This window comes from Doryrhamphus excisus, chromosome 1 (genome assembly GCF_030265055.1).
Source record: "Doryrhamphus excisus isolate RoL2022-K1 chromosome 1, RoL_Dexc_1.0, whole genome shotgun sequence".
Classification (NCBI taxonomy): domain Eukaryota; kingdom Metazoa; phylum Chordata; class Actinopteri; order Syngnathiformes; family Syngnathidae; genus Doryrhamphus; species Doryrhamphus excisus.
Genome location: NC_080466.1, coordinates 1,628,203 through 1,847,857, shown reverse-complemented (window position 1 = coordinate 1,847,857; position 219,655 = coordinate 1,628,203). Strand labels below are relative to the sequence as shown.

Sequence of the window (219,655 nt, the reverse complement as noted above, 5' to 3'; positions counted from 1 at the left end):
TTATCAATACCGATACTTTTTACTTGTATATTTTTGAAGCTCATCTAATGAGTTTGTGATTTTTGTCTTTAGTTTGCTGATCATCAAAATAAAAAAAACAGGACATAGATTTTTAGGAAAGACAAAACAGTATTTGTAGAAAACAAACTTAAGTACTACTACAAGTATATAAATACAACTGTATAATAATACACCTTATACGTATATAATATAATTTTGCCCTGTGATTGGCTGACGAACAGTCCAGGGTAGGCTCCAGCACCCTGGGACCCTTGTGAGAATAAGCGGTAGAAAATGAACGAATGAATATGATATAATTTGAGCAAATATTGCAAAAAAAAGTACTACGATTTGGCTCACATTCAAATGCTTTGGATTTTTGCCCCCCCAAACAATATATTTGCACAATATATTAAAACAACAAAATTAAAAATAAACATAGAAGAGAACTGAAAAATATCACTAGCCCTTTTTGGATAGCGATACTACTCTGGTATCGATATTTGGATTGCCACCTTTAGTTGGCATTAACTCCAGCTGAGGATTCTGACACTGATTAGCTGAGGAGACATGCAGCTGTAGAAGAAAAAAGTCTGTAAGAAGATGGGGTTGACGTCCACTTGGCTTTTCTTACTCCTAATTTGTCCAAATTCATTTACACACGTTCCTGGAAATGGAGATGCAGAATTAGAATCGGATAGCTCAGAAGCCGAAATGGAACCAGAGATGAATGAAAAAGTGTCCCCGATGTCTGATGTCACATTCTTAAGGAGTGGATCCTCACCACCTCAAAGAAAAATGTCTCCTTGGTATCGAATTGTTTCTTCCTCACAGGACCCAAAAGAGCTTTTCAAGCCCGAAAAAGGTTTCAGGTTTGTCCCTGACTCTGTAAGGAAAATGTTACTTGCACCACCTCCCCCCATTGTCACACCGGGAGGAACAGGTACATCTAAGCTCGTTGAGGTCCTGTGCCATGTTGACCGGATGTACGTAAGAGTAAGAAGGGAGCTCTTCTCAACTTCGGATGCATTTAAAGACTTGAAACTAGGTTCCTGTCCTGTTAATGAAGGCACCAAAGATCATTATTACCTTCTGTACCTTCTGAAAAGTGACTGCGGATTCGTGAGAGAGGTTCGTGTCTTCTTTTTTTCTGTGTTCCGTCACTGTGCATACGATAATCTATACATATGTTTGTGTTGTAGAGTCAGAAAGACCATTTACTCGTCAGTATTACGCTCCAGTACAACCCAACTACTACAGTTATACGAGACATGCCATTTAGCATTTCCCTGCAGTGCAAATACCCACGGTAAGATACCTCTTACACTTTCAAGCGATTGCGTATTATGCAGTGTAGAGCAGTGGTCCCCAAACTAAGGCCCGGGGGCCGGACACGGCCCACTTCCACATATGACCCGGCCCCCTGAACAATAAAGCATGTACATTTTTCTGTCATAGAACTGGAAATGGTAACCTATTGTGACGTGACTACAACCACACTTTGCCCCAGTCATAGAACATAAACAAACAAACAAACTACCCTGACTCTGGCCCCCCTTCAGAGGAGGGAAAAGTCATGTGGCCCTCACTGGAAAAAGTTTGGGGACCCCTGGTGTAGAGTATGACATTTCATGATAAGGCAGTCATAAGTTTTGCATTAACCGACAATGTTTATGTTGTGCAGATATTTTCACTCCTTCAACCCTGGCATCTCTATCCAGCTAAGGAGAGGCACCGTGTACAAACCCCTCAGACCCAAACATTCTTTTATCCTCACTCCACAAGATGGTAGGATTTTGTCCCATGTCTACTTCACTTGATTAAAAATGCACACATTTAGTTGTATTCAGTGTTAAAAAAAATATGATATGCCTCACACATGGACAGTCTTCTTGCTCTTTGGGCTTTTCCCTTCAGGGGTCACCACAGCAAACCAATCCCCTCCATACAATAACATAACATAACTGACTTTATCTCCAAGGCCTCTAACATGTAATGTCCCTCTGATGTACTCCTTCCTGATCCTATCCATCCCGGTCACTCCCAATGAGAACCTCAGAATCCTCATCTATGCTTCCTCCGGTTCTGTTTCCTGTCTTTTCCTCAGTGGAACTAGTGTCTCTAGACCAGGGGTGGGCAAACTACGGCCCGGGGGCCACATCCGGCCCGCCAAGTGTTTGAATACAGCCCGCCCAATCTTTCCAAAGTATTTAATTTAAACTCAACATACAACCTGGCATCATGGCCTGAGCCAACCTTTTGATGGTTTTATCAATTTCGTTGTTTGACATGGTCTGTTGTTTACAAAGTGCTCCTGAAAAAAGAGACACAAGCACATAATAATAATAAAAATTAAAATAATAATAATTATATTGTTATTATAACTATTATGATTATTATATTTATTATATTAATGCTAATTATTATATTAATTATATATAATATTGTTATATTTGCATATTTTACATAATAATATAATAATTATTTTATTTTTATTTTTATTATTAATATTTTATTATTTTTAAAATATTTAAATATAAATATAAAATAATAAATAATAATAGCAGATTGCATGACAATTTTACAGATACAATAATACCAGGTGGACTGTTACGTGTAAAATATATAGTCTGCCCCCCCGGAAATTTTGTTATATCAATGCGGCCCGCGAGTCAAAAAGTTTGCCCACCCCTGCTCTAGACCAAACAACATGGCTGGTCTCACCATAGTTTTGTATACCTTTCCTTTCATTTTAGCTGAAACTCTTCTCTTTCTCTGACACTTTTCTCCACCCGTTCCATCCTTCCTGCACATGCTTCTTCACCTCCTTTTCACAATTTCTATTGTTCTGGACTGTTGACCCCAGGTAGTTAAAATTCTCCCTGTAACCTCACTCTTCCACTTGGGTCCGTCTCATTCACACACATGTACTTTATCTTGCTGTGGCTAATCTTGTATATGGTCATTACAGTACAGCAAAAGACCGATCACCGTCGCACCTTAAAAAGTGGAATTTTGAATAATTTTGGGTTTTTGGCAAGTATTTTGTCTTTTCAGCATCTGGGAATGAAATTGTTGGTGACAAATCGTTTATCCTGGGACAGCCAATGTACTTTGAGGTAAAGCTATCTGGCAACACGGCAACACACCAGAGGCTTTACATCAACAAGTGTTTCATGACGGTTTCCCAAGATCCGACTTCAGAACCTAAATACACGGTCATCGACAACCAAGGGTAAATTGTTCAACTCATTTTTTTTTCGAGCTTGATGTCGCATTTCAACCTCACAGTTCTATCGTTCTTTCATTGCAGGTGTATGTACGACGGCATGATGACACGACACTCGATGTTTCTTAAGGGCCTCAAAAATGTCCAAAGGTTCTGTGTGAGCGCCTTCATTTTCAAGGACATGGTTGATACTTCATCACCGGTAACACTCAGTTGAACACACATGCCTCCAAACTGTAAACAAATAGCATATTTGCTGCACTGGCCATTTTTTTTTTTTTAAAGTTTCAGCAACTCTACCTGCACTGTGAGTTATCGATGGGCGATCCTACACCAACCCAGAGTTCAAAGGCGTGCAATTATGATCAAGCGTCTAAAAAGTAAATACACTATTGCATCACCGCTTTTGATCAGTGAGTAATTGTTGTCTTCGCTTCAGGTGGAAGGAGTTATATGGCAGTGATGCTGTGTGTGCCTGCTGTGAATCCTCCTGCTTGCCACAAACAAAAGGTACACTTGGCCTCCATCTAATATTTGGATTTTATGCAAGCAATAACCAACACTTCAAAAGCCATTTTACATGTAACAGCAAGTAACTTCATTAAAATGATCTGTCCAACAGCTTCTGAGAATGTGGTCTCAAGCCCCTCGTGGAGGGTCAACTTCGGAGGGGAGGCCGCAAACCCGGAGTTTGAGCTACAGCCCGGATCCTCCATTTGGGGAACCTCCGGCTCAGAGGATTTAGCTGGGCATCGAGACTTCCTAAGTCACTGGGAGACAAGCTATTGAAGGTCTGTGTGCTTTTATAAATAAAGTGACTCCATGTCATCCGTGGTGTGCAGCGTTTAATTGGTAGTCATAGCTGTCAATCAGTGGCCGTTGCTCATTGGCTACAGGGGAAGCTGAACTCCCCATTTAAATTGAATAAACTTGAACTTCATTCATGCCAATCACATATAGACCAAACAACCATTCACACTCACATTCATACCCGTGGCCAATTAACCTAGCATGTTTTTGGAATGTGGGAGGAAACCGGAGTACCGGAGAAAACCCATGAGAACATGCAACATGCAAACTCCACACAGAGATGGCCGAGGGTGGAATTGAACCCTGGTCTCCTAGCTCTGCGCATTAACCACTCCCCCGCCGTGCCGCCCCTAAACTTGAACTTTCATTCATTCATTCATTCATTTTCTACCGCTTTTCCTCACGAGGGTCGCGGGGGGTGCTGGAGCCTATCCTAGCTGTCTTCGGGCGAGAGGCGGGGTACACCCTGGACTGGTCGCCAGCCAATCACAGGGCACATATAGACAAACAACCATTCACACTCACATTCATACCTATGGACAATTTGGAGTGGCCAATTAACCTAGCATGTTTTTGGAATGTGGGAGGAAACCGGAGTACCGGAGAAAAAATGGCCGAGGGTGGAATTGAACCCTGATCTCCCAGCTCTGCGCACTAACCACTCGACCGCCGTGCCGCCCCTAAACTTGAACTTAAATACTGAAATACATCGAGGGTCCATGGTGGAGGAGTGGTCATTGATTTTGACTGACAGTAGCCAGGGGAGTCAGTTGTTTCCGCCCTGTATTCAGTGATTTGTACTTTATAATAATAATATATAAAAATAATAAAATAATAAAATAATAAAAGTTTAATTTTCCTCCCAATTTTTTCCGTTTATTTTCTGAAAAATGTCCTTTATTTTCAAATGCAAATGTTGACAAATTCTTCATCTGGAAGAAATTGTATTTGCATGAAAGTTGCCTACATAATCAAGTATTTGAACGTTTGCGTTTCTTAGCATCTCCTGGAAAAAAGTAAGCGTATTCCTGTAGATGCACTCGTGCACCACAAGGGGATGGAAGAGGTTTACCGGTTTAGCACGCGTCAACTCCTCAGGGAGCGTGAGGGTCTTTTGAGCCAAAGTGTTTCCAATAAGAATATGGTAAAGAAGCTTTTCCCGCAGGCTTCTCGCTATGAAGACCAGTAAGTCACGCAGCCTGTAGGCCACAAACTGTGGTCTCCACCGTGATGGCTCGATGACAAAAAGCACATGCATTAGTGCAATTTTGCAATGCCAAGCCGTTAAAGCGCCGCTTCCCGACAGCGCCGCCTGTCTGCTGTGAAGGAAATAAACGATTTCTAAAGTCTGAATGTGGCATGAGTTTTCAGGGAGCTGTTTAGACATGCGTACTAAGAGTCGATCCTCATAGATGTTCAGTGACAATGTCCAGATTTCATCCAGGGTGCTAGAAGATGGGCTGCTGTAGAAGTAGGAATCCGTGTCGAGTTTAAAAACAGGTCTTATATTGAATCGAATCTTCTTTCCTGATTGAAATCGAACTTCAAGGGTACCGGTTGCATTGCTGTAGCAGGTGATTAGTTCAAATCTGTATTTATGAGAAATCCTTGACCAAGCATCCCTCACGGTGCTCTGGATCCATCTCCTCAGCCGTGACTTTGATAAAAACGGGCTGTTTTTTGCACAATATTTGGCTTTTGTCTTGGCTTCCTCAATCTCACCATGCAATAAGCAAACCATGTCATTTGCATCGGGAGAACGGCAGGGGAAGTCACTTTGGAATTTATTTTCCACCAGTTTTATCCGACCCCGGATGTGCAGGTCTGGCAGCAGGTCAGTTGCCTGCTTGTTGCAGAGCAGATACTCAAAAGTGTAAGGATGAGCTGGGATAATAAAATTCCGTCCATCTATCATCTGAAAGTCCCCAATGACCATACCGCCATTTCCAACACTGGTAGCCCTCATGGATTCCAGCAGGTCCTCCATTAAACCTTCCAAGAATTCCTCCTCCCTGCATTTCTTTCGGGATGAAACCTGAAGACATTTCCTGTTGAGTTCTCGCAGCGTGAAACTGTCGGGAAGTGGCACTTCAGCGGCGCAGAAGATCTTAGCATTAGCAGATTCATTCCGAAGATATTTCCCGATGAAGCGGATCACCGAAATGAACGAGAATATATTCCATATGCACCAGAGATAATCCCTTTCCCGGTCGGCGACGGCCATCGTTGAACCTTCCTCTTCTGCGGTGTGGGACTGAGGTGTTTTTTCTGCTTTGGAGATGATTTTTCTCCTAAAACGCTGGTCTGATTCTGCAGGCTGACAATGTACGTCAACGTCGGACATACATTTGTCTTCACTTGTGCCAGGTACATCTTGTAGTGAGACTTGCATGCTAGCTTTTTTGGATGAGATGCATAAATACTCCGATAGTTTCCTCACTCACGAGTCTTGGGTCCCGGGTCTCCACCTCCTCGAATATGGGCTCATTATACTTTTGAAAGATGATGTTCTCCTCCTCTTCAATCGCAGGGTCGTCTCTTGGATACACAAGGAGCCCAAAAGCAACCACTTTCAGAAGATGTCCATGCATTTTCACTCTTGTCTGTGAATGGATCAATACAGAATATATAGAATTAGAGTTGTTAGTACTTATTTATAGCAGGTAAACCCAAATCAGAAAATGCAAAACACGAAAGAACATTTATAAATTATTTCCATTCACTGTCATAAAAAGCATACATATGACAAACTACAGTTTTACACTTTTCCAGGAATTTGTGAATTTTTTTCAAAGAAACAAACAAGACTAACCTCGCACCCACCGTCACAGCCTCTGCAGCTGCTTCCTATTTTAATGTAACTAGTCTTTGGTTAATGACTTATTTCCTGTACACCCACTTGTTGTGACACTTTCCTGTGTAATACATACACAAAGCCCACGCTTCATACTTCCTGTGAACTGTATACCAGTCAAAGAGCACATCTCAAAAGTGTAATCATTGACATGAAATATGAAGTTCCAGGCCACAGAACACAAATTCAGAAAAGGAGATATTGAATGGAGTTTGTGTATAATGCAACTTATCTTTTATCTTGCTTTTGGCTTCTCACTGGTTGACACAAACTTGTTGTTTAGGAGGCGCAATTAAAATTAAAACACTTTCAATAATATAATAATATATAATATTTTCAGGATAATAATGATAGTATTTTCAGAAAATCAGGCCCTATTTAGCAGTGAATATTCACAGTAGGGATGTCCAATATAATCGGCGATATTGATTTAAAAAATAGAAAAAAAAATAGTTCATACCAGTACAATTAATAACACGCTCCCCACAGTAACAAGCTTTGTCTTTGGATCGCAGTTAATTATGCAATTTTCAATTAAAGAGCTGGTTTGCAAGAGGCATGTGGTATAGTAGGTGTCCCCCTTCAGCACCTAATAATAGTAATAATAATAATAAAATAATTTATAATTTCACTAATTGTACAGCATTAGTCCTCAGTTTCCATAGATACACAAAATAAATGTGAAGCTTTTATATTTGTGAAGGTTTTAAGACTAATTGCCAGATTAATTGGTACAGGCTGATTGATGGTTTGCCGGCTTGGATGTAGCTCCACCAGTCTACCTTTTATGCGGGTACTACACATGGGCCCATGTACGTAGATCATCACCTGGGTACCACCAGTCGTCCATGTTTCTCTGTCTGGCCCCCAACTCCCGCACAGCCAGGAAACCGCCTTTCTCCACCTCCTCAGCCTGTTCTTTGATGGCTTTCCGATGCACCACTTCTTTTTTTGAGGCTCCAACAAAGCCCCTACGATCCAACTCGGTGGAGTGAAGTGCTTCAATATCGGACATCAAGCATTTCCAAATTGTCCTAAAGAGATGAGCCACAGATATTTGAATGTTTTGTTACCATTTTGCATGTCTCAACCAGTACTTAACACAACGCAAACATACATACATAGATACAGCAAAGCAAGAAAAACAACTGAGATTGTTGCTATGTGGAATAAATGTTGTTAAAATGTCTGTTAAAAATCATATGCAATGAATGATCAAGAGAAATAGACATATGAAAATGTCTTTCTACGTCACCGTAAGCACAGGTGCTTATGAGAGGCTAGGCGTGGTGCAAGAGAAAGACCATCCCCACGGAGACTTAGGGAAACAACTTTCATTCAGTCTGACATGCAACGGGAAGGCAGCAAACGACTTCAGATGGACAATTCAAATGTGTGAGCTCTAATCCTCTTCACTCCTCAATCGAGTAAGTGTTGCAATTTGTTTAACTCTGTGATCAATATCCACTCACGTAGCCAGGATCTCTGTATGAAAGCTGGCTTAGACTAAGCCTCGGTACTTCAGGAACATATGGTGACACTCAGTAAGACAAACCCCATGAAGTGTTGATGGGAATTTATTAGTACTTAATAGAACTAAGGACTCTGGCAGCCATAAAATGTCATTAATAATATTGTAGCTGTGTAAAATATCTCTAATCTTGTAGAAAAAAAAGCGAGTCACCTATAGTCAAAACTGAGCTTGATACCAATTTCATAGTTAAAGTGTGTTACCTGTATTGTTACCTACTTTATCTATGTATACTGTAAACACTCACAAGAAGCCTCACAAGATTTGGAAGTGACTTTTTTTTTATACTTTTGAGGCATTACTAGCTTCTCATGTCTTGTATTTGTGTTTTGTTCATTTAAAACAGGGGTCTCAAACACGCGGCCCACGGGCCAAATGTGGCCCGCAGGACACTAGTTTGAGGCCCCCGCCTTGATATGAAAGTTTAATGTTAGTGCGGCCCGCGCAAGTTTGATATGGATGCTGTATGGTATCATGTACCCAGAAAAAAATATTACATTTGATTAATGTTCATGTTAAAGGTTAAATAACTGTTAATAGTTATCCTCCCTATCCGTGTGGAAGTGGTAAGTTCTTGGCTATTTAAGTTTAAAGGAAATAACTTGAAGGCTACCGTTTAGGTCGCTAGCTTTCTAGTTTGCGAGTTAGCATGTGTCTCAAGACCCCGCAGTTGCGCAATATGTTGTAAATAAAAAGAGTATAAATGTGACTATAGTCGTGTTTTGTCATGTCTACAGGGCTCTAATAATGCTTTGTTCATTTTAATCTGAAAAAAATCATTTGTCTACCCACCAACTATATGTGGTTTCTTATTATTTGCCGTTTTATGGTTATTATTATATTTATTTATTTATTACTGATTGATTGATTTTCTTTATTCTTGATTTGTTTATTTATTTTTCATCGTATTTTGTGTAGAAAAATAAAAAGTAAGATATTTGAGAACAGTGGAATGTTTTATCAGAGCTTTTATTGTAGAAAATCAAAACCAAAGCAAAGTTTATTCATTTTTGTTTTTAATAAAAAAAAATTTTTTTGTTTTTGGAAAACCTGAGGCGACCCAGTCTCGCCCAGACTCTAGCTCCAGTGGCCCCCAAGTAAATTGAGTTTGAGACCCCTGATTTAAAAGCTGCATTTTAACATTCTGATGTACCTCTTTTTACAGATATCACTTTTGAGCTAAAACCCAGAGAAGAGCGCAAAGATGGATAAATTCCGTATGATGTTCCAGTTCCTTCAGTCCAACCAGGAATCCTTCATGAATGGGATCTGCGGTATCATGGCTCTGGCTAGCGCTCAGATGTATTCTGCGTTTGAGTTCAGCTGCCCTTGTATTCCCGAGTATAACTACAGCTACGGTATTGGGCTGCTCATCATCCCTCCTGTATGGTTCTTTCTATTAGGTTTTGTATTGAACAATAACGTGTCCGTGCTGGCTGAGGAGTGGAGAAGGCCGACGGGAAAACGGAGGAAGGATCCCTCCATCCTTCGCTACATGTTCTGTTCCATCACGCAGAGATCTTTGATTGCACCTGCAGTGTGGGTGTCAGTCACTCTCATGGATGGGAAGAGCTTCCTCTGTGCTTTCAGCATCAATTTGGATATTGACAAGTTTGGGAATTACAGTCTCATCAAGGAGATGCCCGAGACAGAGAAGATAAAACTACTGGCGAAGATTCCATGTAAAGACTTGTTTGAGCATCACGAAATAAGAGCAGCGGCGTCACGGTACATCAAATGCATATCACAGGTGGCGTGATCTTTTTGTGCTTCATGTTTCTTGCCAATGTTCTCATCTTGCATATATTGACCTGAAACTACAATGAAAAAAATGCATAACGGCCATACGCCATCAGACAAAAACAACACACTATTAGTCATATTATACAATTCCGTGTTACACATCCAAAACTCCGCTTCCATAACTTCAGTAAAGGTTGTAATTTTACAATTTAATAACAAAACATGATGACAAAGCACATCTTCATTGCTGTACTTTAGTCCTATAATGTGCAGTCAACCGCACTTGTGGCTTTTCAGTGGCTTAATAAGAACGATAAGCCTCCAAATGTATTATTCATGGAACTATTTTCATCTATCCAAAACACCCACTCTCTTATTAGCTCTTTGATCAGATGAAGGCAGTTTAATAGATGTGAACACATTTTAAGTGATTCTATTATAGCGCTATGAACAGTCGGGGGTCTGTTTCCGTCATGTCTAATCAAGATGCTCCAGATCAAATAGATAGCTTGCTGTTAATACGTGTCTATATTGTCTTTGTTCGCAGGCTTGCGGCTGGATATTTTTACTCATGATAACCTTCACAGCCTTCCTGATCCGTGCCGTACGGCCGTGCTTCACTCAGGCCGCTTTCCTCAAAACCAAATACTGGTCTCACTACATCGATATTGAGCGTAAGATGTTTGATGAAACTTGTAAGGAGCACGCCAAGAGCTTTGCCAAGGTTTGCATTCATCAGTACTTTGAGAACATCAGCGGAGAGATGCGTAGCTTGCATCGCCATCGCTCCAGCAAATATGACAGCGACCATGACGAGGACGACAAGAGGAGGGACGACGAAGAGAAACTGCTGGGTATAAGGGCCCAGGATGACATGAATAAAGCTTTGTGGAACTGGCACACGTGCAAGCCCGCTCTTGCACTGAGAAAGGAGCAAATAAATAGCGAAAACAAATGCAAATTGAACGGGGAGGCCAATGGCGCATTAAATGGGTTTGCAAACGGCCACACCCATAACGTGGAGAAAAAAGAATGGGCAGTGTACTACAGTAAAGTCTGACCGCAAAAGGGACAATGGTTGATGCATGACCGCCTTGGGCTTGGGTACATATTTCAGTGATTTTAACATTCAATGAACTGTTGTACTGAATGCAAACAATATGCACTCACAGGACACTTTATGCTAAATGTTTAACTGGGGTGGCCAAGGTGAGACCATTACTCAGGTAGGGGTGGCAATAAGTTGATACCTAAATTGTCTACATGGCGATTGGGGTTACCGGAAAGTGACAAGGGGTGGCCACTGTCTTTTGGACCAGCTATTATGTGTCGTTCATTGCATATTTTCTGGATTCTGCTCACCATCATGGCGGCCCCCACGGAAGTGGATGCTGAATGGCACTCCTTGGACTTAGTTTACATGTCCACTTCCAATATTAACAGATTTATGTGCTGTATCACGCCTCAGAATTTAAGTCAAAGGGGACACTTGACCGAAACTTGACCGAAACCGATCAATGTAATTATCGAAAATGTAGCGACCATGCAAGACTCGGTTTTATTAACAGCCCTTCCACAAAAACCTTTCCTCCCACGGAAAGTTGTGTGCTGCAGTAAAATGCGTCCAAGCGGAAATGGCGGTTAGGCTGAACTAATGTTCATCATGAAAGGACGCAAAAAATCATCAAAGCCCATATACAGTGGAACCTAGTGGCTAGTGCGTTATTGTGTTGTGTACAATTATAGTTGTTATTAGTAGTATTATTTTTGGGAGGGTTTTCCAAGACGAGACTTAAGACCAGGGGGGACCGAGCCTTTTCTGTGGTCGGCCCCAAACTATGGAACTCTCTGCCCTCCCAAGTAAAAAAAGGCCCCCAATATTGAAAACTTTAAGTCTCGTCTTAAAACCCACTTTTATTCTGTGGCTTTTAACTCAGAGTGAGTCGTATGGTCCTGTGTCTTTTAGTTCTTCGTTTTTATTGTAATTGGTTCTATTTTTTATACTTTTATTGCTTTGTTTCTTGTTTTTAATATTTTAATATCTATTTTATTATTTTATTTCTTAAATTCTCTTTTAGTTTTGGATTATTACTTTTTATTTTTACTCGTCTGTGCAGCACTTTGGAAACTCTGTTTATAAAATGTGCTATATAAATAAAGTGGATTGGATTGGATTGGTTTTCTGTGTATTGTTTAAGTGAGGGCCGTGTTGAATTTTGTCCCCAGGCTCCATTTATGACACCCCTTGTTTATCTGCAAATCAGTGATGACACTCATAACAATTGTTTGTGTTGCTCCCAAGAAAAACTACCAAGCTCTGATACACAAAATGCTAACATGACAAAAACACACAGAAATAGGGGCATGTTGACAAGAATGCGAGGGCAGGTAATGCTCCGCTTGGACTGTATTTGCACTCTGTTTGATTTATGCAAAAGAAAAGGTTGCAGCGCTCACAACCATTTACCTGTTGCTAAGAACACGAGGTCAACATTTGCATCCATCTCTCTCTCTCTTGTGTGTTTTTATTTTGCCAGACACGGCCTTGAGCTTCAAACGGATTCTTCGTGTCTTCTGTGTTAGACAGTCAGAATAGTTGATCAGACACTGATCAGCTGTAAGAGGACAGCAGGACGCTGTTATCACCATCATGGCATGTCAACAATAACAATAACATCTACAGGCTGCATTTATGGACAATCCAGATGTTCGTCCGCAAGGACGTTACGAACATCGCAGGAGAGATAGGGAAGAAGGGGTGAATGGAAATGGCATGTATCCCATTGTAGTCCCTCCCTCCCCCCTTGGGGATTAGTGAAGCACTCCCCTTGACTGCCTCAAAGCTTGCCCAGTCGCCCAGCAGCTGTTCTCTCCCTTAGTGGACTGGCAGGGAGGATGGCTGGTGTGTTGGGGGCTGGGAGTGGTTGCAGGCATTCGTATGTCTTTGTCCAGCTTGCAGTTTTTTGCCCTCTACAATAAAGAGTACTACTACTCATCATACTTGTCAACCTTGCTGTTTTTTCATGGGGAAACCTCATATTCACCCTCGTTTCCTGTAAATTTTTCGTATTTAACTTTCATTTTAAAAAAAACTGTCTAGTAGGACTACTACATGTGACGATGGTAGCCATGTTTGAACCACAGCAATCAACTGTATAAATAATGCACAGTGGTTAGTAGGGCTTTCCAAATAATGTCACTAATTTTCCAGACAATTTCCCTTAATTGTCAAATGCAAATGCTGACAGACATTAGAAGTACTTCTTCGTCTTATAATTTAAATGTAATGGAGTAATGTTGGCTATTTTCTTGACAGCACAGCTCTCAGTATGATGCAGTGCAGCTTGACATTAAAGCGCAAACTAGAATTATAGTAATAAACACATCATTGAGCTACACAGCTGTAATCATACGTATATGATGTATTGATTGCCTTTTACAGACAAGACAAGAAAGGTGTTGATTTTTTTAGTTATGGTTCTCTCAGATGCAATTATGCACGCGACCCTACAGGATCAGACGTAAGTACACCTTAGAGAAAAAGAAAAATCGCAATCACCTTAAACAAAGCCACTGCTTTTTAATCGATTTCTACCAGTGTTATTATTATTCATCAGCTATTGTATTCATTATATCATTGTTTGTGAGTTTGTGCAGTAAACAACATGTCTACAAATACAACGTGGACATGTGTGATGGAAGGGAAAAGGTACATACGTGACTTTGCAGATTTCCATTTAGTCAGAAATGACATTGTTTTGTTTGTGAGGACATCAGCCATGCATGCATGCAGCTGACCGGGGCCTCCCTTGACTTTGCTGCAAGAACCCTCCAACCCCCCCACCCCCCGTTCTCCCTCTCACATATACATGCAAAGAGGTGCACGTATACAGACACATACACATCAGCATGCTTGCAGGCGCCCTATTCGTCAGCGTCTGGCTCATTCTGCCTTCCTTCTGCCTACAGATTGGAGGACAGAAGCGGAGGGAGGGCTAAGGCCGAGCAGAGTTGCGAGGCAAAACTGATGGTCACATGAGCACAGATCTGTTTACAAACCCAAGGCAGAGCAGAGCAGCGCAGGAAGGCGTCGGGAGGGAAAGGGCAGACTGCAGGCTGAGCACCATTATGGACTGAAGTAGGAAGAGGAGAAGACTGCCATGACAAAGCCAGCTGGAGGTGCGACGGACTGACGGCAACAGACGAGCTCTTTGCTTACACACAACGCCTTTGTCTGTTTTTTTTTTCCGACTGAAGGAGCAGATGGTTGGAGGGAGAGGATCTCCCTCTCCACACAAGCACACACATGCACTGAGTGAGAAACAAACACACTCAGAAGCAACAACAGGAAAGCCTGCTTGAGAACTGTCGTACGGACCCGTGCTCGCTATTGTTTGGTTTCTGAGGGCAGCATTTTGGTGGAATACCCTCCGTAACATCAGACGACTGAAGGAGGAGACAGCAGAGGACATGCGAGGTGGGGGTGAATGATACCCGTGAAAATCCTCTGTTAAAAAAGCAGCTTTAGAGGGAGAAGACAAAGCAGACTAAATCCAGATTATTACCTTCATTGATCGACGACTGTCATTGTGATCAGCGGAGTGTCATCGGAGACAAACCTGCACACAAAAAGTCAAGTCAAAAGAAGGCCGTTTTGTGCTGAGAGTGTCAATATTGACCGTGCTCCTGATGATGTTCTGACTGCGCATGATTCGAATTTTGACAACAACTTGCGAAATAACCCGTGGTATGAGGCAAGTGACAAGCCAAGCTACACAACAACATTTCTTTGTCTCAGCTGATGACATCATTCTCGTCGGCATCCAAGAGCACATGAGGTCTTCAGTCCAGGTCCAGACTCATGTCCCAAACATCCCCATCTTAACACATAGTGGTTAATCCAGATTTGGGAATGCTCGGCCGCACAGACTGCTGAGCCAACAAAACCACACCTCTCCAGGATTTATGGAAATCTGAGCAAATCTGAAAAACTTAAGGCTTGTATTTGGAGGAGATCAGCACACAGTGACTGATCCCAGGCAACAACCACCAACCCAAGACTTTGCTCTCCATTCAGGCTCAGCCTTCTTCTTAAAAGGGTCTGAATTTATAGCTGCTGGCCCAGGAATCAAATTTCATGCAACCATTCCAATGGTGTAACGGTAAGTGAGTGGATTTCTACTGCCATCTGTTTAATACTAAGGAGGCACATGTACTTTGTCTACTTATAGCTCATAACCTCCGGTTCTGCCTGCCCGTTTAGCGGTTCTGCATAATGGCTTCAAGGAAAGCACAGAGGCCTGAGTTTAGTGTTTTGATGCAAATGGCAGACAGCACACAAAATACGCTGCATTCAAGGTCATGTTTATTTCAGTGATACAGCTAGAATATCTCTTGTTCTGATGTCCCTTTATCAAGTTCTTGAGTTCTTGAGATATTTTCTATGCTTTGATCTTTGTGGCCATAGTTTGGGGAAGGTCCTTGCTTTGTGCACCGAAAAAGCATGCTGGATTACTTGAAAGCCTTGACCTAAACTCCCAGAAAATGATGAGCCCCATGTCTGTTTATCTGGATTCCAACAATCTGTCGGAAATAATCCAAAAGAACGTTATAGCTGAAAAAGTGTGGGGCAAGTCTTTCTTCCATTTTTTAGCTTCTACGCCTGGTGTCCATTTTACCCATCTTTCATTAAGACCCCCCTAACCTCCAGCTATATCAAATGATCCTACCCGTGCCTCCCACACTGTGCAAGCTGAACCCATTCATTGACTCTAAAGAGCACATGGGCAATTAGACTGTGGCAAAGAGCCTGCTCGCTGCAAATGAACAGGGTCACATGCGGTGACTGGAAGTGGGGCTTCCTTTGCTATTGTTTTGCCAAATGGTCCCAGGTTTCGTCTCGTTTAGATACACCCCACTCCTTGCCACCTGCAGGACACACATTTGTGGTCTTTCAAACGCACACAGACGTACGCCCCACTCCATACTACGACCCCTCCTCCCCCTCGATGCTGTCACGCATACACACACTTTACTACACTCCTCCATTGAGTCTGGGGAACAGATGGCGGTGTGCTGTGTGTGTCACTTTGCAGTGTTTGTCTTCTTCATGGCCAATTATTGTGCACGGGTTGCCACCGCTGTTCCACAGCCACGGCACCATGGACACACCTGCATCCCAGCCGCGTCAAAAAAATAAAACTCTCGCAGGCTCTTAAAGTTCCTCAAGAGTTTTCAACGTAAAAAGAATATGTTCAGAAATGTAATATAGAATTATGAGAAAAGGTTTCGTTAACAAGGTTTTCACAACCTTGTTTCAAATGCAAAACACTCCACAACAAGTGACATGAAGTCCATGTATCCAATGTCCACTGTGGTGAACATGAGATCTTACTACTACGACTTTTTCATATAGAATGATGAAGATGGTTGATGCAAGAAATGCACCAAGAACAACTATCTATTCATAACATACCGACAAAAACACAGCTCATTCACGATTCAGCATTGACAGCTATGCTATGCTGTGCTAAGTTGGTAATAATTTATAAAATTGTAATAATACAGGCAATATAAACAGCAAATATAATATAAACATCCCCGAATCAGGGATGAGATCCTTACCAAAGTGTAGTTTAAATACTTAGGGGTCTTCAAGTTCACAAGTCAGGAAAGGATGAAATACAACATTGACAGGCAGATTGGTACCGTATCTGCAATGATGCGGACTTTGCATTGGTTCGTTTTGGCGAAGAGGGAGCTGAGCCGAAAGGCAAAGGTCTCAGTTTACCAGTCGATCTGTGTTACTACCCTCACCTATGGTCATGAACTTCGGGTAGTGACCGAAAGCACAACATTGTAGGTACAAGAGGCCAAAATGAGTTTTTTCCGTAGAGTAGCCGGGCTCTCCCTTAGAGATAAGGTAAGAAGCTCTTCTCTGTATTGAGAGATGCCAAATAAGGTGGCTCGGGCAACTGGTCAGGATACGTCCCGGATGCCTCCTTGGGGAGGTTTTCAGGCACATTAGGCCGGTAAGAGGCCTTAGGGAAGACCCAGGACACGTTGAAGAGTCTCTCAACTGGCCTAGGAACGCACTGGGATCTGGACAAAGTAGCTAAGTAGTAGTATACAGGGATGGACGGTTCCAAAATATTCCAAGAAGCAAATAATCCACTGCAAAGGCCAGTGTATGAAGTAAAACACTTCAAAATATTTCTGTTTTGTTATATTTTTTCACTCAAAACAATTATTTTATCTAAAAAATGTAAACCTTTACTTTCCTGGGTTTAAGTGAAGACTGGCTAAACTTAAAGTCAGCTATTAAAAATCACCAATGACCATGACCATGTGAATAAACATATGTTTTATGTTTTTGTTTTTTGGTCAGGTTGCCTGTGTGGTTTGAATTCTCTGAGCTCTGAACACGACTGCATCATGACGTCTGACACGTATCACCTGCCACTCAATGTGTACGTCATTGTGCTGGGCATCGGCCTCTTCGTCTTCATGCTCAGTCTTATCTTCTGCTGCTACCTTTTCAGGTAGGTACATGGGATGAAAAAAAGCGTGTAAGGGTGGAAATGTGCCGAGCTGACAAACACCCGGACAGAAGATGTGTGAGGTAGAAAACAGGTTCTGACCATGGACAAAATATAGCTACAAAGTCCACCGCAGTGATAAAGCTGACACTGTTACTGATTTTTTTTTTTCAAAAACTAATATGCATTTTTTCCCTCAGGGGCTGTCAACACTATTTTCATATCCTAAGAATATTATTTCAGTGAGTCCAATGACTGTGTGCGCCAAACGTCTTGCCACACTTCTGCTGTGTTTTTGCTGCTTTTGGCAAGCTATTTTTAGTTCGTAGCCTAAAACTTGCACTACTGCTGCAGTGCTTCCCACTTCCTCTCCGACACTACAAAAACAACTGACTGATCAATTTATGTTAACAAATAAAAAGACAAATAGTTGCCCTGGAAACTCACATGAAATAAATCACAGCTACACTGGTGTGAAAAGGTGTTTGCCCCCTTCCTGATTTCTTACATTTTTGCATGTTTGACATGTGTCAAACCTTCAGATCATCAAACTAATTTGAATATTGGTCAATGACAACACAACTGAACACACAATGCAGTTATAAAATGAAAGCTTAAATTATTAAGGGAGAAAAAAAATCCAAACCCACAGAGCCCTGTCGCCCCAACATAATTGAGATTAATTGAGAAATTAAGCAATTTCTAAAGATTTGGGACTCCAGCAAACCACAGTGAGAGCCAGTATCCACAAATGGTGAAAACATGGAACAGCGGTGAACCTTCCCAGGAGTGGCCGGCCAACCAAAATGACCCTTTGATAGCAGCGACGACTCTTCAAAGAGGTTGCAAAAGACCCAACAACAACATCCAAAGAACAGCAGGCCTCACTTGAGTTCAGTGTTCATGACTCCACCATAAGAAAGACACAAAAACGGCCTGCATGGTAGAGTTGCAAGACAAAAAACCCACTGCTGAACAAAAAGAACATTAAGGCTCCTCTCAATTTTGCCAAAAAAACATCTTGATGATCCCCAAGACGAGAAAAAGGTTGAACTTTTCAGAAGGTGTGTGTCCCATTACATCTGGCATAAAAGTAACGCTGCTTTTCAGAAAAAGAACATCATACCAACAGTAAAATATGGTGGTGGTAGTGTAATGATCTGGGGCTGTTTCAGGACCTGGAAGACTCGCTGTGATAAATGGAAACGTGAATTCTGCTGTCTACCAAAAACTCCTGAAGGAGAATGTCCGGTCATCTGTTCATGACCTCAGACAAATATTTTGTCACACCACTGTATATTATTATTAGGCCAGGGTGACATTAGTCGCCCAAAAATGACAGGTGTCATTCAGACCAACAGGCACTCCTGGAGTAACCATAATCCTTGGCTGGCTTAACATATCTTCACCTACATTAGTTTGGCTTTAGTGTGGCTTGGGTTTGATGATAAAATTCAAGTACTGCTTATCTTCTATATCAGGGTAATATCGAATGTGGTAGTGAGTGGAAATCAGTAACACCAGCAAGACAAAAGTCAGCAAAGCGAACCACTACACCGCCAATCCAGGGATGTGCACATGAGCTGTAAAAAGACTAGATACACCTGTGCAAAAGCATAAATAACCGCCAGGCCTTTCTCAGATGACCCTGTCACTCCCAAGGGAGGCTTCCAAAATACCGTCACTCCACTTAAGTTGGGAGTGTCCCTATGTGACCCTACGAAGGGTTTGTTTCCAGATGTATTAACTGTGAAGGGCTCTGAAATTTGGATTCACATCTTAAATTCATAGGTTTGCCCTCTACTCATCTTGTGACCTTGGTTGGTGTTTCTCGGTTAAAACGACAGGGTTATTTATATGGTGTAACACAAGTAATAAACCACTATTACCGCCTGTATGTGTCAAATAAATCAGCTTATTACGTCCTGTTTGTGTCGCTATCAGGTTGAAACAGCAAGGAACAAGAGAGCAGTTCAGCTACAACGAGGTATGTCGCTACAGTATCTGCAGTGTTTCCTATACATCCGGTCATTCATTTCATTTGCCGTTCATTTTTTTCCTTTCGTGGGTTTGCCACTACGCATGATAAACACATTATAATGGGACTTGTCTGCGTAGATTGTCTTACAACTCCCCACACACATGCGAGCGTATTCAAGAGTCCCACTATTTGAGAAGCACAGCTGTAATTTAGGGAAAGTGGTTAGCGCACAGGCCACACAGCTAGGAGACCCGAGTTCGATTCCACACTATGGCATCTCTGTGTGGAGTTTGCATGCATGTGTTCTCTCCGGGTACTCCGGTTTCCTCCCACATTCCAAAAGCATGCTAGGTTAATTGGTGACTCCAAATTGTCCATCGGTATGAATGTGAGTGTGAATGGTTGTTTGTCTATATGTGCCCTGTGATTGGCTGGCAACCAGTCTAGGGTGTACCCAGCCTCTTGCCCGAAGACAGCTGGGATAGGCTCCAGCACCCCTGCAACCCTCATGAGGATAAGCAGTAGAAAATGAGTGAATGAATGAATGCTGTTAGGTCAAAAACTTGGTTAACAACATGTTCTGTTGTTAACCAAGGTTTAAAAACTAAAGCTAATGTTGTGTCGCTGTTTTTCCTCTTGGAGATCAATAAAGTATCTATCCAAAGAAGGAGAAAAAACTACTTTTTCGTGGATGAGAGGCCACATTTTTATAATTGATTGTAATAATGCAAATTAGATGTATACATCCACACCTCTCCCCCCCGACACCACAGACAGATTGCAATCCTGTAAAAACACCCTCTGAGGCTCTCTAAATACTACCGCAGCATTTCAGGCGTTTTTAATCCAACCATGAAACCCAATGCCCCCCCCCCCCGCCCCCCTGAAATGATCTTGACTCTGTACATGTATTATTACATACACTCTCATTTCAAAAGGTTGACAGAGTGAAATTGTAATGCAAACCATCAGATGAAGGGTAAACAAATGCTAATATTAGACTCTCTTTACCATGCAGCCAATAGTAAAATGAGGTCATATTAGGATATATATGTCATCTAAAGAATTTCCTGACACTAAATATACTGTATGTGTCTTTCCATGTTCTCTTTTCTGGTTAAGGTGGTGCTGAAGGGAGCAAGCAAGAAACTAAGCCTTTTGGGAGTAAGTTCCTTTAAGTTTCCTAGTGCAGTACATGTGTTTGCAAGCCATCTTGGACTGACTATTCTAACATAGCTACTACGTGCAGCACTTCACTCAATTCAGTGTTTCTGAGCTGCAATGAACACTCAGCACACAGTCACAGTGGACATGTCCTGGAAATCTCTTGCATCACAAATCCAAGTGCTTTCCTGTCTTCTCATAGCAGAGTTCAGGACTACTAAGAATAACTGTGCTCTTTAGAAACACAGTTGTCTGTCTTTCTTATGACCGCATTTCTATTTTTCCAAAGGCAGTGGACATTTTGGAGATACAGTAAAGTCTCGTTATATCGATATCGGTTATATCGAAGTACTGCTTATTACGATACTATTTTCATTTCCTGGCAAATTTCTAATCTTTTATGATATAATTAGTTCCGTTAGTACGATACCCGGTTATTATGATAATCCGGTTACTACGATGCCCTTTTCATCTCCCAATCAGCCAATTTGGTCTGCTTATATCGATACAAAAGCAGCTTAAATCAATCTTTGCTTAAGGATTTCAATACCAAAAAAGAACACGGCGAACGGCTGCTTCCAGTCAACTTTATTTTTCACACTTCCACCACCAGAGCGCAGCACACACACACCGATTCCCGCACTTCCTGGTTCACAGGTCATGCTCAACCCGCCCCACATAGCTGGCCAAACACATGCCTGCAACAGAAGAACCAACTGACATAGCATACACACCTATTCCAACGAAGACACAAGCGTACAAATACATGTATTTAATTGTGTTGTATTCAGATATCTTTTTTATCGCTTGCAATAATCACTGTTTTCATACGTACATGCTGGCGTTCGTGGTTTCTCTCGTGTGTATAGATTCCACGAACGCAGTTGGTTCTTCTGTTGCAGGCATGTGTTTGGCCAGCTATGTGGGGCGGGTTGAGCATGACCTGTGAACCAGGAAGTGCGGGAATCGGTGTGTGCTGTGCTCTGGTGGTGGAAGTGTGAAAAATAAAGTTGACTGGAAGCAGCCGTTCGCCGTATTCTTTTTTGGGATTGAAATCCTTAAGCAAAGATTGATTTAAGTGCATTATTGCCCACTTTTAATGCAGTTCGGCACAGGATCGGATATATCGACAGTCCGGTTATATCGATATTTTTTCAGACTCCCGACAATATCGATATAACGAGACTTTACTGTGTATGGAAAAGAACACCTTATAAACAAAGCACTGAAACTCAGAATCACTGCTTTCAAATACACGTGTTGACCTTTTGTGAAGTATACAGTGATGGACTGTGTTTTGTGTCTTACCTCATTATTGTTGTGGTTTTGGCAGCAAACCTGTGCAGTGTGTCTGGAAGAATTCAGGACCAGAGATGAACTGGGAGTGTGCCCATGCTCACATGCATTTCACAAGAAGTGAGTGTATACTGATTATTGATTTTGACTTATAAGTTTTCTATTTAGACACAGTATTAAAAGATTTTGTTAATGTGGAGCCATGATATGTCACTTGTTGCCATGTTAAAAAGAAAACAAATATTACTTTAATAGTAGAGACAGCTTTTCGCGGGGGTTCCAACCGCCATTGGTCACTCTCAACAGAACTAGCTAACTAGCTAACAAGCTAAATGTAGATGTAAGCCTTAAATATGTCTCACACACTTATTAACCTCATTTTAACTGATAATGTAATGGTAGTCACCGCTTATGAATGATAATCATGACCGCAAGCAGTGATTCACCGGAGTTACAGGCAACCCTGACAACGACACTTACGTCTGTTATGGAGCCGCCTCCACCTCACTCCGAAGCGGCTAGCACTAGCATGTTGCTCCCCTTATACTGTGGAGGCCGCTGTGTCATCCCAGCTGTCAGAGAAGATGTTTCTCCAAGGCACGTCAACATAATCCACGCTGCTTGAGTGTTGGGATTCCAGTAAAGACTTAACCAGCCGACATTTGCGTGTGTTCTCCTCGCTGCAAGTTTGTTATGTACAAGTATCAAGTTTGCGTCTTGGCAGCCATGATGTGTTCAAGGCCTGACAAACAAGTGCGATATTGCAGCACTTGGCAAAAGCATAAAGATATAAACATGTAAAGTTGTTAGATGCAAAACGAAAGATGCATGAAAAAGCATTAGTCTGTTTGAGTGTACTGTATGAGGGCTAACGTATATTTTACTACCTTTTCAGTGATGCAGTGCAGTTTTTTTGTGTCAAAAACTCCACACTAAAATGGGACAATTTGGTGGTCAATTCCACAATTACAAAATACATTAAATTTAAATAAATTTAAAATAAAATACATACATTTAAATACATTCTATGTATCTCCAACTCAAAGTCTCTCGTCCGTTCATCCAGGGAAAAACACTTCATTCTCATGACAATAAGGACCGCAAAGTGCTTTCATGGACACTCCGGATATCACAATAACTTAATTATGCTTGTTTGTGCTTTAAACAGGAAAACACTAGGCGGATATTCACTCACTCGGTAACTCTTAAGGGCTCCGCACAATGGCATGTCATTTACGTATTATGTTAATACAATATGGGCATATTTCAGACATAATTGCCAAGTGATTCATTTGATTTCAAATTGTAATGATGTGGCAGCCCTAATTTAAATGCATCAAGTGATATTATAAATACAGTACATGTTTAAGAAGGCAATTATTCTTTCAGGTGCCTGCTCAAGTGGCTGGAGATCCGGAGTGTATGCCCGATGTGCAACAAACCCATCCTCCGACTCCACACCGACGCCCCGCAGGGGGCTGAGGGCCCCATGGAGCCAGAAGAGGTGTGAGCGTGGCCGGGGAGGAATGAAACCAGACTTTTCCTGAAGAAAACACAACCATTTAAATACGACTACAGATGACCGTTATCACAGGACATCTTTATGATCCCAAGTGGCCATGATGCTGCAGACTTGAGCAATATTACATGGTGGGGAACTGAACTGAAGCATACAAGGTCAGGAAATGGGACATTTTCGTTATATCGGTCCTAGCGTAACTTCCATAATGCACAGTTCAGCAACAACCTGACTGGAAAAGGGGCCACAGAGTTCTGCACTGCTGGACACAACAGTAGCAGTACCGATACCTCTTCCATCTCAGGGGTGTTTCCAATCCAGCCAGCACAATTATCAGTCCATCCATCACTCCCACATGCATCTTACAATCAATACTGCCACTGTGTATGTAGGTGACATACTTGGTAAGAGGAAGCCACGCCGTCTGGATGACTTAACCAGCAAGACGCATTTAAGTAGGCAACGTTTCAGAATGTGTCCCGGGAGCTTTCCTTTAAAAAAAATAAATAAAATTAAAAAATGAATAGAAAACTAGCCTGTATGTATTGTACGTAAATGTGTCCCTGTATATTGTTATTTTGTATTTGTTGCTTTTAAAATAAAATGTCATGTAATGTAAAGTAATGGTGGAAAATTTATTGCGAGTCATTACAAAGCTTCTACAAACTCACAATTCTCTCACATGAGACAATGAATAAAAGGGAATCTAGTTGGAATGGTAAATTCCGGTTCACCATTATCACATTAATATATATTTTTTTACAAAGGTTGGTTAATAAAAAAGGGAGAATGTTGATGTTCCTTACGAAGAAATCAGAGTAGCAACACCTGCGTTCGTTCTTTAGTTGAAAGCGTCTTCGTTTTTGCCTTCCACAAACGCCACAGCCTTCTTTTTGACCTCCTGTACACTTTGCGGCGTGCCGTGCTTCTTCTCGTAGTCCAGGTAGCGCTTGAAGAAGAACTTGATGTTCTTGACGGACACGCTCAGGTGAATGACGCGATCAAAGAGAGCCCTGTGGGAACACCGTCATTGAATACAACCGTACACACTTTGAATTGATCTACCAAACAATCTATCCTCACCTGACTTCTTTCTGTGCCCCATGCTTGACCATTAGGTCGATGAAGACGGACCAGAGATCTGTGCGTTTTGGGTAGCTGGTCAAGACTTTGTCGAACATTGCGTGACCCCTTTCGGTATTCCCGTAGCGAAACTCCAGTTGGGCAAATTTGGCAATCACGTCCACGCCTGATAATGAATGACAACGGTTATGCACAGTGGAAACAGCGGAGACAGAATATCACAAAATCCATAGAAAAAAATGTGTTATAAAGTAATTTTTACTTAACTGAATTAAATATGAAGTATTTAATCCCCTGGCGTCATACTAGTACTTTGATGGCTTAATACTGGATACTGTTTGAGGTCATTAACACGTCCCTCCGGTGTAATTGTGGGCCGTTGCCTCACTTTTCTCACAATCATCCTTACTCAAAAATGTTACGTTAGGGGATCAAATACTTATTTCCTACATTTTATAACTTGTATTCAATGTTGGGTTTTTTTTAACCTCAAAAAATCTTTCTAACAGGAATCCTACATGTTAGCAACAGCTTTCAGCATAGAAAGCAGTTTGACAACCGTCCATGCACAAAAGAACCTACCATAGAAAAATTAACGAGATATTAGATTAAAATGTATTATATGAACGCCTTATCTTGGTAAGGCACTGAAAGTTATTAAAATATTATATATATATTTTCACATGGTTTTCACATACTTCCCTAAAATGTAGCTGTGAGAAATATATTGCAGTTACTTATATATCTATACCCAAACATTATGGAGGACCAAAACTGCCAAAATAATAAATAAATATATAAAATATAAAAGCAAAAATAAAAAACAAGATTCAAAAATTAAAAATACAAAAATAAATGTAGAAATAAATACAAAAATAAATATTTAAATAGAATTACATATCAATAAATAAATAAAAGCACTCTGCTCTCATATGTATTTATTTCATGCTGCAATCAATGTCAGCTTGAAATGCAGAAGGAAAAACTATTCAAATGAGGGGGCGGTCCTAAGTGTGTCTTGGGTTGAACTGTTCGCCTATTGGTTGATCGACATGTGAGTGCGAAAATCGACTAGGTATGCCTGCAAACGGCCACAGCAAGAGGAAGTCACCACACCACTCTCAATGGCGGTAAATATGGCTGCAATCTCCAGCTCGGACACCGACTTCCTGGTGGACCCCGCCATTATTGTCCTGGTAAATGTATACTTTTCTCCCTGTATACTTCCTCTTGCTGTGGCCGTTTGCAGGCATACCTAGTCGATTTTCGCACTCACATGTCGATCAACCAATAGGCGAACAGTTCAACCCAAGACACACTTAGGACCGCCCCCTCATTTGAATAGTTTTTCCTTCTGCATTTCAAGCTGACATTGTCTGCTGCATGAAATAAATACATATGAGAGCAGAGTGCTTTTATTTATTTATTGATATGTAATTCTATTCATATATTTATTTCTACATTTATTTTTGTATTTATTTTTAATTTTTGAATCTTGTTTTTTATTTTTGTATTTATTTTTGCATTTATTTATTTATTTATGTATATATTTTTATTTCCATTTATATTAATTTTTTTGTATTTAATTGTTTGATTTTTTTTTCATTTTTGTTTTTATTTCCACTTTTATTTATTTATTTATTTATTATTTTGGAAGTTTTGGTCCTCCATAAACATGGCTGGGAGGGTGTCTATTTATTTGACTCACTTTCTTTGGATGGCAGACTCTTGAGCGCCCTCTGCAGGAGAGCGGCGGAAGCATCACTCTCCCCCTGCTGAAGCAGGAAGTTCCCATAGCTCAGCCACACTGCCTTATTTTGACGGAAACGCTTCACCATCGACTTGTACAAGTTGTCTGCCTCCTGATCCAACCAAAGATAGACACATACAGGCTTTAGTGTTCCAATTCATAGTTCAAACATAGAAAGTAGCGTCATTCTGTCAGTCTACCTTGATTTTGTTCGACTTGGAGTAGATGTCGGCCAGCTGCTGGTAGACCGGCATGGGCTCGCAGAACTGGAGGGCTCGCTCAAACACTTTCTTGAGGCTCTCCGCTGTGCCGTACATATTTTCCAGATTTAGGAGAGCAACCCACACATTCAGTTTCTCCTGCTCCTCTCTGAAAGATAATTATGCAGCATTGAAAAATAAAATGTAGCTTTTTTTTCCTCATAATAAAAATAGTTATAGTAAACCTCGGATATATCGGATTCAATTGTTCCCACTGGTTTTGTCCGTTATATGCGTATACCGGAAAATGTCTGTTTAACACATATATCGGATTTATATCCGGTATATGTGTAAATCGGATTTTATCCGTTATAAAAAGGCACTTCCTTGACTATGTTTCCAATGTACCTGGACGCGCAGGCAACGCTGCAAATGACGTTTTATAGCGGCCTGTCACGATTCGGCGAATCGGAGCTCCACGATGCGGCCATCCGATATATGCGAGGGAAATTTCATGGAAATGCATTGGAACGGGACTGGAGATTTTGTCCGAAATAGGCGAAATCCGTTATAAAAATCCGATATATGCAATGAATTTTTATTGGAAATGCATTACAGAAAAATCGGTTCTTTTTTATCTGTCCGTTGTGAGCGAATTTCCGATATATCCGAGTCCGATATATCCGAGGTTTACTGTATTTGCTTATTTTGACAAATAAAAAAAAATATATATCAATGCTGAACACAATTCAAGCACTGAAAACAAGATTTTTTTTTTTTACAAAAGTTTGCACGCTGACAAAACAGCAAAATCCATGTGGGAATCCTACCTGAAGGAAATGGTTTTAAGTGCCCTTTCAGCCACCGCGCGGGCCTGCTCGATCTGCATGGCCTGCAGGTGGTGAGCCATGTACTGAAGCCAGAGCAGCGAGCTGTCGGGCGAGGCCAGGAGGAGACGCTCAAATGATGTTGCATCCTGAGGTCTGAGTTGAGGGTCCATCAGCTCAGTCTCCCGCCGCGTCAAAGCTTTCTCTGCTGCCTTTTTCTCCTCAGCCAGTTCATACCGAGACTTCTTCTGAGTCTGACAAAATCCAGAAAGGAATCGATGGAGATGAGCGGTGAGGACAAACGGCACAATTTAAACAAATCAACAGCTGGCTTACTTTGCTGCTTTCCTCTTGGTCTTCTCCATCACTGGAATCTGCATCCTTGTTTGCTGTGGGCGGCTGCAACGAGCTCAGGCCAACATCCCAGGAGAATCCAGTCGCCACCTGCAGTCTGGAGCGTCCAGTGGAATTGTGAACCTGCTGAGAGACAGTGGAATGTCAGTGGAACCGCAACTAAAGTTTAGAAGATTGAAAAGTGATATTGCTCACTTTTCTAGCAGCAGTTTTGGAGTCTTTATTTTCGTGATCTTCCTCCTCTCTGAAGTAAACCTCAACCCCACTGTCACTGTCTTCCGGGCTCGCTTTCTTCTGCTTCTTCTGTTTTGGTGCAGGGCTATCTTTTTGGTTCTGGCAAAATAAATTCAATACATTTCATAACCGTCATACAATAGCGGCTACAAGATGGTCTATGGTGAAATGTTCCCCTATTATATATTTGTTTTAACTTTAAAAGAAAAAGGAGCAAGGACGCCATTTCATTATTCATTTCATTACCTTTTCACATTCTGGCAGTGAACGTTTCATTTTCTTTTCAAGGTCAAACTTCTTTTTCTCCTTTCCTATTAGACGCAGTGGCAGACCCAGGGATTCTGGAAGGATGTCTGGCTTTCCAGTGTCCTCGGGGAGTAGGGACAGGTTGACTAACTTGTTTTTTGTATCGACACTGAAAAACAAGAGACGGGCAGATGCAGAATTAGGCACTTTACACAATACCCTCATGTTGGTGCTCATAGGCTAAATGTTTGTGTAATGTCATCTTTTTAGAGCAAAAGAAACTATTTTTTAATCTTTTAAAAAATATATAATTCTGATTCTAGTAGATAAAATAATTTCATTATGACCTCAGGTAGCCTCTCACAGGAGAGTTGACCTCAAGATGACTCCTCAGTGACTAATTCAGTACTGCTTGTTGTACAGCAAAAGGTGTATGAGACAGCATTGACCATATATGGCTATCACCACAAGATCCATGTCACAATGGTGGACCTTCTGCCGAGTGAGGTGCTCTGGTCCAGTCAGAAGATGTGTTTATGTGTGTCCCGGCACATGGAGGAGATTTAGGATGACAGCAGCATTGTGCAGCACTTTGTGTGCACAACTGATTCCCTTTAATCAATAAGGAGAGGCGGGGGGGGGTTGAGCGTCAAAGAAAGCAGAGTGTGCATGAACGCAATGTGATATCAATATGACATCAGCACCAAAAATGAGCAGAAGAGTTTAAAAGTAGACTCTTTAAATCAGTCTTGGAATAATAATAATAATAATAATAATAATAATAATAATAAACGCATTCTACCTGAAACCTGTCTAGGTTGTTTCATTTCGAATGGTACATTTTACTGGACCTGCAACACTTAGAAATATTTACACCTGTCAAATGATTCGAAATCCACAGGATCTTAGGGACTCAGAATTGATTCCTCTTCTTCAAAGAAAACTTCAAGTTTCTTCTTCCCGCGGAAACTTTAATTTGGACTTGATTCAACATTGAAGAAAATTGAAAAAACTACTTCGACAAAAAGGAACAACTTGCCAAAAGACCTACTAGATCAGGGGTGGGCAAACTTTTTGACTCGCGGGCTGGGGGGCAGACTATATATTTTACACGTAACAGTCCACCTGGTATTATTGTATCTGTAAAATTGTCATGCAATCTGCTATTATTATTTATTATTTTATATTTATATTTAAATATTTCAAAAATAATATATTATAATAATTAAAATAAAATTAAAATAATAATTATTATATTATTATTATGTAAAATATGCAAATAGAACAATATTATTATATATAATTAATATAATAATTAGCATTAATATAATAAATATAATAATCATAATAGTTATAATAATAATATAATAATTATTATTTTAATTTTTATTATTATTATGTGCTTGTGTCTCTTTTTTCAGGAGCACTTTGTAAACAACAGACCATGTCAAACAACGAAATTGATACAACCATCAAAAGGTTGGCTCAGGCCATGATGCCAGGTTGTATGTTGAGTTTAAATTAAATACTTTGGAAAGATTGGGCGGGCCGTATTCAAACACTTGGCGGGCCGGATGTGGCCCCCGGACCGTAGTTTGCCCACCCCTGTACTAGATGGTCCGAGTACCACCTCAGGAAGGGTAGGACGCTAATCAACTAGCCCTGCACACAGAGCCTTTGGTGCCTGAAATTGATGCTTCAAAACGTTCACAAATATAATGTACATTTTTGATGAATATCATATGAGATATTCATTTAGTTTTAGTTTCACTTTTACCTCAGGATCTTCGTGGTGAGCAGCATGTTGAGTGGCAGGTAATCGGAGAGGTCCTTATGCTTGAAAACGAAGTACTTGGTGGAATGCTGGAGCTCAGCTCTCCCTGTGATATTGTTTGACAATCTGAAATGTGAGAAGAAAGGACATGTCAAATTAAAAATCACGCTGGTGCTGCCGCTAATTTGATGGGTGCACAGGGAACCACCGGCTTACCCGATAAAGACCCCTTGCTCATTCACAGACTTGACGTAACCTCGGATTAATTGCCCCGCATGCAGGTCATCGAAGGACAAAAGTTCCGGGTCTTTTGCTGGTTTGGCTTCCCCTGGGTTCAACCTAGACGAGAAAGGAGACATCAACACCACACTAAGACTGTGTTTCACTCTGATGGTTTTTTTTTTTTTTTTTTAAACAGCGTACCTTGATGGTCGTAGAGACAACTGCCACTTGCCATTTTCACTTCTTAGAAGGTAAAACCTGCAGCAGAATCACATCCAGCTCAAAATATGTACAGTATATGTGTCTATGTATACTATCTAGACCAGGGTCTCAAACACGCGGCCTGCGGGCCAAATGTGACACTATTTTGAGGCCCCCGCCTTGATATGAAAGTTTAATATGGATGCTGTATGGTATCATGTACCCAGAAAAAATTATTACGTTTGATTAATGTTCATGTTAAAGGTTAAATAACTGTTAATAGTTATCCTCCCTATCCGTGTGGAAGTGGTAAGTTTTTGGCAATTTAAGTTGAAAGGAAATAACTTGAAGGCTACCGTTTAGGTCGCTAGCTCTCTAGTTTGCGAGTTAGCATGTGTCTCAAGACCCTGCAGTTGCGCAATATGTTGTAAATAAAAAGAGTATAAATGTGACTATAGTCGTGTTTTGTCATGTCTACAGGGCTCTAATAATGCTTTGTTCATTTTAATCTGAAAAAAAATAATTTGTCTACCCACCAACTATATGTGGTTTATTAAGTTTTTATTATTTGCCGTTTTATTATTATTATTATATTTATTTATTACTGATTGATTTCCTTTATTCTTGATTTGTTTATTTATTTTTCATCTTATTTTGTGCAGAAAAATAAAAATTAAGATATTTGAGAACAGTGGAATGTTTTATCAGAGCTTTTATTGTAGAAAATCGGAACCAAAGCACTGAAAAAGTTTGCATATTTTTCTGTTTTTAATAAATGCGTTTTTTTTTTTTTTTTGGAAAACCTGATGCGGCCCAGCCTTGCCCAGACCCTAGCTCCAGTGGCCCCCAGGTAAATTGAGTTTGAGACCCCTGATCTAGACATACAGTATATAAACATACATTAGCCAAATGCTCTCACTGACCTGAGCATCTGAGCCTTGCTGAATGGCGCCAAGGGGTTGAGCCTATATGCGTCAGAGAGGTCAGTGACGGCCACAATTCCCTTGCAACCAAAGGGCAGTTTGACCACGAGGCCAATTTCCTGCAGGACGGCAGTAACCATCCCCAAAGTGACACTTCCTGCCTCCAGTTTATGAAAGCCTTAAAAAAAAAAAAAAAAAAGTCATGCAGCAGTTAAGTTAACCAGTATGACCACCATAATAAATTCATTGCTTCCTACCTGTGAGTGACAGTGCAAGGTACCGAGGCTTGCGACTCACTTTGACCACTTTGGCCTTGACTGCTTGACCGAGTTTGTATAACTTCTCCGGGTGGCTAGAATCCTACAGAAAAAAAAATCCAAAATAAATTGACTTAGCTTCTTATTTAACATCCTACACATCTGTACTCTTTAGTTTAAATTTTTTTTATTTATCATTCTTGATTTGCCTATGGTTAAGCATTGCAGCACCACCTATGTTTTGGCATGCATTTTTAAAAATAGCTATATATCTGAGTGAAGTTGAATTCCCGCTATTGATGTATCGTGGAGAAGGAACTTAAGGAACTTACTTTCAGGTCAGTAATCATGGCCAGCAGTTCTACTTTGCCAGTGACACCAGGATTACAGGTGAGCTCCAAACTCTTACGGTCGGCATGAAACTGAAACAACACAATCCCAAAACATTATTTCCATAATTCACCTCTGCTTTGCAGAACAGAACGCCGGGCGCCAAATTGCAACCTACCTTTGAAACAAAACATGTGATTTCCTCCCCAACCTTGTAATTGCTCACTTTGTCTTTTGCCGCAGCAAACGTCTCCTCCAATTTGCTGGGTAGACGGTAAAAAGATGTAATTATTGTTACACTAGTAATTATCTTCGACACTTACCTGGGTACGAGTGTGATCTCAGGGATGGTGTATTTGAATCTTGGATGGGAAAACGGTAGAAATCTAAACAAAAACAGAAGGCAGATTAATTTTCAAAGTCCTGAAATGGTGAATGCGAGCATATTAATATTCAATCAGTACCAAAATACTCCGAAAAACAAAATGGCTGCAGTGACCTGTGGCTGGAGGTTTCTCGTCCTCCGATGACTCTGCCAGTGACCATACTGCCCAGTTTAACGGAGGACGTAGGGAAGGATCCCGGTGCCACTTCCGCCGCCTCCATCACCTCAGACACGTGCACACTGCCAGTGCTTCCATTTTCTAAAGTCACCTGAATGCTGGTGGGCTTCACGGTTCGTACTTTGCCGTGCACAATGTTCCCAAAGCAGTGACCCGTGAAGCCTTCAGAGGCCGCGGGCTGCCCTTTGGGTCCACTACGCCTCCACGACACAAGAGGAAGCCCTTGCAGTTGCTCACAGGTGGCTTCAACGACTTCGGCGGCCAAACACATTCCCACCCTCAGCTTGCTTGACGGCGACAGGGTGACCTCGTTCAGGTGGGTTTGTGTTTGAATGACGGTTAGATGAGCGGTGTTTTGTAATGAGATGACGGCAAGGTCTTTGTCGATGTGTTGCACGATGGCCGTGTACTTGCCCTCTTCTGTCAGCTGTTCAAAAATAAACAAAATAAATAAATACTCTTGGGTGAAATCTCACATTTTTTAGGGTCTCGGAAGTTATACAGTAAACCTCGGATATATCGGATTCAATTGTTCCCACTGGTTTTGTCCGATATAAGCGAAATCCGTTATATGCGTATACCGGAAAATGTCCGTTTTACGCATATATCGGATTTATATCCGGTATATGCGTAAATCGGATTTTATCCATTATAAAAAGGCACTTCCTTGACTATGTTTCCAATGTACCTGGACGCGCAGGTAACGCTGCAAATGACGTCGTATAGCGGCCTGTCACGATTCGGCGAATCGGAGCGCCACGATGCGGCCATCCGATATATGCCAGGGAAATTTCATGGAAATGCATTGGAACGGGACTGGAGATTTTGTCCGAAATAGGCGAAATCCGTTATAAAAATTTCGATATATGCAATGAATTTTTATTGGAAATGCATTACAGAAAAATCGGTTCTTTTTTATCTGTGCGTTGTGAGCAAATTTCCGATATATCCGAGCTTTACTGTACATGCAAACAACTTCCCAAGTTAATTCGAAATGAGCAGGTCAGTAAAATAACTTACCATTTTCTTTTTGGCAACCAACTTGCCAAGTAGGGACACGTGGACAGTAGTCAAATGAATATCAACATAAAGGACAACTGAAGTAACCTTTTGTCCAGGGCTCAGCTGAAAACCTGCAACAGGAAATCATAACAAAAACCAGCTATGAGGGTTTCCTCTAAGACAGGGGTGGGCAAACTTTTTGACTCATGGGCCGCATTGAGTTAACAAAATTGTGCGGGGGGCCAGAACATATATTTAACACACATGATTTTACGCTTATAATGTTAATAATTTTAATAATTTTAATAATTTTTAAATATATTTTAATAATTTTTAAATATTTTTAAAATATTTTTTAATAATTTTTAAATATTTTTAAAATATGTTTTAATAATTTTTAATAATTTTTAAATATTTTTTAAATATTTTTTAAATATTTTTTAAATAATTTTTAAATAATTTTTAATAATTTTACGCCTTAAATTATTTGTCTAATTTTAATTGTCATACTATCAGCTATATGTTCTTGTTTCCTTTTTTTCAGGAGCACTTTAAACATCAGACCACATCAAACTATGATTTATTTATTTATTTATTTATTTTACTGAATAAGACATCCGACTTGAAAGTCATTTTGCCAGCTGGTATGTTAAAAGTTGAAATACTTAAAAGCAACTGGCGGGCCGGATTCAAACGTTTGGTGGGCCGCATGTGGCCCCCGGGCCGTAGTTTGCCCACCCCTGCTCTAAGAGACATTTACTAAAAGCATCAGATTTTAGGGCTGTAAGATGCAATTTAAATTCCATTAGATAATTATTCATTGTATCATTTACAAATAATTCTAACTGAATGCAAAGAATAAAGAAAACTTGCAGAATTTATTATTAAGCCTTCAGGTCAAGACGTACCCGTCACGTGATGCTTTGTGGCCAGTATGGTGGCACCAGGCAAATCATCTGACTTGAAGACGGCACCATCGTCAACCTCTGTATCGACCACCAACTTGAGCCTCTGGCCGATAGACAACGCAGCCAGCTGTTGGCGAAGATCGGTGGTGTCTGAGGAACAACACATGAGAGGTCAGACAGTGAAGCCAAACTTCACATTATTTATATTAACCACAGGTCAACATAAATAAATTCACAATCACCTTCAAGCACTTGATGCACATGACCGAGTCTGCATTTATTTAGCACTGAAATGAGGCAACGCTAGCTAGTTAGTTAGTTAGATATTACGATACCAAATTTTGGGTGAGAATCGACGTACACCCTGGACTAAAATCAAATCAACTTTATTTGTAGAGCACTTTTCCTGCAAAGACATGCAACACAAAGTGCTTTACAGAATTAAAAACAATTACCACAATTAAAAAGGAAATACAAACGCCACCTTTGGGGCCGTCCACACTGGGAGGAGCCGCAGGCCGTGCCATCGGGGGACCAGCACCCAGGCCCCCCCGACTCCGACAGACGGGCGGACCCCCACATTAAAAGGGAGGAACCCCCAGCCGGCTGGGTCGAAGGGACCCAAGGATGGCACCCCCTCAGCAAACTTTTTTTTTTTTTTCTTTATTTGGGCAAATATATGAATCATTACAGTGCATTTCTTACATCAATCAAAATATAACTTTCCATTATTTACATTTGTATTCAACTATCTGATCCCAAGCCCAGCCTACTCCTTTTGGGCTTGGGATCAGATAGTTGAATACAAATGTAAATAATGGAAAGTTATATTTTGATTGATGTAAGAAATGCACTGTAATGATTCATATATTTGACCAAATAAAGGGAAAAAAAACCCGACACAGCCCCCAGTGTGGAGGACCCCTCCTGAGGAAACACTGGAGTTAAAAGCTAAAGACTAAAAGCATAAAATAGGACTAAAAAGATAAAAACATAAGAAAAGTTAAAAAATATTAGTTAAAAGCCTGATTAAAAAGGTGTGTCTTTAATCTTTTTTTTTTTTAAATATCAACAGTCTCCGCAGTCCTGATGCTCTCCGGCAGGCTGTTCCACAGGTGGGGGCCATAGTGGCTAAATGCTGCCTCACCGTGGGTTTTGGTATTGTTAAAAGGCCGGTGCCAGAGGACCGCAGGGTCCGCGGGGGTTGATATGACAAAAGCAGATCAGATAAATAAGAAGGTGCAAGGCCTGGGACTCGGACTGGGAGTCAATGTAGCCACTTTAAAACCGGTGTCATCAGACTAGTCATCAGTCAACAACAGGGCATATTTAGACAAACCAAGTCTGGGATTGAATGTGTTAATGAGAATATGAATTCACAAAAGGCATCAAACACATACCTCTCAATGCGATCATTTCAGCCACAGATCGTCTCTCCCGCACGGCATTAATAAGTCCGGTTTGGACAGCTTCTTCTGGCACACTGACCTCCGAAATATTAAGCGTGACCAGGAATCGCTTTTTGTCATCATCCAAATTCGTCACCTTAGCAATCACTGTTTGGCCCAACTGGAATATTGTCATGATATCAGAGATGAACTTGTCCGAGATGGCCTAAAAAGCGAGCAGAAGCCAGAAATTAATCACATTTAAACGAAAGACTGAATCACTTCCAATGACGACCCAGGACTTACAGACTTTGGTGCAAGACCAACAAGGCCGTATGGGAACTCCACAAAGACACCGTAGTCCATGATGTTCTTGATCCAGCCAATCATCTGCATTCCAACTCTGACCTCGGAGAAATCCTTAGCGATCATTCCTTCCTCCAGTGACCAGATCACTGTTGGCTTCTTGCTGACAGTCTGACAAACGTCTAAGGAAATTAAAATCAGCTCTACAGCAAATAAGAACATCTTGTATAGGTTCAGGTAATGTCATGGTACAATGTTGGTTGCAATCAAAGCCAGGATACAATCTTTTGCTTGTTCTTGAGAACGCAGACGAGGTTTGAGATGGTGTCTCCCTCCTGCAGACTCTCCCATAGCAGAGGGCAGTTGGACGTGTGATCAGAGAGGTGCATGGTGGGTAGCAGGGCGCTAATCTCCTCGGGAAGGATAGACACCTCCAGACCATTGACCGATTTCTTCAGCACCTTGGCCTCCAGTCTCTAGAACAGAGACCGAACAAAAACAGCAAATAGACTGTTTAGGTGCAAAAACTGTACAACTGTGCCTAATCTCTGCAAAATGTGTCTTGTGTTAATATTTTGGGTTTGAATTAAAATATTGTCTTTTATAGTATTGTTCTGCATCTTTGTATGTGCCCCAATAAACTGACGTGAAGCAACATTTCACCTGCTCTGTAATTTACTATTTCTGAGTCATATTCCCGAGGTAACTGAAATTCTTTGACATTGTGGAATAAAAATAAACAAAATGTTTGTGGTAACTTAACCCTTTATAGGGCACTCACTGAAATACTTAGAAATAAAAAAAAAAAAATCAATCCTTCAGTATTATTGGGGGCTTTAAGAAGACATTTTTTCTCTTTTTAAAAGAATGTCAGGTTTTGGGTGCAAATCAAGATCAAAGAAGTTACCATAGACCAGGGGTGCTCACACTTTTTCAGCATGCGAGCTACTTTTAAAATGACCGAGTCAAAATGATCTACCCACTACAAAAATGCAAAACATCTATTTATTTTCAAATGTATTGAGGATTATTTGTACGTACAATGTATGTTGATGTACCTTACATAACCAAATGAGACAATATTGCAAAACACACATAATTAACTATTAACATTTTTTGTAATTACCTGAGTTTACTTTGATGACTTGCACTGAATTGAACCAGCCAGGGATGCATAGTCCGGACAGTAGCTGCTGATAGCCAGCCTCAAGCACACTTCCAAATGTTTATCAGTCATGGATAATATCCGTATCACAATATCCGTATAATATTCCATATCCGTATGGAAGTGATGTGTTTTTTGCCTTTTTACTTGGTCCAGTTTTTGCCTTTTTACTTGGTCCAGCTCCTTCACTCATTTTAGTGACCATAAACTTTAGCGAGGGCTTAAAATCTTGCAATTCGCCGACTAGCTTAGCACTTTGCATCGTTGTTTACGCATGAGCGGTGACCTAAAGGTCAAAATTCAGTTGTCACCTGACTGGTTGTCCTGTATGTCAATCAAGTAACGGGGATGGATGATAGGCTGACATCGTAAGTTCTGCTGCACTTAGAGACGTTGTTTGATTTGATTGGTCGCCCGAAGGGCAACATTCAGTTGTCATCTGAATGGCTGCCCTGTATATCAATCAAGTGACGGCATTGATGCTGGGATGATATTTTTTTAATGTCACGCCGCGATCGACCAGCGATCGACCAGTACCACCTCCGCGATCGACCGGTAGCTCGCGATCGACTTAATGAGCACCCCTGCCATAGACGGTTCCTTGCCCATTTAGGGTATGGAAAAGGGAAAAGGTCAAAGTGCACAAGGTGACATCAACAGAGGTACTGTAGTTCGAGTGACTGTGATCAACTTATCGTGGTTAGTTTTTATGTTTGGGCTGAGAGTGTCTGAGCCCCAAGCGTCAGAAAATTGCAATTTCCGACTTCTGAATGAAGAAGGAAGTTTGATACTCTCTGGCTCACTCCTGCTTGATCACAGCCCGTGATGTCACTTCCTGTGACATTGTCTGATCTTGGCTGATTGGCATGAGAAAGTTGCCTTGCTGAGACATGGGGAAAGCCTGTTTTTTTAAGTTACCATATATGGTTACTTGCCCTATAAATGGGTTAAGCGTTTGTTTTTTTTTTTTGTAAATTGTCAAAACAGACCAATATCAAATATTTCAGTTGCTAACTTACCTTTCCCACCTCACAACCAAACCGAACCGCTGCTGCTTCTTCCATGCGTCCCACCGCTGCACTCTTAAATGACAGCAGCATCTTTGCGTTCTCTGGCTCGCACTGTAGAACCCTTGCCTTCACCACCTTTAACATCGTATGAAAAAATGTCAACGTACCGGCAGCTAAGGTATTGCAATACATCTTTACACTTTATGATTTACGCACCTGACCAACATAGAAAACCTCTTCAGGGTTTAGGATCAATTCAGAGCTGAGTTCGCTGACTGGCACCAGACCCTTGACGTTGTTGTAGAATCGAACAATGCACCCGAAGTTTTTGACACAGACGATGTAACCATGGGACACTCGTCCGGGACGTGCGTCTGTGTAGCTGAGGAACAAGGGTAGGGAGCTTTCAACAAGCGCCATCTTTCTGGTCAAGTAGAGCTTTTTGGTGTCCGGTTCGACTGACAACACCTGAGGACACAAACATAAGACTAATGACATTTGTGAAAGACGACACATGTCTTCTTGGTAGGAATGCGAAGGATGGACTCACTCGACATTTGACCTTCATACCCCTTGAGTATTTTTTCTCAGGGTTTTTAAGGGAAATTTCAGACAGGTGGGTCCGAGGCACCAGCCCTCGGATGCGGCTGGACAAATCCACAATCATCCCATCATCCGACAAGAGCGCCACTGTTCCCTGAAAAGAAAAGCCATGTGAGACTTGGTGTTAAAGCCGATTGCGGTACTTGCTGCTTAGGGTGGCACAACCAGTTATTAGGTTTAGGGCAGGGGTGGGCAAACTACGGCCCGGGGGCCACATGCGGCCCACCAAACGTTTGAATCCGGCCCGCCAGTTGCTTTTAAGTATTTCAACTTTTAACATACCAGCTGGCAAAATGACTTTCAAGTCGGATGTCTTATTCAGTAAAAAAAAAAAAAATAAATAAATCGTAGTTTGATGTGGTCTGATGTTTAAAGTGCTCCTGAAAAAAAGGAAACAAGAACATATAGCTGATAGTATGACAATTAAAATTAGACAAATAATTTAAGGCGTAAAATTATTAAAAATTATTAAAAATTATTAAAAATTATTAAAAAATTATTAAAAAATTATTAAAAATTATTAAAAATTATTAAAAATTATTAAAAATTATTAAAAATTATTAAAAATTATTAAAAATTATTAAAAATTATTAAAAATTAATTAAAAATTATTTAAAATTAAAAAATATAAAAAAATATTTAAAATTATTAAAAATTATTTAAAATTATTTAAAATTATTTAAAATTATTTAAAAATAATTAAAAAAATTTAAAATTATAAGCGTAAAATCATGTGTGTTAAATATATGTTCTGGCCCCCCGCACAATTTTGTTAACTCAATGCGGCCCATGAGTCAAAAAGTTTGCCCACCCCTGGTTTAGGGGGTCAAACACCTTAATAATAAAAAGTTCAATTTCAAAAGTGCACTATGTGTTCAGTTGTGTTGTCATTGACTAATATTTAAAGTTGTTTGATATGAAACCAGTGTGACAAACGTGCAAAAAAAATTTAAAAAATTCAGTACATATTTTTAAGTTGGCGTAATTAATGCATGCTCATCATGTCAAGCCACACCTTGGTTATAACGGCAGACTGAAGCACAGTCACACCTAGCCTGACGCCGTTTCACAACTTCAGGTTCTGACCTGAACACATCAACATCAGTGTAATTCCAAATGTATCTCCAGCGCCTCCTCAATGTCACTACACTACAGCAAGATGCATTCACGGACGTTCCGAAAATCACAATATCTCGATTATGCGTGTATGTGCAGTCAAAATAAACAGAAAGACAAAGAAAAACAGTAAGAGGATCTTACTTATCACTTATCACTAACATAACTCTCACTGCAGAAGTACAATATGTTGCATATAAGTATGCTCGGAAATCACAAAAACACTCAAAATATGAGGGGATTCATCTTAAAAGTTACTCTTCTTGGCTCACTATCTTTTAGCTTAAGCTAAATATTCAGTTCACTTGGAGCTGTTAATACATACGAGTATGTTTGAACCCTGCCTGTAAGGCATCTTTTTGTTCCTCTATCCCAGAGGTAGGGAACCTATGGCTCGGGAGCCAGGTAGGGCTCTTTTGATGACTGTATCTGGCTCTCAAGCATTTACCACAATAAAAATGTATGTTTGCTAACATTTTAAAGTAAACATCACAGAAATCACTGTTAAAAATATTCAAAATCAACAACTTTCTTATGCATTTTAATCCGTCCATCTATTTTCTACTGCAATACGGCCGACCATATCTATCTTTCCTGATGATATTTTCCAGGTCAAACACCAAAACTCGATTATTACTGGGTAATGCGGTAGTGTACCTCGGTCATTAAGATGTAAATGTAAACTTTCCTCCTTTAGTCAAATAGTCACCTAGCTAAAGCTGCAGAACCAAGCCTTCTGGCAAAGATGGCCAAAAGAATGAAATATACTGAGTACGGTGCAAAACCATGCAGCAGCAGAAGTTGCATTAATGGCAGCAAGTATTTGATTTATTATTGGACACTGCGCTGCTCATGAAAGTGTGCTGGCCACACCCCATTGGCGTGGGGTAGTGTGCCTGGTCTACGTAATTAGAGCCCATTATATCTAAAACTGTTGGTCTTACATAAAAATGCACACATTTTATTGCATTCAATGTTTAAAAAAATGTATATGGCTCTCACAGATACACATTTTAAAATATCTGGTCTTCATGGCTCTTGTAGCCAAAAAGGTTCCCGACCCCTGCTCTATCCTTTTGTTAATAAAATACAGTAAAATTTGCATATTTCACACATATGGCGATTAAAATTGTGATTAATTAATCATAATTAATTTTGAAATGGACAAATTCGATTAAGTGCTTTAATAATAATTTGACAGCCCTAATTTTAACTGCATTTTTGCTGTGTGTTTTTAGTCACACACACACACACACAGACATAGGTAATCAACTCTGGTAATTTCTGGTTGAAAAATTGATTCCGTTAGCGGTCGTATCGGTCAGAATGGGCCCTTCTGGAATGGATGAACGACGCTAACCATGGTTCCACTGTACATATTATGTTTGCCCCTTAATAGAATTGAATTAATTTTTTGGCAAGTTTAGTAAGCAGGGGCATTTCCTCTGTGATAGATCCAGTGCCACTTCTTACCTCTACGACCTGACCCGCCTGAAGATCATGGTATCGAAAGAAGGTTCTCTGAATCACGCTACTGAAAATGGAAAAAGGTTGTCAGCAATTTGGTTGGACGCTAGCATCAATGACTAACTAGGCAGATAAATACAAAAGCACATACTTGCGCAGACTAACGAAATTAATTTGTTCCATCGGGCTGAAGTCAATTATCCTGCAGGTGTGCTTGGGTAAAGCCAGCACTGCGTTGTCTTTTACTTTTGAATTTGGCTCTTTCAGGTGGTTCCTCTGTCAAGACGAAAAATATATATTAGGCAAATATGGAGATACGCATTATATTCGTCAAGTTTTACTTACATGTACAAATGTCAGGGTTCCATCAGGAAGTTCCAACATGGCACCAGACATGTGGTGCGCGGAATTTATCTTGCAGTCCTTCACAATTTTACCAATACGGTCACCCCCGGCAGGAGTGGTAATGATTCTAGTCTCGGGCTGAACAAGATGGCTACGCAGGGTCATTCCTATCAAACGGGTGGATGGCTCAATGTACAGCACACGGGCTTGCACCTAAACAGATGACACAAAAACATGTTTTTTTTAGGCTGTCGCTTGGCAACTTACGTTTTCAAATCCTTACGCAATTTGTTCACAAGATTACAAACTCTAAAGTGCGTCTTCTTAAGCTACTACTTTGGCTTTATCGGTTTTCGGTCATTGTCACACTCGAAAACACATGCACAATCCATGTTCAGTGTTGTGGCTGAACAAGGAGGTTCTCATTCAAGATTCTACATGGCCCTTCTGGTCTTCTGGCCTTGGCAGAGAACCATCACCAAAGCAGAATGCTTCCACCACTATGTTTGAGGATAGTGGTGTTGGCGTCCTATTCCGCATCTTCTTCTCGGCGTTCTCTGGCTCATTCTGTGCTTATTGGGAAACTTCTCGAGGTGGGGAACACAGCAAGAGCTCAGTTGATTACGGCAAAATGTCTGTTTTTTTTCGTCTGTGACTGCGGTACTAGACAATGCAATTGGAAAATCCATCTCGTGCATGTGTGTGCTGCTGGAGTGAGGCCAAAGTTCTGTTCACAGTGCCGGTAAAAAAAAATAAAATCACTTTTACTAAAACACAGCCAGTCTTGAGGCTTGAACCAGATACCCCTTTTGTCATACAGTGATATGACCATGAGACAAAAAGTGACATACTAAAGTAGTACAGTAAACCTCGGATATATCGGACTCGGATATATCGGAAATTCGCTCACAACGGACAGATAAAAAAGAACCGATTTTTCTGTAATGCATTTCCAATAAAAATTCATTGCATATATCGGATTTTTTATAACGGATTTCGCCTATTTCGGACAAAATCTCCAGTCCCGTTCCAATGCATTTCCATGAAATTTCCCTCGCATATATCGGATGGCCGCATCGTGGCGCTCCGATTCGCCGAATCATGACAGGCCGCTATACGACGTCATTTGCAGCGTTTGCAGCGTTGCCTGCGCGTCCAGGTACATTGGAAACATAGTCAAGGAAGTGCCTTTTTATAAACGGATAAAATCCGATTTACGCATATACCGGATATAAATCCGATATATGCGTAAAACGGACATTTTCCGGTATACGCATATAACGGATTTCACTTATATCGGACAAAACCAGTGGGAACAATTGAATCCGATATATCCGAGGTTTACTGTAGTACACAGTATTGGGCTGATTTGCACGGAAAACTTTACCTTGCTTCCTTGTGTGTAGCTGGAAGTCTTCTCTAGCTCCATGTGGAGAAAGTCCACCTGACCCTTGAAGGAGGACAGAAAATCCAGGATCAGTCCGTGATTGGTCACCTGCAAATAAAAAATGATAGATGTCAATGTTGCAAAATCTGCCCCAAAACACAGTCGTAAAATTGTAGATAGTTAATGCGAGGGTAATAAATGTGTGTCATTTGAAAACGCTTTTGACACCATGTGATAAACTTTTATATGTCGTGTCTTGCGGTTACAATTTCGATCCTTCCTTCCAACAGCCACTCGGTTGTTTAACAGAACTGTGCAAGCAGAGGTTCCTGATTTTTAACGATTTTCCATCAAACTGCAACACTTTTATGGAAATGTGACATCATACACTTTTACACTGGCCGAGGGCCAGCTCCAACTTGTGGTGCCCAAGACGAGACTTAAGACCAGGGGGGACCGAGCCTTTTCTGTGGTCGGCCCCAAACTATGGAACTCTCTGCCCTCCCAAGTAAAAAAGGCCCCCGATATCGAAAGCTTTAAGTCTCGTCTTAAAACCCACTTTTATTCTCTGGCTTTTAACTCAGAGTGAGTCGTATGGTCCTGTGTCTTTTAGTTCTTCGTTTTTATTGTAATTGGTTCTATTTTTTTATACTTTTATTGCTTTGTTTCTTGTTTTTAATAATTTAATATCTATTTTATTATTTTATTTCTTAAATGCTCTTTTAGTTTTGGATTATTACTTTTTATTTTTACTCGTCTGTGCAGCACCTTGGAAACTCTGTTTATAAAATGTGCTATATAAATAAAGTGGATTGGATTTATTGCTTGTATTTTCAGTCTTTATTGGGTGCATCGACTGATTCTTTGCGCCATGAGAGCTGCATGAATTTCCCCAAAGGGGGTTATTAACTTATTTACCCACCCTACCTATCTGAGTGTTAAGTTGCTGGGTGAGGATTTTAGCCTTTGATCTGAGATGACGTTGTGAGTCCGACTGGTCTATTGCGTTACGTTGACAAGCTTGTCATGAGTTCCCTTATAGCTCATGACTAGCTACTACCATAGAAAGATCTACCGCTTCCTCACTGACTCACAAGCGTCACAGTTTAAAGCAGGGGTGCTCATTAAGTCGATCGCGAGCTACCGGTCGATCGCGGAGGTGGTACTGGTCGATCGCGGCGTGACATTAAAAAAATACCATCCTAGCATCAATGCCGTCACTTGATTGATATAGAGGGCAGCCATTCAGATGACAACTGAATGTTGCCCTTCGGGCGACCAATCAAATCAAACAACGTCTCTAAGTGCAGCAGAACTTACGATGTCAGCCTATCATCCATCCCCGTTACTTGATTGACATACAGGACAACCAGTCAGATGACAACTGAATTTTGACCTTTAGGTCACCGCTCATGCGTAAACAACGATGCAAAGTGCTAAGCTAGTCGGCGAATTGCGAGATTTTAAGCCCTCGCTAAAGTTTATGGTCACTAAAATGAGTGAAGGAGCTGGACCAAGTAAAAAGGCAAAAACTGGACCAAGTAAAAAGGCAAAAAACATATCACTTCCATACGGATATGGAATATTATACGGATATTATGATACGGATATTATCCATGACTGATAAACATTTGGAAGTGTGCTTGAGGCTGGCTATCAGCAGCTACTGTCCGGACTATGCATCCCTGGCTGGTTCAATTCAGTGCAAGTCATCAAAGTAAACTCAGGTAATTACAAAAAATGTTAATAGTTAATTATGTGTGTTTTGCAATATTGGCTCATTTGGTTATGTAAGGTACATCAACATACATTGTACGTACAAATAATCCTCAATACATTTGAAAATAAATAGATGTTTTGCATTTTTGTAGTGGGTAGATCATTTTGACTCGGTCATTTTAAAAGTAGCTCGCATGCTGAAAAAGTGTGAGCACCCCTGGTTTAAAGGATTAGTAGTAGTTCTGAAGAGATAAGAACATGGTCATAAATTAGCCACACCGCTGTACAAATATATGTAGATGTAAAATAGATTTCTTGTGTGTATGTGCGTACATGTCTGTTGCGGAAACCAGGGATCTCGTGCCCAAAAATGTTGGTAGCCACTGCTGCATTCTAAGTTGCCTCGGAAACCGTGAAAGCTTTCCTTACCTTTGCAATTGTGGCTTTGACAAGAAGGCCCGGCAAAAGGTTAGTCAAGGTCCATCCGTGTTGGAGTTCGGCACAAGCCTCGCTGACAGATTGCGGGCAGACAGACACTCGTACTACACGTCCATCGTTTTTCACTTCTTGTAGTTGAAAAGTCATATACTGGCCCACTTTCAGCTCTGGACAAGTGACAGCAACAAACAATTGACTGCAAAGTGTGTTGTTTCAGATGGAGACGGAAAAAAATGACATTTCTTGACGGCAATACCGTTGTTAGTGTTCTGTTTCTTTTTCTCCGTTTTATTGGGGAGGAAGGCTTTACTTCCATTGACACCAATGTCAACAACGTAGCCATGATCTTCAATGCTATCAACACATCCACTCAAAACCTGAAACGTGACAAAATGGAGACAACGGAATCACCGAGTGCTCAGAAAGTTATCCCGTGGTTCGCTGGTGTTGGCTTTCGACTCACCATACCAGCCTTCAGAGCATTAGGGGTGAGAGCCTTGTTGACCAGCTTTGGGTTGATTGACAGCTGCAAGCTGACAGAGCCTCCCTTGGTGGTATCCAACTTGGCAACCGCACATCTCAGCATCATGCCAGAGTAGAAGAGATGTGGCAAAGAGCAAATATCCTGTAAAAGAAAAGCTGTTATGAGCTAGATCCAAACATGATAATGGTTTAATCCATTTTGAAATACATCACATTACAATTGACAATTCCACATGTCCAAAAATGGAGTAAGAAGCTGTAAAGCTTATTTAAATCCTTTGTTTCATATCGATTGCTAATGTATTCAACATGTGCCCTTTACCAATTCTGAACATATCATCACATGGTAACATTTCCTCCATCACGTTCTTGACCTCATCAGTGATCTCAAGAGAAGCTCTTGATATAAAAACACGTGAGAACCCAATAATCCAAAGATGTACCTTCGTGTCAGTTGAATCTAGTTGTTCAGTGAGCATCTTGGTGTACGAGTCACATATGTTCCTGATGCTGAGGAAACCTTGCATGCCACAAGGTAAACCAACAGTGACCTCAAAGTCTGATACGTCTTTCACACAGCCCAGCATCAACATGCCCTCCTTTAGGTCCTGTGAAAACATCAGCACACACACACACAATAGGAAATGAGACACTATAATTAACAATTGGCTTTTTCTAATGAGTATCTAGATATTAATAGTCAACTTTACACTCATATTATCCAATTTAATAAACAAGATAAAAGAAAATAAACCATTTAAGATATAAATAAGTGCAACAAAATGGGAAAAAAACATACCAGTCACCTATGAGCAAAAAAATCATACTTGACCTGCATTATGAACGCTCCATTTTGGCAAAAAAAATAGGCAAAAGGGCTTAAATAAGCATAATTTTGACCAATAATAGACTGCATTCATGCACAAAACAGTGATATTAATTTTTGAGAAGTCGCAAAATTCAAACATGTGACAAAGTTTATTTTCAAATTCTAGAAATCCGCACACACACACACAATTAAAATTAAATACTGGTGGAATTATTTTCTTTAACCACATGTGTGCATATGATGTAATGTATGTGAATGTATACTGTCTTGGTGGAATGTGTGTTTCTTGACTTAATCAAATAATATTAGTTTTGGAAATGTAATATTGCATTGATTAGAAACTGTAATTTACACTCTATAAGTTACGTTAACTCAATATGTTGTCTGGTGACCAATTCAGGGCGTACACCGCCTGTCGCCAGAAGTCAGCTGGCATAGGCTCCAGTGTACCCCCAAAAGTCGTGACCCTAATGAGAACAATCGGTACAGAAAATGGATGAATGTAATATGTTGTGTTACGTATCCCACAGAACCATTCACACACGCAAAAGGCCATACGAGTGACAGTGATGAGCAAACAGAAACGGCTTGCAGGTACCTTCATATGTAGTATTTCCACAGACTTTGCAGTCGCATTGAGTGTCAGGACGTCTTTCTCCTCAAAACTCTTTTGCTTCTTAACTTTATCGCTGTCGTCGTTGGGAGTCCCCTTCCTTTTCTTCCTTCCTGTAGGTTCATTTGACTGCAGCATGGAAAAAATTACAGCATGAACAGTGACAAAAAGTACACAAATGTCCCAAAGAATGGATGACGGACAACAAGAACTGCTTGCAATGTATCCGGTATGCCCAAAGGAGAGTAGGTTGACTGCACAGATTAGACATTTATTAAAGAGACGGTCACTTATACCTGGAAAAGGTTGTCAATCTCAGTCCGTGTGACTATTTTACTTTCGGAAGTCTTAACTGTCCCACCGCGTGGGAAGTCTGCCTCTGTTGTCTCCATGGTTTCTGTTGTTTCCGTACTCTGCAAATTGAACATCACTTTTAGTGGGTACAATATGGCAAAACTTACAACTCACTATCTAATTGCAGGTCGTCTAAATTCCCAACTCATTATTGCATGGAATTAAACGATGAAATCATTCACAAACATTGTTATTTGTGGCACTGTATGCAAAATGTTGTATAAAATTTAACACAATAGCGTTTTATAGTCCTGATAGCCAGGCCATAGCGCAAAACCAACGAGGATTATATAAAAATGCCAACATAATAACAACATTATTTCAGCTTTGCTAGTATATTAAAACACCATCCATCCCTTTTCCATGTATATGTATGTATATATTAAAAAATGACCTTACCGCTGGTAATCGATGTTTCAAAATCTGGGTTTAAAAACTCACATGTTGATCAGCACGCCATTTCGGTGACCCGGAAGAACAACGACAGTGGGCGTTTCAAAATCCGGCGAATCACAAACAACAAAGATGATTGACATTTTTCTGGCCATTCAGCAATCAGGTTGTGCGGTTATTTCGCTACGTCATTATTTTGAACCAATAGTATCACAGACATTAAGTGAACTAAGTAGGCGGGACTTCCTTTCCTTACTAGCGTCAAGGCCTCCAATTGAAGGGCACACGTCTCTCTAGTTTCTCAAGGGTCTTGTGGCAAAGGTAAGAACAAATACTTTATCTCGTCACTCACTTTCTGTTAGGGCGTAACTATACAAATGTATATTCATATATAATTTGCAAGTTTATTGACAAATATACCAGGCGCCTATAACTCACTGTAGTGCTCCGTACATGGCTGTTAGCAGACTATGCTAACAAGTCAATGTCAGTTTGATGCAATTCATGCTGTTAGAATCATAATATGGCGCAAAACGATATCAATAATCTCAACGGAGACATCATATCTGCTCCTATTTGTTTCACTGAGGTGAGTTTTGGACATTTAAGTAATTCGACATTACTAAGGTGCAAACACTATTGTGTTGCAAAATATTGGCCATGGTGGAAAATTAACATGTAACTTTATTTAACTTTGTATTGTTTCATGCACTTATCTCTTATATTATCTCACTTATATCTTATGCACTGAGTTCTTTTGTCATTTGTATTGTAAAAATATAATCCCTTTAACTTCATCCTGATGTAGGATCACCAACGTCCATCATGGGAGGTCATGACAGCGGATCGAACCCCCAGTTCACTGGACTTGCCAAGTACTTCAACTCGTACACCAACGTAGGCAGGAGGAATGTGAGTTGAAAGTACTTCTGTACGCGTGCTATTAACGTTATTTCACTTTTGTATTTTTTGTAATTTGTAACTTCTGTCCTTAGTGTGTTTTGGCCACATATGCTTCCCTGCTAGCCATTGGCCTTTTCTTCAAATTAAAGCCCAAGAAACAAGCCGCCATCGCTGAAAAGTAATGTAAGTAAAGGTAGTCCAAATGTACACACATATGTATGTATTGCTGAACTATCCTATATCCTTCACAGATGTACATATTGACCAAGTCTGACTGCTGGGAGTGGAAGAGGCAGCTGGGTGTACTTGTAATAAAATAACTGTTTGGTTTCCTTATGTTAACAATAAAGATCGTTTATGGCCAAAACATAGAAAACCCTTTTTTTATTTACATGTTTAGCTATAAAAAGAATACAAAAGTATTTCTATCATTGTTACCAGTTACAATGGCACCGTCTTAGGAGAACTTCATTTAGGTCCAGTGTAGGAGTTGGCAAACATCATTTACAAAATGTATGCAAGTCTTTTCACACTGCCCAATACTATCAGTCATTTGTGGAGGAGACACTAAAATGCTCGATGTGAAGCTTTTGTAGATGGTTTCTCAATTCAGTATACTTTTTTTGGTCTTATGGATTGTAGGCACCTGCTGCCAACAGGAGATTTCTGCGGGTGAAGTGAAGGTGTATGACTGGTGAAGATTTAGTTGTGTAGGAGCCAAGCAGAAGCTCCTGCGAGTTGTCTTGTAGGTGAATGTGTCCTGTGGCTGCCGTGAAGTCATCAGTCTCCAAATCATCAAACGCTTTCATGGCGTCCCACAGGCGAACCGTGTTATCCATAGATCCTGGAGGAGATAAACATGTTCACTGCTGATGAAAATGTTAAGACCAGTTGAAATATTGCAAGAATTTACAGTGTACACTGTTGGCTCTTAAGTAGAACTTTAAGATGCAAAAAGAAGAAATGGGAGTGAGACAAAAACCGAGTAAGCACTTTACTCCAAACAAACTGAATTAAGCTGCTCATCAGCTGATCAAAAGTTTAAGACCATAGGTCAAAAATAAGGAAGAAACCACCCTAAAATAATAATTTATCAAAGAACACTTTTGGAAAGGCGGGTACCCACCAGAGGCAAGAATCTCTCCATCCCTGCTGAACCTCAGAGAGTAGATGGTGTCTGTGTGGCCTTTGAGCTCTCCAACCATGAGACCGTGACCAATGTCCCACAGAAGAACTCTGCCATCAGTCGCCCCCGAAGCCAAAAACTTTCCATTGGGAGAGAATGACAGAGCATGGATTGGACCCTAGAAGATGCAATACGAGCATTCAATTAATATATACGGTACATTAAAAGGAATTACATTTACAGTTCTAACCTTGTGACCAGTGAAGATGCGAACACAGTTTCCTGTGAGAACATCCCACAGACGAATGGTGCGGTCAGATGATCCCGTTGCAACATAATTTGAGTTCGGATGGAAGCGGGTGCAAGTAATGTCTGCCAAGTGGCCAGCAAACATCCGCAGTGGCTGGTAGTGATCTGTAGCCCATAGACTAAGCAAGAGAAAAAGCAGAGCACACGTTAGTTCATCTTCTTTATACTGTATTTCCTACAGTTCTTACCGGGCAACTCGGTCATGTCCCCCGGAGATAAAATAGTACCCGTGTGGAGAAAATTGTGTATCCCACACTGGGTAGTTGTGACCTTTGTAGCCCACGAGGCATGTAAAGGTTTGGAGACTCCACAGCCTCACGGTGCCATCTTCAGAGCTGGACAACAGGTAGTTTCTAAAAGCGCATGATAGCATGTGTGGCGTTGAGGGTCAAGGTCACTCAGGAGAATGTGTGTGATGAATGGAGCACGGCTGTTGTTTTACCTGTCTGGGCTGAAACTGATACCATACACAGGACCGCTGTGCCCATACAGCATCTTGGACTCGCTGGCGGTTTTTTCATCCATGATCCTCTCCAGCACATCATCTGACTCTTTGTCAATCAGATTCAAGTCTTGAGGAAGAAAGGAAGGACAAAGTCGGCTTCAATGTGCAACAAGCTGCTGCGTGAAAGCCAGGAGGAGTTCACCACCAATCAATGAAGATTTTTGTGATTTTAAGTATTTTTAATTAAATTTTGGTGACAATCCACACAATGGTGACATGGAAAATATCAAAAAAGGACAATACATCGTCATTGTTTATAAAACAAAATGCTATATAATGTAAACTATTCTAATATGAATATATGTCTCCATAAAGCACATGTTACTGCCTCTGGGTCCGAACGAACGTGCACAATTCATCCATTTTTTTTGCCTAGGACTTCACATTCCCCATGAGAACATATTTCAATTAAATAGAATTAAAGAGTGTTTATTCACTTTACCTGCTGCCGACTTGACTTTGCGTAGCTTTTTCGGAGTGACACTCCATAATCTGACTGAAGAGTCAGCGAAGCCTCCTGCAATTAAGCTGGAGTCATCTGTGATGTCCACAGCAGTTAGACCCTGCAGGTCAACGGACGACATGGAAAAAGTCAGACCAAAAGAAGAAGAAGGTAGTCCATATTTGGTGTACTTGACACCTTTGAACATTCATGAAAAAGTGATGAGTTCAAGACCTGATACGCATTGAGAAAAGAGTAGAAGCAAATGGAAGGAAGGTTATCTGGTCCGAGTCGGATCCTTTTGGTGGCCTCTTTCATGTACATTATCTTGTCCAGTTTGTCAGAATCTTTTAATTCCGGAAGAGGTATTCTGAGAAACAAAGAGAACAGTTTACATGAAATGTTCCTTGCATTGCTTCAGGACTACAATCTATCTGTGTTGGTGTTGGTAGCGCTCATCGTCAACATTAGTGCATGGAAAGATAGCAATAACGGGACAAAGAGAGGCCATTATTTGCTTTAAAATAATGTGTTCACATACGCCTAAAAACACATTCATTCATTCATTCATTTTCTACCGCTTTTCCTCACAAGGGTCGCGGGGGGTGCTGGAGCCTATCCCAGCTGTCTTCGGGCGTAAGGCGGGGTACACCCGAGACTGGTCGCCAGCCAATCACAGGGCACATATAGACAAACAACCATTCACACTCACATTCATACCTATGGACAATTTGGAGTCGCCAATTAACCTAGCATGTTTTTGGAATGTGGGAGGAAACCGGAGTACCCGGAGAAAACCCACGCATGCACGGGGAGAACATGCAAACTCCACACAGAGATGCCCGAGGGTGGAATTGAACCCTGGTCTCCTAGCTGTGAGGTCTGTGCGCTAACCCCTAGACCACCGCCTAAAAACACATATAAATGCAAATTTATACCTTGTCTGTGACGGGGCATTGGGATCCTGCTTCTTGCTCTTGGAACCCATGCTGTCCTTTTTGGGTTTCTTCTTCTTGGGTTTCCCCTCTTCATTCTCCGCCTCTTCATCCTCATCATCAAGTGGAAGTTCAATTTCCGGTTCCTTAAGCAATCCGTAGTAAACCTAGCCAAAACATGACACAATTCTTATAAAAGCCAATTGACTCTACGAGACAGCTCTCAAAATGATTGAACGCGGCACACAAGCAGGGGGTTTAAACATTGCCAACCTTCGCCTTATTAGCCTCTCTCTTGGCTTCTCCTGCCAGGCTGCCGGACATGGCATCGATCTGACTCTTGCTGCGTGGCATGCCGTCAAAGATGTCGATGTAGAGGTGCTCCTGGATGATGTTCCAAATCTGGTTGTTCTGGCGCTCCTGCAGGTGCCTCTTGAGTAGCTGGTACGAGTCACGGGAGATTCGGAGGACAAATTTGCTGGTGCGAAAGTCTAGCAGGGTCTCGTTGCCTCGCATGTGCTCCTTCTTTGTCAAACCAGACAAAACGTGAAGGTCTTCCTTATAATAGCACTCTTGATCCCCGCTAAACCTGACATAAAGTGGAAGCAGTTCATTAAAAAGTCAAGCAAGCGGACAAAAGTAACGCTGACTGTACGGAAACTCACTTTTCAAAGAATGCCTTGGCCTCGTTCTCGTGGTTGTTGTAGACAAGTTCCAGGTACATGTGCACAAACAGTGGGTAGAACACCTGGGACAGTTCTGCTCTGTGACAGTCCAAAACCGTTTCGATAAACTTTTTCAAGCCGCTGTAGTACGCCTCATAGAGAGCTGGGTCGCCTTGCTGGCTGTAAGCTGACAGAACCACGCTCACATCTGGCTGGTCCTCTCCGGGGGGGGCTGAAAAACAAGTTAGCATGCTATCACATTAGCACTCGCTAGCTCCTAGTGCATTGATTCATGCATTAGTTCATTCATTCATTCATTTTCTACTCAAAAAGCATCAAAAGAAAACACTTGCTGTTCAAAACATTTGTTTTTTTTTCCATGTTTTTCCACTCATTAGGCTGCACGGTGACTGAGTGGTTAGCATGTAGGCCACCCAGTCAGGAGACCAGGAAGCCCTGCGTGCGTGGGTTTTCTCCGGGTACTTCAGTCCCCCCACCCACATTCCAAAAACAGGCATGTTAGGTTCATTACCGACTCCGAATCGTTCATAGGTATGATTGTGAGTGTGAATGGTTGTTTGTCTATATGTGCCCTGTGATTGGCTGGCAACCGGTCCAGCGTGTACCCCGCCTCTCGCTCGACGACAGCTGGGATAGGCTCCAGCATGATGGATAGAAATCATATCCTTGAACATGTGAAAGGATCAGTTCCTATGAAATCAACAGTAATGAATTGCTTTTAAAAATTACTCTCTCATTTAATGTTTTTATTTCGGTTTGTTCAGATGTGCGGTGTACAGTGTGCGTCACTTAGATTGGTTTCCCCTATTGCACACTGTATATAAGTTCCCACTTACACTAATAACCGATTTATTACTGCAAACTTGTTGTTACACGGACAGACTGTACTGTTCACATGAAGGAATCTGAGAATATAAGGGGGCAGAATGGGACCTTACTTTTGGATGTCGCCATTTTTTTTGCATCTGTTATCATGCATCAAGCGTGGATGTGCAATGTCTTAATGCGTTATTGTTGGACGCCATATTTACAATTCAATTATAATGGTCAGTGCAAAAAAACACAGCACAGCATCTCTAGCACACAATAGATTCTGATGATGATGGGTTAAAAGATCCTTTGTAAAATGAATACTAATATCCAAAACTGTTGAAACTGAATGATCACAGATAATAGAACGCAGTGATAAAACCCGTACTTTTTTTTTTAAAATTACATGAGTAACAACATTGCTATATCAATTTCCATGGTGATATCAGACCTTTGACTGGCGCCTGGGCTGCAGCGGAGGATGTCACACGACTTAGAAGAGAGTTGGCATCCAGACCTCCTCCCTCCACAGTTCCCGGTGCACCCCCAGAGCCCGAGGACACATCACTCGCCTTCAAATCCAACAAATCCTCCGGTAATCCAGCTTCGCGACGCAAAATGTCGACGGACTCCGCCAGTTGGTTCTTTTTAAGGAATTGCAGAATAGCCAGCAACGTCTGTTGCTCCTCCGGAGCTCCTGTCGCTGGTTTGTTACTTCCACCCGAAGCACCGGGCCCAGGGGACGTAGAATGTAGCTTTCCATCGTTCGCATTGTTGTTCGGAATGCCATCCACGGGTGGTTCTGTTTTAATGTCCTTTATTTCAACAGCGTCAGCCATACCGCCTTGTACGGCCGCCATTTTCGAAATGAATTGCGCATGTGCAACGGTGCAAAAAAAGTCAAGACCTCGTGGTGCTACATAATGCCACCTGATTGGCTAGCTTTGAATTACGTCACTCTTTGAGGGCGCCTTGGTTGTCACGTGGTGCACTATCCATTTCAGTCCAATCCAGTTCACAACTAGTGGATAAACATTTTAACTCTTTAGTCAAATGTGAAAAGTAAGAGAAATGTGGGATTTTTGTTTTGTGTACAACATATTTATAATTGTATATGTACAATTTAGAGATGTTAACAATGGATTTTATCTATATCTTATGAACAAAACATTCACTATTGTACAGGCACAGTAATTACATTGCTCCCCAGAAATTCTTCATTATCCATCCATTTGTTTTCTATGCCGCTTATCCTCACTAGGGTCGTGGTGGTATGCTGGAGTCTATCCCAGCTGTCTTTGAGTGAGAGGTGGATAGGGTACATCCCTGGACTGGTGGCCAGCCAATCACAGGGCACATATAGACAAACAACCATTCACACTCACATTCATACCTATGGACAATTTGGAGTCGCCAATTAACCTAGCATGTTTTTAGAATGTGGGAGGAAATTCTTAATTATACTTCACCCATTTCATAACAAAAATAAAATACAAAGACTCAAAATAATCTAAAAGTCAAACCCACAACACACTTATCCTCGGTGACGGTAAGTAGCCTATATGGTTATGGAAAGTACCATTTTATACCAGATGGGGGCAGTTTGATCATACAATACCACTGCCCTTCCCTGAAGCCCCATCACCATGACCTGTAGTAAGATGTTGCAGAAAAGACAAAGAAATATGCTGTCAGATACTCCGCCTAAAAGCATCAATATTGCCCTTGTGAGAATCAGCCAAGTCATCATGGGCTCATTCATGATACCTCATTCTTATACATTATCAGTTTCCTCGCCGTTTATTATATTATTTAATCCTATTTTCAATAAATTACATTCACTAACTCATTTGATAGTGTTTCATATGGTGCAAAACTGCAAACATCTATGTGTATAATTAAATATATACACCTCTATGTTTTTAAAGTGCATCCATACCGCTTAAGTGTTCATTTAATATAGTTTTATTGACATTTTATATAGACAAACGAAGGGGTTCACAGTGCAAGCAGAAGGACATTGTATAACATTGCAGGGGCTTTTCTCCAGCGTGCAGGAGGGATGGGGGGTTGTTTGGTAGCTGTGGGAGACACCCATGTTAACATCAGCATTTCAGGGCGTGGTCATCTGTGGAGACTCATTGCACAAGCTGGCATAGTGTTTCTCATCTCATGTCAAACAAAAGGTATGTTAGTTAATGGAATACAATAAAGTGCAGGCAGTAAAATATATGGTACCTTCAAAAATGTAACCCATTGTCATGCATCAAATTTTTCCAATTTGGCAATACAAAATATGATATACTGTATGATACAGCACCACTATTGTATGTATTGTACATACTATAATTAGGGCATTCTAAGCACATTAAAAGTCAAATTTGTATACTTTTATGTAGATTAAATAAACCAAAATTAAATTTTTTGGTTAAATCTGGTATTTTTTTCTCAGATAAATTTAAATAGTGAAAAACCAATTGATCTAATACATTTTTATGTAACACTGCTCTTGATGAAAATAATGAAATGGATAAGAGAGGAGGTGAAAGACGCATATCGTACCCTCCTTTCACACCTCACTGGTGACTGTGTGTGTGTGTGTGTGTGTGGTGTTTTTTGCTCCTTGTTTCCTCTATGAAGAGGCACAGGGTGTGGCTTCACTCAACACCAGCAGCTTTCTAAATGAAACAAAGCATCAAAGAACGTTCTATATACAGTATACTTAACACGCCTGGGTCCATACAAATGTATGACGCTCCTCATTCTATTGATATTTACCATTCAGATTCTGCTGCAGCTCCCACACATGCTTCAAATTAACAGGCTATTGTTTTGTTTACATCTTTAATGTGCATCAAGTGTTGCTTCAAGCTATGTAAAATGTCCTCTAATGAGATAGCCGTGAGGCTGTATAAAGGAGGTTTAAATCAAAATCAGCGCCTCCATCCTATAAGATTGATACATTTACAGCAATTTATGCATGCGGGGTGTAATGTGTCATTCCTAATATATATCTCCGCAGAGCATGCATATTTGCATGTGAGGCAGCAGTGATGTGGGGGCACAGGCTGGGGCGTGGCGGGTCTACAGTCACTTTTATTTCTGAATCCTTGTGTTATTTTTGCAGCTGTGAGAACGAGCACCGTAGGCTGCATGAAGCTTTAAATCAAGAAAATTCACCATCTACACATGATGCTAAATATATATATATCAATCATTACAGAGCTTGGCATATAATTGTCTTGAAGATGATTCCACGTCTGTCGTGTTCATCTCGTTGGATGTACTCCACATAATGGCAATCAAACAAGGCTTGCACCACCTCCCCCCTATTTATTTCTTTGATATGACGTCATGGTTCAGCACCATGGTGTGTCAGCGCACGTGAAACCCCCAAAATTGAGCATACTTCAGTTTGTTGCTTTTTAGAAAACACTCTGTGGCTTTTCTTTGAGTCGGAAATGGTCAGGCGGCGCAGCAGAAGTCCCCCGCGGTGATGCAGGTGTAAATAATTCATGAAGTGTGACTCTCAGAAGAGGTTGAAACAGCTCAAGGAGAAGAGGAGTGAGGAAAAGGAAAAGAGGACAGGAGGAGAGAAGCTGGGTGGGTGGGAATCAGAGGACAGGAGGGGCAGGGCGGCTGAAGGTAAGCATTGCCACATTGAAGGTGATTTTGTGTACAAATACACAAATACGAAAACATGACATTATATATTTGTGTGTAATTTGTGTATTTCTGTGACATATGAGGTACAAGTAGATTCATTGGTGCTCTTGTAGGTACGTGCATGTAGGAATCTGAGAGCGTTTTGCTCATCCAAGCAGAATAATGGCTCTGAAGGCAAAGTACTGGCACAAGCACACGCCTCTATTTGGGTGATGAAATGTAACGGGGGTCTGCATTATTCAATACTGACCTAACTAGAGAACTGAATCCTGCACGCAGGTTGTAGACCTTGTAAGGCAGGGGTCTCAAACTCAATTTACTTGGGGGCCACTGGAGCTAGGGTCTGGGCGAGACTGGGCGAGGTTTTCCAAAAAAAACAACAAAAAATGCATTTATTAAAAACAGAAAAATTAAATAAACTTTGCTTTGGTTCCAATTTTCTACAAGAAAAGCTCTGATAAAACATTCCACTGTTCTCAAATATCTTACTTTTTATTTTTCTACACAAAATAAGATGAAAAATAAATAAACAAATCAAGAATAAAGAAAATCAATCAGTAATAAATAAATATTATAATAATAATAAAACGTCAAATAATAAAAAATTAAGAAACCACATATAGTTGGTGGGCAGACAAATTATTTTTTTCAGATTAAAATGAACAAAGCATTATTAGAGCCCTGTAGACATGACAAAACACGACTATAGTCACATTTATACTCTTTTTATTTACAACATATTGCGCAACTGCGGGGTCTTGAGACACATGCTAACTCGCAAAACTAGAGAGCTAGCGACCTAAACGGTAGCCTTCAAGTTATTTCCTTTCAACTTAAATAGCCAAAAACTTACCACTTCCACACGGATAGGGAGGATAACTATTAACAGTTATTTAACCTTTAACATGAACATGAATCAAACGTAATAATTTTTTCTGGGTACATGATACCATACAGCATACATATCAAACATTAAACTTTCATATCAAGGCGGGGGCCTCAAATTAGTGTCCTGCGGGCCACATTTGGCCCGCGGGCCGCGTGTTTGTAACCCCTGCTCTAAATGTCATCCATTTATGAGAGAGAGGGTGCCGTGGACACACAGGAGATCTCTTGAAGGACATTGAGGATAATTAACGTGCAGATAGCGATCGGCACAACTTCGATGGATTCCAAAAACCGGTTAAAAGTATCTGAACCTAATCCTAATCTGCTGTGTATGCTTAAGCACTCGGAGCACCTTTACATTGAAGGTTATCAGTTCATTTCGGTTGGCAGGGAATGAAATGGATGTCCTGATTACCGTGCGTGTTACCGTGGAAGTGGAAGGACCACAGCATGGTAAACATTCTACAATGAAAACGTAAATATCTTCTAACCAGGAACACAAAGAGAAGGTATAAGGGTGTTTTCCTTTGTCACATCCATTTGATGATACCAGAGGGGGGGGCAGCTGGATGGCCTAATCAGAATGTCCTTGGGGAGAGACTCTTATGCGCAAACACAATGGCAGAATGACGTGTGGTCACACATGCACAGACTGGTATGATAGAAATGAAGACATTTCACACACACGCTAACGCCGGCAGAGATGGCGTGCTACGACCGAGCACCAGAGCATATAGTAGCACGTGGTTGAACGTGTGCCTATTATTTACTTCCCCCATCTGTGTCGGGCTAGTTGTTAGCTTCATAAAATCACTACTGTTCAGGATTCAAAATATGCATCCAGTATCTTTGCTTCAAAATAAAGGAAGATTTTGATCCTATTTTTTCCCATCGGTGCACAGCTCCGGCTCTCTCTTCACCCGAGTGTCCAAAACATATGACTGTAAGTCCGACGACACGCCCACAAAGTCCACCATCGAACTGTGACCCAGGGAGTCCTGGTGCCAAGCGCACATGTCGACACCCTTATGCTTGAACGCAGTGTTGACAAGGCATGACAAGGCACTGCTCGGAATCAGATTAGGGGGGAGGCCGTTCCTCCCAATCATATCCATTCATGTAAAGGTGATTATAGGGGTGTTATTTAATGTCTAGAGGGCTCTAATAATGTAAAAAACAACATACTTAAAAGTCATGAAGCGGTTTTCTATGCTATCCATTCATGTAAAGGTGATTATAGGGGTGTTATGTCATGTCTAGAGGGCTCTAATCATGTAAAAAACATACTTACAAATTTCCCCACTGAGGGACGAATAAAGGCATATCTTAATCTTAATCTTAAAAGTCATAAAGCGGTTTTCTATGCTATTCATTCATGTAAAGGTGATTATAGGGGTGTTATTTCATGTCTAGAGGGCTCTAATAATGTAAAAAAATAACATACTTAAAAGTCATAAAGCGGTTTTCTATGCTATCCATTCATGTAAAGGTGGTAATGGGGTGCTATTTCATGTCTAAAGGGCTCTAATAATGTAAAAAAATAACATACTTAAAAGTCATAAAGCGGTTTTCTATGCTATCCATTCATGTAAATGTGATTATAGGGGTGTTATTTCATGTCTAGAGGGCTCTAATAATGTAAAAAAATAACTTACTTAAAAGTCATAAAGCGGTTTTCTATGCTATCCATTCATGTAAAGGTGATTATAGGGGTGTTATTTAATGTCTAGAGGGCTCTAATAATGTAAAAAAAATAACATACTTAAAAGTCATAAAGCGGTTTTCTATGCTATCCATTCACGTAAAGGTGATTATAGGGGTGTTATTTCATGTCTAGAGGGCTCTAATAATGTAAAAAATAACATACTTAAAAGTCATAAAGTGGTTTTCTATGCTATCCATTCATGTAAAGGTGATTATAGGGGTGTTATTTCATGTCTAGAGGGCTCTAATCATGTAAAAAACATACTTAAAAGTCATAAAGCGGTTTTCTATGCTATCCATTCATGTAAAGGTGATTATAGGGGTGTTATTTCATGTCTAGAGAGCTCTAATAATGTAAAAAAAATAACATACTTAAATGTCATAAAGCGTTTTTCTATGCTATTCATTCATGTAAAGGTGATTATAGGGGTGTTATTTCATGTCTAGAGGGCTCTAATAATGTAAAAAAATAACATACTTAAAAGTCATAAAGCGGTTTTCTATGCTATCCATTCATGTAAAGGTGATTATAGGGGTGTTATTTAATGTCCAGAGGGCTCTAATAATGTAAAAAAATAACTTACTTAAAAGTCATAAAGCGGTTTTCTATGCTATCCATTCATGTAAAGGTGATTATAGGGGTGTTATTTAATGTCCAGAGGGCTCTAATAATGTAAAAAAATAACTTACTTAAAAGTCATAAAGCGGTTTCTATGCTATCCATTCATGTAAAGGTGATTATAGGGGTGTTATTTAATGACTAGAAGGCTCTAATAATGTAAAAAATAACATACTTAAAAGTCATAAAGCGGTTTTCTATGCTATCCATTCATAAAGAAGAAATCCTGCTTTGCAGAAATCCACTCATCACAGTCGGGTCTGGAACCAATTAACTGCGATAAATGATAATTGCTATTTTATCCGACATTTAAGTACTTTGTTTGTTGATTGTCGCATTTTTGTTTGAACACAAAACACGGTTTGTGGAAAAACTTGATCGCTTTAGGCCCATAATTACAAAATGTGAGTAATCCGCAAAAGAAATGGGGCGTCACCACCCTCTGAGAGCATTTATTTATGATGAAAAAAAATACACTTAAGCTGCAAACACTGTCATTGTCAGTGAGGCTTAGACCCAATAACCAACCCAGCACAGTACAGAGTGACATCTCATTCTAACAGCAGCTCTCCGTGTCGTTGAAACAAAAGCTGGGAAGCACATCTGTCTCTTTATAAGGTTAAATGAATAGAGGTCACAATCTGTCTCTGTCTAGCCTCACTTTGTCATCCAATGCCTTTTCTTCTGTCTTCATCGCAGGCTCAATTCTCCGCAGCCAATCAACTGCCCAGAACTGCCATCCTTACACTTAAGCCAAATGTCCTTTGAGTACCTCCCATTTCCCAACAGTCTTATAATTATTCCCACCTTATTCCTCCATCCATAACAAGTTGTCGTCTTCCATTTGTCTCTCCTCAAACATAAACATTGTCAGCTACTTGGTGAAATTTATTTATGGATCACATTTTCTGGCTTTAGAAATATAAAAATACTGCATCATATGAAATGGTGTATCTAATATTATTGTAGAGCTAAATTGTGTACATAGCTTAGGAGTGTCCACAATGTGAAAAATAAATACCTCAACCAGAAAAATGAATGATTAGTAATAATAACTACAATTAATATTATGTATTTTTTTTAAGAGGCAGAGATTGTTTGCTATTCACCCCTTCGTGCAAAACCCGAGCACCCCCAGCTCACACACCCACCCCACATACCAGACCAGACAAGCCCCACACATCGCCCCCCCCCCCCCCCCCCCCACACCCTAGTCCTAATTCCTATTTTGGCCCCGTTCCCATGTATCTGCCTTCATTTTATAAATCTTATTTAAAAAATTAATACATATTGCAAAGTAATTTTACACCCCAGCAAACTACAACCACAATAACAAATAAAATGCTAATACCCGTTTCTCAAGTATTATTCTTATTATTATTATGTAATACATAAAAGTGCTTCATCTCATTGGAGTGAGGAAGTGGTTATAACACTGTGTCTGTCTGCGTGAATCGATAAGTAATACAAAACCTTTAAACTGCTTTTTAATGAATAGCCTCTCTTGCTCCATCGATCTTTCCAAGTGGGGGTGTTGTCTTGCAGCCACAACAATGACGTCACGTGCACATTAAGCCGCCCTAATTGTGCTAGGTAAACATCTTAACCAATCATCCAAGCAGGAGCGTCGCCGAAAAGGCTTCCGCTTTTCATCCCGTGGGTCAAAAAATCAGCTGACAATTTTAATTACGACCTTGTCAAGATAATGTAAAGCCTGTGGTGCTTTCTAGCCCGTCAATAGCTGTTTATGTGTGTACACTGACACACTATATCAGCCTGTGGGCAGACTGCCAGGAGGCGGGGAATGACTGCAGTCAGCACTCAGGAGATGGAAGACGAGGGGAGAGGCAAACACGCCGATTCTGTTGTGTTGGAGACGGGAGCCACTGGGAGATGAAGCGGTTAGGGGGTGCACATTTTAAAAACTGTTATATATTTTTTAAAACTGTTATATTGTGGGGATGGACGGGTCCCCACAATGATGTCTTCTACCATATTTACATATTAGATTAGATTAGATTCAACTTTATTGTTATTGCTCATGTCACTGGTACAGGGCAACAAAATGCAGTTAGCATCCAACCAGAAGTGCAATTTTACAAGTACCTTAGTAGGAAGTAAATGCAGAAAAAAATGGACAGATCTATGTAAAAAAACTATAACAGGCTATGACTATAATAACAACCAGGTTTAGAGACAGCTACTTCCCCCTTGGCCATCAGACTGCTCAGTGCCAAATAAGCCCCTCTACCTGCGCACATGCACAACCAAAACTTTAAATTATTGTTATTTATTCTAAATTATTTAAATTATTTGTACAAATTACTGTTTACGCTGTACATTGTTCATATGTGATGTAATCTATTTATTCTCCGCATGATTGTTTATTATTTATTATTTATTATTTATTATTTATTATTTATTTGTATTTGTATTTGTATTTGTATTTGTATTTGTATTTGTATTTTTATTTTTATTTTTATTTTTATTTTTATTTTTATTTTTATTTTTATTTTTATTTTTATTTTTATTTTTATTTTTATTTTTATTTTTATTTTTATTTTTGACTTTTGACTTTTGACTATTGACTATTATTTATTATTTATTATTTATTATTTATTATTTATTATTTATTATTTATTATTTATTATTTATTATTTATTATTTATTATTTTTTATTTATTATTTATTATTTATTATTTATTATTTATTATTGTATATCTATATTGTATATATTATTATTATTTTTGATTATTGGTTATTGGTTATTGACTATTGACTATTGTTTATTTTTTATTTTTATTTTTATTTTTATTTTTATTTTTATTTTTATTTTTATTTTTATTTTTATTTTTATTTTTATTTTTATTTTTATTTTTATTTTTATTTTTATTTTTATTTTTATTTTTATTTTTATTTTTATTTTTATTTTTATTTTTATTTTTATTTATTATTATTACACGGGAGCCAGGCAATGACATTTCGTTGACAATTTCACTGCTGTGTTATTGTGCAATGACAATAAAGAAAGTCTATGTTTGAATCCTAATCCTATCATACAGGATCTTTGTCTTTATCACATGTGCAGTGGCATCTCTGGGCTGCACTGCTTTCACAAATTGTGGCAATTCCTGTATGCTCATTACCCGTCTGAAGGTTTTACTTGCTTATTCTGCCCATCCAAATGAAACGCCTTCAATCAATGGAAATGATTCATGAAAGCCTTAAATGTATTCAATGAACAACAGCCCCCCTTGATCCAATTGTCTAGTTCCCTTATATAAGATTGTCTCATTGCCAGAATGATTCCTGTAATTACCCTGCACTCACCCATGACTGGCAGGTTAGATTGAACGACTCACTTCCAGGGAAGCAAATCAACAGAAGTCTATTGTCCAATGCTAATCATCGCTTGAAGCTGGGAGGATAAAATGGACACTATTATTCACGCACATGAGAAAATGATCTCATACAACCAGATCATCAGTGGGAGCTCCTTAAATCTTGCAATGTGTGATTTGCACGTGTGATGCAGAGGTTGTTTTTTTATTATTAACCAGTTAGAAGTGATAGGAGGTGAAGAAGGTAAAACCGATGGAGCGGACTTGAGTACTATATCCAAAGAATGGCTCTGCATTGACACGTGACGTGTCATCCAAATCAGCCTATGCACTGGTGTGTTAATCAATCACTTCTGGGGATCGATCAGTGAAGAATTGTAATTAGTGTTTGCAGCAGCAGAGACAGAAGCCACGTTTACATGGACCCAAATATTCCAATTCCATTCGGGTTATTTGCTCAAATGGAAAGAATCTAACCTCATTCCGAAAGAAAATTGCCAATCCGAATGAATATATAATGGGATTCCCAGGGGTGGAATATTCCTTTCCCCATTCCGGTTGAGGTATCTTGTACCCGCTCAAACGGAATGTTGTCAGGGTGCGTTCTTTCAGCGCATGCTCAGCTGTGACGTAACACGTAGACGTCTCTCAGGTTTTGAAAATGGCGGCGGTGGCAGTCAAACTTTAAAAGAACTGAACGTAATTGCAAGACTGGATGGCCGAATTATTTTTATTATTTTTATTTATTATTAATTTATTATTATTTATCATTATTTATTAATATAATTTATTATATTTTATTACTTTTATTTATTATTAATTTATTATTTTTTATCATTATTTATTATTATAATTTATTATATTTTATTATTTTTATTACTTTTTATTTATTATTAATTATTAATTTATTATTATTTATTATAATAATGTATTATAATTTATTATAATTTGTTATAATTTGTTTTTATTATTTATTATTTATTATTTATTATTTATTATTTATTATTTATTATTTATTATTTATTATTTATTATTTATTATTTATTATTTATTATTTATTATTTATTATTTAATTTGTTATTATTAAAAATTAATCCCATCCCCTGTACGCCTCTTCTTCGATGTCATTGAAGTCAAGTTGCTGCTTTAAAAAAAAAAGTAGCAACTGTCCCAACAACTGTGGTAATCACACTTGCGTCCGCCATCTTGGCTGAATCACGTGATGTTGTTTACGTTTTACTGCACACGCCCCGTTGACTATTCCGTTTTTATTATAGCGGTGCATGTAGACAGGAGATTGGAATATTCCTTTCCATATATACACTGTTTTCTGTTACGTCATTCGGAAAGAGGAAAATCTCCTCATGTAAACGTGGCTATTGATCTGCATCTTGTCTCTGGAGGTGCACGTGTCCGACTCCCCAGAAAGGATGTGAGAGGATACCGCCCCCCCCCCCTCCCAGCTGCCCTCTGCATGTGTGGATGTTTGAAGTCCATACAGCGTGTGGAGGTTGGTCAATACGCTGCCCTCCCTTTGTTCCTCCATTTTGACAGCATACTCCGCTTTGTGTCGCGACCGCGGCGCCCTTCAGAACCTTTGCTTCTGCTTCCATACTGTACCTTTTAATGTCGTTTTTTAATCACTCATTTCAATTCATAGAATTTCATATTTAGATTTTGATCTTTGATACCATGTTACAGCTTCATGTCTTATTATTAGTAGTAGAAGTAGCAGTACTAAAAGCAGCAGAACCCCCTCATAACTTACGTATACTACTTATGTGTTATGTGCATTGTTGCCTTACCCCCACCCCCATTTGTTTATCCTTATCCCTCCTTCTACTCTGTTGCTCTATCACAACCCATCTAGTCGAGGCAGTTGGGGTTCCATTTGCTCTCATTCATTTATTCATTTTCTACCGCTTTTCCTCACGAGGGTCGCGGGGGGTGCTGGAGCCTATCCCAGCTGTCTTCGGGCGTAAGGCGGGGTACACCCTGGACCAATCCCAGGGCACATATAGACAAACAACCATTCACACTCACATTCATACCTATGGACAATTTGGAGTCGCCAATTAACCTAGCATGTTTTTGGAATGTGGGAGGAAACCGGAGTACCCGGAGAAAACCCACGCATGCACGGGGAGAACATGCAAACTCCACACAGAGATGCCCGAGGGTGGAATTGAACCCTGGTCTCCTAGCTGTGAGGTCTGCGCGCTAACCCCTAGACCACCGTGCCACCCCCATTTGCTCTCAATGTGTGAAAATGTGTGAAAAGTGCAATTCTGGAACTGTTCTATTTGGAAAATAGAAATGAAACGATGACTACATATTTCCATCAAATGACAATAATGTATAGTCAATTTGATTTGCAAAACAATTTGAGCATATTTTCATTGCGCATACGTCTCTTTGTTCAAGGTGACCTGCTGTATTTTACCCAAATGATTGCTGACCCTTCTGGATCTTCAAATCAATCATCACGGTAAAACCGGACTATAATTAACCTCAGTCTGTTGTTGTCTGCTCTGGGGTTCAACGTTGTGCACATCTGCTTCAATCAGCTGAAGAAGGATCAAATAAAAAATCCCTTATTGACTACTGAACAGGAATTTGACCACTGACTAACCCGCAGTCACAGTGAATATCAAAGTACATTAAGAAATCATAATATATGAAAATGAAACTACAATAAAATACAGTTGTTATGATGCGCTGCCTGCAGCCTGAAGAATAATGATGGAAGATGACGTTCCTGACCTCATGCAGTTTCACACCTGTCTAGCCGTACAGGAAATTAGCGATCATGGTGATGGAGGCTCAGAGGCTAAAAATAAACGTTGGATTTAATGAATGTAAGTGATGAATGTACCACATCTACAGAAGTCATTTTAATATTTTATCTGAAGCCCCAAATACTTTTCTGATGATCTAAGCTTTCATCTGTTGCCTCAATGGTGATGATCAGCAGCATGACTCTAATCCAGGGGTGGGCAAACTACGGCCCGGGGGCCACATCCGGCCCGCCAAGTGTTTGAATACGGCCCGCCCAATCTTTCCAAAGTATTTAATTTAAACTCAACATACAACCTGGCATCATGGCCTGAGCCAACCTTTTGATGGTTGTATCAATTTCGTTGTTTGACACGGTCTGTTGTTTACAAAGTGCTCCTGAAAAAAGAGACACAAGCACATAATAATAATAAAAATTAAAATAATATATATATATAACTATTATGATTATTATATTTATTATATTAATGCTAATTATTATATTAATTATATTAATATATTAATTATATATATATTATATTTGCATATTTTACATAATAATAATATAATAATTATTATTTTAATTTTATTTTAATTATTATAATATTTTATTATTTTTAAAATATTTAAATATAAATATAAAATAATAAATAATAATATTGCAGATTGCATGACAATTTTACAGATACAATAATACCAGGTGGACTGTTACGTGTAAAATATATAGTATATATATTTAATTAATAATATAATATATTAATATATTATATAATATATAATATATATTTTGTTATATCAATGCGGCCCGCGAGTCAAAAAGTTTGCCCACCCCTGCTCTAATCAATAACCTTTTGACGGTACTTTAATGTTTTTTTTTAACATGCTTGTAATCTTTGGCGAACTCAAACTTGAGGTCAAAATTGTTAGTCTTTAACTTTGCTTCATCTCTTAAAATGCTGTGTCATAGTCTGCAGCGCCAACAGAAAAGCCCGGAATAGCTCAGCTCCTCCATAATGGATAAAGTAGCAGCATCGTCTGGTCACCAAACAGGCTGAAGGATGCATGAGTCTTCATCTCAGACACAATCATACACGCATGTTTCTTAATAGTCCGTATTAGAAATGTCAATGTGAATATTTGTTTCTCTTTGTGTCGATCCTGTGATGAACTAGTGATCTGTCAAGGCCACGCCTCTCACCATAAGTCAGCCCACGTTGACACCAAATTCCCTTGAACCCCCAACAGGATAAACGATAAAGAAAATGGATGGATCGGAAGTCTGAAAATGACCGGGACAATTATGTTATGACACGGTTTCATTATCAAGAATATACAGCATTTTACAGTAATATATAGCATGATCCCCACATTTCAAATCAAATCAACTTTATTTGTACAGTACTTTTCCTGCAAAGACATGCAACACAATGTGCTTTACAGAATTAAAAACAATTACCACAATTAAAAGGAAAAAAAATAGTAAGAAAGCCCCTCCCACCCGCCCTCCATACTAGACACACACACACACACACACAATCACACAATCACACACAGTAGGGAGACATGGCATGGCACTGAGGATCAAGGAAACTGTCACGGGGTGTCGAGGGTTGGACCCCAGATGCAGAGGAAGGCCAACAGGAGTTGCAGTTAGAGTCTTTTTAATAGGCAAAGTCTCAGAAACAAACTGCCCAGGGGGCAACACAAGGCGGTGGCGAGGAAAAACACGAGGAAAAAAACAAAATCTCGCCACAGAGCACGGCTAACATAAATACTCAATAGAACTACAGGAGGCTGGCTGGACGGCTAGGGAGTGCTGGGTAGACCGAAGTACCCGTAGGATAGCAGGATACTATGCGAGGAACCAGCGACTGCCGCTGCAAGCGGCGGCCTTAAATGGGCAGTTGATTGAATGGGCTTCAGGTGTGCCCAGTCCTCCCGCCTCCAGCCCGCTCCAGGATATCTGGAAAACAAGGAAAAGCAGACCAGAAGGCAGGAACAGAACTGTGACAGAAACACCACCTTTGGGGCCGTCCACACTGGGAGGAGCCGCAGGCCGTGCCATCAGGGGACCAGCACCCGGGCCCCCTGACCCCGACAGACGGGCGGACCCCCACATTAAAGGGAGGAACCCCCAGCCGGCCGGGTCGAAGGGACCCAAGGATGGCACCCCCCCAGCAGACCCGACACAGCCCCCAGTGTGGAGGACCCCCCCTAAGGAAATACTGGAATTAAAAGCTAAAAACTAAAAGATAAAAACATAAGAAAAGTTTAAAAAAATATATTAAAAAATTTAAAAAATTTATTATTATTATTATATTAAAAAATATTAGTTAAAATCGTGATTAAAAAGGTGTGTCTTTAGTGTCTTTGACTGGGATTACAATTCGGGAACCACCAGCGAATGAAGGGTTTCAGGTTTTTTTGATCATTCATCTTAAACTTTTAATCAGCTGATGAATCGTACTGTATTTCAGTTTAATGGCTGTTTGGAATAAATTGCTTACGCAAACAACCATTAAATTGCTTACTCAAGTGTGTGGAGTTTCCATGTTCTCTTCATGCGTGTGAGTGTGAAGTCAGCCCCAAGTCAGCTGGGATAGGCTCCAGCTCCTAGTGAGGATAGAAAATGGATGGATGGATGGAGGCTCGACTTCAAACCGTCTTTAAGAGCCAACAGTGCAAAATGTTGGATGTCCTTAAAATATTCAACATGAGTGTAATACAGTGGTCGGATGTCAGGGCCAGCAAGGCCTTCTCAGATGTACTGACTAACATTTATGTATTTATTTATTAATTTTAACAGTCTTCATCTCGTTGCATCTCTGTGGGCTTCACTGTTTCCAGTACATGTATGTTTCCTTTTTTTTGTCTTATCTTTTCTGCCATGGGACTCAGTAGTGTGGACTAGGTAAAAAAAACCCATATAAAACAGGGGTCTCAAACACGCGGCCCGTGGGCCAAATGTGGCCCGCAGTACACTAGTTTGAGGCCCCCACCTTGTTATGAAAGTTTAATGTTGTTCATGTTAAAGGTTAAATAACTGTTAATAGTTATCCTCCCTATCCGTGTGGAAGTGGTAAGTTTTTGGCTATTTAAGTTTCAAGGAAATAACTTGAAGGCTACCGTTTAGGTCGCTAGCTCTCTAGTTTGCGAGTTAGCATGTGTCTCAAGACCCTGCAGTTGCGCAATATGTTGTAAATAAAAAGAGTATAAATGTGACTATAGTCGTGTTTTGTCATGTCTACAGGGCTCTAATAATGCTTTGTTCATTTTAATCTGAAAAAAATCATTTGTCTACCCACCAACTATATGTGGTTTCTTAAGTTTTTATTATTTGCCGTTTTATTGTTATTATTATATTTATTTATTACTGATTGATTTTCTTTATTCTTGATTTGTTTATTTATTTCTCATCTTATTTTGTGCAGAAAAATAAAAATTAAGATATTTGAGAACAGTGGAATGTTTTATCAGAGCTTTTATTGTAGAAAATCGGAACCAAAGCACTGAAAAAGTTTGTATATTTTTCTGTTTTTAATAAATGCGTTTTTTTTTTTTTTTTTTGAAAACCTGATGCGGCCCAGCCTTGCCCAGACCCTAGCTCCAGTGGCCCCCAGGTAAATTGAGTTTGAGACCCCTTTAGCAATGGGTCTGATTTTCCCTCACAATGATTTTTACAGCTGCAAATTTACATGTCCTTCAAACGAGTGGAAGTCATTACCAAAATGTAACTCGTATTGACCGTTTGTGCTTTAATAATAATGTTATTCTTCCCCAATATGTGTAATACCTCTCTCTGTGTAATATCAAGCTTTGTTAAAATGAACTTTTGTAAACTATTGATAGTTTTCATCATTGTTTGACAGTTAAGGCCCAAATGAACCACTACAACTCCTTACGGTGTGAAAGTGTAACATATAAAGCACATATAAAAAATCTTGTTCCATCATGAGCATCACTGTAGCATCATGCTAACCATAAAGAGACATCCCTGTTGGTGAAACGTATTTTGAAGCGGTTCTGCGCTCTTCCCATCCTCCTCCAAAATAATGAGTCCCATCTGAATACATGCACGCAACACAACACAACACAACATCTTTCTTTCACACAATGTGTTTGTTAACTTCAATGTCATCACTTCATGGAAATGAATTGAAAGCAAGGATATGAAAGCAGACGTCTCCAAGGTCATGAAAGTTATTTCAATTTTTTCTGGTTGAATTTAGTAAAGTGAAATTCTGCAACAGATTCTCTTATGAAGACCTTTATGAATGTTTGAAAGGCTTTTCATTCCTTGAGGGGGAGGATTAACTTTTATGTTGCATGAATTAATTTGATCAAATGTGCAAACAGTATTAATGACACTAAAGTATGAATGACTATTTGGACTCTCATATAAAATAAAAATGCAAAATGCCGGCAATTAAGTCAATCAAATGTCACGTTTGTTCCAGTTCTATAAAATGCTTTCAGCAAAAATAGCACATATTCTTAAGATTAAGATATGCCTTTATTCGTCCCTCAGTGGGGAAATTTGTATTGCACAGCAGCAAGAGTACAGAGTCAGTTAAGCAGTACAAAATACACAACATAGAAAAATAAACAATATAAACAACCCAAGTATTCACAAAATCAACAGTTTTTCCAAGAGTTATATACAATACAGTATGTAGATAATATGAGAAATATATATATATATATATATAAATATATATATATATATAAATAATATATGTTTATATATATTATATATATATTTATATATATATAACATTATATATATATTTATATTATATATATATATTTATTATATATATATATTATATTATATATATATTTATATATATTATATATATATATATATATTTATTATATATATATATATTATATTATATATATATATATTTATATATATATTATATATATATATTTATTATATATATTATATTATATATTATATATATATATATTTCTCATATATATGTGTATATATATATTATATTATATATATATATTATATATATTTATATATATATAATATTATATATATATTTATATTATATACGTATATATATATTTCTCATATATATGTATATATATATATATATATATGTATATATATATATATATATATATATATATATATATATATATATATATATATATATATATATATATATATATATATATATATCATATATATATATATATGAGAAAAAAGAGCATTCCTGCAAATTTAATGTATTTTTTCTGTCCATTCAAACAATGCCACTCCTTCCATCAACAGGGAATCTCCTGCAAAGGTCAGGAATGGGGATGAGAAATGTATTTGTTCTGGAAACATCATCTTCCGCCAGTCAGTCTGTTTGTCTGACTGTACCGGTGTTGCTATTATTAGCATCAAGGGACGCAACGCCTGCCTCAAATGGTTCAGCATTTTCCGCCAGGCAAGGAGGTGAAGGTCATCTTGTGCAAAATACATCTTTTCTTTCTTAATCTAATAAAGTCAATGATGTCAAATGTCTAACGCATTTGTGATCTTTCTATTTTTTTTATTTCTTATTTTTTATTTCTCTTGCGTTAAGCCTCACTTCAGACCTCTCCATTGCTCACAAAGCAGTCGCTCCCTAAGGCTGCCGGAGCACAGAAGGATGCTAGCAACAGACTCCAAGGCAACAGCAGCAAATTAACACTTTGCTCACTGGCACAAAGACTGAAATTAATATTAACATCTGTCATTCAGCCAAACAGTAGGATGACTCACATGAATAATGCATTGAAACAGTCTGCCTTGGTGTTTAGTGAAACATTATATTGTTTGATACAGTATTACTGTTAATCAGTGGAGGTTGGTACCCTTTGTCAACTTATATACATATTTTGGTAATATTAAAAAAAACACCAGGCATCAAATCCAGCAACATTATGAGACTTATTTGTGAGATGCATGTATTGTTTTTAAGCCTGGATTATGCAACATTGTTTATTATGCAACTCTTTTACAGCTGTTTGTCTGCAGAAACGCTTTCCCGAGCGTCAACTCAAAATCAAACATTGGCAATTAAAGAGAGAAAGAATGTGTTACTGAAGCTGGAACTCTTCAATGTGTCAATTGAAAATGTTGATCCGAAATTGGAGGAGAAGGCATTCACAAAAATGGAAGAAAGACAGGAAATTGATTGTTGAGCTGTTATGTATTATGTCTTATGCCAAACACTGAAGATGAAGGAATGACAGAATGACATTCATTCATTCATTTTCTACCGCTTTTTCCTTACGAGGGTCGTGGAAGGTGCTGGAGCCTATCCCAATCTAGCCAATATAAACCAATATAGCCAATCACAGGGCACATATAGACAAACAACCATTCACACTCACATTCATACCTATGGACAATTTGGAGTGGCTAATTAACCTAGCATGTTTTTGGAATGTGGGAGGAAACCGGAGTACCCGGAGAAAACCCACGCATGCACGGGGGAGAACATGCAGAGATGGCCGAGGGTGGAATTGAACCCTGGTCTCCTAGCTGTGAGGTCTGCGCGCTAACCACTAGGCCGCCGTGCCACCCCAGAATGACATTCATTCATTCATTCATTCATTTTCTACCGCTTTTCCTCACGAGGGTCGCGGGGGTGCTGGAGCCTATCCCAGCTGTCTTCGGGCGTAAGGCGGGGTACACCCTGGACTGGTGGCCAGCCAATCACAGGGCACATATAGACAAACAACCATTCACACTCACATTCATACCTATGGACAATTTGGAGTCGCTAATTAACCTAGCATGTTTTTGGAATGTGGGAGGAAACCGAAGTACCCGGAGAAAACCCGGAGAGAACATCCAAACTCCACACAGAGATGGATGGCCGAGGGTGGAATTGAACCCTGGTCTCCAAGCTGTGAGGTCTGCGCGCTAACCACTCGGCCGCCGTGCCGCCCCAGAATGACATCAAGTATCTAAAAACATATACTACTACAGTACAGTTTTCGAGGGAGGATGACAAGCGGATGGTAAAAAAAAACAGCGGTAATTGAGACGCCCCTAATTAATTTAAAAAAATTTTAAAAAATTAAAAAATTTTGACACATGGCCCGCTTCTGCTATCTTCACATTGATGATCTCCTCCTGGTTTAGATCCTTTGAAATAAGATTGACTGTTGTATCCATTCAGGCACGGCGGCCTAGTGGTTAGCGCGCAGGCCTCACAGCTAGGAGCCTGTGTGGGTTTTCGCCGGGGACTCCCACATTCCAAAAACATGCTAGGTTAATTAGCGACTCCAAATTGTCCATAGGTATGAATGTGAGTGTGAATGGTTGTTTGTCTATATGTGCCCTGTGATTGGCTGGCCACCAGTCCAGGGTGTACGGCGCCTCTCGCCTGAAGACAGCTGGGATAGGCTCGAGCACCCCTCGCAACCCTCGTGAGGATAAGCCAGGGGTGGGCAAACTTTTTGACTCGCGGGCCGCATTGATATAACAAAATTTCCGGGGGGGGCAGACTATATATTTTACACGTAACAGTCCACCTGGTATTATTGTATCTGTAAAATTGTCATGCAATCTGCTATTATTATTTATTATTTTATATTTATATTTAAATATTTTAAAAATAATAAAATATTATAATAATTACAATAAAATTAAAATAATCATTATTATATTATTATTATGTAAAATATGCAAATATAACAATATTATTATATATAATTAATCTAATAATTAGCATTAATATAATAAATATAATAATCATAATAGTTATAATAATAATATAATAATTTTTATTTTAATTTTTACTATTATTATGTGCTTGTGTCTCTTTTTTGACCATGTCAAACAACGAAATTGATACAACCATCAAAAGGTTGGCTCAGGCCATGATGCCAGCTTGTATGTCGAGTTTAAATTAAATACTTTTGAAAGATTGGGCGGGCCGTATTCAAACACTTGGCGGGCCGGATGTGGCCCCCGGGCCGTAGTTTGCCCACCCCTGGGATAAGCGGTAGAAAATGAATGAATAATTTCTTGTGAATTATGAATATATGGGCATCAACTGTAACATGTTAATGTAAGGTTCTAAGGGGTTTTTAATGGCGTTCATTGTAAGTGTAAGTGTCTGCAATATGCAGCTATCCTGTTCAAAAAGCTTCCTAAATTTCATCAAAGTTGGACTGCAACCTTGTTCAGCGACTGACAGCACCACCACTTGTGTATCGGAGAGAGGTCACAGTTATTCACCCTTAATATGTCTGCAGAGTTGCTGCGTACAGAAGACAAATGACTTTGATCCCGAGATGCTGACAAACAGGTGAAATTTATAACCCAGCGCCCGAGTGTGGATCGCACACGATCGGCAATCGGCAACCGGCAACCTCCTCGCACTGACACTTATCACCAGATGGATCATAAAACCTGCTTCTGCATCGGCACGGCCACCGTTAGCCCTGATGAGAGCCAAAGAAAGACTCCAGAAAAAAATGACGCCACAAGCCGTGTTCATGTGTGGACATGTGTGTGAATACCCAGCCAGACAGTGATTACATTCATGCTGTGCATCCAGAAATAGTATAGAGTCCTCAGAACCTTGGCAACAGAGCTTCCAAAAATGGCAAATTTTTACGGAACACCGGCAATAAAAATAACATATTTTTCTTTCAGCCTTTTTGGAGGAAAAGGTGAGGCACACTCCATAAAAAGATAGGAATTACATTTTTGTGTATAGGTTGTTAAAAGGGGAGGATTGTTGCAGGTTTTTAATACATAAATATATAACAGCACACATATGGTTTAACTCAGGGGTCTCAAATGCGGCCCGCGAGACGCTAGTTTGAGGCCCCCACCTTGATACCACAGTCTAATGTTGTCTAAAAAAAAAAAATTCAAAAAAAACAAATAAAACAGGGGTCTCAAACTTGCGGCCCGCGGGCCGCATTTGGCCCGCGAGACGCTACTTTGAGGCCCCCACCTTGATACCACAGTCTAATGTTGTCTAAAAAAAAAAAATTCAAAAAAAAAATAAAACAGGGGTCTCAAACTTGCGGCCCGCGGGCCGCATTTGGCCCGCGAGACGCTAGTTTGAGGCCCCCACCTTGATACCACAGTCTAATGTTGTCTAAAAAAAAATAAAATTCAAAAAAAAAAAATAAAACAGGGGTCTCAAACTTGCGGCCCGCGGGCCGCATTTGGCCCGCAAGACGCTAGTTTGAGGCCCCCACCTTGATACCACAGTCTAATGTTGTCTAAAAAAAAAAAAATTCAAAAAAAAAATAAAACAGGGGTCTCAAACTTGCGGCCCGCGGGCCGCATTTGGCCTGCGGGACGCTACTTTGAGGCCCCCACCTTGATACCAAAGTCTAATGTTGAAATGACACCTTATAGCTGTGTGCACACCGGACACAATTAACATGATTTTGCCCCCGCCCATACTGTTACCCTACCATGTTACCCCGCCCTGTTTTGCTTTGGATTAGCAATGAAGCTAAAGGCTTATATGACGCTGGGTACAAATAAATGCAGGAAATGATTTGGAATAAAAGGTAAAATACACGTCAAGATAAAGCATCTCATCAAACATGTTGTTAAAGTTACCACGCTGCTCCCAGATGGAACTGAGATGCTACGATGCTAACTTGCTAATTGGGTACAATTATTAAGTTTCATTAATGTTTATGTTAAAGGTTAAATAACTGTTAATACTGTACATTTGAATCGGAAAAAAATAATTTCTCTACCAACTGTATGTGGTTTCTTATTTGCTGTTTTATTATTATTTTACTTATTTATTACTGATTGATTGATTTATTGTCTTTATTTTTAATTTGTTTATTTATGTTTTTTATCTTATTTTGTGTTAAGAAAAATAAAAATTAAGATATTTGAGAACAGTGGAATGTTTTATCAGATATTTTGGTGTGGAAAACCGGAACCAAAGTACAAAGCAGAAGCAAAAGCATTGAAGATAGTTTTTTTATTGATTTTTTTTTTCCAGTTTTTAATAAATGCGTTTTTTTTTTTTTTTTTAAACCTGATGCGGCTCGGCTTCACCCAGAACCTAGGTCTCAAATTGAGTTTGAGACCCCTGGTTTAACTTATATACATCGATTATATAGTATATTTAAAGCTATTATGAATCTCAAATGAATCCCTGCACGGATATTATAAATGAGATCACGTTTTATACAAGACAGCAGCTATTATTCATGTGTTTTAATACTCTCTTGTGTTTTCTGTGGTTATGAAGAAGGGGCTAAGGTGTGCTGAAGAGCTATATATATATATATATATATATATATAATATATAAACAATTTTTTTTAGTGGCTAACCCTTACCACACCATCTGCTGGGAGCATTGCAGAGGTATAAATCTTTGTCGGACTACACCCTGCATTGCACATTCACACCAAGTACCAAGCCTGTCCCACCCAATCGGTAGGCAGAAAAAGGGAAGGACTTGCAGACGGGCCTCCGATGCTCAAGGTCTATAGGGCGTGGTGTGTTAGAGGGGCTTGTGTCACAAAGGACCCCCCCATTGTACAGCAGCACATCATCCATCATCTCTGTCATATGCATCTGACCTATTGACCCGTGTCAGGAAAAGAATATACTTATTATACTTTTAATTCTTATGCGAAATTATGCTTTGAAAACACGAGTTTTGGACTTTAAATATATCTATAACAATAAAATGATGCACCCAAAAATACAGAACGACACACAGCAATAAAACAAGCATGGCCGGCCTCAGTAATGCCAAGTCTTTATTGATATGGTGTCTCACAGCAACACGTAGCAAGTTGAAACAGTAAAGAGAATAGCATACCAACTACATTCAATCCCTAAAGTCTATCATAAATGCAAATAATACGCTAGTGATTAAACACTCCACTGAACAGAATCATTCACGTCACACACATGGCCAGATACAAAGCTGCTGGTGTTTTAAGGCATTTTTATATCCTACAGTATTTAGTCTATGGCAAAATATTGATCCTTGCATTGGACATTTTGACACACTGTTTGTATTGTGATGCTATGATCCGCGTGCTTTTATTTTTGGCAGTGTTGCGGTGGTGGGATTGTTAAATGTATTTGGTTTACAGTGTGATTATTAAAGTCACCGTGAACCATTATTACTCTTGAATGCAATATAATGTACATACATTTGCATGTACTATAGACCTAATATTTTGTTAGGATAGGCCACTGCGTCGAGAAAACAAATACACGCTGACTACAGTACTGAGATGCCGATTAAATCGCTAAGCCACAATTAAAACAAGCCGTTCCGTATTCTGTCATACTATTACGCGTTTTTTTTTTTGTGTGTTTCTTTTTTTTTTGTTCATTTGATGTGTGAGTGCAGCTTGTCAGGGCGTGGTCGGTTACTGTGTTGAAGCTGGCAGTGAGCAAGCAGCAGCAGCAGAAGAAGAAGAAGCTACAAGTCCATTATTGTACCGGTGAGGTCAAACTACAACAGACATTTTTTTTTCCAGTCATGGCCAAAGTTTCCCAAAGAGAGCAGTTACGTTGAAAAGACGGTGACTTCGGGCTGCATTTCTGCTGTTTGGTCTTTCGGCTTGGTGATATGCATTGTGGGTTACAAATGGGCATTTAAGCGTCATCGTGAACGGTGGGGAAAAAAAAAATGGATACACATCTCGTCGTACGCATTTACAATACAGCCTCTTGCGCGTCGTTCTTCTTCTCAAACTCATCTTTTTCATCCTTATCTTCATTACTTAACATCTGTAGCCTAAGTCACATTTTAGCCGAAAGGAGTCATCGATGAGTGTTTTGCATTACGCATTAAGCATGACATCTACATATACCATGCAAATTAAGCCTGATTAATACTTTAGCTCATTTAAATAACTACTATTATTGTCATTCAGGAAGGTCACTCATGCATGTAAATTGATGCACCAAAAAATGGATTTGGACATGTGTGCGAAGAGCGAGTTAACCGACGACATCATCATCAAGCCACGATTATAGTCGATGGCTTTACTGAGCCAACTATAGGGCGCTCCCTTACCGAACTGAAGTATTGCATCACATCTAGTACAGTAAACCTCGGATATATCGGGAATTCGCTCACAACGGACAGATAAAAAAAGAACCGATTTTTCTGTAATGCATTTCCAATAAAAATTCATTGCATATATCGGATTTTTTATAACGGATTTCGCTTATTTCGTTCAAAATCTCCAGTCCCGTTCCAATGCATTTCCATTAAATTTCCCTGGCATATATCGGATGGCCGCATCGTGGCGCTCCGATTCGCCGAATCGTGACAGGCCGCTATACGACGTCATTTGCAGCGTTTGCAGCGTTGCCTGCACGTCCAGGTACATTGGAAACATAGTCAAGGAAGTGCCTTTTTATAACGGATAAAATCCCATTTATGCATATACCGGATATAAATCCGATATATGCGTAAAACAGACATTTTCCGGTATACGCATATAACGGATTTCGCTTATATCGGACAAAACCAGTGAACAACAATTGAATCCGATATATCCGAGGTTTACTGTATTATCTTTGTGATCATTTGAGTTTACAGTTTATTTCAAATATTTGACCTATATGCATAGTGGTCGCACACATGCCTTTCCTGGAATTGTGGGTAGTGGTGCTTAAACCGGTTGTGATCTACTCTTAAACTGACTACTGTACTTGATAAGACCAGGTCTAACCTATTCTGGCTAAGTGCTTGTTCTCTTGGATGTGTGAATGGAAAAACAAAGAAAGTTTTGAATAAAGTTGTATTGAATAAAGTGACTGGTATAGTGGAGTTACGATCCATTCCAGTTGTTATTTTAAAAGAAAATAAGAGCTACATTAAAAAATAATCTACATATTTCCTTGTGCTAATATGTGGGAATCAAACACATCATTATAAGATGTTCATGAGAAGGCAAACTATCAGGTTCCTATGGTGGTGTATGAGTGTAAAGAGCCTGGGTTTGGTTGAAATAAATAAAGGAGGGGAATTGCATGATTCAAAAACAGGCTTAGTTTTTCTGATTAGTGGAGGTATCACTGGCGTCTTGCTGCTTCTCCACCTTCTTGGTGGTGACCACCGTCTCCTCGTAGACCTCATGGGTGGCCTTGGCTCCCGGCTTGCTCTGCGACTGGCTCTCATCCTTGCCTTCCCTCTTGCCACTCTTACCGGAACTGGTGTAGATGCGGGTCTGGTAGTTATAACTCTGCCCGCCACCTGAAGTAATGGATGGGCTGGAGTAGGTGATCCCTGTCCCTATGCGGGTCTCCTCACCCTCCAGCAGCTTCCTGTGTAGGTAAAAATGAAAATGAGGGGATTGGAAAGGAGGAATAAAAGCATATTTGCATTTGTATTTTTCTTATATTTTACATTATGCTCCAACTCTATTACCTATATGCTGCAATCTCAATGTCAAGCGCCATCTTGACATTCAGCAGGTCTTGGTACTCCCTCAAATGACGGGCCATCTCGCTCTTAGTAGCTCTCAGGTCGTTCTCCAATTCAGCCATGTTGTCCTATGAAAAACACAGATCAATATTTTGCTGACAAAAACCTCTTCAATGCACAACCTGAGCCCAGACTGACTGTAAAAAGGATGTAAAAATATATTTAGAAATGAGAAATTATTAGAAATTCAAATCCTGTATATAGAGTGCGGGTATATAAAACATTCAGGAAGCCTTTTACTATCTTGTTCATTTAAATCGTGCCTAATATATGTAGCAATCTGCCGATTTGGGACATAAAGACGTGGGCGTTGTCACTTGCAGCTGCTGAGCTGATACGTCCCATGAGAAATTCAGCACCACGGACAGAGCCCACAGTCGCCAAAACCGCAATTAATCATATTTTACTTTAAATAAATAATAGATTGCTAAGTAATAATACAATTTTATTACCTGGTAGCTTCCAATCTCGACATTGTGCCTGTCCTCCATTTCCCTGAGCTGCTTTTCCAGGGATTCATTAGTGCCTCTGAGGCTCTCGATCTCAATGGTTCTGGACTGCAGTTGCCTCCTGAACTCACTCAGTTCCTCCCTGCTGGCGCGGATGGCATCGTTGCTGCGGGTGGCCTGCTCGGAGAGGTCAGCGAACTTGGTCTTGTACCACTCCTCGGCGGACTGCAGGTTCTTGGATGCCATGGATTCGTACTGGCCTCGAATCTCCTTGAGAGCAGAGGTCAGGTCCGGCTTGGAGACCTCCATCTCCACGGACACCTGAGCAGCCTGGATCATATCTGTGAGCTCGGCCACCTCCTCGTCGTGCACCTTCCTCAAGAAGTTGATTTCATCCAGGAGCGATTCCACCTTCTTTTCCAGGTCCAGGCGCACCATGGTGGCGTCATCCACATCTTTCTTAAAGGCTTTGAGGGCTGCCTCCGCTTCCTCCCGGGCGCGGAACTCGTCCTCATATTTACCCCTGAGCTTCTGGAGGTCGTCTTCGATGCTGTCTCTCTCGATGAGGAGCTGGGACTTCTCCCCGTTGAGCTCGTCCAGCTGGGAGCGCAGTTCGCGGATCTCCTGCTGGTACAGCTCGGCCAGGCGGGACGGTTCCGCCTGCCTCTGACGCAACGCGACCAGCTCGGTCTCCAGGACTTTGTTATGCTGCTCCAAGTTGCGCACTTTCTCGATGAACATGGCGAAGCGGTCGTTGAGACCTTGCATTTGCTCCTTTTCATTGGTGCGAATGATTTTGAACTCGTTGTTGAGGACGCTGCTCTGCGTCAGGTCGAAGGTCTCCACAGGCATGGACGAGAAGGAGCGCCCCGGCTTCCTGCTGTATGAACCCAGGGATGCGACGTTGCTACGGGATGCCGAGGACGACCGGTAACCCCCCCGGGAGGACATGGCCGTCCGCGACGGAGTGGAAGCATAGCGGGGAGATTCCCCGAAGATCCTTCGGTAGGAAGAAGAGGAGAAGACTTCAGATCCGTAGCTCATCCTGGTTGGAATGAAGACAGAACAGAGCGGTGGGCGCGTCTCCTTCTTATAGGAGGGGGCGGTCCTCTCATTAATTAATACAGGGGTGACCAAAGTGCGCAAGTTTGACAAAAAATTGTACCACCTGTACAAAAACTAATTTATTTATTTATTTATGTCCCTTTAGGAGACGTAATCACATAATTGGCTACATATGCTTGATATACGTACATTAATGCGCATACACGGTACCTAATAAAAGGGGCCACACCCCTCAGATGCCTCTTCATTGTAATTTGCTGTCCCCTCAAAATAACGCAAATATATCAATGTCTCAACCGAGTACACCGATATTTTCATCATTATTTTTCACAGGTTGTCTCTTGTCTCCTCTATTTGCCATTTGAAGATGCTCCACAACTACTAAATAGGGTTGACATAACAACAAATTCAACCAAATTCACGAATTTGTCCATGTTTTTATTGTTTTATATTAAGTCGTTAGTGAGTGATATGGTTCACCCGCAAACAAGGCATCCAAGAATATGACTTTGCCTCCCTCTGTTGGACAAACGAAGAACTGCTTTGAAAGAAGGCTACGTCTTTCTTTGCATGTCATAACTTAAGCATTAATCGACTGTACAATATTTAAATGTTTTCGATACAAGCCTGCATCAACAATTTTCCCCCCATTTACATCCTGTTATAAATCTAATACACAAACAAAACCTCAAAGGCAAATGCCACGCTTATGCAATTAATAAGGCGTGTGTATTCTTAAACAATTAGCTATAAGAAAGCACCTTGTTAAATTAAACAAAAAAACAAAAAATGCACAAAGAAAAAAAAGCCTAAATCTGTCCCTTTCCAGTCATAATCCGCATACTAATATGTAAAAAGAAGACAACAACTTATACAAAAATATATAGTTAGCAAAGAGCGTTATAGCTTGTAATGTAAATGTAAAAGTAATTACGCCACTAAACACAAAGTAAATCTGAAATAGCAAAACATGAGTGTCAAACAATATTCTAATGATATTATAATTAGTACTGTATTCATATTATTATTATTATTATTATCTTCATGGTGTTTTGTTGTAAAGATGTCATAACCTGTGTCACGTGCATTGTGACGACAGCTAGCCACGCCCCCTCTTGATAGACAGGAAGAGTCTCCGCCTTCACGAATGCCTTCCATTCATAGCTGGCAGCGGAGGCAGAAAAACAGCAGATCACTGCAGACTGAGTGGAGAAACTGCAGCTTGTCCTTACGGAGCACACATCAGGTGGTCTGACTGCATCTTTCGGTATAAAATACAAGCCACCCTTCTTTTTTATCCCACGTTCACTGCTACACAAGGCGCATGCTCAGACCTCCTGGCGGTGCAGTTGTTTTACCTCACAGGATCTCCGCGGTGAGTACAGTAATGCTAGTCGCAGCTAACTTCAACGCGACGAAACCTGTCATTGCACTTGATGGCCGTTGCTTGTTTATCCCAGCCGCCTATTATGTTATTATCTTCGCCCAGAGCACGTCTGGCCACCTCCATCAATGTCGATCAAGGAGAGCTTAGCATACAGTTAGCTAGTTTAGCGTAAAATACACTACGTTGTTTTCCTGTCAGCCTCTTTACTTCTACACTGGTCGTTACTGTTGTGTATGCACTGTTGATGTTTCGTGTTTACAGTATTCTACTATAGATATTAATAATTGCGTAATATAGTGAGTGTAACCACCTTCAAGTCAAACAAAGCCCGTTATTAATTCTGCACACACAAAAAAATCACCACCTGGACTTACCTAAGCAAAGAGGTTAGATCGACCCATTGGATTACTCATTGTGTTATTGTTATTATTATTATTTTTCAGCTGGCAAGACGTTATTTAACCCTAAATGTCGCAGTGATTAACTTCTAATTTGTTCAACAACAAAAGATGTCAATCTGGTTCATCCATTTTCTATAATTGTCCTCAATGGGGAGCTGGAAGAGCTGGAGCCTATCCCAGCTGACTTCAGACAAGAGGCGGGCTACACTTGCACCGGTCACCAGCCAATAGGGATGGGGCTGATCCGATCCGGTATCGGTATCAGGTCCTGATACCAGTACTTCACTTGTAGGTATATTTAAACCCTCGATCTTCAGAGTGAGCCGACCACGCTAACCACTCCTCCATCCTGTGACCGTTTGCTTCACAAGCATCACAGTTTTGGCATTCCCCAACCACGAGAAAATATCTCAGGAGATTCCTGAAACGACTAAAATCAGGTTCAGATCTGTCCATTAAGAAGAAGAACAGTGGGAAAACTTTGCAGTGGTCCGAACATCCCATCATTAATACACGATTCTTGGGGGAAAATGAAATGATGCCACAGCGAATGTGTCCTATGAAATATATAATATATATGAAATATGTACTGTGTTTTGGTCAGGCAGTGTTATATTGATTGATATTGGCAGTGTTATACATTTCCGGGTCTAACAAAACCTGTAACAAATTCTGCCCGCCTTTGTCACATTTTACTGCTCAGGCTATGTATGCATAAAAAACAACAACAATGAAACATCTTCAATATATTATTAAATATATTATATATTTGTACATTATACCTAAATTATACATTATTTTTCAGCTGCACGCACAGGCTATTAACTTAAAACAGAGACGGTTTTAGAGGGGTAATATAACTCCTGGCATGTTTGTCTTCTGTTTGGTGAATGTATTTATTATTATTATAATATATAATATTAATAATTATTATTATTATATGTTATGGTGATAAGATATGGTGATCTTCACTTTTCTTCTGCACTGCACTACCAGCTGTGGCTGTTCACATGAGGCGTTTGAGTGCATTACGGAAGTCTTGATGTTTAGCTCTAATGTAGTCAAGGCTTTTTTCATTTTTTTTATTCACATACCCCCCCACAGCAATCAGCGTACCCCGCTTTGGGAACCTGGGAATTAGTGCATACTTGTCAAATGCATTGCTCTGACGCCTCTTGTCAAACTTGAGCTCCCATCCGACACCACCAAGCCCAGGTTGACGTGTAAACTGAGGTGTCAACAAGCATTGGCTAAAAATGACTGCGGCGTATTCATAGTTATGTTTCAGAACCGAGATGATATATATTACGATGTGATAGATTGAGTTTTGTGAAGCTTTCCTATCTGCCCGGACGTGTTTAGTCACGTTTTTGCACGTTTGACACTGAGCCCTAGAAGGCTGACCTCTGCCCTGGTGCTTTGCAGCCAAACCACTCCAAAACACGTAGAAGGGCTTATGAGCTACTTTTACCTGGCTGATCTTAGTCGATGCTGCATGGTGGACGAGTGTTTAGCGTGCAGATCACACAGCTAGGAGACTGGAGTTCAATTCCACCCTCGTCCATCTCTGTGTGGAGTTAGCATGTTCTCCCTGTGCATGCATGGGTTTTCTCAGGGTACTCCGGTTTCCTCCCACATTCCAAAAACATGCTAGGTTAATTAGCCACTCCAAATTGTCCATAGGTATGAATGTGAGTGTGAATGGTTGTTTGTCTATATGTGCCCTGTGATTGGCTGGCGACCAGTCCAGGGTGTACCCCGCCTCTCGCCCGAAGACAGCTGGGATAGGCTTCAGCAACCCCGCGACCCTTGTGAGGACAAGCGGTAGAACACGAATGAATGAATCTTAATCAATTTGAGAGTATGTTAGCGTACTGTAATAACTGACCTCACTTTATCATCTTTATCACAATGCCTTACCCAGAATTCCTTCTGTTTGATGACACCACAGGGCTTTCCCTGTTTGTTTTAGGTGATTATCTCATCGTGCACCATCGTGATGTAATTTCAGTTGCTATTGTATTCATACTATTACTGTTGATGAACTGATTCTTAAGCAGTAGCAGTAATTCCAATCAATCAGGACTAATTGATATGAGCTCACTCAAGACAACAGCAGCCTAATTGTCAAAAGAATCCACAATTTTGCAAAAAACAACCAGTACTGAAAGAGTGCAAACAGGAGTATCAGAATATTGCTGATAGGATAGGATAATTCACCAAAAAATAAATAAAATAAGAGAAGTAGAATAGAACCTTAGTTAGCTTTGTTAATTCCTTCCAGAAAGTCTGACTTGAACCGAAACAGATGCGAACCGAATACATTTTCCCCCTTAATCCTGCTCAAATAATGGTACAATAATGAGGTATTCTGTAGGATCTTGTCATTGACGTCATGTTTAGAAGGCCCAAGTGTTTAATTCTGGCATAGCTGTGACTGATTGAAAGCAGTCTACTTGTAGGGGAGATAAGGTTGTCTGTCTGTGACTGTAGATTTACTGTTCATGATAGCCATGCATCTTACTTTGGCAATTCTTTGTACCTGATGTAAATTAGTTTAAAATTATTCACGCCGGTTACAAATTAAATCTACTCAAACTAGATGCAATTAATTTGATTTAATTTCCCTAAAGCAAATGTCTTCAAATGTCTCTCGATTATGATTATTCCTGTGTTGTTTTCTAACTTACAGGCCTTTATTGACAAATTAACTGACTTCTAAATATGTATTGTAATTACTTATCTCCTCAGACACTGAAATACTTCAAAGATGACAACTTCATGGAGCGATAGACTGCAGAACTATGCAGACCTGCCTGCCAACATGGACAGAATGGCAATGAAAAAATACAGACGAGAACCTTACCACAGGTAAGAAACGCATTACTTTGCTCTCTGAACTGTCTGACGTGTACTTCATGCAGAATGACGATGCTCAACATTTACACTCTGAGCTTTTTTTTAATGGAGCGTGTATGGTAAAGGAATCCATTAGTGTATATATTATGATAAATTACTCAGCGGCACGGTGGATCATGTGGTTACTACATCTACCACAAAGTCTCCTGCAACAAGTGTTAACTAAGGAACCTTTACAGCACAGTCCCATTGGATTGTGCCACTTTCGTACTTTCTTAAATTCAATAGAGTTTCACACCATCTTTATCAAAGTTTACACCAAGAATATATAACATTTGCTTAAAGGGGACCAATTAGGCTTTTTCCACTTTTCTGACCTATAAATGCAGTTAGAATTTAGTCTTCTCGTCTTTAAACGATGCCAAACTTTTAGATAATGATGTTTGAGCATTTGGAATTGAGCCCTGAAAGAAGTTCAGGATGGCACAAAACGCTCGGTTTGAAAAGCCATGGTAAAACCGTTCCATTGTGATGTCACTTCCTCATATGGTTTATAGTTAGGAAGCACTTTGGGCGTGTGACCAATCACATCGGAGTGGGCATGCCCTGAATTAAAACAGACCGTTTCGGCAGGAAGCACAAATCAAAAGAAATACAGCTGGAATAAAAAATCTAATCTAAATCTAAAAGGTTTCCTGTGCGGGTTATTGTGTGTAGCTGCTCTACAGGAGACCACAACTCAATACAAAGGCAACACAAAGGATAAGCAGAATAGGTCCCCTTTAATTAAGAATATAATTTGACTCTAATTGAGTATAGTCAGGCGGCACGGCGGTCTGGTGGTTAGTGTGCAGACCTCACAGCTAGGAGACCAGGGTTCAATTCCCACCCTTGGCCATCTCTGTGTGGAGTTTGCATGTTCTCCCCGTGCATGCATGGGTTTTCTCCGGGTACTCCGGTTTCCTCCCACATTCCAAAAACATGCTAGGTTAATTGGCGACTCCAAATTGTCCATAGGTATGAATGTGAGTGTGAATGGTTGTTTGTCTATATGTGCCCTGGGATTGGCTGGCCACCAGTCCAGGGTGTACCCCGCCTCTCGCCCGAAGACAGCTGGGATAGGCTCCAGCACCCCCCGCGACCCTTGTGAGGAAAAGCGGTAGAAAATGAATGAATGAATGAATGAGTATAGTCAACCATGATAACCTGTCAGAGTTCTTGTCAATCAATTAATTTTATTTAGAAAAACCGTGATAGGGTGAAGCTGTGCAATTCGAACTGTGAAGTGGCGAGGGACGACTGTGTATCGTTCTGTGTGCTTTTCTGTGAACAAATAAACCACACACACATAGGCGCATAATGATGATGATTGAAGGATTTCATGTCCGGAATCTGTCTATAGTGTCCCAACTTTAAAATAATCCCATACTTCACAGAGACTGACTTACCAATGCTTGGATGCTTTGTTTTGAGTGTGAATCTGTGAAACTATGAATCATCTTACTGTAAAGTTACGACCTTCCATGAAACATTATATAACATTATTGCACAACACTTGTGGGTTCAACATTGCCAGTTTTTTTTTTTTTTTTTTACTTGTCTTTGACTTTTACATCCCATTAAGTGTTGGAGTAAAGGCATAGACTGCAAATTGTTAAGCAGGTTTTACGAGCTTATGTCTCATACATGGGTGTTCCTTGGGTGTGGTTTTGACTGTCATGCAAAATTCTCCAGGCTGTTGAGGTCATGACCTTATAGTTCATATAGTGTCATCGGTTATGTGAAGGCAAGGACACTTTTAAGTTGCTTTACAGTTTCCTATAGAGTGCAAGGGTCTTGTTTACGTGGCGCTTTGTTGACTGGAAACACCGCAGCGCTATGTTATGCATGTTGTTTAATGTTTAGCAAGTTCATTGGACACAACCACTTCACACTATTATGTCAGAGACTTGATGAACTTGTCAAACGAAATACACCGCCACACGTGCCCAAACACATAACACGTGCGCACACACATAGTAAGATAATTTGTGACAGTGGCCAGTTAATGTCATCAGCCTTGATTACTCCTCACTGTTTTCCGTTTTTCCAGTTAAAGACCCTCCCGACTGTGAGGGAGGTCACTTCCCAATCGTTGTGCGGCCCTTAGTCAATGAAATATAAAAAGTAATAATGTAACAAAACAACACTGGACAAATAAGCGCTGAATATAAACCTCTGAATGAAAGCAACCTCTGACGAATCACAACATGGTCGAGTAGACTGTGGAATCTTAGGCATGTCAGAAGAATGCACATTTATACCCTGTACGCAACTTGATATTTAAGGAGTACATTAAAGTAAACTTAATATAGTGCTCCACAGGGTTCTAATAGAATACGGTCCCTTTTGAAGTTGTTGTTGTTTGAACAAAACACAAATTGTTCCTTAAAAATATTGCCAGAGGACAGAAAATGGGGAAAATATTTTGAATTGAACATTCTCAAGTTCTTGTTTTTTAATGCATAAGATTAGACACGTGCAATCCAGAAAATAAGTAAATGTCACAAAAAAGTGGGCTAATAAATTGACACACAAAGACTGCGGATTTCAGAAAATAACAGATGAAATCTCTACACTCTACAAGAAGCAATGAAGTCTGTAAAATTAAATAATTCAATATAAAAAATAAAATTTTTAACTATAATGATGAAAATGGTAATATTAATGATGGTAATAATGATAAAGATTATAATGATAATGACAATAATAATAATATTACAATGATAATAATAACAGGGGAAACAAGACAGTGGCATGAACATGATTATATCCTACAAAAAGGGGTAGGCATTTATAAGCTTTTGCTTCAGCCTACTCCTTTTGGGCTTGGGATCAGATAGTTGAATACAAATGTAAATAATGGAAAGTTATATTTTGATTGATGTAAGAAATGCACTGTAATGATTCATATATTTGCCCAAATAAAGGAAAAAAAAAATTCAAGTGATGTCAACAACAACAACAACCTGAAGGTTCCACTGTATGCTGACTTATGTATGAATTCCTGAAGCCTAAAATAGTCAGTGATGAAAAGCAAGTACTCACAAACACGTTTTTTTTCCTTATTAACTTTCACATTAGGATATTTAGGAGCTTTGATTTATGAGAACATAGAAAGAGAGTCTCAGGCCTCCAGTTGAGGGCAAGTAAGTCCATCCCCTATGACCTCTTCCGCCGAGTGACGTGATTGAAGCTTGCTCGGTTCTGCCTGACTTGTGACTGTTCTGGATGTCTTTGAAGGCCCATAAATGTCACGCCACCCAACAACAACTCTGACTAATGACACACAACAATAGAGAATGACACAGAATAACCACAATCATTTTTGCAACTCAGAAAATGTCTGAATGGTAAGAAAGCAGAGAGGGGCGGGGGAGAGAGGGTGGAGTGGGGGGGGGGTTCATTGTTTGTTGGCCCTGTGGTGGCCCGCTGAGGCAGGTCAGAGAGTCAAAGTGAGGTTTAATTTGACATAGAATGCATCGCCACTCCTCTCCTGGACAAACATCGAAATGGGAGCTTGTGCACCATGGATCTGCTGCAAGGTATTTGGTGTCTGACTTGAGTTGGAGATGAAACCGTTAGTGATGAGTTATGTTAAACTGTGCCAATTATGCGTAACACTACCTCGACAGTATATATGTTTGATACAGTATCTTTTTTTTGGCTGGTTTGCATGCATTTTCCAAAATAGTTAAGTAATGAAAGTATGTGAAAATGTGATGGATGTAGTATTTTACTTTTTTTTTAATGTGATGTAAAATAAATGGCATAATCTCTGCATTTACTTTAAAATTTGGGGTGAGTGCATCAATAACATGTTTTTTAAGACATGAAATATGCAATCTCCACATTGACATTAATAAATGCAAAGATGTCCTCAGGCATTGTGTCCTGGCAGTAAGCGTTTAAGCTAGCAGTGCCAGCCAGGCTATGTAAATACTGTCTATCAGTGTAGCCACTGTGCACCCACTGACTGATTTACGGGGTGGATAGGACAGTAGAGCTGTTTCCTGGCCGACTGTCACAAAGTCTCAGGGATCGACATTTGCCAGGAATAGTAGCGTACCGCCACCTGTCACATGACAGAACTCATCTGTTTCTCTCTCCTATGATATATGACTAAAATTGCAGATCTAAAAGCTAACAAATAGATGTCCCTGTCACATTAGCAGGTTGTTCACCATTTTAGTGAACAACGTTAAAATGTTAGTTTTTCGGTCTGTTTGATTGTTGACCTAATTGTTGCTGAGTGTGTTTTCTAGAGTCTAAACCAGGGGTCTCAAACTCAATTTACTTGGGGGCCACTGGGCGAGACTGGGCCGCATCAGGTTTTCAAAAAAAAAACAAAAAAACGCATTTATTAAAAACAGAAAAATGAATAAACTTTGATTTTTTACAAGAAAAGCTCTGATAAAACATTCCACTGTTCTCAAATATCTCACTTTTTATTTTTCTACACAAAATAAGATGAAAAATAAATAAACAAATCAAGAATAAAGAAAATCAATCAATCAGTAATAAATAAATAAATATAATAATAATAATAAAACGGCAAATAATAAAAACTTAAGAAACCACATATAGTTGGTGGGTTATAATAACAAATTATTTTTTTCATATTAAAATGAACAAAGCATTATTAGAGCCCTGTAGACATGACAAAACACGACTATAGTCACATTTATACTCTTTTTATTTACAACATATTGCGCAACTGCAGGGTCATGAGACACATGCTAACTCGCAAACTCGAGAGCTAGCGACCTAAACGGTAGCCTTCAAGTTATTTCCTTTAAACTTAAATAGCCAAAAACTTACCACTTCCACACGGATAGGGAGGATAACTATTAACAGTTATTTAACCTTTTTAACCATACAGCATCCATATCAAAGTTGCGCGGGCCGCGCTAACATTAAACTTTCATATCAAGGCAGGGGCCTCAAACTAGTGTCCTGCGGGCCACATTTGGCCCGCGGGCCGCCTGTTTGAGACCCCTGGTCTAAACAATAATGGCATTCAGCAAGGTTGCCAGCATTGTTTAACAAGCCTCATTTCCCTCTTCACGGTTCCTCTTGGCAACTGTTGGTATTTGGAATCTTCTGCTGATGGACATGATGTCCGCTATACCTAAAGTGCTGAAACACAAGACAGCTTCAATGTGGACTGCACGCAATACCCAAATCAGAAACTCAGACATGTTACTATGGCTTCTTTATTACTTTGTCTCATTATCGGCCTCATATGGCTGCTCAATGCACCCATTACGACGGTCCATTTACTCTATTAAACAGCTTAAGTAAACATTTTTGTCCATTATGCAGGAGAATTACTGCTATTGTTGAAGATTGCAAGTAACACATGTACGTCGGTGTGTCTCCTCTAGAGTGTTTGTCAACAGAAGCTTGGCAATGGAGAAGATTAAGTGCTTTGGCTTCGATATGGATTACACTTTGGCAGGTACGTACACTTCACTAAACAACTCCGGGAACAAATGGAGCAGTTGAAATATTGCATTGTGGTTACAGGAATAGTTACGTTAATATGTCTCTAAATTGATTGTTAACAATGAAGTGACAGTCACAGCTTTGCAGCTCTTCTATTTAACACGCGTGTTACGAAAGTTCAGCATAACACACTGTACACAAAGGTGTTTACATACTTTCTCCGACTGACTAGTAACTGGGCCAAAATTATCCTGCCACGTTGTGACTCAGCCGCAGATTTTAATCTGCAGATCCCAAAATAAACTATGACTTTGTGAAGGGGGGGGTCACGTTTGTTTGTGAAGTTCTCGAGTGATGGCTCCTATGAGAACGGGAATCACTTGTAGTCCCTCTCTGGCCGTGCGACTCGACTCCATTCCTGCTCAGCGAGCAGGACGCTCAGCTGTTGACATTGCTCTGTTTATGGGAGCTCATAACCAAGCGTCAATGTTTGCAAGAAGCATGGATATCATGTATCCTTTTATCAAATCCACGGACCCTAGAGCTCTCAGCACTGATGGTCTTCCTCAGAAATGATAAATCCTGATTGATATCACACAAGAGAAGAGTTGTTAAATGCGTATCCGTGCATAATCAAATATTAGAAAAGGAGAACATGACCTAGTTTTCCTTCAGACATTTGCCACAGACATTTGCCAGGAATTTTAACAAAGACAAGCAAATATTTGACTTTGAGTTACTTTGCTTATTAAACAAACATTAGACTAGGATAAGTCTGGGATCGCTGCTTGTTCCTGCTTAGGACAGTTAATACATATGCGATTCAGTGGTTTATTAATAGAAGTTGCAGTGTTGTTTACTTTGTGTAAGAGTGGTGCATATTACATACAGGCCTGGGGTGACCAAGCTTGTAAAACGTAAATACGCACACCTATTTACAAACGTACACAAACATAGAAACACTCCAGCACATGGAACCATTGACAATAACGTCACCATGATGTTCTCTGATTGAAGTTTGTGTCTCGTCTCACCTCTGGGGAGGCTGTGTGTGGTTGCATGTGTGTGTGTGTGTGTGTAGGGTGTTAGTGCACACATGCATCATGTCAGTGTGAGAAATACGAGAAAGGGCTTCCAGCAGAGCAGAGGTGACCTCCCACGAGCCCCAAAATTGCAAAACAGTTCAATTTACACATCATTGCTCTGATTATTTAGTTGGATTTTTCATTCTGACCAAGCACTTTGTGGTTTTGCAGGATACGTTTTTGTTTGTTGATAGTCACCAAACTGTCAAGCTAACGTCATCTTTCCTGACAGAAGGCTCTTATTCTAATTATTATGTAAAGACATGAATCATCTCCTAAACGGCAGGTTTTACAGCCTAGATTAAGATGTGGTATGGCATGCTAAGTTGAGGTCTGTGCACGGCAAGGTCAACATGTAAAAACAGAGCTGGCTGTGATCTAGAGAAAGTGAGAATGTTGATGGCAGAGGTGACCGAGGGCAAACAACTCTTAAAATAGGTTTCTTTGTAGCGAACCAGAGCTTCGGGAAAGAAAATATGACAAGCGATTGAGGTGGAAGGAGGAGGAGGGAGGAGAAGGGAGAGGGGACAGGGGGAGAGGAAGTGGAAAGACAGTGTAATTGGTGAGTGCTACCGCTCTGGGCAGAGGGCCCAGACCCTCTGTTTACTGGGGGACCACAGCTGGGCCTCAGAGACGAATGGGGCATTGAGCTGCGAGAGCCTACGTGGTTCTAATACAGAAACAGACCGAGGATTAGTGAGCATGCCAAAGAACAGGACAAGGCCTCATTCAAACAAAATGTCTACTGTACTGCACTCTTTGCTACGTTTTGCTCATTTTTTTTTTGCACTAACAACCAGAAACGGTCCAAGATATGTTTGTCATTATCATTATCATCAAGCAACATTTCTCTCCCTTCAAAGTCCTCCTCCCACAATCCCAGTGGGATTAAAGGAAGGCACCATCAACACAAGCACATTCTCCATTTTATATTTATAACATCTGACATATTCTTGTCCCCAGTGTCAGATACCATTGTAATCCTCAGAGCTCATCACAGTTCTAGTCTGGCCTCGGGGTAAACATGTAGCTCTTGGCGGTGGCGAGGGTCTGGCTCGCCAGTCTGCCGAGGGCTCATTTAAACTTACATTGAAAGTTTGGCATTTTTTTCATTTTCACGCTTGATCAAGTGTCCTTGTTGATTCATGTGCAAAACACCCAGGCTGGTGTTGATACAAACCCACACGAGTGTCCAGTGTGTGTATTTGTTTGTGTGTGAAGAGGCTTTACAACGGAGTAAACATGTTATCAAAATGAAGAGCTTGCAACCAAAAGGCTCTAAATCCATTTTGACTGATTTCGAGAAAATCAATTATTTTTAATTACGCACATATCAATGTATTTGGTCATCAAGTCTATATTGCAAATGAAAGAGCTATCAATATAGGTCATAAAAATGCATGCTATAAAAATCCTGCACACAACATGTATTTTATATATATTTTTTAATTATTTTTTTTTTTCGGATTTAGCGCCTTTTGGCTGAAATGATGGATTTAGCGCCTTTTGGCTGAAATAAATTTGAAGTCACCTTTAACTTCTTCAATGGCATTGTTATAAAAGAATGTAAGGTGCTTTAATGTGCTATGCTAATACAATAATTACAACACAGAAGCCATTCTCAACATACAATACACCCCCCCACCCACACACACACACACACATGCACTCGTTCACCGTCACACATTACAGAAACAAAATGTTATAACCTACCACTAGTACACTGTTACTGATAAAATTTTAAATTTCATTCATTTCAACAATAGACAATTAAACATCCAAGAATATCTCTTATTTTCATGTTCACATCAACATACAGCCACACGCACATCAATTCCCTAACACCAAATGGCACATATGGGACTGAATCAAACTATTTGATCTCATTTTAGCCTTGTTTTTCTTCCATTCTCCTTCATTCTTCTGTCTTTTCCTTGGGTTATTTGTTATATCAGCCAGCTCATTCATGGTAAAACTGCACTAGGATTGTATAAATTGCAGTATTTTTTGCGACTTCGTATTCGATCAAAATGTACACAAACAAAACAGAATGCGCACTGATACTGGCTTTCTGTATGTGCAGTGCCAATTGTATTCTTCTCTCTGGTTGGTCAGATTATCAATAGATGGGAAACTTGGGCCAATCAGAATAAAGAATAAAGAAAGGGATTTAGCTCCTTTTGGTTGAAATCTGAAATGGAAATAGCGCCTTTTGGTTGCAAGCATAAATTTCATATCACTTTTTTTTCAAGACCAAAATATGTGATTTGGATACACATGACAGAGGTCTATTAAACTCATGAAAAACATGCAACTTAGTGAAAATTGGATTTAGCGCCTTTTGGTTGAAATCTGAAATGGAAATAGCGCCTTTTGGTTGAAAGCATACATTTCATATCACTTTTTTTTCAAGACCAAAATATGTGATTTGGATACACATGACAAAGGTCTATTAAACTCATGAAAAACATGCAACTGAGTGAAAATTGGATTTAGCGCCTTTTGGTTGCAAGCTCTTCAAATACTGAATCAACGCAGCAGTTTTGGGTGGACGATATCATCTTAAAAAAAACCAAGTGACTCATGTGTACCATAAGTCAACTTAATCAACTATACTATCTCCAACATGTCACTGTTTTGTGTGACTCACAGGTTCAGTCCATAGTTCATTGTCCAAGAAACATTGCCATTCACTGTCCATGAATTAGGGAGCAGATAAGATGTCACTGTGGACTTGATAATTAATTACATTTGTTCACCTTTTACACATCAGTATAGTACAGAGCGATTGTGACAGCTCTGATCTGTCAGGTGATCAACCAGACTAATCACATACATTGCAACAGACGTGAGAGTTTTATGTTCCTCACAAGATAAATCCTACCGACATCAGCAGTCCTTTGGCTCTTCCTCCTATTACCGGTACTCCCAACAGTAGCGCATTCAGCACTTTCCTTCTTCTTGTGAGATGCATTCGCAGGAAATGAGCTATCCAAACCACCCACAAGATAAGGCATAGGTATTTTTTTATTACATATGGGACCATAAAATGTTGTAGCCACCCAGTCACACAGTATAAATGAAGCAGAACGAGGGCGTAGTCATTTAAGATCAGCATTCAGCTATAATAAGTTGGCTCCGTTTATAAAGTACGATTCTGCATAACGGACAAATGTTTGTCTCATCCACACATGCACCCAATGATGGTAGAGCAGGGGTGCTCATTAAGTCGATCGCAATCTACCGGTCGATCGCAGAGGTGGTACTGGTCGATCGCGGCGTGACGTTAAAAAAATATCATCCCAGCATCAATGCCGTCACTTGATTGATATACAGGGCAGCCATTCAGATGACAACTGAATGTTGCCCTTCGGGCGACCAATCAAATCAAACAACGTCTCTAAGTGCAGCAGAACTTACGATGTCAGCCTATCATCCATCCCCGTTACTTGATTGACATACAGAACAACCAGTCAGATGACAACTGAATTTTGACCTTTAGGTCACCGCTCATGCGTAAACAACGATGCAAAGTGCTAAGCTAGTCGGCGAATTGCGTCAGATTTTAAGCCCTCGCTAAAGTTTATGGTCACTAAAATGAGTGAAGGAGCTGGACCAAGTAAAAAGGCAAAAACTGGACCAAGTAAAAAGGCAAAAAACATATCACTTCCATACGGATATGGAATATTATACGGATATTATGATACGGATATTATCCATGACTGATAAACATTTGGAAGTGTGCTTGAGGCTGGCTATCAGCAGCTACTGTCCGGACTATGCATCCCTGGCTGGTTCAATTCAGTGCAAGTCATCAAAGTAAACTCAGGTAATTACAAAAAATGTTAATAGTTAATTATGTGTGTTTTGCAATATTGGCTCATTTGGTTATGTAAGGTACATCAACATACATTGTACGTACAAATAATCCTCAATACATTTGAAAATAAATAGATGTTTTGCATTTTTGTAGTGGGTAGATCATTTTGACTCGGTCATTTTAAAAGTAGCTCGCATGCTGAAAAAGTGTGAGCACCCCTGTGGTAGAGTATGTTGCGATAGAAGCAAAGTGATATGATTGTACACACGCCAACGACACATTGTCAGGGCTGGTGTTATGTAAAGTGTAATGCAAAACTGAGCAGTGTTTACCCTATACTTTGTGGTCACAATAAATACCATGTACTCATGTACAGTTGTTTAAGCGGATGACGTTTGGCACTGCAGTTGTCTAGAAATGGAATCATAAGACTTTCCAACCTGTATTGCTGTCTAAGAAACAGTAGGGTCGGGTGTCGTTTACATTATTATGCAATGCCAGTGCCAAATCTGTACTCAAGCTGGTGCTTAAACGGTGCCCAAACCGGTACTAATGCTACGTTCACACCGACGCCGAATCGATGGCGAATTAAATCGGCGAGCAAATCGGCGAGCAAAGCGGCGGCAAAGCGTAACAAAGCTTAATGAAAGCGTAAAGACCGTAATACAGCGTAAGAAAGGTTTGAGCAATTCGGGACATTCGGCAAGAGCGCCAAAATTTTTTAAACTGTTTAAAAATTTGAGGCGATCTGTCACGAATTGCGTAAAGCGGGGAGAGCGTATTAAAGCTTATCAAAGCGTCACAAAGCTTATCAAAGTTTTGCTCAAAGCGTAGGAAAGCTTAACAGAGCTTGGTTCAAAGGATCAATGGATCTGCTGCATCTTTATATATGCTCTGGATCAGAGGCGGGATGCAGTCGGGATCTCGAAATTTTCCATTGCGTAACAGAGCTTAACAGAGCATAAACATATCTGAGGAGATCGTGAGATTTTTTGAAAAATGACGCCGAATTCGTCGCCGATTCAAAGCGCGACATTCGGCGTCGGTGTGAACGTAGCATTAGACGGAGTAAAACATACACATTCTGTGTATATAACACAATTTTGTGACATAAAGGTTGTACAAATGTACCATTTAGTTGAAAACATTCTGAGATTCCCCCATCACATAAGAAATATGCAATATTTAAAAAAAAATCCCTTAATGTTCTTTTCACTGGATAGGCGACTGTCTTTGTTATTAAACATAAATAGTACAAATGTGATGAATGTGATCCTGCTTGGCCCATGAGCCACTTCTCCACTAAGATTCGTACAACTTTTGCACAATCCTGCTTACGCTGTCTGTCGTGGCTGCACACAGGAAGTGTGGTTAGCACATCGGGTCTGAGAGTCAGGAGTTTCTGTGTAAGTCTGGCTCAGATTCCAAAGAGATGGCTGTCAGGTCAGGGCTCTACATTAAAAACCAAAATGACTTGCCCATAGGAATCCATAACCCTTGTATTATGTTACGGGTCAATTTGACCCGTTTCAGTTTTTGTGTTGACCAAAGTACTGGTTATCCTTTCTTTTTCTTCATGAAATTTTGTGACTTTTCCTCATCTAGGGTCATGAACACAAAAACTGAAATGGGTCAAATTGACCCGTAACATAATACAAGGTTAACTAGCATGATTTGTTAACAAATCATGCTAGCATAACTAGCATGATTTGTTATCATGCTAGCATAACTAGCATAACAAATGCTAATGCTAGCATAACAAATCATGCTAGCATAACTAGCATGATGCTAGCATAACTAGCATGATTTGTTATCATGCTAGCATAACTAGCATGATTTGTTAACAAATCATGCTAGTTAACCTTGTATTATGTTACGGGTCAATTTGACCCGTTTCAGTTTTTGTATTCATGACCCTAGATGAGGAAAAGTCACAAAATTTCATGAAGAAAAAGAAAGGATAACCAGTACTTTGGTCAACACAAAAACTGAAACGGGTCAAACTGACCCGTAACATAATACAAGGGTTAAGGTGAGAACTACTTGCCCGAACTTGCCCCATGTAAAAGGAAAAGACTGCCATAATGATATCATGTAATTTTTTGTGGCATCACATGAGAATCTCAAATTATATTTATATTTAATTATATTTATAATATTTATTATTATTATTATTATTATTATTATTATTATTATTATTATTATTATTATTATTATTATTATTATTATTATTATTATTATTATTATTATTATTATTATTATTATTTAAGTTGTGCACCACAATGAAACATTATTGAATAGACACATTTGTGTACTAGTAAAGTGTTTTTAATCCAGAAAAGAAATGCTCAATGGTCAAACAATAATTTGTGAAGCAAAGGTTAGAAAAATACACAGAGAAATGGAAGCGCTAGATTTTGTAGCTTGTGCAAAATCAGCACTTTATTATTTTTGTATTGGATCTAATCGGTGGTGTTTCATTGTGACCACTTCAAATTGTCACAGCAATGTGATTCACTCACCTGTGCCATCATTTGATTTGCTAACCGCTAATAAAATACTTGTTTAGGAGGCACTGCTTCATCACTTTTTGATGTTTTCCTTCAGAATTAGACGATGTTGGCAGCGACGCCATGATGGATGTTTTCGTAGTCAAACCATCGCTGATTGGTTGATCGCGAACAACGGGTGTGGGTAAAACACGGACTGTGGATTACGGACCGCGGTCTAAATAAACGATTCTGATTGGTCCATTTCAAGATTTGCAAGGATTGCTTTGCAAATTACCACCGGAATTACGCAGTCCGTGTTTTAACACCCAACAAGAACCGCTTTTTAAAAAACTCTTGTCAGTACGGCATGCTAAAGTACACTTGCCCGACGGGAATATTAATGATTGGATTTACTTGCCCCGGGCCATCGGTACATCTTTATTGTCGAGCCCTGCAGGTTAATCTACTGTATGTTGTCCATAAATGAATGTTAATGGTTAGTTGAATACCTTTATATGTTTTGACGACAGGATTGTATCTCATGCCTCACCCCAAAGTCATCTGAGATAGGCTCCAGTTCACTCGTGAGAAAACGACGACTGTATTTACTGTTTTACTATGTCAACAGGATGGCTGGAAAAAAGGCCATGAGAATTATGTGAAGCTAATGATGACTAGCAAGAGGTGGCTAAAATGTACTGCAATTACTTAAATCTCACTCCTCTTTCCTTTCTAGTGTATAAATCACCAGAGTACGAGTCACTGGGATTTGAGCTTACGGTGGAGCGACTGGTCTCCATCGGTTACCCACAGGAACTGTTAAGCTTTGTGTATGATCCATCCTTTCCTACCAGGTGGGCCGATCAAACGACTCTTAACTGCTGTCACGACTAGTATCCCCGAGCTAATTTACTAGCCTTTCCTGAAATGAAGTGTGAATACAGACATTTAACAGTAGTACTTGTCGATTTATCGCAGGGGCCTCGTGTTTGACACCATGTATGGAAACCTGTTGAAGGTTGACGCCTACGGTAATATACTGGTCTGCGTCCATGGATTCAACTTCCTCAGAGGGTGAGGATTCTGAACATTCATCTCTCCTCGTCTCTGAGGAAGATTGTTAGTGTCACTGTCAGGTTTGTGTCCTCAAACGGTATGCTTGCCTGCAACAGCGTCCTCACCGTCTGTTCTGAACGGGTTCCTTTCTCCCTAGTCCTGAGATCCGTGAGCGCTACCCAAACAAGTTTATCCAGAGAGATGATACAGAGCGCTTTTATATCCTGAACACGCTCTTCAACCTGCCAGGTAACAATGAGGGAGTTATGTCGGTGTATGTGTTTGCATGATGCTTGCGACTGACACATGTCCTTTTTTTGTTTTTTTTTTTAAAGAGACCTACCTCTTTGCATGCTTAGTGGATTTCTTCTCCAACTGTGATAGATACACAAGGTAAGAAGACGCACATTACTCTGTCATGCAGCAAGCTGGTGGGCGGGGCATATTGAGCAATACAAACCAACCTGGGGCAAAGCAAAGCCCCGTGGTACGGGAGGGTCCACACTGAAATCAAACAGTTCTATCAGTTCATAAAGTGATTTTTTTTATCTGGAACAATTAGTCATTCATCTTCACTTCTACTAATTGTAAAACAGCATGGTTTGCTATTTTAATAACACAGATGTAAAACACGTTTTACTAACTTTTAAGAGCGAAGGAAATCTCATCATAAGTGAGATTAACTGTGGATGTTCACGTTGACAATGTCCAATGGCCTGTACATTTTGAAAATGTAAAACTGGAATGGCTGCATGGTCTTTGTCCTCTGAATCCTCGTTGTTGGTCTTTTAGGGGGAGAATGCTTTCCTGTTTGGCTGGGGACCTCTCCATCAAGGGAAGGCTATCCCATTTAAAAGCAAACAGACAAACCCAAAAAAAGAACTAAAACAAATGTATTTGAAAAGATACTGTGAAAATACCGCGTGATACTGTGCGACAGCTGTATATGTGTGTCTCTGCTTTTCCACCTTTAGCTGTGAAACCGGATTTAAGGATGGGGACCTCTTCATGTCGTACAAGAGCATGTTCCAAGACGTCCGTGATGCTGTTGACTGGGTCCATTTCAAGGTACAGCCTTTGTGAGAGCTGTGTCCCTTGTTATGCTTATAGAAGAAAACTTTGCTGTAGCTTTTTTTTATATTCCTGAATGATATCCACACAATAGATGCTTCCGATAAATTGGAATGCTTTTAGAAAGGCCCTGTTCTGGTCAAACATGACCATGCACTAATGCACAAAGACAAATACATATGCTCAGTTTGGTGTGGAACCACATCAACCATCTTTGGGATGAGCTAGAACAGAAAAGGTGAGCAAGGCCCCCCTCTCAGGTCCAACATTAGCTACAGTAAACCTCGGATATATCGGACTCGGATATATCGGAAATTCGCTTGGGCCTCCACATTCTAGTACTGCACTGATCAAGATTTTTTTTTTAATTTTAATTACATTTTTACAACAGTTGAGGATGTAATTTTGACCACTTATGAACATTAAGCATCTTAGTGATGAAACCCGTCACTCTTTGTCATCAGTCAGTATGTAAAATACAGTAAACCTCGGATATATCGGACTCGGATATATCGGAAATTCGCTCACAACGGACAGATAAAAAAGAACTGATTTTTCTGTAATGCATTTCCAATAAAAATTCATTGCATATATCGGATTTTTTATAACGGATTTCGCCTATTTCGGACAAAATCTCCAGTCCCGTTCCAATGCATTTCCATTAAATTTCCCTCGCATATATCGCATGTCCGCATCGTTATGCTAATCTTGTTGATGTCACTCCCTATTGTCTTTCTCCTGGCTCCAGATTTAGGACAAATATAAAAGTGAGTGACGTCAATAATACTAGCCCAGCAGTGAATGAGATCTTAACCTCACTATTGGAAATAACGTAGGCCTGACGGGCGTAACAGGGCCTAGCTTAATTAACAATTTGTTATGCTCAGAGTCCAATAAAGTTAAATTCTCATTACCTTACGTCTCTTTTCATTGCCCAGTCCAGGTACATTGGAAACATAGTCAAGGAAGTGCCTTTTTATAACGGATAAAATCCCATTTACGCATATACCGGATATAAATCCGATATATGCGTAAAACAGACATTTTCCGGTATACGCATATAACGGATTTCGCTTATATCGGACAAAACCAGTGGGAACAATTGAATCCGATATATCCGAGGTTTACTGTATCTTGTTTACTTGTATTTGGGATGATAGTCGGAAGTAGCCTATTACTAGGCTGCACAAGTGGGCCATACAGTTGTATCGGGCGACCGACTTTAATCAATAACTCAATTCCGCATGTGCAAAATCATGCATGTAAGCATTAAAACTAAAGACTACAGGGCTCGACAATAACGTTGTACCGATGGCCCGGGGCAAGTTAAAACAAAATTGGGGCAAGTAAATCCAATCAGTGATATTCCCGTCGGGCAAGTGCACTTTAGCATGCCATACTGCCAAGAGTTTTTTTAAAGCGGTTCTTGTTGGGTGTTGGTAAAACACGGACTGCGTAATTCCGGTGGTAATTTGCAAAGCAATCCTTGCAAATCTTGAAATGGACCTATCAGAATCGTTTATTTAGACCGCGGGCCGTAATCCACAGTCCGTGTTTTACCCACACCCGTTCTTGTTCGCGATCAACCAATCAGCGATCGTTTGACTACGAAAACATCCGTCATGGCGGCGCTGCCAACATCGTCTAATTCTGAAGGAAACATCAAAAAGTGATGAACCAGTGCCTCCTAAACAAGTATTTTATTAGCGGTTAGCAAATCAAATGATGGCACAGGTGAGTGAATCACATTGCTGTGACAATTTGAAGTGGTCACAATGAAACACCACCCATTAGATCCAATACCAAGTGCTGATTTTGCACAAGCTACAAAATCTAGCGCTTCCATTTCTCTGTGGATTTTTCTCACCTTTGCTTCAAAATTATTGTTTGACCATTGAGCTTTTTTTTCTGGATTAAAAACACTTTACTAGTACACAAATGTGTCTAATCAATAATGTTTCATTGTGGTGCACAACTTATAAATATCACTGCTTACTACGACTACCATGTGTAAGGTATTATGGTAGTACTCTCATTTCATCTTTATTTGAGATTCTCATGTGATGCCACAAAAAATTACATATCATTATGGCAGTCTTTTCATTTTACATGGGGCAAGTTGGGGCAAGTAGTTCTCACCTTAAGGATTCCCCATGGGCAAGTCATTTCAGTTTTTAATGTAGAGCCCTGGACTAAAAGGACAAGAAGAAAAGCTGTGGTCACACAACCTGCTTTCTTATGTGCACAACATGTATACCCCACAGCGAGATTGAGTGTTTTGGTTGTAGTTATTTAACTGTCACTCAATGAATAAATCTACACTGATATTTGGATGTAAATAGAGAAAGATGTTTGCATGAACTTTATACATGCGACCTTTCAGGGGACTCTAAAGGAGAAAACTGTGGAGAATCTGGAGAAGTACGTTGTGAAAGATGTAAGTACTTGGTATTCACAAAGGTTTCACGCACTCTTGAATCGCTAAGGAGGCTTCGTTGTCACCACCTCAATGGTTTGCTCCATCCTGCTAGGGAAAGTTGCCTCTTCTCCTCAGCCGGATGAATGAAGTGGCCAAGGTTTTTTTGGCTACCAACAGTGACTACAAATATACCGAGGTAAGACGCACTTAGGTATGTACCCGTATAGATATAATCTGCAAGTACATCAAGTCATTTTTTTATTGATATTTTGTTTTCCACACCGTGAACATGCATTGAAACCTTCATAAATGTGTTTTGTTTTCACAGAAAATTATGACCTACCTGTTTGATTTCCCCCACGGCCCGAAGGTAAACATTGTCTTCATAGCATATCTTAAAAAGATATGTTATGTATCACATGCTTTCTTGTATTTTTATAATCCATTTGTGTGTGTGGGGGGGGTGTAACTTTGTGATGTCGTCTACTTTAGCCCGGTACCTCCCACCGACCCTGGCAGTCCTACTTTGACCTCATCCTGGTGGACGCCAGGAAGCCGCTGTTCTTTGGCGAAGGGACGGTGCTCCGACAAGTGGACACGGTGAGCAGCTGGATGATGAAGTGGAAATGACGAGAATGTGTACTCTCCAGCCACACCGCACGATATACATCTGTCCAATCATCCACGTTTCGCCATTGAAGAAATGCTGAAGTTCGAATCAAACATCAGGATGGTAAAAAAGAAATAGCTGATTCCGTTGACTTTAAACATACCAGCTTGCCTGTTGCAGTCAGCAATTCAGAAAGTGCTGATGTCGTAAGATCGGCGCACGGCCACACACAACCTTCTTTAGCGTTTACGAGGTGTGTCACAAGATCCCGCGACATTGAACCGTGATGATATTTCTCGCTTATAGAAGAGCTGTCTTGCGAGAACAAACCAGCCAGACTACGAACTATGATATTACTACTGTGAATGATAATACACATAATACGGAAGTGGCAGTTGGTAGCACACATTAAGTGCTTTACACACAGTATAAACCTTGCCATTCTACCTGCACCGCGTGTTCCCGGTGTCGCTTGTTCGCAACTTGTGGTGTTTTTAAAAATGTTTTTTAATTGACATTTGATCAAATTTACTTAATATTTCATTCATTCATTCATTTTCTACCGCTTTTCCTCACGAGGGTCGCGGGGGGTGCTGGAGCCTATCCCAGCTGTCTTCGGGCGTAAGGCGGGGTACACCCTCGCCAGCCAATCACAGGGCACATATAGACAAACAACCATTCACACTCACATTCATACCTATGGACAATTTGGAGTCGCCAATTAACCTAGCGAATGTGGGAGGAAACCGGAGTACCCGGAGAAAACCCACGCATGCACGGGGAGAACATGCAAACTCCACACAGAGATGCCCGAGGGTGGGATTGAACCCTGGTCTCCTAGCTGTGAGGTCTGCACGCTAACCCCTAGACCACCGTGCCGCCCTACTTAATATTTGTCAAATCAAAATTCACTGCACATGACTTTCATCAAAACATGTCATAGTTTGAAATAGACGCTGATTCACTACTTCTTGGAAATGCACTCTCAGCATCATGGGAACTGTATTTTTTTTTTTACTGCATTTACTGCAATGCACATCTATTTTACAAGTAAGATTTTCAGTTGGAAAACAATGGCCTCTTACTAGCCCGGCCGGGATAGCCATAGCAGCTGAAATGTACACCAGACATGGGCTTGAGAGCTCTTCGAGTTTATTTCACAAGACAGTGCAGCAGCACCCCCCCCCCAGCACACACAACAGGCCTCTCACAAACAATTTCACCCAGCCCCTTTTACCTGTGAAGGGCCAACCATAGTTCCCAATGAGAGGGTGAGGCAATGCGTCTAAAAGGTACCCTATTTACCCTATTCATAACACCCTTCTTTTATATTACAAGTCTTTCAAGAGTCCCACACTAAAGACTCAAGTACACATAACAACTTAGATTCCCAAACTACCACCCAGTTAATCCCCCCTCCTCCAGGTGACACTTGGGAGAGTCCGATTAAGGCGATCAGCCTCTGGCCTGCACTCACATGGGCGCGCCTCCATGTTTGTGCCCCGACCAATCACCTGATCAGTGAGGGAGGATTTGGCAGCTCCCTTACATCTATACATAATTACACATCAACATAAACGGTTAGCAGCAGGTTCTACAGCTGCCATTATTAGAGAGTTTTTTTTTCCTCTCAGACATGAGACTTTCTTTCATCCATTTATACCAGAGGTAGGGAACCTATGGCTCGGGAGCCAGGTAGGGCTCTTTTGATGACTGTATCTGGCTCTCAAGCATTTACCAGAAATAAAAATGTATGTTTGCTAACATAAAGTAAACATCACAGAAATCACTGTTAAAAATATTAAAAATCAACAACTTTCACGGTGGTCTAGGGGTTAGCCCACAGACCTCACAGCTAGGAGACCAGGGTTCAATTCCACCCTCGGGCATCTCTGTGTGGAGTTTGCATGTTCTCCCCGTGCATGCGTGGGTTTTCTCCGGGTACTCCGGTTTCCTCCCACATTCCAAAAACATGCTAGGTTAATTGGCCACTCCAAAATTGTCCATAGGTATGAATGTGAGTGTGAATGGTTGTTTGTCTATATGTGCCCTGTGATTGGCTGGCGACCAGTCTAGGGTGTACCCCGCCTTACGCCCGAAGACAGCTGGGATAGGCTCCAGCACCCCCCGCGACCCTTGTGAGGAAAAGCGGTAGAAAATGAATGAATGAACTTTCTTATGCATTTTAATCCGTCCATCTATTTTCTACTGCAATACGGCCGACCATATCTATCTTTCCTGATGATATTTTCCAGGTCAAACACCAAAACTCGATTATTACTGGGTAATGCGGTAGTCTACCTCGGTCATTAAGATGTAAATGTAAACTTTCCTCCTTTAGTCAAATAGCTAAAGCTGCAGAACCAAGCCTTCTGGCAAAGATGGCCAAAAGAATGAAATATACTGAATACGGTGCAAAACTATGCAGCAGCAGAAGTTGCATTAATGGCAGCAAGTATTTGATTTATTATTGGACACTGCGCTGCTCACGAAAGTATGCTGGCCACACCCCCTTGGCGTGGGGTAGTGTGCCTGGTCTACGTAATTAGAGCCCATTATATCTAAAACTGTTGGTCTTACATAAAAATGCACACATTTTATTGCATTCAATGTTTAAAAAAATGTATATGGCTCTCACAGATACACATTTTAAAATATCTGGTCTTCATGGCTCTCTTAGCCAAAAAGGTTCCCGACCCCTGATTTATACATTCACTGTAAACACTTATTCAGTGTTAATACTGCCGAGTCATCATCACATTGAAAGAGGCTGACATGAATTAAAGTTACCCGTTGACTGGTGCAAGATCACTTTAGTCTTACATCTATTTGTACGCAAATAATGGAAACATCATTGTGTCCTTTGACGTACACATACTTTGTAATATTAATCTTTGGTTTACTACTTTAAGATGTATCTTTTGTTCTTTTGAGATGCTCCAAACATTGTCAAACTAGTATTCTGCCATTTCAGACCACAGGGCGGCTAAAGATTGGCACCTACACAGGACCTCTGCAGCACGGCATCGTCTACTCCGGCGGTAAGATCTTCACGAAAAGGCAAAATCTTCATTCAGAAGATGTTGCCTTTTCGTGATGTAGTTCACCGCTTTACCGCAGGTTCATCGGACATTGTATGTGACCTGTTGGGAGCCAAAGGCAAGGACATCGTGTACATCGGGGACCATATCTTTGGAGACATACTCAAGTCCAAGAAACGCCAAGGCTGGAGGACCTTCTTGGTCATTCCTGAACTTGCTCAGGAGCTGCACGTGTGGACCGACAAGAGCTGTGAGGCCCAAAGTTTTCATTACATGAACATTGTTGTTCCTATGAATGGGCGTGTTACGTCATTTTAGGGCCTCCACATTCTAGTACTGCACTGATCAAGATTTGTTTTTAAATTTTAATTACATTTTTACAACAGTTGAGGATGTAATTTAGACCACTTATGAACATTAAGCATCTTAGTGATGAAACCCGTCACTCTTTGTCATCAGTCAATATGTAAAATACAGTAAACCTCGGATATATCGGACTCGGATATATCGGAAATTCGCTCACAACGGACAGATAAAAAAGAAGCGATTTTTCTGTAATGCATTTCCAATAAAAATTCATTGCATATATCGGATTTTTTATAACGGATTTCGCCTATTTCGGACAAAATCTCCAGTCCCGTTCCAATGCATTTCCATTAAATTTCCCTTGCATATATCGGATGGCCGCATCGTGGCGCTCTGATTCGCCGAATCGTGACTTTTCGTCATTTGCAGTGTTTGCAGCGTTGCCTGCGCGTCCAGGTACATTGGAAACATAGTCAAGGAAGTGCCTTTTTACAACGGATAAAATCCCATTTACGCATATACCGGATAAAATCCGATATATGCGCAAAACGGACATTTTCCGGTATACGCATATAACGGATTTCGCTTATATCGGACAAAACCAGTGGGAACAATTGAATCCGATATATCCGAGGTTTACTGTACTGCACTGATCAAGATTTTTTTTTAATTTTAATTACATTTTTTACAAAAGTTGAGGATGTAATTTAGACCACTTATGAACATTAAGCATCTTTGTGATGAAACCCGTCACTCTTTGTCATCAGTCAGTATGTAAAATACAGTAAACCTCGGATATATCGGACTCGGATATATCGGAAATTCGCTCACAACGGACAGATAAAAAAGAACCGATTTTTCTGTTAATGCATTTCCAATAAAAATTCATTGCATATATCGGATTTTTTATAACGGATTTCGCCTATTTCGGACAAAATCTCCAGTCCCGTTCCAATGCATTTCCATTCAATTTCCCTGGCATATATCGGATGGCCGCATCGTGGCGCTCTGATTCGCCGAATCGTGACAGGCCGCTATACGACGTCATTTGCAGCGTTTGCAGCGTTGCCTGCGCGTCCAGGTACATTGGAAACATAGTCAAGGAAGTGCCTTTTTATAACGGATAAAATCCCATTTACGCATATACCGGATATAAATCCGATATATGCGTAAAACGGACATTTTCCGGTATACGCATATAACAGATTTCGCTTATATCGGACAAAACCAGTGGGAACAATTGAATCCGATATATCCGAGGTTTACTGTATGTATTATGATGACGATTATTTTTCTTTTTCAGCTTTATTTGAGGAGCTGCAAGGCCTTGACATTTTCTTGGCAGAACTGTACAAGTAAGAACTTTAACCCTTCCATGTGTGTGTGTACTACTCTGTGTGTAAGGTACTCTGCATCACGAGTGTAAAGTCTAAAGGAGCAGCCCGATAACCTGCCTCGCTGATGTTATTTATAACCAGGCACTGCTAGCTAGCCGTTGCACCACCGTCTTCATTCAGCAAACTGATATCCGCCCCCCCCCCCCCCCCCCCCCCTTCCCCCCACTCCCAACGCCTCCACTCTAATCATCTCTTACTGTCCCACCTCAGACATCTGGACAGCAGCAGTAACGAGAGACCAGACATCAGCACTATTCAGAGAAGAGTGAAGGTACAGCTTTAATTGCCTCCGTTTCCATGACGACAAAAGGGAGGTTCGATGTCACGTGTGCAGTGTGTTTGTCAAGCGAGATTTATCTTAGTTCCACTTTGGGCAAGAGTTTATCCTTTGTCAGTGACTGCTGGGGTCTCGAGATTAATGAATAACCACGCAGTGAACTTAAAGCCATGTTTACTCTTGCGTGCGTTTTTGTCCCTGAAGTGGTTCGCAATTTTGCAAAAATTGCAAAATTGTGTGGGACGGCGTGCGAGTACGCAAAGAAAAAATAAACCTTCAAAATTTGTGGTACATATAATTTCCGTGGATGTAACGTGAACGCAGCGGAACGTATGCTTAAAGATTGTGGGCGGTATCATCGCATGTCTCGGTTAACTTTTCCGTCAGCAATTCCCTCTCCCACATTGTCCATGCCTCCTTTTTTTTCCTCCTTTGCCTCCTTCCTACTCTTCTCTCGACCGTCATGGTGAAACTCTTTGTTTTCTTTCAGAAAGTCACCCACGACATGGACATGTGCTACGGCATGATGGGTAGCCTTTTCCGCAGCGGCTCCAGGCAGACGCTGTTTGCCTCTCAAGTGATGCGCTATGCCGACCTCTATGCAGCCTCCTTCATCAACCTGCTCTACTATCCGTTCAGCTACCTCTTCAGAGCTGCACACGTGCTCGTGAGTAACCGTACGCCACAAACGAGAGAAGAGTCTGACTCACTGTGTCATCTAAATTGCCACGCAGTCGCCAAAACGTGCATCAATACCAGTTTAAAATGGAAAAAAATACATTTTTATGTTTTCCCATAAGGCATTGTGTGCATTCATTGAGATGCTGCAATGACGTCAGCCTCCCTCTGAGCACCTCCGGTTTCCCTCTGGTGGTAGAAGCAGCATTGCGTGAAATTGTCAGTTTTTCCTTATAAAATAAAGATCTTATTTTTGTAATGTGACTGACTTTGTTAAAAAAATGACATTATTATTATTATTATGTTATTATAAAAATGAGATAAAATGGTAAAAAATGGTTTAAAAAATTGTAAACTCAACTGTAAAAAAGATTTATTTTATGGCTTTTTTATATAATAATTCTTGCAATATTACGACTTTATTTGCGTAAATCCAGTTGTGTTTTCTGTGACATCATTATTGTCGTACACATTTCCGTTTGTTATAAAAATGAGATAAAATAATAAAAAATGGTAAAAAAAATTGTAAACTCAACTGTAAAATTTTTTTATTTTATGGCTTTTTTATATAATAATTCTTGCAATATTACAACTTTATTTGTGTAAATCTAGTTGTGTTTTCTATGACATCATTATTGTCGTACACATTTCCGTTTGTTATTATAAAAATGAGATAAAATAATAAAAAATGGTAAAAAAAATTGTAAACTCAACTGTAAAAAAAATTTTATTTTATGGCTTTTTTGTATAATAATTCTTGCAATATTACAACTTTATTTGTGTAAATCTAGTTGTGTTTTCTATGACATCATTATTGTCGTACAAATTTCCGTTTGTTATTATAAAAATGAGATAAAATAATGAAAAATGGTAAAAAAAAATTGTAAACTCAACTGTAAAAAAAAATATTTTATGGCTTTTTTGTATAATAATTCTTGCAATATTACGACTTTATTTGTGTAAATCTAGTTGTGTTTTCTATGACATCATTATTGTCATACAAATTTCCGTTTGTTATTATAAAAATGAGATAAAATAATAAAAAAATGGTAAAAAAAATTGTAAACTCAACTGTAAAAAAAAAATTATTTTATGGCTTTTTTGTATAATAATTCTTGCAATATTACAACTTTATTTCCAATCCAATCCAATCCACTTTATTTATATAGCACATTTTATAAACAGAGTTTCCAAAGTGCTGCACAGACGAGTAAAAATAAAAAGTAATAATCCAAAACTAAAAGAGCATTTAAGAAATAAAATAATAAAATAGATATTAAAATGTGTTTTCTATGACATCATTATTGTCATACAAATTTCCGTTTGTTATTATAAAAATGAGATAAAATAATAGAAAATGGTAAAAAAAATTGTAAACTCAACTGTAAATTTTTTTTATTTTATGGCTTTTTTGTATAATAATTCTTGCAATATTACGACTTTATTTGTGTAAATCCAGCTGTGTTTTCTATGACATCATTATTGTCGTACACATTTCCGTTTGTCCCTCGAACTCCTCGTAGTTATCAGGAACCGCCTCTTTTCAGAACTCAATAAACCTGCAACAGAACGCAAATGTCCAACGCCTTTTTGTGTCTTTCCAGATGCCCCACGAGTCGACGGTGGAGCACACGCACGTGGACATCGACGCCGAGTCGCCGCTCGCCACGCGCAACCGCAACCACTGCAGCGACTGCAAGGACTTGGAGTGCAAACGCAACCAGCTGACACGCTCCTTCAGCGAGATCAAGCCTCCCAACCTGTTCCCTCAGACGCCACAGGAGATCACCCACTGCCATGACGAGGATGATGACGAGGAGGAGGAGGAGGAGGAGGAAGAAGAGGAGGAGGAATGAATCTGTGTGGCCGTTGAAAGGTTTTCCAGGGTGTGGCAGAGTGGAATATCCGTGTGAGTGAGTGAGTGACTGAGCGTGTCTATCAATACCGTATGGACACGCAACAACACAGGACGTTTTGAATGGAGTGGAAAAAAACACATCACATGACCTGTCACACGACTGCATGCATGATGACTCCTTCAAAACGTTTTTTTTTTTTTTTAATCAATTTTTCTTTCGTCGTCAAACAGACAGAAGACACTCCATTGTATTTTTAATGTGACCTTTTTCAGGCGTGAATGTGGGAAAAGGTCGTCACGACGCATGACTGGCCGCAAGACTATCGGCGTAATGACGCGTCAGCGCATTATTCATTTTTTACGGGAATAGCAACAATCACGTCCATGACGGTAGCGATGCACGCAAAATGGGAACAACGTGCTTTTAGTTAGCATCGGCGTCGCTGTGCATGGATGGCTGTTGACACGATGTGTGGTTACCAGGCAACAACGAGGACACAGTACTTTATTACACGCTGATAGTTGCCATGACAACAGCCAAGTAACTTGCTGCCAGGTGTAAACAGCAGGAGAAGCTAAAAGGGCAGTATTTTTGATTTTTGTTTTTTTTTTTTTTCATCAGAAAATCCAACCTGATTATTGCGTTTGTGTTTATTTGTGCTTTCATGTGACGTTTGTCATGCAAAGCATTCTGTTGGGATATTTTAGACAACTAGGCAAAAAAACAAAAAAAAAGCCACAGTGTTAAAACACAAGTCGAATGAGCTGCCGTGAACTCAATTTTAAGCAACTTGATGTTCTCATTTCTTGCCTATGCCGTGTCCCGACACATGACGGAACTTTGTCCAACTCCAGCAAACACAACACAGTTCAGTAGCTTTTCCTTTCATTGAAACAATTGTCTTGAACATGGAATGAGAGTTTTCACTGCTAAACTTCAAATATGCATGTGTTATTTTAATTGTAAAGCATTCTACAAATGTATTAACTGAGGTTTGCACAGGAAAACAATTGCAAACATATGCTGGAAATACTTTTAAAAAAAAAAAGGGAAATGTGAATAGCACATTAAAGGCTGGAACTAAAATGTTAGTTGTCATCAACCACTCTTGCGGTTACTTTTCTACACTAGCGTGTTGAAATATGTCTAAATGGAGTGTTCCATTATCTCCCTTGACTGGGCTGTACTAACGCAAGACATTGAACTCAAGTCAATGCGGACACTTTTCAGTCCTTTTCAAGTCCTGAATGCATCCACTTGAGAAAAACGAATGCTGTCACTGTCACCTCATTTTCCCAAATGAATTTATGCATGTACATTATGCAGTGTTGCCTTTATTCCCTGCTGTTCCTGCAGTGTGTACATGACTTACAAATGTATAATAAAGATAGTTTTTCATAGTTTTTGCCTTGCTTTTTTTGCACTAAACACCTTGTGCAATTCAATAAACTATATTATTATAGTTTATAGTTTGCATTGAGGTAAAACCGCACTGCTTTTCATTTTATTAGTTCTAATTTGTGTTAAATTAATACCTCCGAATTGGCTAGAAAGTACATGCATTCAGTAAAAACATAGCCAATATGTTTTTTTTTGTTAATTTTTTCCCCACAAGAATCACCTCAATTTGATAGACTTATTGGGTGGCAGGAAGAATTAATATTCCCCTGCCACCTTCTAGAACCCAAGACCTAGTTTTGATTTACATGCAGTTTAGGTTAGTTTCCCCCTTAGCAACCTTAATTTCACCAGTTTGTGTTCTACTTGGGAGGGGAAACAACAGTAGCGTTTTTATTTTTCGACATTACATTTGTATATTGTCCACGTTTAAAATGCAAACGGCTACATTAAACTCATCATCTGAAGCAAACCTGACGGGACTTAAAGCTTATCTCCGTAAAAACGTGCACACAAGCTGCCACTTGGCTACTTCAGAACACACTCGAGTTATACGGCAAAACAGCGACTCCCAGCGGTTGAAAACTGTAACTGCAGGCTTAAAAACATGACTACTTCAGCTCATGAAGTTCCACTACTACCACGATTAGCAGTTAAAGGTAAACTGCACTTTTTGGGTGGAATTGTGACCATCATCCAAAAAACGTGCAATAAGCTTTGGTGGTTTTATATACATGCTGTGACATGATGACGTGTAATACTTAACAGTAAGGCTGTAAAAAATTCACACAGTCTGCTGCTTTTTTATGACGTCATTCTGACCTGAACGCATCAACAGCAATACAATTCCAACATCGTGTATACTGTAAGTATCGCCAACTCACAAGTTCTCTAGTCCGTTCATCTTGGGTTCAGTGCAAGAACGCGAGGTGCCTTCATGGACACTCCGATTATCACACATTCTTGTCACTCAACCTCCATAACTCTTAATTTGGATGTACAATTTGCTACAATGAAGCAAGTACAAATTACGTGATGTCTTTGAACGCAACTCATCATTGCTCCGGATAGCAGGTTTCGAATGCGATTAAAATGTTCTGCCAATATTAAATACTTTTGTGGTATCTTAGCTTGACTGACATAGATAATTTATTTGGAGCTGTTAATAGTTTTTATATAATAATTTATATATAATTTATTTTTATATATAATCCTGTCCTGTGATTTATATTTCTGTTCATTAAATACAGTAAAAATGGGCATATTTCAGACGGTTATTAATGGTGATTATTCATTCATTCATTCATTTTCTACCGTTTACCCTCACAAGGATCACGGGTATGCTGGAGCCTATCCCAGCTGTCCCAGCGGGGTACACCCTGGACTGGTGGCCAGCCAATCACAGGGCACATATAGACAAACAACCATTCACACTCACATTCATACCTATGGACAATTTGGAGTGGCCAATTAACCTAGCATGTTTTTGGAATGTGGGAGGAAACCGGAGTACCCGGAGAAAACCAACACCAAACCAAAAAGACCCCCGTGGGGTCAGTTAAAGGGTCAAGTGTGCGTCTTGCGTCATCAATACGGTTACCGTGGCGACCATCACACCTCATACATTGTTGCTCCAGAAACACAAAAAAAAAGCGACATAAGAGACTTCATTTCTATTTCATGTTTTTTTTTTGCTCACTTTTTGTCTGAAATAGCCACCAATAGATTGCAGTCCTGTGGGGAGTAAGGCATGAAAGTGTAAAATGTGAGCACGAAATGCAAACAATATCAATGTCAATCTTTTAATAAGCAGCCACAGCAGTTGTGACACGACAGTCTGGATGTAACTAAAGAATTATTCGACATGGATTATGATCTGTACTTTCACATTCACCGCTGTCAAACGGGCTCCAGCTCTGCCAGGGGGCGGCGGGGGGGGGGGGGGGGGGGGGGGGTAGACGAACGAGAGGAGAGTAGAAAAAGGAACGGCGTGTGTCATTCGTGGACACCATTTTTAATGTTGAGGTTTCTTCTTGTGGCGTCCATGATGCTCAGCGTGTTAGATGAGGTCATTAATACTGTGCAAGTCAAGTTTGATTAAAGGACAAAAAGTATAAGAGACTTCGCCGCCATGTGCACCACAGTGTGTGTGTGGGGGGGGTGTGGGTAGTTGGGGGGGTAACATCAGCCATGCTGATAACCATAGAAGGCCTCCTATTTAGACAGGAAGGGGCATTTTGCACGGGGATGTTGGCTTTAGTATCGCTCAGACATACAAATACATACAGAGCATAGATACAAATATATCTGTCATTTTACAATACACTCATTAATAATCATCTCTTAAATAAACTTCTCTTCATTGCACTTTGTTAAAATAATTACTGTTATGATTTTTCTCTTAAAGGCATAGTGTGATTTTTTTTTTTTTTTTTTTTAAAGGGTGAAAATGCCCAATTTCGAATATACAATAGTAAAAATAAGACAATCTGTAATGTACATAATGTATGTGTAAAACCCCCTCATATACATGAATACATGAATGGACGTTCAGCTCCACATATGTAGCATATTCTGTCTGATGCGACGTTTAAGAGCACTTAAATGCCACACCCATGTATGTGTATATACTGTATATATATATATATATATATAGATATATAGACATACATACATACAATATTATAAAATAAATAAATACAGGAAAACATTCTTGGTTTGTGATGTAATGGTTTCTCTCAAAGCGGTTTTTGGTGCAGTCTTTGCCAAACCATTGCTCCGTGAGTCCATGCAGATGATGGGCTCCTCTGAGTTTCCCTGAAAGATGCAAAAAAGTGGGATTCGTTTGTGTGCAAACAAACAGCAGTGTGTGTCCAGTGTAACAAAGGAGGGATGGTGTGGGGGGGACCAAGGTCTTTGGCCTGAGTGGTGTGTGTGTGTGTGTGTGTGGGGGGGGGGGGGTACGGTAGGGAGGCTTGCATGCACACTGTAACTCTGTCCTCTGGTCTAAGTTTCCGCTATGAAAGTGTCAGATTGTCCCGAAAGGAAGCTCAGTCTCAGCACCGTCCGTGTAAGAGGGTGTAGCAGAGCAGGGCTTCTGACAGGTGGCGGGGGCGGGGGGGGGGGCGTTTCACTCACCTCCCCCTCACTTCCCGCCCCCCTTTCGTAGGGCCTCGCTAACAGAGTGTGTGGTGGGGGAGCAGCATCCGAGGGCACCCCCACGTTCCCCTCGTCTCTCTAGCTACGCCGCTGCACCGTGTGTCCGGTCCGTCAGGGCAGGAGGGTGGCGGGTCGGGGGTTCTACACGGGCCCCTCCTTGTGAGCGCTGTGGTTGCTCCTGCTCACGCCCACGCAGTTGTGCTGCTGCTGGTTGAGCAGGTGGGAGGTCTCGTTTGCCAGGGGTAGCGTCACGGCCGGGGCGGGTGCGGTGGTGCCGGCTATGCTGGTGACCACGGCGGAGGTCTCCACGCCATCGCGGAGCTCGCTCAGCGTGAGCTCGATTTTCGTGAACTCGCTGTCTGTGGACTGCGGCGTCTTGTCCATGCGCGACGCCATCACCGCGTTCTGGTACTGCTGCCGTGTTACCTAGGAGACGGCAAAGATGGAGGAGGTATTCGAGCGTCAATTAGCATGGAGGCATGGCATATCGGTTGGAACACTTCCTGTTTTCTACGCCGACCGCTCACACAGCTGTTGGTTATTGTTCTGCGTCGTCCGTGGTCTGTTGTCATCTATTTGTTGCGTTCCTGTGTGATGTTTTAGCTCTTTCTTAGCGCTTTAGCGCACCGTGAGCAAGACTGCTACGTGTAGTGGCGACCTCCTACGATTTTAGCGGGGTCGATGAGCGCATGGTGAGCTATGTTTTGACTCTGTTTGCAAAATAAAGAGTTACCACTTCCACACTGATTGTGAGTGCAGGCAACCTAAGGGTATTTTTGTATTTGGGTACCGTCTGTATATCAATAATAAAAAAACTAGCCTAAAAAAATGTTTATAATAATGTCGATTATCGATAATAATTTTGTTGACAGGCAGCACGGCGGGCGAGTGGTTAGCGCGCAGACCTCACAGCTAGGAGACCAGGGTTCAATTCCACCCTCGGCCATCTCTGTGTGGAGTTTGCATGTTCTCCCCGTGCATGCGTGGGTTTTCTCCGGGTACTCCGGTTTCCTCCCACATTCCAAAAACATGCTAGGTTAATTAGCCACTCCAAATTGTCCATAGGTATGAATGTGAGTGTGAATGGTTGTTTGTCTATATGTGCCCTGTGATTGGCTGGCGACCAGTCCAGGGTGTACCCCGCCTCTCGCCCAAAGACAGCTGGGATAGGCTCCAGCACCCCCACGAACCTTGTGACGAAAAAGCGGTAGAAAATGAATGAATGAATTTTGTTGACCAGCAAAATTCGTTATCATGACGGGTCTAGTGAAAAAAAGATGGCTGTCGGGGAGCCCAGAGTAGCTCTGTCGGCGTCTCTAATGTGAGGTGTGTAATGTCCGGACCTCAGGGTTTGGACTTTCTGCTCACCTTTATGTAATGCAGGTCTGAGCACGCTCGGACAGAGTAGTCGGGGACGTAGATCTGCAGGAAGGAGTTGAGTTGATTGTTGCTGCTGCCCAGCGTCGGAGTGATGGCGTCTATTCGCTCGCTCCTGTTCAGAGAGTCTGAATGATTCAGTCCAAACGGCCGTGGCGGCGATTTACTCTCTGGGAGGGGAAGTGATGAAACGACAGTTTAATATGTACAGTAGTTTATTTGTAAAGAACTTCTTTTTAATGGTAACGTAAATAGAAATGTTTCCCATTTAAAGCTAAGATGTTCACATCTTGTGCATTGTGGTGTTTTTTGGGTATGGGGGTGTGAAATGGTTTCATCCAAAGCAAAAAGTTTGTTGTTAAAAGACATGAAAACACACTTGAAGCGATGCAATGTGCCCACATTTGTTCCTGTATTTTTTTTTTAATTAAAGCCAGATTATTCTTTCCACTTCTTTTGAGAAGCCTAACGGAAATCGGCCCCAACAAAGTGAAAACGGCTTGGCCAAAGCCAACGGTGCTACGCCCGAGTGGAATGTATGTAATCCCGCGTTGGAATAAGTGTGTGGATGAGACGTGTGCGCGGTACGCATGTGTTTGTGCAGGCCGAGCACAGTGGGCCAAAGACCCGGCATGTGAACTCTTGCAGATTAGTACTCACTTTTTGAAAAGGCAGCAGGGATCCGGTCATTATATTAAAAAAAAAATAAAAAAAAAATGGGTGCACAAATGTGTGACAATCTGACTCCACATTGTAATGAATGGAGGGCTGAATATGATTGCGCAATTGCATTTCAGCGCGTTGCTAAACATGTGCGAGTGAACATACGTGTTTGTACGTCTTTGTATGTACGCGCAGTGGTGTCCAGCAGGGGGCTGTAGCTGTAGGTCTTGTTTATGCAGTCAGAGGGTTAAAGGTTAGGGGCGAGGGGGATGAAAGGGGGGGGTTCGGGGGGTTGGGCGGAGCCTGGGTCCAATCGGGGGGCCTCCAGTCTGCTGCACCATTCAGCCCCACTTGAATAATGGCTCAGAGGATGAGGATGTTAAAGTCTGTTTCTTCACACTTGCTTTTTCTATCTGCTTCTACTTGTTTGTGTTTTGGAATAAAGGATGAGCAAATGAAACGAGTGCGTGTACAGACAGAAACTGCATACTGTACCTGGTGACCCGGCTAACGAATCAGCCCTGTTGACAAAGGTTCGAGAAAGAGACAGTGGGACTTTGTGGGGAAGGGACGGTAGAGAAAAAAAGGAATAAAGCTCGTTAGGAGGTAAACATACCTGTACACTTGTTATGGCTGTCACTGTACATCACTAGCATCCATACATAAACAATACACAGTATTCGCAGGAAAACAAATCATGCATTTTTTATGATGACTAATGTGCATCAATGTGAATCACAGACAATGAAGACTGAGGGATCCAATTGAATTGAAACCATAATGCAAACAGTAGGGAGGACACTTTTCATGTTGACCAGTAGGTGTCTCTGTTTGCAAGAAATGAGAATGAACTGTGAGGAGCAATACTGCAACATTTGACTGGTATTAGTATTACTTCCTGTGTGTTAGAAAGGTCAATAATTCTAAACCAGGGGTCGGGAACCTTTTTGGCTACAAGAGCCATGAAGGCCAGATATTTTAAAATGTGTATCTGTGAGAGCCATATACATTTTTTTAAACATTGAATGCAATAAAATGTGTGCATTTTTATGTAAGACCAACAGTTTTAGATATAATGGGCTCTAATTACGTAGACCAGGCACACTACCCCACGCCAATGGGGTGTGGCCAGCATACTTTTGTGAGCAGCGCAGTGTCCAATAATAAATCAAATACTTGCTGCCATTAATGCAACTTCTGCTGCTGCATGGTTTTGCACCGTACTCAGTATATTTCATTCTTTTGTCCATCTTTGCCAGAAGGCTTGGTTCTGCAGCTTTAGCTAGGTGACTAAAGGAGGAAAGTTTACATTTACATCTCAATGACCGAGGTACACTACCGCATTACCCAGTAATAATCGAGTTTTGGTGTTTGACCTGGAAAATATCATCAGGAAAGATAGATATGGTCGGCCGTATTGCAGTAGAAAATAGATGGACGGATTAAAATGCATAAGAAAGTTGTTGATTTTTAATATTTTTAACAGTGATTTCTGTGATGTTTACTTTAAAATGTTAGCAAACATACATTTTTATTGTGGTAAGAAATGCTTGAGAGCCAGATACAGTCATCAAAAGAGCCCTACCTGGCTCCCGAGCCATAGGTTCCCTACCTCTGTTCTAAACTATGCTCACAAGGCTTAAGAGAATAATTGATTTTTTTTAACAAATCATCATTTTAACAAAATAAGAGTCCTAAATGTTGTCATCAATGGCAAATATTCCAGGTAACTAACAATAATTAAATTGTGAAGCGTTCTGCCAATATCAAATTAGAATAATTGTGAAGTAATTAACGACCTGAGTCAAGACGTCACGGATCAGGCAAGTTCGCATTATCACAAAATCTCACCTGGCGAAACAGTCAGGGCCATCATTCCATAGAAGGAAAACGGTCCTGCTTCGAACTTCATCCCCTCTTTTCCTGCCTCCACTTCAACTTTGCCCTGTAGAAGTAAGGCCCACAATTATATTTAAAAAAAAATGTTCACCCAATGGGAAACAATATTCCCATAGGGAGCAAAGGAAATGGAAATAATCCTTAATTTGCCATCACTAAAAGTGACGTCCAAGCGTAAAAATAAGTAAAACTCTCTGACTAACACCAAATGATAACATGTGAGGTGAAGATGATTTGTGTAGCAGCACTTGTGTAAAAAAACCCCAATAACCACTGTTAAAAATGACAACAAAAGGAAGACATATTTTGGACAAAAATATTGGGACGTGGCTCACTCCACTCCACTCCACTCTGCGTCAATAATTACACTTCAGTAAGTCAGCGATGGCATGTCCGACATGATAGAGTGAGGAAAAAAAAAAGTTCTCCTCCCACTCGGTGTGGAAGTGGTAATTTTTGGGCTTTTTAAGTTTGGAAGAAATAAATTGGAGGCTAACTGTTTAGCTCGCTATCTTGCTGTAGGAGTGTAGAGGTGACTGTGGGGGTGTTATTTCATGTGTCTAATAATGTTCAAGTCATAAACGGGTTTTCTGTGCCGAAATTGATTTATCCCGGTCGGGTCCGGAACCAATTAAACGTCTGTATATACGTCTGGAAAGTTGCAAATGTAGGATTGAGGCCCCATCAATCTGCAGGAGAATCCCATATTACCCGTTATAGGATCTTCCATAGGATTTATTTTCTATAGGATTTTTTTTTCTTCTAAAAAAAAAATAGCAGTCGCTGGATATTTTCATTATCCTTAATCTTGCCACTAACCTGCAGAATGAGGATGAAATAGTCCACAGGCCTGTTCCTGTGGAAGAGGTAGTGCTCAGACGCCCGCTTGTTCTTCTCGTCGTATTTCAGCTCCTGGATGACGTTGGGATGCTTCAGCAAACGCAGCAGAATCTTTTCCGACATTTGCGGCGGTGCGAACAGGTCGACTTCTACGGAGACAGACAAGGAGGCTGTGAGAAGGACAGCACGATGACCGCCGTGAGCGTCTGAGAGTTGATTATACATTATATATATTATATTATTTTCTTATATATTTTCTTCTATTATATAGAAGAAAAATGACACTACAGTATATGCTGTATGCAATACTCTATGTGGAATATTTGTGCTGTAGTCCAACAAAAAGTATTTACTGTTGCCAACATATGCACTGATTGGCCACAACATGGCGACCAATCGCATCACGCCACCAAAAACAAACACGACACATCAGAAGCACATTCCATGATCTGTATTCTGTGTTAGCTTCCATACCGTAAACGTCCTTTGGAGTCATTTGGAATTGCGCTGCCTTCTAATGAAAATAGAAAATTCCCATGCTGGGAATGCTGGAATGTGCTTCTGCATGCATTGATTTGATTGACATTAATGAACGCCGCATGGATCATAATGATGAACATATCCATAAACAGCAATATAAATACCGATACCACAGTTCATTCATTCATTCCTTCAGTTTCAACAGCCTAACAGCCTATCCCAGCTGTCTTCAGGCGAGAGGCGGGGTACACCCTGGACTGGTGGCCAGCCAATCACAGGGCACATATAGACAAACAACCATTCACACTCACATTCATACCTATGGACAATTTGGAGTGGCTAATTAACCTAGCATGTTTTTGGAATGTGGGAGGAAACCGGAGTACCCGGAGAAAACCCACGCGTGCACACGGAGAACATGCAAACTCCACACAGAGATGGCCAAAGGTGGAATTGAACTCTGGTCTCCTATTTGTGAAGCCTGTGTGCTAACCACTCGAACACCGTGCAGCCCCAAAAAGGTTTTATTCCCTTTTATTTACAAATTTGGGTAGTTTAAAAGTCAACATAGGGGTGTTATTTCATGTCTAGAGGGCTCTAATAATGCTTAAATATTCATTCATTTTTTACCGCTTATCCTCACGAGGGTCGCAGGGGGTGCTGGAGCCTATCCCAATGTGTCTTTGGGCGAGAGGCAAGGTACACCCTGGACTGGTGGCTAGCCAATCACAGGGCACATATAGACAAACAACCATTCACACTCACATTCATACCTATGGACAATTTGGAGTCGCTAATTAACCTAGCATGTTTTTGGAATGTGGGAGGAAACCGGAGTACCCGGAGAAAACCCACGCGTGCACACGGAGAACATGCAAACTCCACACAGAGATGGCCAAAGGTGGAATTGAACTCGGGTTTCCTATTTGTGAAGCCTGTGTGCTAACCACTTGAACACCGTGCAGCCCCAAAAAGGTTTTATTCCCTTTTATTTACAAATTTGGGTAATTTAAAAGTCAATATAGGGGTGTTATTTCATGTCTAGAGGGCTCTAATAATGCTTAAATATTCATTAATTTTCTACCGCTTATCCTCACGAGGGTCGCAGGGGGGTGCTGGAGCCTATCCCAATGTGTCTTTGGGCGAGAGGCGGGGTACACCCTGGACTGGTGGCCAGCCAATCACAGGGCACATATAGACAAACAACCATTCACACTCACATTCATACCTATGGACAATTTGGAGTCGCTAATTAACCTAGCATGTTTTTGGAATGTGGGAGGAAACCGGAGTACCCGGAGAAAACCCACGCGTGCACAAGGAGAACATGCAAACTCCACACAGAGATGGCAAGGGTGGAATTGAACCTGGGTCTCCTAGCTGTGAGGCCTGCATGCTAAACACTTCTCCATCGTTCCAGGCATGGTTTGTATTTATAAAACATGCTGCTACACATCACATAATTTTTGCTGCAAAATGACATTTTTCTTAGTTTACAGTAATCCCTCGTTTATTGCGGTTCAATGGTTCCGGACCTGTTGGTGATAAGTGAATTTCCACAAAGTATGATTCCTTAATAATAATACAAATATTATCATAGTTTAAGCATAGAAAACCTGTTTATTACCTTCTACCCACATATTTTTTTTTACATTAGAGCTCTGTAGACATGAAATAACACCCTTATTGTCAACACATTGCTCAACCTTTATGCTGCTGTGTATAAATATATAATAGATGCATTGATTTATCAAATTATTAAAAAAAAAACAGGTCAATAATTATGAATTAACATTTACATCAAACCTCACCTCATTTGGGATGTATGTGCATGATTAGGTGTGTTTACTGTGATTTCCGAGTGCCCGTGAATGCAGCGGCAACTTGTGCCCGAGGAGTCGTGATGCTCATGAATGCACCATTCTCACAAAAAAGCTAACTCAGCACTGGTAGCAGTTTGCTAGTTTTGATCCTGCTTGTTGTGTATGACGTGTCCATTATCTCATTGGAATCTTTCCATGGTGTCCCAATTTTTTTTAAAGCAACACAGCTCCCTTTTTAATGGTATCCCAAATATAAAAATATAACGATTTTTTTTCGGGTAAATCTCCACTCAGAGTGACAGGTTTTCATGGGGACATTAATTGAAACATGAAATGAAACGTTAGCTATAAAAGTATAAGGAGTCAAGATGAAAACAATCTTAATGTACAAAATGTCTCCTTCTTGTTCCGATCTGCTCATCACGTAATGAGGCATTCAGGTTCAATTTTTATTATTTTATTATTATTATTATATTTATTTATTTATGACTGATTGATTGATTTTCTTTATTCTTGATTTGTTTATTTATTTTTCATCTTATTTTGTGTAGAAAAATAAAAAGTAAGATATTTGTGAACAGTGGAATGTTTTATCAGAGCTTTTCTTGTAGAAAATTGGAACCAAAGTGAAGTTTTTTTAAAAAAAATTGTTTTTAATAAATGTGTTTTTTTTTTTTTTTTTTTTTTTTTTAAAACCTGATGCGGCCCAGTCTCACCCAGACCCGAGCTCCAGTGGCCCCCAAGTAAATTGAGTTTGAGACCCCTGCTGTATTGTATATAACTCTGGGAAAAACTGTTAATTTTGTTAATACTTGTGTTGTTTATATTGTTTATTTTTCTATATTGTGTATTTTGTACTGCTGAGGGACGAATAAAGGCATATCTTAATCTTAATCTAATCCAAAGTAAACTCGGACAATAAGAGTACATAATTTCTACGTCAGCTTAGCGGTGGAGTTGTGGTTGTTCGTAACCTTCCTTAGCCTTTAGAACTCCAAATGCTAACCAATGCTTAGCCGCCAGGTCAAAGTTCAAAAGCAAATCCCATCTGTGAGGAATACGAGTAGCGGCTGAGTATTCAGTTGCTTGTTTACCCAATGAAAAGCGGGTGAAATAGTTCAAATTTTACACTAAGCACGCAGACTAGTGTGGGAACCAACGTAGGCCAAAAATACTGGAAGTGATGTCACACTGAAACGAGAGTAAGAAAACACGGTGGTGTTTTCAAAGCTGTGAGCTGACACAACATGTAACTTTTGTGCGTACGATGCGCCGGCATGTTCGATACCTGTGTTTTTTTTTTTTTTTTTTCCCCCCCTCCACTTTGCATTCAGATTGGCGTATGGAGTGCGGCGCCATCCCGTGCTGCGCTCCCGAGAGGCCTCCCACCTCTTTACAAACACACACAAGCATGCATGCCAACACGCTGGTTGTCAGTCCTCACACAACTCATTCCCTCACACACACACACAAGCACAATACTCACAATACCGCAGTACTACACACATCGACTCGCCCGGCTCTGCACCCGTTTGCAACAAAACTCCCAGCACATACGAGCACACGTGCACGCACACACACACACATGAAGGAACTCAACTCGCAGTGAGGGGCTAAGGGCACACTGGGGGAAGTCAAGCAGTAACGCAGCCCACTTGCCTGTTGCTAGGAAACGCAGGGTAGCCAGCAGAAGCTGAGGTGATATTTTAACCTTCATTTCGTTGTCGGTGGGCTTGAAGGCCGAGAAATCCTGCTTCCTCTCTCGATGGGTGATTTTCTTCTTCGTCTTGTTGTCGGCTGCAGACACAAAGTGAGAAGTGATCAGAAGACACGCGCTCATACGGAAGAAGTCAAGTCCACGCCATTCCGCCCACCGAGGTCCCGGGTCGCAGGGTGACTAAACTCCAGTTACCCGAACTTTATTGCTTTTCCAGAAACGTGGCCGTGGTGTCTTTCTCGGAAGTGAACAAGAGCTATAGGGGGCGACGCTGTTAGCTTACACATTCTTAGCATTACTTTCAGCCATATGTATTGGACCAACAAATAAATGGGCGCCAACCATGTCAGTCGGCCTGAGTGTCACCATAATTGTGTAACAGCTCAAACTTTTATTACTCTATATCAGGGGTCTCAAACATGCAGCCCGCGGGCCAAATGTGGCCCGCACGACACTATTTTGAGGCCCCCGCCTTGATATGAAAGTTTAATGTAAAGTTTGATATGGATGCTGTATGGTATCATGTACCCAGAAAAAATTATTACGTTTGATTCATGTTCATGTTAAAGGTTAAATAACTGTTAATAGTTATCCTCCCTATCCGTGTGGAAGTGGTAAGTTTTTGGCTGTTTAAGTTTAAAGGAAATAACTTGAAGGCTACCGTTTAGGTCGCTAGCTCTCTAGTTTGCGAGTTAGCATGTGTCTCAAGACCCTGCAGTTGCGCAATATGTTGTAAATAAAAAGAGTATAAATGTGACTATAGTCGTGTTTTGTCATGTCTACAGGGCTCTAATAATGCTTTGTTCATTTTAATCTGAAAAAAATAATTTGTCTACCCACCAACTATATGTGGTTTTATTAAGTTTTTATTATTTGCCGTTTTATTATTATTATTGTTATATTTATTTATTACTGATTGATTGATTTTCTTTATTTTATTGATTTGTTTATTTATTTTTCATCTTATTTTGTGCAGAAAAAAAATTAAGATATTTGAGAACAGTGGAATGTTTTATCAGAGCTTTTATTGTAGAAAATCGGAACCAAAGCACTGAAAAAGTTTGTATATTTTTCTGTTTTTTTGGGTTTTTTATTTTGGAAAACCAGATGCGGCCCAGCCTTGCCCAGACCCTAGCTCCAGTGGCCCCCAGGTAAATTGAGTTTGAGACCCCTGCTCTATATTATACATATTATTGACATTTACTAAAACATTGAATGGGACGTTTTTAAGGCTTTCTTATTTTATATACAGTGGACGCCGTGCATTCGCGATTCAGAATTCACGCCTCTAGAAGTTTGCTGACTTTTGGTGAAGTGTTTTCCAGACTTTTGGTGCTTCAGAGTGAGGTGGAAGCGGTCCCATAAAAGACTTAAACATGCTAGCCTGTGACTCCGATTCATCAAGTCAGGTACGTGGCATCCAACTTCATTTGAAGTTGATTGAATTTACCAAATACAATTCTTAGACCTATAAAGTAGACTAGAAAACATATAGAAAAGCTATTGGTTAGAAAAGCAGTAATCTCACAACAAGAAGGTCTGGTCAACTTTAACAGTTCTTGTGGAAACGGGAGTCTGGTTGTACAGAGGTAGCTTTTCATGTTGATGATGTTGTTCTTAGATTTGTCGTAAAGTGGACTTCTGTTATGCTCAGCATAAGGACTAATATGGAGAAGGTCTTGGATTCAATGACTATATATCCCGAACAACAAAACAAATACAGTACCAGAGTAGAGTGAGGTTCATCTCAACGTAGGAGTTGACCCTATTTAAATCCCGGCTGGGTGATAGCTACATAGAACAGATAGCTATAGCAATATACCAGCTATAATGTACAGTCGCTCAGGGGTTTTCTAAGTCTAACATTATGCCTTATTATGCCGTATCTATCGGTTTTCATTATTTATTGGGTGTACGGGGTAAACTACACATTTCAACAGCATTCCTGTCTTATCACCTCGACAATGGCGCCCCATTTGACTTAAAATCCCAGTGTTAGACCACTCTGCTGTATTTAGGGATTCAGACCGAAACACTGGACCATAATGCCGATATAATGAATACCTTTAAATTATGGGGAAACTTTAAAATATATATTTTTTACATTTTAAGCTTGTATTGGTACTTGTTTGTATATATCTTAGATATTACATGTGTTAAGTTGCTGTGTGATGACTTTGTAATATTGAGTAATGACCTCATGTGATTTCCAAAGTGTTGACGAGCTCGTCGTGAGCTACCGTTTCCTGACCGACACGCGAGCAGTACAGTATTCAAACGATTAGTCGTGGTTCGGAAGTAAAGGAGATGTCACAAGATTGCAACTCAGCCCTAAATAAGCCGCAGCGTTCAAAATTTAAGAAAAAAAGTAGCAGCTTATACACCAGAAATCACAGCAGATATCAACGCAAAAGGCGATATTGTGCAAGTAATGTTATGTAACATCAATTTGCTCACGACACAACTCTTGAGTTATCAATCCCTGCATCATTTTACTTATATTATTGAAATATTTAAATGACTATATTGTTCAACTTGTATGTCAACTTGAAAATCCCATAAAAATAAAAAGCCATTATTTCTTATTTTTAAGTACCGGTTCAGGTTCTGTTTCAAAAGTACCACTTTGGCGCCGGTATGGGACAATAGTTTTTATTTAAGTGGGCTATGAAAATAGCTAAATAGAACCAGCATAGCTATAACTCAGCTATAATGTACAGTACAGTAGCTCAAGGGTTTTCAAAGTCTTACATTGTGCTTTGAAGTCATCAACTGGTCTTTGTTGCCATCTATTGAGGTTTTGGCATCACTACAGGTTTCAATGGCCTTGTCTGATTTATTTCATTATATTCATATATAACGTAGAGAATATATGCTTTATGTAAGGAAACATGCTACGCAAGCATTATTAATAGTGGAATTAATCTGGTAGTGTTCCTCACATTTAGTCTGTGCTTTTCTTTTGATTAGGGTTGTACAACAACCCGAAATGGAGCCAAAGTTACATGTGTCAGCATTTTGACAAAGAAAGTGAAAAACACTGTTCGGCATTTAGAATTGTATCATGCATGTAAAACTACAATTTGTAAAACTGTAAAAACTTTTTATGTTTTGTGTTAATATTTTTGAGACTTGTGGCGTAACTGTGTTAGTTAGCAAAGAACTACAGCGTGAACCGCTGATTACATCATCACATCATGACGGAGTTGACTTCCGCTTCCTGTTTCTGTGTAGTAACGAGCTAAGTAACAAGCAAGGCTGCTAACAAAATATGAAAACACATAAGATATAATAAGAACACAGTTGGACTCACGCGGTGTATTAATAACACGACACCTGGTTGTTCGCTAACTGGAGAATGTACAAATGTGGCCCGCAGGACACTAGTTTGAGGCCCCCGCCTTGATATGAAAGTTTAATGTCAGTGCGGCCAGCGCAAGTTTGATATGGATGCTGTATGGTATCATGTACCCAGAAAAAATTATTACGTTTGATTAATGTTCATGTTAAAGGTTACATAACTGTTAATAGTTATCCTCCCTATCCGTGTGGAAGTGGTAAGTTTTTGGCGATTTAAGTTTAAAGGAAATAACTTGAAGGCTACCGTTTAGGTCGCTAGGTCTCTAGTTTGCGAGTTAGCATGTGTCTCAAGACCCTGCAGTTGCGCAATATGTTGTAAATAAAAAGAGTATAAATGTGACTATAGTCGTGTTTTGTCATGTCTACAGGGCTCTAATAATGCTTTGTTCATTTTAATCTGAAAAAATAATTTGTCTACCCACCAACTATATGTGGTTTCTTAAGTTTTTATTATTTGCTGTTTTATTATTATTATTATATTTATTTATTACTGATTGATTGATTTTCTTTATTCTTGATTTGTTTATTTATTTTTCATCTTATTTTGTGCAGAAAAAATAAAAATTAAGATATTTGAGAACAGTGGAATGTTTTATCAGAGCTTTTATTGTAGAAAATCGGAACCAAAGTACTGAAAAAGTATATTTTTCGGTTTTTAAAAAATGCATTTATTTATTTATTTTTTTGGAAAACCAGTGGCCTCCAGGTAAATTGAGTCTGAGACCCCTGATGTACACAAACAACAAACTAACCAAGGTTCCACTGTACATAAAGTACTATAACAACTCTATAATGTTTCTTTAATTTTCTTATTTCTCTCATCTGTGATACCCGTACTTAATAATTAATTTTAAAAAATGTTTCCTCTGGTTTTCAATATTACTCATGGCAATGTGAAATATTATTGACAAAATAAACGTACAGTATATTAATAGGCACGGCTTAATGACACCAGAAATGTGTATATTTTAGCATTAAATTCTGTGTGCAGTATTTTCCATATTTGTGTTGTGACATGTTTTATATTCTACTTTTTGGAGCCACCTGCAAGATAAGAAAACGTTTTACATTCAGATATGGAACACGGCCCACCGAGATGGGGCCTTGTCTAAAATGAAGGTGGTGTAAACTTTAAGAGGGTAACCTACTGTACAAGTCTGTCTCGTCCAGGATCTCTGACTTGATGATTTCCTCGATAATGTCCTCCAGGGTGACAATACCCAGAACTTCGTAGAAAGGGTCTCCCTCACCCTCATTGTTGACCCTCTGAACTATGGCCAGATGGGATTTTCCTAGCAGATCATACATGCACACACAGACACACAAACACGAAGGCAAGTTACAAAGTTAGGGTCATACTGTGATAGTGGAATATAGGTCAAGCAGTGGGTGGTGGTGGTGGTGGTGGTGGTGTGCTGGGGGTTGGGGGTTGGGGGAGGTTGGTGTACAAAAGAACAAACAGGCAGAATTTTTGTTTGAATTTTCTTAAATTTGTTCTTAGAAAAGTTTCAGAGTGGGATTTAAAAATGTTCTTAAACTTAAACTTACTCAGTCTTGGATTTGAATAGTCAGTTTTCAGTTTGAAACTACGACCACAGGACTGCAATCTATTTGTGGCGGTGGTGCATATGGAGGGTAATGACTTCATAATCCAATTTACATAACAGGGCTATGATATTTTGCATTTAATTGGTATGGATGAGGTAGGAGAAAGGAACGTGGGACAAAAAGTGAGTAAAAAAAAAACAATAAAAGCAAAGCAAATATGTTTTACTGCCATTTTTCAAAAGGCTGATGTTTCAATGCACGCAAAATATTGTGTTCTATAGCAATATAAAGATGGATCGTACCAAAAGAAAGATTAGACTCCGGTCCTTTATCATTTTTTTTTCAACATTTTTCTGTTCTTTAGTAATCAGCAGTAGCAAATTGGTAAGTTTCAGTATCAGTATTAGTTCCCGATTAAAAAAGGGAAAAAACAGCTTTTTGTGAAAAGAGAAATTTCAAGCATAACTTGCATCATCACCGCTTTTTAACTGGAACGCAAAAAACGTAAAAGACATACGTATAAATATATTGTTTGGATTAAAAAAAAAAATACAAATTTAACTTTATTGCCGTTAGCGCGCAGACCTCACAGCTCGGAGACCGGGGTTCAATTCCACCCTCGGGCGATCTCTGTGTGGAGTTTGCATGTTCTCCCCGTGCATGTGTGGGTTTTCTCCGGGTACTCCGTTTTTTCTCCCACATTCCAAAAACATGCTAGGTTAATTAGCCACTCCAAATTGTCCATAGGTATGAATGTGAGTGTGAATGGGTGTACCCCGCCTCTCGCCCAAAGACAGCTGGGATAGGCTCCAGCACCCCCCTGCGGCCCTTGTGAGGAAAAGCGGTAGAAAATGAATGAATGAATGAACTTTATTGCCACAATAAAGATAGGAGGTGAGACGCTGCCCTCAGGTTTTTACATATTTATGTCTTTGTTTTATTGAAAATGTTTTTTGTCAAGCATTTTTGCACATAATTATATTCATAAAACATATCTTCTCAATGTCATTTATTTGTATTTTAGTTCATTTAGTCATTTTTATGCTTGAAAATGCTTAATTTAGGCACAAAGTAAGCAAAATTTGCATATTTTTTGACTAATAGGCTTTAATAGTTGATGCACAATAGAGCATGATTTTGGATTTTGTGGTACAAACTCGAACATGAAAGCACGTATCGCTTTTCTCGATGAGTACCGGTATGCTGGACAATGACATCATCTACCCCACCAAATCAAACAGACTGCAGTTCTGTGGGAAACACTGTAATACCCACTCCATTGCTAGTGCTGAGGAGGCAACCAATTCCAACACCCCCCAAGTGAGATTCTGTCAAGGTTTGCGGACCAAGAGACAAGCATCAATAGTGACTAAGTAGGTACCGTGCAGTGGAAAACCGGGCATAAGCAACAAGGGAACTGGTCCGAGTGATTTGAAAGAGCAGGCATAAACCCAGTTACAAGTCAAAGATAGTCACACAGTTCTGAATTTCATCATTTAGCCCCCTTAGCCCCCCCCCTCCCTCCACATCTGTGTTCCCAGGACCCTCCTGTGCACCATCCGCAAAACAAGTGAAACAAACTGCCGTGTATGCAGTCAAGACTGTCAAGCAAAACGCTAAACAAATTCTTTGCCTTTTCTCAGCTTGTGATCATTTAAAAGGAATTTTCCACATGCCCGGGCTAATATTAGCCCCTTCAAAATGAACTTTCCATTCCGCCCCGGCGATATTCTCACCAAGCGAAGGAACAGAACAAGGCGAAGCCTCCGCTGTGTGATCAGATTGTCTCGGAATGGGTCGTTTGCATGCAGATACTTGGGTGTAAATAATGGAGGGTGTCAAATGTGCATGCACGTGTGTGTGTGTGTGTGTGTGAGTGTGTGTGTGTGTGTGTTTTCATTGAAACCGCAGGTACATTACTCAGAGGATGACATGACATTTTTGTGTAATGCAGCTTTGGTAGCGAGGGAGAGAGCGCGTCTGGGATCATCACTGAGCATTTTATTGCACTGCAGCACTCGGCTTGCTCACAAACACCATGACAGCACACTAATGTACCGAGCCTGGCAGGCTGGACGCCACAAAAACCGTGGATGCAGTGCAGAGCTGCTTGGAATAAACACTTGGGTAATTAACATAGGAAGCCATTACAGAAGAGTCTAAAAAAAACGCATTCATTAAAAACAGAAAAATACAGTAAACCTCGGATATATCGGATTCAATTGTTCCCACTGGTTTTGTCCGATATAAGCGAAATCCGTTATATGCGTATACCGGAAAATGTCCGTTTTACGCATATATCGGATTTATATCCGGTATATGCGTAAATGGGATTTTATCCGTTATAAAAAGGCACTTCCTTGACTATGTTTCCAATGTACCTGGACGCGCAGGCAACGCTGCAAACGCTGCAAATGACGTCGTATAGCGGCCTGTCACGATTCGGCCAATCGGAGCGCCACGATGCGGCCATCCGATATATGCGAGGGAAATTTCATGGAAATGCATTGGAACGGGACTGGAGATTTTGTCCGAAATAGGTGAAATCCGTTATAAAAAATCCGATATATGCAATGAATTTTTATTGGAAATGCATTACAGAAAAATTGGTTCTTTTTTATCTGTCCGTTGTGAGCGAATTTCCGATATATCCGAGTCCGATATATCCGAGGTTTACTGTATACAAACTTTTTCAGTGCTTTGGTTCCGATTTTCTACAATAAAAGCTCAGATAAAACATTCCACTGTTCTCAAATATCTTAATTTTCATTTTTCTGCACAAAATAAGATGAAAAATAAATAAACAAATCAAGAATAAAGAAAATCAATCAATCAGTAATAAATAAATATAATAATAATAATAAAACGGCAAATAATAAAAACTTAAGAAACCACATATAGTTGGTGGGTAGACAAATTATTTTATTCAGATTAAAATGAACAAAGCATTATTAGAGCCCTGTAGACATGACAAAACACGACTATAGTCACATTTATACTCTTTTTATTTACAACATATTGCGCAACTGCAGGATCTTGAGACACATGCTAACTCGCAAACTAGACAGCTAGCGACCTAAACGGTAGCCTTCAAGTTATTTCCTTTAAACTTAAATAGCCAAAAACTTACCACTTCCACACGGATAGGGAGGATAACTATTAACAGTTATTTAACCTTTAACATGAACATGAATCAAACGTAATAATTTTTTCTGGGTACATGATACCATACAGCATCCATATCAAACTTGCGCGGGACGCACTAACACTAAACAAAATCAAGGCGGGGCCTAAACTAGCATCGTGTTATTTAGACGCCTGGTCTATAATATAAAAAAAACCAATGTGCTTACATAAGAGTTAATATAAGTAGCATTCTATGTTTGTATTTCCATTGTAATTTAGTGTATGTGTAGTGACATCATCGCCATGGTCCCATTTTAAGATGTACTTTTATAAAATATACATGAATTGAATGGGATCCAAAAAAACTGCGACCTTGGTTTATGCTTACAAATCTGGGCAGACTGACAGCTATAAATCCCTCGTAGAGTATCCCTCGGGTTTCTCCCTGTGGGATATAATAAATGAAATCTCTTTCAGCTTCTCCTGTTTCTGTCTGGCTCGGTCAGACAATAGCGCCACTCTAAAAGTGTAAACATGTTAGAAGACAATATACAAGCATCGCTAATACGCCGTGCCATCGCTGCTGCTCAAGAACTGGGTTATTAAAGGAGGGACCGGGGGCAAAAGACTTGCAACTTGACAACCAGCTGAGTGTCCTTGTGGGTGCCAGTCATCTGGGATCCTATAAGCTTGACATCTGGGGCTGTCGAGCTGCAGTGGCATGGATATATACGCTGGCTAGTCCAGCGCACAGACCCAGTACGCACATTAGACTCACAGGTCGGATCACTTTCATCCATTAAGGAAGCCTGTTGTCTTAGTAAACATCTAGTAATATTATAACAGTGTATTAGATTTATATAGATATAGTTTCAAACACACTCAAAAGAGAGTTTGCCCCCTTGGTTCATTTTCACATGGTAAAAAAAAGCAAAAAAGAAACTGAAATACATCACAATGAATCACGTGGGATTTTCGCTTACTGGTCAGCGGCAGGCACAAGAATGTAAACAGGAAGAATGTTTGCTGAATGGAGCAGCGAGTGAAACGGTTTACCGAGATGATCTACTAAGACACAACATTACAAATATCCAGCAAGGATGGAGAGAGAATATTATCTTACTTCTAAAGTAGCCCCTTCCAAAAGAAATGATATTTACTGGACGCTTTCCTGTGACGTTGTGAACAGGATTGGCACTCTTCCACCATTTCCAACACTTTACCTTCCCAACAACCAGCGGTGTCCAAAGTGCAGCCCAGGGACCATTTGAGGATCACCGATCACATTAAAAAAAACATATAAAATAAACATAAAATAAGCCACAAATTGGGCAAATTGAGTCAAAAAAGCATAATGTAATGAGGAAAAGCTGAAATGTTGATACTAATAACAAATAATACCACAAATATTTGTCTTGAAATATTTTCTTTGAGACTTTAAAAAAAATTACAGGGACAACAATGCCAATTTGACAATTACATCATCTAATGTGAGGGCACGTACAGTATAGACAAACAACCATTCACACTCACATTCATACCTAAGGACAAATTTTAGAGTCTGCATTTTTTTGGAATGTGGGAGGAAACGGAAATACCCGTAGAAAACTCCCACACGCGGGGAGAACATGCAAACTCCACACAGAGATGGCAATAAAGGGTTCGAACTCAGATCATCCAGATCTACTGACCGTGTGGCCAACCTGCCCCCCACTAGACCACCAGGACTACACATGGATGTGAACATACTGGAGAAACTAATCATTTATCTGTCCTGTACAGACTGGACTTGAAATTGAAAAAAATGCAGGAAAATGGAGAGCATACAAGCGAGTACTATAAATGTGTACATGTTGGTAGGTCTGGACTGTAATGAAAGCCATTTGTGGCCCCCCTGACATTTCCTGTCTTTGTCTTTGGGAAACCTGAAAAGTCTAAAAAAAAAATGTTGGTTTTTTTTGGCCCATGTCTCATTGCAAGCGACTAAATTATGACATTTGCGACTTATATTATGATATTCACGTTAACATGTCGAAAATGTACTTAAATAGTGTTATGTGGTTACACATTAGCCATGTGAAATCCACACTAAAACACCATATAGGATGCAGCAAATATGAACATCAATTAAAAAATACAAAGGCCACTGATTATTCTGAAGATATCCGACAAATGTCTAACAATGAGCAATAATTAATCGGTTAATAAACATGCCCTCTTCTGTATGGATTTGTATGCATGACTAATGTCCTCATAAAAAAAGCTCCATCGGACCAAAAAACCCACCTATGCATCCATACACCAAACCAACGTCTGAGAAACCTCCACTTGTGGCCTTCGGAGAATAAACCGTTTGCTCTTTTCCACCATTCCCAGTGTATTTCGGGAATGCAGCGTTGTCATATTTTTCCATAGCGTAATTCTTAGCCTATAAATAGGCGCATACGGCTTGGGGAGATCGGGCTGGAGTATGAGGGGTCAGTATCTGTTGAGGACACTCATCGTTGACCCCCTCCTTGTCTCGCTCTCCCACTATGTTTCCAAATATTTGAGCACTGACATTTATAGAGCAATGTTAGGGCGATGGGAAAACGTTGAAAATTTCTCCGACATTCATCTCCTGTGAAAGGAAAGGTTGCCGCCATTGTGGTCCAGTTTTCCAATTATGAAGGCAAATGATGATAGCAACAGCGTTAGCAATACTGTCTGTTAATATACCACATATATCACATATATCACAACACAATTCTTTTGGAGACAATATATTATGAACAGTGATTTTTGTTTCCCAAACGTACTTTTTAATAAACTGTGCCAAAATTATTACTGTGTCTGTTTTCAAACGTAGTTATCCATCCATGGAAACTAATTAAAATGCAAACTGGAGGGCCAATTATCTAATAATAATAATAATAATACATTGTTTCCCACAGGGGCGGCACGGTGGTCTAGGGGTTAGCGCGCAGACCTCACAGCTAGGAGACCAGGGTTCGATTCCACCCTCGGCCATCTCTGTGTGGAGTTTGCATGTTCTCCCCGTGCATGCGTGGGTTTTCTCCGGGTACTCCAATTTCCTCCCACATTCCAAAAACATGCTAGGTTAATTGGTGACTCCAAATTGTCCATAGGTATGAATGTGAGTGTGAATGGTTGTTTGTCTATATGTGCCCTGTGATTGGCTGGCGACCAGTCTAGTGTGTACCCCGCCTTACGCCCGAAGACAGCTGGGATAGGCTCCAGCACCCCCCGCGACCCTCGTGAGGAAAAAGCGGTAGAAAATGAATGAATGAATGAATGTTTCTAAAAAATCTTGTTGGGGTGGATTGTGGGTCAAATGTGTAGAAATGGCCATGACCTGTGTGCATGGAATTTTAATGGACGCCATACAAGATATGAATTTTTTCATGAATTCATAATTCATGAATTTTCTACCGCTTATCCACAAGAGGGTCGCGGGCGTGCTGGAGCCTATCTTCGGCGCCATCTTCCCGCTGTCTTCGGGCGAGAGGCGGGGTACACCCTGGACTGGTGGCCAGCCAATCACAGGGCACATATAGACAAACAACCATTCACACTCACATTCACACCACGCAGGCATTTACAAAGTGGAAAAAAAATTAATATATATTTTTTTAATTGCCAGTGTGTGTTATAAAGTACACACACACACAACGCAAGCTTTTTTTCCACAACCTCAATCAACTGCAAACTTCTCGGACAACCTCGGCGCACCACCGCCTGTAGTTGACAAATTTGTCCAAAAAAAAAACATGCTAGTAAAAAAAAACAAGTCTTTGTTTAACCCAGGGGTGGGCAAACTACGGCCCGGGGGCCACATCCGGCCCGCCAAGTGTTTGAATACGGCCCGCCCAATCTTTCCAAAGTATTTCATTTAAACTCAACATACAACCTGGCATCATGGCCTGAGCCAACCTTTTGATGGTTGTATCAATTTCGTTGTTTGACATGGTCTGTTGTTTACAAAGTGCTCCTGAAAAAAGAGACACAAGCACATAATAATAATAATAATAATTATTATTATTATTAGATTATTAGATTATTATAATTATTATTAGAACTATTATGATTATTATAATTATTATATTAATGCTAATTATTATATTAATTATATATAATATTATTGTTATATTTGCATATTTTACTTAATAATAATAAATAATTAATATTATTTTAATTTTATTGTAATTATTATAATATTTTTTTATTTTTAAAATATTTAAATATAAATATAAAATAATAAATAATAATAGCAGATTGCATGACAATTTTACAGATACAATAATACCAGGTGGACTGTTATGTGTAAAATATATAGTCTGCCCCCCCCCCCCCCCCCCCCGCAAATTGAGCAAATTTGAGCCAACCGCTCGTTTTTATGAAGTTCAGATTAACTTTTTGAACTGCTTCTTCTTTGTCGGTGCACGTGGGATTCTTCTTCGTTAGTATTTGTGGCTATTGCTTCTGGTGAGTCAAGCGGGTATCGAAACTAGGAATCAAAATTAAAAAATGTGAACGATCACAGATGAAAAGCAATGTTTCCACCAACTGAGACTCAACGCCCAACCATATTACTAGCTGACAAAAGTCGCCATCTTCAATGAAGGGCTGGTCATCGTTGACGTGATGGAATCACAGATCGCTTTAGTCCTCAAGTCGTCTCTGGCAAACGTCTTTGCACTTTTGAAACAAAGCTGCGATAGGAACAAGCCCCGGGCCTTGGTGTCGTAGCGATGCTGGAGTTTTAGTCTTTTTTCCCTCATTACAGACCGTTTGGAGAGCATTTGAAACAGTGAGACATCCCACACAATCGACTTCGTGTTTGTTTACAAATGAGCTCATGGAAGTCAAAAAAGGAAAAAGGAGTGCATGATTTGCTCAGCAAACCCACCTAGAGCACAGTATGGGTAATCACATTATTGTATTTTTTTTTTTTAAATCTGCATAATTTCTCATAACGATATTCTTTTTTTTCATCTGTGCAGTGTAAATCCATGCTTACAGTCCTAAATAATTAAAATGTAGGGCCAGCTCAGTAATGCTGAGTAGGAAGGAGCAGGGCAGAGTGAAGAGAATGCTGGAGTGTAGCCAGACAGAGACGAATTGATTAAGCAAACAAGGAATTGCAGGGGAGATGAATTGAACAACAACAGAAGCACAAACATCAAGGTCAGTTCAGACCCTATTTCCACCAAGCAGCCCAAAATTCTATTTTGCATTTTTGGCACCCTTCCATAGCATCATTGCATAGGTAAGGAAGAGATAGGACGGCACTTGACTTTCCCTTCAACAGAAAATCACAGATGATGTTTGTAAGTACCTCCCCTCTTCACTTCATGGGCAGTCAGCTGAAGCCTACCAAGAGCATCACCCTTCTTGGTGTTGTTATTACCAACACTCTTACTTGGACCCCGTATATTACATATCTTGCTAAGAAGACTGCAAAGCGGCTCTACATCCTAAGTCGGTCAAGGGATCTTCTCCCCTACAAGGCCAGAGTTACCATCTACAAGGCCTACATACGACCCCTCATGGAGTATGCATCACCCATTTGGAGTGGAGCTGGCAATACTGCTCTCAGTATTCTATGCAGACTACAGCGGAAGGCCTTCTTCTGAACATTGAAGACCCAATCAATGTTGGTATTTACCCCTTGGAGCTTAGAAGAGATGTTGCTACTCTCTGCACATTTTACAAACATTTCTTCTTCAAGCCATCGTTGGAAATTGGTTCGATCATCCCCCCCGGTGTTTGCTAGTTTGAGGACAACAAGATCCTCCTCTACTGCACATCCATACTGTGTAACTATCCCCAGGTCTCGCACACATCTTCACCAATCCTCTTACGTACCAAGGGCATGCCGTCTATGGAACTCGCTGCCAGCTCACACCTTTCCCACCTTACCAAATATGGATATATTCAAGAAAAATATTAATCAGCATTTAGTTGCTATTTTGACTTAAAACAATTAGTATTATTTCGGTCCTTAAATGGAAATTAACTTTAGCTTAGTGGACCGCTTTTCATCAATTCTCTGATGGCAACACCAGGTCCCATAGTTATTGTAAAAAAAGAAAAAAAAAAAAAAAAAGTAGCACTATGTGGAATTAGGATGCACCGTGTCGGGCTGCTATGATGGTATGTTATTTACCTTAAAAACACTACCGTCACCATCTTGCTTTACACCTCACAGGGAAAACCATATGAAAGCCAGATGAGCATTGGGTGTTCCAAATTTGACAATGACAAATCAAAGTGAATTGAAAAGAATCAAGATTTGGTTTGCCAAGAAACGAAAAAAAAAATGCAACAATCTGAAAAGCATAAGAAACACTGACGCCCATCAGAAGTCTCTGCTTTTTTTTTTTATCATAACTGAAAGATAACCTGCAGTGGAGTCAAACAAAGTTACCAAAAGGCGAGAAACACGATTGAATTTATAAAATAATAGCAAAATATTATTGTGTAATACCATGTGGCTCTATCCATCGGTGATGCCTCACCGCAGTTTTTGTCGACAAGTCTTCAATAAAGGTGTAAGTGATTTTTTTAAATGTTTATGTATCTCATTTAATCATCATTTATATGCATTTCAAACTGTTTTCTGCATGTCAAATTTGGGTATTTCCTATAGGATTTTTTTTTTTCATAAGGTTCAGTTTTGGTTGCATGGTGGACGAGTGGTTAGCTTAGCCATCTCTGTGTGGCGTTTGCATGTTCTCCCCGTGCATGCGTGGGTTTTCTCCGGGTACTCCGGTTTCCTCCCACATTCCAAAAACATGCTAGGTTAATTAATTGGCGACTCCAAATTGTCCATAGGTATGAATGTGAGTGTGAATGGTTGTTTGTCTATATGTGCCCTGTGATTGGCTGGCCACCAGTCCAGTGTGTACCCCCGCCTCTCGCCCGGAGACAGCTGGGATAGGGCCACCAACCATCAAGGCACCACCTTTTTAGGGTACCACCGTTTTGGGGTTATGTTTGTAGAGTCTGGTACTTTTACAATCAGTAACTGTGACATTTGTTCACTTCCTGCTTTCATAATACAGTTTAAGGTTGTTTTTTTTTTAAATAATGTACCTCGTACCAAAGTACTAGGTGATATGAGCATCCAATGCCATAATGGGTACCATAGTAAGTGTCAATATAGTGATATATATAGCACATCATGACTGGTTCAAGACTCTTCATCCTTGTATTTAGCAAACATCAACTGCTTGTATCGGGGAGGCCTTGGTCACAAGATCACTCGGGTGCAACGTACACAGCTACACACACACACACACACACACACACACACAGGCACGCACAATACTGGAAAAACATTGTTATTCATTCAGAGAAGCAGCATGCTGTCGTAGCTGCTTGCGTTTGTTGTTGAAATGTCCCCTGGGTGGAGATTCCTCAGAGCCTCAGTCATAAGTAGATGCATCAATGGGAAACCAGTGGGAGCAAATGAATGAGCGTGCGGTCAGGTGCTGCTCCATTATGTAAGATTTGCAACTGATGAATGATCAGATTGCTGAGCGCCAAATAAGCCCCTCTACCTGCCCACACGCACACGCAAAACTTTAAATTATTATTATTTAATCTAAATTATTTGTACAAATTACTGTTTACGTTGTACATTGTTCATATTTCATGTCATCTATTTATTCTCCACATTATTATATATTATTTATTATTATACGGGAGCCAGGAAATGACATTTCGTTGGCAATTTCACTGCTGTGTTATTGTGCAATGACAATAAAGAAAGTCTATGTCTATTAAAGCATGGGAAGAAAATGTCATGCAGCATCATTTGAAGATATTGATAATCATACGACACAATACCAACAATTTGCACATCACTATCTGAGTTTATGGTTCATTTCTGGGTCCTGTAATTGAAATGAGAATATGTATTTTCCCACCTATAACTCGCGAAAAAGAGAAGAAATTTATGTACAAGTCACACTGGACTATAAGTCGCATTTATTAAAAAAAAACATTTGAAGACCGATAAAAGACATTTCATTCAAAAGGTGAGTTATTTGATGACACAAAAGCAACCGGAACAAAAGTCTGAATTAATGTATGGTATGTTAACTTACCACATTACCAGTTATTCCGCTACGCAATAGCATGCATAATGTATCTGTGAGGCTGAATACGCTAAATTACCATAACAAGCCAGCGAGTCCAACAAGCGAGTTACCGATACTGTATAAACAAGTTCACCAAGCTCCGGATCGCTGAATCCAATGAACTCATCATCACACGGCGTTGCTAGCCGGGAGCGCCCTGCCGTGGCTAACCCTAACCCACGGTAACGTTAACGCCTTGGTTCATGACAGTCAGTTATGAATTACATGTTAAAATACTTTAGTTGGCGGCATTCATTTGTCCCAGACCTTCCGCCTCGAACAGAAATGGACACTAACTGAAACAAAAACACGTTTCTGTAGTTTTACAATTATAGTTTTATATGCAGAAAATTATTTCAAATGCACGCAAATCCACAACATTCATTCATTCATTTTCTACCGCTTTTTCTTCACGAGGGTCGCAGGGTTTGCTGGAGCCTATCCCAGCTGTCTTCAGGCGAGAGGCGGGGTACACCCTGGACTGGTGGCCAGCTAATCACAGGGCACATATAGACAAACAACCATTCACACTCACATTCATACCTATGGACAATTTGGAGTGGCTAATTAACCTAGCATGTTTTTGGAATGTGGGAGGAAACCGGAGTACCCGGAGAAAACCCACGCATGCACGGGGAGAACATGCAAACTCCACACAGAGATGGCCGAGAGTGGAATTGAACCCTGGTCTCCTAGCTGTGAGGTCTGCGCGCTAACCACTCGACCGCCAAATCCACAACAACGACAAACAAAAGGGATAAATTAGCAATTACGGTTACTTTTGCCTTCATCGAAGACATGATTCTTGACATGACTGTTCCCAAAGACCCAATGCGGCAGAGAGACATCACACAGACGCCACCTTCCTGTTTTGCTATGAGTTGTTTCTTGAGTTCCATAGTTAGTCTCTCACCTCAGTAACCCAAAATAGAGCCAAAGGAACATGCAAGTACCAGCATTTTGATAAAGACAATGAGAAACACTATCTGAAGTACCAATGTATATATTTTTTATATATAGGTTACATCTGAATATAAGTTGCAGGACCAGCCAAATTATGGAAACTGTGTTTTTGACTTACCACAATTAGTAGCAAAGTAATATAGTACACGGCAATAATATATAAACAGACTGTAGAATTATTCACATAATACAAAATAAGCACCAGGCCTGGGGAACATTTGTTAAATAACAAATGAACCACATGATAATACACCTATTTGGCACAGCGCACACAGAGCTTTAAAACTCATAATTAACACCTGAATAAAAAACAATTAGCCAAGGGGAAATCCTTAAAGCTAGAATGAGCTAAGTATTTCATAAAATCTGCCATGCTTTGTACAGCGAGCTTTGTAAATGTGGAGTTTCAGGGAACATATAGAACCACTTTTAACTTAGCGGGTTAAGAATTTGAACATAGTTTGGGGATTAAGATTATGACCAAAAAAAGAAATCTATCAAATTATGTCAACACACAGATTGAGACGCGATGGCATCAGAGGAATGGCCCCGAGTCATCATAATGGCCCCCCCTGTCTGTTTGTTATCCTCCATGAACCAGGAAGTAGCCTGCAAACTAACAGATGGTCAAACAAACCCAAATACACTCCACAATTGTTTTTTTTTTTTTTTTAAATCTTGGCAGAGGTCTGCGCTCTATTGAGGGATGTTGTACTTCCTTGTGGTCGGCAGGATCAGAAGAGTGATACGTTCTTTCTAAGGCCAGAAAAAAGTTGCTAGATTTGTCACTCGTTGCTTTGTTGCGTTAGTAAGTCAAGATTTATTATTCTCTTTGAGGTGCGCTACGAAGCAGAGTTACCGACAAGCTACAGAAACAGTGTAAAACGTAGCGCCAAATGCATCAGTTTTTCATGGCACCCCGACACGAATAAGGGACTGAATGGGAAAAACCGCATTAGCTGGTCTACAGCTACCAACAACTGCCGAAACACTTAACGCCAAACCTGAAGTATGACGCTACATTTGATACATGGGTCATGGGTCGGTCGTGGGGATGTCTCGATCAGAGCTTCAGGATCGGAATCAGTGGCCGATACGTTGTATTGTTGTAATACATATATCGTTGTAAGATCGGATGATATCGGTTTCTGCCACAAGATCGGGACGATCCGGTTGCCATATCGCGTTCGTAACAAAGGGCTCCACAGCAACACGCTGGGTACGGTAATGAGCCTCAAAGCTGGTTGCCACCCGTATTGAAGAAGAAAACGCAACACCACCATGCGGACATGACGGCGATGTACCATGGAGAAGGGAACTTTCACTTTGGGCATTGGATATTGGGTTCCGTATGTACAGCGGTCACTGTGCCTGGACTACTGGAACCGCTGGTTAATACAACATTCATTCATTCATTTTATAACGCTTTTTCCTCACAAGGGTCGTGGGGGTGCTGGAGCCTATCCCAGCTGTCTTCGGGCGAGAGGCGGGGTACACCCCGGACTGGTCGCCAGCCAATCACAGGGCACATATAGACAAACAACCATTCACACTCACATTCATAGCTATGGACAATTTGGAGTCGTTAATACAACAACAACCGTCAATAAATTAGTACAGTAAACCTCGGATATATCGGATTCAATTGTTCCCACTGGTTTTGTCCGATATAAGCGAAATCCGTTATATATGCGTATACCGGAAAATGTCCGTTTTACGCATATATCGGATTTATATCCGGTATATGCGTAAATGGGATTTTATCCGTTATAAAAAGGCACTTCCTTGACTATGTTTCCAATGTACCTGGACGCGCAGGCAACGCTGCAAACGCTGCAAATGACGTCGTATAGCGGCCTGTCACGATTCGGCGAATGGGAGCGCCACGATGCGGCCATCCGATATATGCGAGGGAAATTTCATGGAAATGCATTGGAACGGGACTGGAGATTTTGTCCGAAATAGGCGAAATCCGTTATAAAAAATCCGATATATGCAATGAATTTTTATTGGAAATGCATTACAGAAAAATCGGTTCTTTTTTATCTGTCCGTTGTGAGCGAATTTCCGATATATCCGAGTCCGATATATCCGAGGTTTACTGTATTACGATATAAAAAAAAAACACAAATTAATTTATAACCATGTTAAATGATTCGTTCTACCCTAAAAGTATTTTGCAAGGCTATTTTTTCACATTTGATCTTTTATTGAATAATGGACCTGATTCACAGGAGTTTGTTACGTTTGTATAATAAAAAATACATTTCTGCAATACTTTTTGATGCTTTTCAAATCTGTTTTCATAACTATATTCAGTTCTACAAATTCATGTTCGGGACATCCTGAGTTGGTAGGAAGGAACCAAAATGTATGTTAGCATGTGGGATTCCACTAAAGTGGAAAAATATTGCAGTATTTTTTACAATGAGTACAGTTTTCATTCATTCATTCATTCATTCATTTTCTACCGCTTTTTCCTCACGAGGGTCGCGGGGGGTGCTGGAGCCTATCCCAGCTGTATAGGCGTAAGGCAGGGTACACCCTGGACTGGTCGCCAAACAATCACAGGGCACATATAGACAAACAACCATTCACACTCACATTCATACCTATGGACAATTTGGAGTGGCTAATTAACCTAGCATGTTTTTGGAATGTGGGAGGAAACCGGAGTACCCGGAGAAAACCCACGCATGCACGGGGAGAACATGCAAACTCCACACAGAGATGGCAGAGGGAGGAATTGAACCCTGGTCTCCTAGCTGTGAGGTCTGTGCCGCCGAGTACAGTTTTCTTCTAACAAAAACGTTACAAGGCCCATTTGCGTCAATGAATCAGTGACTATTTTTTTTAGAAGGCTTGTATTGTCAAGTGATTGTTTTATTCTATTAATAACTAAGAGTTATATTTTGCTGTTGGGATGAAACACTGCAAGAAAAATAGCCACCATCAACTTTGATTGCAAGCGCTAGTGTCTTTTGGGCTCGCAGAGAACCCCGTCTGAGGCTTCGGTCTTGCCAGTAAACGGAGAGACGGACAGTGTGCCCGGTGTTATCAATGAAGCAAGCCTCTTGGCTCTCCAAAAAGTCTGGCTTTGGAACGCATCCATGGCAGGGCATTAGGCCTGGAGGTTTGTGTCGTTTGTAATTTATAACACTAGGGGAAATGGGCAAGAGGACAATATGGAGAGAAGAGGGAGAGAGGGAATGTGGAAGGAGGGGGATGGGACTTGCTGGACTAGCGAGGGGCTGTGTGCTGCACTGGATGGGTTTTCGGCCCCGTCTTCAAGACTTACACTGATTTTCTGTTCAAAGTTAGACACTCGTTTAGATAATAGAGGCATGGGAAGCTAAGACTTAATTTAAAAAATGCTTAATGTTTTAGCAGCAGGTGCTAGAGGATACACAAGGTTTAATACAATTTTAGAACCAATGGTTAAGCCAAGTACAGTACTAGGCAAAAGTCGCCTTCATCTTTTGTTAGTTTTTTTGACATAAAAAAACTCCAAAACAGCGTACTTTAATCAAGCCCAAATGATGTTACTGCACCGTGCAAGCCATTACAGTGTCTGGTCAACAAAGATCTCCTTTAGGAAGGAGACAGAGGTGGCTGGTTTTGCTAGACACATTGGAGTCTTAGGTTTTTATTGTTATTTTTATTACACTAATCCCTGAAGAAAAATTTTAATTTACACTCTGCTGTATATTGTAGCTGCACACCAACACACAGAACCAGACCACACACATGCAGGTAGGCAAGGACTTGAACTAAACGGTTGAAGGGGTTTGGGTGCAATGCTAAAAATCACAAGAAAGCAAACTAGCATCTTTCCAACATATTTCTGCTTCAGCGGGATTCCAACTCCGACCTTCCAGTTCCACAGTACAAGTCCTTCCGGATGAGCTACTATTGCCCCCCACTTCACCAAACATGCATATGTTTGAGCAGAAACCCACGCAAGCTCCAGGAGAACATGAAAAACCAGAACCACTACACTGCAACCGTGGAATTTTCCCTCCATCCATTATTTCTTCTATTTTGCTTGTTCTCGCAAGAGTCGCAGGGGTATGCTGGAGCCTATCCCAGCTGTCTTCTACACCCTGGACTGGTGGCCAGCCAATCACAGGGCACATATAGACAAACAACCATTCACACTCACATTCATACCTATGGACAATTTGGAGTCGCTAATTAACCTAGCATGTTTTTGGAATGTGGGAGGAAACCGGAGTACCCGGAGAAAACCCATGCATGCCCAAGCGGAGAATCAAAGCCAGGTCTTCCCCATCTCCTGATTGTGTGGCCAATATGCTAACCACTCGGTCACCATGCAGCCCTGGAATTTTTCCCATTGTGGGTCCATGTTTCCCATACATTCCACAAATACATTTGGACTGCACACATGCAGTATAGACTTACAGCTGTTTGGGCTCACTCAGAAGCACATACACTGTCTGTCTAACACTGCTTGTGGACACCAGGCATGCTAGAGAATAAGAAGATGTAGCAGGTGGGCTCTGTGTTAACAACTTAGCGAACTCTCAGACAATCTTTTTTTTAAAAAAAAAGCAACTACAGCAACTAATCTAACAAATAAATCTCGTAGGTGTGACAAGGTTTTTTTGAGATTAAAACGTGACTGAATTTCTCGTTTCGAGAAAAGCCGCATCGCAGGAGCGGGCAGCCAGAAGACAATTATAGTGAACTATGGCTTGGCTTCTATGAATTATGATACAGTAATATGGAAGTGGCAGTGGGCAAGGCATTACAGAAAGTGCACATTAAGTGCTTTATGTAGACCTTCCAATCCAACCGATCCAATCTTGGTGTTCATAGCGTCAGTGAATGTCGTGTGGCTGCTTTGAGTTGAACAGCTGTTAGTTGTTGATGTCCAAGCAGACGCTGTAATAATTCTACATTTGATCAACTTTACTGAAAGATTTGTCAGATCAACACAGGTAGGCGTTTTGACTTGTTTGCACTTGTCTGTGTGGCACAGGGGCCATTTGTGGGGCCAATATCTTTTACATAAGTCTTTTTTTTTTTACACAAGTCAATTTACATCCATAAATATTTCTGTCTTTGGGCGAGAGGCTGGGTACACCCTGGACTGGTTGCCAGCCAATCACAGAGCCCATATAGACAAAGAACCATTCGCCAATTAACCTAGCATGCATGTTTTGGGAACATGGGAGAAAGCTGAAAAACCCGGAAAAGACCTGCACATGCTGAGGGTGGAATCAAACTTTGGGTCTCCAAGCTGTGTGTGTGTGTGTGGCCTGCGTAGTAACCACTCGGCCGCCATGCAACCAATATAGCAGACATAATAAGCTATAATACAACATATTAACTTGTTGGTATTATTGTGGAACTTGTGGAAATATATGGCTGCCACAATAATCAATCAAAAAGAATCAATCAAAGAGAATCAATCAGTGGCACGATGAAGAAAATCAAACTTGATAATTGACGGGTTTGCTTTCCTCCTGTCTCCCTCTCTCTCTCTACCAAAAGGCCTGATGAAAAGAGAGTTCACTTATCAGAGTGCTTCTCCAATAGTGGGGCGGCCCCCCCTGGGGAGACACGGTCAACTGTCAGGCGGGGGCCATGAGAGGCAGGAAGGATTTTCAGTATTATTGCAAACCTGCCAACATGTATGATTTTTCATTCATTTTCATTCTTGAAATTTTTGTTATGTCACTTATTTCAGCTCTGAATTCAGTCTGTAAAGTTGAGGTAAATAAATACATTTGATCAGTTTCTCAATCCTATTTCAAAACAAGGGGGTCAAAAACAATTGACAGAAAATAACTGGGAACCCTTGACTTACAAGAATACGACAGAGGCGGAATCAGTGCTACCAACTTAGCGGACTCTACGACTGTAGAGTCGTAGTCAGATCCATCGAGATTGTCTTTTTCAAAAAAAATGACGAGCGACCAATCGAATAATTTTTTTTTTTGTTCTTGAATACTTTTTAATAATGAAGACTCTACCATAAAATTACGTATCACACTACCCGACGAGCAGCCGGCACTGCTATGACCACCATTATTATCTTAGCAAAAGCAAAAATGTTGATATAGCTCTAAAAATAATAATAATAGCAATACAATTGTCAGATTTTTTCCTGCTCATGAGAACTGATATTAAAAATATGCTGTATAACACATATGTGGTCATCCCACGACATTGTCATGTCACACATATTGGTATCGGCTGATATCATTATCGAAAATTGAGAATTGGACAATATCGGCAATATCGGTTTTCGGCAAAAAAGCCAATATCGGACATCCCTAATCATTATGCATCCAGGATTCCAGGATTTTTTTTGAAGCTGTGGCGATAGGCTGCACCTTCTGGTGAGTTTGGATATTAAATCCTACAGATTGGCAGTCAAATTCACTCATTCATTCAGCAGAGCAGGGAAATCCCTTTTATATTTAGGATCATGGAAGATCAGCAGTGACAGTTTCCACATGACCCCACCCCTTCATGAAGCACCTTCGCATATTTATATATATATTTGTTTATATTTCATTCTGCGATGAACAAGAATAATGATGACACTTACATTAAAAACTGAATGAGGAAAAATGGCAAAGCAAGAATCCACAAATGTACCACTTCCACAAGGAATGAGAGGATAACCATTTTTCAGTATGTCGTGTCGGACTCCGCATCGATGGCTGCTGCTATGCAGTGCAAGTTAAGGTAATATTATTGTAGGTATTATTATGTCATAATTTCATTTCCAGGACATCATAGCTACGTAATACAGGATTCATACAAGGTGATAGAGGAGGATAACAGCATGACATGACAATCTTTCCAAATGTTTTCCGGGATGTGTCACCCGTTGTGTGCACTCACAGCGACCATAACCAAGACCAAGACCAAGACCGCAAATCTTTTTCAGTTCATAAAATCACATTTTTCTTCTTTTTTTGTTATATTTTTAATTTTGATGAATGCAAAGAAACATGTCTTTTGTTAGGCCAACAGCTTGTTATGAAGAACATTTGCAGTGTGTCCAAATTTTTTTGAAAGTTTCTTCATGACAGAAGCACTAATAAATATGACTATTTACCCAATGCCTCATGAACTATACAAAGAGCCTACTGGCTTGGTGGTTTTGCGTACATGGGATGAGATGGGTGTAGAGCGGGGTGATATATGTTGAGAACAGTCATAATGCCCGATCAGACTGGCTTGGGGAATGCACTGCGCCTTGATTCACACTCCTCCTGGTTGTACTAATCTGGTCTTAAATAGCCCATTCCATTTTGAACCAGAATCTGAAGAATGTAGGCTAATTCAATAGCCCGCCTTTTAACCCAACAAACTTGGTCGAGGAAGCCCAAAAGGTCAAAGCAGACACTCAAATGCCCCAAAGTCAAGCACACCGTTTTTTTTCTGTGCATTCTCCCACCTGTCGCAATTTGTCTTCATCTCTTAATTTGCTTTTTAAACGAGGTCTAAGAGCTGATATCTAAGCGCTGCTAAGTGAAGAATTCGACAACTACTGACCTGGTGACCGCCAACAAACGTCGACATTAAAAGAAAAAGTAAAAATGACAGCAGCAGGTATGTCATGACATTCAATCATTTATTCATTTTCTACCGCTTTTTCCTCACGAGGGTCGCGGGGGTGCTGGAGCCTATCCCAGCTGTCTTCGGGCGAGAGGCGGGGTACACCCTGGACTGGTGGCCAGCCAATCCCAGGGCACATATAGACAAACAACCATTCACACTCACATTCATACCTATGGACAATTTGGAGTGGCTAATTAACCTAGCATGTTTTTGGAATGTGGGAGGAAACCGGAGTACCCGGAGAAAACCCACGCACACAGAGTTGGCCGTGGGTAGAATTGAACTAGCTGTGAGGTCTGCGCACTAACCACTCGACCGCCGTACCGCCTGTCATGACAATGAATATATCAATTAATGACAAAATAAATAAAAACAAACTTGATAATTTTGCCGTCCTCTATATATTGACATATATTGACATGTGCACGTGTGTTTGACTCCTCCTGTCAACTCTGTGCATGTGTCTCAACACCTAAACACTTTGGTACTATTGCAGAATGAACCCTCCAGTCAATAATTCAGTCGCTTTGTCCCAGTGGGGAGAGGCGGGGCACTTGCCAGTGCACATACAGAGCGCTGCAGGTGAGCATCGTGAAAGGGGTACCAGCAACAGTGCAGTTACTTGGAGAGTCATGACCCACGGACTGCAGCGATTTGAAGCCATAGACTCTTTGTCTGGCTGGGAGGAGGCGGGGCGCGGTCACAGGTCTGAAGAATTGTGTGTGAGTTTATCTCACACGATCTGCTGTCAATAATGTAACTTGATTGGCCTGCTAGTGAAACCGCCTGCACCGTGCAGACCACGTGTGTCAAACTTGTGGCCCGAGGGCTAGATGTGGCCCACTACATAGTTTTATTTGGCCCGCCTGGGAATAATGTGTGTCGATAATGCACTTGTTTCATTCTAAATTGATTTGCTCTTGAATGTCCGCTAAGTCACCTTGACATTCTCACATCATATACTGAATACTGACAGTTACAAGTGGCCCTCTGAGGGCAGCCATAAATGTGATGATGTGTCCATTAACAAAAACGAGTTTGACACCTTTGGTGTAAACTGTGAAAGTCCCCTTTTAATATATAATAAAATAATATATAATAATATATAATAATATATAATAATATATAATAATATATAATAATATATAATAATATATAATAATATATAATGGGCGGCACGGCGGTCGAGTGGTGAGTGCGCAGACCTCACAGCTAGGAGACCAGGGTTCAATTCCACCCACAGCCATCTCTGTGTGATATGAATGTGATTGTGAATGGTTGTTTGTCTATATGTGCCCTGTGATTGGCTGGCCACCAACCAGTCCAGGGTGTACCCTGCCTCTTGCCCAAAAACAGCTGGGATAGGCTCCGGCACCCCCCGCGACCCTCGTGAGGAAAAAGCGGTAGAAAATGAATGAATGAATAATATATAATATACTGTACATATAATAATAATGGAATGAGTAGAAGAGATACTGTACACATGGCTAAGCTTGACATCAACATTTTCAATCAATAATTAATTGATTATGTAATTGATTAATTAATTAATTGATTAATTGATTGATATATATATATGCCAGTACCCGACTGGCAAACAGGTTGTAGGTGACGGCCTACTAGATAAAGAGTGATTCAAAAGACCCTAAGAGAAAAGCCAAAAGGAGAGACCGCACCTCGCCCCCACATGAGACACAAGGGTCTCACCCTGCATCCCGAAAACCCACACAGGATTTCCCCCAACCTGGTCTTTGACAGCCAAATCTGGTTCTTTGGACATGGAATGTCACTTCTCCGTAAGGGAAGGAGTCATTCTGACTACACATAGTCGGATTCACCTCAGCCCAGTTTGGGTTCTGGAACCAAAACCCTCAGGGCCTTGTTCTATTCTGGAAATTGCTGCAGGGGAGAGACGGCGAGCTGGTGTGGGCTTATTAATATCCCACTCGGCGAGGTGCCTAGTGCTGGAGCCATCTCCTGCGCGCCACTTGTGTTTAAAGCGAGGATGGAGGCCTGCTAACCTCAAGTGAGGACATAGTCAGGAGGCGGATGGAACACATTGAGGGCCTTCTCAGTCCCACTGACATGCAGTACCTTCCACTGTGGAAGCCTCGTCTGAGGACGTGGACAAATGTGTAAAAATGTGTGCACACCTCGCCTGCAGTGATGTGGTCGCTGGCTTGGTGAAGATAGCTATGCTAGAAGACAAAGCTGTCAATCTACCAGTCAACCAACATACATTTCCAAATTAGCCTTAACATGTAAAAGTGCACGAAACACGCTATGACATAGCCTTGCATGTAAGGAACATCACGTTTGATTTACAAAAAACATACCTGTCCTCTATGGAAGTGATTGATTATTCACTATTAAAAAAATAACTAGGAGCTGAAAGGAACACTATAGCATAATGAATTCATAATAGCATAATGAATTCATAAATGCAGAAATTTCAGCACTATTAACTTAATAAAAAATAATAATAATAATAAAAAAAAAGAAAATAAAAAAATAAAAAAATAAAATAAAAAATAAAAATAAAAAAAATTAAAAAATTAATTAAAAATAATAAATAATAAATAATAAATAATAAATAATAAATAATAAATAATAAATAATAAATAATAAATAATAAATAATAAATAATAAATAATAAATAATAAATAATAAATTAATTCAGAATCAATTATATCATAATCTGGTTTTAATTAAATGATAATAAATAAATTAATTCATGATTAATTATATCATAATCAGTTTTTTTATGATAATAAATTAATGAATTCACAATAAATTACATTATATTACATTACATTATACTAATCATATGATTGTGTTTTTTTCCAAAATGTCATAATTCTCCTCTTGTTGTAACAAAATACATTATAAGGTAAAAGATTGTTTGCTGTGTATGATGTATGATTTTAGCTGTTTGAAAATATACCAGAGCCATGAATTTGAATATTTACAATTTTAGTAATACAGACTTTGTGTGTTCAATATTACCAGCATTGCGTATTGTCAGTTCTTACACTATGGTTAGTAAATATATCTTCAAATATATCTCAAATTCAAAATTTATAATTCCAATAACCGAGAGCGGGTGAGCAATAAACAAAACAACGTGCAGACATAAATGACATGATGTCATGTCAACACGGTCAATAAGATGAAGATATTTCATATATACTACCAATCAAGCTCAGCTTTATTCTGATAATATTAATATAAAGAAAACTTTATTAACATAACTTTACAACTTTATTTCAAATTTGAAGACGAAAGTCAAAATCTCAGCTGTCGGATTGGTAGTGAGTTCCAGCGTTTGGGGGCGGAGCGCCACCCCCGTGGTGCCGAGTCGAACAGAGGGCACGGTGAGGTGAACGGAGAAGGATCTGAGGGAGCAAGCTGGAGTTGCGACGTAATGTGGAGGAGGTCCGTCAAATAAGGAGGGCTGAGGTTGCATGAAGCCTTGAAGGCATGGAGAAGTACTGTATACTGTATTCTCTGTTTGTTTATGTATTACATTCTCTGATTATATTGGGTAATACAAATGTAAAGGCGTGTTATTCCATGTCAAGGGGCTCGAATTAATGCAATTTACTCATCCGGATGCAGAAATGCATGGAAAATTATAAATGTGTGACAATGTAGCGGCAGAAATGTCATGTTGTTGCATGTAAATAAGATCCATCAATCCATTTTCTATACTGCTTATCCTCACTACAGTGAGGCGGGGTACAACCTGGACTGGTCGCCATGCAGCCAATCACAGGGGACATATAGGCAAACGACCATTCACACTCATATTCACACCTATATGGACTATTTGGAGTCGTCAATAATTGCTAGAGTATATAGAAAATGTTATTAATCTGACCTGCAGGTGATACACTGGCTTCCGTTTTGCTTTAGCTTTAGCTTTTTATAGCCTTTTTGCAAAGAGTCAATATGACCAAGGCTCAGCAACGGATGCAAAAACAAAACCAGACGCTACGCAAAGTAATGTGACTGACATTCACATCATAATAATATTTTTTGTACATTTATTTAATTTAATGCAATTAAAAAAATGGCTGTGTCGGTACTATGACGGAAGGTTTCATGACGTCAACAGTTCAATAAGAGGTCCACCACGAATGGACTCCGGGGCTTTGGGGTTCCAAATTGCGGTGCCGGTGATTTCAAAGGAATGTCCCGCATCAGGAAAGATTAGTTTTACCAACACGATGCCCGTGGAACATGACCAGCACAGTTATTACATAATAAGCACCAAAGGTGATCAGGCAAACACTCACACTTCCTGTAACACGCCCGGCAAACAATTCAAGAAGTGTTAGAATCCGTGCACACGGTTCCTGTTAGTATTTGAGCGTGGTCAACAGGGGAAAGTGTGTTGAATCTCAACTAAGCATAGATTGGCCTATATTACAGCAATCAGGGATCTAGATCAAGACGTGCCGGGGCTCATGTTGTTGGCTCTGACTCCCAAACAGTGCAGTGAGGGCTATGCAACACCGCCTGCTCTTAAACAGGGAAGGGAAGGAACTGGATTTGGAGGAAATCAGAAAGTGCATACCTCTACTACGACACCAAAAATCCAGCCTCAGTCCGTCAGCCAGTTATTCATGCATCCATTCATTTTTTGCACCGCTCACTGGGAGCCTAACCCAAGCTGACATTGTGTGAAAGACACTACATCAGGGGTCTCAAACTCAATTTATCTGGGGGCCACCGGAGCTAGGTTCTGGGTGAAGCCCAGAAAAAAAAAAAACGCATTTATTAAAAACTGGAAAAAAAAACCAATAAAAAAAAAACTATCTTCAATGCTTTTGCTTCTGCTATACCCTACACTTTTTCATTACTTTGGTTACGGTTTTTCACACCAAAATATCTGATAAAACATTCCAAATATCTTAATTTTTATTTTTCTATACACAAAATAAGATTTAAAAAAAATAAATCAACAAATTAAGAATAAAGACAATAAATCAGGGGTCTTAAACTCAATTTACCTGGGGGCCACTGGAGCTAGGGTCTGGGCAAGGCGAGGCCGCATCAGGTTTTCCAAAAAAAAACAAAAATACGCATTTATTAAAAACAAAAAAATACAAACTTTTTCAGTGCTTTGGTTCCGATTTTCTACAATAAAAGCTCTGATAAAAACATTCCACTGTTCGGCACAAAATAAGATGAAAAATAAATAAATCAAGAATAAAGAAAATCAATCAAGTAATAAATAAATATAATTATAATAATAAAACGGCAAATAATAAAAACTTAAGAAACCACATATAGTTGGTGGGTCGACAAATGATTTTTTTCAGATTAAAATGAACAAAGCATTATTAGAGCCCTGTAGACATGACAAAACACGACTATAGTCACATTTATACTCTTTTTATTTACAACATATTGCGCAACTGCGGGGTCTCGAGACACATGCTAACTCGCAAACTAGAGAGCTAGCGACCTAAACGGTAGCCTTCAAGTTATTTCCTTTGAACTTAAATCGCCAAAAACTTACCACTTCCACACGGATAGGGAGGATAACTATTAACAGTTATTTAACCTTTAACATGAACATGAATCAAACGTAATAATTTTTTCTGGGTACATGATACCATACAGCATCCGTATCAAAATTGCGCGGGCCGCGCTAACATTAAACTTTCATATCAAGGCGGGGGCCTCAAACTGGTGTCCTGCGGGCCACATTTGGCCCGCGGGCCGCGTGTTTGAGACCCCCTGCATTAGATGGACCGTTACTTTGCACACTTACAGTACATGGAGTCATGCGTGTTATAAGGCGCATGCATGCAGGACCACTGCTGCGCAAAATGACACCTGTCTATAAATTCACGTTCTGGCTGCTAACGATAGATAACGTCACACAAACAAGTTTTGTCAATAATCACGGCCATTAAGGCAAATTTGATGATGATGTCATCTCAGAGAATGTGTCTCTCACCAGGGGCCACCATTGTCTGCCGCCCATAATCAAGTTCGACACGTGTCCTGCCTTGCCCAGGGGCAGATGAGCGCTGTGCATACGCTGATGTGAGCTCTTCAAACATCCATCCTCACCAGCCGCTGCATGTGAAGGAAGCAAAAACCACTTCCAGGGATTTAATACATGCTGCAGGGGGGGGGGGGTGATAAATTCCTTTTTTCTGACTTTCCTCCTTGATTAGTTCCCAAATTGCACCAAGTGACCCTCTCATTAAAGGGTAAAACTGTTGCTGGGCGAGTAACCCCTGGATGCCAGTAATTGTGGAAGTCGCAGGAAGAAAGAGCGATTAGTGAAAGGGTCAAAAATTTCCAGAAGGGTGTCAGTCTCAATTTGTTAACTCTAAGTCTCAGTGACCCCCCCCCCCCAACTCAGACAGCGGTACAGAGTTGCGACTAAACTAAGACCTTTTTCAACGCTCCACTGTCCTTTTACAGTCTTTTCTTTAAAGGGGACCTACTACTGTATTGACTTGGGGTCTCCTATAGAGCAGATACATACAATAACCCGCAGAGAAAATGTTTTAGAGTTTCCAGAATCTGCACCTATTCCAGCTCTATTTCCTTTGATTTGTGCTTCCTTGCCAAAAAGGTCTGTTTTAATTTATTCCACCCACAGCCCTCCTCTGGGCATGCCCACTCCGCTGTGATTGGCCACACGCCCAAAGTGCTTCCTAACTATGAACCACGTAAGGAAGTCTGCCCCTCTGTGACATCACAAAGGGGCAGATTAACCACGCCCTATGAAACCGAGCATTTTGAGCCGTCCCAAACTTCATTCGTTCATTTTCTACCGCTTTTCCTCACGAGGGTCGCGGGGGGTGCTGGAGCCTATCCCAGCTGTCTTCGGGCGAGAGGCGGGGTACACCCTGGACTGGTGGCCAGCCAATCACAGGGCACATATAGACAAACAACCATTCACACTCACATTCATACCTATGGACAATTTGGAGTCGCTAATTAACCTAGCATGTTTTTGGAATGTGGGAGGAAACCGGAGTACCCGGAGAAAACCCATGCACACAGAGATGGCCGAGGGTGGAATTGAACCCTGGTCTCCTAGCTGTGAGGTCTGCGTGCTAACCACTCGACCGCCATGCCACCGCTTGTCATGACAATGAATATATCAATTAATGACAAAATAAATAAAAACAAACTTGATAATTTTGCCGTCCTCTATATATTGACATATATTGACATCCGGAAACCTCCTCTTTGGTCTTCCTCTACGCCTCCTACCTGGACATAAACGCTGGACATGTCCCAACCATCTCAGTCTGGCCGATAACTGACTTTATCTCCAAGGCCTCTAACATGTAATGTTACTCTGATGTACTCCTTCCTGATCCTATCCATCCTGGTCACTCCCAATGAGAACCTCAGCATCCTCATCTCTGCTACCTCCGGTTCTGCTTCCTGTCTTTTCCTCAGTGGCACTAGTGTCTCTAGACCAAACAACATGGCTGATCTCACCACAGTTCTGTATACTATACTGTATACTATACTGTATACTATACTGTATACTATACTGTATACTATACTGTATACTATAGTCAGCTCAGCTCAAACACAAAACAACACCTAACATTGCAAGGTTTTTCCCTTTGTGAGAAGAATTGAGACGTGAAAGGCCACAAATTAATTAACAATGACTTACAATACAAGGCACTTTGAACTCAGCATTGCTGTGAACAGAGACAGATTGGCGGGAAACTTTGACCCCCCCGCAGACCCCTCCCTTCAACAGTTGCTGATGACCTCCTCAAGAAGCGAGAGCAATTGCTAGGAGGTCATATATATATTTCAAGAAAAAAAACTGTATCTCAGCTTTTATTTTTGTTTATTTTTCCAAAGTTACAACTTATTTTTATTGTCTTTTATTATGACTCTTTAAAAATGACTTTTTCTAATACTAATAAAATTACATTATTTTACTTCATGTTACAAATGTATTGTCTTAAAAAATATTCCTCCTAATATTTTGACTTTATTCTCATAAAATTACAGCCATTTTTTTCTTTTTGTAAATTTTCCTCTTGTAATTATGACTTTATTCCCATAATATCTTGACTTTATTCCCATAGCATTAGAACCTTTTTGCCACCTTTATTACAAATCATATTAAAATTATTTTTCTTTAATATTTCAGCTTTATGCTAAAATGTTTTTTGCCTTCATAATTTTATGTTATACTGGTAAAATTGTCTCGCCCTGTGTGACAATATGTTCCCTTTTCAGTTTAGTTGTCTCCTTGGATGCTCTTATTTTTGTATTCACTTCCTGTCTTGCCTTGTTTGTGCGGTTCCTATCTCCTACACCTGTTTCTAATTTCACTTCCGTTTATTTAGTTCAGGTGTGGGCTCCTTCTGTTGTTGGTTCGTTATCATTTGTTTCATTTGGCCAGTTGCAAGCAAATTATCAATAAAAGAAAACACTGCATGTTGGTCCTACTCTCTGCATCGTGGGGTCGCAACACAAAGCTGACGTTCCACACCGTGACAAAAATGACAACTGTTCTCATTAGAGTACAACTTTTTTCACTTAATATTTTTTTTTGTGAAATTACTTTTATTTTTCCCGTTTTTTTTTCTTGTCAAATTATGTTTTTAAACTGTGCATGGGCCGCAAATGGCCCCAAGGCCACATTTTGCCCAAAACTACAACCACAATAATAAACACATTATTAAATCACTTCTTCTCCGACGGTGACGATAAAACAGAGAATTATTATCGTTGTTAAAACAGAAGTGGAACCGCGGTTAGCGTCGTTAATCTGTTCCGGAAGGGTCGACTAAAACCAAAACGTACTCTAACCGAATCAAGATCTTCAATAAGAAATCCAAAAGACTGTTTTACGATTCTAACTTTATACGCAGAAACCGATCAAAACCGCATATGAATAACAAATGAACGTCAATTTTACCTTCATTAAAGAATTGATTGCTGACAAAGACGGGCAATGAGGCAGCGATATAAACATGGACACCACCTTTATTATTATTATTATTTCTTGAATTTATGAGTGGGTTTTTTTAATGTCTCTTTATCAAAGTGCTGGCACTTTTGTGTTGTTTTGCATCCGTGATCAAGAAAAGAAGCAGAAACAAAGTTAGTTGACAAAGAAATTAGGCGAATTTTGTGTACGCTAACCGAGGTCCCACTGTGTGTCACACTGGATCAAATCCTCACACACAGCCAGTAATAACTGTTAGATGTGACTATTGGGATGAGGGAGGGGGGCTGGTGGTGGGGGGGTGATAAAGTGTGAGCGAGGTAAACATCTTTCTCAAACATCATGCGCATACACACAAACACAAGACGGGGGGCTGGAGGGTGTTAGGGGCTGTTATTCATTATCCACACGACTGCATTCCAGGGCCGGACAAAAGAGGTTATCACCACCATCACTCAGAGGCGAGTAACAGAGAGGGGATTTAAGCAGGTTCTCAAACAAGATGCCCCCACCTGATAACCTCAAATCTCGCCGTTACGCCATTCCGACATGTCCTGATGCGTTCACAAACGGGAGAGAGAAACAGTTGGAATGAGATGAAAAAAAAAATTTTTGCGAGTATTAAAACTGAGTGGAAGTAGATGTAGAAGTATATAAGAACCCCGTCCCGTCCCCGTTCTCTCCACCCACTCCCCGCCAGGAAGTGAGTGCTGAAGCTGTGGCAAGTGCACCTCATTAACGATGGAGCCACTTCACTGCTCTGAAGGTCAAAAAAGAGCAAATAACCCCCCCCCCCCCTCCCCTTTCCCATCAACGACACCGCAACTACACATGTAAGGGTCACTTCCTCCGACATCCGAGGAAGAAAAAGGTCAATTTGTGATGACCTTTGTCGCTGGAGAGGGATTATGTTGGACATGTGGCGCGCTTGATTTGCAAGTTTAATGCGTGACGATACTTGCGTCGATAAAAACATCAGCACTTACCTTTTTTAAACTCTTCCAACATGGCGTCCAGCTTGGTGTCGTTGAAGACAAAGTGCAACGGGTGGCTGTAAAATTTGGTGATGGTCTTAAGCGGCGTGCAATCATCCGGGTCCACAAAAGCCAGGTCCTTGACAAAGAGAAGGTCCACAATGTTGGATCTCTCGCCCTCAAAGACCGGTATGCGCGTGTATCCGCTCTCCATGATTTCAGACATGGTGTTGAAGTCCAGCGTGGCATCCCCCGGGATCATGAAGCAATCCCGAAGAGGCGTCATCACCACCTCCACGGTCTTAGTCCTCAGCTCCAGCGCGCCCTGGATGATGTTGAGCTCCTCCTTGACAAGATCGTTGTAAGGATCTGTGACGCGCAGCATCTCCAGAAGTTTCTCCCGGTTGTACACGGTGCCAATCTCCTGCCCGAGAAGGTAGTCCAGAAGCTTGCTCACCGGGTAGGAAGCCGGGAAGGTGAGGAGCATGAAAAACTTTGTCAAGAAAATGGTGTTGGCACCCACAGCCAGGCCGTGTCTGGAGCAGATAGCCTGGGGCACAATTTCCCCGAAGATGACTATTCCGATGGTGGACATGACCACGGCGATCAAGCCTGAACCGGCGATATCATCCAGAAGAATGGTGAGCGTGGTGTTCACCAGCACGTTCCCCAGCAGAAGCGAGCAAAGTAAGTAATTCCCTTGGCTCCTGACCGGTTCGATCTTCTTGGCGTAGTTCTTCTCCCTTTCCGTGCCGCAATTCTGGACAATCTGCAGCTCCATGGGGTCCAGAGCCATGAGCCCCAGGTTCAAGCCGCTGAACATCCCGGACAGACACAGCAGCATGGAGATGAAGATGACCTGGAGCCAGAAAGGCAGCAGGAACTTCTTCTCCTCCACTACTATCACTCTGGTGTCATCACCGTCGTGGTAGATCCAGGTGTTCTCCGTCCAAGGGTCGTGCATTCCGGCCGCGGCAGGTGTGGAAGTGGCGATGCAAAGGTAATAGGATTTGCTCCTCTCCGTCTTCCGTAGAGGTTTCACTTCGATCTCGACTATCCCGGACGTCTTTCTGTTCACGATAATGTTTGGTAAAATGATGATATCCGAAGTCCTGATACCGCACGGATGCAAGCCGGACGAGTCCTCCCGGCTGTGGTTATCCCCCGAGGAGGAGGCGTCGAGGCTCCCCACCGCGCGGCTCCTCTCGTGCTCCGTGAAGGCGATTTTGGACCAGGTCTCGTTGTTGATGTTCTGCCCGTAGACTCTTAATTTCACCCGAGAGCGCTCACTCACCCGCAGGAAGCCCTTATCCATGAAGGAAATGTCGTCCGTGTCCTCCAATCGGAGCCCGGTTATAACGGTGTCCTCGGACCCTTCCTTGCCACTTGTGGGGGTGACAAAACAGCCAGTGACAGTCAAGAAAATTAACGTCAACGCACGGACCCGGTTCACTGACGCCATTTTTGCAGCGGAGGGTGCTGGGGATAACGGTGCTGTCATAGTGACAACCGTCGGCAAGCAACCCGCTGAATGAAAAATACTTTTAAAAATCAGAGCCAGTCGGAGTCCGCCTTCATCTCCGCCGAGGGTTGCCGTGACTTGCGCATCAGGACCCCTTGGTTCCCACTACGTGGACTACGCTGCTGCTTCTGGAGCGCAGGCTTACGGGCTAACTCGTGCCTGTTTCAATTTCCTCCAGACTGATGGGGGCAATGGCCAATCAGGGGAGAGCTACATGCCCGGAGGCGGGGCCTCTGCCACCACAATGACGAAACAGATTTCAAAACAAGTGCACCTCATGTTCACATACGGACAGCAATCCTCTCGTGACTTTTTCAACACGGTACTAGCTAGAAGGCCGAATATGAACCAGGATTGGACGCATTTATGATGACGTCAATATGGCATTGGTGTCCAAAGTGCAGCGCCAGGGCCGTTTGCCATCCCCAGTACAAGTAAAATTAAAGAGGAAAATACATAAAAAAGGCACAATGTAAAGAGAAAAGCAAAAACTACAACACAAAACTTTGTCTTTAAATAAATACAGCATCTCAATGAATTAGAATATCAATATATTTCAATATTTCAATAAGTTTATTCAAAATGTGAAACTTTTCATAAACATCAGTTCATTTTACACTACACATTCACGCTCAAATCAGTAAATAAAGCAAAAAAAATGTCCTCTGAATTTAATTGGTCACTTGAAATCTGTCAATAGGCCTTGTTTTAGCTTTGATACATTTCAGAAAAAAATACAAAAAAATGTCAAAATTCAGCAGCACTATGTAATATGGTAATATACTACTGTAATATGGTGTCAAATTGTATAATTTGACTTAAAATAACTCGGACTTTGACACCGTGCAGTTTATAGATCCAAATCTTTATTCAGACTACACAAAAATTTGAAAAATTGTACCATCTGTAGGTGTTTTGTCAAGACAAATACATATGCACAATCATTTCTAAAATGTTTACTGCAGTAATAAACTTTTTAAAAACACTTAGTAATGATTAGTACAGACTACCAAATTATGCTGATTCATTATAGCCAATGAATACTCAAACAGTACCTCACTAAAAGTGAGAACAGCCCAAATCCATCATTTGTATACAGTGTAACTTCATAAGGGACAGTACAATAAGAATAAAACTTGTAGCTTGTATAGCAGAAACATTTACTGCTGCTGCACGAGTCCATCTGCCACAAATGAGCTGCGGTTCATTGAGGGAAACACGATTTATAACCTGTACTGAGGTCTGTGATCACTTGTCTTATTCCTTATAGGCACAATAAGTCATGTTTTCAACTAAATATTCAGTAGGGCATTGGTGACTTACAATACACAAGTCTTTGTTTGGATAGCCTCTTAAGAGGATGTATGTACACTATTGGCACATTTGCAATAACACAGAAATGTTCTAACATGAATTGAAAGAAAAAATCTTGTGGTTTCACTCATCCGCCTTCACTCATCCATCATTGTCATGGTAACACTAATCAAAGGCATCTCCCAGAAGGTGTAAAGTCCATTAAAATTCACATATTATGACCACCAAAATGTATTTTCACTAAACATGTCATGTGACTCATTACAACCATGCTGCAAATTTTGAAATGGTATGCCACAAAGAGTATTTTTTTACCATGAAGGATGTCATACAGAATAGTTGTCATAAATGTTGTGCATTTAAGATTCAAAAAAACAATCCAGTGTCATACAAGACACACCAAGCTATGAAAAAAAAATCAATATTTTCAGTAAATTATTTTAACACCTAATCTCATTAATAATGACTTAATTTTTACAATACACAGAGGGTCAGTAAAAACGAGCTGCATGTCCCGACTTGTGCGGATTCAGTGCCACGTGACCTTAAACAAGGTACGTTGAAAAAAATGAATAAATGGGAGATTGTAAGTACCATAATCAATTAGTACAATTAAACAAGAAATTGATGTGTTATGTTGTACAGTATTCCCACAACGCTGGCTTTATGTAAAATCAAACATATATGTTCTCAAGAGGAGAGCAATGACTAGGAAATACTAAACATCATACATTTCCTGTCAAATCTAAAAAGCCATAAAGTATATTTACCGGATTTGAGCCAATTTGACTGAATCTAGCTGTATTGCATAAGTGAGCGTGTGTAAAAACTAACAAGAATTGGTGACTTTTAACTTTACTTTTGTAGCGCCATGTGATTCTATTAAGATGCAGGCGTTCTGGATGTAGTACTAATATTTCCAACAATCACTTGCAGCAGGCAGCAGACTCTGTACTGCAGCGCCCCCCTGTGGCTGAACCTGGATTTTGTTTCTGCAGCTGCGCAGCCAGCTCGAAAGGATCCCCAGTGCCTGTCTGAATGATCAGTTCAACAAGGATAACAGAAGTTAATAATACAAAAGTGTAAAGTTGCATTCAAGGTCATTCTAGACAATATGCAAAATAAACACTGATATTTATGCTGGCAGTATTCCATATTTTAGATTAACAAAACGCGGTTTACTTGTAACGTGTGGCTCTTTATCTCTTTTATCAGACATCGGTTGTTCATTAAATCAGCATAGGACAAAAGTGGCACTAACGGGGTCTACTAAACAAAAGGCTTTTGATGACTAAATCACAAACAAGCATGGTGGATTACTGTAAAATAAGCTCGATTTCCCAAAGATTGAACCACGAAGCATATATCAGAAGAAAATAAGCATTCTGACTCTAAATTGTGTCATAGAAAATGCGTTGCGTAAGAAATTGAAAGATTATATTTGTTGTTGAAACATCTCTAGTGTTGTCCAGAAGGACCACGAGAGCAGATAAGATGGCAGTCCATGAGCCTGAGAAGAGAACATTCATTCCTGTTCAAGGTTCTCAGCATGACTCCACAGTCTGGTTATGACTCCGGGACAGCTGCTTGACCTTGCGCTTGTGCATGAGTGCATATGTGTGCTTTGAGAGAGTGTGTTTGGCAGAATGTGCGGAATGTTTCTTCGTGTGCGAGCCCAGTAAAAACGGTGGGCCGTCGCTGGGTGTGTCGCCATTTTCAAGCGGATACCACAAATATAATAAATATAAACCTCTGGTTCTAAAGTAATCATTTCGGCATACGTCAAGGAGCATCACTGACCTTTGTTTGGACTCCGCAGGTTTGACAGGAGCCTCCTGGTGGCTGGAAAGTGAAGGCCCGTGCAAATCTGGAATGGGTCAGGATGGAGGCTACTTCAGCATCTACCTCCGTAACTTCTCCAGCCTGTCAAACATGCGCAAATATTCAACTGAAAAGCCGCAGCAGCTGATTTGATCCTCAAGAAGATACAAACCTTGAAGGTGTACTGACAGTCAAAAAGGAGGGTCTCCTCTGACCCTGTAATGTTACCATTATAGATGACTTTACAGGACTTGGTGCTGCCTTTAGGGACCTTAAACAAGCGGTAGGTGGCAGAGACAAACTTGAAGTCACCTGCGATGCAAAACAGGAGAAAATCAATGAATATAAGCAATAAAACTTTTTAACTCATTCAGTCCCAGCCACTTTTCAAAAGCCGTCCCTCTCTTTAGCGGCCATTTTTGATGATTTGGACAGATTTTGAACCAAAAGAAGAATTTTACTCTCATCTTTCATTAGAAAAAACTTAGTAATATGCAGTAGAACCCAGGTAAGATTCAGCAAAATATCAGAAAAAAGGCTTTGAAAATATATATTTTTTATAAACATAACACTATGAATTATATGCAATTTTCACATTTGCAACTGTGCAAATAAAAATTTCCTTTTGGTTGCTGCGGAGCATGTATTTAAAAGGGAAAGATGAACGCAATTCTCTTATAAAATGCACTTCTGCCACCTTGTGGCTGTTTTTTCCCGTCTTAAAACTGCACCAAACATGCTCTCTTCTATTGTGGAGTTGCATCATCACCTAAAATACGTATATAAATACGTCTTTGGGAGCGATATGAGTTCATATAATACAATGAGGAAAGGAACCAAACGACAAGCATCACACCCAGGCTGGCTTGCATGTCCTTGTTGTCAACAGTGATGTGGCTGGCAGTGACAAGCCTCGGGGGGCTGAATCCTACTTCCTCGGCCAACTGTAGCAGATCCTTGTACCACAGTGCGCCACCAAACCCCTCACCTGCATTAAAAAAGTACAATGTCATACTTGGGTATTTGCCTGCAGCTTATTTATATCATTAGAATATGAACGATACTGGGGCGGCACGGTGGTCTAGGGGTTAGCGCACAGACCTCACAGCTAGGAGACCAGGGTTCAATTCCAATTCTCCCCGTGCATGCGTGGGTTTTCTCCGGGTACTCCGGTTTCCTCCCACATTCCAAAAACATGCTAGGTTAATTGGCTACTCCAAATTGTCCATAGGTATGAATGTGAGTGTGAATGGTTGTTTGTCTATATGTGCCCTGTGATTGGCTGGCGACCAGTCTAGGGTGTACCCCACCTTACGCCCGAAGACAGCTGGGATAGGCTCCAGCACCCCCCGCGACCCTCGTGAGGAAAAGCGGTAGAAAATGAATGAATGAATGAATGAATGAACGATACTCACCCCACAGGACTTTATTGTTTTTAATATCCTCCGTTTGTCTTCCATTGCAGTACATGTCACTGAAGAAAAACTCCCCACCGTCCTAAATGGGTGTGTACATGCAAATACGTGAAGCTGTCATGTCTGATATTTTTACAACAGGGAGTTGAGTACCTTCAACACGGTGTAGGCTTCATTCAGAACTTTCTTCTTATCCGGAGAAAGGTTGACCACACAGTTGGAGCTACGTGACGATACACAACTTGCAGTTAATGCAAAACAAACAGAATGAGCAGGAGGCATAATCTTACATGATGATATCATAAAAGTTCTTTTGCAGACCCGCCTCTGTTAAGGCCTCGATGTAGCCCTGGACAAAATTCACATTCGGCTTCTTGTAGCCAAATTCCTTCATGTGAAAGTCCACATGCTTCCTGGCCACTTCAAGCTGGAAAAGAAAAGATGTTTACACATGAAGTCAGAGTGCTCCAAACATCTGCTGCTTTATTTACAGCATTTCATCAAACTTTAGTTACAAGCTCAAAGAATGATGCCACCACCGTGACTATGGTGTTCTTCTGGTGGAAACAGGAAACACTTGTCCGGTGACTTCACACACCTGATCCTCAGTCATGTCGATGCCAGTGACATGGCCAGTCTCGCCCACCAGCTGACTCAGCATGTAGCAGTCTCTACCACTCCCGCTGCCCAGGTCCAGAATCTTGCAGCCCTCCAAACACTCTGGCGCCACCAGACCACAACCAAAGTATCTACAGGAGAAGGTGGCCCATTTTGCAATATTACTTTCGAGGGTTTATATCGGTATTGATTTTCTGATTATAATAATATTGCCATACGAGTGATGACATCACGTTCCCACACAGACAACTTTACTAGCACGGTATGTTCGCAGCCTGGAATTATAATTTTTATTTAATTTTAATTATTATTATAATTTTTTTGCATGTTTGTTACAATTAAACATTTCAGATTGTCAAACTAATTCAAATATTAGTCAATGACAACACAAGTGTACACAAAATGCAGTTGCTTTTTATTGTTAAGGGAGAAAAAAAAAAGGTCATAAAGCCAATTCTAAAGCTTTGGGACTCCTGCAAACCACAGCGAGAGCCATTATCCACAAATGGAGAAAATGTGGAACAGTGACGAGCGTTCACAGGAGTGGCCGTCCTACCAAAATTACTTCAAGTGTGAGTAATCGAACGACTAATCTAAGAGGTCACAAAAGACCCCACAACAACATCCAAAAAACTGCATGCATCACTTGCCTCAGTTAAGTTCAGTGATTATGACTCCACTATACACTGGGCAAAAACTGACTGCATGGCAGAGTTCCAAGATAAAAAATCACCACCGAACAAAAAGAACATTAATGCTCTTTTCAATTTTGCCAGAAAACATCTTGATGATTCACATGACCTTTGGGAAAATACTCTGTGGTCTGACGAGACAAAAGTAGAACTTTTTAGAAGGTTTGTGTCCCATTACATCTGGCATAAAAGTAACACTGTATTTTAAAAAAAAATCATCATACCAAAAGTAGAATATGGTGGTGGTAGTGTGATGATATGGGGCTGTTTTGCTGTTTCAGGACATAAAATAATTGCAGCTGATAAATGAAACAATTAATTATCGTGTCTACCAAAAAATCCTGAAGGAGAATATCCGGGCATCTGTTTGTGACCTCAAACTGAAATCAATTTGGGTTCTGTAGCAGAACAATGATCCAAAAGACACCAGCAAGTCCACCTCTGAATGACTGAATAAAAACAATATGAAGACTAGTGAAAGTCCTGACCTGAATCCTATTGAGATGCTGTGACATGACATGACAAAAGCGGTTCATGCTGGAAAACCCTCCACCAAAGAGCTATAAAAGACTCAATGCAAGTTATCGCAAACACTTGATTGCAGTTGTTGCTGCTAATGGCTCAACCAGTTACAGTATTATGTTTTGGGGGAAATCACTTTTTTGGATTTTTTCTCCCTTAATAATAAAAAGTCACACAAAGTCAATATAATATCACACTTCAGGAAGAATCACTCATAAGTCACATGCAACAGTTTGAGGGAAAAGATGCTGCTTTGGGTTAGAAAGCATCTCTAAAACTGACTGCTTTTCCAATAAAAAGCGTGAACATGCGTGCAGGTAACCTGTCTGTGACATCAGCATGGACTTTCTTCAGAGCCTGGAGGATGTGTTTTGGAAGGGGCGCAGCTAGAGCCACACAGGCATTGCTCTTCAGGTCTGAGGTGTTCTTCAACGTCTTTCCATAATAATCCTACGTGTGACGTCACAAGAGGTGATGTTAGGTCAGTGCACGTCTGTGAGGGCAATTGGTCATAACAATGCACAAAATCACAAATGAATCAGCTTTACTGACCAGGTTCAATATATACAGTCAATATATGGTTCAATATATATATAAAATATTTACACAACTTACACGAATGTTGTAAGCAGTAGCATTTGTATTCTAGTTTTTCCACGAGCAGGAAGATGTCAAAGTATGAAGCTATAAGCTATACAATAGTTCTATTGTATTCACAATAAACGTGAAATCTAACCTTAACATCCAGATGTACGTCGGTGTCGGCAAAGCTAAAAAAAAAAAAAAAGAATAATGATGATTAAAAGTAAGAATATAACATCAGTCGTACAATGGTACATAAAAAAGCTAACTACTAACCACTAGCTTCATGTGCTAAAAGTCAAGCTAAAAGAAAAACTGGTGTTTAGTTTGTTCTTACCTTGCTTTATTAGCCATTATCGGGCACGAAAGTCCACTATACGCCGGAAAAAAAGTTAAGCACTTAGGTAGGTAGGAAAGGTTTTGTTGCGAGCACTTTGGACAGATAGACGACTAAAATGTTTCTTCAGTTCAGGGTTCAGAGTCTACTATATGCGTCCAAAAGCGCACCCTGCTGGTCATTACATGGAACAGCAGGAGGAGGCTGCATCCAAGACAATGCTGTGATTATGCTGGGAGTGTAAATTCACTTCACGGCAGGGGTGTACACACTTTTGTAAAAATTAAAGAAAGTGGTGTGCCACTTTGACACATTTTGTTAATTATAATGTTCTATATGATAGAATTGGTGGGCATCCCAGTCGTAACATTTAATGTAATCCAAGTACAAAATACTTGCTGGGGTAAAACATTTACATTACGTTACAATTCTTGGGGCCACTATGACGTTTTTATACATATTTTTAAAATTTTAAACTAAACTAAACTTCACATATATGCGATTATTTTGTAAATTTTTTATAATCAAAAAACAAACCGTGGGCCGTAAATGGCCCTTGTGCTATTCCGCACTTTGTAGTTCTTCGTCAGGGTTGGATGTATCTTGGAGGGCAATAACAACTCTTAGCAGCTAAAACCAAAGAAAGAAATTGAAGCTTTATTGCAAATGTTGATCTGAAATTGGTTAGTGTGTTATACGCCCTTTGAATGAGGTTGTACACACACAGGAAATCATGTTCTACAACAGGGGTGGGCAAACTTTTTGACTCACGGGCCGCATTGATATGACAAAATTTTAGGGGGGGGGGGGTGGCAGACAATATATTTTACACGTAACAGTCCACCTGGTATTATTGTATCTGTAAAATTGTCATGCAATCTGCTATTATTATTTATTATTTTATATTTACATTTAAATATTTGTAAAAATAATAAAATATTATAATAATTACAATAAAATTAAAATAATAATTATTATATTATTATGTAAAATATGCAAATATAACAATAATATTATATATAATTAATATAATAATTAGCATTAATATAATAATTATAATAATCATAATAGTTCTAATAATTATTATAATAATCTAATAATAATAATAATTATTATTATTATTATGTGCTTGTGTCCCTTTTTTCAGTAGCACTTTGTAAACAACAGACCATGTCAAAAAACGAAATTGATACAACCATCAAAAGGTTGGCTCAGGCCATGATGCCAGGTTGTATGTTGAGTTTAAATTAAATACTTTGGAAAGATTGGGCGGGCCGTATTCAAACAGTTGGCGGGCCGGATGTGGCCCCCGGGCCGTAGTTTGCCCACCCCTGTTCTACAAGCTGACCAATCACAGCCTTGACGGTCTGTGAGGACCTCTAGGGGGATTAGCGAGCCAGTGTAGTATCATGCCGGTGCCTCCATACGGTTGCATCCTGGTTTCAGATACTGACCTTGAAACAGTGAAGTTCTGGTGTATGAAGCGCATGAAAAAACATTACTATTTTTAGTACAATATAACAAAAAAAAAAACACTGCACCCTCTGCATGAACAACAGCTTCGCCATTACGTGGGCTGACTTGGTCCCCTATGGCTCAAATGGGGCCCCATCCAATCGATTGTGGGGTCCTATGCATAGTGCTTGGAAAACCCCTGCTCTTTGTCATGCAACCTAACCTGGTTGATACCTTCACTCATATTTTCACGGGTAAGTCTTTTAAAACTACTGTCCAAAAATATATAATACACTTCTAGACACCTTTTATTATTACAATCATTAGTATTTATTTCATTCATACAAAATAACAACTCGAGAATATGCTGATTTAGGATGTAATAATGACTAAACAATTCAATTAAATGAAAAATTGTACTTCAGAGGTTGCTAGGTCAACTCGTTAAAGGTGTAAAGAAATGACTGCAATCATAGTCTACATCATGTCTAGACATTTGAATGTTTTTGTATCACTTCATAATCAGGTAATCAGGTTAATGAGGAAGGAACCTACCTAACCCCAACTCATTAGTTCTAAATTATCTTATGTACCTTATAGTAAAGTGAGACCAATGATTCTGAGACGTGATGATGATGATGTGACGTCACTTGCTTCACGTCATTAATTACTTGCAGCAGCTTGCAGACTTTGTACTGCAGCACCCCCCTGTGGCAGAACCTGGACTCTGCTTCTTCAGCTTCTCAGCCAGCTCGAAAGGATCCTCGGTGCCTGCCTAAATAGTTTACAATAAAAAACAAAAGAAGAGATAAATAGAAAGATAACAATTTTGGATTATATTATGTTAGGTTTAATTAAACATAATACTAGAGAATATGCAACAAAAAAAAAACGGTCATAGTTTTGTTGCATTTCATAAAATAACAAAAAACAAACTGCATATATTTATACTGTTTATTCTGTATATTTTGTATTTTTCATTCTTTTTTTAATAGATGTGTCTGCACCGACTTCACCAAAACAAATTCCTAGTATGTGTTTGATCATACCTGGCAAAAAAACCCTGTTCTGATTCTGAAATAAGGTGTCAACCCAACCCATCAGTGTGGCTTAACTCGGGGTTGCACTTTATCTCCTTTATCAGACATCGGTTGTAAATAAAGCGGCAATATAAAGAGAAATGGAGATAACATAAACAAAAGGCTCATTGTGTATTTCTATATCACATCCAAGTATCGCTGTACAACTACCTAAGCTTGATAGCACATTAGAGAAACAGTCCAAAGGTTGAAGTGTGAAGAATATTTATAAACAGTATGCACAAAATAAACTAGCAAACTGAAAAGAGTGTTTTTGTAGGTGTCGGAAATGTATTTATGAATATAGTATATACATATATATATACATATGTGCATTGAATGACCATAGGAGCTGATACGATGGCATTCAATGAGCTTGAGAAGAGGACATTCCTTCCTGTTCAAGGTTCTCAGCATGACTCCACAGTCTGGTTATGACTTTGCAACAGCTGCTTGACCTTGTGCTTGTGCATGAGTGTATACGTGTGCTTGGAGAGTGTGTGTTTGTGAGAATGTGCTGTGGGCCTCTTTGGGTGTGTCTCCAATTTCAAACTGATACTGCAAACATATTGACCTCTGGTGCTTGAAGTAATCATACCTGAATATCTTACAGTATATAACACCGCTGACCTTTGATTTGTCTCCACAGGGTTCACAGGAGCCTCCAGGTGGCTGGAAAGTGAAGTCTTGCGCAAACCTGGAATGGGTCAGGATGGAGGCCACTTCAGCATCTACCTCCGTAACTTCTCCAGCCTGTCAGACGCACACTTTAGTGGAAAGATTCCGCTGAAAAGCCGCATGACGTCATCAAGAAGATACAAACCTTGAAGGTGTACTGACAGTCGAAGCGGAGCGTCTCCTCTGACCCTGTAATGTTACCATTATAGATGACTTTACAGGACTTGGTGCTGCCTTTAGGGACCTTAAACAGGCGGTATGTGGCAGAGACAAACTTGAAGTCACCTGCAATGTGAAACAGATGAACATAAAATCAATTGACACAATAAATGAAGTAATACACTTTCCAAGTCATCAAGTTTAAAACCGGATTTGTTGAAAAAACAAGCATTATACCCAGAATGCCTTGCAGTTCCTTGTTGTCAACAGTGATGATGCTGGCTGTAATGAGCCTCGGGGGACTGAATCCTACTTCCTTGGCCAACTGTAGCAGATCTTTGTACCACAGCGCCCCGCCTAAACACTCACCTGTCAGGAGAGAAGTACCGTCAGGTACATGCGTCTGCAGCGTATACATATCAGGAGTACATCTGTCATACTCACCCCACAGGACTTTGTCCTTTTTAATTTCCTCCGTTAGTCTTCCATTGCAGTAGACGTCACTGAAGTAAAACTCACCACCATCCTGGACATCAGTAGAGTGTAGAGTGCATGGTTAACATTGATATTGTATTCAAACTATTTACACACAGGGCCACATACTGAAAAATGAAAGGATGCAAGAAGATCAATTAGAAAAAAAAACTCATCTCGGGTTTGTGATCAAGTTTTACATTCCATATTTTTCCATTTTGTTTTTAATTTTCCAAATGTTTCAACTTCGTAAACTTTTTGTCATTATATTATGACTTTATAACCATAACATTTGGACTTTATTCCAATAATTCATAACATTTTCCTAACCTACTTTTAAAAAATATTTTATTGTGTTTTGTTTGTTTCTCATAGAAACATAATTTTTTAATATTTCTTTTTTTTTTCCCATGTATGTTTATTGTTTTTTTTTTTATAACACAAATATACAAAATACAAACTCAGAACACAAAACATAATATACAAACATGACATCAATACAACAAAGCAGGTTGTCTGCCCCCCCCCTGTTGAGGACCCATATAAAACCTCATAATTTTTTAATATTTCAACTCAACTGACACAATTTTTTTCTGAGTTTATTCTTGTAAACTTGCATCTTTTTTCTTGTTAGGATACAACTTTTTTATTTTGTTTTTATATTTAATTTTATTATCATAAAATCCCAGTGGTTTTTCCTCTTAATATTGTGACAATTGTTGTCTGTGTTTTTTTAAATGTCTTTTTTTTAAAAGAAATTATATTTTTAGAATGTGCGGTGGACTAGAATGAGCTCCCAGGTCACACTTTGGACACCCCTGCCTTCAACAAAGAAGGACTTCATGGGGATTAACTTTACTTCCCGTTAGCTAGGTGATATTGCATTGCTATATATAGCTATTGTGATATTGTACACATGCTCCAAGCAGCCTCGGGAGGAGCTGTGGATGTCAGGAGAACCAGCGTATGCAGCGGAGAGAGCCACCTGCCACGGCCGATGAAGGTGCACTGTAGACGGACACATGATCCAAGCAAACTGCCATGGCTGAGACAGGGCGTGCTTTAGGACACAAACATGGCACTCTCTCTGCATTCATGCTGGAAGTGCCACATTCTGAAAACTGGGTTTCTAAAATTGTGCATAAGGTGTTTTGGTCGACCAGGAATGAAATGACTTATAGTTACTTATAGCTAAATTCATTCAATAATATACAGTGTGTGATGTTGCAGTCATGAATGGAAACACACTGCCAATTTGCAGATAAGATGGGAGGATGAATGCATTTAAAAAGACCATCAAACAACATAATCAGTTAATGTACCTTAAGCACGTCGTAGGCTTCAGTCAGGACTCGTTTCTTGTCAGGCGAAAGATTCACCACACAGTTGGAGCTAAGTGATAAGAGAAAAAATTTATAAAGTTTTTTTACTTCTATAAAGTATATATAGAGTCATCCCTTGCCACTTTGTGCTTTGAAACATGCATGTTTAATCAAATGTTTATGGTTAAATTATGTAAAATACAAATATAAAATGCATTGAAAGATATGTTGTAGTACTCCGCACTGGTCACTAGGTGTCAGTAATAGTACATAACGACCTGTTGAACACACCTTGCTGTTAATGTTGTTGGTAAATAAGGAGCCAGGATGGCTGTACCCAATTACTAAGCCTTAAAATATGAAAACAAGAGGCAAGAAAATGTACTTCTTACATAATGATATCAAAAGAGTTCTTTTCCAGACCCGCCTCTGTTAAGGCCTCAATGTAGCCCTGGACAAAAGTCACATTCGGCTTCTTGTAGCCAAATTCCTTCATGTGAAAGTCCACGTGCTTCCTGGCCACTTCAAGCTGGAAAACACAAAAGATGTTTACACATACATCTACACATTTACACACAAATACATTGTGTTGATCTAACGCACAGCGGTCTACCTGATCCTCAGTCATGTCGATGCCAGTGACGTGGCCACTCTCGCCCACCAGCTGACTCAGCATGTAGCAATCTCTACCACTCCCGCTGCCCAGGTCCAGAATCTTACAGCCCTCCAAACACTCTGGTACCACTAGACCACAGCCATAGTATCTAAAAGAGAGGAATATTACTAACTGTTGTGCTAATACAATGTATAAATGTATAGAGACAACCTGTCAGTGACGTCAGCATGGACTTTCTTCAGAGCCTGGAGGATGAATTTTGGGAGCGGCTGGGCCGGAGCCACACAGGCATTGCTCTTTAGGTCTGAGGTGTTTTTCAGTGTCTTTCCATAATAATCCTACATCGGTGGACAAGGAAGATCAAAAAGTGGGCCAGTGGTTCACCAGTAGTTGACCAATATAAGAAGTGCTTTTATATATTTTATATATACTGCTTATATCAATTTACTAATGAGACCACTTTTCGTATTGCTAAACATGTCAGTCAGTGTATTGAAATAATAGATTAGTTAATAAAGTTATAAGTACAAACTCATAACTGTATATTACAGCTATGAAAAGGGGGGACTTATATGAGCAATGGCCGTGGGCATGTGGAGGTGCTAGACATGCTAATGCAGGGGTGGGCAAACTTTTTGACTCGCGGGCCGCATTAATTTAACAAAATTGACGGGGGGGATTATGTAGTATTTTACACGTAACAGTCCATTTTTACACCTATATTTTTACACATATTTTACATGTAAAAGTGTCATGCAATCTGCTATATGTGCACTTTGAAATCATTTATTTGATGTAAAGTGTGTTTCTCAATGTATTATTATTATTATTATTTTTATTAGAATTATTATTATCATTAGTTATAGTAATGTTATTATATTATTATTATTTTGTTATAATAATAATATTACTACCATTATTATATTAATATTATTAACAACAATATTAATATAATAGTAGTATTATTATCATTATTTGTATTACTATTATTGTGCTTGTGCTCCTTTTTCCAGGAGTATTTTGTAATATTACTACCATTATTATATTAATATTATTAACAACAATATTAATATAATAGTAGTATTATTATCATTATTGACAACAATATTATTATTATTATTATTATTATTATTATTATTATTATTATTATTATTATTATTATTATTATTATTATTATTATTATTATTATTATTATTATTATGTGCTTGTGTCCCTTTTTACAGGAGCATTTTGTAACAGACCACATCAAATAACGAAATTGATAAAGCAGCTACCTGAACCATCAAAAAATTGGCCCAAGCCACGATGCCAGGTTTTATGTTGAGTTCAAATGAAATATTTGGAAAAAAACAGGCGGGCCATATTGAAACACTTGGCGGGCCGGATGTGGCCCCCGGGCCGTAGTTTGCCCACCCCTGTGCTAATGTAATTGCGCTTAACTGCTATGTTTTGCTGCTGCCACCATTTGACACGTACGACACACAATATTATGACTTTTATTTTGAAACACTCACAATTCCGAGTCCACTTGCAAGGATAACTTTTTTTTTAAAGTGTGCAGGAAAGGGTACTCTACCCTAAAAAGTATGGGAACCACTGGTTTCATTAATATGACACGCCCCCTTGTGGTGCCCAATGCAGTGGTTAACCATTTACCAGTGTTGGTTGCTGGAGGACAGCGATTGTGACGTCACAAGGTTATGTTAGGCCAGTGCATGTCTGAGAACAACACGGTGGTAATAAAATTACATTAGAACCCGCTTGTGCTGGCCAAAAGGGCCAAAAGTCATTGTTTCCTGTAGTTCGTGTTACTCTGGTATTACATATTATATACAGTACACTCAGTATACAAAGTAAAAAAATATTCAGACAGATTATATAGATTCTTATGTAAATGAGTGTAGTCATATTTCCAAAAACTTCACTCGTTTTCAAACAGTCAATTGAGTATTTAAGAACATGTTAAATGTTGTATACCTTACCTTAACATCCAGGTGAACGGTGGTATCCGCAAAGCTTTAAAACACAATTAAAAGCATATTACATACAGTACTTGTGGAGCATAAAACAACTAGCTAATATTCGTATGCTAACCGAAGCTAGCCGAGATATTAATGCTTCAAATGCATGAAATCAAATCAAATCCCTGGATAAGTATGGGTATTTGCCGTGTAATTCACGGTACTACAATGTCACTAATACTGTAAATATGTCGTATCAGTACACACTCGCAAGTTAAAAAGTCAACACTCGGTTAATATGCTAAAAGCTAGGCTAACGGACAAGATGTGGCGTGTTTGTAGATGGTTCTTACTTCTTACCTTGTTTTATCAGCCATTATTGGAGAAGTTCCTTAGTGTGCAGGAGAAAGATGTGTAGCAGAAGTAACGTTGAGAGGGCAAGAGTCTGCTTTAAGGGAGGGGTGGGGCGGTTCGAGTCAAATCGCCACAGTTTCGATACCAATAATTATCCGTATCGAATCGATACTACCATAATGAGCACTATATTTTTCAGTTCTCGTCGATGATTATGTCACAGATACCTGTGTTGTGTCGCCTTTACATAGTTGTATTTATATATTTTTATGTTATATTTGACATATTTGCCACTATATACTTTGTTTTACTCAAACTAATGTATATATTATATAAATCCTCACTTTTTGCAGGGATTTCAGGTCCAGCAGCGAATGGTGAAAAACACAATTAATTGATACAACCACTAAAAACCTAGCTAGCTCGATGTTGACATTTCCTACCAATTTTTGGATCAACATTTGCAGTAAAAGTGACTGTCGTGATTATATTACACGCAATATATTCACTCAAGACACAATACAGGTTTAAAGCCTACACTGTATATGTCTCACACACTTATCAGATGCATCAAAACTATAAAAGGTACTTGCCACTTATTAATATATAACTGCTATATAGAGTCAGAGTCTCAGCACACAAGTATGGTGGTGTGTTCAAGGACCACCGGTGTGAAAGTTTGAAATCTCAAGGATGGAGATGGATTTTGCAGTCTACCAAAAAATCCCAGTCACCTGTTGGTGAACTCGAGCTGAAACCAACTTGGGTTCTACAGCAGGACAATGATCCAAAACCAACCAGCAAGTCCACCTCTGATTGGCTGAAGAAAAACAAAATGAAGACTTTGGAGGGGTCAAAAGTCAAAGTCCTGACCTGAATCCTATTTTAAGATGCTATTGCATGACCTTAAAAAGTATTTTGTATTTCGGTTTTCAATAATCGTGATGATAAAAATAACAAATTCAAGCATTTTGAAACATTTCAAGTAAAAAGTATCATTATCAATACAGTTGCTGTATTTACTTGGTATCAGATCGATACCAAACTTGGCAGCACAGACAAACCTATATGGAGAGATCAGAGTTCACTTCCTGCAACAACTGCATGGAAACGCATTCACCTTCATGGGGTTTTGACGAGGAAAGACTAATTCTCATACAAAGACAATCCAATTTAAAATTGAAATTTTATTGAAAGTACATCCACCTCGGTTGATGTCGCCGTAGTTAAACATTCAAAGTATATGTGCACATCCACACAATGGCGAACAAAACAAGTCTTTGGCATGATTTAACCTGATGTGGTTTAACAAGCATGTTCCAACACAGTGTAGCCTTCACACCACTTTACTACTGGAGGATATGGGAGCAAAACAAATAAAGCTAATGATTTTATTTCAATGTTTTGGCTATAACATGACATGTCATTGTACATACTTTTTTTTTTAAAACATATAACATGGTTTTATGATTGTTTTTAATTACTTTTTAAAAATTAAATACACTCAATGAAAAAAATAACTCATCCTTAAACTACTTGTACCACAATAACAATTTATATGCTACAGAAAGTACTTGCTCTGATGGGCAAAATACTATCAAATCACACAAAAAAAGACTGTGCTTTTAGAGGGGTATGCACATTGTATGCGCATTTATATGTGGATGGAAATCTTGTGCTTTGGAAATTTTGCTAGCTGTTCCATAGACGGTCGGCATTGAGTGCATTTGTAGAAATATGTTAAGTTGAATCTGTGTATTTTTTTCTAGGCACATTCTGTTGCAAGATTTATAGGGCGGATGTACGACATTCTGCCTACATGGTAGTACTCACCTTTTACATGTGGTCATTGGATTTTTTTTTTTTGAAGTGCAGCATTGTCAACTGTTCACATCCCTGTGCTACCGAACGTTCGGTGTCTCTTTTGTATAGGCATATTCAGTCAGAAGGTATTTTTTTTACAATGAAGTCATTTCATTAACATGAGGTCTTGCCTATGCAACAGGATTCCAGGGTGAAGCTGTTGAGATTATGCCATGTAAAGGTGGAACTGGGATTAACACCATTTCAACCATGATGTAATGGGGCGGAAAAAAAGCTTTCAACAGCCCCAAAAGGCACAATTCATCGTTCAGGTTTTTAAATAGCTGGGCAAATGTTTTGTGCAAATGATGGCTTATGCGTGTGTTTGTTGTGTTTTGAACTGTAACTTATGAATACCACTGCAGTACAATGGTACAGTATATGTATGTCCATTATAATAACTGGAAATACAGCCACTGAGATCAGTGCTTTTAAACGCTGCAGCTGGTGAACGTCTGCTGACAGATGACCGAGATAACCGCTAAATGAGACAAACGTTATGTCCCCATATCAGAGTCCGTAGGAGGCCCATTGGTTTATTACGTGCTCCGTTTGTAGGCACATAATGCTAACATTCATTAAGTTACCAAAAAGACCATTTATGACACAAAAAGTTAATCTCCCCCATTTGAACCACGTGAAACTGAATTATGAAAAACAAAATGTCTTTTTTGTCAAAAAGCTTCATTTATAAAAGATAAATACAATTTGTGCAAAATAGGAACTGCTCATCATATAAAGACTTGTTAATGCACTTAACTAGTGGTTCAGATAGAGCACAAGAAAGGAACTCAGAGTTTGTTTTTTTTTGAGAAATTGATGAAAAAAAGTACTTCCTGGTCCGATGCTACACTATCTGCTTGCTTGCTTGCTCAAACACACATATGTATGCCTGTTGAATGTGTCTCTTACTCTGTGGAGAGGCAGCCTTTTAGAAATAGTTGCAATTGATTAGATGCACCTAATCATCCATCTTCTTCCTAGCTTCTTTTGTTGTTACAGAGGTACAATCTTTGGCAGGTGTCAAGTGTTCAGGAAGATGCAAAGCCACTGAGGGAGCTGCTTCAAATGCAGAAGATGTCAAGTGTCCAAGCTCCATGTTCCAGTGTGTATCAGGGCTGTTTAGTAATCAACAACTCCATCTTTGCTTTGAAATGTGACTTCCTGATCCTACAACTCATCTGCGTTAACACACAGAATCAAAGTCTTGAGAGCCTTGCCGTTATATAAAAAGTTTCCACATCCTGCGTTGAGTGTGCCGTAAACTGGGTGTCTTTCAACCCTGCGGCTCTGTGCTGGTGCTTTGGTGGGGACCATCCTGCTCGCTGATGGTGTGCAGGAGGAGACACACCGGAGGGTGCAGTGAGGCGCTGCCTATGTGGTGAGGAGCCTGAGAGGATCCCGGCGCCACTCGCCTCTCCAGCCCGCCCAGTGCCTGCTCTTCTTCCACAGTGAAAGAGGACCGCTGAACACAACTGTCACAGAAGTCTCCGGCCTCCTCGTCATCTCCCTCGCGACCCAGGAGGCTGTCCAGCTCCCTCAACTCCTTACCTTCCTGGCTGCCTGCTCCACTACAGCCAATGCTCCCACGTGAGCCACACACACACACCTCGATCCCAGAGTCCCCTGTAAATCGTCGGCGTCTGCCATTAGGGAGTCGATCTTTGTCATCAGTCAGATCCTTCAGAAGAGGATCCTTGCAGTCGCTCCTTTTCTCGTCATGGTCCACTTCCTCCCTATTGAGCCCCTCTGACAAAAAAATCATGGCCGAGTCTTGTGCTGTCTGCGCTGGTTTGTTGTCAGCCTTGGGACTTAATTCTATCGTAGAAGGTCGTGGCTCTTCTAGACTGGGCCTGCTACACAGGCGCTCAGAGTCTGGAGGCACTGGGATAGGTTGAATGGCCGGACAGTGTCCATCATGCTGCTCAGAATGAGGCTGTGAGGCTGCTGTGGATGGTCCTGTGTGTAAGGCACTGTAGGGTGGAGGTGGGGTAGGCGGGCGATTCACTACTTCTTCATAATCTGGCAGGAGGTAGCTTGGTAGAAACCCTTCAGAGAAAGACAACAAAAACAGTTTGATGAATAAAAAAGGTAGACAACCTGCACAGTCGTGGCATGCGAGTGTTGTTGGGCATGGCTGTACAAATTCGACTAATTTGGTTGGATTCCATAAAGACATGGCCAAAACATTGACATGCCTTATCAGCAGCCGGAGGCTGCAGTGGTACATGCTGGTCTAAAGTCCTGCAAGGAGAGCGGCAAGGGTGCAACGTAGGACACTCTTCGTGTTGTTCTATAATGGACACCAGCCAGGCAGCAACAGCATCGAGCGTGCGAAAACAATACTTCCAGTCTCACGGAACATTCCATGGGGACCGCAACACCTCGGGAAAAATTGCCAGCCAGGATTTGAGCCTCACTAGATGGCTCCCTTGTACCCGCCGGTGTCTGCGTTTCCTGGGAAGCAACACCTTCATCTGCAGCAAGAACTCTGCCATGTAAGAGGTACAGTAAACCTCGGATATATCGGATTCAATTGTTCCCACTGGTTTTGTCCGATATAAGCGAAATCCGTTATATGCGTATACCGGAAAATGTCCGTTTTACGCATATATCGGATTTATATCCGGTATATACGTAAATGGGATTTTATCCGTTATAAAAAGGCACTTCCTTGACTATGTTTCCAATGTACCTGGACGCGCAGGCAACGCTGCAAATGACGTCGCATAGCGGCCTGTCACGATTCGGCGAATCGGAGCGCCACGATGCGGCCATCCGATATATGCGAGGGAAATTTAATGGAAATGCATTGGAACGGGACTGGAGATTTTGTCCGAAATAGGCGAAATCCGTTATAAAAAATCCGATATATGCAATGAATTTTTATTGGAAATGCATTACAGAAAAATCGGTTCTTTTTTATCTGTCCTTTGTGAGCGAATTTCCGATATATCCGAGTCCGATATATCCGAGGTTTACTGTAGTAACGGTTTCTTTGGGCCACAGTGCTCATGTTTGAGTACATTCAAACCAGCACCATCTTAAATCCTTTGCCGAGAGCCAAAAACATAAAAAAAATATATGTAAAATTGACTTTCACCATAATTACATGTCCAAAGTTTTAGAGGAATGTATTAAGACAAAGATAATTTCATATATGCAAATAACACTTAAAATGAAAGTAAAAAATATAATTAAATAAAATGTAATATTTGTCATAATTGGAGATGTTGAAAACTGGCATATAAAATTGACAGTGCTAATTGCAGACAGACAGTTTTAAAAAAAATTAATTGTTTTGTGCTTGACCGCCGCCTATTATTAGTAAAAAAAAAAATGTGATGTCGAAAGGTTCTGAATGAAGTCATTTTGGGGTCATTGTCAGGTTGGACTGCCGGGGATGGTTTAGCAACACTGGCATGCTACCAAACGTGTAATGTGGACTGTTCTGTTTGAAAACTGGGGCAGGCAAACAGAGACTGGACTGAGACTGTGTGAAACCTGGGTGGACTCTTATTGCAAATACAATATTTCATGACTCCGCTCACTTATTCCCGCAAACATATGAATATGTAGCTTGGAACCAACATATGAATAACTCTACAAGTTAAGATTATGAGGGCACATGGCAAATTTACCTGAAATATGTCTGAACTGATTATTGAGTATGAACACAACACCTTTTGACCATTTTAGAGACACATAAGATAAAACTCGAGGTGGATGGATTGATCCAAATATTGTGTTATCAATACCAACGTATAACGGATTGATACCACTGTGATTCCATACATTTTTTTTCCACTCAAGGTCAGGTCTGGTGCCTGGTAATTATTAATAATAAACGAGGGATGAGTGTTTAGTCCACATCCAACTCAAAGTTGTCTGGATAGCTCTACAATTCAACAAATGATTATCTGTCCGCATGGATGAATGAATTCGATGCAAGTATGTCTTACTGAAGTAGAAGGGCACTGAGGGATAGTTGTGTGCTTCACGATAGGCAATGAGGTTGATCTCGTGCTGTCGCTGTTGTTGCTGCAGTCTGTGTTTGGTGCGCCGATGGTGACACACACAGCAGCAGCTTAAAATGAAGATGATGGCCCACACCAACCAAAACCCTACAGTGAGAGAGACGATAGTGTGGTGAGTTTGACATATTTCATAGTCCATAGCAACAAAGCACTTAGCAGCTGCTTCTTAATAGTATTTCTGGTAGAACCAGCCTAATACTGTATATATAGTGGACCTATGCTACATCTTGACAAAATTGCCTATTTAGTAGTAGTAGTAACCTCTAAAACAGACTGCTCCGACAAGAAATATGGAATTCCTGAGTTTCAGTCACCACTGTGTTTTGCTTTTTTATAGCACTTCCTCAAAACAAGGACCAGTCTCAACGTAGAATGTTCAGACAATAAGGACCTGAGACGAGATGAGGAACTCATCTGAGCATTACACATACATGATTCAGTATTGACGCAGTATGACTGTCGTTTTGAGAAGGTTTGGGAATGGAAAGCAAAGAAAGTTTACAAAAATGCACATCACGTCCAGACAGTGGAGGCAGGAGCATCCTGATGCAAAATGGCCACTAGCCTCCTGGAAATGGCATCACCAGTCAATTTTCGAGGTGATTAACAAGAATGATGTGCTCTTTGATGTGCAGCAAAGTTATACAAGTTTTCCCTTGAAGACTTAGCTCGTTTGTGTTATGACATGCACTTCCAAAGTGTCTGCTTGGTCTCCGCAGTACATAAATCCGTACCAGATTGTTTTTTCCTGGAGATGGGGTGTACCAGCCTATGTCTAAGAACGTGCCTCTACCTTAGAGGATCAATACTTCATCGATCCTTCACCATCCACTCAGACAAGAGCTGTCCTGTCTAGTCTTTGAGCATGAGATGAGAGGTGAAACATCTTTGAAGACAACCTAAATAGTTCGGTTCTGTAGTAATATTACAATGACAATACTCACAGGCAAATTGTTGTTCTGATTTTTTTACTCTATAAAATAATTTGGTCCTGCTATTCTACCCCCCAAAAGCGAATTGACATTAAAATATCCAAAATAGAGCAGATGTGTAAGCATGCAATCACCAAAATACCACAATGAAACATTTTTTCCCAAAGAGTTATCAATACATGTTTGTACTCGGTACTTCTTAGTTAGCATGAGAGGCCACTTATCTTCATGGGAATCTGATTGTGCCGAGTCTTAACAATCCTATCAATTTCATACTTGATGGACAAGATGGACGTGAAGATGACTTATCTTTATGCTCAGGAATTAATCTGCCTCACGTGGACAGCAAGAGTATGTAATCCAATCCTGTATATACGTGTATTAAGTGTGGGCTAGAAATAGCAGGATACTTACACCAGAGCTCATAGTAGTAACTGCAGCACTGAGATTCTCCACAGCAGTGACCCGACTCGCACATGTAGCTCTGGTTGTTGACACCTTCACAAAGCAGTAGGCTCTGCAGCATAAGCAGAAAAAAATGATTTAAAGCACAAGAAACATCTAAAAGTAAAAAAAAAATCAGATAAATAAACTTCATTGCATTGTATCAGCTGTCCTATCTAGTGTGACTTGTGATTGTCCCACCTGGTCATTGAGCATGAAATGATGACGCCTGCTCAAGAGGCGGAAAATCTAAGACAACAATAGTCCATTTACAAAAAATACAATAAATGAGAATACTTCATTGCACATTTCAGCGTGCAGGTTATAGAAGCTACTAATATAAAAAATATATTTTTTAAATCACTGAAAGGCTGCACGGTGGATGAGTGGTTAGCACAGCTAGGAGACCAGGGTTCGATTCCATCCTCGGACATCCCTGTGTGGAGTTTGCATGTTCTCCCCGTGCATGCGTGGGTTTTCTCCGGGTACTCCGGTTTCCTCCCACATTCCAAAAACATGCTAGGTTAATTCGCCACAGGTATGAATGTGAGTGTGAATGGTTGTTTGTCTATATGTGCCCTGTGATTGACTGGCCCCACTTCTCGTCCGAAGACCGCTGGGATAAGCTTCAGCACGCCTGAGACCCTTGTGAGGATAAGCGGTACAAAAATGAATAAATCACTGAATTCGGAATCCACTTGTAGTAAAAAAAAACTACATCTAATAATAAAAATAACACTAAACTTAAGCCATAGTCGCCATCAGTATCTATTAAATAAATTACAAAATTCATACAAGTCTTTCATACAAAAGCTAACAGAGCAGTTGTACATGTCCATGGATATAAATGGAAACGTCTTATTTCACATAAGACATATGTGATGTACAGTATGCACAAAAAAATAATTGAACCCTGCGTGTAGGGTATGCCGAGCACTGATCTATAATGAAAAAAATCCCACAAGGCAATATCACGTAGCAGGCGGCAGCCACTTATTCTTAGCTATGCGTGCGGAGTAAACAACTGCAAACCACTTGTGCTTGTAAGCTGTTGGAATTTCAGTGTTTATGATGCATATTGCGGCCATTTTTTTTTTTTAATCTACTGGCCCCCGAAAAACTGAAAAGATTTTACTTTGACCCCGAATCAACATGGTTTCGGTCTAGTCTCAAACCACCAACATCTGACATTATAGGTGAGAACCCAGTAAACTACAGCTTAGCACATTGCTGACATTTGCCATTGACCTCAGTTTCATGAGATGATGTGAAAGTACACGAGCAGCACAAGAGTTTATCTAATCAATGATGACAGCAGCAAAAGACAAAGCACTACTACTGTAATCAAAATCTCGTGTGAAAAGTGAATGGATTTTTCCAGGAGGATATTTTCTTTTAAAATTAGCTTAATGATTAGCTAGAGAAGTTAAGATCTGAACGAGGTAGGTCTCTATATAAAAAGCATACCAGCATAGGTCCCGAACTGAAAGGCATGATAATCCAGTGTGCAAAATCTCAGACTAGTCCCAGCACCTCATAGGTCACACTCGCACAAAAAAACAGCTCTCCGACATGCTGTATTGCTGCTTCCCCCTTCTTGCCTCACACACACCAACCCACCCCCACCCTAACACACACACACACACACAAGTCTAGGCCCAACAAGGATTGCTCTACGGAAATTTCCAAGCAGCAGCAGCAGCAAGACCAATCCACACAACCCTCTTGATCAGCACAATCTCAACTGTTGAGATGAAGTGTAGCCACAGCCTCACACCTCATGGAGTTATCACATCCAAACACAGAAAAAAAAAATATATAAATATATATATATTTGGCATATTCCAAAATGATGCTTAATGTAGACAAATTTAAATCACTGAGTAATAAACACATAAAGTTCTGTCCCGAGGTGCCGGCTCAAATAACTTCAGCTGTTTTCACTGATCTGCTGGCTTTTCCCCAGCTTATGCTCAACTTGGCCGCCCGGGCTGCTTTTGCCACTTGATACGCATAACCGTACAGTTTGTTTGGGTCTTCAGCCTGTGCTCCATTGTGCTGGAGTGGGTTGGGATTTCACCAACAGTCTTTTTATACAAAAACAAGCCCTGCTGGACCACAAGAATGTGATGAAGCAAGTGACGTCAGTTTAACATATAAACCTTAAAAAAGGTCAGTTTTACTGTGTTCACATACACCAAAACATAATTAATGTCTACATGTGGTTACAGATGTGTACCTTTCACATTTGAACCAATACTGTATTGGTACTGACTCAACGGGACCAATTTCCGGTACTTTCGTCTGTGTTTATGTGGTAATAAATGCTAATTTTCTAAGACATTTCTGTCTCTCTCTGTATACAAACTTTCACAAAAATATCAAAACTATACAGGGCTTGACAATAACGATGTACCGATGGCCTGGGACAAGTTAAAACAAAATTGGAGCAAGTAAATCCAATCAGTGATATTCCCGTCGGGCAAGTGCACTTTGGCATGCCATAGTGGGAAGAGTTTTTTTTTAAAGCGGTTCTTGTTGGGTGTTGGTAAAACACGGACTGCCTAATTCCGGTGGAAATTTGCAAACCAATCCTTGCAAATCTTGAACTGGACCAATCAGAATCGTTTATTTAGACCGCGGTCCGTAATCCACAGTCCGCGTTTTACCCACACCCGTTCTTGTTCGCGATCAACCAATCAGCGATGGTTTGACTAGGAAAACATCTATCATGGCGTCCCTGCCAACATGGTCTAATTCTTCAACAACTTGTGAAGGAAAACATCAAAAAGTGATGAAACAGTGCCTCCTAAACAAGTATTTTATTAGCGGTTAGCAAATCAAATGATGGCACAAGTGAGCGAATCACATTGCTGTGACAATTTGAAGTGGTCACAATGAAACACCACCCATTAGATCCAATACCAAGTGCTGATTTTTTTGCACAAGCTACAAAATCTAGCGCTTCTATTTCTCTGTGTATTTTTCTCACCTTTACTTCACAAATTATTGTTTGACCGTTGAGCTTTTTTTTTTTTCTGGATTAAAAACACTTTACTAGTACACAAATGTGTCTATTCAATAATGTTTCATTGTGGTGCACAACTTATAAATATCACTGCTTACTAAAAATTACATGATATCATTATGGCAGTCTTTTCATTTTACATGGGGCAAGTTCGGGCTAGTAGTTCTCACCTTAAGGATTCCCCATGGGCAAGTCATTTTTGTTTTTTTATGTAAAGCCCTGCTATATCTAACCGTTTGTATTGTAATGTCAAAGTTGTTTCAGATATTTTTTCAACACAAAAAGTTTTAATTACAACTCAAGCCCGGCCCTAAGCACACGTACTGTAATGTAAGGTAAATGCCTCAACACTGTTTTGTGTCAATCCTACATCACTTGTATTTCAATATGTTTTGACTCACAATTTGACTGATAATACTAGACCGTAGTCTACCACAAAACAGCTATCATTTATTTATTATTTAATATATAGTGATTATCAAACCGATTGTGAGGGACGACCGTTGACCGTACTGTTATAGAAACTCCAATTGAAAGGGAAAAACTAATTAACACCCACAGGTCAATAACTTCATTTTATTAACTGGATTTTCCAAAGACCTTCACTCTGGTCGGATTTTTTCAGTCATGGCCAATTACGGAAATTAGATGACGTCCGCCCCGCAACCCCATAGCCACAGGTAGCATGCAATCCTGTGGGAAACAATGTAATCTTAGGGAAAACACTGCACATATGCACGTTGAAAGACATCCCCAAAATGAACCAATTATGTAAATTATATACTTTACATTACCTGTGACATACAAAGGGAGAAAACTATCTGGATAAACTGGATTCCACTGTCACCCATTCAAACAAGCAACATGGTACTTTGTGTGCATCCAAGATATAATTGCTGTATTATTAAACTCCTTAAGCCCTCAGAATTAATAGCTGTTGAAAACGAGGAGACACCAAAAACAGTCCCAACTTCCCTGTCATGGAATACTGTTCCTTAATGAAAGTGGCTATAGTTATTAGTTCATTCCTGGCTACACAATCATAGTTGATCCACTTAGTAAAAGCCCTTTTTTATTATGCTGTATGAAAGGTACTCTTTCATAGTCATGAAGGTTATTTGCAACTCAACACTGCCGGTGAATCAACAATATACACCACCCAAAAAATACCTGGCAACGTAAACTCAGAAAGCTCTTTAAACACAATAATACTGCTACAGTTAAAACCTAACAGCGTAAAACTGATAATTGTCATCTTTATAAAAGGATATTTGATGGCTACTTTGTTTTTAATAGCAACTAATGAGCTACCTGGCAACAATTTAAAATCATAACTTAAAATAAACCCACCGAACATGGACACATATTAGCTTAAACATCTACATGCAACAACTACACATATTAGCTTCATCAGCTACTAGCTAACAAACAAAAAACAAGTTTTTTTTTCAATTTTCTTGTCAATAAAGATATTTCAAAATAACACATTTCAGAGCTGTAATTATAATATATTTTTGTTCAAGGTTTTTATAATACTGACACATGCCCAACAATAGCCTAAGCCTGTATGCGCTGATTTCCTTAATTTTGGGGGCTTGGATTGGCCTATCCTTACATATGAAACCGATTTTATTCACCAATCTTGTATACCTCTGCAAAGGCCGGAAACCCAGCCACTGTCTCCTTTCACTTTGCCAGATTGACTGCTAGCAATTGAGCTTGAACTGACGAGCGGTGAAAAGAGCAAAGCTACATTAACCAGGTTTCGGGATGCCCACTGATGTCATGGAAGTTTGGTGTAAATAAAGGATGGAGGCCACGGCTGCAGGAGGCAGATTTATACATGTGCACAGCTTGTTTCTTTAGCAAGTCAAGACACCTACTCAACAGACTTCATCCTTCAAAATAAGAGCGCTGCGTGGCACATCCTGTTTACTTGTGACAAAATTAGGGTGTCACTACAACAAGGTCAACTACACTACAACAATGTAAATGATGTAGCTCATGGCACTGGACAACCAACCAATTAACTAACCAACTAATTTACTATAAACATTTGCAATAAAAAGTGACTGGTGTGACACACTGATTCATTCCAGCTCCAAACACACACACCGTCTCTTTAATTGTCATTGTTCAAACCCAACAAAGGAACCTGACAAGCTAATAGTCAACAAGCGCCATAGTTGCTCACTGAGGCCTTGTCCACAAAAACGTTTTCTTAAACGCAAATTTTCCCTCAACCTGGTTTTAAAAAGTTTGTCCTCATGCAAACACTTTCACTGGCTGTCATGCGTATTTTGAAGCCTGAATAATCAACCACAGATGACACGATCACACAAGTTCAAGCTGGGTGACTATTTTTTTTTTTTTTGCATTTGCGTGTGGATGAAATGTCAAGACACATGCAAAAATATGTATTTTTAAAAAATATTCATATTTGTGTGAACATGACCCGAGTTGACGCTCAGGAAAACACCACTCCCAGCATTTCGATGATTGCACAAGCTCCTCCCAGATGAAGCGCTATAAAAGGATCAAGCGATGTTGGAGGTGACACATACCCCTTTTCCACCGCAGCGAACTTTGGTGCTGGAGCAGATTTAGTTCAAAGCTGGAGTTGAACCAGTGTTGACCTTGAAGGGGCTTGACAGCACATTTCATTTTCCATTGTCCTGGGAAGTTGTGTCATTAAGGGCTACGCCTCCAATCGGGAAATAATAGAGACAAGCGTGAATAATGTATATTTTATCAAACATCCGGATGACAAGCATAGACCCCTCTGACTCAGAATTTGACAAATTACCAGGAAATCAATAATAAAAAAATACTTACAGCTATTATTTTGTGTAATATTAAAGTAAAGATTAATTATATGCAAGACTACAGTATTTGTTCTTGAACATTACCATAAAGCAGTGACCAAACACAGCTCTATCACAGAGATGAAACACCACTCTTCAAAATAAAATACAATACGCAACTCTATGCTAGAAATAACCATAACAAAAATGATCTAAATACGTGTGATACATGTGTAGATTAAAGAAATAAACCTTGATGGTGTTTCTGTTTATATTGTGTATGTGGTGGAAACACATTCCTTCATAACAAATAGCGATTTAATATTTAAAAATTTTTAATAATCCTCCATATCTTTCACTGCACTGTTTGATGGACGCTGTGATCGGCGGTACAAAGTATTTTCAGACATTTATGTAATAGGACCAAGGCCCTGTCCACATACACTGTGAACAGACGAGCGGACGGAACCACATGACACACCAAAACACTGAAGAAGAAAGAACGTATGTGCATAACTCCGTCATATTCCGGAAGCTATTTTCAAAAAATACAGTTTCAGGTCACACAGAATGTCGTTCCCGTGTGGATGAGAGGCTGAAACAATACTGACAAGCGTTTAAAATACTGCAAACGGTCCAGCACTCAGCCCAGCAAGCTTTGCTCCAGCCAAAGTTGAACCATAAAATACGGCACCAGTTCAGCACCATGATCACGGAAAACCAAACCTACCCTGAACCAGTCACGGTGGGAAAGAGATCATTGTGATTACACAGGAGCACAGTCCAGGCTTTTGCCTCATGGTTATCTTTTTTCATGTGACAGCAGTAGACTACAAAAGCATAGACATTGATTTCAAGTTGGTTGGTTTCATTCTCTTGTTCCTTATCACCGCCACAAACAGCGGAATCAGCTACAAGGAACAGCTGTAAGATTTGAAGGTGATAAGGGTTTATGTTACACAATACGCACACAGATATGCAACATGACAGCACCTTCATATGTATGCTTTCTGAACAGTAGATCAGAGGACTGCTTTCAAATAGGAGTTAGTAAAAGTCTAATAACTAATAATGACTAATAACAGTGGTGCATCTGATAAAATGACTGAAAAAATGCAGTTGATGCTGTCATGTACCGCCAACAGATGAGGTCAAATGTCAAGTACCACGGAAAACATCCTGAGATATGCTTCGTGACTACCGGCAAAAAGCCGTCACGTTTACATGCACAAACACCCAACTGCCAGAATATACACTGTTTCATAATAAGGCTGCTTGTGCATATGATTATAAATAAATATGAATACTGCACGCAATACAACTGGTGACAAGAAAAGATCATTTCTAGTAAATACATTCCCAATAAGAGTGTTCATCTTTGAAGAAAATGGAAATACTTCAGAGAAATCACTCACATGATAGTGAAATTCAACTAGGCCTTTTTTTTTTTAAATCACACTCCAGTGATACTTGGATCAATACTTTCCATGTTTGGTACATACACTAGTCATTGTAACTCTGTCCACTAACTATGACTTATAAAACACTTTAGGGATTAGGAATTATCAAACATTTAATCCACAATTTATGTTATACAACTAATATACACAGACTAAAAATAGAGTGCACTATTGTATTAATAGCAAGCTAATCCAATAAGAAAAAACATCCCTAACTATGAGCAACTTTAGCAACAGGTTGGCGTGTAGGTACTCAAAAATGAAAAGTTTATGCAACTTTCTTGCGGTGAAAAGCTAGAAAAAAAATAACAAAACAAAACCCAAAAGCGAGGCCCCGAGTCCTCGAGGCTTCCTGTACTTTGGCTGTGCTAGGTGAGTTAGCTAGCGCTCCTATCGATCATATATTCTTCTTTCCTGACAGGACAGCGCGTCTTAAAGTTAGCTAATAATTGACATGAATATATAGTTGTATGTTCGAAACACAACGACAGCTGGCTTGATGTTTGATGAAGTAGTGAATGTTTACCATGACAGTGTGCTAAGTTAGCCAGGTAATAGCAGCTAGCAAGCTAGCATCCCTGTCAGAGAAAAGCTTGTTTACGGCAGCTTACCCTGTCCGCTGTGGGGGCTGAAGGGGTGACAGAGGCAGCATTGTGCAAAAACAATCCCATTTTAAGAGCCACGCACACCCCTCTCATTCCTCCAAAAAAAAAAAGTTTTCACGACTATGACAAAAACATGCAACCGCTGTAGTTCACATCCGAATACCCTCCACTACTTCTCGGGCCCTGGCACGCTGAGAGGCCGCTGCATGTGCCGCCTCTCCAGCATCGTGGACCCGTAAATAAGGCAAGGAGCGGAGAGAGCAACTCTTCTTCTTACAGCTGTTACACAATTTGCAGCTCTTGCGTGAGGGCTTGGCTTGAGTCTGCTGGGTGTGGCGTGGTCACATCGACCCGATCCATGTGCACAACGTGAAGGGCGTTCAGCTGCGTGGATGGCTGCTCGGTTAACGGAGTCGGCCGCCATTGGATAGCTGGGTGAAGGTTAACCAATCACTGATGAATGCGTCTGTTCCCAGAGGCGTCACTAGAATTTGTAAGCACCCCCCCAAAAAAAAGACATGCACAGGATGTGACGACCGAAAGCACAAAATTTCACAAACAGCTAAAAAAGACAGATAAATGATTTCAATCATTTTTTATTATAGTTCATAAAACATTTGCACAATGCCAATATATTACAGCATTAATTACAAAGGGGAAAAACATACTGCTGTGGTGCCATATTTTACAAATAATTCTGTATTGTATACAAAACTATAAAACAAAAGAGCACTTTGTTGTTACAAAGTACCTAAAGCTTGTACGTCATTTATAAATAACACATCTGCAATTGTGAGTTTGGAACTTAGAAAGTAAATATTCTTCACTATTGATGGAAGTGACGGCTGATGAAATGATCTGCTCCGGTTGTTTATTGTGCATGGTGTGTTGCTTAAAGACATAATAATAATAATAATAATACATTTTATTTGTATAGCGCTTTTCAAGATACTCAAAGACACTTTACAAAAGAATGAAGTTGAATAGAGCAAGTAAACAGAATAAAAGACCAAAACACCAAAATACAACATTCATTGGTTAGTACACAGTTAAAAAAGCGGGGCGGGGCACAGCAGTCAGATATAGAAGGTTAGACATTAAAAACAGATTTAAAGAGGTGGGTTTTGAGTTGTTTTTTGAAGGTGGGAAGGTCAGGGCAAGCACGGAGTGAATGGGGCAAAGAGTTCCAGAGAGTGGGGGCAGCAATGGAGAAGGCTCTGTCTCCCCAGGTTCGGAGCTTGGTCTTACAGGGGAGTGCCAGGAGGTTGGAGTCTGAGGAGCGAAGGGGACGCGGGGGATTATGTGGATGGAGGAGGTCTGTGAGATATGGGGGGGTCAGATCGTGGAGGGCTTTGTAGGTGATGAGAAGAATTTTGAAGTGAATGCGTTGGGGGACGGGAAGCCAGTGGAGGTTTTGGAGTACAGGGGTAATGTGTTCACGGGAGCGGGTGGAGGTGAGGAGGCGGGCAGCGGAGTTCTGAATATATTGTAGTTTGTTGAGGGTTTTGGACGGTGTACCGTAGAGAATGCTGTTGCAGTAGTCGATTCTGGAGGTGATGAATACATGAAAGACTTAGTAAATAAGTAAGTAAGCCTTATTTGTAAAGCGCTTCACAACATAAAAACATCATGCACATATAACACATACATTCAACAAATATGAGTTTGAACTCTGAATACCAGACGATGAAGTGTATGGTGGAAGCCAGTGAAGGTCAAAACTAGACACTGAGGACGCCAGAACAGTATGAAGCAGCCATCCCTGTTAAACCCTTCGAGTAGAGTGGCTTTATTGAAAACACTACCTCTCTGGACAACTTCACTGCCTATCCTTATGTTGCTGAGGTGGACGGTCGGAAGGCATTTGTGGAATTGCTGAAATGGATGCTGCACCTTGATGGAAATCATCAGGCCATGTTGCAGTCATTCATTGCCATGACTACGCCAACCAGAGCAGACACAATTAGGGTATCACTCACATCATGATGGGCAATAAGCTAGTGGAAGTCACAAAAGACAGACGCCCGGTGCTCTGATCAAGACAGACTTGCCAAATTTACTAAACCTGTGCAGAGCAGAACCATCTTGAAGGGGCTTAACCGACATATTTTTTCTCCTTCGAGCCTTCCAACAGATCTCCAACCATCTCCATCATCCGTCTACCAATATAATCACAAACCCTCCATCTCACACGACCAAACCATCGCAGTGTGGCTTCTCCGACCTTATCCCTCAGACATCTAAACTAAGCTGTTCCTCTAATCTTCTCTTTTCTAACCTTGTCAATACTCTAAGCATCTTCAACATTGCCATCTCCAGACTAAGGTCATCGGAAAAATAAAGCTTTTAAAATGAACACCTGTCACCCTCGACAAACACACTGCTGAACATGTAAGTGCGGTTCTCTAAGCCCAAACAATACCTGTGTCACATCACAACTTGAATGCACTTCAGACAAGTCAAGAGGGGTTCAGGAAAGGCTGTTGCCTGGCAACAGCAGCAGTAATGTGTTTGACAAGCATCACAACCCTCAAATGGTCAAGGGGTTAATTAGCGGACAGCCATGGTGAAATCCCAATGAGGGACATCACTTTTACCCATTCACATCATTACCCTTTCATATTTTTGTGTGAGGAAACCAGAGTACCCGGAGAAAACCCCACATGCAAACCCCACACACAGATGCTCAAATGGAGATTCCTGATTGAGTGGCCAACATGCTAACCACTAGATCACCGGACGGCATAAACATGTCATTCAAATCAAGAAACATGAACCCTTTGTGCATATGTGTACTGCACTGTACTGTACTGTATGCCACTTTTCAGTGTACTGATCTGTCAAAGCAATTAGAAAAGTCAATGAGAGTTGTTTTGCACCACATTGTACTTGGTTTGAATATTGTATTGTAAACTTTGATCAACAGAACACTTACTGTTTAATAGATTTTATTAGTGACAGGTTCCATGATTTAAGAGTCATTCTAACAGCTGAGTGAAATAATGTGCAAATAAAAGCGGTATACGTGCATGTTGATTAAGCTACAATAATGTCAACGTTCTAGTCCAGGGGTGGGCAAACTTTTTGACTCGCGGGCCGCATTGATATGACAAAATTTACGAGGGGGGGGGGGGGGGGGGCAGACTATATATTTTACACGTAACAGTCCACCTGGTATTATTGTATCTGTAAAATTGTCATGCAATCTGCTATTATTATTTATTATAAAATTAAAATAATAATTATTATATTATTATTATGTAAAATATGCAAATATAACAATAATATTATATATAATTAATATAATAATTATAATAATTATAATAGTTCTAATAATAATTATAATAATCTAATAATAATAATAATTATTATTATTATTATTATGTGCTTGTGTCCCTTTTTTCAGGAGCACTTTGTAAACAACAGACCATGTCAAAAAACAAAATTGATAAAACCATCAAAAGGTTGGCTCAGGCCATGATGCCAGGTTGTATGTTGAGTTTAAATGAAATACTTTGGAAAGATTGGGCGGGCCGTATTCAAACACTTGGCGGGCCGGATGTGGCCCCCGGGCCGTAGTTTGCCCACCCCTGTTCTAGTCAGTCTGGTGTGAAGAGAGTTAAAAATGTCTTCAATTAAAAAGCTCAAAGCATTGTCATTGCAAAACCATCACCAGTCCCTTTCACAAGGCTGTCTGTATGGTATCCCCAAAAGACTAAAAACGTCGTTCTCTGTAAGTGTAGGAAGAGGAGTGCCGGCATGCACCTTGGTGCTACCTTGACGTACTACACTTTTATTAAGTGAATGCTCTGACAAGCTCATATTTTTGGTTTTTGCCATGGCCCTCATGGAGCGGTTAAAGTGAGCAGAACCTGTAAAATACATGAGAGCACAGGCAAACTCCTTGTAGGGGACTACAATGATGTCCAGTCTGCGATGGCGGTGTTGTGGTCCTGGCAGACGACACACGCCCATGTATTTCTTCTGATCTCCGTTCTCCTCGTGGCTCACCAGGTCATCTGTCAAAAAGCCTAGGCGGATTTTTATTTATTTATTTATTTTTAACATGATTTCAGTGGATTTGGTTGGATGAGAAAACGTGCTACTTGACAAATGTGACAGAGCTTACCACTGTCATGGAGGCTCTGAAGCACTTTACTGAAAACACCCCTGTGGGATTTTCCATCGGGGTGTGATATTAGAACATCAACATCTCCACATGTGGTCTTTCCTCTGCGGTAGGAGCCGCATGCCATTGCTATGAGGCCGGAATCTATTGCTAGGACAGCATCCCTAACCTGAACGTAGGCAGAAATACAAAAAAAGAGAAACTATAGTTACTGCATCTATTTGGACAAAAGTAATAAAATACATAGCAGTGAGGTTTACAACATTTCGTATTACTTGTTGTGGTTACAAATGTTCTAAATTAATTAAAAAAATAATTTTGGTCCATAAACATAAAACTTTGATATGGATTCAAGCTGGTGAGTGCTTCCTTTTTTCAGACTTGCTTCCTCCAGCATGCTCTTTCTTTAGCTCCCCTCGAACCACAGCCAAAGGCATGGCTGCAAATGTTTTTTAAAACTAATAAAAAGAGACATACCACTTTTTCAATGGCTGCAGCTTCTTCCCTGGGCATTCTGTCCAGAAAGTCTTCATAGTGCTTGAGTCCTATTTTCTGAGTGTTACTCAAGTGGGCCTTTGTGCGGATGTCCTCCAAAGTGCGGAATCCCTAACAAATGGAAAAACACATAAAACAAGCATTTCCTTCCGTGGGTCAAACATAAGTTCTAAATTGCCCGTGTGGATTGCCAAATCCACAGCCTTGTGCATGACTGATAATCCGTTCTTGCTTCTCACTCCTTGTCATCTGGAATAAGCTCCAGCCCGCAATGAACCCAAAGAAGGTTAGATGTATTGTCTTTTCCCAACTGTCACCCTCCTGACACCTCCAGAGGTTCTCTGACGTCTCTGCCATTGTCGGACAACTGGTCATACAGAGAACTCATTCAAGAGTTTGTGAACTGGAGCCCATGTAACCACCTCCTCATAAATGCCAGCAAGACCAAGGAGCTGGTTGTGGACCAGTGAACTTCCAGGGAAGGGACACTGAGATGATGACATCTTATAAGTACCAGAAGCTAGACTGGACTACAACACTACTGCACTTTACAAAAAAGGTCAGAGCCAACAGTATCTGCTCAGGAGGCTGCGGTGATGACTCAGTGATGGCCTCTGCCATCTTCAATGGTGTGGTCTGCTAGAGTAGGAGCAGTATCACAGTAGCTGACAGGAAGAGGCTGATCAAGAAGGCCAGCTCTGTCCTTGGGTGTCCTCTGGAACAGGTGGAGGAGGTGGGCAAGCAGAGGATGACAGCCAAACTGTCCTCCATGAGGAAGTCTCGCACCCCCACCAACACGCATTCACTGCACTAAAAAGCTCTTTAAGTGACGGGATGATACATCCAAAGTGTGTGAAGGAGAGATATTGCAGCTGTTTCCTTCCTGCAGCTGTCAGACTATACAATAAAAAACGGCTCCAAATATTCTGTACGATAACCGTGCAAGACTCCTATGCCTATATATAGTGGCCATAATTTCTGATTTGTATTACCCTGTTTTTTGCACTTCATCTGCCCCTGTGTGCCTCGTACTATACTCTTGTGTGCTACTGTACTGTAAACCTGAAATTGCCCCTTGTGGGACTAATAAAGGCATAACTTATGTTATCTTAAAACACATTTTACCTGTTGATACCACAGTTGTGCCGTCTTTGCTCCTGCACCCCAAATGTTTGTGAAAAGCTCCAATACCGGCACAGCATCCCCAATGTGATCTAACTTGCGCAGATGACCGCTTTCCATTATTTCATCTATTTTGTCGGCCATGCGCTTGCCGATCCCTGGGATAAGACATGCCTCCTGAAACATAAGAAAAGGAAGAAATGGTTACTGATAAACCTATGACACCGATCCACTGCATATGTATTGGATTACCTGATATGATGCCACCGTCTTGTGGTAGCTTTTCAATGCATTAATAGCTTTGGAGTAGCCCAGCGCTCTCCACTTGTCTCCCTGGTGTGTGTAGGCCTTGGCCAGCAGCTCCAGTTTGTCTGTGATGTGTTTGTTGAAGTTGTTATTCTTGGATTGAGAAGACTGTGCACAGACCCACTTCCCCGAGACCGCCGTATGAGTGGCAGTGTCTCGACCGGGATCAAGGCTGGGTCCGGGAATCTCATCTTTGGGGTGCTGGCCAGTGATGAGAGCTTCAAGGTGACTCTGAGAGACAGCGTCGTCTTCTCCTTGTACATCTTCTTTGCAGTCTTCTCCACTCTGAAAACAGAGGAGAATATTATAAGGTGACGCTGATATGGTTTCCACTGTTCTTTATGACAACACCAGTTCAATGCATACAGTGCTTCCCAACCTTACTGAGCCAAGGCACATATTTTACATTAGAACATGTCAATTGCATTCTGTCATCTCATGGAACAGCATTTCATTGTTGGGTGGCAATGTCCTGACCAAAAAGTAAAATTGGATAATTTTCCACCTCATGATTGGGAATCATTGACCTTGAGACTTATAAATTTAATTAATGATATCCACAATAATATGTCTTTTCTACAAATGTAACAGCCACCAACCGTGTCTATTTTCTCCTCTTCCTTGTTTTGATCGCACTCTTCAGCATTTTCAGTTGTGGTTTTGTCAGTCAACAAATCTGTATTTTCTTGTGGAGTACCAAGATCCCTAAAAATAGAGAAGCAACAATAGCAACAGGCAATCACAGACACACAATAACACACAGAGGGCATCTTAGATGGCTCTCTACAACACTGAAAACAACTGTACTACAAGTACAAGTGGAGCATCTATATCAGAGGTAGGGAACCTATGGCTCGGGAGCCAGGTAGGGCTCTTTTGATGACTGTATCTGGCTCTCAAGCATTTCTTACCACAATAAAAATGTAAGTTTGCTAACATTTTAAAGTAAACATCACAGAAATCACTGTTAAAAATATTAAAAATCAACAACTTTCTTATGCATTTTAATCCGTCCATCTATTTTCTACTGCCGACCATATCTATCTTTCCTGATGATATTTTCCAGGTCAAACACCAAAACTCGATTATTACTGGGTAATGCGGTAGTGTACCTCGGTCATTAAGATGTAAATGTAAACTTTCCTCTTTTAGTCAAATAGTCACCTAGCTAAAGCTGCAGAACCAAGCCTTCTGACGAAGATGGCCAAAAGAATGAAATATACTGAGTACGGTGCAAAACCATGCAGCAGCAGAAGTTGCATTAATGGCAGCAAGTATTTGATTTATTATTGGACACTGCGCTGCTCACAAAAGTGTGCTGGCCACACCCCATTGGCGTGGGGTAGTGTGCCTGGTCTACATAATTAGAGCCCATTATATCTAAAACTGTTGGTCTTACATAAAAATGCACACATTTTATTGCATTCAATGTTTAAAAAAATGTATATGGCTCTCACAGATACACATTTTAAAATATCTGGTCTTCATGGCTCTCTTAGCCAAAAAGGTTCCCGACCCCTGATCTATATGAAGGCTAGGCCTGTCACCATAACAAATTTTGCAGACAAACAACAATATTATTAACGTTATATTGAGACCATTTTTACATTCATGTCATTTACCTCTTTGGTAAAACAATGCTGTAGCTCGATTCATCCAAGAGTTGTTTCTCACTGATACAGCCGCTAAGCCAACTGCATTTCACTAGATGGACTCCAGAGGGAATTACATCCACCTTGAGGAGGCGCAGAGCTCTGTCACATTCCATGTTGTCATCAACAACGACATGAGTGACACCTGCACACAAAGACCTCTCTGTCTGGCCTCCATTCTGCTGAATATGCCTTTGGAAGATCTGACATCTTGCATTTCCGATCCCAGCAGGTAGGATGTAGATTGAGGTGTTTCTAAATGTATTTCCTAAGAAGAAAGAGAAGGACAAAAAAATAAACATTATCATTAACAACACCACCAGGCCTTTGTTTATGTACTGTACCTTTATTATTCCTAGCACGACCTTATTCTTTCATGACTTAAATTATATGTACAGTAAACAAGCAAATACAATACCAACCTGTCACATCAACTCCATCGGGTTTCTTCTTTACAGGAGGAGAATCCTTTTCCTGAGAAACTCGGGCCCTTTTAACTTTGGGGAAAGCCTTCATAATCCCATGACAAGGTTCCATTTTCCAGGTTAGAGGGGCGAGCCAGTGGCCTAGCAAGTGGAGATGAATGACTGAATTATACTTGTACACTAACTATGTATCCCAAACATCTTTAGCATGCAACGCTTTCCATCCATCTATTTTCTATGCCGCTTGTCGTCACTTGGGTCACGGGGGCGTGCTGGAGCCTATCCCAGCTGACCTTTGGGATAGTGGTCGCCAGCCAATCGCAGGGCACATATAGACAAACAACCATCCGAACTCACATTCATACTGATGGGCAATTTAGAATCTCAAATTCAATTCTTTCATACTAGAAAACTAGCCGAGTTCAAGTACTCGATACTTTTGTCATCATTCCATGTTACATGGAGTCTGTCATTCGCCCTTTCGTTGATATATCTTAAACGCACCAAATATTGTCCTGAAAATCAAACTTTGTAGGAATATTGTCATGTTTGTAGACCGCAGTAGTTTGCCTACGTATATTAAAAGTACAACTAGGTTACAATCTATACTATCTATCCGCATTGACCAACAACGTCAACGTTGCTGTTACAGACAAAACCCATTGTAACCAGATTTTCACTATATACATTCCTTACGACAAACCAACGCATACGCGCATAACGAAACGTAAATATACTAGCCACTTTAAAAGTTATTTTGCGATACTTTGTTTCTTACCCCCTTTCAAACGGAACCATACAGGAGCCGAAACGACCGGAAACCATCGATGCGGAAGAAAAGCACTATCAATCACTTCCGGGTCTTTTCGTTTTTTTGTTTTTTTTTTTTAAAGATAATTGCTAATACTTTGCGCAATAATGCCCAAGTATACAATATTATCCAGCCTCATTTTCACATAATTTTAAATAATTACATTTATTTAACGTATATAGCACAGCGGTGCATTCTTTTCTCTTCAGAACAATTTCGCTTAAGCATTGTCAACAGGACAGGGGCTAGATCATGTTTACGATTCTTTTCTTTTCGAACATTATGCTGGGCCAAACAGCGTCACGTGACGTGGGTTGGCACTGTGATATAAAATATAAATTTCTACAAGCTATGTGAACTACAACGATTTGAAAAAGGTAAGATAATTTTCCCGTATCTGTTTCACAGGCGGAGCTTTCCTTAGTTCACTTCCTGTCCGTCGCCGTGGTTACGATTTGATTCCGGAAGTGGCTTTGCACAACACAAAAACATGTCTGTGCAAAGCTGGGTCGACATCCTAAAATCATCCAAGAAAACTGCTTTGATTCACGATGGTAAGTACAATGAAGTGAAACAGAGTTTTTGTAGCTATGTAATTGGGATTTACCTTTATTCGGTTGATCAGAGATATTTTATTTAACTTACTCCCACCGAATCCCAATGTTAGCAGACATAACCGTGAAAAGTTGGGACATCAACCCTTGTTGGTATATCATATGTTGTAGTAAGAACCATTCAAAATATTGAAATGGGTAGACAATACATGACTTTTAAATAGCTAGCTGTTTACTGGTCAAAGCTGACAAGTACGTAAGTAAGTAAAATAAACAAAATAGAATTACTATAAATAAACAAGCAATAAATAAACAATAAATAAATAAACAAGCGCAGCCCCCTGTGTACATTATGTATTATCAATACTTGTCTATCAATACTGTGCAATCATATAAACGTAAAAGTGCATGTGCAATTGTCAAACAAATGGAGTGCGAAATTTGTAAACAGGTAACACATGCTTGCTCACAAATATTTACATTTAAAGCCCAAAAAAACAAACAAACATCCACAGTGTACAAATATACAAGCCTAACTTTGTATACATAAGTATACAACACTTGGACGTTTGCACACATATACTATTTGTGAACAAATACTACACTGTAAGTCTGATGGGTGAATAAATGTAGTGGTGCCCAGTACTAAAATGACTATTTTCTTATTCCAAACCTCAGGAAAACGGAAAATTCACTACCTTTTTACGGATGGAAAAGAAATGGCGGAAGAGTATGACTTGAGAACCGATGAACTGCTTGGTAAGTTGTGAGTAGCACCTTTGTTTTCTATACGAGATCATGTATTTTATGGTACTTTTGGTGTTTTGCAGTACGAAAGTGGCAGCACAAAAGCACACTTGGAGCACAGGGCCAATGGCAGGAAGAAGTTGGAGAGCCACGTGCAAGTCCTGACGCCTGTTTGGATGCTGAGCTGATAAAAGAGAACTGTGCCAATGTAGGTTTTTTTTTTTATATCTCCATGGCTTAGAGTCCAATGCTAATAGTTGGGTACATATAACTTTACACAGACACACATAAACTACATATGTGTATTATATATATGCACATTCGCACACACTGATTCTCCTTTGGTGTCCACAGCCTGTCTTTATGCGGAGAGATACAAAGACCAGTTTTCAGTGGAGAATCCGGAACCTTCCCCACCCAAAAGACGTCTTTGATGTTTCAGTGCAACCATCTGAGAGGTGTATTGTCGTCAAAACGTCAAATAAAAAGTAATTTTTTACTTTACTATTTGCTTCATCTTAATTTAATTGGAAAATGGCATCAGAGCTGCATGAAGGTTGTAATGATGCTGTCTTTCCTATAGATGGCACTGTTTGCCCTACATTTGTCTATAGGTAAACCTCTCTGCTCTTTGTTCTACCAGGTATTACAAGAAGTTTGGTATTCCTGATCTGGATCGGAGTCACCTTCCATTTGACAGCTCAGCTTTAAGCTTCACTCATGCCAATAACACGCTAATAGTGAGCGTAAGTGGACACAAAATGCAAAAATTCTTTGTTATCCGGTAGAGACGGTACTTCTCTTGAGGGAAGATGGAGTTTGTAATGGTCATCTTTCTCTTCCTGTTTGGTACCTGTCTTCTCCTTTGGACAAGACGAGAAGTCTTACTCTGTGTGAGCTCTGATTATGTCTACTGAACCGGTCTTGTCACCTTGGTTTTATACAAAAAAAGGACATATTTCTGTATCTCAGAAGATAGTTGTCCAACAGGTGTAACCTGTAGAACAGTAGAACTCCACGACTGTTTTCCATTGCTTCAATATATTCACTTGATTAATTAGATCAGGGGTTCTCAAGCTGCGGTTCACAAACTTGGTCATCATTTTTGCATTGAAGTTATGGTGTCTCATTAAAAATAATAATAATAATAATAAAAATAATTAAAAATAATAAATATAAATAAATATATAAATAATATACATATATAATAATATATAAATTTATATAAATAATAAAAATAATAATTAAAGTGCAACTATAGAAGAGAGGATGACAGTTGCATGGAGTTTAGTTTTATGTAGAACTGTGCCACTGTGCTCCTAGTAAAAAACAAACAAAAAACAAAACCCAGATTAGCATTCATTAGCACTGATTAATCTTTATGATGATGCTTGTGACAGTCGGGCGGTTGAGACCCAAAGAGCGGCCAACATTTTTGTTTCCTTGTGAGGAAGGCTTTTGGTTTGGTTTGTTTGTGTCTCAATTAAACAATTAAAATTATGCTAACGTTTCACAAATTATAGCCAAAGTTATATTAAGTCATCTTTATCTTGTTTTGGAGAAAGAAAAAATGAAAGTGTAGAAATTTGACTTATTTTTGTTTATTTTTTGTCTTTTTTTTTTTAGTACAAGAAACCCAAAGAGATTTTAACCCTTGAGCAGAATCTGATGAAGGAACTGAAGAAGCTGAAGGGAACCGGCGAAGGCGACGTTGACTGCAAGACTCAGTGAATTATGACTACGGCAGCCTGGGAGTACATCTGAGCTGCGTGTCAAGACGAATCTCTTGATCAAAATGTTAAGACCAGTTGAAAAGTTGTATATGTACATGTATATTTTCTTCTATGTAGTCTGGAACTGATGACCATTTTTGTTAATTCTCCGCACCCATTCCCAAATGTTCCCAATTGGATGAACACGCAGGGCAGTGGTCTAAACGAGTGACGTTATTCCTCTGGAATTAGTCCTATGTCAGGCGGGAATGCAGCGCTGTCTTGTTGAAAAACCCAATCCTTAGCCGAGGGCCTTGAGTCGTCAGAGATGCCCGCCTGCAACATCTCCGTGTAGCCATTTGCCAGTTTGACGCCCCTGCACAACCTGACGCTCCATTGTTCCATTGAAGAAGGAAGCGCCCCCACATCAACTGTGCCGTGTGGAAGTATTTGGGAAGTATTTGGGATCACCTTGTCATGCCAGTAACGTTGGAAGCCAGTGTCCCATGTTTGGTGCGCTCATGTAAATTCCAAAGGCAAATTCTGTGTCTGATTGACAGTTTATTGGACTGCAAGGATCGTCCCGTGTATTTACAAAAAGTGAGGGCCGGTGACATTTTTTTGGGTGTTCCACTTGACTTTTTTTTGCTCCATAACCCTCGGGATTTAAGACAGTGGTCTCAAACACGCGGCCCGCGGGCCAAATGTGGCCCGCAGGACATTAATTTGAGGCCCCCGCCTTGATATGAAAGTTTAATGTTAGTGCGGCCCGCGCAAGTTTGATATGGATGCTGTATGGTATCATGTACCCAGAAAAAATTATTACGTTTGATTCATGTTCATGTTAAAGGTTAAATAACTGTTAATAGTTATCCTCCCTATCCGTGTGGAAGTGGTAAGTTTTTGGCTATTTAAGTTGAAAGGAAATAACTTGAAGGCTACCGTTTAGGTCGCTAGCTCTCTAGTTTGCGAGTTAGCATGTGTCTCAAGACCCTGCAGTTGCGCAATATGTTGTAAATAAAAAGAGTATAAATGTGACTATAGTCGTGTTTTGTCATGTCTACAGGGCTCTAATAATTCTTTGTTCATTTTAATCTGAAAAAAATCATTTGTCTACCCACCAACTATAGTTTTTTATTATTTGCCGTTTTATTATTATTATATTTATTTATTACTGATTGATTTATTTTCTTTAATCTTGATTTGTTTATTTATTTTTCATCTTATTTTGTGCAGAAAAATAAAAATAAAGATATTTGAGAACAGTGGAATTTTTATCAGAGCTTTTATTGTAGAAAATCGGAACCAAAGCACTGAAAAAGTTTGTATATTTTTCTGTTTTTAATAAATGCGTTTTTTTTTTTTTTTTTTGGAAAAACTGATGCGGCCCAGCCTTGCCCAGACCCTAGCTCCAGTGGCCCCCAGGTAAATTGAGTTTGAGACCCCTGATCTAAGAAGTTTAAAATGCCAATATTTGGGATTTTAAATGCTGTCGTCTTCGATTTTTGATCCGTTTAGGAACAGCCCATTTCAGTTTTATGGTCTTTTGCAATAAATTGCGTAGTACAAACATTTTTGTCTCACTCCAAATTCTTCTTTTTGACTTTTGAAGCCCTACTAAGAACCTCTTTCAGATACAACAGTGTTGATCAGGAGTGAATTCCGATCACTCCAGTTTAAGTCAATGGGTCAACATTGTCTAGTAGTACCATTGTCAGTCTGTCAGTTTTTATTAGGGTTCTGATATAGAAATATTTGTAGGTGTTTTGTGTCTGGGTTTTTCTCCCTAGTAAAATATTTTTGTAAAATGTTTGGGCTACCTTCAAGTTTCTGTCAGAGCAGTGTCTCGTTTGACCTCACGTTACATGCTTCCTGCACTCCTCGCCGAGGTTCTTAGCCAGCCTCCTTTCATTGATGTCCTTGTAAAGCACTCAAGACACACAATGCCCCATCCCTGTTGGTTCCAGGGTCACTGTTACGAGCACGTCCCATTTGTGTTAACTGAATACCTTCATGTTCCTTGCGTGTCGTGGGCCACCCTGAAAGCCATTAGTGACATTTTGGTGATCAAACTGTTCCCATGTTTCCCCGAGGCTTCATGAGGCTTGGTTTTGTGGTCAGCATCATTGATGCAAATTTGGATTATATGAGACTTGGTTCCAAATTGATGTAATACTTTTGTTCACATGATACAAATATTTTGCCGCAATTTCTGTCAGCGGCGTTCTGACGAGCAATTAAATGTGCGGTATCTCATGAGGAGCGATGAACAATTATATGACCAACCTTTTTGATGTTTGATTTATGAAGTGTATAAAATAATTTAGCCATAACCGCAACTGCTTTGAAATTAAAGCATTACTCTTTTCTTCACAGCAAATTTGCTGCATGTTTATGGTATTTTTGTCAAGCGCTTGCTATTGTTTTGTTCAAAGTAAAATAATCCATGTTTTAATTTTCGATACCGCTTGTCCTCAGTGGGGTCACAGGTGAGCCGGAACCTATCACAGCTGTAGGGTACGCCCAATTAGCAATTAACAACCATTCACACTCACACTGACACCTGCAGACAATTTACAACAGTGGTGTCCAAACTGCGGTGCTGGTGTCATTTTGCTGTTTTTTTTTAATTTAAAATTTTAAATTGCCTCGCAGCACAGTTGGAAAAGTGAAAAATTAAAGAGGGAATGTAAAAAAAAGTGTGGAATTAGCAGCATTTGCCGGAGAATGTGCTACAGGAAATGTACTTCTAATAGTATAGAAAACAGCAATGATGATGGTGATGATGCTACCTTCAAGTTTGCGTGAGAGACAAGGAAGAGTATGAAAAGTGGATCATTTTGATGAGGTTGTTGGGTATCGTGGAGGTCATAATTAATGAGATAATTAATGAGGTCAAATTAATGAGTGGATTTACTCCCATCTTTGGGTCATACTGATTTGTCTCGTTTACAGTTCCATTTGAAATCATTTTCTTGGAAAAACTCTGTCGCCTAAAGGTTTAATAATGAAATGTACTCATGGTTGCCCCATGCCACCCCCCACCCTACCCCCCTCATAACGCCGGGCGCCCCTCAGTTTGAAAACCAATCAAAAAAAAAAAAATCAGCAGTAATTTTACATGAATAAATTGAAAACATCTGAAAAAAGTTGCAATATAACAAGAAAAAGTTAATTAAAATTGAGGCTGCACGGTGGACGAGTGGTTAGCACTCAGTCAGGAGACCCAAGTTCGATTCCGTTCGTTTGCGTGTTCTCCCCGTGCATGCGTGGGTTTTCTCCGGGTACTCCGGTTTCCTCCCACATTCCAAAAAAAACCTGCTAGGTTAATTAGCCACTCCAAATTGTCCATAGGTATGAATGTGAGTGTGAATGGTTGTTTGTCTATATGTGCCCTGTGATTGGCTGGCCACCATTCCAGGGTGTACCCCGCCTCTCGCTCGAAGACAGCTGGGATAGGCTCCAGCACCCCCATGACCCTCGTGAGGATAAGCCAGGGGTGGGCAAACTTTTTGACTCGTGGGCCGCATTGATATAACAAAATTTCCGGGGGGGGGGGCAGACTATATATTTTACACGTAACAGTCCACCTGGTATTATAGTATCTGTAAAATTGTCATGCAATCTGCTATTATTATTTATTATTTTATATTTATATTTAAATATTGTAAAAATAATAAAATATTATAATAATTAAAATAAAATTAAAATAATAATTATTATATTATTATTATGTAAAATATGCAAATATAACAATATTATATATAATTAATATAATAATTAGCATTAATATAATAAATATAATAATCATAATAGTTATAATAATAATAATATAATAATTATTATTTTAATTTTTATTATTATTATGTGCTTGTGTCTCTTTTTTCAGGAGCACTTTGTAAACAACAGACCATGTCAAAAAACGAAATTGATACAACCATCAAAAGGTTGGCTCAGGCCATGATGCCAGGTTGTATGTTGAGTTTAAATTAAATACTTTGGAAAGATTGGGCGGGCCGTTTTCAAACACTTGGCGGGCCGGATGTGGCCCCCGGGCCGTAGTTTGCCCACCCCTGGGATAAGCGGTAGAAAATGAATGAATGAAAAATCAAAAAAGTTAGTTAAAAGTGACTTTACCAGAAAAAGGTTGTAAAATGATGGGGCAAAATAACGTAATTTTAGCGGTTTCAAGGTGTGATTAAACAAAAAAAAAATTATAAAAACAAAACAAAGTTGGTAAAAAATGAGAATATGGGAATAAAGTCAAAATGTTAGGACAATGAAGTCCTAATTTAAGAGACGAAAAATTACAAAGATTATTTAAGAAGAAAGTTGAAATATTTGGAAACTTAAAAAGGTGGAAAAAAAGAAAGAAATTTATACTATACGCTATTTTCACTTACGGTATTTCACAAAGCCGACATGCAGTTATTTTTTGTAAAACGTCTTGGCATATCTATACATATGTGCTGATTTCTAAACTATCAAAATAGCCTTTGCATCCTTTTCAATATGGAGCCCATGGTGGAAAAAGTCTCCAATTAGCTTAACCTGCATTTTTTCCCATAGAAATCTTCGCTTGCTGGGAGAACACCCAAACTCCACACAGTGATGCCCTAACCGCGATTCAAACCCTCATTAAACATTTAAATAAACATACTATATTGAAAATAACATACCTTTTAACCCAAATTCCGTCGTAGTAATGGCACAGCACAGCATGCCCGCCATGTTTGTGGATGAACAAGAATGTTTTGCAAAGAGTCATGCTGCTAAAAGAAAAAAAAACCTGATCCAGTTCTGAATGTACCCTCGCTCTTAACGAGTCCCCATTTGCCCTCAATTTGCTACACGAGCATTCACTTTTTAAATTGTAGTACTTTAGTCAACCTGCTGAAAATATGTTAGCTTTTCCCTTTCAAAGTCAAATTTTTGCCACTTTTTAAAATCTACAAAGCAAAAACCGAATTAAAGCCTCCGGTCTTTCTGAGTCTTTCTGTTGTTTATTGTGCAACAGTAAAAGTGCAAACATCTTGCAGCCATTCTGCTCTACTGTTTCCCGTCCACCCCCCCCCCCCCCCATTATTTGACTGACTGCTGTTGTCTGTTGCATAACACACAGGCATCCTTAAAGATACGCGGTATTTCCGTCATTGTTTGGCGGCGAACAAATTGGCCATCCGGCTCGTGCATTGTGAGCGCAGCCAGGTCCCAGTGTTCGGGGTCTTCTCCGTCCCCTGTCGTTTGGCCTCTGACGGTCATGCTCAACTGCTTCTGGGAAGAGGGTTCCTTTTTCTGCCTCCCTTTCACTCCCGAATGCCTCTTCCCAGCCATTCCCCCTCTTTCAGTCCATGCCACATTTCGCCACACAGGCCCTGATGCTTTTTCTGCACCCGCCCTCCCCTTCGACCCCTCCCTGTGTGACTGGCTTCTTTTTGATAACTGACCCCTCCTTGTGTTATTATTCGAACCCACTATTGTATAACATGGCCTTTTATATGAGCTTCCACAAAGGCCCATTTGATCAGAGGGTTACGGTGTGCGATCGTGAGAAATGCAACTACATGGTGGTAACCTTTGTTTGGGCCAAAATGGTGGGCTGACCTCATCGCTTTTAATGCGGAGCTCCAGCCATTCAGGCCCAAGTCTCACTTGCTGAGCACATTGAATTCTGTGGCCTGTCACAGATATTGCCCTTCAGTTATCTGGGTCTTCGACTCCAAGAGGGGGGGGGGGGGGGGGAAACATTTCTATGCGTTTCTATCTGATTCCAATACAACGAGACAGAATGGATTCTTTAGTGGTTTTAATATACACTCTACAATAAATATCAATTTCATGTCATTTACATATTTTACAGTAAAATATATTCATATATGTAAAAATGGTTATAAAAAAAATGCCTCCTCAAGAGATTTAGAATATCAACTCAAACTCGGATGCTTTAAAAAAAAAAAAAAAACAAATAGCTGCCATGTCTAGCTTCATTGTACTTTATACATTCTTTAGAAATCAATCTTTCTATTAATTCAATTTCCCGCTAATTTAATGAATTCACCGAACTGGGAAATAACTATCAGATTAGACATCGAATGGAGAACAAACACATACGTAAGAAGTCCACCATGAGAAGATACACGTGTTTTTTCTCACGGCTCCGTGTAATGGTTTCAGCTCTCAGCGGCCCCCGGAGCGCTGCTGATGGGAATGTTTAGTCCTCTTGCTTAGAGGAAGAACAGAGAGAGGAAGAGCGTCAAATGGCCGTCTCTCACTCAACAAGTGCCCCCGAGGTAGCCGCTTCATGAAGTGGGCTTCTCTCTGGTGCTGCTTGGTCTTTGAGGCCTTCCTCGGGCGGCCCTTGCGTGTGAAAGCCATGTACCAGCCCTCGTATTTGGCGTTTTGGAGCGCTGTGTAGTTATTTTCCAGAACAATCTCGGTAAAGATGCAGTCTTTGCCTCTTCCCTTCCTCTGGATAAAAAAAGGAGACACAGAAGTGAACGAATTTTGGACACCCACAAAGTCAAACCTTCTTCCATCATGCGACTAAAATGATGTACAGTCGATGCTTTTTTTGCTAGGACTTTAACTCGGGGACCACCCACCAGTGCTGAAAACCGCCAGTAATTGAGATGCCCATAAAAAAGTCTAATTTGACACCCTAACACAAACCAGCAGGAGGCCTCACTCACGGTGCAACCAAAAGTAACATGTGGAACACACAATGCAACAGCGCCACACGGACTATGCAGGTATATAAACAAATGCTTACATGCTAATACACATGCAAAAGAATACTTTTTGCATACAATACGTATTAGTAAAATTAATAAAAATTTAAAAGTACGTTTTCTTCCGATAAACAACATAATTATAGATATTATAAATACAAAATAGACACTAAACTAAAATGTTTAGTACTTACTTTGCATTTTCAAGTATGGCTTAATCAACCAAAATACAGACATAAGACTCTCAGAAGATGCATTCAAAGATACTATGTAATATTTTTATATTCCAGACTGGTCAGTAGGTGTCAGTGATGTTACTGTAACCGTCTCCGAGACACACAAGCATCAAACTCGATCGCCGGAACAGCGCTCTTTAATTGTTCAACATAAGCTACTGTTGTGGTTGTAATCCACTCCAGCTATCATGCAACTCCGAAAACCCCGATGTCACTTCCTGTCTGTCCTTCCTGCTTGAGTTTTGTTTTCTTTCTTTGTTTTCTTAAAGAGATGAGTGTCACGATCAGGTTTCACCCGGTAGTGGCAGCTCGTTAGTTCCTATTTTGCCTCTAGTTTTCCCTTCCTAGTTCACGCCCTTATTTTGTATTCACTTCCTCTCTTACTCTGTTCTGTTTTCCGTTGATTTCCATTTTCTCCCACACCTGTTTTCCATTTGTGATTCCTATTTAGTTCAGGTGCGCGTTCCTTTCTTTGTCGGTTTGTTGTCTTGTGTTGAGTTGGACTTGCTAGCGCGTCATTCTGCTGCATAGCATAAATAAATATATTTTTTACCTGCTTTTGGGTCCTCATCCTTGCATCCTGGGGTCGAACCGAAAAACTCACAAGCCGCACCGTGACAATGAGGAGGTAGTAAAAAAAGTTGGGAAAATTAACAAAATAAAGAGACCGATATGACCGATGCACGTACGTGCATCAAGCATAATCTTAAAGGTGATGTTATAGGGCGCTAATAATGTTGAAAAACTGTATTGAGAAGGTTGTAAACATGTAAACATTCTATGCTCTAACTACAAAAATAATAAATTCATAAAGAAGGAATCCTTTTTTGGCTGAAATTCACTTCTCACGCTGTATTAAAACGAGGGATTACTGTACATATTCACTCATTATGAGTCAGTATATGTGCCTGTCTGACTCCCTGTAACTTCATCCTAATGTGGGGGTGTCCGACCTGTGATGACACAAAGTACATTGGAGTTCTTCTCATAAACTCAGGTACCCTGGCTTCACCCCGATGTGACATCGAGCAACAATGGCGGCAACCACTGCGGCCATTTAAACTAAATGTATCTGTCGCCATGAACGGTACACCGTATATCACTTCTGGTGAGTAGATATGGTAATGGTAATGGTAATGGTTTTATTTCATTATAACATGCATCAGATTCCAATTGAATGCATCCCATAATAAGTTCCCAGTTCCACATGTCCAAAAGGAGTAGGAAGAAGCAAAGCTTATTAAATCCTACCCCTCCATCTGGTACTTTTACAATCACTAACTGTTACATTTGTTCACTTCCTGCTTTCCACAATACAGTTTAAGTTTTTTTTTTTTTTTTTTTTAATAATGCACCTCGTACCGAAGTAGGAGGTGATATGAGCATCCAATGACATAATGGGTACCATAGTAAGTGTCAATATAGTGATATATATATAGCACATCATGACTGGTTCAAGACTCTTCATCCTTGTATTTAGCAAACATTTGTTCACTTCCTGCTTTCCTAATATAGTTTAAGTAATTTTTATTTTTATTTTTATTTTTATTTTTATTTTTATTTTTATTTTTATTTTTATTTTTATTTTTATTTTTATTTTTATTTTTATTTTTATTTTTATTTTTATTTTTATTTTTATTTTTATTTTTATTTTTATTTTTATTTTTATATCCTGTGGTGGAGGGTTAGGGTTAGGGTTAGGATGTGTTGTAAACAGCATTTTTTAAACATCAGTTTTCATGATCAGGAAAAAATCTAACGGCGATATCAACCAATAATTATCGGACATCCCTAATAATAATAATAATAATAATAATTAAAAAAAAAAACACTGCTACCTTTCCAATCAGCTTCCCTCTCTTATTCATACAAATGTAGTATCCAGTCTTCACTCCTCTGATACGAACGCGACTCCCAAAAGAGTCGGTCTCCACCTCCAGTTTAGCTGCACAGACAAACACAAATAAAACAGAAAGTAAGAAGATGCAGTGCAAACACTCGTATTGTCATATTGCTGTGTAGATCTTTTGCCCGTTTTCCTCATCAGTGTACTCTTAACGTATAGTACAATTCACTATAGATCTGGAAACATCCCATCCAGTGAACCAGAATTGCAAGGAAGACGTAAAAATTCCATCTCCTGAGCTCTTAACGATCCAGAAGACACACATAAAGTCTTGCTGTGATGCGCTTCAAACAAGAGAGAAAGAAGCTGGCAGATTTGGGCCGCATACAAGAGTGACACCCACTTAGTAGGTGTGCGTGTGTGAGAACTAGTGTGTGGGTAGAGAAATCCACGGGACAAAAGACTGCATGAAAAAGGCAAGGAAGTGTGAGCACACTAGCCTCGCGTCTCATAAATGGAGTCCTAAGGAAAATTCCTTCTATAATGAGCTTCCTAAAGGCAGATATTGAAGGAATGGAAAGGCGGCTGTGGACGTCCTGGGGGTCAGGACTTTAGCAACCTATTTCTTAGCCAGAATAGTATGGCCAGAAATAGCCTGACTTGAAAGTAGGTGTCACTGACTTGATCCATTTGTGGAACGCCGGCGCACGAAAGATCTCATAAGGGATGTTGACACCTCACTTTAAGCTTCTGTTTTTGTTCCTCAGGTGGCCAAAAACAACATAAACAAAACGGCTTCCTACTATTGTGTTGTTGGCATTCCATCGGTAAAATGTAAACAATAATTCATATAATTAATAAAACGATTTGTTAAAAAGCCATAGCATTTCAGTATGTGGAATCAAACTATGGAATGGATTGAGTAAGGAAATCAAACAATGCACAACGATGAGCCAATTCAAGAAACAATACAAGCAGTTGATGTTTGCTAAATACAAGGATTAAGAGTCTTAAACCAGTCCAAAGTACCGAAGTACGAGGTGCATTATTAAAAAAAAACAAAAAACTTAAACTGTATTATAGAAAGCAGGAAGTGAACAAATGTAACAGTTAGTGATTGTAAAAGTACCAGATGGAGGGGTAGGATTTAATAAGCTTTGCTTCTTCCTACTCCTTTTGGACATGTGGAACTGGGAACTGATTATGGGATGCACTCAATTGTAATCTGATGCATGTTCAAATGAAATAAAACCATTACCATTACCATTACCATTACCATTACCATTACCATTACCATTACCATATCTACTCACCAGAACTGATATACGGTGTACAGTTCATGGCGACAGATACATTTAGTTTAAATGGCTGCAGTGGTTGCCGCCATTGTTGCTTGTGTCATCACATTAGGATGAAGTTACAGTAACTGTTACATTTGTTCACTTCCTGCTTTCTATAACAACAGTTTAAGTTTTTTTTTTTATAATGCAACTTGTACTTCGGTACGAGGTGCATTATTTAAAAAAAAACAAACCAAAAAAACCACAACGAAAAACCCTGAAACTGTATTATGGAAAGCAGGAAGTGAACAAATGTAACAGTTACTGATTATAAAAGTACCAGATGGAGGGGTAGGATTTGATAAGCTTTGCTTCTTCCTACTCCTTTTGGACATGTGGAACTGGGTTCAAATGTTCAAATGAAATAAAACCATTACCATTACCATTACCATTACCATTACCATTACCATTACCATTACCATTACCATTACCATTACCATTACCATTACCATATCTACTCACCAGAGCTGATATACGGTGTACAGTTCATGGCGACAGATACATTTAGTTTAAATGGCCGCAGTGGTTGCCGCCATTGTTGCTTGTGTCATCACAGGTCGGACACCCCCGCATTAGGATGAAGTTACAGTAACTGTTACATTTGTTCACTTCCTGCTTTCTATAATAACAGTTTAAGTTTTTTTGTTTTTTTTAATAATGCACCTTGTTCTTCGGTACGAGGTGCATTATTTAAAAAAAAACAAAAAAAAACATAAAAAAACTTAAACTGTATTATGGAAAGCAGGAAGTGAACAAATGTAACAGTTACTGATTATAAAAATACCAGATGGAGGGGTAGGATTTAATAAGCTTTGCTTCTTTCTACTCCTTTTGGACATGTGGAACTGGGTTCAAATGTTCAAATGAAATAAAACCATTACCATTACCATTACCATTACCATTACCATTACCATTACCATTACCATTACCAAATAGCACTGTCCAATATTATGCACGCTAACCAAGAGTATGTCCTCTATATCATACCTCACAAAACACACTCATTGTAACTTCCTACAGTTTTTCTACCTAGCATGCACATTTGTGTTATTTCATGTACCCCACAACAATAATTAATATATTCTTATTAACTGAACACAACAATGTTCAGTTCAATTTTTTACTGTTTATAATGGACTCCTTTCTCATTGAACTGAATGAGGTACCACGGATAGTACATGCCATGCAATTGTACACCTCGTTCATTTAATGTTGTCATGTGACACATGTAACATGTACATGTTTATGTAACTCGATACAAATATTTCAGTATATTTCTGGATCAATATGTAATGTTGTCATTTACCGTGGGCCGCCCCGTCGTCTCCATTGGCGTTGACCCTCTTGTTGGACAGCACCTGGACGTGTTTCCCGCTGGTCCGGCTGTACAGTTGGTAGGTTCGAGTCAACCGGCGGCTCATCCGGTCCGACAGTCGACTCTGCTCGGTGACATGTTGCTTGAAATTAGGAGGAGACTGCACTGTGTTCTGCAGGACAACAGCAAACATATGCACTGGTTGATTTCACCGTTGCAACAACAAAGCCTTTAAAACCATTTCATTGTATTCAATCGATGTGGCGTTTGTCCGTTTTAAGGAGGCTTTAAAGGAGCCGCGGGGATGACAATTCCCTTGCTTATTTGCCTTAACCACCAGTGATCTTTCACCCCCTTCTTGACTTTTCTCCCCCTTCAATGCGGTAGTGCACATATGTTTTACCAATCACCTGTCAAAGCGAGATCTTGCCACTTTTCAAGATGTTTGAATTTTTGCCAGTTGCCATAGCCCCCCCCTAATAAAATGTCTTCATTATTATTGCAGCCCACTGCAGATGTACAGACGTGCAATTTGTGCAATGCCAATTATCATACCTGATTATGGCTGTTTGATATGACTTAGCTCATCTTATTATTTAAGTCCTATTTAAGCGTAAAAGTTAACAATATATGTCATTAACATGATTTTTAGAACAATTTGAGGGCAAATAAAAAGTTGAGTTGCAAGCCGAAAATGAACTTTGTAATTAATATTAATTAATACAAATGATTGTTCATTGTAATACAAATAAAGTTACCTGTGCGTAAAAGCAAAGTGCTGTGAACTGGAGTAACCTGTGTGAGAAAAAGAATAAATATGTCAAAAATTAAAACTATAGATTATATTTATACAATAAAAATGACATAATTTATGTTATATTGAATAAAATAACTCATAATTATACTTACAGATAACCTAACCTCGATGTTCTCAGCCTCATTTTGTAATAATTCAAATATTGATTCATGAATATTCCGCTGATTCGCTGCTGGGAGGTCTCAGAAAATTGAAATGAAGTTCCCCCTGCTGCAGAATCAAAGTTTAGGGGTAATTGAAGGCGTCCATAGACGTTCAGCGTCCCATGCAGGTGATGGCTGCCATCTCCATCTCATTCAAATCAGTCCAAATGTCTTCATGGTGACAATCCAAACATAAAATCCGTGCAAAGAGTCGCCGCTGACATGAAACCTTGTTCAAAAAGCGCGTCCAAAAGTATCTCAGTGGAGTTCTGTGCAGCGTGGAGCGTTTACGCGTGCAACTTTTACGCACCGGCAATACGCGCAGTATGTAAACGGGGCAAGCCAAAATCCACCAACGTGACCGCAGCGATTCCTTGTAAAGATGCAAAAGACCTCCTTGTAAGTTGTTCACATCGTAAAAGTCAAATGTCACTTTCCCCCCCTGCGTGTGTCCACGCCAGTCCAGCAGCAGCAGCAGCAGCAGCGCCCATGCAACATTTAAATAGCGAAACTTGCGTGAAAGTCAACATCCTCGGCGGGAGCAGGCGTGGCCTTCAAGCTGGAGCGCATTTGAAACCGAATACTTGTTGAAACTCTTTACATGCCTTAACTACAGGGAGTGAAATGTATATACAGTAGCATTGATACACACTGGAGCTTATTTGTGGCAAAACCAAAACACGCACACCACAAGAAATGCTATTATTAGTGTGTTTTTCCACAACATATACCATGTCAACGACAATTGAGCATATCTCCATCCATGTCAAATCACCTTCAATTGTTTTTTTTTTTTTTTTTTTTTTTACTTCTGTCAGCACATGGAAAACTTTGCTGGCATGTACTTAAGAACATATCCAGTTACATTAGAACATATTCCCTGGTTGCAGGTTAGAGGTGCTTTTCTGGTCCCACAGGGAAGACCTTGATGTACTTTTTCATCCGACATATGTAAGTAATATGTATTCCATGTGAACACAAAATGGTTTTCACATAGCATAGCTACGGATACAAACCATCTCGCTCACAATTATTCCTTTTCAGCTTTTAACGCAATTGTGCAAAGTTTTCCTGTCATATGTGATGATTATATTATTAGTGGTGTAATTTCACTCCCTCCATTTCTGCATGATAAAAAGGTTATACATAATTGCGTAAACGTATAACCACATTACAATTATGTTATGGTTTATTTGCTTCGGATGTGCTTAACAAGTCACATAATTCCATTTAAACCATTCAAAAATGTGTACGTCCATGTTTACGACTGATGTTTCAGTTTTACGGCAGGTGTTTGGACCCCAAAGCAGACAAGGCAGGTGGTTCATCAAGGTTTAATAAAGGAACTATCATGCAGTGATGAAGGAAAGAAAAGGAGGATGGAAAAAAGTAGGGCCGTTTGATCATTTAAAAAAAAATAATAAATTAATCATATATGGACAACATGCAAACTCCACACAGACATACCCAAGATTGTGTGGCTAGCATGCTAACCCCTCATTCATTGTACCAAAAATGTTTTAAAAAATTAATCAGATTAATCAATTTAAAAAAAATTAATCATGATTAATCACCATTAGCAACTTGGCCCGTTTTTTTTTTTACAGTATTTAATAAGGGTAGTAGTCTAATTAATAGCAGTACAACATTTGAATCTCACTTTAAACCGTGTAATTATGAGCAATGAAGGGTTGCTTTCATAGACATCACGTAATTTAAGGTTGTTCTGTCTTTTCCAGCATATTAAATGTGGCAAATTGCACATCTGAATTAAGAGTTACGAAGTGTGTGATTAAAAAAAAAATCTTTATCTTCTTGTTTATTTACAGACATATTATAATGCTATTTTCGTGATGTTCAAAGTGTCCCCGAATGCATCTTGTGGTCTTCTGAAGAGAATGAAGAAGTGTCGTTCCGAGGATGAACGGCTTAGAGATGTATTTGAGTTAGCGATACATACGTTATATGGTGTTGGAATTGTACTGCTGTTGATGTATTCATGTCAGAATGAAGTAATAAAGACTTTGTGTAATTGTGTGGGGACGCACCACTGTGCTTCCGTCTGCCGTCATAACAGAGAGACATGTTTTAATTAAACAGAAGAATTTAACATAATTAATTCAATAAATTAGTTACTGCTGACGGTGTTACTTTTGTCAGAAAAAAACATAAAATTAGTAAATAGTAGTAAAAAATAGACAGAACATAACTCGTGCAAAAAATTAGAAAATAAAAGTTGCTAAAAATAAAAATGTAAAAATATTGTGCTTAAGAATTCAACATTTTTTTGAATGTTTACATTAAAAAAAAAATCTCCAAAAATAGGTTTTAAAAAATCCACTTTAGTTGGGAGGGCACGGTGAGGAGCGGTGAGAAGAGGAAAGTGAAAATGGAGCAACATGAACAGGAGCATTACCATGAGTTGTCAGTCCAGTGAATGGGATATTTACATTTCAAAAATACTCCTATGACAGTACTGTAAGAGGTACAGTGATATGCCTTATTTAAAAGAGCTCAGGTTGAGCACCCAGTCGCGCACCCATCACCCAGTTGCGAGCGTCAAAATCAACATAATGCACTTATTTTCCTACCGGCAGACCTAGCTACTCATGTCAACACACGGCGGTACTTCCTTAGAACTCTTATTCTACTTCCTTTTCTTCCAAACGCCAGCTCCGACCTTCAAGATGAACCTGACTGCCCTCTAGTGTCCATACATGAAACAGCAGCTTGGACAACACACCCGACGCTACAATAATTTTCAGCAAATAGAAAGCCAACTTTCAACTTCAAGTACTAATAAAAGCAATAAAAATAGTTATTTTTTTAATATAACTATTTTATATTACTATCTTAGCGTTAGGCAGTAATTGAAAAAGTAACTAGCTTTCAAAATAAAGTAACCTGTAAAGTAACTAAGTTACTTTTTAATTCAATAATCAGTAGTCAGTAGTTTTTTGTAGTAACTGTGACCTCACTGTATATTACATTACGTGATATTATAATGTTTTGTGCCTCAAACTCAGTAATTACACATTATGCAGCCTTCTTTGTGTATATTTGGTTT

The 219,655-nt window shown here is 40.0% G+C and overlaps 16 protein-coding genes across 25 annotated transcripts; 6 read left to right on the top strand and 10 right to left on the bottom strand.

The window, feature by feature from the left end:
• The first annotated feature begins 537 nt into the window (after positions 1–537).
• Positions 538–4,035, top strand: zp3c (zona pellucida glycoprotein 3c). Its single transcript, XM_058058539.1, has 8 exons — positions 538–1,131; positions 1,203–1,309; positions 1,685–1,788; positions 3,058–3,235; positions 3,314–3,431; positions 3,515–3,609; positions 3,669–3,739; positions 3,852–4,035. The coding sequence occupies exons 1-8, from the start codon at positions 604–606 to the stop codon at positions 4,016–4,018; spliced, it is 1,368 nt and encodes a 455-aa protein (XP_057914522.1). The 5' UTR covers positions 538–603; the 3' UTR covers positions 4,019–4,035.
• On the bottom strand, positions 2,720–15,377 carry LOC131136174 (inositol 1,4,5-trisphosphate receptor-interacting protein). The gene is made up of 3 exons (XM_058082764.1): positions 14,733–15,377; positions 6,471–6,642; positions 2,720–6,436 (listed from the first exon to the last, which is right to left on the bottom strand). Exons 1-3 carry the CDS (start codon positions 14,736–14,738, stop codon positions 4,968–4,970), a joined length of 1,647 nt encoding a protein of 548 aa, XP_057938747.1. The 5' UTR covers positions 14,739–15,377; the 3' UTR covers positions 2,720–4,967.
• LOC131108014 (calcium homeostasis modulator protein 1) lies at positions 8,172–12,342 on the top strand. Of its 2 annotated transcripts, XM_058058674.1 has the most exons (3): positions 8,172–8,320; positions 9,590–10,174; positions 10,715–12,342. In XM_058058674.1, exons 2-3 carry the CDS (start codon positions 9,629–9,631, stop codon positions 11,225–11,227), a joined length of 1,059 nt encoding a protein of 352 aa, XP_057914657.1. In that variant the 5' UTR covers positions 8,172–8,320; positions 9,590–9,628; the 3' UTR covers positions 11,228–12,342. The 2 variants fall into 2 exon arrangements, with proteins under 2 accessions (XP_057914657.1, XP_057914759.1); XM_058058776.1 differs by lacking the exon at positions 8,172–8,320 and having other exon boundaries at positions 9,585–10,174.
• Positions 14,198–24,285, top strand: zgc:175214 (uncharacterized protein LOC557610 homolog). The gene is made up of 6 exons (XM_058059011.1): positions 14,198–15,329; positions 17,555–17,708; positions 19,650–19,692; positions 20,809–20,850; positions 22,184–22,266; positions 23,536–24,285. The coding sequence occupies exons 1-6, from the start codon at positions 15,305–15,307 to the stop codon at positions 23,654–23,656; spliced, it is 468 nt and encodes a 155-aa protein (XP_057914994.1). The 5' UTR covers positions 14,198–15,304; the 3' UTR covers positions 23,657–24,285.
• On the bottom strand, positions 23,200–48,290 carry pdcd11 (programmed cell death 11). 2 transcript variants are annotated; one of them, XM_058058201.1, is made up of 36 exons: positions 48,162–48,290; positions 47,705–47,821; positions 47,394–47,537; positions 46,410–46,574; positions 45,947–46,108; positions 45,740–45,860; positions 45,475–45,650; positions 43,327–43,434; positions 41,940–42,152; positions 41,746–41,870; positions 41,601–41,661; positions 38,959–39,105; positions 38,625–38,876; positions 38,418–38,543; positions 36,515–36,709; positions 36,234–36,404; positions 35,940–36,153; positions 34,540–34,689; positions 33,650–33,762; positions 32,566–33,056; positions 32,390–32,452; positions 32,245–32,329; positions 32,069–32,158; positions 31,737–31,839; positions 31,480–31,657; positions 30,557–30,613; positions 30,350–30,472; positions 30,137–30,259; positions 28,360–28,528; positions 28,075–28,212; positions 27,862–28,005; positions 27,529–27,779; positions 26,699–26,867; positions 26,457–26,610; positions 24,749–24,914; positions 23,200–24,678 (listed from the first exon to the last, which is right to left on the bottom strand). In XM_058058201.1, the coding sequence occupies exons 2-36, from the start codon at positions 47,798–47,800 to the stop codon at positions 24,507–24,509; spliced, it is 5,415 nt and encodes a 1,804-aa protein (XP_057914184.1). In that variant the 5' UTR covers positions 47,801–47,821; positions 48,162–48,290; the 3' UTR covers positions 23,200–24,506. The 2 variants fall into 2 exon arrangements, with proteins under 2 accessions (XP_057914184.1, XP_057914269.1); XM_058058286.1 differs by having other exon boundaries at positions 27,862–28,002.
• Positions 48,291–48,358: 68 nt separating this feature from the next.
• atp5md (ATP synthase membrane subunit k) lies at positions 48,359–49,452 on the top strand. Its single transcript, XM_058059132.1, has 4 exons — positions 48,359–48,476; positions 48,964–49,067; positions 49,151–49,241; positions 49,310–49,452. The coding sequence occupies exons 2-3, from the start codon at positions 48,981–48,983 to the stop codon at positions 49,238–49,240; spliced, it is 177 nt and encodes a 58-aa protein (XP_057915115.1). The 5' UTR covers positions 48,359–48,476; positions 48,964–48,980; the 3' UTR covers position 49,241; positions 49,310–49,452.
• On the bottom strand, positions 49,426–54,755 carry taf5 (TAF5 RNA polymerase II, TATA box binding protein (TBP)-associated factor). The gene is made up of 11 exons (XM_058058411.1): positions 54,323–54,755; positions 53,041–53,272; positions 52,649–52,964; positions 52,379–52,542; positions 51,675–51,810; positions 51,441–51,561; positions 50,936–51,065; positions 50,682–50,846; positions 50,435–50,612; positions 50,185–50,362; positions 49,426–49,902 (listed from the first exon to the last, which is right to left on the bottom strand). Exons 1-11 carry the CDS (start codon positions 54,729–54,731, stop codon positions 49,688–49,690), a joined length of 2,244 nt encoding a protein of 747 aa, XP_057914394.1. The 5' UTR covers positions 54,732–54,755; the 3' UTR covers positions 49,426–49,687.
• Positions 54,756–77,606: 22,851 nt separating this feature from the next.
• inab (internexin neuronal intermediate filament protein, alpha b) lies at positions 77,607–81,845 on the bottom strand. Its single transcript, XM_058089720.1, has 3 exons — positions 80,772–81,845; positions 80,263–80,387; positions 77,607–80,159 (listed from the first exon to the last, which is right to left on the bottom strand). Exons 1-3 carry the CDS (start codon positions 81,810–81,812, stop codon positions 79,883–79,885), a joined length of 1,443 nt encoding a protein of 480 aa, XP_057945703.1. The 5' UTR covers positions 81,813–81,845; the 3' UTR covers positions 77,607–79,882.
• A 1,150-nt stretch (positions 81,846–82,995) lies between these two features.
• On the top strand, positions 82,996–113,478 carry nt5c2b (5'-nucleotidase, cytosolic IIb). Of its 5 annotated transcripts, XM_058091699.1 has the most exons (18): positions 82,996–83,208; positions 86,373–86,492; positions 91,907–91,980; positions 100,101–100,218; positions 100,343–100,438; positions 100,578–100,669; positions 100,756–100,813; positions 101,395–101,488; positions 103,875–103,928; positions 104,023–104,106; positions 104,239–104,280; positions 104,403–104,510; positions 107,495–107,561; positions 107,641–107,811; positions 109,171–109,222; positions 109,475–109,535; positions 110,032–110,208; positions 111,824–113,478. In XM_058091699.1, the coding sequence occupies exons 2-18, from the start codon at positions 86,392–86,394 to the stop codon at positions 112,073–112,075; spliced, it is 1,701 nt and encodes a 566-aa protein (XP_057947682.1). In that variant the 5' UTR covers positions 82,996–83,208; positions 86,373–86,391; the 3' UTR covers positions 112,076–113,478. The 5 variants fall into 5 exon arrangements, with proteins under 5 accessions (XP_057947682.1, XP_057947683.1, XP_057947684.1 ...); XM_058091700.1 differs by lacking the exons at positions 82,996–83,208; positions 91,907–91,980; XM_058091701.1 differs by lacking the exons at positions 82,996–83,208; positions 100,101–100,218 and having other exon boundaries at positions 86,424–86,492.
• A 1,792-nt stretch (positions 113,479–115,270) lies between these two features.
• On the bottom strand, positions 115,271–161,846 carry cnnm2b (cyclin and CBS domain divalent metal cation transport mediator 2b). 3 transcript variants are annotated; one of them, XM_058091696.1, is made up of 8 exons: positions 160,129–161,846; positions 129,943–130,086; positions 125,377–125,514; positions 121,394–121,563; positions 120,527–120,620; positions 119,171–119,230; positions 118,004–118,182; positions 115,271–117,061 (listed from the first exon to the last, which is right to left on the bottom strand). In XM_058091696.1, exons 1-8 carry the CDS (start codon positions 161,615–161,617, stop codon positions 116,777–116,779), a joined length of 2,559 nt encoding a protein of 852 aa, XP_057947679.1. In that variant the 5' UTR covers positions 161,618–161,846; the 3' UTR covers positions 115,271–116,776. The 3 variants fall into 3 exon arrangements, with proteins under 3 accessions (XP_057947679.1, XP_057947680.1, XP_057947681.1); XM_058091697.1 differs by lacking the exons at positions 115,271–117,061; positions 118,004–118,182; positions 119,171–119,230; ... (2 more) ...; positions 125,377–125,514; positions 129,943–130,086 and adding an exon at positions 153,353–155,218; XM_058091698.1 differs by lacking the exons at positions 115,271–117,061; positions 118,004–118,182; positions 119,171–119,230; ... (2 more) ...; positions 125,377–125,514; positions 129,943–130,086 and adding an exon at positions 159,508–159,696.
• A 458-nt stretch (positions 161,847–162,304) lies between these two features.
• Positions 162,305–169,623, bottom strand: LOC131142885 (arsenite methyltransferase-like). Its single transcript, XM_058091709.1, has 11 exons — positions 168,940–169,623; positions 168,757–168,790; positions 168,343–168,470; positions 166,787–166,937; positions 166,479–166,615; positions 166,342–166,411; positions 166,189–166,270; positions 165,630–165,761; positions 164,946–165,085; positions 164,753–164,875; positions 162,305–163,986 (listed from the first exon to the last, which is right to left on the bottom strand). The coding sequence occupies exons 1-11, from the start codon at positions 168,954–168,956 to the stop codon at positions 163,879–163,881; spliced, it is 1,122 nt and encodes a 373-aa protein (XP_057947692.1). The 5' UTR covers positions 168,957–169,623; the 3' UTR covers positions 162,305–163,878.
• A 1,051-nt stretch (positions 169,624–170,674) lies between these two features.
• Positions 170,675–177,176, bottom strand: LOC131142869 (arsenite methyltransferase-like). Its single transcript, XM_058091708.1, has 11 exons — positions 177,044–177,176; positions 176,705–176,738; positions 174,933–175,060; positions 174,720–174,870; positions 174,499–174,635; positions 174,107–174,176; positions 172,755–172,836; positions 172,548–172,679; positions 172,297–172,436; positions 172,104–172,226; positions 170,675–171,169 (listed from the first exon to the last, which is right to left on the bottom strand). The coding sequence occupies exons 1-11, from the start codon at positions 177,058–177,060 to the stop codon at positions 171,062–171,064; spliced, it is 1,122 nt and encodes a 373-aa protein (XP_057947691.1). The 5' UTR covers positions 177,061–177,176; the 3' UTR covers positions 170,675–171,061.
• Positions 177,177–178,215: 1,039 nt separating this feature from the next.
• wbp1lb (WW domain binding protein 1-like b) lies at positions 178,216–192,624 on the bottom strand. 2 transcript variants are annotated; one of them, XM_058091706.1, is made up of 4 exons: positions 192,217–192,624; positions 184,284–184,386; positions 182,863–183,024; positions 178,216–180,949 (listed from the first exon to the last, which is right to left on the bottom strand). In XM_058091706.1, the coding sequence occupies exons 1-4, from the start codon at positions 192,301–192,303 to the stop codon at positions 180,177–180,179; spliced, it is 1,125 nt and encodes a 374-aa protein (XP_057947689.1). In that variant the 5' UTR covers positions 192,304–192,624; the 3' UTR covers positions 178,216–180,176. The 2 variants fall into 2 exon arrangements, with proteins under 2 accessions (XP_057947689.1, XP_057947690.1); XM_058091707.1 differs by lacking the exon at positions 192,217–192,624 and adding an exon at positions 185,781–185,822.
• Positions 192,625–195,141: 2,517 nt separating this feature from the next.
• Positions 195,142–201,233, bottom strand: poll (polymerase (DNA directed), lambda). The gene is made up of 9 exons (XM_058091705.1): positions 201,118–201,233; positions 200,337–200,480; positions 199,885–200,182; positions 198,862–198,967; positions 198,209–198,547; positions 197,960–198,133; positions 196,817–196,945; positions 196,340–196,508; positions 195,142–196,241 (listed from the first exon to the last, which is right to left on the bottom strand). The coding sequence occupies exons 2-9, from the start codon at positions 200,449–200,451 to the stop codon at positions 195,880–195,882; spliced, it is 1,692 nt and encodes a 563-aa protein (XP_057947688.1). The 5' UTR covers positions 200,452–200,480; positions 201,118–201,233; the 3' UTR covers positions 195,142–195,879.
• Positions 201,222–205,179, top strand: dpcd (deleted in primary ciliary dyskinesia homolog (mouse)). The gene is made up of 7 exons (XM_058091711.1): positions 201,222–201,459; positions 201,559–201,704; positions 202,383–202,463; positions 202,535–202,659; positions 202,806–202,939; positions 203,095–203,197; positions 204,078–205,179. The coding sequence occupies exons 2-7, from the start codon at positions 201,641–201,643 to the stop codon at positions 204,180–204,182; spliced, it is 612 nt and encodes a 203-aa protein (XP_057947694.1). The 5' UTR covers positions 201,222–201,459; positions 201,559–201,640; the 3' UTR covers positions 204,183–205,179.
• A 4,808-nt stretch (positions 205,180–209,987) lies between these two features.
• On the bottom strand, positions 209,988–216,722 carry fgf8b (fibroblast growth factor 8b). Its single transcript, XM_058091710.1, has 5 exons — positions 216,538–216,722; positions 216,387–216,423; positions 215,620–215,800; positions 212,966–213,072; positions 209,988–210,631 (listed from the first exon to the last, which is right to left on the bottom strand). The coding sequence occupies exons 1-5, from the start codon at positions 216,594–216,596 to the stop codon at positions 210,341–210,343; spliced, it is 675 nt and encodes a 224-aa protein (XP_057947693.1). The 5' UTR covers positions 216,597–216,722; the 3' UTR covers positions 209,988–210,340.
• Between the last annotated feature and the right edge of the window lie 2,933 nt (positions 216,723–219,655).

Excerpts from the sequence above, each read along its gene's own strand:
- atp5md (XM_058059132.1), top strand. The coding sequence starts at position 48,981 with ATGGGAGGTCATGACAGCGGATCGAACCCCCAGTTCACTGGACTTGCC. Across the intron at positions 49,068-49,150 it reads CCAACGTAGGCAGGAGGAAT|TGTGTTTTGGCCACATATGC; the intron begins GTGAGTTGAAAG and ends TTCTGTCCTTAG.
- taf5 (XM_058058411.1), bottom strand. The coding sequence starts at position 54,731 with ATGGCGGCCGTACAAGGCGGTATGGCTGACGCTGTTGAAATAAAGGAC. Across the intron at positions 53,273-54,322 it reads AGCCCAGGCGCCAGTCAAAG|CCCCCCCCGGAGAGGACCAG; the intron begins GTCTGATATCAC and ends CTTGTTTTTCAG. Across the intron at positions 50,363-50,434 it reads GCATCTTCACTGGTCACAAG|GGTCCAATCCATGCTCTGTC; the intron begins GTTAGAACTGTA and ends TGCATCTTCTAG.
- zgc:175214 (XM_058059011.1), top strand. The coding sequence starts at position 15,305 with ATGCAACCATTCCAATGGTGTAACG. Across the intron at positions 19,693-20,808 it reads AGCAGTTCAGCTACAACGAG|GTGGTGCTGAAGGGAGCAAG; the intron begins GTATGTCGCTAC and ends TTTCTGGTTAAG. Across the intron at positions 20,851-22,183 it reads AGAAACTAAGCCTTTTGGGA|CAAACCTGTGCAGTGTGTCT; the intron begins GTAAGTTCCTTT and ends TGGTTTTGGCAG.
- inab (XM_058089720.1), bottom strand. The coding sequence starts at position 81,812 with ATGAGCTACGGATCTGAAGTCTTCTCCTCTTCTTCCTACCGAAGGATC. Across the intron at positions 80,388-80,771 it reads TCGAGATTGGAAGCTACCAG|GACAACATGGCTGAATTGGA; the intron begins GTAATAAAATTG and ends TGTTTTTCATAG. Across the intron at positions 80,160-80,262 it reads ATTGAGATTGCAGCATATAG|GAAGCTGCTGGAGGGTGAGG; the intron begins GTAATAGAGTTG and ends TTACCTACACAG.
- LOC131108014 (XM_058058674.1), top strand. The coding sequence starts at position 9,629 with ATGGATAAATTCCGTATGATGTTCCAGTTCCTTCAGTCCAACCAGGAA. Across the intron at positions 10,175-10,714 it reads ACATCAAATGCATATCACAG|GCTTGCGGCTGGATATTTTT; the intron begins GTGGCGTGATCT and ends CTTTGTTCGCAG.
- dpcd (XM_058091711.1), top strand. The coding sequence starts at position 201,641 with ATGTCTGTGCAAAGCTGGGTCGACATCCTAAAATCATCCAAGAAAACT. Across the intron at positions 202,464-202,534 it reads GAGAACCGATGAACTGCTTG|TACGAAAGTGGCAGCACAAA; the intron begins GTAAGTTGTGAG and ends GGTGTTTTGCAG. Across the intron at positions 202,940-203,094 it reads GTCAAAACGTCAAATAAAAA|GTATTACAAGAAGTTTGGTA; the intron begins GTAATTTTTTAC and ends TTGTTCTACCAG.
- LOC131142885 (XM_058091709.1), bottom strand. Across the intron at positions 165,086-165,629 it reads GGACATGCAAGCCAGCCTGG|GTGACTTCAAGTTTGTCTCT; the intron begins GTGTGATGCTTG and ends TTTGCATCGCAG. Across the intron at positions 164,876-164,945 it reads ACTGTCAGTACACCTTCAAG|GCTGGAGAAGTTACGGAGGT; the intron begins GTTTGTATCTTC and ends CATGTTTGACAG.
- nt5c2b (XM_058091699.1), top strand. The coding sequence starts at position 86,392 with ATGACAACTTCATGGAGCGATAGACTGCAGAACTATGCAGACCTGCCT. Across the intron at positions 91,981-100,100 it reads TATGGATTACACTTTGGCAG|TGTATAAATCACCAGAGTAC; the intron begins GTACGTACACTT and ends TTTCCTTTCTAG. Across the intron at positions 104,511-107,494 it reads TGCTCCGACAAGTGGACACG|ACCACAGGGCGGCTAAAGAT; the intron begins GTGAGCAGCTGG and ends CTGCCATTTCAG.
- LOC131136174 (XM_058082764.1), bottom strand. Across the intron at positions 6,437-6,470 it reads AAGACTCGTGAGTGAGGAAA|CTAGCATGCAAGTCTCACTA; the intron begins CTATCGGAGTAT and ends CATCCAAAAAAG.
- cnnm2b (XM_058091696.1), bottom strand. The coding sequence starts at position 161,617 with ATGACAGCACCGTTATCCCCAGCACCCTCCGCTGCAAAAATGGCGTCA. Across the intron at positions 130,087-160,128 it reads GTTGGAAGAGTTTAAAAAAG|GAAAATCCCATCTGGCCATA; the intron begins GTAAGTGCTGAT and ends ATGATCTGCTAG. Across the intron at positions 119,231-120,526 it reads GGCCCTGACTGTTTCGCCAG|TCCCACTGTCTCTTTCTCGA; the intron begins GTGAGATTTTGT and ends TTCCCCACAAAG.
- poll (XM_058091705.1), bottom strand. The coding sequence starts at position 200,451 with ATGGAACCTTGTCATGGGATTATGAAGGCTTTCCCCAAAGTTAAAAGG. Across the intron at positions 198,968-199,884 it reads AGCATTGTTTTACCAAAGAG|GGATCTTGGTACTCCACAAG; the intron begins GTAAATGACATG and ends CTCTATTTTTAG. Across the intron at positions 196,509-196,816 it reads CTGCAGCCATTGAAAAAGTG|GTTAGGGATGCTGTCCTAGC; the intron begins GTATGTCTCTTT and ends GCCTACGTTCAG.
- LOC131142869 (XM_058091708.1), bottom strand. Across the intron at positions 174,871-174,932 it reads CATGCTGACGTCACTGACAG|ATACTATGGCTGTGGTCTAG; the intron begins GTTGTCTCTATA and ends CCTCTCTTTTAG. Across the intron at positions 171,170-172,103 it reads CCTGTGGAGACAAATCAAAG|GCAGGCACCGAGGATCCTTT; the intron begins GTCAGCGGTGTT and ends TAAACTATTTAG.
- fgf8b (XM_058091710.1), bottom strand. The coding sequence starts at position 216,596 with ATGAATCAATATTTGAATTATTACAAAATGAGGCTGAGAACATCGAGG. Across the intron at positions 216,424-216,537 it reads ACATCGAGGTTAGGTTATCT|GTTACTCCAGTTCACAGCAC; the intron begins GTAAGTATAATT and ends TTTCTCACACAG. Across the intron at positions 213,073-215,619 it reads AGACGACGGGGCGGCCCACG|CTAAACTGGAGGTGGAGACC; the intron begins GTAAATGACAAC and ends TTGTCTGTGCAG.
- wbp1lb (XM_058091706.1), bottom strand. The coding sequence starts at position 192,303 with ATGAGAGGGGTGTGCGTGGCTCTTAAAATGGGATTGTTTTTGCACAAT. Across the intron at positions 184,387-192,216 it reads CAGCCCCCACAGCGGACAGG|AGCCTACTGCTTTGTGAAGG; the intron begins GTAAGCTGCCGT and ends CTTATGCTGCAG. Across the intron at positions 180,950-182,862 it reads CTCAGTGCCCTTCTACTTCA|GGTTTCTACCAAGCTACCTC; the intron begins GTAAGACATACT and ends CTTTCTCTGAAG.
- zp3c (XM_058058539.1), top strand. The coding sequence starts at position 604 with ATGGGGTTGACGTCCACTTGGCTTTTCTTACTCCTAATTTGTCCAAAT. Across the intron at positions 1,310-1,684 it reads CTGCAGTGCAAATACCCACG|ATATTTTCACTCCTTCAACC; the intron begins GTAAGATACCTC and ends TATGTTGTGCAG. Across the intron at positions 3,432-3,514 it reads TGGTTGATACTTCATCACCG|TTTCAGCAACTCTACCTGCA; the intron begins GTAACACTCAGT and ends TTTTTTTTAAAG.
- pdcd11 (XM_058058201.1), bottom strand. The coding sequence starts at position 47,800 with ATGGAGACAACAGAGGCAGACTTCCCACGCGGTGGGACAGTTAAGACT. Across the intron at positions 45,861-45,946 it reads ATGCTCTGAAGGCTGGTATG|GTTTTGAGTGGATGTGTTGA; the intron begins GTGAGTCGAAAG and ends GTCACGTTTCAG. Across the intron at positions 32,453-32,565 it reads CGAGAAACCTCCAGCCACAG|ATTTCTACCGTTTTCCCATC; the intron begins GTCACTGCAGCC and ends GTTTTTGTTTAG.